Genomic DNA, 288,358 nt, shown 5'->3' on the forward strand with positions numbered 1-288,358 from the left:
CAGAAAGCTAGCCCTTAAATGTTTATTTAATGACAGTGAAGATGTAGGTACATCCTTTAACACCAGGGTATTAAAAAGAAGGAGTACTTTTGTACCTCATATTTCTGGTAACATTGATTGTTTCCAGAAAGCTTGTGAGCATGATTTATATCTGTTTTACAAAGGTGGGGCACGTAAGAGATTATTTGTAAATTTAAACATGGATGAAAAAAGGGCGTTAGATAATCTGGTTAATAATACTAACTTGGTTTTTAGACCGGCCGACAAGGGGGGAGGGATAGTCGCTATGGACACAGCATTTTATACTGATTTGATGAATAATATGCTAAAAGATGATGTAGCTTACTCTGAGCTAAATAAGACAGATGTGAGCTCTATAGTGAGAAGTGTGCATGATACTATCTACGATCTCCTGATGACAAGATGTATTGACAAAGATCTATATGATTATTTAGTGATTGAATCTCCTTTAATTCCTCTCATAAAAGGGCTTCCCAAGATGCACAAAGGTCTGACTCCTCCACCTTTACGACCTATTGTATCTGGGAGATTATGGGTCACAGAGAATGCCTCGCATTATGTTCAGTTGAAGCTAGGTCCTTTGATAGGCCTCATTCCGACTATTTTGAAAAATTCCTTTGAGTTATTAAATGACTTGGATAATGTTATTCTACTTGATAAATTAAGACCTGATACTCTGATGGTCACCCTAGACATTAAGAACCTTTTTTACCAGCATTCCCAATGATTTTGGAATAAATGCTGTTAGGGATTGTTTGACTGAGTTAAGTGACCTAGACCATACGGATCAGTTAACTGTATGCTCTCTCTTAGACTTGATCTTGACTAATAATGTCTTCCTATTTCACAATAGGATATATAGGCAAACATGGGGGGTGGCCATGGGCACCCCCTGTGCCAATGCCTATGCCAATCTTGCTGTCTATGTATGGGAGAAGACCTATGTCTTTAATGATTATAATTTTACATCTAATGTCATCTTTTATAGACGTTATGTCGATGACATACTTCTTTTCTGAAATGGGGGGGTTGAATCCCTGGATCAGTTTGTTGATCATCTGAACTCGACTACAACTTTTTTGGAATTTACCCATGAATACTCCTTTACTCAGGCTAACTACCTGGATGTCACCATTTATAAGAATTTCCTTAATGAGATTACTACGTCTTTGTACAGGAAACCATGCTGGAGGAACAGCATACTCCATTTTGGGAGTATGCACCCCAGATATGTTTTTCCTAATGTAGTTTATAATCAAATGTCAAGAATTAGGAAACTGTGTAATATCGATGACAAGCAAGAGGAGTTATTGGACTTTCAGGCTGAATGTTTTTCAGACAGGGGTTATCCCTCCCAATTGATATCAGGATATAAATATGACCTCTCCCAGCAGGATAGCGGGCCATCACATAATAGCAGAATAAAGAGGCATGTAACCCATGTGAATAGGCCTAGGATTGATAATAGAGTATATTTTGACATCAAATACACAAATGACGTTCAGTATATCAGGGACATTATTCAAGGGAACTGGAAACTACTTACCATGGACAATGACTTGTTGAAAATAGTTGGTAATAAACCTAGCTTCAGATATAATAATTGCTATAACCTAAAAAGGTTATTGTGTAAGGACAACATCCAGATAAACACACTGGATATTAGAACTAATATTAAACAAGGAACCTACCCATGTAGGAAGTGTTGTATCTGCAAATTTATTGTTACTGATCAAAAGTTTGAACGTATGGACTTGGGTTTGGTTTTCCAGCCCAGCTTTTACGCTACATGTGAGACTACAAATGTAATCTATTTGGCTAGTTGTGACAGCTGTGAGGCTTACTATGTGGGTATGACCACACGCAGACTTAAAGATAGAGTATACAATCATGTCTACGACATTAGGAAGGCCAATGTTAGTAATCCTTTAGCCAAACACTGCCAGACTCATCAGAAACATATCTTTAAGTTTAGAGTTTTACAGATACAACACCCAAATAGAAGAGAAGGTGATTCTATAGGATCCCTTGAGCTCAATGAGCTAAAATGGATTTTGTCTCTTAGAGCCCATATAGAACCAGGACTCAACACAGCAGTTAGTATTAGACCAGCACTTCTGTAACAGATGGGCACCATTTGTTAACCCATTTGATTCAGGATTTTTATTCTTATTGTTGTTGTTACTGTTTCCTTTTCTGTTTTCCCTCCCTTCCTCTTTCCATCCTTATTTCATCACTTCGTTCCTTTTCCTCCTCACACTCCCCCCCCCTCCCCTTCCCTTTCCTCCGTCTTTTTCCTTTCCCTTCCCCCCCCCTTTTTTCTTCCTTTTCATCTTTTTTCATCTTCTTTTCCTTACATTTCCATTCTTTCTCCCTTCTTTTTGCTTTTCAGCCTCTTTAGGATGTTACATATACACATATACATCCTATTATGTGATCATTGTACAATATGTACTACAGTCACATTGCTTTTCCTGATGATTCAACATGGTGACAGAATGACTGATTATATTTAAACTTTTAATTTTTGTCAGCATGAACAGGATACATCTTTTTATACTATGAGATGGAGACATGATAGCACACCCTCACTAAGCCCTTAAGTCTTGGAGATTTGTACCTAGCATATTGTATTGTGGTGTTTTATAGTAACTGACACCTAGATGTCAGTGTTTTAACATTTCCCAATTTGGTCATGACTTCCTATTTAGCTAATATAATATGCTAATGGCCGATTGTATTGACTAATTGTTTTATTATTATGTGATTTATAGAGTATATAAGGATGGAGAGAAGTTGTATTGTTTGTAACCTGATGAAGCGCACGTTTGATGTGCGTGAAAGCGCTCGTTTCTTTTACTAATTAAATCAGTTGCTGTTTTATTTCGTGGTGGTTCCAGTGTTTCTTTTATTCAAACGTTAAGTTACTATGCTATAGTTCCAAAATCCCAAACAACTCTTAGAGGTATATTGTCAATGTGGTATTTTCCTGGGGTAGATGACTTCCCAAAGGATACAATAGTGCATTTTTTGGCATTTAGTTTCAGACCATGATTTTGACACCAGTTATTTATTTCAGACAAACCTTTCTGCAGGATGGCTAAGCCATTTGGGGATTTAATGACTGCTCCTAGTTTGCAGTCATTTGCAAACATAGTCAGCCAGAGCCCCATGTTATTGGCTTTTAGGAGAAGTCCCAGCACAGAACCCTGGGGGACTCCACTGGTGACTGGTCTCTCTGTGGAGGTAACTTCCCTAATTTTGATAATCTGCATCCTATCTGTCAGCCATTTGGCAATCCAGTAAGTGACATGGTATTTATTTCCAGTTTATTTATCTTTTACTATGCTTGAGTGGGGAATTGTGTCAAAAGCTCTGGTCAGGTAAAGGTATGCCATGTGTACCATTTTACCTTCATCCATTGCTTTGGTGACCTTTTCAAAAAAATCCTCCAGGTTGAGTAAGCATGACCATCCCTTGATGAATCCAAACTGTGACAAGTCTAGTGTTTGGAGGTTCCCTATGTCCTGAATGATTAATTCCATGATAAGTCTTTCCATGGCTTTGTATATGAGCCTGGTCAGACTTATGGGTATGAAATTACCTGGGTTTGTGGAAGGTCCTCCCTTATGCAATGGAGCGACTGCAGCTGTTTTCCATTCATTTGCTACATTGTACTTTTGAGATAACGAACATAACTAAAAAATGCCTTGTGATTGTGATACAGAATGTTGGGGCTTATTTGTGACTATTGTATGTTCTTCAATCATACCGCCCAACTGTCCTGAATTACTTGGTTTTTACCTACTTTTGTGGTCCAAATAATGGGGTGCCACGATTCTCGAGTGGCGCCCCTTAATTTCCTAATTTCCCGGCATTTTATTTTAAATTTTTTGTTTCGGCTTTTTTGAGATGACGTCATCATGTGCGCGATGATGTCAGCTCCATGAAATGGCCTGCCAGCCTGTTGGAATTGAAGTAGCTGCCTAGTTCATGCGTACATTACTTTCAGCCGCAAGGGAAGGTTGGTTTAGGAATGGAACGTTATGCTGCGTTGCAATGGAATGATGGTTCAGGAATGGTTATGCTGCGTTGCCTGCAAGAGGTATTTGCTAGCCTGGATGACACATTATGCAACAGATGAGGTACGTTATGCAGCCACTGAAGTTTATGGTTAATATGCACATTCTGCAACAGCCGAGGTACGTTATGCTGCCACTGAAGTTTTTGGTTATGCTGCCGCTGAAATGTTCTTGTGTGTAAGTTTATGGTTATGCTGCCGCTGAAGTTTTACTGTGTGTGTGTGTGTGTGTGTGTGTGTGTGTGTGTGTGTGTGTGTGTGTGTGTGTGTGTGTGTGTGTATGTATGTGTGGAAGTAGACTTTTATGATGGAAATATTCTGAATTGGGCAGTTTTGTCATTATTGGTTCATGCATTTTGTTTCATTGCCTACTAGAAAAATGTTCAAACAAATTTAAAATGCGCTTTAAGTCTAACAAGTGTGCTGTATTATACAAGGAATATAATTTAATAAAGTCAAGAAGGTGTATCAAATAACACATTCTTGTTTTGTGTGCAAGGGGCCTATGATATGAAAACAGCCCAAAGGTAATCTTTATCCACCACTGGCCAGATGCATTTTCTTTGGATGTGGTGTGGGTTTCAATGCTGTTTCAATGAATGTGAGTTTCAAGGACAGAGAAGTTTTAATAAGTCTATTTTCATTGTGAGACCATATTGCTTTGTTTAGCAGATGTCTATTAGTGCTTGTGCATTGTGCTATGTAAAAATAAAGTCCAAATAATCATTGTAGAAGTAAAGCAGTATGCACATTAGTGTTTATGGTAAATGGGGCAAAACTAGCCAGGTAATGGGACATTAGAATTGCTGCAGGGTGCTCTGGTGCCATATTTTGGTTGTCTCTTCTTCAGTTTGCGTTTGAAAGTTGGTATCCCACAATTCCACTGGAGTGGGTGGGGTTGCATAATTATGTATACAACTTTAATGTTAATCAGCGTACAGATATGTACCTATTTTTCATGGGCCTTGTCCAGATTTCTGATATTTCCAGGTTGAGAGGTATGCCTTCAATAGCCCTCACAGTGGAGAAAGCTCCTGTGAAGTTTCAATGATTTCTTGAGGCAGACAGAAAATGTAATAAAGTAAAATGGATCCTGTGTTCTAAAATACTTTAGTCTCCCAGTTTTTACTAAAGACTTCATCCTATCTACTGATGCTTCAAAGGAAGATTTAGAAAGAGTGCAATCCCAAGACATATGAGATGAGGAGCACCCCATGTGCTGTAACAGCAGGAAATTGAACAATGCAAAAAGGCAATATTCAGCCACAGAAAAAAAGTGTCTAGCAATAAAGAGGGCCTTCTGTGGCTTGAAGTACTATATTTTGGTAGGTATTTCACCATAACAAAATGACAATGCCTTTTTTTTTTACATTGGCTAAGTAAGGATATGGTTAGCACTGCTAAGCCATGCCAATTGACACAGTCCCTACAACCCATCCAGTTTACATTGGCTTACATGTGTGGACTAGCCAATCAGAGTACCAGTAGGTAGCTCAGCTCCAAATTCAAAACATGGTTTTGTTCTTGGGGGGTGACACCCCTGCACTGGTGCAGTAATCAAGGAGCCTCAATCCTCACCACTGGCAACAGTAGGGGACATGCACACTGGGAGGGTGACAAGTACACACACAGTAAAGTACAATTTCCCTTAGGAGCACACAGACATCACAGTCAGTCTGGGGCTGGTTTCTCTGTCTTTCTCCAGATCCCCAATAAGACTCTCCACTGGTACAGCTATAGGTTTGATATCTCAGCTGAGTAGACAAACTAGGATCTCCTGCACCCTCTCTGTCTAACCAGTGCTTCATGTCCCTGCCCAAATCTCTTTGAGATTTGATTTACACACACACACACACACACACACACACACACACACACACACACACACACACACACACACTCCTGGGAAAGGCTGGCACTGGTTTACTAGCTATGCCCCCCTCTGCCCAGACTATAAGGTAGTTTCCACTGCCACCAGCCACTACTTATCAACTACTTTAAGGACCTTAACAAAGGGTGGGTCCAATGCTACTATGTAATGTTACTATTAATCCAAATGATAGTCTGACCAAGAGCAAGGCTGTTTAGAAGTAGTTTGTACAGTGTCACCAAACAGATATGCAAGTACTCTAAAAGCTTAAATATGTCTAAACAGACCAGCCATAATTAAAAGGTATAAATATATTTAATAATAAATAATAAAAGAACAAGACAATACTAAATAAGTAATCAGTTACATCCGAGTTCAAAATCACAGGAAATATTTAAAACAGCATTGCAGGTCAGTCTCAAATAAATAAAGAAAACATCTAAGCTATACTTTACTATATTTCTATTTGAATCTAAAAGAGTTACTATGCCCTAAAATCTTACTTACAGCAAGACAAGTGCAGATGTGATGATGAGTGGATGTTCTTGTTAGGTCAAAGACAAAATACAAATTCCCCAGTCTCTCTCTGAGAGAGTTCTTAAATTAATATCAAATATTACTGCTGGGCTAACTTGGATGACATCACTTTTTGTCACCCAACTTCAGTTCCCAAGCTAAACCCCTCAGAAGCTAACAGAATTTTAGCATTTCTCTGTGAAAAATACATCTCTCTTAGATGTTTGCAGATCCTGGAAGTCATAAAACAATTAAACATTTCTACATCTTAAACCTAGTAATTACTTCTCTTTCAAGACACTACAAAAAACTTCTAGCTCTAGATATTGTGTCTGCTACTGCACTGAAACTGAGATATAAAATCTCTTTTATTATGTGGTTATGAAACAATTTAATTTCAACTATTTTCTCTTTTTCTTTTCAAGTTAACCTCCTGTTTCCCAGTTTCCATTAAACACATATATCTAAACAGTCACAATAGTGCAGGTGCATTCCTGCTCCATTCCAATGGGGCATGCTGTGGTTACATTTTAGCTCAGTACTTTACAAACACTTCTATATAAATCATATCAATATTCATAAATGATATAGAATTATTTACAACATTCCAGGTAGCTGGGCTGACAGTATTTCCCTGTGTCACAGGGGGTTAGTTACAAAATGTTGAATTTAAGAAAAGGATAGGGTGACTTTAAGTAATTGGTGGGTAAAAATATTCTCACAAAAATAGTCTGAAACTTCCATGTAATAATCAGCATTGAGGTATTATTGCCAGTAACTGGTGTATAAACAAAATGTCCCTGTTAAAAGGCTGTCAGGAAAATAGATCTTTATTTGGAGTCACACAAAGAGGTAGGCAGTGGCTTTCTTAAAAGCCTTGGAGTATAAGTATGACAGTCCAGTTGAAGGCTACATGGAGGTGTAGCTTGTGGAGTTACCAACAACTGAGAACAGAAATCTGGGCCTTGGAAAGGGCTACATCTTTAGACTTCATTTTTTCTATAAAGTATAGCCCATTGCTGGAAGGGTTATGCAGACTGCATTGCTATACTAAAAAAAATAGAAGACAATGTTTTTATTTGTTTTAACAGCCAGGTGAGGTGATGTTTTTCTTTCTGTTATGCTGTACAGAATGAAACACATATTTTATAACTACTGCTTTTGGCGCCTGAAATGTACACTCATATAGGCATACACACACACATGTGTGTGTGTGTGTGTGGGGGGGGGTGTATATGTGTATATGAGTGGGATTCATGAATACCTACACTAACTGTACACAGTCTGCATTCAAGAACATCCCTACCACATTTTTTGTTCTGTCTATTCAGTCAGAAAGACTACACTAAATACAGACATACTTCTCACATTGTCGTAACCTTTATGAATCCCCACAGATATTTAAGATAGCAAGAAAAATCAGTAAGGAAACTAAAACAAGGAAGAGGAAGAAAGGAAGAAGGTGATGTTATGCTGGTGTTGTCTATTCACTCAGAATGTTGTACACTTAGTTGAGGTATTAATGAATCCAAGATAATTTCTTTCTTCTCTCTCTCTCTCTCTCTCTAGATATATATGGGTCTATTTCTCTATCCCGAAAAGCCACAATACCGAAGACCTGAAGATTGAGATGAGAAGGACGAAACTCACAATCATGAATCTCATAAGTATTCCCAGGGCAAGTAAAGACTTGTCCAATGGGGGGAATTATGCCCTTTTTCCACTGTAGTGCAGTCCCAAAGTGATAAAATTATAAGATTGATTAGGGGATGTACAAGGGATCAGAGGTGAAAATTAAAGTGGGTGGGGTCCTCTCTGATAATTTCTATGTGAGCAGAGGAAATAGGCAGTGGTGTCCTCTGTCTCCTTTTTTTATTTGCATTATATTTAGAACCATTGGCAAAGGAAACAAGGGACTCAGAAATTCAAGGATACAATTGGTATGGTAGTCAAGAGAAGCTGGCTTTATTTGCAGATGATATTATTTTATAGATGACAGAACCAGAAAAGGACATTTCAGAGTTGTGCGACATTTTCATAGTTTCATAGTTTAGTACTAGGCTATCTGCCCTGGGGCATTTGTAAGCCTAGCCATAGTGATGTGGCTTTTGCCACCCCATAAAATGGTACAAAATGCACAGAATAGATTTAGAATACTGTGCCTCTGTCTAGTAGTGACATAGTGAAGGTCCCCTTATATAATAGAATTAGTTTACTGTGCCCCTGTCTAGTAGTGACACAGATGTGACCCCTGGGGTAAACTTATGATCTCCCATCCACTCATCAAGATTTCTCTTGAAGAGAGTCAGTGAGGGGCTCTGCCTAACATGAACTGGGATCTTGTTCCAGAGCATGGGAAGCCTCTGGGTTATGAATCTATCCCTCCAGCATGTCCTATTCATACTTGTGCCGAGGTTTAAGTCTTTAGCTCTTGTGGTTCTGATGGATTTGGATTTTTTGAGGTGGAGCATGTCCATCAGTTCCTGATTGGACATGGCCTTGTACGTCAGGCAGAGATCACCTCTGAGCAGGCGGTATGCTACTGAATAGAGCTGGAGTTTCTTTAGTCTGGCAGAATAAGACATATGTTGGAGACCCTTGATCCTCTTGGTGAGGTACTTTTGTGGTCTCTCCAGCTGCTGCAAATGCCGGGTGAGGTACATACCAAATGGGGCATTGTACTCAATCATGGGTCTGATGAGGGAGGAGTATAGGGGTACAATGACATCCTTGGATCTGGATGTGAATCCCTTCATGATAAGGTGTGCAAGGTAGAATGTTTTTCTAACCACTTTGGCAACGTGGGTGTCAAATGAGTGGTCGCTGTCGACTTTGGTCCCTAGGTCTCTGATTACTTTTTCTGTACTCAGTGGGTTGCTGTCTATGTGATAATTTGTGGGTACTTTGTTTTTCCCAAAGGGGATGACTATACATTTTTTGGCATTTAGTTTAAGGCCATGACTCCGGCACCAGTTGTCCGTTTCTGTGAGGCCTTTTTATAGGATGTATGTGTCCACTGGTGTATCGACTATGGCGCCTAGTTTGCAGTCATCTGTGAACTTTGTCAGCCACAACCCTCCCATGTTTGCTTTAACATCTGAGAAATAAATGCCGACCAAGAGGGGTCCCAGGACAGATCCCTGTGGGACACCACTTGTGACTGGCTTTGAGTCTGACATTGCTCCAGCGATTTTAACTTTATGGGTTCTGTCCTTTAGCCAGTTTGCAACCCATCTAGTGACATAAGGGTTTACATTTAAGCTGTTGAGCTTATCCATGATGCCTGAGTGGGGTATTGTGTCGAAGGCCTTAGCCAAGTCCAGGTAGGCTGTATGGACTGCTTTGCCCTCATCAATGGCTCTAGTGACCGTTTCAAAAAAGTCAACCAGGTTCAAAAGGCAGGATCTGCCCTTTACAAAGCCGAACTGGGTGGGGTCAAGTGTCTGTAGGTCCCCAATGTCTCTGTTTATGAGTTCCATAATGATTCTTTCCATAGCTTTGCAGACCAGGCTGGTTAAGCTTATGGGGCGGTAGCTCCCAGGGTCTATAGAGGTACCCCCTTTGTGGAGTGGGACCACTGTTGCTGTACGCCAGTGTTCAGGTACATATCCTGCAGTAAGGCTAAGGTTAAATAGCATTTTATGTGCGGGTTTAGCTCCTCTTGGAGTTCACGTAGCACACAACCCGGGATACCGTCAGGTCCCATTGATGCTGTGTTTTTAGCTTTGCTGAGGGCGGCTCTCACCTGGACATCTGAGATGACAGGGAGATTACATTCAGCTGGGATAAGTATTTCTTCTTTTGGGGGTGAGGGAGGGGAGAAATTTGCACTGAACCTGTCAGCCAGATTGTTGGCAATATCTGTGGGTTCAGTGTATTTTTTGTTGTTGTGAACTAACTCTGAGCATATCTGAGGGTTTCCGCCCAGGTTTCTAACATAGCTGAAGAAGACGTTGTGGTTATCTTTAGTGTCCTTAGTGATTTTTCTCTCAAAGTTGGCCTTGGATGTTTTTATGAGAGAACGTAGTTTTCTGCTAGTGTTGATCAGAGATGTCTTCCCTTTATGGGATTTTGCTCTGTCGTGCAGTAGCTTCCTTCTTTTGTTATACAATTTGTTAATGGCTGAGGTCCATCAGACAGGACGCTTGCCTTTGGTGGAGAGGGACTTGGATTTATTTGGGATTGCATGATCCATACATTCTTGGAGATGTCCATAGAAAGCATTTGTGAAGGATTCAGCATTGTGGGATGTGGTATCCACTGGCCCAGTGGGCTTAAAGGATACCATCTCAGTCTTAAGAAGAGTGAAGTCTGCTTTTGAGAAGTTTTTCACTGTGGTCTTTTGTGCTGGGGGTGGAGGTGGGATATGTATATCCAGGGTGATTAGTTTGTGGTCAGATCTCACTAGTGAGGGGTATACTTCCGGTGTGGAGCATTTTGTCCCCATGTTTGTGATGATCAGGTCTAGTATATTATCTCCCCTAGTGGGAGAGGTGACTAGTTGTTCCAGTACATTTGAATTTATGAATTCCAGGAACCTTTGGGCTAGGGTGTTAGGGCTAGAATAATGTACCCAGTCTACGTTAGGGTAGTTGAAGTCTCCCAGTATGATGGTATTTTGTGATACATTCATATCCTCCAATGTCTTCAGGAAGGCTGAGTGGGTTTCCTGAGATTGGGAGGGTGGTCTGTAACATGCAACCAGTTGTATAGCAGTTTTGCCTATGGTTAGTTGCACCTGTATGGTCTCCGATGCTTCATGTGTTGCTACTAACCTGGAGGTGTGGGTGTCCTTGATGAATATGGACACTCCCCTCCTTTGTGGTTCGCCCGGGTTTTGGGGCCGAAAAGCATGATACGAGGTATAGCCTGGTAGTGCTGGGGTGCTCTCAGGAGCCTTGAACCAGGTTTCAGTTACTGCACAGACGTCAATGTTCTCCATGCTGAGGAGTGCATCGAGTGCCTGCATCTTGAGATTTAGACTTCTGGCATTGAGCAGCATTACCCTTAGTTTTTTTCCATTTTTGTTATCTAAGGAGGTGGGTTTGTATTTTGAGCCTTGCCTAAAAAAGGCACTATGGGGGTGGCAAGAGCCTTAGCCAATATCCAGAAGCCCAGTGGTGACAGGTGCAAGCCGTCCCTTGTGAAGCAGCATGGCTTGTCCAACATGTCATCCCAGGCAGACAGACATTGGATCCCCTTAGAATGACACCAGTACTTGAGCCAATTATTAAAGCTGATAATCTTGTCTTTGTATTGTGGCATCATTCTTGGTGAGGGCAAGATGCTGCTCAAGGTCAGGGTCATACCAGCCTGGGCTACATAATCAGAGAGCTCCTCTATGTCTCTTTTCATGTAGTCCAGGGAGGTACGTCTCAGGTCATTCACGCCAGCATGGACAATGATGGAGTCATATTTGTACTTGCTTTGGAGTGACCTGAGTGCGTGTGTTATGTGGCGGATCCTAGCTCCTGATAGGCAGCTCACAGTCACCCTCTCCTTGTTCAGCCTGGTAAGCGGGACATCAGTGTGTCTGACTATAGAGTCACCTATTACTAGTGTATCAGGCATGGTGTTTGGCCTTAAGGGCTGTGATTGATTGACACACTGATTTATTGAAGTATGTGTTGCATGTGTTTTGTTTTGAGGTGGTGGATTATTGGATGTCTGCTTTGGGAGCCTCTGTTGTTTTGGTAAGTTTTTTATTAGAGCCTCCGAGTATGTCTTTGTGTTTTTATGTGTTTGGCTTGCAGTTGTGGTAGGTCTATGTGGGACTGGGTTTGCTGTGTGTGTGGTTACCATCTCCTCCTCTCTGGTCATGCCAGCCCTGAGTTGAGAGAGTTCAGCCTCCAGTTTGGCTATATAGTTGCATCTCTCACATGTATTTGTGTTTGTTGGGAGGAGGAGAGGGTTGTCTGTGTACATGAGACAATTGTAGTATTGTCTCAAGATACCCAGATTAACCAGCTGAACTGAAGAGGATGCCAGTACTCTACCACTCGACATGCTAGAACAGTATAAAGGAGTGCTGTGCCTTTAAGGGAAGTGGATATTCACAGGGGTGGTAGGTGGATGTAGTGCTTACTTAGTATGAGAGTGCTTACTTAGTAGAGAAGTTTTAAGAACAAGTGCTAGGCTTATAATATAGCGAGTAGTCTGATTATACTAAGAGTAGAGCTTCCTCAAGGGAAAATTTGAAGAGCAGACTTGGCGGAGCCAGAAGAAGTTTAACCTTGTTTAACCGGCGCTGCACTATGCGCACAACCGCGCAAAGCCGTGCAAACGCAGATTTTAAACAAGGAACTTCAAAAGAGCTAGAAATGGTCCAAAACAACCAATTACTACAGCTCTTGTGCTGAGGTCACTTCCTACAGGGACAGGTAGGCTGCTCAAGGCTCCCCACTCCCACTGGTGAGCAAAGAAACTTCCTTCTATCCAAGTAAGGTAATGAACAACACAGGAACTACACCACAGCCCAGAATACAGCAAAGCCTGTAAACGGGTCTAAACTAGTCGAGGAGAGGTGGGAAAACAAGGATTATTTTTTTTTTGTTTGTTTTTAGATAGAAACACAGAGAAAATATAGAAACAGTAATAAATTAGTTACATAGGCTAGTACACTTTAGTGGGCAGCTTCAACAGTTAAATTAAACAAACAAACAACAACCTTTCGATCAAATTCGACTAAAATGTAACTTTTAAGTGCAGATATTACGTAATGCAGCAAATAGCTAAAAAAACAGTTTAAGCTTGTTTAGGGTAAGCTAGAGAATGTATTTCAATTAAACAAAACAGCAAATATACTTAAATCCAGAAAGTAGTCACTTTTCTGAGTTCTCTGTAGCTAGGACCACTCCGCAGGACCACGAGGAGCTTGTCTGAGTAGTATAGTCAGAAAAAAACACCTAGAGGCGCATTTTAAACAGGGAACTTCAAAAGAGCTAGAAATGGTCCAAAACAACCAATTACTACAGCTCTTGTGCTGAGGTCACTTCCTACAGGGACAGGTAGGCTGCTCAAGGCTCCCCGCTCCCACTGGTGAGCAAAGACACTTCCTTCTATCCAAGTAAGGTAATGGACAACACAGGAAATACACCACAGCCCAGAATACAGCAAAGCCTGTAAACTGGTCTAAACAAGTCGAGGAGAAGCGGGAAAACAAGGATTATGTTTTTGTTTTTTTTTTGTTTTAGATAGAAACACACAGAAAATGCAGAAACAGTAATACATCAGTTACACAGGCTAGCACACTTTAGTGGGCAGCCTCAACAGTTAAATTAAACAAACAAACAACAAACTTTCGATCAAATTCGACTAAAATGTAACTTTTAAGTGCAGATATTAAATAATGCAGCAAACAGCTAAAAAAACAGTTTAAGCTTGTTTAGGGTAAGCTAGAGAAGGTATTTCAAGTAACAAAACAGCAAAGATACTTAAATCCAGAAAGTAGTCGCTTTTCTGAGTTCTCTGTAGCTAGGACCACTCTGCAGGACCACGAGGAGCTTGTCTGAGTAGTATAGTATTTGAGACAATTTCAAGTCTTTATGGGATACAAAATTAATTAAGATAAAGCAAAGGCAATACCTGTAGACTATGTGTATATATGTATATATATATATATATATATATATATATATATATATATATATATATATATATGGGTCTACTTTAAAAGACCGAACTATCCATTCCCTGACACAAAAATCACCAACGCCAGATAACCGACAACACACAAAACCGACAACGTAAAACACCGAACACCATAACACCGACACACCGAACATAAACAACACACCACACTACATAACATACCCACTAGCCCTAACCCAAACCCTAACCCTAAGGTCCGACACTATCGCACACTTCACCTACCTGCACCCTAACCCTAACTCACTTAACCCACCCCTAACCCCAAGGTCCGACACTATCGCACACTTCACCTACCTGCACCCTAACCCTAACTCACTTAACCCACCCCTAACCCCAAGGTCCGACACTATCGCACACTTCACCTACCTGCACCCTAACCCTAACTCACTTAACCCACCCCTAACCCCAAGGTCCGACACTATCGCACACTTCACCTACCTGCACCCTAACCCTAACTCACTTAACCCGTCCCTGAACTACAGTCCCTCACTATCACACACTTACCTTACACGAACCCTAACTCCGACACTAACACACACTCACCTTTCCCACAGCCTAACCCGAAATCCCACAATATCGCACACTTACCTCACCGCCCCTAACGCCACTGTCGACACTTACCGAGTCGCGATCGCACATTACCCTTGTCGGTCTTCCCACTGTCGGCAAATCACCCTGTCGGTAAACTTACCTGTCGGTCATTTCATCTTCGTTTTCCACGTGTCGGGGAATCAACAGTTCGGTCATTTAAAGTAGACCCATATATATATATATATATATATATATATATATATATATATATATATATATATATATATATATATATATATATATATATATAGGTTCATAGGTTCATAGGTTGGTACTGGGCTATCTGCCCAAAGGCATATATTAGCCCAGCCATGTTGTGTGGTATTCACCGCCCCTTTAGTAGTTCCCTAGACCTTTGTACTAGTAGCTAGTACCCTTGGCCCCTATATAGTAATGCTGTTGGTGTGATCCCCGGTGTGAACTTTCTGTTACCCATCCACTCATCAAGGTTCCTCTTGAAGATTGATAGTGAGGGGCTCTGTCTTATGTAGATCGGGACCCTGTTCCATAGTAAGAGAAGTCTCTGCGAAGGGAATCTATCCCTCCAGCATGTTCTATTCATTGTGGTGTTGAGGTTTGTATCCCTAGAGCGCGTAGTTCGAGTAGATTTGGTTTTGCTAAGATGGAGCATGTTCAACAGTTCTGGGTTGGACATGGCTCTGTACGTTAGACAGAGATCGCCTCTGAGAAAGTGGTATGCAACAGAGAACAGTCTTAGCTTTTTCAATCGTGCTGCATAGGGCAACTGTTTGAGGCCAGTAATCCTCTTGGTTAGGTACCTTTGTGGTCTTTCCAGCTGCTGGAGATGTCTAGCCAGGTACATTCCAATTGGTGCATTGTACTCAATAATGAGTCTGATGAGGGAAGAGTAGAGGGGCTCCATTACATCCTTATATCTTGATGCGAACCCTTTCGTGATCAGATGGGTCACAGAGAAGGATTTTCTAACCACTTTGGCAACATGGTTATCAAAGGAAAGCTGACTATCTACTTGGGTCCCTAGATCCCTTATTTCTTCTTCAGATTTCAGGGGATTACCTCCTATGTTGTAGTTTGCGGGTACTCTGTTTTTTCCAAAGGGGATTACTACGCATTTTTTTGCATTTAGCTTGAGACCATGGCTTTGACACCATGCATCAGTCTCATTTAGGCCCTTCTGGAGGATCTCCATGTCAGCCGGAGACTCTATTATAGCACCTGGTTTGCAGTCATCCGCAAACTTAGTCAGCCACAGCCCTTCCGTGTTTGCCTGTACTTCTGAGAAGTATATGTCAAACAGGAGGGGCCCCAGGACAGAGCCCTGAGGCACACCACTCGTTACTGGTCTGGATTTGGACATAGATCCCACTACTCTTACTTTATGGGATCTGTCTGAGAGCCAGTTTGTACATATATATAGTGGGGGGCATGGCCCCCCACATTGTGGTGTTTGGGGGGCATGGCCCCCCCATCTAGGTGGATTTTAGCTGGTGCACTGTGATTAACTGTTTTGGGCAAGTATTCACTTGCCATGGGAATACTTACATGATTTGTGATTTTGAGCTTCGTCCTTCTCTTCTCGATCTTCTGGTCTTCAGTCTTGTGGCTTTTTCGGATATAGAAGTAGACCTATATATATATATATATATATATATATATATATATATATATATATATATACATATATATATATATATATACACACACACAGTATATACCATCCTAGCATGTTGATCTAACAGACCTAATTCCCTGAAGAATGCATGGGAGCACTTGTTCCTATGCCCACTCTGAGAAGGGATTAATGTTCAATGTAGTTCACTATTCTTGGGTGCTGTACATCCATATCCATTTCTAGTGTACTCCAGAATATGAAGGTAAAGGAGATAGATAGATAGATAGATAGATAGATAGATAGATAGATAGATAGATAGATAGATAGATAGATAGATAGATAGATAGATATTTAGATAGACAGACAGACAGAATTGTCAAATGATTCTTTGTAAGCAAAGATGGTGGAGAAATGGGGCACAGTTAGGGTTAGCATGCATCAGTAAGGTGGTGCAGACTTGAAACACACCTGCCACTAACCCTGCACCTTACCTTATAAAAAACATTTGCATAACCCTACCAGTATTCAGACGAACAACGACCTATGGTATTGCTATGGCTTTCAGTTTTTTGTATGCTTTCTTTTGGCTTAGTTTAATTTATTTTTGCACTGTATTTACTGTAGGTCTGGAGTGTTTTTTTTTAGTATTGTGAGTTCCTTATTTTGATGTTGCAATATTATGAGCTATTGGTATTTGGTATAAATTCACACAGCACACACACACACACACACACACACACACACACACACACACACACACACACACACACACACACACACACACACACACACTCACACACACACAAACACCAATGTCTATAACTGTATATGTATGTATATATATATATATATATATATATATATATATATATATATATATATATATATATATATATATATATATATATACACACACACACACACACACACACACACACACACGTCTATCTATCTAGCTAGCTAGCTAAACATAGAAAGAGAGAGGGACTGAGTAAGATGAATGTTCTTCACTCGGTTGAATGAATAGCTCATCATACACTTCAAGGCTTTTTCACAACTGATCAAAGGAACAAGTTATTGAGATGTGGGCACACACAATTAAAAGGTGAGGTAGTCTGTTGTGTGAGATTGCTGTACAGCAAGAAATGAAAATATGCCCTTTCCACATCTTTGTGTAATCTCAGAGTTGGTATATGCAAAGTTTTTGTTTTATTTTTTTTTTTTTTTGTGGGGGTGGCTTCGGAACTCTAAGAAGCAACCAGAGGAGGCAAACTAAAAATCCCAGAAAAATTAAAGGACCCAATATGTATTGATAAAGAAAATATAAACTGACAGGTATAAAATGGAAGCACAGATGCAAAACTAATAAGTTCTAGTATAAACCTGATCAACAAAGGTTAAATAAATAAATATACCCAGTAATTATGAGTAGTGTGTGTGCAGTTCTAGAGGACTTGTAGTGAAAGGGATGCCATGATGTTAGAGTGGATACAAGGCAGATGAACAGGATGACACAGGAACAGAGGTATATTGCATATATGAATGGAGAGGTTATGCTGAGTTCTCAAACTCAAGTCACACAAGGGCCAAATACAACCTTTACTCTCTGACATGAAAACACCATTACCATACACAGTGAGATGAAGCATAAATTCAGACACTTGGGGGTGGGGGTTATCCATAAAGTCATAGTCTCAGTGCTTACATATTATAAATGTTGCTATTATAGGATCATAGGAGATTACTAGGCTATTGGCCCTGTGGCCCTTATAAGCCTACTCAAGAGTTTAGCCCATGTTTAGACAAGTCAGCACCCAAAGCCCCTGTCCAGCAAGGACACAGGTGGAATCCCAGGGGTGTATTTTCTGTTTCCCATCCAGTTATCCAGGTTGTGCTTAAAAAGGGATAATGAGGTACTCTGCTTGACATGGGGAGGGAGTCTCTTCCACAGATGGGGGAGTCTCTGGGGCACAAATCTGTCCCTCCAACAAGTCCTATTGATATCACATACCAGGTTGAGGTCACGTGTACGGTTTGCTTGAGTGGAGCTTGACTTGCAGATATGCAGCAGTCCCATCAAGGCAGGGTCTGAGATTGCTTTATATGCCATACAGAGGTCACCCCTGAGGAGTCTGTATGAAACTGAGTAGAAGGATAGGGCTTTTAGTCTATCTGCGTAGGGTAGGTGTTTGAGGCCTTGGATTCTCCTGGTGAGGAACCTCTGTGGTCTTTCCAGCTGCTGCATGTGCTTTGCGAGCTACATGCCGAAGGGGGCATTGTACTCAATAATTGGCCTCATAAGGGAAGAATACAAGGATGTTATGACCTCTTTGTCCCTGGATGAGATACCCTTACTTATGAGATGGGCCATGTAAAAAGCTTTCCATAGAATGGAAGCAAGATGGTGGTCAAAAGTCAGGTTGCTATCAACCTGGGTGCCCAAATCCCTTGCTACTGATTGTGTACTTAGGACATTGTTATTAATGTGATAATATGTGGGAATGTCATTCTCCCCAAAGGGGATGATGTTGCATTTTTTGGCATTCAGCTTGAGGCCATGTTTCTGGAACCAGTCATTTGTTTGGGTGAGACCCTCTTGAAGGACATCCACATCACTTGGGGAATTGATGACTGTGCCCAGCTTTCAGTCATCTGCAAACTTGGTCAGCCATAGTCCACTGGTTTTAGCCTGTACCTCAGAGAAGTATATCCCAAATAACATAGTCCCCAAGTCCGATCCCTGGGGCATACTGCTCATTACGGGTCGACTGCTTGAGGTGGCTTCCCCTATTCTGATTAGGTAGGTTCTATCAGTGAGCCAGTTTGCTACCCATCTGGTAACATATGGATTGATGCCTAGATGAGAGAGTGTATCTACTATGCCCGAGTGGGGAATAGTGTCGAAGGCTTTGGCCAGGTCAAGGTAGGTGGTGTGCACCATCTTCCCCTTGTCCATGGCTTTGGTGACTGTCTCAAAGAAGTAAAAAGTCATCACTGCCAAGTCTTGAATCCCTTTGCACTAGAGTCAGAGCAACACACCACTACACCAAATCTCCTGTATCCTTCTGTTGTCATTGGGCATGCTTTGTATATGGACATTTTGCTTGCATTTATCAAGCTGAGCACCAAATCACTGTTAATGCATTTGCTATTCTTCATTTATACTAATGTCATAAACTTTATTTCTTTCAGTCTGTGTACTGCACTGCTGTACCTGATTTTGTGCTTTGTTCATATATTATTAATGATAAACCAAAGATCACAATGTTGTTGTCACTCTGCAAATGTGAGTTCATGTGTTAATTATTTCCTGCTAAGACATATACTTCTTTACCTCATTTTCATAGTATCTCCTAGTTACTCAACAACCAGCTTTCTTTCACATAAATTTAAAATTCTTCAGTGTTAAACTTATGTAGCTGCAGTCACAGAATGACTTATTTGCAGAATAGATCTCTTCTAATTTCAGTTCTTCTTCCTGGATGTAGAAGGTGAGTGTCACCAGTGTCTGGACCTTTCCATTGATGAAGTACTCCAGGAAGCTACTATCTCATTGCTTCAATCCAGTAATGCCACACTGAACCAATGAAAAAGGGGAAATCAGGGCATTCATCAACAGTCGAAGCACAACACCTGCTGCAAGTGAGGAATTTACTTTGAATAAATTGTCCACTGCTGTATCAAGAGCACCTTTTGAAGGCTATATATTACACTCTGAAGGGCTGCATCTGATCCCGGAGACAGTGGTTTGACACCACTAAGACATCTCCCAATTTTCCCTGATGAAAATAGGGGTGACAGTGGGAGAATGGGTGAATATATAAGGTATGAAGAGGAGACATTTGATGGAATAGTACTAGAAAGGAATGGTCAGACACAAAGGGGAAGGCATAACTAACAGATTAAGGGCGTACATGTTAATATTGAGATGATAAAAGTACTTTTTACACAGATAATGTTGTTGGCATGTAAAATCAAGTACCAGAATGCATGTCAGAAGCTGAGGCAATTGTGGCTTTTAAATCATCTTGGGATTCCTAGATAAATGAAATATTAAGCTGGGGATTGCCTTAGTCAAGATGCAAGGCAGGCTAGATAAACTCATTGTCTTCTGCCAGCTAATTATGTTATGTTATGTTTTGTCTACTGTTGGCTGTAAATGGCAATGTCAGGCAGGTAAATAATGACATGATCTCTCACTCCTTTTAGGATGCAGTGTACTGGCTCTGGAAAGTTGTAGGGCATTCTTCATTTCAAAGGAAAAATTTTAAAACTAATATAACCCAAATGGGATCAGAAGCATTGACACCTACCTGACTGCAGGTGCCAATGGTACCTGTAAGTAACCATTTGTCAAGTCAATACTAGTTAGATGCTTAGCTCCACTCTGCTGCTCCACAGCTTTATCAGATCTGGGAATATGTGGTAAGCATCTGTCTATATATGACTGTTCAGTTTTCTGTCGTCCACACAGAATCTGATGCTGCCATCTCTCTTTTGCATTAGCATCACTGAATAGACCCAAAGACTGTTAGACTCCTGGATTACTCTCAGATGTTCATCGTGCATACAGCTGCAGTAATCACAGATGGGTTTTCTGCCGTCAGGCGGGTCCTCTGTCGGCCGAATTCCAAAGTCTAGGTCCGGCGTCGGTTGTTGTCGCTTTCTTTCCTGATGTCAGTGCGACAGGGGTATATAAGACACAGCCGACGCCATTTTCTTCAGTCTTTTTTGCCGCGCGGTGCCCGAAGCAGAAGCAGTTCACAAGTGCCGGTCGGCCAGCTCCTGAAATTACGAAAATTTGGAAACCGAAGTCTTCTTTAAAGCTAAGTACCCAGTTGGCGAAACTTTTCTTGCCTCAGACCGATGTCAGACAAAGTTAACAATTGTATTTCTTGTGGGAAGCAAATACCGCATAAGGATTTCCATTCCCTCTGCATACCTTGTTTAGGCCCAGACCACGGCGTCTCGGCTGTCGCTGCGCTACTTTCAATAAACGCACTATTAAGCGTCGGGCGGAGTTCGCCCAGCACTTTTTTGGTAAAGCTTTTGATTATAAAATGTCGTCGGAGACTCCGACTACCGTTTTGTCCAAAAAACGCAAGGACAAAGACCGACACGCGAGGTCCGCGGTCTCCACCGACACCATGCCAAAACCGGCTACACGTGGTCCGGTTCTCAGCGAGGCGCCTACACAGCCCCTGACTACCGATGATACTTCTTTGGCAGTGTCTTCTGTAACCGAGACCGCAGGTGCCTCGGCCCATACCCAGACTACAACCACCGAAGCCACTGTGAGTGTTGAGCCTCCTAATGTGGACAGATCCACTTCCACACATGGTGTCTTTAGACCCTCATCTTCCTTTTCCATAAAGGCCTTTACTAAGTCCAAATCAGCCATGCATCCCAAGAGGCCTGGTGCTCAGGGCCCATCTCCAGGCCCCATGCCTAAAAAGCAGATGCTAAAAATGGCTGAGGATTTAATTACTCTTATCAGGGGTTCCCAACCCCCTCCAGACAAGAGACCCAGAGTGGAGGAAGATTCTCCCTCTTCTGACCAGGGCTCCATTATTTCAGAACATTCTGATGAAGAGGAACACTCGTACTCCCCTTTTGAAAATTCTGATGCAGAGCAGTCCATTCCTTCTGTATCTCCCCCAGAGGATTTTTCTTTTGGGGAAACCTTGCATACCTTGAGGGAACACTTCCATTGGGAAGGCCAAGATTTTTCTGATTCCAAGAAAAGACTTAGGGAATTTCTTTTGCTACCTCAGCACAGACCTCTGGTGATACCTCCTGTCTTGGACATACTTGATGATGTTTACTCAGAGGCTTGCCTTAATCCGGATTCCCTGCCTCCTGCCCCAGTCAAGCCTGATAGGTACTACAGAGTTCCTAACTCTCACCAATTTCTTTACAAAAGCCATAATGCTGACCCTGAAACCATTTCTCAAGGCCCCAAGGGAATGAAGGCCTCTACTGCTAAGAATCCAATACCTTCCGAAAGAGTCCAGATCCTTAGAAAGGTGGGGAAAAAAGGTATATACCTCGGCCACCCTAGCCATGAGGGCCTTAAATTGTCAGTTCCATATGCTTAAATATCAGCAGTTTCTGTTATCACAATTAAGAAATAAAATGTCACAACCTGAACAACCAGATTTGAAGGAGTTGCAGGATATGATGCATAGTGCAGAACAAGTGGGTAAACACACCTTACAATGTGGCTACGATGCCCTAGAGGCCTCAAGTAGAGCTGCTGTTACAGGATCAGTCATTTGTAGACACACCTGGCTTAGGGAACAAACCTTGCCGGATCATGTTAAAGCTAAACTACTAGATGCTCCTTTACAAAAGGATGTTCTATTTGGTACTAATGCTGAGGAGATACTACGGAAAATGGAAGAAAAAGCAAAATCTATGCAAACTGTCAAAGCTTTTCTACAGGTTCAACCACCATGTTTTAGCAGAAATTGGCTTTCAAAAAACTGGTCCTTTCCAGCCACGGACAAGTCCCAAAGAGGCAGATACAGGCGCACAAGGGGCAGAGGACAATCTCAAGGATCATATAGAGGCAGACAATGGCAAACTCCTGCACCAAGAGGTGGCGAAGACAGTGCACAACAATACAGGAAACAAACCCAATGACTTCCCCCTTTTCATGCCAAGCAAGTCTCAGCTGGCAGCACCCTTGGGAGGAAAGCTGGCATTATTTACAAGAAATTGGCATATTATCACAACAGACAAATGGATCCTGGACATTATAAACAGAGGCTACAGATTTCATTTTCACACTCTTCCAAAAATGAGAGGCATGCCGAACCTGCCACACAATCAAAGGGCAGAGGCTCAAATACAAATTTCAAAGCTCATGGACATGAAAGCTATTCAAGAGGTACCTACTCATGAACAAGGTCAAGGTTTTTATTCCAGACTATTTCTGGTACCAAGGAAAGGAACCGACTGGAGACCCATTTTGGACTTATCCATCCTAAACACATTTCTACTCGTGCCAAAATTCAAGATGCTCACATTACAGCAGCTTCTTCCCATGCTGGGCAAGGAGTTTTGGCTGGTAACACTGGACCTCAAGGAGGCATACCTGCATGTCCCAATCAGACAAAGCTGCAGAAGATACCTCAGATTTCTTGCAGGTTCAATCCACTATCAATTCTCTGCATTGCCCTTTGGCTTATCTACTGCGCCCAGAGTATTCACAAAATGCCTGGCATCAGTAATTGCCTACTGCAGACTTCAAGGGATACAAATTTACCCTTATTTGGATGACTGCCTGATCCAAGCGGACAGCAAACACATACTTCTGGAACATCTGGCTTATGTAACACGGTTATTGAATTCTCTGGGATACACAGTCAACAAAGAGAAATCCAGGCTAACACCATCTCAGAAAATAACTTTCCTGGGTGCTAACTTGGACACAAACACCCAGATGGCCTATCTTATGCCAGAAAAACAGGGGCAACTAACTCAGTACTTCAAAATACTAGCAAATTGTACCAGGCTCACTGCAAGGAAAATCCTGCAGGCTCTGGGCTTCATGGCATCTTGCATTCTTTTAATCCCATGTGCAAAGTTGCATATGAGGAAACTCCAATGGTACCTAAAAAACCTATGGTCTCAACACAGCCACAGTTTGGAAACAATAATACCAATAATCCCATGTTTGCAAAAGGAATTTCTATGGTGGGCCCAAGCATGCCAAACAAACACAGGTCTACCATTCTGCAAGCCTCAAGCAAATCAAGTCACCACAACAGACGCCTCAGACTACGCCTGGGGGGTGCACATGACAGACAGGTGCATTCAGGGCAAATGGTCCCAAAAGGAAAAGCACCTTCACATCAATCAAAAAGAAATGCTAGCAGTGATAAATGCAATTACAGCTTTCAAGGACCTCCTGCATCCAGGGCAATTATTGATAAGAACAGACAACACCACAGTAATGTGGTACATAAACAAACAAGGAGGAACACATTCATACCCCCCTGTGCAGGCTAGCCATGTCACTTTGGAACTTGGCTCTGGAATGGCAAATCGAACTTCAAGCACAGTACCTGCCAGGATTGGAAAACACGCTGGCAGACAATCTAAGCAGAAATATGACAGACCCACACGAATGGAAGTTGCATCCTCAAGTGTTTACAAAGATAATCCAAGCGTGGGGAAGGCCAGACATAGATCTCTTCGCCTCCCACAGGAATCATCAATTGACAAAGTTCTGCTCAAGGACCTTCCATCCAAAGGCCTGGAGAGTGGACGCTTTCAGTTGGGCAGCATGGACAGTTTACGCTTTCCCACCTTTGCCTCTTCTGCGCAAGCTGCTCTTGAAAGCAAGAGCAGACAGACCGAAGATGATACTGATTGCTCCAGACTGGCCAAGACAACACTGGTACCCACTCCTGAGGAGCCTAACACATACTCCTCCCTGGACCCTACCTCTAATGCCTCTTCTACTGACTCAGCACAGCTACAAAACTCTTCACAGTCAGCTGAAAACACTCAATCTGGCTGCATGGAAAATTCCTTAACACCACAACAGACCCTACTCTCCAAAGAGGTGCAGGATGTCATTTTGGAGGCCAGAAGGCCATCTACAAGAAAGGCTTACTCCAAAATGGAAACGGTTTTGCACTTGGAATGAGAAAAAGGCCAGGATCCTAGAAAACTGAATTTGCCTCAGATATTACAGTATCTAGCTGAGCTGTTGAACAGTGGACTTTCATTTTCCTCCATCAAAATTCATGCCTCAGCCATTTCTGCAGAATACAACACTGATCCACCCTTATTCTCTCACCCACTCTTAAGACAGTTCCTCAGAGGGGCTAAGAATATAAGACCTCCAAGGAAACAACCAATACCAGCCTGGGATCTTAATTACATTCTAGAAAAATCAACATTGCCTCCCTTTGAACCAGCTGCCTCAACAGATTTGCAATATTTGTCCTGGAAAACAGCTTTCCTTCTGGCCATTACCTCAGCTCGTAGGGTTTCGGAACTGCAAGCCCTCATGGCTGTGCAGCCCTTTCTCATCTTCCATCAGGACAGGGTTTCCCTACGAACCAACCCGTCATTTATGCCTAAGGTAGTATCCAGGGTAGCTTTAAATCAGGCCATACACTTACCTACCTTTTACCCCAATCCTCAAAACAAAGGGGAAAGGCTGCTACATTCCTTAGACATCCATAGACAGCTACGTTACTATTTGGACAGAACAAAGCCTTTCAGGAAATCAGAACAACTTTTTGTGTCCTATGCTGTAGGAGCTCAAGACAAGCCAATTTCCAAACAGACAATTTCAAAATGGATAGGCCACTGCATACGGTTTTGCTACTCCTTTCATGGCAAATCTGTTCCTACAGGCATCAGATCCCACTCCACCAGGACCACAGCTACCTCTATAGCCTTCCTCAGAGGAGTCCCTACCAAAGATATTTTGGAGGCAGCCACTTGGAGTTCTGTGCATACCTTCACAAAACATTACCACCTGCCTTTATACTCCAAAACTAGAGCAGGCTTTGCCACTGCTGTGTTGCAGGGCATTCTGGCTCCTCCCAGTTCCACCTAGTGCCTACCACCCTGTGCGTAGCTTTGGGATTCTACCCATCTGTGATTACTGCAGCTGTATGCACGATGAACATAGTACAGTTTTGTACCTACCATAAATGTAGATGTTCGAGTGCTAATACAGCTGCAGTACAGGTTTCCCTCCCTCCTTCCCCTCTTGGTAAAGGCCTAGTGGCTAACACCTCCTCATACAACCTGATTGGGTTATCCTTCTATGGTGTATTTGCTTGCAACTACTGATTTTTGATTATATTGCATTGCATGCTTATATATATAATTTATGTATTGCCTTCCTTCTGGGGGCACCTGGCATCTGGGGCAAGAAAGACTGAAGAAAATGGCGTCGGCTGTGTCTTATATACCCCTGTCACACTGACATCAGGAAAGAAAGCGACAACAACCGACGCCGGACCTAGACTTTGGAATTCGTCCGACCGAGGACCCGCCTGACGGCAGAAAACCCATCTGTGATTACTGCAGCTGTATTAGCACTCGAACATCTACATTTATGGTAGGTACAAAACTGTACTTTCCAACATGTCCTGTATTCCTTCTATCTGGAATTTTCTAACTCTTTCAGATACCCTGTAAAGGGCTTGTTTGATGAGACACTGGGGCCCTGTGTCCACATTATGTACTACCAGTAGGTACACCCTAGATTTCCAGTAAACATATCCCAAGTTCCTGTAGTACTACTGTTCATATTTTCTGAACATCATTAGGAGATAACTGCCTAGAAGGGGCTAACTTGACCATTAAAGTCTCATAATGAGCCTCATAGAGAAGATCTACCACCAATTTTCCCTGCTACCCACTACAGATGCAAAGTGCTATGGCCGATCTGTCATGATAGGGTCTTATCATGTTAACAAGGTAGAAATTGTTGTTCTGCTTCCTGCCTGGCAACTCTATCATGTAAGTAACATCAGTCACCCTTTTTGTAGTCTGGGCTGCCTGCGCCTTGTTGTGTCTAATAGAAATAAGCACTGTTACATGCTGCCCAACAGAACACACTCTGGCTTTGACTGTCTTGTCATACCAGACTTTTGGAGGTGGATTTCAGAGTCTGCCAACCTAGAGTACTCTCTTCTCTGATGATAATTAACAATGCATAAATAAATACACATCAACAAGTTCTTAAAGTCAATAAATAAAAAACAGTTAAAGTGTTGGTACAGATTATATATGCAGAGTTCAAGACAATGCACAAAGACTATAAAAATAACAAATGTACACAACAGAATATTTAGGGTGTCATAATGGTGAAGTAGCTAACATTGTCTCCTCACAACCTGAGGTTCTTGGATTCAGTTCTTGGCTTGGATGCCTTCTGCATGGTGTCTGTATATCTTCCCTGTGTTCAGTTGGGTTTTCTCCTGGTGCTCCATTTCCTCCTACATTCCAAAGACATGCAGTAGATGGATTAGGTGTGTGTGCATGGGGGAGAGGTACAGAAGAATGACAGTGACAGGTATAGCCACCCGACGATGTGAACACTAGGTGATGGTTACTGTTTTTTTACTGAATACATTTTATTGATTTTTCAGAAACATAAACATAGATACAATATGTCTATCAAAGAAATATTTACATAGTCAAAACTTAAAGTGGAGAAACAATTCCAAAAACAAACATTACAAAACCAACTATTTACATAGGATATCTATACTTGAAAAAGCTTTGCTTTCTTGAATGTATCTTTAAATAAGATTATAATTTATTACAGTCTTTTGTTACCAGCACTTGATTTACTTTCTGCCAGGCAATGCTTAAGGAAGTAGGTTGTTCTGTTCTTTCCTTGATTGTTTTCAATTCCAACTGTTAGACTGATAAAATCATCTTCTAGAAATGTTTAAAATTGGGAGGAGTTACAGCTTTGCAGTTCTGTGTAATATTTTTCCTTGCAATAGCAAGGAGAGTCCACAAAATTACATATTTTTGCCTTGGAACACAAGACGGCACAGGTGTATTCAACAAAACTAGAGATTTTTTGATAGTTATCAGTAAACAGTGCCTGTAACAAATAGTTAATCTTCTTCTGATCACCTTGTCCGCACACATTGATTGGCAGTGTTTTTACAGTGTCGAGTTGTTGCCAGCACGGCCAACCCCACAGAGAGCACACACACAGCACACACCTCCCCACTGCCAATTTAGAGATCCAAAGCACCTGCAGCATGTCTTTTGGGATGTGGGGAGAAGAGAGGAGAAACCAGAGCACCACAGGGAGGACATGCAGACTCCACACAGAAGGCACCCCAGCCGGGGATCGAACCGGAGAACCTCTTGCTGTGAGGCGGCAATGCTAACCACTGCACCACCATGGCCGCCCTGTAACAAATAGTTAATACTTTCCCAATATTGTTTAAGTAAATAGCATTCAGAGAACATGTGTTGGCTATTGATTGTGATTTACACCTCCAACATTTATTTTCTTTATTATATATTATTTCTAATTTGTGTGGTGTTAAGTATGTTCTATGTATACATTGCCATGTGAAAAGTTGCCAATATAGTGATAACGATGTTAGTTTTGGAGATGTAAGAATTAGTTTTTTATCTTTATCATCTGGCATTTTACCATTAACTGTTTCATAGTATTTCCATATATTTTGTTTGTTATGAACTCTTGTTTCTTTAATTTGTACAATACTGATAAAATTATTTTCCCATTTGTGGGAAATTCCATCAGCATTATTAACTGCTCTATGAACTTAGGAACCTTTTCCCTAAGAGACTTCTGCATTATTGCCTGTTGGTTTAAAACTGTTTGTCTTAATCCCTGCTGTGTTAACCACGTTATTTTCAAGGTTGAACTCACTAACAATTTGCTCTGTCATTAGTACTTTATTAGTGTTTATCAACTGATGCCAGTAAATTAGACCATTCTTACTGCGTATTTTAACTGCTACTGAGTCCTGAGTTATATTATTATTTTGTGTATATGCTACTGGGAATATGAAAAAAGACCATGCTTTTATATCCGGATTTTTGTTTACAAAATGCATAAAAGACTTTAGGGTATTGATAATGTATTTAGAATTTATATTTTTGTGTTCCCCTGTTGCCATATATTCCTTCAATAATCAAAGTAAGCTATTCAGTACTATTTCCATATGTTTATTTATTGCATCATGAGTGGTTTTTAACCAGATGTTTTTCATGTGCTAGTTTCTATTTGGAAGTATATTCTTTGTTTAACCATAGAGAAACTGTTTTTTAAAAACTGATGATTGTATATATCCTTGTAAATCTGGAAAGCCTATTCCACCTTCTTCCCATTTGTCAATATGATGTCTTAGGGCAACTCTAGGTTTTTTAGGGTACCATAAGTATTTTGTTATTAACCCTTCAAATTGTTTAAATATGATTTAGGTAGAGGTAGCAAGCAGGCTTGTATAAAATCACATCAGTTAATGGAATAAGCTATTTTTTACCAAGGTGATGGTTACTGTTGATGTGACATCCCACCCCGATGTACAAAATGGGAAAAAGGAGGTTGATGCCATTGCTGTTATATGTAATGTTACTTTACATTTGCATTATGCTACACAGCATTATGCTACTGTTACATTAAATGTAATATATATGTTACATTATGTAATGTTGCATTTCTTTGTATTGTGTTATGCTTGTGTTAACATATTCAACAAGCAGAAGCATGAAATACATAAAAAGGCAAGAATGATGCTAGATGCTGTGGTCCAGGAACAGCAGAGATAGTAAGTAGATGTTCAGCATTAGATCGCTGTTGCAGTAACCTTAGCAGTATGGATTATGCCTTGCTTAGAATATGACCACTGGTTGGCTTTCAAAGCTTCAGGGCACCTTTCACATGCTTTATCAGCTGAGCAGCTCAAAAGAAGCACTTAAAAGCAGCAGTTATGGTGCCAAAAGCATCTGAGCTTTTTTGCTGCACCCTCTGCAGGCTTTGTGAAACTGATGATTAGCTAGTGAGTCTTCAAGACTAGGTAAACAAGTACCCTTCTAGGGAAAACCTTCCACTTTTCAATTTTATGAAGAAAACGTACTTTTTACTTAATAAAATTGTAGCAGACAAGCTGAGCTGGACCAGGACAGACCATCACAGATGGAAACTACATTCAGGGGGCTTCTGGGAATTTGTCTCCTTTCAAAACAGACAGAAATTCTGCTCCATAATTCCTTGCAAGCATGCCTGGAAGACAGAAGCCTCATCATTTCCATAGATGGAATGGTCCTTTATGCTTTTTTAGCCTTTCCACTGATATACAAAGTTCTTCTAAAATCTAGAAGTACTCCCCAGACATGGTGGTGGTGACTCCCTTTTAACCCAGGCAGCAGTGGTTCTCCCTTCTTTTGAAATCGGCCAAGGGAAATTATTCCAGGCCTCCCACAGACTGGATTTATTCACACAAGACAGGGTTTGTTTGATATACCCCAACCTGAAAATACTTCACTTGACTGTTTGGATAATAGAGTTTTGATACCCTTCAGGCACCTTTTTGCTGAGTATGTACAGCAGGTAGTAGAAAATCATGTATTTGTAAAATGGAAGAGATTTTCTAGTTGGTGCCATGCTAAGAACTAGGACCCAGCCACCCAGAAGTGTAAACCTTGGCTCTAGGTGATTGTCATTGTTGAAGTGACACCCCAATCCCATGTGCAAAAATTGGAAAAAGAGGTTGTGATGAATGGATGGATGGATGCCCCTGGCTCTAGAATATCTGTGTGAGTTGTTATCCTATGGCCTTTCTTACTCATCTATAAAGATTCATCTTTCAGCTATCCCTGTTTACCCATCCTTAAATTAACCCATTTCTATTTATCCTCAAGTCAAGCAATTTCTCAAAGGGGTTTTATTTATTTATTAATACAATTTGCTAACTGGGGTAAATCACTAATCCCATTGGACCAATTTTAGTTTCAGCCCAGAATGGGAACACACATCAAGTGGAAAAAATAAAAATATTTTTTTACAATAAAAGTGCATGCTAAAAACAAAGAAACTGGGAAAAAACATGTTTTAGGAAGGTAGTCAACAGAAACCACTGTGTAAAATATTTACATCTTTTACATATATGTCTGCCTAAAAATCAGATGACTCATTCATGGTATCTTAACTTTGTGCTTGAAAAGCTTAGACTTCTTCCATTACAATCCTGCTAATTGGAAAACCGCATTACTCATTGTTCTGCAAGAAGAATATCTGAATTTCAAGTTCTTATGGTGAGTCAACCCTACCTCATTTTCCACAAGAACAGGGTTACTATGAGCAGTAATAAAGCTAGGGTGGGGTGAAGGGAACAGCCATACTAGGCACAAAGTGTTAGGGGGTGCAATCAGCCAATTCTGATAACTGCTAGTATTGTATTTGTGATCAAAATTGAGTCCTGTAGACAGGGCTGGCCTTCGGTCAAGTGGTGCCTTAGATAAAAGGGGTCCACAGCCCCCACACCACCTGGTGCCCCCATCCTGGCCTACCTATACCATTCAGATTACTTTTTTCTTCCTTTTTCTCACTGTTTTACTCTTCAGTTTTTCCTGTATCCGTTCAACAGATTTTAAAGAAACCATTTCTTTACTAGCAAACAATAAACAAATAAATGCTCCCCTGCTACAGCAGTGCCCTAGGCAATCATCTAGTAGGCCTATGCCTAAGGCCAGCTATAGCTGCAGAGCTCTGTGTGTGTGTTATAAACTGTAGTAACTGATTGCTACAAATGTAGCAAGTAGTTTTCTATAGTTCAAAAAAAAAAAAAAGATTTGCAACAAACCTAAGCACAGTAGTAGTGCTCTGTGTGTGACATAACCTATAGCAACAGCTACTGCAACAATGATCTAGTAAAAAGTCTACTGTTATGGTACAATTGTTACAGTTTAAAAGAAACAATTTTTTGTTTGTTTGTTTTGTTTGTTTGCAATAAACTTGAGCAGTGTATAAACTGTGGCAGGGTTGCCCAATTGCATAATCTATATTGTTTTATAAATCTAGCAAGTGTTTTGCAACAGTTTAAAGAAAATAGCTTTTTTTTTTCTCATCAAGTTTGGAGAATACTTTTCTTTGGGAAGGAGGCAACATCAGAGGATGGCACTGGGCACAAAAATAGCCAGCTACACCACTGAGTTTTAAAACAAATCATTCTTTTATGCCTAAAGTGGTTTCAGAGTTTATCTCGAGTCAATTTATTAACCTTCCTGTGTTCTCTCCAGATCCTAAAAATAAGGAAAAAGAATTGTGCATACTTTGAATATCCACAGGCTACTCAGATAATTCTTGGCCAGAACTAAATTGTTTAGGAAAGCCAATAAGCTCATTTGTTTCCTATAAATGCAAGAAAAAAATGCAACCAGTGTCAATGCAGACAAGTTCTAGATGGTTGTCTCATGTTATTCCTTTGTGATATATCCATGACAGGTCACTTCCAGGCAAGGTCAAAGCTCATAGTAGAGCTTTGACTTTTTCTGTGGAGTTTTTTGGAAAGGGGTGGACACTACAAGTATTCTAGAGACAGAAACCTAGTCCCCTGTACATATATTCACAAAGCTTTATAAAATCACTATGTACTGGATTGCTATTCCAGAACCAGAGCAAGCTTTGCCAAGATCATTTTCCAAAGGCTCCTGGATTCTTAATTCTTCCCTCTGCCATTTATAATTCTAAGCTTTAGTAATGTAGCCATACAGCGTATGCTACTGCAACAGTGATCTAATGTTGAACCATAGTATAGTTGTGTGGGTAAACTTACCATAACAGTAGATGTTCTAATAAAGCACTGTTGTAATGCTGTCATTCCCTTCACCTTCTATTTTTATCTTTTAGCTTATTGCCAGTGTGCATGTGAGTGTGTGCGCGTGAGAGTGCACGTGAGAGTGCGTGTGAGAGTGCATGTGAGAGTGCATGTGAGAGTGTGCGTGAGAGTGCAGGAGTGCGAGGGAGTGCGAGAGAGTGTGAGTATTACTTGGGTTATTGCATTATTTTCTTTCCTAGCATGTTCCTTTCAGGGCTCTAGACTCACTTTCTGAGACAAGGAAGTTGTGAATTTTTGGTACCCTATCTGCTGCTTTTAATTGCCTCTTCTAATGCCACTCAGCAGTTAGGCTGCATGGAAGGTATCCTAAAGCTTTTAGAGTTGGCCAGCAGTCATATCCTAGGCCAGATATAACCCATACAGCTTAGGCTACTGCAACAGGGATCTATTACAACATCTACTCTTATCATAAGTTTATTTTAACAACTGTACTTTCTATGAAGCAAAAGTGTATTTTTGTGAGATAGTCTAAGGCATAGCTGGCCTTAGGCATAGGCCAGCTAGGCAGCCACCTAGGGTGCCGCTCTAGCAAGGGTGCTTTTCCATTAAACTGGATGGTGTAAATAGACCAGGAAGTGAGCATCAGGTGGTGTGGGGGGTGTTGTGGAGCCCTTTTGCTTAGGGCATCACTTGACCTAAGGCCGACCCTGGTAAGGCAAAGTGACTGCCCTGTTATGACCAGAATAGGATGAAGTACAGAACAGTAGCAATGCTAGAACAAGAAAAGATGCACAATAGGTTGTCCCTAGATGTTTCAATGTTAGGCACTTTGGCTTGGGCCACAGAGCTCAATACTTAAGAACAGAAAATGTCAGTGGGAATGGACAGTGGTATTATACAAGTAGTGAAAGGACACCATGAGGGAAAAAGAGTGAGGGAGACAAAGAAAATTGCTTTGTATTAGAAATAAATAACTTAAGATGGCTCACTACAGAATGAAATGATACACCCAAACTAGTTCTAGGAATAAAGGAATAACAGACCTAGAGACAGCAAATGCAGCAGATTCATATAGTGTTACAGGTTTATAGGTGTGTACTAGGCTAATGGCCCTGGAGCCTTTACAAGCCTAGCCCATAGGATTACCCTGCCATCGTGCCACCCGACATTAGTTCCCAGTGCCTCTGTTGAGTAGAGCCACTGGAGTGATCCCCGGGGTGAATGTTCTATTTCTCATCCACTCATCAAGATTTCTCTTGAAGAGGGCTAGTGAGGTGCTCTGCTTGACATGTATGGGAAGTCTATTCCAGAGCATGGGCAGTCTCTGGGTTATGAACCTGTCCCTCCAGCATGTTCTGTTGATTGTGGTAATGAGGTTGAGGTCTCTGGAGTGTGTGGTGCAGAGGGATTTGGATTTCTTTAGTTGTAGCATTTCTAACAGAGCTGGGTCAGATATGGCTTTGTAAGTCGAGCAGAGATTGCCTCTAAGTAGGCGATATGAGACAGAATAGTTGGAGTTTTTTTAGTCTGTCCATATAGGACAGGTGTTTAAGGCCTAGGATCCTCTTTGTGAGGTACTTTTTTGGCCTCTCCAGTTGTTGTAGGTGTCTAGTGAGGTACATGCCAAATGGGGCATTGTACTCGATGATTGGCCTAATGAGGGAAGCGTAGAGGGAGACAATGACCTCTTTCTTCCTGGATGCAAAACCCTTAGTAATGAGATGTGCCACATAAAAGGACTTTATAAACACTTCATTGTTATAGATTTGTACTGATATTCTTACATACAACAGATAATAGCTATAAGAAGCACATTCAACTCTTAAATCCCACCATGCATGTAACATCTTTTAAAATAAACAGGTCAGTGGACTATCCATAAAACCCAGACAGAAAGTTAATGCATTTGAAATATATTTTCTGTGTAGATTCACCCTTTGATTAGCCATCTCATAAGTATTGGGATACAATGTCTGTGCAGTTGCAAAATGCAATACTAAGTTTTCAGTTATGCTTAATAAAGGTGTACTTTTTTCCAGGACTGTCTTTCTGCTTTCTACAGGTGAACATATCTTTTCCAAGATGGTCCCTACTACTTAGAATGGTCACCCTGAGAAACAGACAATCTCCTGCTATTCTGCAAAACAACTGGCAACAGTTGTCCAAAAATAAAGTGAATATAGCTGTTTTCACTGATAACATTTAAGCATAATAACATTGATAAGGATTGATAATTACTAACAGGTAGCCTGGCTCTTTGTTGCACCTCGCTAAACATTGACTGCTACTACCAAGTTTAAGCAAATACAATTATGTTACGAGTGTACTTTATTTCTACCCATATACCATTGCTAATTAACAGGTTCTTTTTCAAGAATACTCTTCTAGTCTGCAGTGCTTAATGTCACCCACCTTTATTTTGTCCTCAACAGCAGCTATAATGTTTATATGTTTATGATGTGTTTGTTATTACATGAAACATTGCATATTATATGGATTTGTTATATATTTCCACTTCTCTTCATATTTTTAGCCTGGGATAAGACTGAAAAGCGTCTTTGACCAGCTCACTTATTTGGTCCACAACCCGCGGTGGTGGTGCTGCGGTAGCGTTGTCGCCTCACAGTAAGACGCTGTCCGATTCGATTCTCAGAGCGTCTTCTGTGTGGAGACATTCATGAATGGGTGTACCTTCATTGAAGGGCTGGTAACTCCGCACGTAAAAATCAACTACCAATCATTAGCGGACCGGAGTTCCGCAGTGGCGACCCCTAACCAGGAAAAGCCGAAAGACACAACAACTTATTTGGTCCACAAACTTAAAGTAAATAAAACAATACACGTGAATGAACAGGACGAGGGAAAATGATAAAAAAATAAAAGATTCCACTATCATTACTAGGTTTTGACTGTGGGCAAGGTACAGTACAGATGGATACAGGAAACAGGGCACTCTGAGAAACCCTTTACATCAACATTCACTTGATGGTTTCGAATACCAGAAAAATATTCAAACCAGAGAAAATGCTGAAGTATTTTAATGTCTGCAGTATTTGAATATGTTAAATTCCTGAAGGTGATAAACTATAGCTGGACTAACAATGAGCTGTGAAAGAACTGTCTGTAACTTGCCTTTGTTCTTGGAAATAGATGGTGAATGAAGCTATAACTCAAGCAGTCAGTGTGAAACAGGCCAGACAAAAATGTGGAGTCAGTGATGGGCCCAGCCCCCAACTGGTCTGTATTAGTTGCTGATGCTCTGTACCTTACCTTCCCCACCCTCTCTACCCCAACTGCTCCCTGGGATTTTCCTTATTTCTTGATGTGTGTGTGTGTGTGTGTGTGTGTGTGTGTGTGTGTGTGTGTGTGTGTGTGTGTGTGTGTGTGTGTGCATGCATAATAGTGTGGGGAAATTAAAACTGATAAGCAGTGTGAGACATAAAGACATTAGTGATATTGTTTCTCATTCTTTAAAAAGTATACTAAATGTAATCCTTACTCTGTAATTTCCTGCATGAACAGTGTTGACATTCTTGAAGCTTTGCAAGTTTTAGATTTTGCTCACCAATTATTTAAGTTGTATGCATGATTTGTAAGACAAAAAGATAAGGATTTACTGCATTGACACTGAACATAACACAACCCAAAACGTAAGCAAAATGTGGTATTTAAACCCATGCTATACTCTGAATCTGAAAATATTTGTTTTTCTTTTTTCACCTCCATCCTCCTACCACATAGCATTAGGCACACTCTACAGTGCCATTCATTCCTCCCAATATCTGCCATACTAGAACAATGGGAGAGAGATCTGAGAACCAGAGATAGTGGCTGTCATTCATCAGAACTAAGAATTTTCTTTAAATCCTAATAACCCTCCCACTTGGCCAGAAAGCATGGTACAAATAATGCAGGACTTGGTGAAATCTCTCACTTTTGTACACCTGTTATTGCCAGTTCAAGGAATTCTGCATTTCTTCATTGGCTCACAGTCACTCTGTCCAATATAAGAAAAGCAGTAGTATTGTGCCTTCCTCCATTTGGATCTCTTGCAGTGGGATTCCACTAACACTTTCTCCCAGGGATTGGATGAAAGCATCAGAAACTCCCTCCTTCATATATAGGACAGAAATGGACTTCTGCAAGAAAAAATAATATACCTTACTTTCACTCTAACAGTCCATTTAAATATGTTTATTATCTAATGTTTCTTAATTCATACTGGAATACCGGGGCGTTTTCTATTCAGTTTGCAAAATTCATATCATGTAATGCATACCCCCTTAGTATTTTCTTCATTTTAAACTGGAATGAAGCAAAAAATTAAGAATATACGCACACACGCACGCACACACACACACACACACACACACACACACACACACACACACACACACACACACACACACACATATATGTGTGTGTGTGTGTGTGTGTGTGTAGGACGGCGCAGTAGTGCAGCTGTAGCATTGTCACCTCACAGCAAGAGGTTCTCCGGTTTGATTCTCTGCTGAAAATGGGCTTCGTTCCAAGTCGGACTTTCCCAGTTAACAAATGTTAAATAAAAAAATAAATAAAAATATATGTGTGGAGAGACCCTGCATGCCCTCCTTGTGTTTGTGTTTGTTTCCTCCCACAATCTAAAGACATGCAGTAGGTGTACTGAACACTCTAAATTGGCCATGTGTGTACAAGCATGTGCAAGTGTGCAAGCATGTGCATGTGTGCAAGTGTGTGCAAGTGTGTGGTATGGAAGAACACCCACAGCAGAGCTAGCCACCCAGTGGTGTGATCCTTGGGTCTAGAAGATTGTCACTGTTAAAGTGACACTCTGACTCTGTGTGTAAAAATGGGGAAAAGGGTTTTTGTGTGTGTGTGTGTGTGTGTGTGTGTGTGTGTGTGTGTGTGTGTGTGTGTGTGTCTATATATATTATAAAAAAATATACTTAGTATATGCAATAAATGTTAACGGTTATGGCTATGCCCTACAACAAAATTTACCGTAGTTCTTTTGCTGATGGTAGGTCTTGCTTCAAGTGACTGCTCTTATTTATTTATTTGTTTATTTATTGACATTTGTTAACCGGGTTTGTCCAACTGGGCTTGTGGCCCATTTTCAGTGGAGACCTGAGGAGAAAAGCTCCAGTAATACATTTTAAAACAAGTACAATTTTAAACAATATTGATATAATAGCAGTTATAGCAAAACGATTCACAAATGTTGGGATACATGCATAAAGTTAAAATTGCATTAAAAAGAAGCTAAGTAACAATTTTACATTGATATAGTTCAATAGGTCAACAATGAACATTTTTTGTTTGTATAAAATTGTGCAAATGCATAGTAGACACATTGGAGAGAGAGGTGTAATGAGGTACTAAGTATGGTCTTTTTGAGGGTACATAAAGGGAAGGAAGACTATGTAGGGTCATGGCAAGGGCAGGTTCTGGAATTGAGAAAATAAGCTTTTAGTTCATTTTTAAAGTGTGAGGTGTGAGAGATTGAACGTATGTCAAGGGGAAGTTTGTTCCAAGCATGGGCAAGGGAGTGTTTGTAGAGTAGTTTGCCTACTGACTTTTTTGGGTGGTAGATATCAAGTAATTGTCGGTTAGAAGTACAGAGGGTCCGGGATGGGAAGTAGATGGAAACTAAGGAAGATAGAGATGGACAGAAGGAGGGTTTATAAAGAATAGAGTGTAGCATATGAAACTGATAAGATAGCAGAAACTGGGGAAGTTCAAGCCATTGAAGAGAGTTTAAAGAATTGCAGTGGTGTGAGTTGTATGGGGAGTTAGTAATGAATCTGGCTATTTTATGGTAAGTCTGTTGCAGTTTGTTTAGAATGGAGGCCTGGATATTGGTAAGAACTGGGGCGGCATATAAGAGGGAGGGGAGGAGGAGTGCCTGTCCCAGGGTAAGTCTAGATTCAGGGGTTAGGAATTTTTTTGTTCCGATATAGCAGACCTAGTTTCTGGTTTGTTTTTTTTTATACATTGGAGTATGTGTAGGCTGAACTTGAGTTCATCATCAATAATGACCCCTAGAGGTTTTGTGTGGGTGTCAGGTTGGATATTTGTATTGTTAGAAGATGTAATAAAAAAGGAGGTTTTGTGATGAGAAAGAGAACGGGGAAGGAAAAGTAGGAGTTTGGTTTTTTGGGGGATTTAGGATCAATAGGTTGTGAGAGAGCCATTGTTCAGTGGATAGTAGGGCCTGTTGGGTCAGGGAGTGTAGTTCAGGAATGTTATTTGAGATGGATACAAGTATGGAGTCATCGGCATACTAAATAAGGGAGGATTCTTTGCATGAGGTTTAAAGATCATTGGTGAAGATGTTAAACAAAAGGGGTCCCAAGATGGAGCCTTGGGGAACACCAGTGGAGATGGGAAGGAAAGGTGAGGAGGATGAGAGCCATTTGACAGATTGTTCCCTGTCAGATAGGTAACTATTAAACCAGGCAAGTGTGGAGGGGGATAGGTGGAGATTTGCGAGTTTGGATAGTAGTAGTAGAGAGAGACAGTATTGAAGGCTTTGGAGAGATCTAGGAAGAGACAGGAAATTAGTTTATTGTTGTCTAGGGCCTCTGCAATGATATGAGTGAAGGAGAGGAGGGCAGTGGTGGTGCTGTGGTGAGGACAAAATCCATGTTGGGTAGGGGTAAGTAAGTGGTGTGTGAGGAGGTGATTGAGAAGCTATGAGTGAATACATTTTTCTAATATCTTGGAGAGGGGGGACAGAATGGCAATGGGTCGGTAGTTTGAGGGGTCGGTGGAGTTTCCACCTTTATGAAGGATAGTGAAGAAAGATTTCCAAAGGGTGGGGGCAGTTGATTCCAGAATAGATCGATTAACTAGTATAGATACAAGATAGGCAATCGAGTCAGCAGCAAGTTTGAAGAATGTAGGAGATAGATTGTCAGTGGAAGGAGAGCAAGGTTTTAGCTTGAGTAGTAGAGATTTGATTGGATCAGGAATGCTCACTTTATCTTTAGCACATGCCTGGTGCCAGCACATTTTTTTTTAATATTCAGTAACAACATAGGAACATTATGTTATCACCTGTGCAACATAGGTAGTACATTACATTACATTTTGACTACAAAATTAAAGTGAGTACTTTAGGAGGGTAAGCTAATTTTCTCATATATTATATCAGTTTAACTCTTGTTTCCTCATCACACCATGCATGCAACAGCCCATTTCCATTTTGTGACCATAAATAACTACAATTATATTGTCTGAAATGTTAAGCAGCATTCAAACTTTAATATGTATGACAAGAAACTCTATGGTTTGCCATTAGATTTAACTCTTTATTTCCTATTTATAGCACAAACACATTAGTCAGTATTTGCCTTATATCATGCTACTATAAATATATAGCCTGTAATAAGTATAATTAGAGTAGTGCTAGCACCACTTTACAAAGTTGCTACCCATAAGGCTAACTTACATGCTGGATGTCAAATGGTCCTTCCATCTTCATCAGTGACCTTTCATGATTATAAATAGCATAGACACATCCAGATGACTTGTGTAGGTGTTTGATGCTACACCTGTTAATAGCTGTCTAGGCAGTACTGGAAGAATCCGCAATATATGACTGAGTAGCCTTAATGGTTCAGCTTGTTCTGGTCAGCATAAGATGGATGTACAAGTACAAATACTGAAATAATCTGTTGAAAATGGAATTAAAACCAACAATAGAACAGAAAACTGCACTAAAAATACAAAATGAGCAGAAAACCAAAAGAACAAGAAACAAAATCTATTTAAAACGAAAAAACATGTCAACAAAAGAAACATTTTTATCAGATGATTCTTTTGACTATAACAGTATTTACTTGACTTCTCAACAAACCAAGCTTCAGCCACTATTATCCTTCCAACTGCAGCAGTATTTTTGTTTTCATTATGGCATCCATGCTGCTACTTACTCCATTAATGGCCTTGCCTCTTCAGGGCAATTTAGCAGAAAACTGGAAAGAATGGTTGCAAAAATGTTATCTCTTCTGTGTTACATGTAGCATAACTGAAGAAAAGTAAAGAGGTGAAAATATCCACATTTTGTCATTTTGCTGGATATGATGCCCTGAAGGTATTTAATAAATTTAATCCCAATAAAGAACAGCAGTCTGAGCAATCTGTTTTAAAAGATGGATTTAAGTAACATTGTAACCATAAGAGAAATCTGCACTATTTAGAGCATCTATTTTTCACCAGAAACCAGGGGCCATACAAGCCTACTGATGTATATGTAAATGAGGTGAGAGACACAGACCTGGGAATTGTAAATCCCATGATTCACTTCTCAGAGATTGAACTGTGTGTGAAATAAAAGATTTTAAATTGAGGCACAAACTTCTTAATGTGTCTGATTTAATATATTATAAAGTTGTAATTGTGTGTAGAACATCATGATTAAAAAAAAAACTTTAACTTGAGTAGGCTAGGAATATATGTGTGAACTTAAAAGGAAACAATATTTATTTATTTATTTGTCTTTTGTTAACCAGGTTAGTCCAACTGAGCTGGTGGCCCATTTTCAGTGGAGACCTGAGGAGAAAAGCTCCACACACAAAAAAATAACAATAACAAAGTTACATACAAGTAATATGCATATGAATACATAACTGCATACATTCAAGCCATAATGGAAACAAAACGATAAAATTCAGCAAGAAAAAAAACAGTTGAAAAATATGGATTTGCAAATAGGGCATCAGAAAATTAACAGGAAAATAAGCCCCAAATTGTTTTAATGACTAAACCAAGTTGGTAGAGAGGATGAAAAGGTAATAAGTAGAAGGGCGGGGAGGAATGTCTAGGAGAGTCAGAAGAGTGAAAGAGAAAAGTTATAAGAAGAGAGAGAGGAGGGGCAGGAAGTATAGTAGCTAAGTAAGAGAAGAAGATGAGATTTAAGTATAGTGTTACTCAGTGGCATCACTAAAGTACTACAGTACAAGTTGTTATAAAGTTATATAATAGAAAAGAGAGGAGAAATTGATTATAGTCTGGTGAGTGGGGGAGTATGTGTTAGGAAGGGTGATGACAGGTGCAGGAGGGAGAATTAGCGAGGAAGTTTTTCAATTTTCTTTTAAAATGGATTGCAGATTGGATAGAACAAAGATTAGTTGGGAGTTTGTTCCAAGTTTGAGATAAAGAGCATTTATAAAGTAATCTACCTATTGTTGTGTTAGGCCTGTAGGTGTCAAGTAGCATTTGGTCAGAACTACAGAGAGATCAAGAAGGTTTGTATAGGGATAGGAGGGTGGACAGAGAGGGACAGTCTTCATGTTTGTAAAGAAGAGTGTGCGTCATCTGTAGCTGAGAGAGTTGGAGTAGTTGAGGGAATTCAAGCTGCTGTAATTGTTTAAAGGCAAGGCAGTGATGGGACTTGTACAGGGAGTTGTAGGCAAACATAGCTATCTGGTTATAAGTCTTTTCAAGTTTGGTTAAAAGGCTTACTTGTAGGTGGGTAAATATAGGGGAAGTGTAGAGTAGGCCGGGGAGGAGGTAGGCTTGAGCAAGTGAAGTCCTAGAGGTGATGGATAAAACATTTTTGTTACTATACAGTAAATAAATAGATGCTAAAATGATTATTGTTGCCCAGCTTGGGTTACTTGGGAGACTGGACATAAAAAAATCAATCTGTCAAACATGAACTAAGAATTGTTACACTCAATGTAGATTCACTGACAGAATGGAGCTTTGGAAGTTGATGACAAGATGATATGGAGGAGTCTGGACATCCTCTGTATCCAACGGACAAGATGGAAGGGCAATGCAGCAAAGTTACTTGGCTTGGGATCCAGAGTCTACTACTCAGGAGGAGGACAGGCTAGAAAAGCCCACTGAGGGTTGTGATAGTGAGAAAAAGAGTGCATTCAGACATCAGTTGAGTACTTAATAGATAAAGCAGGACAACATGACCTGTTGTTTATAATGGGTGACTTGAATGCACATAATAGAACAGATGGAGCAGGATATACAACAGAAGGAAGAAACTGTTGCAAAAGAGAGTAACATCCCATGAGTGGAGGACCTCCCTGGTTCAGTAAGAAGCTGAGATCCCTTATAAGATCTTCCAAAGCTATCAATGAAAACAAAATCACCACTAATTCTAAGGACAACCACAAAGCATTCTATAGCTATGTCAAGAATCTTGATGGCAACACCCAGATCTGCTCTGAGTTACAGCACAACGGCACGTAAATTACTGAACCAACTGATATTGCCAACATCCTGGCAGGTTCAGTGCTAACTTTACCCCCCACCCCCTAAAGGGCCCATATCTATACATGAAGAATGCAGAGTCCCTGTAATCACAACTACGCAGGTAAAAGCTGCACTCTCTAAAGCCAAAAACACAGCATCCATGGGACCGGACAACATCCCAGGCTGCGTTTTACATGAACTTCAGAATGAACTGGCTCCCCACCTAAGCACCATGTTCAGTAACCTTGCATCAGGCTTTGTGTCCACTGAATGGCTCACAGCAACAGTTATCCCACTCCACAAAAGGGGAGCCACCACTGATCCCCGAAACTATCGCCCTATTAGCCTGACAAGCCTGGTCTGCAAGGCCATGGAATGTATCATCATGGAATTCATAAACAAAGACACTGGTAACCTCCAAACTCTGGATACCATCTAGTTCGGGTTTCTGAAAGGCAGATCATGCCTCCTGAACCTGATCGACTTCTTTGAGGCAGTCACCAAAGCCGTATATGAGGGAAAGGTGGTTCACACAGCCTATCTTGACCTCACCAAAGCTTTTGACATCATCCCCCATTCTGGAATTATAGCTAAACTCACTAAACTAGGTATAAATCCCTACATCACAAGATGGGTTGCCAACTGGCTCACTGACAGAACCCACACTGTAAAAGTTGCAGACTCCAAATCTGACCTCAAACCAGTGACAAGTGGAGTACCACAGGGTTCAGTCCTGGGACCTCCCCTGTTTGGTATCTACTTCCCTAAAGTACAGGCTAACACAGGAGGCCTCTGGCTAATGAAGTTCACAGATGACTGCAAACTAGGAGCCATAGTCAAGTCCCCAAATGATGTGGACATCCTACAGAAGGGCCTCCCTGAGACAGATGCCTGGTGTCAGAGCAATGGCCTCAAGCTTAATGCCAAAAAGTGCAGTGTCACCCCCTTTGGTAAAAACTCTGTACCCATGAACTACCACATAGGCAGCAATCTACTTAACACCGAATGTGTGATAAGAGACCTTGGGACCCAGGTGGACAGTAGTCTCCCCTTTCATAGTCACATCACCACAGTAGTCAGGAAGTCCTTCTACGTGGCACACCATCATAAAAGGGTTCTCATCCAGGGAAAAAGAAGCTATTGTTCCCCTCTAGTCAACACTCTAGAGACCCGTTATAGAGTACAATACCCCTTTTGGAATGTACCTCACAAGACATCTGCAGCAGCTGGAAAGGCCACAGAAGTACCTCACAAGGAGGATTACTGGCCTCAAACAAATGCCCTACACTGACTGTCTCAAAAAACTCCAGCTTTACTCCGTTGCACCTACTCCGAGGTGATCTCTGCCTACCATATAAAGCTATGTGCAACCCAGATGTGTTGGACATGCTACACCTAAAGAAATCTCAATCCATCCAAGGTATACACTCTAGGACCTAAATCTTGTCACCACAATAAACAGGACATGCTGGAGGGATTGATTCCTGTCCCAGAGACTTCCCATACTCTGGAAAAGGCTACCTATCTATGTCAAGCAAAGTTCTTCTTTAGCACTCTTCAAGAAAAATCTTGATGAGTGGATGGGAAATAGGAAATACACCCCGGGGATCACTTCTGTGTCTCTGCTCAACAATGGCACAGGAAAATAACTTTTTTGGGTGGCGTAAGCCAGGGAACCTTGTTGCTTAGGCTTACGTAGGCCCTTGGGCCAATAACCTAGTACCTACCTATGAACCTATGAATCTATGTGGACTGCTTGTGTCCACATGAGTGGGGCATCAAGAATAAAGAAGGAGAGGCCATTCTAGAGTTCTGTCTGGCAAATGGGGTGATAGTAGCCAACACATGGTTCAGAAAGAGAGACAGCCATAAGATCACATAAAACAGTGGCCAACATACAACTTAGGTATACTTCCTTATACTATGGAAAGGGTGCTGGTGTAGTATCAGTGATTGCAAAGTCATTCCCAGTGAAATAGTCATTCCACAGCATAAACCACTGATTGCCACAATAAGCTGCAAGCAGTGGTCAGAGAAGGCTCTAAGGTCAACAGTAACCAGGCTGAAGACTTGGAAGTTGACTGGAGAGAAAACACAACAGTTCAAGGAATTACTCAAGGCTCTAGCACCCCAAGAAGAAGAGGAAATAGGTGGAGTTGAACAAGAATGGCAGTGTCTCAAAACTGTGTGAGGATTACAGAACAGATATGTGGCCGAGACAGGTATGGAAATAAGGTACATGAGGAAAGCTGATAGTGGAATGGAGAAGTCCAGGAAGTCATGAAAATAAAGAAGGATTGCAGGAAAAAGTGGGAGATAGAAAAGCTGGACCATGTTAGGAAGGAATACTGATTAGCTAACAAAGAAGCTAATAAATGAGTTGCAATAACAAAGAATAGGGCATCGGAGGCACTCTACCAGCTTCTGGAAACTCAGTATTTAGCACAAAGAAACTATATTAGGTTGCAAGGCAAAGGCAGAAAGATAAAGAAGATGGTTAGACACCTTTCATGAGGGATGCCAGTAACATCCTGCTCACCAGTCCACACAACAACAAAGGCAGATTGAATGAGTACTTCCAGCAGCTTCTAAAGGAAGAAAACCCCACAGAAGCTGTACTTTCCCATACACAGCCTATGTGGACAGAAGAAGAGGAGCCAACCCTAGAAAAAGTAAGAATACCACTAAGGAAAATGAAATCAGGGAAAACAGCAAGCTCAGATAAGGTCACAGTAGAGCTGATAAAGATGCTAAGTGAGATAAGCGAGAAATGGCTCCTGAGGGTACTCATAGCAGTGTGGAGAAAAAGGAGTATCCCAGGTGACTGGAGAATAAGCATACTCATGCCAGTGTACAAGAACAAAGGGGACATCCACAACTGTGGGAAATACAGAGGTATCAAACTCCTGTCACATTACATGAAAGCTCTCGAGAGGGTGATAAACGGTTACGCAGAGTAGTAGAAAGTAAGATAGGACATGAGCAGTTTAAATTCAGATCAAGATGCAGCACAACTGACCAAATGATTGCGGTGAAATAGATAGTTGAGAAGAAGCTAGAAATTAAACAAAAGTCCAACTGGGCATTCCTAGACTTAGAGAAAGCATATGATCATGTCGCAAGAAAGCAGATTTGGGTAATACTGTGGTGGTTCAAAGTTCCAGAAACATTGGTAGAATTAGTGCAGGCTATGTACAAGGACGCAATGACCCAAGTATGAGCAGTGTTCATTCTCACAGAGGGGTTCCTAGTGGGAGTGGGTGCATATCAGGATTCAGGTCTGAGCACACTGCTGTTCATACTGGTGATTGACTACATTAGCAAACAGGATGGAGGAGACAGATCAACAAAGTTGCTGTATGCAGATGATGTGGCATTACAGGCAGATTCTAAACAAGAACTTCAATGAAGGATAGGGGAATGGAATGCAATACTGAAGACAGTGGTAATGGCAACAAATTGGGAAAATCAGAAGAAACTGAGAATTGAGATAGAAGAGAAGATAGTAGAACCGATTAAGAGCTTCAAGTATCTGGGAGGGGTGGTTGAGGAAAAGGGAAGTCTGAATGAAGTGGTCAAAGCTAGAATCAGTGGGGCTGCAGCCAACTGGCATAGAGTGTCAGGTGTACTATATGACAGAAGAATGCCAAAGAAACTGAAAAGTAAGGCGTACAAAACAGTGGTGAGACCAGTATTACTGTATGGCACAGAAACCTGGGTAGTAAAGGCAAAGCAGATGAGGAAGCTAGAGGTGATGGAAATGAAGTGCCTGAGATGGGTAGTAGGATGCACACTATGGGACAGACAAAGAAATAAGGACATAAGTGCAGAAGCCAAAGTAGCTCCAATTGCAGAAAAGATCAAAGAGAATAGATTATGGTGGTTCAGGCACATGTGCAGAAAAGCAGAAGAAGATTGGAAAAGACAGGAAGAATGTAAGAGGAAATGAGGACATCCAGAAAAGAGGTGGATGGATTGTGTGAGGGAAGACCTGCAACAGTCAGGCATGAGTGTAGAAGAAGGCAGGAGTGTAGCTTTAAATTGAGAGAAATGGTGACAGTTAACATAACACTCTGACCCCCATGTAGAAAATGGAAAAAGGATGTTGATGATGATGATGATGATGATGAATCAAAAAAGAGATTCTCAGTGCACACAATAATTATAAACAAAGTAGAAACCTAGCAGACTGTGACAGTCTGTAATTAAAATAAATAATGTATAATAAATAATGCAAACATTGACAGCAATTTAAATATAGATGACTAGAGGTTTTATTACCATTTGATCTGATGTTGTCAATTTTCAATCTATCCTCAACTGTTGGGTTCAGATCAAATCCTTAAATCTGACTCGGCCATTACTTTAGCTCATGGCCACCAAAAAGCTCTTGAGCTCCTCCTTACCCATAACTTGAGCTCCTCCCTTACCCATAATGCACCAACCCCTAACATACTCCAGATCTCATTTACTTCTTTCACAATTAGATGTGTTCACCTTCAGCTCTCGGGCAAAGGAGAAAATTATACGTTTCTTCAATTTTTACATTTATTTATAATAGTTTATTCTTTTCCTTTCTATAAATCCTCCGTTTTCTTGCCCTCAGTGTAGTCCTTTTTTACCATTGTTGGTAGTTGTTCCTTTTTTCCTGCCTTTACACTAGTTTAGTGTAATTTTTCATATCATCATTGGTATTTTCTTCTTTCTTCTCTTTTCCTATTTAAAAAAGAAAAACATCCTCTTATCTGTTTTGTATTTTGTAGTTTAAGATGTCAGAAAATGGCTCTTCTGGTTTTAAGAAGTGCCAAAAGTGTGGGCACAAGTTGCCCTTGTCCAATGGGCATTCTTTATGTGTTTATTGTTTAGGCTTGGAGCACCTGCAAGTAGACTATCAAATATGTAAAAACTTCAATCTGCGTGCCATTGCATACCAGAAAAATAACCTTATTTTAAAAGGGTTACTCCTACATCTTTCTCTAAGGCTATTGCTAGAGCTCAACAATTCAAGTCAAAATCTAAGGAGCCTTCCACTTAGTTTCCTAGACCTTCACAGTCCTCAATTCCTTCATCCAAGGAGCCGCCAAAGAAAAAACATAAATTTAATCCAAAGGCTACATCTATGATATCAGTGTTGGATCTGACAATGGCTTCCTTGGAGCAATGTTTTTCATATGTGAGGCCCTTACCAAGAAGTAGATACTCACCCAGTATTGATCTGGTACCTTCCAGAGTACCTTCTCCTTTTATGGAATGGCAGCACTCTAAGTCCCCATCCTTAGCTTCCTCTCATTCTTTCACAAGCCTGACCAAAGCTAATGTAGACAGAATGATGAGATTTCTCTTGGTGCAGATACAGATGGGAGTTTTCCTGGCTCCTACACCTTCGAATCAGGAAGCCCTAGTTTACACTGCTCCACCTCTCTTAGCTCCTACTCTGATCCACCATCCATTTCAGAGCACCTGTATATGAGTATGCAAAGACCATCTAGTTCAGATCCAATAATATTTGTATCTTTGTCTCTGACAAAGTCTCTGAGTGCTTTGACTCCAAAGGTTTCAGAGCCATAGTGTCCCTGTCAGATCTGAGGTGTTAGAGTCGACTCCAAGGTTGCCTGAGCCACATCTGCCCCTTGGAGCCTCAGCATTGGACAGCTCTGCTCTGACCTCCTCCTCGGGTGGATTGTCCTTGGGACAGAGAGAGGCAACAGACCGGGAGCATGGCTTCTTGGCTCCATCAGCTGCTTTCATTCCCAGAGTGTTCTCCCTTTGAGGTGGTGGAGAGAGTTTTCTGCTTCGGCAGAATGGATTGTCTCTCTCCCCCCTCAGATCCTCCCTCTGGATACCGGATGTCTCTGTACCTTGAGCCATATCATTCTATGCCACAGTGACAGCCAGCTCTAAGTCTACAGGCTACCCAGCAGGGTATTACAATCTCTTCCGACACTTCACCAGAGCATCCCACTGAGGAAGTCCCTAGGAAGAGGAAGTGCAAGAGGAGGCACTTGGACTCTCCTCAGGAGTCCATCACTGAAGATATTGACTTCAATGAAGGCTCCCAAGATCACTACCCAAAGACATACAATTCAGAGACATCCTTGAAATCCTTAAGGAGAGGGGTGGTTGGTCCTCTGATGATCCTTCTCCAGAGGATTTGGTATTCCTGTAGGCCTTTGGAGCTGGTTCATCTACCTTCTGGGTTACTCAACCCGCTGATATGCTCATTGACGTGATCTCTAGGTGGGCATGGAAAGAGCCTTACTCAGTTGAGCCAATCCCCAAAAGACCAGATCAGATTCTGGCTCCAGGTGTTGGTAGGGAATTCTGGAGCAAAGGAGTGCCCATATATGCTATGGTCGTGGTGGCAGCTACTAAGAAGGAACTTGCTGGCATTGGACAGATTTGGAAAGTATATGTATGCTTTAGCAACCTTTACCTTCAGGTCGCTGAACTATTTGGCACACTTTACAAGATTACAAAGGGAATTTGATAAAAGAACTATCAAATTCCCTTTCTGGGATCACTACTGCTGAGACCTAATAAAGGAACTATCAGATTCCCTTTCTGGGATCACTACTGCTGAGACCCAGACTTCTGTGGGTCACGGTTCGCTACCCTACAATCTAATTCTTATTTGTCGATGAGGCTTACCTCTCATGTAGCTGAAGGTACCTCAAAGGCAGGGGATTCAGATATTTCCATCAGTAGGCATGACTGGATGTGTTTGTGTAATTTTGTGGTGCCTTTCAAGTCCTTGCTCATCAGTACATCCTTTGACAATAGTTTGTTGTTTGGCCATAAAGTTAAAGACACACTCTCCAGGTGTGAGAAAGATGGAAGGAGCCTCACCGCAGTGGGCATACAGTTTTTTGACTCCTCAAAGTTCCTTTTCTAGGACTCAACAAGGTGGTTGAAAATGTGGTTCAAAATGTCCCAGGGTCTTTTACAAGAGAAATCCCCCAGGGGGAGAAGGGGGGAACTCTAATGAATGACACCCACATTGTATAGGAGGCCCACAAAACCAGGGAGGCCAAAGATTCCTTCTCCAATAGACCCTACCAGCATTCCTGAAAGGAGGTCTGATTGTCCCCCTGTGGAGGCAATTGGGGTTGATTATCCCTGCACCAGAGAACCTGTCTAGACATTACAAAAGATATGTGGATGCAGAGGATTATTTCCAGAGTTTATAAATTTTTCGGCTTTTCCCGGTTAGGGGGTCACCACAGCGGAACTCCGGTCCACTCATGATTGGCAGTGGGTTTTTACGGTGCCGAGTTGCCAGCCCAATGCCCAACCTTCAAAGAAGGCACACCCATTCATGCTCGCACCTACTTGCATGTCTTTAGCGTCACTCGACACGGAGAGGACATGCAGACTCCACACAGAAGGCGCTCCATCTGAGAAGGAAACGGGAAAACCTCTTGCTGTGAAGCAACAACACTAACCTCTGCACCACCACACAATTCCCTTTTTTTTTCCACCTCCATCCATCTGTATACAAATTTCCCAATGTTCCACCCAGTCAGAGGAAAACAGCAACACTAGAAATACAAAAGCTGCTAGAAAAAGAGAGTCATCTAAGAGGTCCCAACAGACCAGATAGAATCCCGAACTTCCTCAAGATTCTTTTTAGTGCTAAAGAAAACAGAGGACTGGAGATCAGTTTTGGATCTCACTGACTTGAACAAATCAGTTTAACATACAAAGTTTTGGATGTTCGTGGTTTAGTTCATTCTGCCCTTTTTGGGCAAGGATGACTGGATGTGCTTGATATACCTTCAGGATGCATACTACCACATAAAATGAACAGACAGTCCAGAAGGTAGTTAAGTTCTGCCTGGAAGCCAGTCACTACCAGTTCAGAGCACTGCTTTTTGGCCTCACCATATCCCCCAGGGTGTTCAACAAATGCATGGCAGTGGTAGCAGCTCACTTGAGACTGCAGGGATTCTGAGTGTTTTCATATATAGATGACTAACTCGTTACCACCCTGATCAAGCTTCTACTAATAAGTGCAAGAGATCAGGTACTCCAGACTTGCTTCCATATGGGGATAACCATAAATTAAAACAAGTCTCATTTACAACTATCTCAAACATTAGAATTCGTAGGAGCAGTTTTTAACACTATATCAGTGACAGCTTCTGTTCCTCTCTCAGGAGTGCAGGTTATCCAATTCCAGGTCAGAAAAATATTCCACAGTACCAAATTTTCAGCCCATTTTGATTCTTCAAGATTTGGGGTCAGTGTCAGCAACTATAATTTTAGTTCCTCTAGCAAGATTTCAAATGAGAATTCTTCAATGGATGCTAGCAACACAATGGTCAATTCTTTATCCATGCATATCAGCCCAAATACAAATCACTCAGGCATGCAAGACATACCTTTGGTGGTGGATTAGATCAGATCAGATTCTATAAGACTGTCCTTTCATTCTCCCTCAGCCCAAGGCTATAGTGACCATGGACACTTCTCAGATTGGGTGGGTGGGGGACTTCCTGGGAAAAACAGTCCAAGGCACTTGGTCCCCCGAAGAGGCCAATATGTATATCAGTGTCCTGGAAATGAGAGCAGGCCTTCCAAGACTCTCTCCCTTTCAGGACAATTAGAATGATAACATGCCAGTAGTTTGGTACATCAACAAATAAGGAGGAACCAGATCTTACCCCTTGTGTCAAGAATCCCTGAGAGTGTGGCAATAGGTGATTTCTTCCAGCTGCTTTCTGATGGCAATGCCCATTTTGGGGAAGTCCAAGGTTCATTCTACTACCTCATGAGTGGTCTCTCAATATGAAAATGGCAGAAATGTTTTTTAATCAACGAGGCCAGGCTTGCTGTGATCTTTTTGCATCTCCCCTAAACAACAACTGCAGCAGCTTCTTTGCCCTGATCCCCTCCCCAGGGGAATCAGTGAGTGGATGCTCTATCCATGAGTGGCCACCCAGTCTCCTCTATGCCTATCTCCCAACTCCCCTAATTCCTAAATTTCTGAACAAAGCTGCCCAGTTGAAGAGCAAAGTCATCCTCATTGCACCTTACTGGCCTTGGCAGATTTGGTTCCCCTTCCTTTGGCCTCATCTACTTTGCCCACCTTGGATTCTGGATCTGATTCCATACCACCTGTCCCACCAGACAAGCATGACTCATCCAGATATCTCAGCCCTGAAGCTAACAGCATGGTTCTTCCAATTCCTTTAATAGCCAGACAACCAATGCTCTCTTTTCCTGTCTGTCATATACTTTTATCTTCCCGTAAGCCTTCCACAAGAAAACTTTACAGAAGTAAATAGAAAAGGTCTGTTATTTGGTCACATCAGAAACACATTAACCCCTTCTCAGTTCCTGTACAAAGTGTTCTTTAATTTTTGGCTATGGTTTTTAATGTGGGAGCTAGCTCCTCAACAATTAGAGTTCAGTTAGCAGCAATCTCTAACTTTCATATTGGATTTAAAAATTCTTCCTTGGCTTCATCTAAGCTTTGTAAAGCTTTTTTGAGAGGCACTCTCCTGATTTGACCTCCTATAAAGATTCTACTGCACCATGGGATTTAAATTTACTACTGCAGACCTTAATTCATCCACCCTTTGAACCAGCAGCAAAATGTGATCTTAAATTCCTAACCTAGAAAACTATATTTCTAGTGGCCATTACCTCTGTTAGAAGGATTTCAGAACTTCAAGCATTGTCCTTTAAACATAACTACTTGATGTTTCATAGGGGTAGAGTAGCATTTTGTACCAACTCTTCTTTCCTTCCTAAGGTGGTGTCACAATCCAGTATTAACCAGCCATTAATCTGCCAGTCTTCTTTCCTAAATTTGTAAACAAAGGTGACTATATTGCATGTTGAATTTATTGGATGTTCACAAAAAATCATATTTTTACTTGCACAGAACAAGAGAAATTAGGAAGACAGATCAATTATTTGCAGATTCTAAATTGGGCAAATCAGTTGCAAAGGTAACTTTAGCCAGATGGCTGATGGATTGCATATTATTTATCTACAACAAATTGGGTTTATCTTCACCAAAACCTCTAACATCTCATTCAACTAGGTCCATGGCAACATCTTCAGTGTTCCTCTCTAGGGCTTCCATAGATGACATTTGTGCAGCTGCAACTTGGGCCAATCCTCATACCTTTATTACTCATTACAAATGGGATCTGGTCTCAAGGGGAAGACCAGCCTTTGGCTCAACTGTACCCAGGAATATCCTTCCTTAGAGTCCACCTGAGATTGTAGGTAGCTGGAATCTCTGTCCCAACAGTTGAGGCTAGAATGAAAATTGACAACATCAGACAAAACAGTTCTGTGCTTACCATAACATTCCATCTGTGTTATCCATTTTCATTCTTCCTCAACTTCCAACCTACCAACCCCCAACCTTTTTTCAAAGTAGATTTCTGAAAGAACGAAAGCTGAAAAGGACACCACTGTCCTTCATGTTGAGCTCCAGGTATGGTTTCTTCTGTCAGGAATATGATATTAGTACTTCCTACTTTATGTAAATCAGCAAACAAGATCTGAGGTATGTTAGGGTTTGGTGCATTATGGGTAAGGGAGAGGGTCAAGAGTTTTTGGGGGGCCACAAAATAAAGAAAGAAATGAGCTGGTTCCAAGGATTGGATCCAAACCAAACAGTTAAGGAAGAATGAAAATGGACAGCACAGATGTAACATTATGGTAAGTACATAACTTTGTTCTCTAACTCTCTGTTTTTCTTTTTTTTTTGTAATCAAATTAGTAAAATCTTTACATATGACATAATTAATTATTAAAATGCTTACTCTTTTAATTAAAATTAACAGTGAAGAATGAGCTAGCATAAATGGGCAACATTTCATTTGTTTCATCTGTGAAAACAAGGTAGCAGTTACACAACTGTATAATCTGCCCTGGAAAAATGTTTATGGCCACTTTGCAAATGCTTAGCATTTATTTGTATTTGGCTTTAGTGTTCAATCTTCTTGTAAATGAAAATGAGAAAAAAATGAAGTAATGAGAAGTTTCTTCTTGACGATATCAAGAGGATGCTTGATGATCATTAAATTCGCTAGTAAAAGTAATGTTAGGGGAGTTTAGACGATTAAGCTCTTCTTGCAAGTTTTTTTTTTTTTAGAAATACTTCACAGCTGCTAGCTTCATTGACTCTTATGACCCAGGCAACCCAAATTCAGTTAGCAACCTGGGAACATGCAGAAACTGATAAATCCAAAAGGTGCCAGGAGCAAGAGGTTCACACCACAAAATTCAGTTTATTGCACAAACCCACAAATATAATGTACAGATAAGTGCTTTTGTCACAAAAACTTAGAGACTTCATCAGATAACTACAGAAAATGAGGCTACTATTTAAAAACTTTCAAAAAATCATTACCATTTTAGACAAAATTACTTAAAACACAATATTCAAACCTTAAAAACATCACCTTATAAACATTAAATAAATACACACATTTAAAATCATCTAAAACATGCTTTAAGTCAACAAACAGAAGATGGAAATTGTACCATTAATGCCTGGTGTATACCCTGCATTTAATCTTACTTGCCAGGCAAGCTCTTTTTTCTCAAATAATATATGCCAGAGACCACCCCTGCCACTTTCAATATGCTCTTCAACTATGATAAATTTAAAGAGCATTTTTTTCATTATAGTTTTTTATATCATTCCATGTTCATAAACTCTGTCTTTTAAAAAACTTTCTGTTTTTTCCTACATAAAAGGACAGACAGCTCTGGCAGAATGCAATATAAACTACCCCTTTTGTTAGGCAGTTGAATTTACCTGGAATGTATACCCTTCTCCCATTAATAATAAGGCTTTCACCAACATTGATATGTTTGCAGGTTTTACAATTATGACATGTAAACATGCCCTTTGTTTGAATAAATTAAATTTATAGTTAAATTTGATGAGACAGCTGTTTTTGTGACTATAGATGTCAAAGCTCTGTATACAAGCTTTCCCCACAGCATTAGTCTTGAATGCTTTGCTGAGGTCTTACACACTGAAACAGATGTGCCCCAGGATACGGTAAATCTCTATGTTGAGCTTTTATCAACTGTTCTGCATAATAATTTTTATTTTTTTCAATCAGCAATATTTTTTGCAGAAAAAAGGCATAGCCATGGGTTTGGCCTGTGGTTCATTATATGCAAATGTAATTATATTAAATTGGGAAAAACACTTTGTACTTAATAGTAAATATAAGGATTACTCACATTTATATACAAGGTATCTTGATGATTTGTGTTTAGTCTGTAAGAAAAACCAGGCTGTGATAGCAGAATTTATTCAGTATTTGAATAACACAACAGATTTTTTTGCAATTTACATATGAAATAGGGCCAGACTGTATTCATTATCTTGACATTTTTTTAGTTAAAGACTATGAAAAATATATTTATACCTCTGGCATTTATAGAAAGGTTACATATTCAAACAGTTTTCTTCACTACTCCAGCGCACATCATCTTAGGTTCATAGGTGTGTACTAAGCTAATGGCCCTGAAGCCTTTACAAGTCTAGCCCATAGAAGTGTCCCGGCATTGTGCTGCATGATGTTAGTTCCCAGTGTCTCTATCAAGTAGAGGTACTGGAGTGACCCCGGGGTGAACTTTCTATTTCTCATCCACTTATTAAGATTTCCCTTGAAGCGGGCCAGTGAGGTGCTCTGCTTGACATGTATGGTAAGTCTATTCCAGAGCATGGGCAGTTTCTTGGTTATGAACCTGTCCCTCCAGCATGTTCTGTTGATTGCGGTAATGAGGTTGAGGTCTCTGGAGCATGTGGTACAGAGAGTTTGGGATTTCTTTAGATGTTGCAGACATGGCTTTGTAAGTCAAGCAAAGATTGCCTCTTAGTAGACAATATGAGACAGACAATAGCTGGAGTTTTTTTGAGTCTGTCCATGTAGGACATGTGTTTAAGGCCTAGGATCCTCTTTGTGAGGTACTTTTGTGGCCTCTACAACTATTGCAGATGTCTAGTGAGGTAAATGTTAAATGGGGCATTATACTCTATGATTGGTCTAATGAGGGAAGAGTAGAGATAAATGATGACCTTTTTCTTCCTGGATGCAAAACCCTTGGTAATGAGATGTGCCACATAGAAGAACTTTGACCACAGTGGCAATGTGGTGGTTGAAGGAGAGGTTGCTGTCAACCTGTGTCACCAGATCTCTTATAACACCTTCAATGTTCAGTGGACTCCCATCAATGTGGTAATTAGTGGGAACTGAGTTTTTTCCAAAGGGGATGACGATGCATTTTTTGGAATTAAGCTTAAGGGCATGGTTTCAACACCAGCCATTGGTCTCAGTGAGGCCTTTCTGTAGGATGTCTGCATCACTTGGGGAGTTAATAATGGCTCCCAGCTTGCAGTCATCTGTGAACTTGGTCAGCCAGAGTCCCTCCATGTTGGCCTGGACTTCTGAGAAGTAGATGCTAAACAGGAGAGGACCCAGGACCAATCCCTGTGGGACTCCACTCATGACTGATCAGCAGTCTGACTTGGAGTCCACTACATTCACACTGTGGGTTCTATCTGTGAGTCACTTTGCAATCTACTTAATGATATATGGGTTGATGCCTAGTTTGGTGAGTTTATCAATAATTCCTGAGTGAGGAATGGTATCAAAGGCCTTGGCCAGATCAAGGTAGGCTGTATGAACTGCCTTACCTTCATCCACAGCTCTGGTGACTGACTCAAAGAAGTCAACCAGGTTGAGCAGCCATGATCTACCTTTCACAAAACCAAATTGCGTGGGATCTAGAGTTTGGAGATTCCCTATATCCTTGTTAATTAGGTCTATGATGATGCACTGTACAGCCTTACATATCAGAAACATCAGGCTAACGGGGTGATAATTTCCATGGTCTGTAGCTGCTCCTCCTTTATGGAGAGGGATGACTGTAGCAGTGTGCCATTTGTTAGGGACAAAGCCTGAGGTGAGGCTGTGAGTGAACAGGGCACACAGATGTGATGCCAGTTCACTTTGTAATTCATGTAGAACACAACCAGGGATATTCTCAGGTTCCATGGAAGCTGTATTCTTGGCCTTGGACAATGCAGGTTTAACCTGTGCTGCAGTAATGCTGGGTGCCTGACATTCTTCCAGTATTGAGATTGGTCCTTTATGGGGGGGAGATCAGGGTAAAGTTGGCACTGAATCTGTCTGCCAGTATGTTGACAATATCTGTTTGCTCAGTATAGGAGGTACCATTGTGCAGTAATTCAGAGCAAATCTGGGTATTGACGTGGAGATTCTTGATATAACTATAGAAGGCTTTGTGGTTATTTTAGTGCCTGTCACAATTCTGCCTTCATAGCTGGCTTTGGAGGTTTTGATGAGGGATCTCAACTTTTTTGAGGCTAATAAGTGAATTTTTCCAGTCTTGAAACGTCACCTTTTTCTGCAACAGTTTCTTTCTTCTGTTGTAGAGTTTATTAATGGCAGGGGACTACCAGATTGGCTTCCTTTTTTTTGGAGGAGAGCATCTTGGTTCTGTTGGGTATGGCTAGTTCCATGCATTTATGTACATGTATGTGCAGTGCATTGGTGTATGATTCGGCAGTCATGCATCTATCTTCCATTGGCATGGGTGCTGCGAAGTTGGCCACCTCTGTTTTTAGGAGTCCAAAGTCAGCTTTGGAGATGTTTTTCATGGTGGATACCTTTGCAGGGGGTGAGATGTGGATTTCCATGGTGATTAGTTTGTGTTGGATCTAACCAGGGAGGAATTGACTATTGGTGTAGAGCAACAGTTGTCCATGTTACCAGGTCAAGGATGTTGCTTTCTCTAGTGGGGGTAAGAATGAGTTGGTCCAGGGTATTGGAACTGATGAATTCCAGCAAGCGTTTCGCCAGTGCATTAGTGCATGAGTAGTTTTCCCAGTTGATGGAGGGGTAGTTGAAGTCACCTAGTATGAGAGTGTTGGGTTGGATCTTAATAGTTTCCAGGGTGCTTAGGAATGTGGAGTGAGAGTCTTGGGACATGGCTGGGGACCTATAGCAGGCTACAACCTGAATCAATGTCTTACCCACTGTTGGCTGTACCAGTATCTCAGATGCGTTTTGCTGGGCTACTAGTCTGGAGGTGTGTATATCATTTATGAATATGGAGACACCACCGCCTTTGGAGCTTCGGTCCATGTTCTGGGGCCAAAAGGTGTGGAAAGAGTTATAGCCTAGTATTGCAGGGGTGCTTTCTGCTGCTTTAAACCAGGCCTCCATTACAGCACAAATGTTAGTGTTCTCCATTTTGAGGAGTGCTTCGAGCAAGTGCATCTTGAGATTTAGACTTCTAGCACTGAGCAGCATGACCCTCAGAATGCATTTATTTATAGCTGTTATGGTGGTAATTTGGTCTTTGGAACACCACCTAAAAAAGGCACTATAGGGGTGGCAAGAGTCTTAACCAGTACCCAGAAACCCAGGGGTGACAGATGCAAGCCATCTCTGGCAAAGCATCAAGATCTGTCAGTTATGTCATCCCAAGCAGACAGATACTGGATCTTCTTAGAATGACACCAGAAACTTAGCTAATTGTTGATGTCAATGTTGTGGTGGTTGAGTGCATTTCTGCCTTGGAGATCTCTGCTGTTTGGGTAGATTTCTATTGAGAACCTCCGCAAAGGTGGGTGTGTGGTTTGTGTTTTTATGTGAGAGCTGTGATGGTGGGTGTTCTGGAGGGCTATGTGTTCAATGTGATGTGGTACAGGTGTTGACCTTCTCCTCTTGACCAGCTATTCCAGTCTTGGCTGGAGAGTGCATGGCTGCCAATTTGGACATATAAGTGCATCTCTCACAGGTTTGAATGTTGGGAGATAGGAGGAAAGGGTTGTCTGTGTACATGAGGCAGTTGCTACACTGCCTCAGAATGCCCAAGGTCACCGGGTTAATAGGAGAAAGCATGTGAAACTAACCTTTAGACATGCCTGGAGGGATGGTCATCATTAGCAAGTACTGGAGCTGTTTCCTTATAGGACGTCTAGTGTTGATAGCACTTATGTGTGCTGCAGTAATGCTACAAAACACCTGATGAAGTGCTAGGCAAATAAGCTAATTAAAGTGCAAGAGAGAAGAGATCTAGCAAGATATAAGGGAAAAATTGAAGAGCAGACTTTCTGGCACCGATAATATACTTTAAATGCAATGCAAGCTAACACACTTGAGTGTGTAGCAATATTAAAGCAAATACAGTTGAAATAAATGCAGTTAAATGAAAAAAAATGACATATCAAGTGCAGAAAGCAATATAATCAGAAAAAATCAAAATGGAGGCACTTAAAATCTCTCTTTCTCCTTTCTGTTGCTCTTGTAGTCTGCAGGATGCCAAAACAGGATCCACTGAGCTTAAACGCAAACATGGGCTTTTAAACCAGAAAGTTGAAAGGGATAGAAAAACTGCCCAAATGGCCAATAAACTACAATTTCAGAGCCAGAAACCACTCATCTTGTGGTAGATAGGCTACCTAGTTCTTACCACTCCCACTGATAAACTGGAAGGCTTCTTCTAACACAGAAAAGTCTGGGGAACTCAAAAACTTACAAAACAGTCCTGGATACAGCAAATCTGTATCTGTACTACTCTAGTAACAGGAAAGGTGGAAAACAAGCTTAGAACTTTTTTTTTTTCAGAAAAACAGTTAACTTGTAGCTCGAATACCTCAAAAAGGGTTTAAAAACCATGCAGCTGAAGCTCTGGATGCTGCAGACCTGTATTAGACTACGCTACTCAATTTTAAGGTTAAGAACTCAGTAAGAAAAGACTCACAATGACGCACAGATTAATCACTTACAGTAAAAGAATAGCACTTGCAGTCTGATACAATACAGTTAAACAGCAACAAAATGTAGTAAAATGCAGTTAAACAGTAATGAACTGCAGCAAATAGCAATGAAATATAGTTAATCAGTAGATTGCTTTGAAACAATAGCTCACAAATCACAACAGTAACAGACAGCATAAATAAAGCCATGATTCAGTAGAATACTGTCATCAATTTAGTGAGGCTAACAACAAGCAATAATAAATATGGCAAACAGCAAAATGAAGTAGAAAGAGGTACATTTTTTTAAGTAGGAAGTGAAGAGACAGCAGATAATGAGATAATTCAAGGTTCAGAGGCGAAAGGGATGGGCCTTTACTAAGTTCTCATTGTATGCAGTAGAATGAGCTGATCTAATGTGAGTGGGGGGAGTGTCCAGTATCAACTTTATACCAGAGGCGGGCAACTCAAAGCCACCAAGAGTTAAGACCACTACAACAACTGGGCAGGTGGGTGGGGAAGAAGTTGCACAGATTACAGAGATATGTAGTAAAACAGAAGTGCAGAAGACAATTGAAAATAAACACTTATCTTTTTCCAATATTACAGCAGGGCAAAAGGCAGAAGGCTAGTCTCAATGCAGCTTTGAACAGCTTGAGTAAACAAGTATTTCTGGTTTAAAACACTGGCTATTAAAGGCAGAGAAACAGAAACCAGCCAAATTATCCAATCAAAAATAACACTTTTGCAGGAATGCTTTTAGCTAGATTAAACCAGACTGATTTACTTCCTGCCACAAAGAAAACAGCCAGGCCTCTCAGAAAACAGCTAGGCCTCTCTTCACCAAAAGAAAGCAGTGGTGAAGGGGCAGATGTTAAGTTGTCAATCTCGCCTTCATTCTTGCTGGATGGGTTCGGAGCCGATCCTCGGCTCCGACTTGGCACTTGCTAAGCTCGAGATCTAATTTTACCAGCTCGAGGCAACCCTATATCCCATGATGCAAGGCCGAGATTACTCAGAGCTCGTTTGCCGCTTTGCTAACGAGGTGCCTTCTTTTACCAGCTCTAGGTAAGTGAACATTTTAGAGACTTTTCGTCTACCCCCCTTTAAATTGATATATATATATATTGTAATTTGTTAATTATCGACTTACTTTAGCCCTATTCCCGTCAGTGTTCCCTTCTTTTTGAGTAAATATTCCCTTGTCCCTAGTTAGGCCTTAGGCCTTCCCCTCCCTAAATTTTTTCCTATCAGGGATTGTTTGTGTGTGACTGTGTGTTATCCCTGTTTAATTTAATTTAATATGTTGGACTGAGTGTTTTTGTGTGTGAGTGTGTTACTGGTGTTTCATCGACACAGTTATGTCGAAGGACACTAAGGTCTCAGGCTTCAAGAAGTGTGACTTGTGCTGTCAGAAGATGTCTCTGACAGACGGTCACACTTCTTGTGTTTATTGCCTGGGACCTTTGCACCTGCAGGACTCTTATGCTATCTGTCATGCTTTCAGCCCAAGAGTCCTGCAGGAACAAAAAAATAAGCTCATATTAAGGGGCTTATTAAAGCCCAAGAGCTCCCCGACTAAGTCGGCGCCGGGAAAGCCCTCAAAACCTGTTAAGCCTTCGACTCAGGCTTCCAAGCCGTCGGCTTCAGGTTCTTCCTCACCAGGCTCGAGATCGGCTCCGGCTGGAGCCGATCTTTCCGTACCAGTCTCAGTATCGGCTCCATCCGGCGCCGATACTGTTAAATCCAGCCACTCAGTGTCGGCTCCGGCTGGAGCCGACGTATCTTCGGCTCCGATGGCTTCATTGATCTCAAAAAAGGGATCTCGATCCCCTTCAGTGGAGTCTATTCATTCGGCTCCGAGATCACCCTTGCTCTCGGAGCGGAGCCATCGGAGCCGATCTTCTCGGTCATCCAGGCTATCTGATCACGACCTTGAGAGAGTGGTGAGTAGACTATTAAAGTCTCAGGCATTGGCCCAAATTCTCCATAGCCCATCTCAACAGACGGTAGCTATCTCACATCCACCGAACATTCCTCCTTCGACTCTCTTACAGAGCTCAGAGCCGGAGCTCCTCGGAACCGGTACCATTGTGACTTTGGAGCCGATACCACCCCTTTCAGCTCCATCGTCCTCAGCTCCGATTTCCTCCTTGAGACCTTCATTGGAGGGATCCGGGCGTCTAGTCTCTCTCGTCGGCTCTGAGGGGGCGAGTGGCATCGGACCCTTGTCCGACCCCGTTCTCCCTCTCGGAGCTTCGGCATTGGTGAGCTCGGCCCCGACATCTGCCTCGGAGCCTTCCCTCTCGGTGAGGCCTGGGGTTCCTATCTCTTTGGAGCGGGAACTTTCTGGTCTCTCTGACGGGGGAGCCTTCGAGGTGATGAGGAGTGTACTAGCCCCTGGGCTTAGTCAACGAACAGTTCCATCAGCTCCTCCCACTACAGTGCCTGCTGACGTCTCTTCCCACTCTCTTGCTCCCAGACCCAGAGATCCAACGCCTCAGGTTTCCCCATTGGGAATATCTTCCTCTTCAGAGGCTTCTCCTGATCCGTCAGGGGAACCCCCACGTAAGAGGACATGTAAGAGGAAACATTTAGACTCCCCTGAGTCTACTACATCAGATACTGTCTTGGATGAGTCGGAGGGATCCCCAAGGTCCTCCTCTGAGGATGTCTCATTTTCAGACATCCTTGAAATCCTTAAGCAGAGGGGGAACTGGCCCTCCCTTAATCCCTCCGAGGACGAGTCAGTATACCTGGAGGCGTTCGGATCTCGACCCTCCACCTCCTGGGTGTCTCCGCCTTTCGACCCTCTCATGGAGGTAGTGGCTCGGAAGGCGTGGATGGCTCCAGATTCAGTGGAACCTATCCCTAGGAGACCTTCAAAATTTATTACTGCCCCACAAGATAGACAATATTTAACAAAGGGTGTCCCAGTTGATGCCATGGTGGTGGCTGCTGCCACCAAGAAGGAATTAGCTGATCCTTCAGTACCTGTCCATCCTCCTAATAAGGATTCTAGGACTATGGACAGGTACGGTAAGCAGATTTTTTCTTCAGCGACTTTTGCCATGAGATCGCTGAACTACTTATGCCACTTCACCCGCCTTCAAAGAGATGTTCTTAAAGAGTTGGGAGAAGTTTTACAGGGTCCGTCAGCTGCTGGGTCTCAGGATAAGATTAGCTCACAGCTAGGAATCCTTAACTCCATTGCTAACTCCTCCATGCGGCTCATTTCTTATGCAGCCGATGGAGTGAAATGGGGAACCAGGCACAGGAGTGGCCTTAAGGCGTCAGTCCTGGATGCGGCTTTGTAATTTTGCAGACCCCTTCAAGGCGTCTTTCACAAACTCCCCCTTTGATGGCTCGACCTTGTTCGGTCCTCAAGTGAAAGACACTTTGACTAGATGCGAACAAGATGGCAAGACTCTTTCTGTCGTAGGAGTCCGTTTCTCCACCCCTTCTAGACCTTACCCCAAAGGACAGAAGGGAGGAAAAATGTGGTTCTGCAAATCTCAAGGAGTCACGCCTGACGCACGAAGTCAGTTTACCCCCAGAGGCAGAGGGGGTAACAATAATAGACGCCGCCCTAGGGGCAGAGGTGGTCCACAGAATCAGGGTAGCAGAGAGCCTCTTTCTGACAAACCCTTCCAGCATCCCTGAGATGTTGCCCGATTGTCCGCCTTCGGAGGCAGTCGGGGGAAAATTATCACTGTACCCAATAGCCTGGCTTTCCCTTTCTCAAGACAAATGGGTACAGTCAATTATATCCGAGGGTTACAAAATTCCCTTTATTCAAACCCCAATTCAACAAAAGGGAACCCTTCCAGATGTTCCACCTGGTCTAAGGGAACTAGCAGTACTAGAAATATCAAAACTGCTAGTAAAAAGAGCCATCCAGCCAGTCCCAGCGGACCAAATAGGATCCGGAATCTACTCAAGGTTCTTTTTAGTTCCAAAAAGACAGGGACTGGAGACCAATATTAGATCTGAGCAAACTCAACAAGTTTGTAAAGAAATCAAGATTCCGGATGGTCACACTTCAGTCCATTCTGCCCTTTCTGGGCAAGGACGATTGGATGTGCTCGATAGATCTTCAGGATGTGTACTATCACATAAAAATTCACAAACGCTCCAGAAGATTTCTCCGCTTTCGGCTGGGGACCAGTCACTTCCAATTCAGAGCCCTGCCATTTGGACTCACTACAGCCCCCAGAGTGTTCACCAAATGCATGGCAGTGGTTACGGCTCACCTGAGACGTCAAGGATTCCAGGTGTTTCCATATCTAGACAACTGGCTCCTCACTGCCACCACCAGGCATCAGCTTCTCCAAGCCAGAAATTACACCATTCACACTTGCAGAGGGCTAGGAATTTCTATAAATTTCGAAAAATCTGCCTTGTCGCCTTGTCAATATATTACTTTTATAGGCGCAAGATTGGACACTGTACAACTTTCAGCAAGGTTGACAGACCAAAGGATCTTGGACATTCAAAGACACGTCCAAGTGATTCTATTCAGCAACAAAATTCAGGCCAGATTTGCTCTGAAAGTACTGGGTCTTATGGCGGCCGCCATAACACTTCTTCCCCTCACCCGCTTTTACATGCGGCTTCTACAATGGATGCTATTCACCCAATGGTCTTTTCAACAACTTCCCATGCATCACGAGATCATAGTAACTCCAACTTGCAAAAGACATCTGACTTGGTGGATATCGTCCCCTCAAATCCATCAAGGCAGACCATTTGTTCCTCTTGCCCTGGTTGCCACAGTTACATCAGACGCCTCCCTGATCGGGTGGGGGGGCATTATCAGGGCAGAATGGTCCATGGCACTTGGCAACCTTTCGAGTACCATCTGCATATAAATGTTCTGGAGATGAGAGCAGTGCTTTTAATGTTGCAAGCCCTCAATGACTCTCTTCCCCTGGGAACTATTGCAGTCCAAACGGACAATATGTCCGTAGTGTGGTATATAAACAAACAGGGCGGAACCAAGTCCTATCCACTGTGTCGAGAGGCTCTCAGACTTTGGCAATGGGCAATCTCCTCTCACCGGTTTCTGATAGTAATGCACATTCCCGGGAAATCCAACATCATAGCGGACAGATTGAGCAGAGCTATTCTCATGCCTCATGAGTGGTCTCTCAAACAGTCAGTGATGGAAGAGATTTTTCAGAAGTGGGGCCTTCCTTGCTGCGACCTTTTCGCTACACCTCAAAACAGCAAATGCCCAGACTTCTTCTCTCTCTTCCCCCTTCCAGGCCATCCCCCCAGAGACGCTCTGACCCAAGATTGGCCCCGGGGACTTCTTTATGCTTTTCCTCCTTTTCCGCTGATACCTCAGCTAATTCAGAAAGCAACCACCTTGAGAGCCAAGTTGATTCTCATTGCCCCTATTGGCCTCGACAGATATGGTTTCCATTCCTACATCATTACCTCTTGGTACAGCCATGGCATCTGGACCCGGTTCCAGATCTTCTGACCCACCAGTCGGGTCAACTGCACCAATCCATACCTTCTCTCAGCCTCACTGCTTGGTTGCTCCACTTCCATCCTTAGCCAGGCTTCCTATGATTTCTAATCCTGTATGGGATATCATAGTAGCTTCCTAAAATCTTCTACCAGAAAGATCTACACTAGTAAATGGCGGCGTTTCTCTTTCTGGGCAAAAGCTAGGAACATAGACCCCTATACTGCTCCAATTCATTCGGTATTGGACTTCCTAGCTGAGATTTTTCATTCAGGATCCTCTTCTTCCACAGTGAAAGTTCAACTGGCAGCCATTTCAAATTTTCATATAGGCTTTTGGACCACAACATTATGTCACATAAACTTTGCAAGGCATTCCTTTGAGGTATCTTTTATTGAAACCTCCAATTAGAGACCCCCACCACAGTGGGATCTAAATTTAATTTTAACATCCTTGATTCTTCCCCGTTCGAACCTGCAGCTGCCTGTTCTTTGAAATTGCTTTCTTGGAAGACACTTTTCTAGTTGCCATTACATCTGCCAGGAGGGTATCTGAGCTTCATGCTCTCTGTGTTCGCCCTCCTATCTAATATTCCACAAAGACAGGGTATCCCTAAGAACTAATCCATCTTTCTTACCAAAGGTGGCATCACAGACCAACCTAAATCAGTCCATTGATCTTCCAGTATTTTTCCCGAATTATTCTGATAGAGCTGAACAAGTTACATTATCTCGATGTTCACCGCCAGCTCAGATATTATCTGGATAAGACAAAAATTTTTAGGAAATCTGATCAACTATTTCTATCCTATGCAGAGAACAAAAAAGGCCTTCCAGTTTCTAAGGTAACTTTATCTAGGTGGCTGTCTTCTGTGATCACTTACATTTATCAGCTCAGAGGCAAAGAGTTGGTTTCTAACCCAAAAGCCCATTCTACCAGAGCTCTAGCTACATCTACAGCTTTTCAAGCTAGACTTCTAATAGACACTATTTGTGCAGCAGCCACATGGGCATCTCCTCATACCTTTGTTTCACATTACAAATTACATTTGGTCTCCAGAGACAGAGCAAATTTTGGTTCCACCGTTCTCAAGAGTCTGTTCCATTGAGCCACCCAGGATAGAGGTGCTAGGGACGCGGTCCCATCCAGCAAGAATGAAGGTGAGATTGACAACTTAACATTTAGAAGTTATGTACCTACCATAACGTTCCATGTTAGTTGTCTTCTCGCCTTCTTTCTTAAGGCCGCCCTCCATCCCCCTAGCCTGGTCAGACCGGGAAGATTATACATCTTCTATTAAGAGGTTATTACCTTTTTCTAGCTGTTCAACTCCTAGTGTCACTAGATTATGTTGATCCTTTCTAGAGGGTTATAATGTTTTTTAGTATCCTTATTTCTTCCTCCTCTTAAGTTGGAAGAAAATACTGTTATTTCTTTAGCTACCAAACGAGATCTGAGTAATCTCCGCCTTGCATCATGGGATATAGGGTTGCCTCGAGCTGGTAAAATTAGCTCTCGAGCTTAGCAAGTGCCGAGTCGGAGCCGAGGATCGGCTCCAAACCCATCCAGCAAGAAAGAAGGCGAGAGAAGACAACTAACATGGAACATTATGGTAGGTACATAACTTCTAATTTTTACACACTGCAAGAATTATTACCTTGTTTGAAGAATTTTTGGCTGTATGTAACAACATTAAGAATATGTTCTTGAGAAGAGGCTACCCAGAGGGCTTTGTTGATAATATACTACAAGAAGCAATACAAAAAAGAAGAACTTTGCATTTTGCCCCCATTCTTTCTGAAGATGAACAGGGTGAGAATGTGGTCTGTGATTCCAGTATGGACAAGGTTACACCTGTGAAGTCAGTACATGCCATGCCACCAGTTTGATTGCTTCTTTTTCTCATGACAGTAGTGCTATAAGAACTATACTTAACAAGAACTGGGCAGTATTGAATGAATATGCTGGGGGTAACAAAAAGCTGGGAGAACAACCGAGTGTAGTTTTTAGAAAAGGTACTTCATTAAAATCCTTTTTAGAACAAAGTATTAAAATGCATGCCCCTATACAAACTAAGGTCATGTTTAAATGTCATAATTGTAAAATCTGCAAATATATTGCTGTTGGTGAAAGTTTGTTATTAATGGGAGAAGGGTATACATCCCAGGTAAATTCAGCTGCCTAACAAAAGGGTTACTTTATATTACGTTATGTCAGAGCTGTCTGTGCTTTTATGTAGGAAAAACAGAAAGGTTTGTAAAAGACAGAGTTTATGAACATTGAATGATATAAAAAAAACATAATGAAAAAAATGCTCTGGCTAAACATAATATTTACCCCGATCATGTTTTTGAATTTATCATAGTTGAACAGCATATTGAAAGTGGCAGGGGGTGGTCCCTGGTATATTATTGGATAAAAAACAGCTTGCCTGACAACTAAGATTAAATGCTTGGTATGCACCAGGCATTAATGGTACAATTTCCATCTCCTGTGTGTTAAGACTTAAAGCATATTTTAGATTATGTTTTAGATGATTTTTAGATGTTTTTATTTATTTAATGTTTATAAGGTGATGTTTTTAAGGTTTGGATATTGTGCTTTTAAGTAAATTTGTATAAAATGTATTTTATTTATTTATTTATTTTACATTTGTTGACCGGCATAGTCCGACTGGATATATGTCCATTTTCAGCGGAGGCCAGGGAAGAAAAGCTCCAAACATACATACAGAAAAATAAATTAGTTCCAATATACATATAATGCACAGTTAACAATCTCAAGTTTAGACAGCAAGATTATACATTCTCTCATGAATAATATTTTGAAGTAATATACTAAGAAGTTAGAACACAACTAAGGTTGCAAGAAAGAAAAAGTTAGCACACACTAATAGAGAAGGAGTTAGTCAGGACTGGAATAAGCACATAACCAGTGTGTTGTAAGATACTGTTTTACACTCTTTTTAAATTGAGTCAGAGAGGGTTCTAGAGTAAGGTTATTAGGAAGTGAGTTCCAAATTTTACCAACAGAGTTGGCAAACAGAGAGATTCCAGCTAAGTTGTTGGTTACGGATGTTTGAATCAGTAGTTTATTTGATGAACAAAGTGGCCTAGGATTACTATAGGAGTTGATAATGTTTTTAAGTAAAGGAGTATTTTTGGGTTGGTTTAGAACTTTGTGTGCCACTATAAGTTGGTTGTACTGAAGTAGGCTATGCAGTTCAAGCCAACCAAGATGATTTAGGTTAAGGCAGTGGTGTGTCCTATAGGGTATTCCAGTGGCAAATCTAGCAATGTGGTTATAGCAGCTAGGCAGCTTATTAAGTTTAGGTTTGTTCAGGTTAATGAGTGATGAGGAGGCATAAAGAAGGGTGGAGAGTAGGTGAGAGCAGGCAATAGCAGTTCTAGCACGTGGAGTTAGGAAAGGTTTAATCTTGTATAACGAGTCAAGTTTTTTATTAATAGTTTTAATAGTTTGGTTAACATGCAAATCAAATTTAAGGTTGTCTATGATTACACCTAAAAGTTTTGTGTAGGCCTCAGGGGAAATAATGGTACCATTATTGGATTTTATGGAAAAGGATAGCGCAGTGGATTTACAAGTAGGGGAGAAGAGTAGTGGCTTTGTTGTGTTAGGGTTTAAGATAAGACGCCGGTCTGAGAGCCAATTTTCAACTGTGTTGAAAGAGTTCTAAGTTAAAGTCAGTAAATTTGTTTGGTTGGTGGCCTAGCAAATCAACGTGGAGTCATCCACATATTGAATACAGATTGCATCTGGGATGGCAGTATGGAGGTCATTAATAAAAATAGAAAAAAGGACGGGTCCTAGTATAGAGCCCTGGGGTACTCCTAGCATGTTAGGTAGAAGGCTAGATAGTTTTCCCTGCCAAAGGACAGCCTGTTTACTACCACTCAAATAAGATTGGAACCAATGGAGGGCAAGGATAGCTAAGGAAATGGTTTTCAGTGTTTGGATGAGAAGCTGGTGGTTAACCATGTCAAAGGCCTTGGAGAGATCTACAAAGAGGGCTGAGAAAAGTTTATTGCTATTTTGGTTCTGGTTTATGACATTAGAGAAAGAAAAGAGGGCTGAGGTGGTACTATGATAAGGCCTGAAGCCAAACTGAGTGTTAGCCAGCAGATTGTTCTGAATAAGATGGTGCAAAAGTTGTTTATGGATGCACTTCTCCATAATTTTAGCCAACGGTGAAAGAATAGCTATGGGTCTGAAATTGGACAGTTCGGTGGAACTGCCACCTTTGTGAAGTGGGATATTTTCCAGATGGAGGGGATGGTGGCTTATGTTATGGTTCTATTTATTAAGATGGAGTTGGGGTAAGCTATGGCATCTGCTGCTTTTTGCAGGTACTCTGCAGGGAGAAGATCAGCCGATAGAGTAGTTGGTTTTAGTTTTTTGAGTAGGGCTTGGATAAGTGAAGTGGAAACTGGTAGGAAGCTAAAGGATAGTTGGAAACTGAGCATGGCAGTACTTGAGTTAGAGCAATTAGGGGTTAGTTGGCTAGTTAGGGCCTGGATAGTTTCAGTAAAGAAACTATTAAAGGCATTTGCAATGTCCTCCGGTGGTTTATGGATTGACCTACCACAACTGCAAACCAAACACATAAAAACACAAAGACATACTCGGAGGCTCTAATAAAAAACTTACCAAAACAGCAGAGGCTCCCAAAGCAGACATCCAAAAATCCACCACCTCAAAACAAAACACATGCAACACGTACTTCAATAAATCAGTGTGTCAACCAATCACAGCCCTTAAGGCCAAACACCTTGCCTGATACACTAGTAATAGGTGACTCTATAGTCAGACACACTGATGTCCCGCTGACCAGGCTGAACAAGGAGAAGGTGACTGTGAGCTGTCTATCGGGAGCTAGGATCCGCCACATAACACACGCACTCAAGTCACTCCAAATCAAGTACAAATATGACTCCGTCATTGTCCATGCTGGTGTGAATGACCTGAGACGTACCTCCCTGGACTACATGAAAAGAGACATAGAGGAGCTCTCCGATTATGTAGCCCAGGCTGGTATGCAACTGACCCTGAGCAGCATCTTGCCCTCACCAAGAATGATACCACAATACAAAGACAAGATGATCAGCTTTAACAATTGGCTCAAGTACTGGTGTCATTCTAAGGGGATCCAATGTCTGTCTGCCTGGGATGACATGTTGGACAAGCCACGCTGCTTTGCAAGGGATGGCTTACACCTGTCACCACTGGGCTTCCGGATATTGGCTAAGGCTCTTGCCACCCCCATAGTGCCTTTTTTAGGCAAGGCTCAAAAGACAAACCCACCTCCTTAGAAAACAAAAATGGAAAAAAACTAAGGGTAATGCTGCTCAACGCCAGAAGTCTAAATCTCAAGATGCAGGCACTTGATGCACTCCTCAGCATGGAGAACATCGATGTCTGTGCAGTAACTGAAACCTGGTTCAAGGCTCCTGAGAGCACCCCAGCTACCAGGCTATACCTCGTATCATGCTTTTGGCCCCAAAACCCGGGCGAACCACAAAGGGAGGGGAGTGTCCATATTCATCAAGGACACCCACACCTCCAGGTTAGTAGCAACACATGAAGCATCAGAGACCATACAGGTGCAACTAACCATAGGCAAAACTGCTATACAACTGGTAGCATATTACAGACCACCCTCCCAATCTCAAGAACCCCACTCAGCCTTCCTGAAGACATTGGAGGATATGAATGTATCACAAAATACCATCATACTGGGAGACTTCAACTACCCAAACATAGATTGGGTACATTATTCTAGCCCTAATACCATAGCCCAAAGGTTCCTGGAATTCATAAATTCAAATGCACTGGAACAACTAGTCACCTCTCCCACTAGGGGAGATAATATACTAGACCTGATCATCACAAACATGGGGACAAAATGCTCCACACCGGAAGTATACCCCTCACTAGTGAGATCTGACCACAAACTAATCACCCTGGATATACATATCCCACCTCCACCCCCAGCACAAAAGACCACAGTGAAAAACTTCTCAAAAACAGACTTCACTCTTCTTAAGACTGAGATGGTATCCTTTAAGCCCACTGTGCCAGTGGATACCACATCCCACAATGCCGAATCCTTCACAAATGCTTTCTATGGACATCTCCAAGAATGCATGGATCATGCAATCCCAAACAAATCCAAGTCCCTCGCCACCAAAGGTAAGTGTCCTGTCTGGTGGACCTCAGCCATAAACAAATTGTATAACAAAAGAAGGAAGCTACTGCACGTCAGAGCAAAATCCCATGAAGGGAAGACATCTCTGATCAACATTAGCAGAAAACTACGTTCTCTCATAAAAACATCCAAGGCCAACTTTGAGAGAAAAATCACTAAGGACACTAAAGATAACCACAAAGCCTTCTTCAGCTATGTTAGAAACCTGGGGGAAACCCCCAGGATATGCTCAGAGTTGGTTCACAACAACAAAAATACACTGAACCCACAGATATTGCCAACATTCTGGCTGACAGGTTCAGTGCAAATTTCTCCCTCCTTCACCCCCAAAAGAAGAAATACTTATCCCAGCTGAATGTAATCTCCTGTCATCTCAGATGTCCAAGTGAGAACCGCCCTAAACAAAGCAAAAACACAGCATCAATGGGACCTGACGGTATCCCGGGTTGCGTGTTACGTGAACTCAAGAGGAGCTAAACCCACACATAAAAATGCTATTTAACCTTAGCCTTACTTGGGATATGTACCTGAACACTGGCGTGCAGCAACAGTGGTCCCACTCCACAAGGGAGTGCCTCTACAGACCCTGGAAACTACGCCCCATAAGCTTAACCAGCCTGGTCTGCAAAGCTATGGAAAGAATCATTATGGAACTCATAAACAGAGACATAGGGGACCTACAGACACTTGACCCCACTCAGTTCGGCTTTGTAAAGGGCAGATCCTGCCTTTTAAACCTGGTTGACTTTTTCAAAACAGTCACTAGAGCCATTGATGAGGGCAAAGCAGTCCATACAGCATACCTGGACTTGGCTAAGGCCTTCGACACAATACCCCACTCAGGCATCATAGATAAGCTCAACAGCTTAAAAGTAAACCCTTATGTCACTAGATGGGTTGCAAACTGGCTAAAGGACAGAACCCATAAAGTTAAAATCGCTGGAGCAATGTCAGACTCAAAGCCAGTCACAAGTGGTGTCCCACAGGGATCTGTCCTGGGACCCCTCTTGTTCGGCATTTATTTCTCAGATGTTAAAGCAAACATGGGAGGGCTGTGGCTGACAAAGTTCACAGATGACTGCAAACTAGGTGCCATAGTCAATACACCAGCAGACACACACATCCTACAAAAAGGCCTCACAGAAACAGACAACTGGTGCCGGAGTCACGGCCTTAAACTAAATGTCAAAAAATGTATAGTCATCCCCTTTGGGAAAAACAAAGTACCCACAAATTATCACATAGACAGCAACCCACTCAGTACGGAAAAAGTAATCAGAGACCTAGGGACCCAAGTCGACAGCGACCTCTCATTTGACACCCATGTTGCCAAAGTGGTTAGAAAAACATTCTACCTTGCACACCTCATCATGAAGGGATTCACATCCAGATCCAAGGATGTCATTGTACCCCTATATTCCTCCCTCATCAGACCCATGATTGAGTACAATGCCCCATTTGGTATGTACCTCACCCGGCATTTGCAACAGCTGGAGAGACCACAAAAGTACCTCAACAAGAGGATCAAGGGTCTCCAACATATGTCTTATTCTGCCAGACTAAAGAAACTTCAGCTCTATTCAGTAGCATACCGCCTGCTCAGAGGTGATCTCTGCCTGACGTACAAGGCCATGTCCAATCAGGATCTGATGGACATGCTCCACCTCAAAAATCCAAATCCATCAGGACCGAGAGCTAAAGACTTAAACCTCGGCACAAGTATGAATAGGACATGCTGGAGGGATAGATTCATAACCCAGAGGCTTCCCATGCTTTGGAACAAGATCCCAGTTCATATTAGGCAGAGCCCCTCACTGACTCTCTTCAAGAGAAATCTTGATGAGTGGATGGGAGATCGTAAGTTTACCCCAGGAGTCACATCTGTGTCACTACTAGACAGGGGCACAGTAAACTAATTCTATTATATAAGGGGACCTTCATTGTGTCACTACTAGACAGAGGCACAGTATTCTAAATTTATTCTGTACATTGTTTTGTACCAGTTCATGGGGTGGCAAAAGCCACATCACTATGGCTAGGTTTACAAATGCCCCAGGGCAGATAGCCTAGTACTATACTATGAAGCTATGAAACTATGAAACTATGAAACTATGAAGCTGAAGGGGTTGGAGTAATAGTTTAACCTGGGTGAAGACATTTGTTTATTCCTGCCCAGAACATTTGAGGGTTGTTCTGATTTTTCTGTTGAAGATGACAGCTAATCAAGAGAACAAGGTTCATAGAGCTTGTAATAATAAGGTAAGTAAAAATAGAGACTTTAATTGCTCTATTATTTTATGTATCAGTAGAAACTGTTAGCGTTTTTTAGTATGTTTCAATAAAAACTGCTAGCGTTCTTGTTTTTTGGAACTTAAAATACTCTACAATTAGCTTTAGTCAGCTAATCTAACACTAGTTATAGTCAAGTGGAGGTAAAATACTGACTTGTAGCCACAAGGAATTTCCTTAATGTTAGCTACTGGGGATAGTTAATTTTAGTGGTTTTAGCTTTTAAATGAAGCCTAATAGTGCTGTAGACCCAGTTCAGCTTAACATTTGGTGCCAACAGATAGGAGTTAGAGATAGTGCCCTTATTAAATCTTTAATTCACGAGGGACAGGCAGAATAGTTTTCAGTTAGGTTCAGCCATAGCCGGCCTTAGGCATAGGCTAACTAGGCGGCCGCCTAGGGTGCCGCTGTAGCAGGGGTGCTTTTCCAGTATTTATTTGGTGTAGGTAGACTAGGATGAGGGAACCAGGTGGTGCTGCGGGGGCACCGAGGAACCCTTTTGCCTAGGGTAACAGTTGACCTAAGGCCGCTCCTGGGTTCAGCTGGGTGGTGTCCTTCTAACGTAACAAGCCTTTCAGGATGGGAGCAGTTAGAGGGGGATAGCACCTAGTGAAGGATAAGATAAGTTAGAAAAGAACAACAATCTCTAGAATTACAATGCTTAGAAAGACATGTTTTTCATTCAACAGGGCAGCAGTTATCAGCAGTAGCATGTACTACACAGCCCTATACAGCACGATAATATAATAGATCTAATTACAGAGAAGTTAATGTAGTAAGTTCCCTATGTAGTTCTGAACTTCTGTCCTACAAATACTTGTATGTTTTAACAGCGTTTCTACTTTATACCTACCAGACCAAGTCTCTTTAACTATCTACAATAAACTGAGCTTCTGGCCAACAAATACTGATGGTATTGGTAAAAATGGTAATTTTTCTTTAAAATGTTTGTTGGACTCAGTCACATGATTTTTTGCAAGTTTTTAAATAGTAGCATCATTATCTGTAGTTATCTGATGAAGTCTCTAAGTATTTGTGATGAAAGCACTTACCTGTACATTTTATTTGTCGGTTTGTGCGATAAACTGAATTTTGTGGTGTGAACCTCTTGCTTCTGGCACCTTTTGGATTTATCACCTGCGGGAACTGGCAGGGAAAGAGGAGGATGTCATGTCAGCCACTGATCGACTCCTCTGAAATGTGGAGGATGGCAGAGTACAATAATATGGATACTGGCTTCCAATGTGGCTACTAACACATTCTGAGTAGCTGAAGTACATGCTACCTCTAGTATTGATGCACAATTCATAACTATTCCCTGACAGATGCTGGTGTACAGAAAAGCTGAATGCTTGGCTCATATGTTTTTGAATCATAGTGACATGTTTACTGATATTTGCATATGCAGTAGCTGTCATTAGCATACTGGCACATATTTCCTTGCAATTATGTGGTCATTTGCTTGTGATACATCACTATTTCCATAAAAGAATTGGCCCCTCCTTGGGCATCATCATTCATCTCACTTTTTCACTTAATACTGTTTCTCAAAACATTTATATGTGGTGTAAAATCATTTTATAATCCATACTGCACTTATATTACAACAGTGCATGCTCTGTTACCTTGCAGAAGAAAAAGCAAAGTGCTTGAAATACAATATACCACTGTACTCACAAAACAGAAACCCTGTCAAAAGTAAGTCTGTGGTTAACAATACTGAAAAAAAACCTCTACAAACATGTAAAAGTCATAATCCTGACATAAATATTTAAGAACTATAAGATACAACAGTCCATAATAGCATGTAATTACCATTCAGAAATGTAACAAAGCAGCTGTCGTCTCATGCCAGAGCACTATCATAGTAAACAGATTCAATTAGCCACTTTAGAATGCTGTGCCACATTTAGTCTAGCACATGTGAATACAATTACTTCTCTTTCTATTACATTGAACATGAAATTCTATTGCAGTAATATTGCTGGTATTAATGCTATTATTTTTACATATTGTTATGTTACTATTATTATGACAGTGAACATATTCAATAAAATAGGAAAAAGACAGTAACTCAAACATTTGAAGATCTTACAAACTCATTTTATATGACATAATTGAACTCCAGTGGCAAGTAAAATTAAATTAAATAATTAAATAATTAAAATAATTCAGAAACTGAATATCTACTCCAAATACAAATGGTAGTAGGCTAAAATGTATCTATTGTAAAAGGGTTTTATTGCTGTCTGCATAGTGTGACTTGTGTTTTATTACTTAAATTCTTTTGGTAAAATGATATGATATATAGCCTTACATGTACAAAATGTTTGCTTACACAACAAGAAGTGTTTATCCTCCTGAGCTGTTAAATGAGAAACAGTGGTTATGTTTATACAACTTGTGCATGAAAACATACAGTGATTTGTTAACAGAAATGATGGCAGTTATGTCACAGAAGGAGTAATAATTTGAATACATCCCACCACAGCTTAAGAGAATCTGTCCAAAAATATAAGGCTAAACTAGGAACATGTGTAAGAGATTGAGAAATACTAGCTAGATTTAGTTAGCCTTACCTGTATACTCAGCATTGGTTCTTGATGAGTCTTCTCTGATTTGGATGATCTTTGCTCTACACTGGAGCTGGTGTGGGGACACTCTTTATGTCCGTGGTTGTGTGCAATTCATTTTGAGTTTGTGCCAGTAAATGAGTGTTTTCTTAATGTGACTGTGAGACATGAAAGGGAAAACTCTGTTGTTGTATATGTGCACCTAACAACTATTCAGAGTATGTGGCCTTCTTAGAGAACAGGTGCATGGTGGGTTACAACTTATGCATTCTCTTGTTCTACTAAGAGACTTCACAGCTGTTCTTGGGAATGACAGAAACACCTGGAGATATGTGATTGGAAGGAAAGAGTTGCCTGATCTAAACTCAAGTTATGAATTGTTTTTTGGTTTTCTGCAACAGTTGTGGATTGCCCATATCAAACACCAGGTTCAAACACAAGGGTACTGAAAAATGTAGTTGGTATCAGAGATCCTTGGCCCAAAGGTCAATGATTGGCTTCATAACTGTGTCAGCAGACCTGAGGCCATAGATTCTAAAAATTCAGAGCAGGATTTGTTCTAAGCTATCACATTATCAGCATTTGGTGATCAGCTGGTTCAGGGTGGCAGGGTGGGTGGCTGGACAGATAAAGGAAACACAAAGAGATAGTGAGGATACCCTTTGAATACTTACCTGATGCTACCTTGTGGAATGAGTTAAACTCCCACCTCTGTAGGAACTTCTGTATTGTACATTAGGAGACTTGGGAGTTGGAGTTTGAATGGGCCTTGTTCAAGATCTCAGTAAATGAGATATTGGCAAGGAGAGGGGTTGGGGCTGGAATAATGGTTAAGGCATTTACCCCATAAAGACAAGATACAGGGTTTGAGTCTTACCCTTGGGATGGGAAATTTGGCTAGCCTTAAAATGTCCCACTAGGGCAGATAGCTTAGTACTAACCTATGAGCTGTGGCCAAAAGATGGTTGGTACTTGTTATAATAGTAATTCTAGGACTTGCTGTGAGGAGCAACTATCAAGATAAAGAAGGAGGCTTTCTGTGAAAGGCAATGTCTGGATTTGACTGATATGTACCAACAAGCCAAGAATGTAGCAACTATGATAGTCACCAAAGTAAAAACACGGGTGATGGAGTTTCATGAGACACTAGAGAATGATGATTAGATACAAACCATACATAAACTCAGAGAGAAAGGCAGAATACAGACCAAGCTGTTCTTAGTGAAGGTGAAGAAACTCTGACCTCATATGGGGACATTGTTGAAAGGTAGAAGAAATGCCTTGAGAAACTTCTAAAACCAGTGAACTTGGCCTACTTTAAAGAGGCATTGCCAGAAGCAGATGGTGAAACATGTTCTCTTTCAGTAGATGTGGCCACTGCACTGATTAAACAATTCTGCTGAGACAAAGCTGTAGGACTGGATGAAATACAACTAGTGCGACTGAAGGTTTTAGACACAGTAGGGAGTTCGTAGCTAATATAATAACTCAAGCACTAAAACAACTACTTCCCCACTACTCTACTAGTCGTCCCCTCCATTCTACTAATAAATCTCTCCTCTGTATCACTAGTGACAACAACACTGCTAGGAAAGCTCTATACTCTCATATGGGTCTATATTAGAAGACCGACTGTTTAGGTGATCGAACACCTAAACATCGATCTTCTAATATCGAACCGCACAATGTCAAACGTCCCAGGGAAACACGTCCCTCAGCCACAACACAAAAAACATTACTTTACATCTAAATTAAGTGGGAGGCTGTGCCCCCCCCACACCCCCCTAACTAAATATACCAACTCCGAGATCGCTCAACAGTAGGGAAATAGCAAACTCCGGCGAATGGCCAAGGGAAATATTTCCCTGCGTTAAATCAGCCGTTTGCTGTTTTTTGCTTTCAATATTAGAAGATCGATGCTTAGGTGTTTGATCACCTAAACATTCAGTCTTCTAATATAGACCATCATACTATACCTAAAACCTGGAATACCCCCCCCCCCCCATAACCTATGCCTCAACTATCACACAGTTCAAAAAATCACTTAAATCACATCTCAGGAAAACCTGGATCTGCCCATGTATAACATAACAATGACTTCATTTCTTAATCCACATTGCCTCCCTCCTAATCAACCTATTAATAACATAATACAAGATTATATTGTCTTAGATTTATAGACTTGTAGCCTATTAAGACAGTTAAACTCAGCATTGCTATTGTGCATGTCTCTGTTTCTAACATTGTCTGTTTTTTGTTATTATTGTGTCTAATTGTGGAGCTTTTCTCCCCGGGCCTCCACTGAAAATGGACCCAGTCCAGTTGGATTATCCCGGTTAACAAATGTAAAATAAAATAAAAATAAAAACACAAATAAATAATATGCTTATTCAATGCTGCATAGAATGTTGGGACAATATCTCTGGTGGAATATGATCTCCATTTTCTAAAAGAGGAGTAGGAGGGAATGCTCAAAGCATAGAGGGTCACATTACTCAGCCTTTTTGGAAAAGCACATAAAGTGGTATTGGTGAAGAGACTTCATCCAATAGCTTTTGAATTAGGTGAAGAAATATGGATTAATCATGGATCAACTGTATGTTCCTGCTGAAATAGTGGAGGGATCAAGTGTTTTCACAATACTGTCTACAGGTATTTTATGAAGTTGGAGAAAGGATATGACTCCAGAGTATCTTGTTGGAGGTGTACCACCATATCTATTCATACCTCTCAACTGTCCCTGATTTTGTAGAATGTTCCTGTGTTTTTCCTCATATTTTTACACTGTTCCTCATGTTTGCTTGTTTTATGCCAGACATTACAGTTTTATACTTTTTATTGTTCAGAAAATGCATATTTCTGCAAAAACATGTTGTTCTATCAACTTTTAAGTAAATTAGAGCAACATTTAACAATTGTCCCTGATTTTGGGCCTTTGTTCCACGTCCCATTATTTTTGACTTTGACCAAAATTCTTGGGTAAATAAGTTGCAAGGGAGGTGAGGTGGGTGCGCGATAGTGACAGGCTTTAGGGTTAGGGCGGGATAGGTAAGTTAGGGTTAGGGCCCGGGTCAGGTGAGTGTGCAATAGTGACGGATCTTAGGGTTAGGGTTTGGGTTAAGGTAAGTGGATAGATAGTAGTGTATGTACGGTTTAGTGTAGGGTTAGAAGTAGGGTTTTGTGAAGTGTATATGTGTGGATTATTTATTTTGGTGTGCTTGTGTTGTGTGTGTGTTTTCTTGGAACAGCGATTTTTTTTCCCCTGGGAAAAAAATTGCTGTTCTAAGTCTTCATTGGTTTTGCACTTTGAGGTTAGAAGTTCAAACATATGGTGTTTGAAGTTCTGCCGTTTCGTCGAAGTGATATAGACCCTATTACTATTGCTATTTATACAATAACACAGTATCTATACATACCAGGTTGGCATTATTAGACTTTACAATATGTTACACTGATTTTATTTTTTACAATCTAAACAAATATTTCTATTTCAATTACTTTTTTTAACCATTTTACTAATTCAAAGAGATTGGTATTCTAATATATTCTTTTGGTCATTATCCCACTGTTATTAACAATTGTAGCATTTCAAAACATTTTAATTGTAGCTTATTTTGGTTTGATTTATATTCATTAATCACCTATATGTTTTGGGATCTTTATCATCAGAATACAACTCAAAATAGGATTTCCCAGCTGATCATTCCCAGGTATAAACAGATAAAGAAAGATGCAAAGAAATTTACACCTTTGGTAGTACTTTAGGTATCTGAAAGTAGTCACTATGTACTTTTTGCAGACTAAACATAGCTAAAACTTCTTTCAGCCAACTAAACTTTTATAGTTTTCTTGGATATATAGTTTAATCCAGATATATGTGCAACCTTTGGCTATGCTGTTTAAATAAGAATGGTGCGGAGGGACAAATGTCCCACAGAGGAGAGCCAGCAGCAAAGCCACTGTTTTCAAATGATTTCTGGGCAACTCTGTTTGGTCAGCACATATTTTTTGTATATGCTTTCAGTAAACCATACCACATATCACACTCTCTGCAAATTATTTAAAATATCTTTATTTAATTAGCTAACTTTTTTTATTTTCTTTACATAACTTCTAAAAGTGATATTAGTTAGAGAATCACCATTCTCCAAACACAAATAAAAAATACATGATTCTTCTTGGACCTTGATGTTATCCAAAGGAAATGTCACAATTAATCATCTCATGCCAAATTGTTGGTATCATACATATGACTATTATCTGAAAAAAATCCCCCTCTTACCTAGAACAGAATTATCAGTAGTTATCGGAATTTGTCAGTGAATGAAAAGTCTGGGATATAAAAATAGTCTGTGCTAAGCCTTTCATGACATTTTGCAATGATATGCACTGTAACTGGCACTGTGCCAGCTTGTAAAACATAGCACTGATACTAGTTAATATGTATTTATTGCTATCCATTTGACAGAATATCATAGTACTACTGTAATGTGCTCTTGTGTGCATAGAGTTCCACACGTCATCTTCTTTATGATCAGATAAGCACTCACTGAAGACAGTGCAAGCGTTTGAAAAATGCAAACAGCATGTACCTACCACTGGATCTGCCAGTATGGATGCATGTACCATTTACTCATATCCAAGGAAGTGGCTTTTAACTGTATTGCTAATAAGCATTGTAGTTAGTTTGGAAGTCAGATGCTTCCCCAAGCATGAAATACATCAAGAATATGCCATACATTTGTTGTTTTTAAACTTCATACATAGAAGTAATATATATATATATATATATATATATATATATATATATATATATATATATATATATATATATATGCAAGCATATACATAATAATAAAACATGCATTATTTTGTAGAAATGCTCATTGATGGTATAGATCCAAAGTATGCATGATACACAGAAATTGTTTCAGTATGTCCATCAACTCTTTCGATTATTAACACAACCTCATACACAACATGCTTTGTGCAAAAATTCAAACATAATTAGGTACACACCATTTTCTGATATTTTTGTGAATGGCTAACCCAGTACCTCCTCCCCAGCAATTTATCCATTGTCTAACTAGTGTCACCACTACTCTGTTTATACAAGGGTTTTTTTTACTTTAGTTTAACAAATCAACATCACATGACAGAATGTAAGGGGCTGTCTTCTTATGGTATTGTACCATTCTGTTTGCCATAAAATTATACATAGTATCAGGCACACAAATGTATTCTAGATCGCTTACACCTTCCAGTCTTCACGGGATACATACATATATGTGTATTTCTATCTATATATACATATATATAGATAGCTTGTAAGCCTGTTTCCTACCTCTCCTGTAACTAGTGTTCCAGATACAAATTTGCTGTATCCAGCACTGTATGTAAGCTTCTGAGCCCCCAAGCCTTTCTGTGTTGGAGGGAAGCCTTCCGGGTTATCAGTGGGAGTGGTAAGCACTAGGTAACCTGTCTACCACATAAGGAGTGGTTCTGGCCCAGAAATTGTAGTTATTGGCCGTTTGGGAAATCATTTCGATCTCTCTCAACTTTCTGATTTGAAAGCCTGCATTTGCACTTGTTTCTGTCCTGTAACTCATCTAGTGTAGATACAGCTTCTTAATTTTAGCACTTAAATTTGCTTATTCGTGCTCAGCACTTGTTCAGAACTTGTAGGCACTAAATAAGCTACTAATTACTATAGCACTCAACCTTCCTCATTACCTAGAGGAAAATAGTTTTTTATTCAGGCATGTCCAAGGGTCAGCTCCCAGTGTTCTCTCCTGTCTATCTGATGAATCTGGGAATCTTGAGGCAATGTAGAAACTGCCTCATGTACACAGACAACCCTCTCCTCAGTGTGCCAATAGACCACAGCCCATAAGGCAAACCAACATACCACACCTGAAGTCAACTCCTCGTTGGTCCGATCCGACCATAAGCTAATCACCCTTGATATCCACATCCTGCCCCCACCCCCCATTAAGGAAACCATGGCAAAAAAATTCTCCAAAGCCAACTTGATGCTTCTTAAGACAGAAGTGGTGAACTTCATGACACCCATGCAGATGGACAATACAGTTACGACTGCTGAATCCTACACAAATGCACTCTATAAGCACTTACACAAGTGCATGGATCGTGCTATCTCAAACAGAACCAAGACGCTATCCTCCAAAAAAGGAAGCCAATCTGGTGGTCCCCTGCCATAAACAAACTGTACAACAGAAGGAAGAAATTGTTGCAAAAGAGAGTAAAATCCCATGAATGGAGGAGCTCCCCTGGTCAGCCTCTGTAAGAAGCTGAGATCCCTTATAAGATCCTCCAAAGCTAGCTACGAAAAGAAAATCACCACTGATTCTAAGGACACCCACAAAGCATTCTATAGCTATGTCAAGATTCTCAATGGTAACACCCAGATCTGCTCTGAGTTACAGCACAACGGCACGAAAATTACAGAACCAACTGATATTGCTAACATCCTGGCAGATAGATTCCGTGCTAACTTTACCCCCCCACCCCCTAAAGGGCCGAAGAATGCAGAGTCCCTGTAATCACAACTACACAGATAAAAGCTGCACTCTCTAAAGCCAGAAACACAGCATCCATGGGACCAGACAACATCCCAGGCTGCATTTTACATGAACTTCAGAATGAACTGGCTCTGCACCTAAGCAGCATGTTCAATCATAGCTTCACATCAGGCTTTGTGCCCACTGAATGGCAAACAGCAACAGTTATCCCACTCCACAAAGGGGGAGCCACCACTGACCCGGGAACTATCACCCTATTAACCTGACAAGCCTGGTCTGCAAGGCCATGGAACTTATCATCACGGAACGCATAAACAAAGACATCGGTAACCTCCAAACTCTGGATCCCACCCAGTTGGCATTTGTGAAAGGCAGATCATGCCTCCTGAAGCTGATCGACTTCTTTGAGGCAGTCACCAAAGCCGTAGATAAGGGTAGGGTGGTTCACACAGCCTATCATGACCTCACCATGGCTTTCGACACCATCCCCCATTCTGGAATTATAGCTAAACTCACTAAACTAGGTATAAATCCCTACGTCACAAGATGGGTTGCCAACTGGCTCACTGACAGAACCCACACTGTAAAAGTTGCACCCTCCAAATCTGACCTCAAACCAGTGATGAGTAGAGTACCACAGTGTTCAGTCCTGGGACCTCTCCTGTTTGGTATCTACTTCTCTGAAGTACAAGCTAACAGAGAAAGCCTCCGGCTAATGAAGTTCGCAGATGACTGCAAACTAGGAACCATAGTTGAGTCCCCATATGATGCAGAAATCCTACAGAAGGGCCTTGCTGAGACAGATGCCTGGTGTCAGAGCAATAGCCTCAAGCTCAATGCCAAAAAGTGCATTCTCATCCTCTTTGGTAAAAATTCTGTACTCATGAACTACTACATAGACAGCAGACTACTTAACACCGAATGTGTGATAAGAGACCTTGGGACCCAGGTGGACAGTAGTCTCCTTTGATAGTCACATCGCCACAGTAGTCAGGAAGTCCTTCTACATGGCACACCTCATCATAAAAGGGTTCTCATCCAGGAAAAAAGAGGTCATTGTTCCCCTCTACTCAACACTCATTAGACCCATTATATAGTACAATGCCACTTTTGGACTGTACCTCACAAGACATCTGCAGCAGCTGGAAAGGCCACAGAAGTACCTCACAAAGAGGATTACTGGCCTCAAACAGATGCCCTATGTCTCAAAAAACTCCAGCTTTACTCCATAGCATATCACCTACTCTGAGGTGATCTCTGCCTAACATATAAAGCTATGTCAAACCCAGAGTTGTTGGACATGCTACACCTAAAGAAATCCCAGTCCCTCCGAGCTACACAGTCTAGGGACGTAAACCTTGTCACCACAATAAACAGGACATCCTGGAAGGATTCCTGTCCCAGAGACTTCCCATACTCTGGAACAGGCTACCCATCTATGTTAAGCAAAGTTTTTCATTAGCACTCTTCAAGAAAAATCTTGATGAGTGGATGGGAAATAGGAAATACACCCTGGGGATAATTTCTGTCTCTCTGTTCGACAGTGGCACAGGAAAATAACTTTCTTGGGTGGCATAAGCCAGGGACTCTTGTTGGCTAGGCTTACGTAGGCCATTGGGCCAATAGCATGGTACCTACCTATGAACCTATGAAACTACTGGTTTAGTATATATATCATCACATTTGGTATGTGTTATTATACTGTTAAGACTGAACAGGCATTGAAACTTTCCATCCAGGAACAACTATATGACTTGAATAGAAATATGTTTATAATTTGCTATTCAGATCCAGCATCAATGCAGATCACAAAGCTGATTTTAAATTTCAAGTATGGAAGTAGTGTTCCTGTATTTATGGGGGAGAGTATACTGATAAATTGTTATATTGTGAATCCAAATAATAAATGCATTTAAATTCAAATCCAGATTTATCTTTAAATGAAATGCTTTCTTTAAAGCCCTGGCTGACAACTCACGTTCTAATATTGCATAGGAAATTATGTTAGTCTGTACATCTGGTGTTTGAAACATTGTGGTTGTATCAAATGCTATTTCAGTTACAGACTGCAAGCATCACACCTCAGATAAATAGTGTAATTGTCTAAGTTTATAACATGGATATTTGAAATTTGCCCATATTTTTGGGACTGTATTCCCCCATTATTGGCCTCGTCCAGGTATTTTGTGCTAAGGTTGAGAGCTATGGTGAGAACTGAATTCACAGCTATGGTGAGAACTGAATTCACTAAATAGTAGCCATTTAAGTTTGTCTTCCTCTGTTTCAGCTGATTTGGCATAGTGGTATGTTTCTCTGACTGTTTTGCACAGGGTCCCCTGGGTTCAAGACATGTCAGTGAAATGTATGGTGGTAACACAGCATTTTATTCTAGCAACTTTCCAGCATTATACAAGCAATGTTTAAAATGTGTCCCTGGTTTTTGGCCTTTTGTCCCCCCCCAATAAATTTTGGCTTTTTCCAGATATCTTGTGCTGCAAAGTTCAGAGATATAGCTGAGTGTCGAGTAGATTTTACAAGAAGCTGAGAGCTGTAGGGGAACAAAAGTTTAGTGCTGCTTATGCTAAGTCTGCTTGTATTGTTAATAACACAACAGGTAGTGTACTTGCTTTTGACGCAGAAGGTTGTGGGTTCTACTCCCACAGTAGGTAGATGTATTTCTGATACTGTACTGTGTTGTAAAGGGGGTGGATGCTGCAGTAATTTGGGAAAGGTACCTAGTAACTATGAACCTGTTATCAGTTTGCTATCCATTCCCTATTGCAGTATTACTAGCTTATCATTTTTTTTAATGCATGCAACATAGGCAATTTATTCTTCAAGGGCAACAGGCACTTTATTTGTAGATGAAACAATGACATATAAAGTTGTTTGCTAGCAGCAACCTCTTTATTAGTTACAGATTTCTTTAATGTGGATTTTACTACTTCAGAGATTGTGCATATTTACTGATACTGGTGGACTATAGAAGGTTGAGTAGACGTTTTATGATGGAAATGTTCTGAATTGGGCGGTTTTGTCATTGGTGTATGCCTTTTGTTTCATTGTTTACTGGAAAAATGTTCAAAACAATAAATTTAAAATGCCCTCTAACAACTGTACTGTATTGTACAAGGAATATAATGTAGTACAGTCAGGAAGGTGTATCAAAGAGCATGTGTATGTTTTATGTTCAAGGGGTCTATGATTTTGAAAACAGCCCAGAGTTAATCTTTATCTGCCACTGGCAAAATGTATTTTCTTTGAATTTGGGTTTCAATGCTGTTTCAATGCATGTGAGTTTCAAGGGCTGAGAAGTTTTAATGCTAAGTCTATTTTCATTGTGAGACTGCATTGCTTTGTTTCACAGATATCTATTAGGGTTTGTGTGTAAAATGCAAAATAAAAAGTTTTCAAATGAAATCTAAATCATCGCAGAAGTAAAGCAGTATGCACATCACAGTGATTATGGTAAATGGGGCAAAATAACCAAGGAATGGGACGTTGGAATGGCTGCAGGGGGGAGGCTCCATTCAACCATTATATTGTGAGGGGCTCCATTCGACCATGATTTTGTGGGGGGGGGGTAGCAAACTCAGACAGCCCCGGTTGAACTATACCTCTCAGTTGTCCATATTTTTGCAGAATGAATAGATATTTGCTTCTTATTTTTGGTTTGTTCCTCATAAAATTTGTGGTTTTCTAGCAAATCATTTAGGAATGAAGTCACTAAATGACAGACATTGAGTTTCAAACGTCAAAACCTTCAGAAAAATGCATGCTAATGCAAGACCTGTTATTCTATCAACTGTCTTAAGTTTATACAAGAGCAAATTTTAGTAGTGTTTGTATGTTCCCCCAATATATTTGTCCTTGTACAGATTCCCTGCATTAAGAGGTTGAGAGGTACGTGCAAATCACTTTGTAGAATTAGGAATATCCAAACCTCTCAATTGTCCCCAATTTTGGCTCAAAATGTTGCTCTCCCCTAATAATCCCTCCTCAAAATGGCAATTTTGGAAGAAAATGTGGAGGGTTTACAATTATATATAACTGTAATGACCAGAGTTATAGATTACTTTTATTTCAGAAATGCATGTAGATGCTCTTATTTTGTTAGCTGCTCAAGTTAACAGTGTTAATATTAAAAAGGTGTCCCTTTTTGACAGGTTCCCAGCTGTATTGTGTGGCAACTTTATATTTTTGCATCACATTTTTGGTCTGTTTTTCATAAAATTGTGGTTTTCTGGCAAATTAGTGGCAAGTCATTAAAGACTGAAGTTAGAAAATAATGGCAGACATTTGAGTTTCAGATTTTATACCCTTCAGAAAATTCATTCTAATGCAAGATCTACTACTGTTCTATTATCTAAGTTAATAAGAGCAATATTTAAAAATTGTCCTTATTTTTGGGCCTGTGTCCCACTTCTAGTTCTATGTATGGCTTTGTCCAGATTTCTTGCTCTGAAGTTGAGAAGTATGAGTGTCAGAGCCATCACTGTCAGCCAGAGACATTTCAAATTATGACATACTTGTTGCACCCCACTCCCCATTGTAGTGGCTCTGGCTGTGTCCAAGGAAGGCAAGGAGCAGCTATGCAGTATAAGTGTGCAGAGTATTCCCCCATCCAAGGTAGACCACAAGTATGACCATGGCTTTTCATCTGTCCTTGATTTTGCAGAATGTTCTGGTTTTCTGTCAGATTTTTATACTTTTGATTTATGCTTCTTATTATTCAGGAAATGCATGCTGTCACAGTGCCCTGTTGCTCTGTTTAAGTAGCAATGATTTAATGAGCATCAGGTAAGCTTGTCGGAGATTGTAAGATGCAAGCAAGCTTTAATAAGCATACTGTTAAAGAATTACCAGCACTGAAAGCCTTTTCGTTGTTGCCATGCAGAGAATATTTACATAACTAGATAATGTTTAAGCCTTGGGTATTGAAATGCATATGACAGTATTTGTAATAAAAGGACAGGTTTACAGTATTTTCAGAAGCTCATTACATTTATTGGAGACTTGCAGTCATCTTTTGTTGGATACTTGCAGTCATCTTTGCAGGCTTACCCGTAAAATAAACAGAATGCCAATCTATCATATGTGGTCCATAACTTGTGCAGGAATCCTTTAAGCAATTTATCTTGAGCTTGTTTCTTGTTTGTTGTTCATTTTTTACTTTGGTCATGTCTTCCCCATGAAACAAGTAGATAGTTGGGTCAGGCAGCAGGTCTTTTTTGGATAAGACACATTTTTACAAGTGGGGGTATCACAGAGATTGCTACTTTCAGCATGTTACTTGGTACTTTTATAAAGCTGAATATAAATTTATAATTAGAACCGCAGTGCAAGGAGAAGTGGTTTGAGATGAGTGCTGCTTGTTTTTTATACTTGATTTTGACTGGCATTCCAGTAATGTATTTAAAAAGTAATTTATTTTTTCATGCCTCACAACCAGTTTCCATCTGGATATTAAGTAAGTTGTCATGTAGCCAATGCATTGAAATATTTTTTTCTTCTACACTTTATTTTGTCTTGATTGGACTCTCGTAATGACTGTTTGGCACCCAGGGCAGCGTATTTAATTAAAGTTCCAGTTGTTGTGGTTTTGAGCATAGCTGCAACCATTTCTAGTTGGCCACACCCCTTCCCATTGGCCCCACCCATTCAGCTGTCTCCTGCAGCCCTCCTTTAATTTGAAGTCACCAGCCGCCACTGGTGTCATGGTATTTTAACAGTTTGCTGGACCTGCAGTGATGAAGAAGCTCCCTGCACCACCTTACTAATACATGCTAACCCTGCCTCTGCCCCTTATCCTGCATTTTACCCTGCAAGAACCCATTCCATGACACTCCCACTAAATAAGACACTTAGACACGTGCTACAAGCATTAACATACTCATAACAATAATGTGTGTCCTTACCTAGCCCTAACTCTAATGCTAACCCACAAACACTTGCTCACACACACACACACACACACACACACACACACACACACACACACACACACACACACACACACACACACACACACACACACACACACACACAGCAAACATAATCAAGCATATCCTACACAAATCTATCTCTTATCCTAGTTTTTACTCTAACCCTAGAAAGTACTCATATGCATGCAGATGCACAATAATACTGAAAGTTTCAGCAATCTACACTTTTGGCATTACAAACTCAAACAAACCACTTACCTTACCCAACAGTGCTTCCACCTTCCAACATTGCCAGGAGGCAAGGCAATGGGTAGTAGACCTCAGGACTGAAGGGTACACATGTGGGTATGTAGATGCAGTATGAACAGATACTGAGTACTTGTGTGGGGTAACATGGCAAAAGAGAGTGACAGGTTACTGTCCTGCTGTGTAGGAAGGTCGATCTGATGGGAAACAGAAGGACAGGACAGAGCACCATCCTACTGCAGAGGAGTTCAGCCTGATAGGGCACAGAGCCCCAAAAGCAAAAACATGATTACTGTCCTGTTATAGCTGGTGGGGAGTCACCCTGACTGTCACAGCAAGGTGTTGCATGCCATATCCACGGTGGTCTGGAGTCTTTAGATTTGGGGAAGTTAACAATCATGGTTCTAAGGCATACATCCATGGGAACAGCATATCCAAAACTCTATGGCTGGGAATGGCAGTACCTACCAGCTGTATGACTTGGTGGAATGTCACCCCACATGAAATTCTGGTACATGTTACATGTGCTAGATGCAGCAATCATGAGAACTGCCTGCATGGTACACAGGCATATTACATATAATACATAATTATTCGATCTTCAACTGGCTCACAATTGCTCCAACATGGCTTAGACCATGTTAACAACTGGTGCAAGGACAATGGTCTCATATTAAATGTAAAACATGTAACATTGTTCATTTTGGTAAACAATACAGTTTTACTTAGAGTGCAGGAGTTGCACCCCTCCAATCAGACACTGTTGTAAGGGATCTGGGTACTCTTGTTGATAATCCCATATCATTTGACCATCATGTCTCCACAGTAGTTTGGAAAGCCTTTTATCTGGCCCATCTAATGTCCAAAGGTATCTCCACTAGATCCAAAGAAGTCTTAATTCTACTTTAATCATACCTTATCAGATCCATTATTGAATATAATGTACCTTTTGTTATGTAATTATCTAAACATATCACACAGCTTGAGAGATATCAGAGATTCATAACTAAAAAGATCAGTGGCCTCAAAGATCTTAATTACCAGGAGAGACTGGCAGCCCTTTCTCTGTACTCAGTTTCTTACAGACTCCTCTGTTAGGATCTATGTCTAGCCTTTTATGCCATGAAAGATCCAATCCAATCTGATCGCCTATTCCTTTACAGAACTAATGGTACATCAAGTACTAAGTTAAAGGAAGTAGACCTTCATCAGCAGATAAATAAGCCACGTTGGCATGATAGATTCATATCCCAATATATCCCTCACCTCTGGAACAAACTTCCACTACATGTCAAGCAGAGTGGCACTCTTGCCACTTTCAAGGTAAACCTAGATAACTGGATGGGCAGCCTCAAATTCTCTCCAAGTCTGTCTTGTCCTCTCCTTCTTGAGACTAGAGAGAAATATGGAATAAGTTTTTTGGCTAAGAGTGAATGGTCTGCAGTGCAATTGGCTATTACTTACCTATGAAACCTCTGCACAGCACACCACCTGGTACTTGATGGAGTGTAAGGCCTTTCAGTTGATAGACTAGGTCCTACGTACAGCACAAGGGGCCATGATGGTAATGTGGGTTTATTCAGTGGCCTCCAAGAGCTCAGTGAAATGGACTGTGTTGCAGAATGCCTGCATACCAGTGGTTCTCTCCTGTGCTCTTCAAGGAAACCAAACATGTCCTTTATATGTTGCATCACATCAAGGAAATGGTGAAATGGTGTAGGATATGTGAAGCTGATGCCTATGAAACTACTAATATGTCCACTGTCGGATGCTGCAATGTTCCCATAGCAAGGAAGGTCAATGCTAGACAAACCTTCATGTCCACTGTGGCAGGCAATTGGAGCACCATTCTTGATTCCATGTATCAGTGATACAAGCCTAAAAATTCCAGTATGGTATTTCTGTCTAAATGGTAGCAGTCGACAATGTCCTGGTCCTGGTGACAATTTATTTATGCTTTCTGAACTAGGTAATGAATTGGTCCAAAAAAAACTTTCCATAATGTGGGCCACTAGGGCAAGGATAATTACAAATAAACAATATATTACATATAAAAAAATATAACATAATGTGCAGCAGAAATATATTAAGTTAGTATTACTTTGTTACAGTCAAATATATTGCATTTTATGTACACCATGGCTCTTATTAGCAGAACATTTGCATGTCATTTTGCAGTTGCATGTATACCACACCATACATACTGCACTATTTTTCTGGTAGTGCAGTCATTCTACTGGATTGTTGAATTACCCCCTTCTTGTACATCACAACTCGCAATGCTGTTTTGTGTAATGCTGTGCATTAATTGCTTCTCAATGCTCACATTACATTTCTTCTTATAAATGTTCCACGTTTAGATAAATTCCCAAACCTAGTTTCTTTCCAATAGGAGTTTGTTATTGTGTGGGCACATCATGATCTGTCTCTGGTTGTGCTAGGACTATAATATGGTACTTTTCAACAAGCCTTTTTGTTATGGCCTCAGTACAGTAATCACAGTACAGAAACATGCTGCACTGTCTTTCATCACCTTCCAATACAGTCCCAAACTAGTAGCCCTAAATTACTTACCAGATACATTTATCATACAGTTATAGCAAGTACCTTAACTGGTACAGCCATTGCTATTGATTAGTCTGTGAAACTTCAATTAATTTTCCTGGCAAAACTGCCAGACAAGAGGCAGGATATGTAACATCTGCATGCCAGTTGTGAAAAGTAGCTAAACATCTACATATCTAAAAGCCATTGGCAGAAATATGCTATTACCTAAAACTGATTATAGCTTAACCATATTATGCTTTCACTCACCTGACAGTGTCCACAAACTATGGGCTATTGAAAATAGAATTTGCAGATGTTATTTTAGTGCATGCCGGACAGCATCATTGTGATGTACTTAAGAATATAATTTATTACCCTATTACTCACAGAGCAATGTTTCCTACCAGCACTGAAATATTTAAAATACTAAACCAAGGTGTTGCTCCCCTAGTGAAGAAAATGTTAGCAATCCAAGAACAAATCTATACATTAAGAAACAACAGTTATGAAAGCATCTAGTTAGTTAGACCCCTTTTCAGGACAACCACTGGAGAAAGAGCCATCTCCAAATTATTCCTGCTATTTGGAACAAATTATCAGGTGATATAAGAAGCCAACAGACTCTATAAGCATTCAAAACCACACAAAGACACCACCTTCAGGATGAAGTCATGACACTGGGTAATAATCTAGTCTTACATTTCAACAACCTTATCTAAAATGTTTAATACCTTCTATTACTGTAGAACTTGTCAAATCATGTAAAAAATGCAATCTGTAGCAATCTTATCCACCCTCTCCAAAATACTTTAAAATGTATCCAAAAACAATTACTAAACTATCGCCTGCAGGAAGAACTCCTATCCCCCACACAACATGGCTTCCATCTCTCCCACAGTACTAACCCTGCACTTCTAACCATTACAGATACTGTCAATAAAGCTAAAGGTAACAGCAAACTAGTCTCTTCCTTATTTCTATAGCCTTCAACACAGTTAGTCATAGCAAACTTCTACTTCAACTGTCCTCATTAGGTTTCTCTCAGCCCACCCTTCTGTGGTTCAAAAGTTACCTGTCCAATAGGTATCAGTCAGTAAAATGGCACTCCAATCTTTCTGTGTACCTCTCTCTCACCACCGGTGTACCACAAGGTTCTACCCTTGGTTCCCTCCTCTTTAACATTTTTGCCAACACCCTCCAGACATCCACACAGCAGACCTCTTTAATACAGTATGCAGATGACTCCAGACTAATTTGCACATCTGACAACTTGATGCAGCTCCAAAAAAAATTATTCAAGAAGCTTTAACAGCCACTGAAACATGGCTTTATAACTCACAGATCATGCTCAACAATAAAAAAAAACAAACTACTGTTTTTTCTTCAAATACCTTTCTCATGATAGAACAAAATTTAAAGTCCTCTCTCTTGATAATACAAGTATTGAAGTTGATTCTCATAGCAAATTGTTAGGGATAACAGTGAAAAATAATCTTAAATTCAGCCTATATATACAAATTTGCATAAGAAAACCTCATCAGCCAAAAACATTTTCACCAACACAGCTTAAACTACACTTGCCATTACTTATTTCCTTTCCACACGTCTTTATGGTGCTCCCATCCTTACTAACCTTCAGGCATCAGAAAAATCAAAACATGAACGATGAATTTAACAAAGATGATAAATCTGCAGCAAATACTCCTTTCAGCGCTCACCACTGTATAGCACTAAAAAGCCTAAATTGGTTAGAACTACCCTGTCAACTAACATACACAGCTACTTACCACCTATAAAATTATTATTAAGTCCAGCTCTAAATAACATTTTACACAACTATATTCCCAGTCGGTCATTACAATCCAATGACCAAAAATTCCTTTCTGTCCACAAACCTATCAAATCTGCTGGACATTTTCTGTACTTGTACCATGTTGCTAAGGCCTGGAACTCCTTACTTGTATCTATCAGGTCAGTATACTCCCTCTCATCCTTCAAAACCATTCTGAAAGGCTTCCTTGCCAAATGCTGGCTCTGTTCTTACTCAACAACAGGATAAACTATATCTGTACATGTGGACAAATACCTATTCTTACCTTACATCTCCTTACTATCCCTTCTTCACTCACTTCCTTGACTTCTATCAATTTATCTCCCCTGGTTTTCTACCTAAATATACCATAAGCATGCTTTTCTTTCACTTCATATTACAATTCTTGTTTGTATTCTGCTAACCTACTTTAATTTCTACATAAACTGGCTAAAATGTTTCTAAATATTAAATCATTGTAATATAACTTACATACATACATACAAATATTTCAAGCACAGGCCTTAATGCCCTTCTAGACTGCCAGTATCCTTAATCAATGTTTTCATATAATATCTAATTTTGTATAATTATTTAAACTGTAGTTGTTTTTTTATTTTTTGTATTATTTTTAAAGATTGTAAAATTATTGTTCTTAAAATGGTTTGTAATACTTTGGAGCTTTTCTCCCCTGACCTCTTCTGAAAATGGGCCCCTACTTGGCAAACCAAGGTTCTTGATTTTTGATTTTAGAGATCACAGAAATATATGCTGAATAGTGCATGTCCTAGCATGAAACCCTGTGATACCCCACTGGTTACTTTCACAATTTCTGAGGCTGCACCTGCCATCGTTACTCACAGTGTGTGTTTTGTCCCTTACCCAATTAGTTATCCATTAGCTACACAGGGATTGACTTGAAGTGCATGTAGCTTTTTGATAATGTTGGCATATGGTATAGTATCAAACAATTTGTGGCAAGGTTAAGGTATGATTTGTGTACAGTGTGACCATTGTCTACAGCTTTCATCGCCCTCTTAAAAAAATTATCATATTCATTAGACAGGATCGGTTGTATATTATAAGATCGACGGTTGAAAACATTGAACACCATATGGTCAACACCATATGGTCAATGTCTTCAAACATCGAACTTATAAAAACAAAACAAAAAAAAAGTATCCTAACAGGTTTAAGCAGGGGGGTCAAGCCCCCCTGCAACCCCCACACCCCCCACTACTTAAATATATCAACTCCGAGACCGCACTACATTGCAATAAATGGAAATCTCCCCTTACAGAGATTTCCCTTTACACGTTCGATGTGCGCTTTCGCTATTCTCGTGTCGACAATATCAGCTTCAAAATTGTCAGCTTTCGAGAATATAATATAGACCCGACAGGATCTACCCTTAATAAAATCAAACTGCTGGGGGTAATTTCTTGTAAGATTTTTTATATCATAGTTTATTAGTCCTGTTATGACCTGTTCTGTGGCCTTGCAAATGAGGCTTGTCAGACTGATGGATCTGTAATTCCTGGGGTCTGTGGTGGGCCACCCGTGTGAAAAGGCATCACAACTGCATTGTGCCAAACCTCTGGGACAAAGCCAATGGATCAGATCAGGTTGAATAGGTTTAGGAGTAGGTCCACTACATGTTTAGTGCTGTTCAGTTGGCAGCCTGGTATGTTATCAGGTCCCACAGAGGATGTACTCAATAGTACACACTGAGGGTACAAAGCTACTGAAAATGTAAAAAAAATGTTATTATTCATTAAATATTCCTGTTGTCGCAGGCTCGCAGTGCTCATTCTGTGGGCTTGCTAATAAAGTATTGCATACTGTGTGTGGTGTGACCAGCCATAGCTCTCAACCTCTTATTACAAGAATCAGGAAAGAGCCAGAAATAACCAGGGGCATTTAAAAAAAATACTTGAGAAGGGGACAGAGTAAGAGAATGTGATTAACATGCATTTTTTTTGAAGTACAAGAAGTCTATAACTCTAATTATATTTATTGTGTAATCCACTGCCTTTTCTCCAAAAAAGTGCCAGTTTCAGGAGGGATTAGAACAGTCAAAGCACAATTTTGAGCCAAAATAAAGGACATCTCTGATGGGACAGTTGAGATATACGTAATCCCCCCCCCAAAAAAAAAAACTCAAAGACATGCCTGTTTCCAAATGCACTGCAAGAAGTTTAAGTTTGTTTGCCTTTGGAAACAGTTTTTCTTTTGTTTTGTTTTGTTTGTTTGTGTTTGGTTTTGTTTGTTTGTTTGTTTGTTTGTTTGTTTGTTTGTTTGTTTGTTTGTTTGTTTGTTTGTTTGTTTGTTTGTTTGTGTGTTTGTTTGTTTGTTTGTTTGTTTTGTTTGTTTGTTGTCTGGGGATGTTGGGGTTGGTACAAGAATAAAACATAAACAAAATAAAAAGATATAGCTAGAATGTGAGATGGGAAGGCATCTACCCTCAGAACCAAGTAATTACTTTAAACCCTTCACAGTTGCATAGCTAGAAGGCACAAACATCAGGCAAGATGCTGCATTTTACATTAGCCTTATTATCACAAAAAACATTATTTTATGTGAAAATAGAACCAAAAGAACCAATGCTAATATATCACATGCAGACTCAAATGTTAATTTTGGGTGCTAAATCACAGTACTTGTTCTTTTATCCCTTTCTTGCCTTTCTGAATTTAAACTAAACTGTGTTAATTGTATGGAATCCCTTGCTGGCTGTATATTTATAAAACATTACCACCATTTTGTTTCTTGAGCCCTTGACCATCTTTTTCTCTGGGTCCAAGAGGTATGCTTTTCTCCACTAAGAAAAAACAATTGGAAAACTGTTTCAGGAAACATTACCACCACAGTTTTCTCCAATAGGAAATTAGTGGGCATTGAGGAAAAACATACAGCTCTTTGAAAGTTTTATGATATGGTTGCAAACAACCTGACTGCAAATTTCACTAAAATTAAAAAAAAAAAGAATTAGAAGTGAACTTCCTGTTACCCCTGTTTTAAGTTTTAAGTGAAAAAGATCTGTGCCTCATGTAACCTTCATGTAAGATCAATGCACCTCAGGGAAATGGACCCCCCCCCCCCCATTCACAAACAATGCATTTTCACAGTTAGCAGCCATAATACTCGCTGTTTACACACATGGTGTATACAACCACTGATCACTACTTTCCCTGTATTAATACTTACATCCAGTAACTAAATTGTACTCCTTTTCAGCATATAAAGAACAGAAAAGCCACCAAGCTTCAGTTGTCTTCCATTAAGTTCACAAACAATGGCAGCTTTCCTATCAGATGCAAGCAGCATCTACTGATATGTAGCCCTTCTGATGCCTTCTTTATGAAAAAAAGCAACCCCTCTTTGACAAGAATCTCTCTTTTGTCCCCACACCCAGTCACAATGATGTTTCTCAGGTTCTAGCTAATCTGTAGCATTTCTTTTGCAGATTGTGTTGTGTGGCCCATTTTTTAAATTAAATAGCCCCATATGCAGATGATAAAAATACAGTAGAATCAGATTAAGAATAGCATCTATCCTGAAAACAGTCCACAGACCCCCAGCACTTGGACAACTTGTTGCTGTTAACTGCTTAGTAAGTAGTGCATGAAAAATCCTGCCATCTTCAGCTTCCACTGCAGGGAGAAAAATTCCAGCCTTACTTTTGGGGAATCTACAAGCCTCTGTACTCTACGGAAATCTGCTAGTGTCACTGAACCAGGTAAGTCTGCTCCATCACTGAAGCCATACACCATCTGTCTGATGTCATATTTTACATTTCTCTCACACAAAATACCACTGCCATCTTCTAAATAGAGGTCACAACTAAAATTACCTCTGTCATTTCCAGTCACAAGATGCCAGTATCCACCAAACAGCCAATAATCCAGCATCCTCAATACTTTTACCTGCTTCCCAAAACTGATAAAACAGGCAAGCCTGGAATGTCCAACTGTATCTGTATGTTCACGTCCCACATTTTAACATTTTGTGGCAATGTCACAAGATTATTAAGTGAAAACCTATGTTCTTAGGTCAAGGAGCATGCACAGTCATGTGACAGGTCCAGAGTTACTCTTCACCAGCAATATCAGATAACTACACATCGGCATCCCCATGACAATAGCCTAAGTGAACTGCAGTATATTGTACATTAAAAGGTAATCAAGACCTACCAGTTTGCACGTGGAATGGGTTAAATTTATTTTGCATTGTACAAAGATTGGCCTCCAAGAAAACTTTCCAGTCTTTCTTGGACAAGTTTAAGTAACATGGCTATGACTCATTTCAGTCTGCTAGCACTGTATCATCCTCTGTTTCATATGGTTCCTGAATAGTCAAGTGCCAGTCCATGGCTTTGGCATAAAAGCCTCTGTTTATTATAAAATCATTGATTTATACAGCTTTCGACTCCACAGTCAGTATGATTCCAAACATGTAAGAGATGGTTCACTTGCTTACAATTTGTTAAGCTTTGTATGTTATACAGTCAGTATTAAGATTTCACTGCACAGGCCCCATGTGTGAAACTTTATTTTTAATCAACAAAGAATATCCACAAAGTATGCCAGTAAGTTTGTAAAAAATGTTTCCAGACCATCTTGCCCCTGCCCAGAGTACTGACCACTGCTTCTGGTGGTGTATAACCATTGTTCTTTTTTACAATTTTAGTTGCTTGAAGATTTTGTAGCCTAGCAATCTACCAGCACACTGAGTTGAAAAACACCCACTTCTTCTGGTGAGCTACATACCAAAGCTCGGGGGCACACTAAGTTCCCGATCCCTACAGTCTCGGTCTCAGACCAACAGCGAATAAGTTATTTTGAAGCCTAGCAACCTGCCAGCACATTGAGTTGAAAAATGCGCACTTCTCCTGCTCAGCTGCATGTCAAAGCTCAGGAGCACACTAAGTTCCCGATCCCTGCGGTCTTGGTCTCAAACCAACAGTGAATAAGTTGTATGTCTGTTCATTTTTTTTTTGTCTATGATATTGCATATACTTCTATACTAGCAGCAAGCACCTCATACATCAGCAAAATGCACTCAAATTTCCCTTCCTCTCTTCTACAAACCCACTGTACTACCAAAACAATTTATTTTCTCTTAGCCTATTTCCATAACACTGTCTAAATAGCTAAACTACTCAGATCTCTGTGAGCCCCTGCTACAGAAAGAGCTGTCCTGCATCTGGACATCCTACAAAAGGGCCTCACTGAGACAGATGCCTGGTGTCAAAGCCATGGTCTCAATCTCAATGCCAAAAAGTACATTGTCATCCCCTTTGGTAAAAACTCTGTACCCATGAACTACCACATAGGCAGTAGTCTACTTAACACCGAAAGTGTGATAAGAGACCTTGGGACACAGGTGGACAGTAGTCTCTCCTTTGATAATCACATCACCACAGTGGTCAGGAAATCCTTCTACATGGCACACCTCATCACAAAAGGTTTCTCATCCAGAAAAAAAGAGGTCATTGTTCCCCTCAACTCATCACTCATTAGACCCATTATAGAGTACAATGCCCCTTTTGGTATGTACCTCACAAGACATCTACAACAACTGGAAATGCTGCAGAAATACCTCACAAAGAGGATTACTGGCCTCAAACAGATGCCCTATGCAGACCGTCTCAAAAAACTCCAGTTTTACTCTGTTGCATATCGCCTACTCAGAGGCGATCGCTGCCTAACATACAAAGCTATGTCAAACCCAGAGCTGTTGGACATGCTCCACTTAAAGAAATCCCAATCCCTCTAAGCTACACACTCTAGGGACCTAAACCTTGTCACCACAATAAACAGAACATGCTGGAGCGATAGATTCCTGTCCCAGAGACTTCCCATACTCTGGAACAGACTACCTATCTATGTCAAACAGAGCTCCTCATTAGCACTCTTCAAGAAAAATCTTGATGATTGGATGGGTAATAGGAAATTCACCCCGGTATCACTTCTGTGGCTCTGCTTGACAGGGGCACAGGAAAATAATTTTCTTGGGTGGCGAAAGCCAGGCTACCTTTTTGGCTAGGCATGTATAAGCCCTAGGGCCAATAGCCTAGTACCTACCTATGAACCTATGAACTCACTGATTGTTTTTCCTTTCAGCCCATACCTCCGACTGGGTGTCCACTTACTTACTCTGTTACATTTCAACTTTCTCTCATATCTCTAACCCTACCCTTACATCACAATCCTTTTATGAAGTAATTTTGGGCATTCCATTCTGCATCATTTACTTATTCTACTCTAACTTTTAAATTTCATCTTCTTTCTCATTTCTGTTACCATTGCTTTACAGCATGATCCTTCCTCCCATCATGCCTTGCATCATTTAAAACTTTGTGTATGGCATTTGGCACCATCTTTTTTTCCAGACCATCTTGCCCCTACCCAAAGTATTGGCCACTGCTTCTGGTGGTATATGACCGCTGTCCTTGTTTACAATTTTACTTGCTTGAAGGTACAATTTTTTTCTATTTTCCTTTTGTGCTAAGAAGTGTGTCTGAATACTCATGCAACCTCAATCCCTTGACTCATTCTATCCTAAACAAATCCACCTGCTGTCCTGGTCTCTCAACTCTCATCTCTCTCTCTCTCTCTCTCTCTCTCTGTACTCCTAATTGTACACTCATAGGTTCATAGGTGTGTACTAGGCCAATGGCCCTGGAGCCTTTACAAGCCTAGACCATAGAAGTGCCTTGGTATCATGTTGCCATTAGTTCCTGATGCCTGTATCAAGTAGAGCCACTGAAGTGATCCCCAGGGTGAACTTTCTATTTCCCATCCACTCATCAAGATTTCTCTTAAAAAGGGCCAGTGAGGTGCTCTCCTTGACATGTATGGGAAGTCTGTTCCAGAGCATGGGCAGTTTCTGGGTTATGAACTTGTCCCGCCAGCATATTCTGTTGATTGTGGTAATGAGGTTGAGCTCTCTGGAGCGTGTGGTGCAGAGGGACTGAGATTTCTTTAGGTGTAACATTTTTAACAGGGCTGGGTCAGACATGGCTTTGTAAGTCAAGCAGAGATTGCCTCTTAATAGACAATATGAGACAGAGAAAAGCTAGAGTTTTTTGAGTCTGTCCATGTAGAGCATGTGTTTAAGGCCTACGATCCTCTTTGTGAGGTACTTTTGTGGCCTTTCCAGCTGTTGCAGGTGTTTAGTGAGGTACATGCCAAATGGGGTTTATACTCGATGATTGGTCTAATGAGGGAAGAGTAGAGAGAGATGATGACCTCTTTATTCCTGGATGCAAAACCCTTGGTAATGAGATGTGCCACATAGAAGGACTTTCTGATCACAGTGGCAATGTGGTGGTCGAAGGAGAGGTTGCTGTCAACCTGTGTCTCCAGATTTCTTATAATTCTCTGACCAACATCTCCTGGAAATTTATAAACCCCCCCAAAAAAAATAGGTAAACATCTTTACAATCATTCAGTTGCCAATGCATGGAATAAACTGCCCCTGTGTTTAAGAACTAAATCTAACACTAACTGTTTCAAACAAACTTTAAAAGACCACCTACTAAATTCATGGACCTTCTCTTGCCACGACCCAAATTAAACTACCTTCCCCTCTATTACAACTGATCTCTCCTTACTCTAAGTCTTTTTTTTTCCTGTCTCTCTATTAACTTATCCATCCAAACTCATTTCCTCTCCATCTGTTACCTACCTTTATTTTAATCCTGCTCTTACTCAAAAAAAAATAGGCTATACTTCAAACTTTCTGCCCTGAAGAAATGTTAGAGATTATTCAGAACATACTTCTTGTTAAATACTTGTATATAATTGTATGTAATTACTGTTATTTTTAATGTTTTTGTTGTATTATAGCATGTATGTATCTTTTTACTTATACAACTGGAGCTGTTCTCCTTGAGATTCCACTAAATAAAGGTGTCTGCCCAGCTGGACTAACCTGGTCAGCAAATTTCAAAATAAATAAATAAAATGTTTTACAAGTTTGAACCCCATTAGTGGGACATTTCACCCAGCTGGGTCACATTCCATGTGTGCTGCCATTAAACTGAAGTATTATTTCACTGTACAGGCCCATCCCTGCTAACTTCCTTGTTTTGCAGCCAGTCCTAATATTGGTGCTTCATTTTCACTGCCCACCTCTCATGGCTGCTACCTCCAACCACCTAACCTACACTGTTTCCTGGTGAAAAGCTGTCTGCACAAGTCCAGCAGCTCTTCACAACCTGGTACAAACCCTGCAAGAAATCTTAGTAGTAGACCTCAGTCTTTGCACTAGATAGAAAGCTGGCACGTGTCTTTCATGTCACCAAGGAGTTTTCATATGCCTTGAGTAATTTGGTATACCATACTGTCTGACGGCACCCTCACAGTATTTATGTAGGCAAAACTCTGTGACATCTTACTACACGGCTAGGAATGCAGACAAAAGCAAGCCACTGTATCCCATTTCATTATGAACAAGTCACTGCCAGTAATTTGGCCGTAATTCTTGGCTGATGGCCATATGGTAAGTGCACATACCAAATTTGCCATTTGTGTTGGCTCCCAGTAACCCTATTGTCTGAAAGATAAACCCATTTTACTAACTACCCTCTGTCAGCCATTTTCTCCAAATATCAGACAGACTAATAAAGTATGTGATTTCTAATACATTTTTATGTTGCATAGGTTCATAGGTAGGTACTAGGCTATTGGCCCTGGGGTCTATACAAGCCCAGCCAAAAAGGTACCCTGGCTTTTGCCACCCAAGAAAATTATTTTCCTGTGCCACTGTCAAGCAGAGCCACAGAAGTGATCCCCGGGGTAAATTTCCTATTTCCCATCCAATCATCAAGATTTTTCTTGAAGAGTGCTAATGAGGAGCTTTGTTTGATATAGATAGGTAGTTTATTCCAGAGTATGGGAAGTCTCTGGGACAGGAATTTATCCTTCCAGCATGTTCTGTTTATTGTGGTGACAAGGTTTAGGTCCCTAGAGCGTGTAGCTCGGAGGGATTGGGATTTCTTTAGACATGTTTTTGTATATGTACATTTTGAACCAATAGTTTGATTGTAACAACCTTTCTGGGTGACAGAATAAAGATTTTTTTTTTCTTTTTTGATTTGGTGACTCAGCTCAGCTTTTTTTCTGTTTTGTTGTCGCACATGCTTTTCACTCTAACCACTTCCAGTATATGACTAGCATCTTAACAAATGTAACTAAAGTGGACTAGTTCTGAAATTCTCTTTTACTGGTAACACATCACCATATTCCAACTGGAATTCCTCAGGTCACACTGCCATTCAGTTATACAGATCCATATGGTGTGCCCTCAGTGCAGATATCAGAATGCAGAACCATTTGGCTTTTTTTGATAAGTCTGTATGGTGCTGTCTCAGACCACTGACTCCAAATTACTTATCAGATACATTTCTGTTTCAGTTATAACATAACTATCTTGTATATGATGATATATCGTGGTTATTCTCTGATGTTTTAATGTAAGTCTCTGATAACCCAAACATCATTATTTGCTGCATGTAAATGCACATCTTAGTTTTAAGTGTTAACCCTCCTCCGTCTTCTTCACTAATCTTTTTCTCACCTTTCTGCATTCTTGCCTATCTATGTTAATTAGGCCAGATTACAGTTAATTGCAGAAGTATTTCAGAATGTACTTTCCCACACATTATCACCTTTTTGTTTTTGTCAAGCTTCTCCTATCTGTCTGACTTCTTCCATTGCACCCCCATCTTTCCTGCCACATAGCCTGTTTTCTTTTTATTTTCAAAAGCTATTTATTTTTATATTGCCACTTCTCATGAAGACCACAAGCTAAAATGTAAATTATTACAATGGTGATCCAGGAAGAAAACATGCAAACATATATGATTTTTAAAATACAGATTTAACATACATCTTAAAAGAAAATATGTATAAGAACTTACAGTTAGTATATTTCATAATGCAAAGCAGTAAAAAAATGATAGGTACTGACAGTAGTAAATATTTTTTCACTTTCCTTAGCAACATGTTCTTCTTTCTAGAAAAGTAGTTCTAAAATAAAACACACAGGCTTCATCAGGAGCAACAGTTTAGTAACAAGGGCTTGAGATAAGCAATTTCAGAATAAGTCCAGTAATGTGTAGCTGGTAGGCCTATAGAAGACTGATCACCCTAGTGCCAAACTAGGGCATTGGTGTTGAGTGTTCAGGACGCACACTGCATATCTATATTTAAGGCATGAAGTGAGAAGAGAGGAGGAAAATGAGATGGAGAATTAGGGACAGGGGATACTGGAAGCAGTGATGATGAAGGGAAGTGTCGAGGGTTGGCATAATAGGTTCATAGGTGTGTACTAGGCTAATAGCTCTGGAACCTTCACAAGCCTAACCCATAAAAGTGCCCTGGCATTGTGCCGCCCGACATTAGCTTCCAGTGCATCTATCCAGTAGTGCCACTGGAGTGATCCCCGGGGTCAACTTTCTGTTACTCATCCACTAATCAAGATTCCTCTTGAAGAGGGGCAGCGAGGTGCTCTGCTTGACATATATGGGAAGCCTATTCTAGAGCATGGTCAGTCTCTGTGTGGTGAACCTGTCCCTCCAGCATGTTCTGTTGATCGAGGTAGTGAGATTAAGGTCTCTGGAGCTCACAATATACCCCTACTGAGCTCTGAGCTGAATCACCGTGACAATCACCTCTACCATTTCTAACCATGAGTTTCTAGCATCTGCTAAAAGGCTTATACTTCAGCATTCCTAACGACCAGATCAAGGTTTCATCTACTTCAAAATCCACAAAACTGGCAGCCAAGGATTTCTCATCATACCTACTTGTCCAACAAAGTATTAGTTTAAGGGTGTGCACACTTATGCAACCAGCTTATTGTACATTTTTTATTTTTTATATTTTTCCCCTAACAGATATGTTTGTTTTTCAATTGAATTGTACAGGTTATAAGTCACATTAAAGGTGGGAAAAGTTTTGAAATTATTTATTGTGGTCTCATTTTTTTATATCACAAAAACCTGGCATTTTAACAGGGGTGAGTACACTTTTTATATAAACTGTATATACCAATTCCGAGATTGCAGTGCAGTGGGGAAAGGGGAACTTTCCCAATACTCACTGTACCGCAATCTCAGTATGAATAGTTTGACAAATGTCATGTTCGATGTAAGTGCACTGAAGATGCCGTTCGCTGAAGTGATTTTTCACTGAATTGATAGGGACCCCAAGGAACCACCTACACATAAGCACGCACACATGCCTGTACACACACATACACACACACACACACACACACACACACACACACACACACACACACACACACACACACACACACACACACAACATGCATAACTACTACAAACTAGAAGTATTATTATTTCACTTATAAGTACATCTTTGGGGCATGGGAGGAAACAGAAGGCCCCATGAGAAATGTAAGCAGTCACAGAGAGGACAAGTAGTCTCTACATAGAAGGCACCCCAGCTCAGAAATGAACCAAAGAACCAAGAGCTGGAGGGTAGCAGTGCTAACCACTGCACCAGTGTGCTCCCCCATGCCTTCTTAAATAAAAAAAGTCTTTCATCAGGTTAGTATGGATTTGACATTGACAAGAAATGGGTACCAGCTCTGCCAAACTGTTTCTTCGGGGGGGGGGTGTATATATATATATATATATATATATATATATATATATATATATATATATATATATATACATATGGATATATATATATATATATATATATATATATATATATATATACACATATATATATTCTATATACTTATATATATATATATATATATATATATATATATATATATATATATATATATATATATATATATAAACTAAGAAATGAACTTTGTGGCAATAACAGCATTCAAAAAATAGTAAATCACACCAACAACTCTTGTAGTACTTTAGCGCTTTCGTCTTATTTATTATCAAGACTTCTTCAGAAAGACATGTTTCATAACTATGAGTAACCATTTTCACTTCCTTTAAATACATTAGTTCTAGCAGGCCATTTAAATTAACAACAGTTCCTTTCCAATAGTAAAGTGTGAACAGGCAGGGTGCTGTGTGCATTTTCATTAACATTAAAATCGCAGTTACATAAGGTAAATTGGTCAGACAGTAATAGCCTTGCGGTGCCGTGTGCATACTAATAGGGATCGTGTGCAATAAGGGATTGTGTGCAAAAGCAAAAAAAAAAAAATTTTTATTAAAAATATGGGCGAACAGGGAAGGATGAGACTCATGCTGCGATAATTCTAATATAAACACGTAACTTATGAGTCCCTGCCTCCAAGCCTCCAAAGGTAAGTAAAGAAGGGCACAAAGAAAGGTGGAGGAGTCAGGTAGAGAGTCCTACTATGCTTGGGTATCAGTGTGTGTGTAGAGAAATGTGTGGGTATACCACCTGATGGGGGAGTGGGAGGAATGCGGTGTGGACTTGAGGAGGGCCTCATGTCCACACCGCATTCCTCCCACTCCCCCATCAGGTGGTATACCCACACATTTCTCAACACACACACTGATACCCAAGCATAGTAGGACTCTCTACCTGACTCCTCCACCTTTCTCCATGTCCTTCTTTACTTACCTTTGGAGGCTTGGAGGCAGGGACTCATAAGTTACGTGTTTATATTAGAATTATCACAGCATGACTCTCATCCTTCCCTGTTCTCCCATATTTTTAATCAATTTTTTTTTTTTTTTTTACTTTTGCACACAATCCCTTTTTGCACACAATCCCTATTAGTATGCACACGGCAACACAAGGCTATTACTGTCTGACCAATTTACCTTATGTAACTGCGATTTTAATGTTAATGAAAATGAACACAGCACCCTGCCTGTTCACACTTTACTATTGGAAAGGAACTGTTGTTAATTTAAATGGCCTGCTAGAATTAATGTATTTAAAGGATATGAAAATAGTTGCTCATAGTTATGAAATATGTCTTTCTGAGGAAGTCTTGATAATAAATAAGATGAAAGTGCTAAAGTACTACAAGAGTTGTTGGTGTGATTTACTATTTTTTGAATGCTGTTATTGACACGAAATTCATTTCTTAGTTACAATTTCTTCTCTTCATTCAATTTTTATTGAGTGCGGTTAACTTTATATATATATATATATATATATATATATATATATATATATATATATATATATATATATATATATATATATATATATATATATATATATATATATATATATATATATATATATATATATTTATATATATATAGGGGTCTATCTTATTTTGTCGAAGTGCCATAATATCAAATACCGTTTTGTCGACACTGAAAATATCGAAGCCCATTTCATCAAACTGCCAGAGCTACAAAGATCTTCCCAGAGTACGTAACTTGTTGTGTGAGATGGTGAACTTCATCCTTTTCCCAACTGTAGTGTGATCTCGGAGTTGGTATATTTAGTTAGGGGGTGTGGGGGGTATAGCCTCCCACCTGGATGGGTTAGGGATGGCACAGACTTTTTGGGTAAGTGGTTACTTACCCTGGAAAGATGTTCGTAGTTCTGGTCCTTTGATGAAGTGGGCTTCAATATTTTCAGCATTGACAAAACAGGATTCGATATTACGGCATTTCAACAAATTAAGATAAACCCATATATATAATTTTATATATATATATATATATATATATATATATATATATATATATATATATATATATATATACGTGCACACACACACACACACACACACACACACACACACACACACACACACACACACACACACACACACACACACACACACACACGTACATTAAAAAGATGACTATCTGAAAGACATCACACTCTTCAAGAAGACCTTTCAATTGTTCTTGTTTTGGCTTAGCATAACTTGCAGTCACTCCAGAGTGCTGCCACTATATCATCCACTGTAATGTACTCTGTCCCTATGTCATCCTCCATACTGTATGCTACTGTATCAGTCTCCATAATCTATGCAGTTACTTTATCATCCTCTATACTGTAAGCTGTCACTATAGCAGCTTCTACACTGTATGATACTATATCATCCTCTATACTGTGTGCTGTCACTATATCACCATCTATACTGTATGCTCTCACTATATCATACAACATACTGTATGCTGTTGCTATATCACCTTCTATACACCATGCTACTGCTATATAATCTTCTGTACTATACTGCATGCTGTCAGTGTGACATCCTCTATACTACCCTTTCTGCACATAAACTGAGTGCATGGTATTGGCTTAAAGCTTCCACTTATTACATACCAACTGGTTTGCACAGGGGTAATACAGCAGCAGAGAAATTAGCAATACTATCTCGCAGTGTTTTGTTTTCCAGTATAGCTCCCAGCTGCTGTGAACTGTGTGTGCATTCTGCATACCCTCCTTGTGTTCATGTGGGTCTGTTTCATTTTACTCAGTTTCCCCCTCATCCCAAAGGCATGCTGTAGATGGAACAGTGATTTTTCCAATGAAGGTGTGCATGGTGTGTGTGTGTGTGTGTGTGTGTGTGTGTGTGTGTGTGTGTGTGTGTGTGTGTGTGTGTGTGTGTGTGTGTGTGTGTGTGTGTGTGTGTGTGTGTATCTGTGAGTAACCTGGTATCCTATCCCTTAGACCTATGCAGTGCCAGTATAGGCTACAAGTTGCAAGATAACCCTGCATTGGGTAAAGCAGGTATGTGGAGAATGAATGATTGATTCACATTGCTTTCATCTCTACAGGTCCTACTATCACAGCTTGTCAAAAATGGTTTGTCACTTTCAAAGTTGGTTCATCTATCAGGTTGTGAAAATGATGATTCTCAGCTTATACATACATTTTTCATATATATCCAGAAATGTTATCCCTTAAGCACAAAGACAGAGCACCCAAAGAAGTCAGGAACATGTCCTATAACCTTAGATCCTGTAGGAATGAGACCTCCACTCAGCCTAATCGCATTCCATTTGTGCTGATATTTAATTTTAGTACTGTTTCTATCTACAAGTCCACCTTCTGTATTTTATAGTCTGAACCTAAACATGGGGCTTCATTTCCATAGCCACTTATTTTCTCTTATTTCCAGCAATCCACTCTGTGGAATCTCCTGACGAAAAACAGCCTGCACACATACAGCAGTTATTGTACAAAATGATCTCACTTTTCTACTTGCACATTTATCTACAGCAGTACACTAGCCATGAGGCCAACAGGTGGCTTTCATACTGTTACAATGTGCAACTTTAGTTATACAGTCATCTTGTTCAGATTTGCAAATAATGGCACTGACATTAGCATTCAATATAAAACAGCAAGTTTAATTGCTCATAAAATAGGAACCTAGCAGAAAAGCATTTAACAGCTTTATCTGACGTCGCCTACTTGTGCCTTTCCACTCAAACATTGCTAAGAATCAACCAAAGCACTTGAGTTTACTTGCAAGGTTACATGCCTTCCAACTGTATAGACTGTCACAGAATGTCCAGATTTTTGCCTCATATCATTGGTCTGTTCTTCATAAAATTTGTGATTTTCTGTTTTTTCGTGGTGAGTCAGTGAGGAAAGAATTTTCTAAATAATGACAGTCATTTGAGTTTCAGACTTCATATCCTTCAGAAAATGCATGGTAACACAATACCTTTTATTCCAGCAACTTTCTAAGTTTATAAGGGATATATTTAAAATTTGTCCCTGTTTTTGAGGCTTTGTCCCTGCATTATTTTTGGCTTTGTCCAGATTTTTTGTTCTAGGAGATTGAGAGCTATGCAAGGCTATGTGTTTTGGTTTCTGCTTCATGCAACTATGGATGCTTCAAGATGTTTCCATAATTAGCACATAATATCACAGTAATTGGCCCTGTATCAATCTTAAAACTTACTGAGGTTCCATTAATCTGAAGTTTGACTTGCCAGTTTGGCATAGCAGTAACTGAACCCAGGAAAAATGCTTTCTTAGCTTTATTTTCATTGGCTGCTTCTAACAAATGACAGTGCCATGCCCCATCTTGTTCCATTTCTAACACCTTATGCCATGTGCAGCACCCTGCTCTGACACAGCATGTAAACTGTTACAACTTGTGCAGTTGTCAGGCTTATATTCACTCTACTTCTCATGCACATGCTTACTTTGATCACTTTTTGTGTTTTTCACTGAATTCATCACTTCACGTGTGTTTCACCTCACACATATTGCCTGCTGTATTCATATTAGCATTTTGTGTCTTTACCATTTTAGCTTCTCAAGCACTTTGCATTACCTTTTGCAAAGTCAAATTCCCTTCTTGCTGTAACTTGTGAGATATTTCAGTACCAGAGAGCCCAATCACAATTCAGTTTTTAATTTGTTCATCTTTTGTTTGGCCAAACCTACAGTTTTTAGACAAGTCATGCAAGCACCTGCCAAAAGCTTCATCAGATTTTCATTTAGATTTTATATATTTGTGAAAGTCCATCCTTTCCTGAATAATGTTTCTTTTGGACAGAAAAAAATAATTAAGCAATAACCCATGTCAGGGTGTGGGTAATGCTAGATTTACCCACGGTTGGTGTGGTTTGGTCATGATGGCGAAGCCCGAGTGGCCAAACAAAGACAACCATGGGTAAATCTAGCATTACCCACACCCAGATGTGGATTATTGCTATTATACAATGACATTATTTAAGAAAAAAAATTCTTACTTTTCTTAAATAATGCCTTTGTATAATACCTGCATGCTGCCCTTCCATGGTTTTCTGCTATCCTGGGGTTTTTTCTGATGTACTGCGCATGCGTATGCTTATGCAGTACATCAGAGCTGTGTTGAGGAAGCAAAGGAGAAAGGAAGATCTCTGTTGTTTTTTTTTAAAGCTGTCTCGCTATGTTAAATGAGTTTGGCATAGCGAGATATCTTTAAAAAAAGCAACGGAGAAAGGAAGATCTTCGTTCCCTTTTTTAACGCTATCTCACTATGTTAAACGAGTTCAACATAGCAAGATATCTTTAAAAAAAGCAATGGAGAAAGGAAGATCTCTGTTGCTTTTTTTTTTAAGATATCTCGCTATGTTAAACATATAACATAGTGAGATTACAGCAATGGAGATCTTCCATTCTCCGTTGCTACCTAACAGAAACAAAAAAAAAAATCAAGACTTATACTAATGGAAAAAGTCCGGATGACTAGACCTTTTTCCATTAGTATAAGTTGGATTTACAACAGGCATGCTGGTTGGGCTGGCCAATCAGCGTGAACGTTTTGAAATACTAATCGGCAGTCATTGTATAATTTATTTTACTCACTACTGACTCATATGTAATGCTCTGGCCCTCAAGATAAAAAAAAAAAATTAACTGTAAATGGCTTCCACTTCTTTCTCCATAGACTAAAGCATATCGTTTACCTGGGTTTCTTCATTGCCTTTATTCATGTGGCTTCAATCCAAAAACATGTGAATCTCTGCAAACATGAGAATCTATACTTTTCAAAGTAAAATTTTCTAGTAAATCCAACACTCCAACCCCAGGAACATTAAGTGATAAAAGCCCAGTAGAAGTAGCAAATACCTTTAATACTTACTTTACAGAGACTATTCAATCCTTAGCCAACCAACTATTGGCTACCAGCACCTCAATAACAGATCCCATATCTAAGTCACTCATCTCCCTTAACCTCCAACCTGTCTCCACTTCCCTCATCCGATCCTTATTGAAAAAGCTAAAGCCAACTACCCTTTCTGCAGATCTTCTCCCAGCCGAATATCTGCAAAAAGCCGCAGATGTCATAGCATATCCCGTCTCAATCCTAATTAATCGGACCATAACCGAGTCCACAATCCCCTCAATATGGAAAATATCCTATGTTATACCACTCCATAAAGTGAGCTCATCCACAGAACTTTCAAACTACAGGCCAAAAGCCATATTGTCACCACTTGCCAAAATCATGGAAAAATGTGTACAAAAACAACTTCTACACTATCTTACCCAGAATAATCTACTAGCCAACTCACAACATGGATTCAGACCCCACCATAGCACAACCACTGCCCTCCTCTCTTTTACCGACACTATTAACCATAACCGGAATAACAAAAGAATATCCTCAGCTCTCTTTTTGGACCTGTCTAAAGCCTTCGATATGGTTGATCACCAGTTACTACTCCACACTCTGAAAACCCTGAACTTAGACAACCAAGCCATAAACTGGTTTCATGCCTACCTGTCTGATAGGCAACAAGCAGTACTCTGGCAGAATAAGCTCTCGCGCCTATTACCTAATACCATAGGGGTTCCTCAAGGCTCTATATTAGGACCTCTTCTCTTTTCAGTCTTTATCAATGACCTCTATACAGTCATCCCTGAGGCCTCTTGTATTCAATATGCAGATGACTCTACACTAGTATGTTCTGATACTTCCCCAGTTAATCTACTATCTACAACCCAGCACATTTTTACTACAGTAGAAAATTGGCTATCAGGGCGTCATCTGATCTTGAACCCAAACAAAACCAAACTACTATTCTTCCATCCAACCCATAAACCCTCTCCCATATCCTTTACCATACAATCCAACAATGGGACTATCATCTCCCCAGACTCCTATACTAAACTATTAGGAGTTACCATAGACAATAAACTTAGATTCGACATACACATTAACCATACCATCAAAACAGTAAACAAGAAATTCGGGTCATTGTACAGGATTAAAACTTTCCTAACTCCAATTGCCAAAGTGGCCATTTCCCACTCACATCTTCTCTCTACCCTTCTCTACGCCTCTCCCATGCTTACTAACCTTAACAAACACGACCTAAACAAACTCACATCTTGCTATAATCATATTGCCAGATTTGCAACTGGTATGCCCTATAGAACTCATCACTGCTCTAACCTAAAAAACCTAGGCTGGATAGAACTGCCTAACCTTCTCCAGATGAGCCAACTCATAGAAGCTTTTAAAATTCTCAAACAACCTGATAACACTCCTGCACTGAAAATTTTAATTCTTCCTTATACCAATCTAAGCTGTCTTCGCTCATCAAATAGGCAACTTGTCCAGACAATCAAATCCTATAACTCAGGGGGTGACTCTCTGTTTGCCAACGCCATTGGAAAAATATGGAACTCCCTCCCCTGTACCCTCACTCTTACTACCTCCCTGGACCAATTCAAAAAGAAACTAAAACTCCATTTTAAGTTACATTGGCTTTGCCAATGCTCTAACCCAGATTAGCTCTCCTCACTTAACCTAGATCTCCTTTCTCCCCATACTTATCCTAGCTTAACAACTCAACTTTTATCTTCAAAAGACCGAACACAATATTTCCTTGTCCAATCTCTGACCATATCTGTAACCCTTAAACCTCTGTTAAAAAGACAACCTAGGGTAGGAACCTATAACCTTAAACCAGAACATTGTATAGTAATCAAGCTCAAAGGCTGCTTTTGTCCTTTAACCTAACATGCTTTATAAAATTTGTATAGGAACTGTTGTATTTTTTGTGATAGCTATTGCTAGACTGTTTTTGTTACGATATATACTGTATATCTTTCTCCTTAACTGCACTACTAAATGTAATAATATTTAATATTGTAACATGTATGTAACCTTCTGTCATTGTGGAGCTTTTCTCCCCGGGCCTCCGCTGAAAATAGACATGTATCTAGTCGGACGATCCTGGTCAACAAATGTAAAATAAATAAAATAATAAATAAATAGTTCATTAAACTTGGTAATTTTCAGTCAGTTTTTGATGCTGCAGGCTAAAACGACTGATAAATCCAAATACAAAACTGGGGACAGAATGAAGGTCTTTATAACAATATGAACTAGTAGAATAGAAAAAAGAAATACCGAACCAAACAAGGTTAAAATCAAAGTGCTTTAATATATAACTTCAAAATAAAAAGAAAGAAATGGTAAGCACTTTCACGGTAGACACACCGCTTCATCAGACAGCTTTAAATAAGGCATCCGCCATTTAAATATAAAACTTTAACCAGTAAGAAAGCACTAAAATATGATGTCATCACATTTAAATTATTCTATGAAAAATGCATATAATCCTGTTCTATATATAAATACATAATACAATATATATAAAAAATATATAAAAATTACACATTAAAATAAATAAAAAGCAACACTATTTAAAAAACCTAATTTAATTATGCATTAGTCTACGCCCTTTTAAAAATGGTGTCAGTGAAGAAACCCCATTTAAACCACGTAACTTTTTAGCATTTAGTAAAATAATCCATTTCTGTTCTATAGTTTCAGTGTAACGTTTAAGATCTCCTCCTCTCAAACTAATATCTAAGACTTGCAAAACAAAAAACTTAAAATAATGTGTAGAATCATGTTCCATGATGTGTGCTGCTAGAGCATTAGTATCTTTTTTATTCCTTATATCTCTTAAATGCTCCAAGATTCTATCCTTAAATGGTCTATTTGTCTTTCCGACATAAAAAACATGGTAAGCTTGACAAAAACTAAAGTACACAACGTTCACACTTTTGCAGTCAGCATAAACATCACTATTGATAGTAAAACCTAAAACTGGATGTGTATAAGAAAGACAAGTATAAATAGATTTACATGCAGAACAACTTCTGCATAGAAATGTACCTATTCTATTAGAACCAATGTTTCTTTTCTCATATGTAGTCATTTTATAACATAGATGTTGTTTGAGAGATTTATTATTTCTAAATGAAAAATGTGGAACATCTCCTATTTTATTTGTCAACTCTGGTATAATTTTTAATATTTTCCAGTTATTTTTTTATCACATCATAGTATTGGTTTATATACTGGAGTACCGTAAGGGCACTCTATAAATAGCATTGGTAGATTTTTGTTGTCGCTCTATATTGTCAATAGATGTTCTAAAATAAGGTTTACATCTATCATGTCTCTGCAGCCATGCCTCGAAGATGCAACTATCTATCTCCTGTTCTTGATAGCCTCTTTCCAAGAAATCTATTTTTAAAGTTTCAAGGGCCATTTTTGCAGTTAAATCATCATTATGAAGCCTGAGTATTCTATAGACTTGCCCTTTGAGCATATTTCTCATAATATGTCTAGGGTGCATGCTGCTTTAATGTAAAAGGGCATTGCATCATGTGGGTTTCCTGTATAAACTAGATGAAACAGAATCAAGACTTGATTTATCTAGTCTTACATCCAAAAATTCAAGATGGTTAGGAGAATGTATACATGTAAATTTTAAAAAAGTAGTTGTACCATGTATATATGACATACAATTATTCAGATCTTCCACAGTTCCACCCCATAACATAAAAATATAATCAACAAAACAAACATATCATATAATAAAATGTGCAAATACATTATTATTTGACAACAAAAATTCATGTTCCCAGTGCACTAATGCTAGGATGGCATAGCTATTTGCACAAGCAGTACCCATAGCTATGCCATCCTTTTGCAAATAAAATTGTTGATCAAATATAAATACATTGTTCTCTAAAACAATCTCCAACAATGAACACAAAGCTTAATTTTGTCATTAGAGAAATCATTCTTTCCATTTAGGAATTCTCTCACATTATTGATGCCCCAGTCATTAGGGATGACTGTAAATAAAGACTCAATATCTAGTGCTACAAACATATAATCTACATTTATATTCCAAACTTTAGCATATAATCTCTCAAGAAAAGATTTAGTATCTTTTAATACACCATCACAATTTTTTAACACTGGATGTAAAGTTTTTTCAATATATAAAAAAATACTAATGCTCTAGCAGCACACATTATGGAACATAATTCTACACATTATTTTAAGTTTTTTTGTTTTGCAAGTCATAGATACTAGTTTGAGAGGAGAAGATCTTAAAATTATATTGAAACTATAGAACAGAAATGGATTCTTTTACTAAATGCTGAAAAGTTACCTGGTTTAAATGGGGTTTCTTCACTAAAACCATTTTTAAAAGGGCGTAGACTAATGCATAATTGAATTAGTTTTTTTTAAATAGTATTGCTTTTTATTTATTTTAATGTGTAATTTTTATATATTTTTTTATATATATTGTATTATGTATTTATATATAGAACAGGATTATATGCATTTTTCATAGAATAATTTAAATGTGATGACATCATATTTTAGTGCTTTCTTACTGGTTAAAGTTTTATATTTAAATGGTGGATGCCTTATTTAAAGCTGTCTGATGAAGCGGTGTGTCTACCGTGAAAGTGCTTACCATTTCTTTCTTTTTATTTTGAAGTTATATATTAAAGCACTTTGATTTTAGCCTTGTTTGGTTCGGTATTTTTTTTTTCTTTTTTTAAAATGACTGATAATTGGTAAAATGACTTTATCTACAGGCAAGAGGGCTATTTGGCACCATTTTCAAGACTGAAAGGTGTTTTTCTGTCATTTTATCCAAAATAAAGATCGCAGTGTACCCCTCTGGTTACTTTATCATTTTGTGCAGAGTTGATTATAATGGCAAAAGACATCTGCATTCAAAGTAAAACAGCAATTTTAATAACTCATAAAATGCAAAACAGCAGAAAGGCAGTTAACAGCTTCATCATACATCTCCCATTATATGACAAGTACATCAGACTCAATTGTGGGATAGGCAGTAATTTAAGCCATAGTGTTATATTATCCACAATTACATATGTACATGAAAAAAGCTGGACACACCTTTTATCATCTCACATATCATTAAAGAGGTTTTGGGTTCATTTGAGTAATAAAGTATGTTACTGACTGCAGGAAATACCCTTCCACTATTTATATAGGAGAAACACAGAGATGCCTACCTAACAGATACAGGGAGCACTATGAAGTAGCCAAAACACAGACAAACCCATGAGCCTATTTTCCTATAGGTCTCTCGAATGGTTGCCCTGTGATAGGAGTTTCTTTGTATTTGAATACATCATCTTACTCTCCTGAATGTGCTGGGAATATAATGGACAGCTCTTCTGCAGGACACTGTGTTGTGGCCTCATTGTACTACTCAAAAAACAGAACCATACATGGTGCTCATCTGCAAGTTTTTATGACACAGCCTTAGACTAGCAGCCTCAAATTAATTATCATATATATTTATGTTTTAATCCTGAATTAGATAAAGTAGTTTCTGCAAACCACTGTATTCATGATTGAGTTAAAACATGACTTAAATGACACATGCATGATGATACTGCTTGTTTGTTCTCTGATGCTTTAACAGAAGCCTGCGATACACTCTTCAAACATCACTGTTTGCTGTATACAAACTAAAGATTTAGTTGTTACACTCTTCAGCTTTTTCTCTGTAATCTCTTTCTCACCTTTCTGCATTCTTGTCCACCTGTGCTAATTAACTCAGTCTACAAATCCTTACATTCTATCCTTTTACCCACGTAGTATAATCATTCTGTTGTCCTCAAGTTTTTGCTCTTTGGATTTCCCACGGCATTCCCATATTCAGCTAAGTGTGTGTGTGTGTGTGTGTGTGTGTGTGTGTGTGTGTGTGTGTGTGTGTGTGTGTGTGTGTGTGTGTGTGTGTGTGTGTGTGTGTCATTGTCTCCCTCTACTCTTCTCTCATTAGGCCAGTCATCGAGTACAATGCCCCATTTGGCATGTACCTAACTAGACATCTGCAACAACTGGAGAGGCCACAAAAGTACCTCGCAAAGAGGATCCTAGGCCTTAAACACTTGTCCTATATGGAGAGACTCAAAAAACTCCAAATATTCTCTGTCTCATATCACTTACTTAGAGGCGATCTCTGCTTGACTTACAAAGCCATATCTGAACTAGCACTGTTAGAAATGCTACATGTAAAGAAATCCCAGTCCTTCCACACCACACACTCCAGAGACCTCTACCTCATTACCACAATTGACAGAACATGCTGGAGGGACAGGTTCATAACCCAGAGACTGCCCATGCTATGATATAGACTTCCCATACATGTCAAGCAGAGCACCTCAGTGGTCCTCTTCAAGAGAAATTTTGATAAGCGGATGGGAAATAGAAAATTCACCCCAGAGTTCACTCCACTACTCAACAGAGGCACTGGGAACTAAGCTCAGGTGGCATGATGTCAGGGTAATTCTATGGGCTAGGCTTGTAAAGGCTCCAGGGCCATTAGCCTAGTACACACCTATGAACCTATGAACAAGCATAGGTTCATTCTAAGAAGGAGTCTGTTAAACAAATGTAGTTCAGTAAGATGAAGCTAGTGAGTGTGGGTCAAATGCATTTTGTATACATCCCTTAATCTGATCTGTCTTACACCTTCACCCCCCCCCCCAAAAAAAATCATTTATCAATATGTTAAGACACAAGTGCAGTATTAAAGTGATTAGTTAGGCTGAGATGTCTTTGGCTCAGAAAATACAATGACATTTGGTCATTAACTGGGGTGGGAGGTGGGGTTCCTGAAAATTATATGCTAGAATCAGAATTATTTAAACAAAAAATCAATAAAGTGCAGGTTAGAGTCAGATTTACTCCCAGCTAGCACATTTTTTGTCCTGAGGGTGAAGTCTAAGGGCCAAACTTTCTGACCAAGAAGGAATAAATTGCAGTACAACCCACAGCTGTGTTCCACAGACTGCTGCAGTTAGGCACAATCATGGGGAAAAGAATTATGAAGCAGTATCAAGTAATGGTCTGTTGTGATTGACATTCTTTTTTTTTAATATCAAGTACATGTTTTTATTGTGTTATTGCACATGTAAGTACAGAAATAGGTGTAATTTACTTATGCATACATCAGATGATATTCAGAGTTGCTGACAGAAAACCCCATTCCAAACCAAGACGTGACTTCCTTTCCATTGCACTACATTTAGCTGCTGTGCTTTGAAAGGAAAGTTACATGTAGTAGGCTTTATAAAGACAGCATCATAAGGGAAATAGTAAAATATTAAATATGGATCATGAATGGAAAGTTAAATTTTAATAAGACTTGCCATTTAGAAAGTATTAGCTCAGTCTGTACCACAATGCTGTATTGTGAGAATTATTGCATTCTTGTATTTGTTATTACAGAGTAATCACCCACTGGAATATTCTGTTAATATAGCATAAGCCATGGTTTCACTGAAATTATATGCCATTTCTCAAAGCAGTCCTGCAGCTGGACTGCTTTACTAAGTAAAGTGAGTTTTTTTAGTGGTGGCGGTAAGCTACAATCACTGTAAAACGACCTGTTTTGCCAGCCTGAATAAAACGAGTGAATATGTTGCCATTTTCTATTGCAATGATCCTTGTCAGGTTTCAGCACCCACCATGATGAGGGAGCTTTGGGCTAATCCATATTTGATAAGGAACCTATTATTTCATAACAAATTATGCAAGATACTATACTGGAACTTGCAAATTTCCAAGTAACACTCAGTAAAACTGCCTACCATATGTTTGCCAACTATAGGTCTCGTCCTATTTCCCAAACTGAGAATGCTGATTATATAAGTCAAATAAAAATCCCTCTTCATCAATCCATATACATTCGTTATGGGCAACTTTATTTACTCCAATATAAACTGACTTACCTATACAACTAGCAAAAAATACACTCAAAGATTCCACAGTTTTGTTAATACTAATTCCCTCAATCATACTGTTCTTCTCCCCACCAGGGGTGATTACTTTCTTGACCTTATCTTTGCCATCTTTTCCCCTTCCTGTACTACCCTAATGTCACTACCTCCTTAGTACAATTTGACAGCCTAACAGCAAACTTCCTCCTTAAAACATACTTTGAGCCCCCCAAAGAAAGCTCTTAGCATTTTATAATTATTCCAAAGCAAAACTCCTTCCATTTATAGACTTTCTTAACAACTATAAATTATATACTTCTCCAAATAAGCCAGTGCCTGATACTACTGCATACCCCTCTGAATTCTGTTCAGATAGCTTCATCAAGGAGTCTGTTTCCATCCACTACAATAATAATTGCAAAATCAGAAATAAGTTTGGATAATGAAATTCCCATAGAAACAAGATTTACAACAAAAAAGAGAAGACTTCAAACTATCCACAACAGACCCCACTCTACGGATATAACAAGGGATTTAAAACTAGCAAGTAAAACTCTAAAGCACACCATCAGAAGTACATCTAGGTATGAGCTCAGGATCACTAAAAATTCTTAAAGTAACCACATGGTCTCCTTCACTTATATTAGGAACCTTAGAAATCATGCCTATTACTGTATCAAACTCACTCCCAAAAGAGTCTCCAACTCTGATTCTGAAGTTATTTCTAATATTCTTGCAGACTAATTATGTGCTTATTCCATACCCCAAACCAGGCAGATTGATCCCCCAATAACAACCATCAAAGCTCTTCCACAATTAATTTAGACCAGGTTATATCTGCACTATCCAAAAAAAAAAAAGAAAAAAAAAAGAAAATACTATCTCCATGGCGTCTGATAAGATGTCTGTCTGCCTGCTTGCCAGTGTTAAACACCACTTAACCACACTCTTTCTAAAACTGTTCAATGTAAGCCTTTAGATGGGTTATGCTCCTTGAAACATGGAGAACAGCCATAATGGTACCGATACACAAAGGCAGCTCCAAAACAAACCTTAGAAACTGTAGACCAATTAGCTTCATAAGTACAGTCCGTAAAGCTATGAAGCATACAATTGCAAGGCTGATAAACAATGACATAGTTGACCTACAAATCATAGCCTCTAAGCAATTTGGATTTGTAAAAGTTAGGTTATGCCTGTTAAACCTAGTCAATTTCTTTGAAAGGATCACTGAAGTCCTGGATAAGGACTTAACAGTCCACACTGCTTACCTTGATCTTGCCAAGGCCATTGACACCATCTTGCATGGTGGTATCATAGATAAACTGTCTCAACTTAACATATATTTGTATGTTGCCCACTAAATATCCAAGGTGCTGTCCAACAGAACCCACACTATTAAAGTAGAAAGTTCCACCTCTAATTTCATGAGTATCACCAGTGGGGTTTTGAAAGATTCTGTCCTGGGTCCCCTGATCATTCTTAGGCATTCAGGTAATCTATCAGTGCTTGCATTATAGTGATGCTTGGTGTGTCAGTCACTGGCTCACCTTAAATGCTAAAAAATGCAGTGTGGATACCACTGAGAAGACATCACCCTCTCCTCTCACCATACTGCTAGTACCCATATCAAAACAGATATGATTACCTGGGACTTGGGTACCTATGTGGATAACAATTTTTCTTTGTATCATGTGTCTCAGGTTTGGTTAGAGCATCCTTCTTCCTTGTTTAATTGGTCATTAGAGTTATCTTTTCTAGGCTACATGCAGTCTTAGTCCCTCTGTATTCTTCTATTATTTGACTATAATTCCCCATTTGGACTATACCTCACAAATACGTGACCAATTAAAAAAATCCCAAAGGCTTATGATCATGTAAACATCAGGACTACTCAACCGCAGCTAACCTGAAAGACTAAAAGTCTTATCCCTCCTTTCTACCTTGCACAACCTCCTGAGGTATGATCTCTGTTTAGACTTTTCCACACTGAAAGTCCCTACCATTTTCCTCCTCCTTGACTTTCACATAACCAACAGGTTTTATAATATTTATGGTAAAGTCTCATCCTTCACCACAAAATCAAAAATACCTGTTAGCACGACAGATTCCCAACCTAGTGTATTTCCTACTTTTGGGATAAACTCCCTCTAAACATCAAACAAAGTAACACCCTACCTACTTTTAAAACTAAATTTGCCAGGTGCATGGTGGACTGTAAATTCTTACCTGGTATGTGGAAATAATCTTTTTACCATGAGTAACAATTAAACTCTCAATATCAAGGGGTATAATGGCTACATTTCTTGATGATCCTTCAGTTGTAAGCTTAGTATGAACCTATGAAGCTATTGACCAGTCGAATGATGAGTGTGAAATATAGCATTTCCTCCATTTTTGCATGAAATGTATCCAAGTTTACAGAAACACGCAGAAAGTCATTACAAGAACATGCACAATCATTAAACTCTTGACCACCACAATATTAGTGGCAGAAAACTAACTCCAAGAATGCACAGTGTGATTTAAGTATGCACAGAACATGGCAGCATCATCTGCATCTTGTCGTGTCAGTGGGAAACACCATATGCTAAAGGAAGTGTTATACGGCATATTTAAGAAAGGAACTCACTGCTGTAAATTATGTTGGTTTGTCCACATCTAGTACATTTTAACACAAAGCTGAAACCCTCATGGGTAAGCCATCCTATTCATGGGTAAGCAAGAATGCCCGATAGGCCTGGAAATGAAAACTGTTACATTTAAGTGTTTGATATCTTAATTAAGCTGCTGCCTACTCACAGGAAATAACAAATGAAGGCTGCTTACTGGCCTTTTTCCTGATGTGTTTGTTTGATTGGTAGTTGTTAAACAAGTAGGTAGGTTGCTCAAAAGACCATTCACAGGTGCAGTTCGGGTGCAAGGCAGTTGCAGAGTTTAAAAATTAATGCAGTGTGTGAGACAGACTACTAATGTATAGAAATGATAGGTGCTTGAAACAGTGAGTCACCTTACTGTGCAAGTATGGGTTTGTAGTTTTATTCTCCCAATTTAGCAAGCATTGGCTGGGATGCTTCAAGGTCTTGTGCAAGAATCACTTCTCTTTGGTTTTATGTGTTAGATGTCTTATTTCAGATGCTCAGCAGAGCTACCCTATTCACAGATGACTCCTAAGGAAGGACAAGACTGACTAAAGAGGAGAAGTGTCAATGGACATAGGCTAAGACGTCTTATTACAATGTTCTAGGTAACAGCATATGGTATACCAAAAACTAAAAAAAATGCTTGCTAAGGCTTGTGTATCTTCTGAAATACAAGCAATGGAATTTTACAAATGGACATGTAATTCAAGTAAAATGGCAAGAACACATAGGCCATATTTTTAAACATATGTTTCAAACCAGAACTAAATGGTAAAAGTAAAATGGCAGACATTTTACTGGTTGATAAATTCTAAAGGGCACTCCTAAGTAATTTATGTAAATGGGTGCTTCAGAATAATTCTATGAATATTAATAAAAAAGCTTGTTTTAAATGAAAGGTTGCTAATTAATGAAACACTAATTAAAACTGAGCAACCTAAGCCTATAACCTAGAATGTGCTGATACTGGTGAACGCAAAAACTATTAGAAACTGAAATAATATGAGGAGACACATTGCAAAACATTGTATCCAGTGTTGTCTATTTTCATCAGATTCAATGCATGGGTTGTCAGATCCAACCGGATCCAACCTTAGCACTGACTCTGAAGCTTCTTTCAGTTCCAGGGCTCTGGCTCCTCCCCATAATTCCTTCTACTCCACCCTAATACCTCAGATTTCATATGCCCCCGAAGACTTCAGACGTGTTTTCGAGGGCTCACTTTTTAGATTGTATCCTTTGCAGGTTTTTCTTCAGCTGTTTCCTCCTTCCCTACCAAGAGTTTTTATACTATTTTTTTTTACTTAGAGTGTGTTTTTCATAGTTTAATAGATAAATAGTTATAGGCAGTTTGTTAGTAGTATAGATAAGACAGTAGTACCTTTTAGATTTATATTTAGTGATTTTTGCTTAGAGTGACTGTCTTTTCTTAGTTAGCGAAAACCTTTATTGAAGTGCTTTTAGTACTTACTTACACTGTTTACTGCTTGTTGTTGTTACAGTATTTAGTGTAGCTCTGCAGTTGTCAGGAGTCAATATTCTGTGCAGAGTGTTTTATTTATGTCAGACTCTCAAGATTTCAGAAAATGTATTCAATGCTGGCACTAGCTACTCCCTCAAGACCCTCAATTACACAGTGTCTACTGTTTGGGGGCTTCTCATTTAGATTCAGATTGCCAGTCCACACTTCTTTCAGCACTAGGGCTCTTCAAACAAGAAGAGGGAAGTTAATTGTCAGAGGTCTTCTTCCTCCACAGACTGGGGCCTCAACCTCTGCAGCAGACTCTTCTACTGGCAACATTTCTGTGGCTTCCAAGTCAGACAAGACTTGGACCAAAGCCAAGGGGAAAGAAGAAGAAAATAAGACAAATTTGTTAAGAATGACAAATCTTTACCAGTAGTATCCAGGAAATGTTCTCCAGATCAAATGGTACCAGTTGGACTGGCTCCAAAAGCAGTCTGGGGGTCAGAGCAAACAGCCTCTGGGCTCCATTGCTCTTCTCCTTGGCCCTGGTTCTTGCCAGAACCGGTGAGCCTGAGACACCATTCCCCTATTCTCCAAGAAAGGAGATACTCTAGACCAACTTCAGTGGTTATCATCCTCTCAGTTGTCCCAAAGCCTCACTGAGCAGGATGTCAACAGGATGATGAGAAAGTTTCTCAATATGCAAATTCTCTCAGTACCATCCTATGGGAACGTACTAAGTACTGGTCCACATATCCATCTCTTATTTCTTCGGCACCAGTCTACCCTACCTTGGAACCAGTTTCCCAGGTTCTGTCCCAAACTGAGGCACCTTCGTCAGTGTCAATAGTCTTAGTTACTTTGACTCTGACAGCATCTGTATTTCTATGGACATTGATGCACAGGGATTGAGGAGAGACTCAGAGCTGAAGTGTCAGTGCTGGGACTTGCGGGGATGGGTTGACACTGATATTTTCAGACAAACCTCTACCTCCCAGGGCCTCAGCATTTGAAAGGTTGCATCCAAGGCTGGCTTCAGGGTTGAAGTTCATAAGCACCAAGAGATCTAAACAGAGCTAGGTCCTCAGAGCCAATTGCAGCTTTGGCTTTTGAGGCTTTTTATAGAGTCTTAGCTATGTCTAAAGGGAAGGCCCCTCCCTTTGGGTCAGTTCCTCCAAAACCCCAGCAGGAGTCTGCTTCTTCTTCTCATCTTCTTGTCAGACAGGGACAGCCAGAACCTTGAGCTTCCTATATGTCAGATCTTAGTCTGATTCTGAACCTTCTGATCTCCCAACAGAAATAGTTCACAAGAAACAGACATGCAAACAGAAGCACATAGACTCCTCTCCACAGTCCTTCATGGAAGACACTGATTTGGATGAAGGTGAAGCACCACTCCACTGCCCCTTCGAAGATATCACCTTTGGTGAAATCCTTGAGTTGTTGAAGCAGAGATGGGGATGGTCCACCCAAGATCCCTCACCCAATGAATCAGTGTTCTAGTAAGCTTTTGGTTCAGGTTCAACATTGTCCTGGGTGGTTACACACTCATTGATTTCAATAGCTCAGTGGGTGTGGAAGGACCCTTGTGTAGTGGAGACCATGCATAAGAAAGCAGACAGAATTCTGGCAGCTTTGAAAGATAGAAAACATTGGGGCAAAGATCCTCCAGTAGATGCTATGGTAGTGGCAGCAGCCACAAAAAATGAATTATCTGAACAAAGTTCCTCTGTTCATCCCCCAACAGGGAATCCTCCTAACAGGGAGTCCAGGGGGATGGACAGGTTTAGGAAATGGACTTATGCCTCAGTGACCTTTATTCTTAGATTGCTGAATTATTTGGCTCATGTCACCAGGTTCTTGAGGGATTTGACCAAGGAACTCTCCAAATCCTTTTAGGGTATCTGGCCCACAGATGTTTAGAAGACAGTGGACTCCCAGCTTTCTACCCTGAAATCAACTTCTAATGTAGTCATACATCTGCTATCTAATGCAGCTGATGGCACAGCCAGGGCAGCAGACACTGTAATTACCATGTGCCATCATGCCTGAATGCGCCTTTGTGACTTTGGCGAAAGCTTCAAAACATCCTTTATAAATGTCCCTATGCTGGATAGACACTTTTCAGACCCAAAGTAAAGACACTCTTATAAGGATCCAACAAGATGGCAAAACTCTCTCTGCAGTGGGAATCCAGTTTTCCACTCCACAAAGATCCTCTTCTAGGAATCAAAGGATGGGGAAAAAGATGTGGTTCCAAATATCACAGAGTTCTTTGCACAACTCTTCTGATGATAGACATCCTCATGGAGGAGGCAGAGGTAACTTAAACAGATGTCACTTAGAGGCAGATGCAGACTGAATAATCAGGGTTTCAGAAGGCCCTTTTCAGAGAAGTCTTATCAGCTTCCCTGTATGCTTGCCTGGCTGCTGCACTCTGGAGGCAGTCAGGGGACTCTTGTCTTTGCACCCACAAGCCTGGAAAAACATAACTTCAGATTCATGGGCGCTAAAGACAATTTCTAGAGGCTATTCTTTTCCCTTTCTATTCCACCTCAGAAAAAAAGGAAAATCCCTAATGTTTCACTCAGTCAAAACTACTAGAAAAACGAGTCATGCAGCCAGTCCTCCAAGACTAGTTAGAATCCAGAGTTTACTCAAGGTTCTTTTTATTGCCAAAGAAGATAGGGGACCTCAGACTCATTCAGGATCTCAGTCACCTAAATCAGTTTGTGAAATAGAGAAAATTCTGGATGGTCATGATTCAATCCATACTACCTCTATTGAGGAAGGATGACTGGATGTGCTCAATAGATCTTCAGAATGCTCACCGTCATGTGTAGATAAAGGAGTGCTCCAGGGGATTCCTTCATTTCTGGATGGGAGTTAATCACTTTCAGTTGAGAACCCTGCCTTTTGCTCTCACCACAGCCCCCAGGATGTTCACCAAGATAATGGCAATGGTGATAGTGCACTTGCAGCTGTTAAGGATTCAAGTTTTCCCATACCTCAACGATCAGCTCCTAACTGCTACCTCCAAATATCTGCTGCTACACCACCTGGATCTTTTGCTACAGTTGTTAAACCTAGAAATAACAGTGAATTTTCCCAAGTGCCATATGACACCTACCCAACAAATGGAGTTCAAAGGATTCCACCTCAGTAGCAGCCTACAGATCACCAACCTTCCCCAGTCCAGAGGTTTATCCCTACATCTAGCAGCCATAAGGGTGCTGCATCAGCCCTCACCTGCAGCTGAATTAATCTTATGCCTCTTAAGTCCAGTGGCATCCATGATTCTGATGATCCCATATGAGGGTACTACAATGGACCCTAGCACTGCAATGGTCTCAGAACATTCACGTGTTGCAAGCAAAAATTTGTCTCACTCAGATCTGCAGATGGCACATTGCCTGGTGGATTGCATCCTCTTCAATAACCAAAGGTTGCCTGTTCTATACGGATTCCCCAGTGATGGTAGTAACCTCAGACACCTCCCTTACAGTTGAGGGGCATTTTAAATGGAGGATGGTACAAAATGGCATCCGCACCCAGAAAGGCCAGTCTTCACATCAATATATTGGAGATGAGAGTGGTCCTCCTAGCATTGCAGGCATTCCAGGATCACATCCCTAAAGGTGTGATTTCCATACAGATGGACAATATGACAGTAGTATGATATATCAACAAAGAAGGGAGAACCCATTCTTACCTGCTGTGTTGAGAGGCCATGGGAGTTTGCTAATGGGTGATGTCTTCACACTGCTTTCTAACAACAATGCACATACCAGGGTCATCCAATATTTTAGCGGAAAGACTGAGCAGGGTTCTTTTGAGTCCTCACAAGTGGTCTCTCAATCCAGCAGTGGCAACTTTGATTTTCCATCACTGGGGCCAATCTTGCTCCAACCTCTTTGCTTCATACCTCAACTACAAATACATCAGTTACTTTGCCTTGATCACTCCACATGGTCAATTACCAAGGGACACTCTGGTCTACACTTGGACCCTGGGCCTCCCGTATTCCTTTCCTTTCTTGTCTCTAATAAACAAGTTCGTACAGAAAGCCAGACAGTGCAATGCCAGGGTTATTCTCATTGCCCACTTCTGGCCCCAACATACAGGGTTCTTCTTCCTGTGGCCTCTACTAGTACATCTGCCTTGGATGTTGAATCAATATCCAGATCTTCAAACTCACCTACCAGATTGTTTCCTGTGGATCAGAAATCCATGAACTTATCTGCATGGTTTCTCCAGCTTTGACCATAGCCAGGGACACAAGGCTCCCCACAATGGTTATCAGAATCATATCAGCTTCTCAGAAGCCAGCTACAGAAAGATATACCACAGTAAATGGAAAAGGTTCTCTAGTTGTGTAGTCTCCAAAGGATTGTATCCCTTTTCAGCACCATATATTTCCATATTAACAATTTTATATGAACTTTTTGACAATGGTTGTAGGTATTCTACTATCAAAGTTCAAATGGTAGCTATCCCAAACTTTCACATTGGCCATAAAGATTCCTCCATTGCTTCCCTAAAGATCTCTAAAGCCTTTTTGAGAGAGGCCTTTCTGTTACAACCTCCCATCAGGGACACAGTTTCTCCATAGGACATTTCCATTATACTTCAAGCTCTAACCGAACTCCCCCCACCCCTTTGAGCCTGCGGCCACAATAGATCTACAATTTTTGACCTGGAAAACAATATTTCTGGTGTCAGTTACAATATGCCAGGCGGATTTTGGAATTGCAGACTGCTCTATCTGTTTTTTTCATAAAGAAAGAGTTTCTCTGAGAACTAATGCCTCATTTCTCCTTAAAGTGGCATCTGAAGCAAACTTAAATCAGTCAATAAATTTACCAGTATTTTTTCCCAGATATTCAAACAAAGGTGAATATGTTTTGCATATGAAGGATGCTCATCTCCAGCTCACATTCTATCTTCATAGAACTAAACATTTCAGGAAATATAACCAGTTGTTTATTGCCTTTTCAAAGCCAAAATTGGGTAAAGCTGTTGCCAAAATTACCCTCTCTAGATGGTTGTCAGACTGTATTTCCTTTGTCTGTAATAAAAATAATTTGGCTTTACATCTAAACTTAAGGCTCATAATGCAATAGTTACCTCTGCAGCCTTTTCTAGAAGACTTCCCATTGATGCAATTTGTGCTGCAGTGACTTGGTCCACAGTCCATACTTTTGTGTCTCATTACAAAGTGGATTTACAATCTAAGTCAAGACCTTCTTTTGGCTGCACCATCCTTAGGAACTTCCTTCCTTGATACCACCCAGAGTGACAGCTTGGGAATCTGTCCCATGTGTTGAACTGGACAAAAATAGACAACAATGGATATGAAAGTTATGTACTTACCATAATGATAGATCCATGTTGCCTGATTTTCATTTGGTTCAACCTCCCTCCCTCCTTCCCACTTCCTAAATCGACAGCTATGACTTCAGGATAACCAGGAGGCTTTATACTCAACTCTCTGTCTGTGAAGAGTCCAGCACTGACTTTCCCACTTGATTTTTAGTTGCAATTCATTTTATGTTGGATGCGAGCAAACACAATCTGAGATATTATGGTGGAGTACAGGGAGCTATGGGTAGGAGAGGAGTCAGAGCCCTGGAACTGAAATAAGCTTCAGAGACAGTGCAGAGGTCAAATCCGATTGGATCTGACAACCCATGGTTTGATCCATATGAAAATCAGACAACATGGATCTGTCATTATGATAGGTACATCATTTTCATTTAACTAATAATAAGAATGTTATGCCTAATAAAAACGTGATTTCTACATAACATAATGATGATGAATATGTACATGCCGTACCTATCAAAAATGAAACTTGTAATCAATATGCTGATAATGAAATTGTCCTGATGGAATATGATAAAGTAACTGATAGAACAGTAAAATTAGCATATTGTTTTTGATCCAGTACTAACTTAGCCAAGTATGTGATACTGGTGGATTGGAAGAAGCTCAAGGGACTATTAGACACTGGGAACATGGTCATTCTTATTATATGTAGCCATGTGTCCATACACATAAAATAAATTACAACAGGAAGGTGGATATAATATCTGTCCACATAAATAGAAAGGAGTTTCCTATAACACATGCAGGAATTCAAACTCTTTTGAGTAAAGTACTACATCCTGTAACCTTTAGTAAGAGATGATGTCCCAACTGGCTAAGACTTTTTTTTACTTCAAGGTATTTTAGGAATTATGGGAGAGGGAGCAGAGTTAGATACTCTATGGCCTGAATAGTCCATTAGTAAAAATGGTGTGTGTGTGTGTGTGTGTGGGGGGGGGGGGGGTATGTGTGTGTGACTTACAGGGATTAAAGCACATTATTACCAGACAACTGTTAATGTGTCTTATCAGAAAATTGTTAAGTTAATGAAGGAAGTTGGTGCAGAAACAAGAACCCATAGTCCAGGATATGGGACCTTTTCATTCAATTCCAGCCATTAAAGTAGTGAAGGATGTCTGTTTGGAGACAGAGCGTGAGGAATTCATAGTAATAAACCTATTAACAGAAGAAAGGGAAACTGAACAGAGTCCAAGGTTTCCCTCTGTAATATCAAAGCAGATAGCTAGTTAGAAACAGAATGATGACACATAAAGTGGACCCAGAGAAAGTATAGCCAGAACTGAAAGAAAAAAGATTAGCAAATTGCCCCTTATGCCACACCCATACTTAGAGCTGAAGAATGACTTGCTGTACAGGATGAGCAAAGACAAAGAAGAAATACTGCACCAAATGTTAGTTACAAAACATTTTACAACACTTGTGATGAAAATGGCACATGGCCATATTCTGGGAGGACTCTTGGGGATGGATAAATCCAAAAGTCAGAATTTTAGCCAGATTTATTGACCTGGTCTAATGAAAGACAACAAAACTTCTATGCAACTTGTCCAGGATGTGAACAGAAGACATTACATCCTTATTAAAAAGTCCACCAATATCTATGCCTTTTATTGAAGTCCCATCTGATTGGATAGCTGTGAATCGTGGAGGTTCATTGATAAAATCTAGTAATGGATACCAATGCAGTCTAATGATTATTGACTATGCCACTAAGTCTCCTGTTGCAGTACCCTTGTGAAAAGCAAAGCCATTGCTATATCAATAGCTAGGGGGTTACTTTTTCCCAGGGTAGGAATATAAGAAGAAACATTTAAGGATCAGGGAACTCCATTTATGTCCATGGTAATGCATTAGCTTTGACAGTGTTTTAAGGTAAAACAGTTAACAACTTTGATGTTGCATTCTCAAACCAAGTCATTGGAGTGTTTTAATAAAACTCTTAAGTTGGTGGTAAAGACGGTCTTAGAACAACATGGAAATAAATGTGATCAGTTAGTTTCCTGCCTCCTTTCTACTTTAAGAGAAGGGGCCCAAGCTCGAATGGGATTTATCCATTTTCAGTCACTATATGCAGACATTCCCATGGTTTGCTAGACTTAGCAAAGGAGATTTGGGAGGAAGAGAAAGCCTTATGAATATGCACAACGGGTTAGAAACTGTTATAATAAGATATATTAAAATGTGTTATGCCATTTGTTAATGAGCATATGAAAAGGCTCAAGAGATGCAACACAGGGTATATCATAAAAATGCTAGAGATTACAAACTACCTGACAAAGTGTTAGTATTAATTCCCTCTCTTGAAAATAAGTTCCTAGCATGATGGCAATGATATTTTGAGATAATAAAGGAAATAAACAAATTGAACTACAAAAATAAGACAAGCCAGAAAGAGAAAACTAAATCAGATATATCACATAACTACATTAAAGCCATGGGTGGAAGTTGAAGCTTCTGTATTCAGAATAGGAGCTGACATAGACACACCAAAGGTATACTGTTAGGCAATGTTTTTCCTGCTGTTTCATACAGGGCCAAAAGCAATAAGTAAAATAGTTTTTATTGATAAATAAAGAGATATTTCTCTGAACTACCTGTCAGAACAGATTTAAAATGGCATCATATTGAACCTGTAACTGTACAGCATATTAGAGTAACAAATACATGCAATAATGAAGAAGGGAAAAAACAATTCTTAAATTCAGAGCTAGTGTGTATTACCAAAGTGAATGGAACAATCCACTCATGTTGGTCCTTAAGCTGGAAGGCTTCATAAGAATTTGTCAGCATTTCTGAAAACTGAATGACATATCCAAATTTGATACTTATCCAATGCACAAAGTGGATGAGCTCACACAGAGGCTGGACAAAGCAAGGTTGTTGACCACGACCTATTTAATCAAGGATGCCAGCAGATTCCCCTCATGTCTGAAGATAAAGAGAAACATCCCCAGTTACCTCCTGAACAGTCTAAAACACATCCTATCAGGATCCCTTAAAGCACTCTTCAAACTAAAGCCTTCAAACAGGCTATGCTCCAAGTGAGTGGACGACCGCAGCAGTCATACCCCTCCATAAGGGTGGTCCATCAACCAACCCAGGGAACTGCAGACCGATCAGTTTAACAAGTCTAATATGCAAAGCCATGGAATTAATTATCATGGATATCATAAACAAAGACATTGGCAACCTACAGACACTGGACCCATCCCAGTCTGGCTTTATTAAGGGAAGGTAATGCCTACTTAACCTGGTTAGCTTATTTAAGAGTGTCACCAAGGCATTGTATGAGGGTAAAACAGTGCATACTGATTAGCTTGACCTAGCCAATGCATTTGACACAATACCCCACTCAGGTATTGCTGACAAGCTCTCTGAGCTAGGTATTAATCCCTACATAACTCACTGGATTGCTGGTTGGCTCACAGACAGGACCTGAGAAGTCAGGATTGGTGAAACCACTTCCCCAAAGAGACTGGTCACTAGTGGAGTACCACAAAGCTCCTTGCTGGGCACACTCTTGTTTGGCTTCTATTTCTTGGAAGTCAAGGCCTCTGGTCACCAAGTTCTCAGATTACTTGGGAGGTATTATACACCCCCCCCCCCGAGACACCAGCATCCTGCAAGAGAGTTTAACACAGATAAATGACTTGTGCCAAAACTGTGGCCTAAAACTCAATGCTAAAAAATGCATTATAATGCCCTTTGGGAAACTGTATACCCAAGTAAACTACTTCATCGATAAAACATCCCTAAGAGTTGATCCAGTTGTAAGGGATCTGGGAACATGTGTAGACAGCAATCTGGCTTTTGATCAACACTAGCTAAGATAATAAGAAAATTATTCTGTGTCGCCCAACTTATAGGTAAGAGTATGACATCTAGATTCAAGGAAGTTATAGTACCACTCTACTTGGCTCTTAGTAGACCTATCATTGAATACAGTGCCTCATTTGGCATGTATCTAACCTGACACTTGCAAAAATTAGAACACCCACAAAGTTTTCTCACCAGGAGAATTCAGGCCATTAATACTCTGTCCTACACTCATTGTCGAAAGGCTCTGTCACTGTGTTCAGTCTCCTAGAAGCTGCTGAGAGGGGATCTTTGCCTGGCTTACAGGGCTTCCTCAGACCCAGCCCTGATGGATCTGTTGCACATGTGCAAAACAAACAGCAGCTGAAACACTAGATGTAGGGATCTGAACTTTTCTTATGACAAAAACAGAACTTGCTGGAGGGACAGATTTGTGTCCCAAAGGATCCCTGCACTATGGAATAGGCTCTCCATCCACGAGAAGCAGAGTTCATCCTTGACCCTATTCAAATGAAAACCTTGACAATTGGATGGGAAATAGTAAATTTATCCGCAGTCTGGCACCTATGTCCCTTAGAGACAGAGGCCACCAGTAACAAATTATCCTAACACCCCACCCCCACAATCCTTAGCTACCTCCCAACTAACACCCCCATATAGATTCCCATGATACTCCGGGACCCAAATGGCTTTGGGTGCATGGCTAGGTTTGTAAGGGCCCTAGTGGTCATTAGTCTTGTGACAATCTATGAAACTATGAACTTGTAAGATAGTATTTAACACTTCTGACTATATTTTTCATTATACTGTGTTACTTTTTCAACATCACAGAACTCCCTCACACAAGGGACTCAATAGTGTACCTTGAAAATGTAGTAATGTATCTAGAGGTCTGGTAGTCACATTTATTCAAATTACAAGCTATACTGGACTCTTTAAGAAAGGTAGAACTTACAGTTAAATTTGCTGAAAGTAAGCATTGTATGACAGAATCCAGATACTTAAGGTAAATGATTGGGAGAGTGGCAATTTGATTTCCAAACCATCAAAAAAGAAGCAGTCAAACATTGTCCTGTTAATAGTTTTGCCACCACTCCATTTTTTTCTGGACTATCCAGAAATCAAACTGATTCTCTGGTAGTCCAGAAAACACTGTACAAACTCTGGTATCCTGTTTCAAAAAGGAAACAGACTATCGGAGTTTGTAAATCGGCTGATTTACTATGCTTTTTTTTACAGAAAAGCATAGCAAATCAGCTGAAAGCACGCAGCAGGAACGGAAAAAGAGGGCATTCCCCACCGGGTGATGTCACTGTGATGTCACAAAATAGGCAGAATTCGTGGGAGAGGGGGAGGGATGGGCGAGGTTACTGGTGACGTGAGGGGTGTGGCTTTACTCCAGTTTTAGCCACGATGAAAGGTGGCAACCCTAGTCCTGTACCCAGTACCAAAAAACATTTTTTTTGTGATACTTGACTACTTTTAAAGAATTAGCATGCTACTGCAGAAAATTCCTACCCAACTTTGTTACCATAGCATGTCTTCTGACAAATCCGGCTAAAGGTAAGGCACCAATCTAGATGAGGAAAACTGTAGAAGCTGATAAGGCTTTTAACCAATTAAAAGCTATCTTATGTTAAGAATCAGTCCTGGTTTTATTGTGCACAGATGCAATCCAAAGTAGGGTTAGGAGCTGTGTGAATGAGAACCACACAGTCTGCTACCTATATAAGAAGATAAGTAAGGCTGAGGCAAGATAGAATGAAAAAGTCTGGCTAATAAGTGAGCACTAACTTCTCATGCACTAGCTTCACTTTGGCAACTGATCATGCATCCCTGCAGTGGCTGTACAAAGAAGAGGGAATACAAACACCATATTATCTAAGTGGGCCGTATCACTACAGTGTTTTAATTTTACTATTAGGCATAGACCTGGCAATAACAACAAGAATGAGGGTGAGTTAGCTTGCTCCTATAACCCATTAAGTATACAGCCAGGGTTTACATCTATCTTTTTATATGTATACGTGTATATATACACACAGACATACATACATACATGTCTATGTACTACAGACAAATATATATTTTATATATATATATATATATATATATATATATATATAAGTGCAAACTATAAATCTTGTTACCAATTGTTTATTTTCCTGTAATTTGACTGTCTGTATTTAATATATGTATAATACTATGTATATAATCCCTCTTGACATTTCATGTAAAGATGTGTATTACTTTCCATTTATTTTGTTTTTTCTTTTTTGGTAAATCTGTTAAAAGCTATATATATATATATATATATATATATATATATATATATATATATATATATATAGCCTTCTAATCAATTCATATAATGTAGTGTATTACTTCAGATTTTTCACTGTTTATTGTAGTAAAAGCCTTATTATACTTATTAATGGAGCTTTTCTTCTTGGGTCTCCTCTGAAAATGGGCCTTTCCACCCAGTCAGACTTTCCTGGTAACCAAATGTCAAATAAATAAATATATAAATATATTTGTTTGTGTGTGTGTGTGTGTGTGTGTGTGTGTGTGTGTGTGTGTGTGTGTGTGTGTGTGTGTGTGTGTGTGTGTGTGTGTGTGCGCGCGCGCATGCACACACACTCTTGTGTACATACGCCCAGAAAAATACACATATAAACATCGGAAGAACATCTAAATGCCATGCAGTGACCAAAGATTAAAACTGAATTCCATACCTTGAGCTGTGATGCAGGTACCTTAATACTGACCTACCTACTGTCACCCATGGCTAATCTGGTTAATTTATGTGCAACATTCTAGGGAAATGGCGCAGTTCTGTGTTTGCTAGTTTTTAATGAGTTTAACTATACTTGAACATTAAGAAATTATGTCAGAAATGTATTCTTGTTAATGTTCATTCAAATACAGATACATGTACTGATCAGTATGACATAACACAGAAATCACATCTGAACCCATCATACAGCCTATAGTTAAAGTCTGAGGGAAATAAAAAAAGTATTAAAATAAAACAGCAGAAATAATAGTGCATCAGAATCCTTTTTTCTGATACAGCTGAATAAATCATTCAGACTTGATGGGAGTCTGAGCGTGCTAAAATCCTGGAAGTAAAACCGGTAGATAATAGCAGGGTGGAAGAGGTACATAGTAAGGCTGATTACATTCATGAAATTACTAAGGAGCTGTTGCAAAAAGCCTTTTAAAAATTGTGATCCCTCTGATAAATTTTCAAAAGAAACTGATTCTTATCTGAATTATGCCTTTGAAAGGTCATTTTGGGCATAGAGTTTGAATATCTCACCATAAAATGTGCATGATATTGTACATTATATAGTCTAATGCTACCTAATCCACAGAAAATTTCTACAGCGTGTACCATACTGACTATGACAACTGCAGAATTCAGCATTAGATCGCCACTGTCTAGAGTTAAAACACTTGTTGGAGAGTGTCTAGATATTCTTTGCATCATACACAAGCTATCCACATATATGGCAGATCTTAACTTCTGTAATACAAGTCTTACATACTTATGTCAGTCTTTTCATCAGAATAATTTGTATGCACTCCACTTATAGCTAAGTCATAAAGAATGCACTGAAGATTGTATTTTTACATCTAGAGTTTACTTTTTATACAATAATAACATGTTAATGTTCTGCAATAGGTCATTAAAATATTAGTAAATACATGACACATCATTACAGGGTTCAGTATAATACAAAAACACATAATCTTCTTTCGGCAAAATTAAACTCTTTAGGTTTTGGTGTCAGAACAGTTGGTCCCACAAAGCACTTACCTACATTCGAAATAAAACCCACTGTGACTTTACAAAGAAAAGCACAGCTATTCCTTGCCCTGATGTAGTTTATAAGTGACTGTTCATTTTTTTGCCTATGTGAGGAAATGTCAGTGATACCATTGCATGAATGCAGGTGAATTTAGCTGCAGGATCCCCTATGCCTGATGGGTAGTTGTGAGAGTACAATCCTCAGTGGGATGAGGCTACAGAGGTTTGAGTCAGTAAGTTGTGGCAGACAGGTAAAGGTAATGATGCCGAGCTGTGCTTAATGATGTAAGCAAGAGACCTCATTATAAGATAACACAGATAAACTTCCACTAGGGGGTAAATAGGATCTGATCTTTATATGAATAGGAGAACCGTGACAATACAAGTAATATTCATATTTATGATTCTGGAAACATGGAAGAAAACTGTGGCCATCACTTCAACTAAAAATTAGAGAACTGGAAACTTTCGGCATTCAGGTATGACTCTGATACCTTTTAAATTAGAAAGCTTCTCATAGGTGTGCTAAATTTAAAGTGTTTAATGCCTGCTGTTTGTTGATAGTATGTTTGTATTTGTACATTATATTTTTCATTGTGGTTTTGAATATTTCATTCCGTCCGTTAAAGTTTTTCTTTTTAAATGTAAATGGGTCATGATGGAAAAGCAGCCCTAATGGTCCAGTTAACTTGCCTGGCAAATAAGTAAATAAAATGCCTGCATCCATACACCAAGGGGTATTAAAGCATGCATTGTACAATGAATTTGAAATTGTAGGCCTTCTTGCATATTACAAATGTATAATGGCTAATGTATTATATCATAGCAATGCAGTATTTGAATGACAGACAATGTAAAAAATAAATGACAGAAAATGCTGCAGCAGGGTCAGCTGCTTTGTGCTGGTAGCCATCTTGTGTTCCTCACAAGAGCAGCTGAGTGGCATATGACAACAAAGGTACAAGCCATATTTAGATAATGCCTGCTGCCATAATACTTTGTAATATATGTCACTCAAGAACACAAGTCCCTCAACTGTGAAGAACAAGTATCTTTGTAGCACTGTTGAATAGTTATGTATGGTAATGTAGAACTTCAGAAAGAACACAATCCCAAACAGATATAACAGAGATAACCACTGCCATCCTCCATTTGCTTGTTTTGAGATTGTAGTTAAAAAGTAACTCAAGTGGTCCCCAGTGCAGTGTTGACTATTGAATTAGTGTGTGTGTGTGTGTGTGTGTGTGTGTGTGTGTGTGTGTGTGTGTGTGTGTGTGTGTGTGTGTGTGTGTGTGTGTGTGTGTGTGTGTGTGTGTGTGTGCCTTCTGTAGAAGGTTGGGTGCCGGGCTGGCAACTCGACACCGTAAAACTCCACTGCCAATCATGAGCGGACAGGTGATCTGCTGTGGCAACCCCTAACCGGGAAAAAGCCGAAAGAAGAAGAAGATAAGATGTTGTGCAAGAGAGTAACAAAGAACAAATCAGTCATAAACTCAACTAAATAAACATAATAAAGCAACTATGGTGCAGACATCCAACCACTTTAGTACCTTAGACACATAGTACTTCATTGGAATATACAAACGAAACAGGAGTATGCCCAGCAAAAACACACAAGTAACCACACTATCTGGGCACAAGAAATGGGCACTATCACAATGGTGTAAAATCCACTCCTTTAATCGACCAAGGTTAAAATAAATTAACGGCACACAAGATTAGAAATGCATTTTTGTCCAAGTGTCACTCAGACTTCATCAGATACATCACTAATGATACAAATCCTCTTATATAGTACCATCAATCACCAAATGACCATATTTAAAACTTTAAAGGTACAAAAATACAATAATGTAACAAGAATCAAAACACCATAAAAGTAAATATTTACTTAAACAACAATAACTTTTCAATGCTATACTGTTCTAGATTAAAAATAAAACATCAATATTAAATCAATAACATAAAATATGTGTCAGGCTAGCTGAATGAAAAAAATGTGCAACAAGTAGCTGTTAAAGTTTAGCAGATCTTAATTTTAATGAAGGTGCTAGCGAAATGGTGTCATTTAATGCAGGGGACCTGTTGGCCTCCAGCAAAATATGCCAAAAGGTCTCCTTGTATTCTAATTTGGTTTCCCAGGGACCACCCCTCATGTCCTTGGGGACCATTTAAATGACAAAAAATAAAAAGCATTTGGACATTCCAAGGTGCATCTAAAGAGGGCATTTTGGTGTTTTTATTCTTAACATCATTTAGATGTTCATAAATCCTATGTTTTAATGGTCTTTCCATTTTCCCATGTAGAAAGCTTCACAGGAGACGCATGTTGCCAAATAAATTAACCCCTGTGAATTAGAATTGAAATATACCTTGCCCACCAGGTGTTTCTGCCCAGCTCTTAAAAAGATATCTTCCTTGTCAAGAATATAACCAAACTGCGGGCACAGTCCACATTTGTAAGTACTACCCTTTCTATGGGAATAGACATTTATATTTTGGGCATGTTCTAACAAATTCTTGATGTTCTGACCTTACCTAAAGACCACCTTAAGTGGTTTGTTCTTCAAATTATCCAAATCAGTAAATTCAGAAAATTTGCACCATTCTCTCTCTCTTCAAGATATTCTTGATGTGGTAAGCATCCCCACTAAAATTAGTAATAAAGGCCCTACCATATCCCTATTCTATAAGTTCCTGATCTTGTTGTTCAATGTAAAAGATCCTAGGCCTAAAATTGTAGGATATTTGTCCTTCCTCCCTTGAAGGACCTCATCTCTCACCTTTAGGATCATATCTCTGGGATAGCCTCTCTCCAAAAATATTTTCTCTAACATAATGCATTCCTTATGAAAATCCTCACCTAATGAGGTCATGCGACTTGCTCGGACAAACTGCCCCTTGATGATCCCCCTCTTCTGAAATACTGGATGTGCACTAGAGTAACATATACATGTATTGGAGAAGGTCTCCTTTCTAAAGATGGTAGATTTAAAACACTCTTGAAGCTTATGAATGGACACATCCAACTAGTTAAGTTGGTCAGATGTCACTTGGTGTGTAAATCTGAGAAAAGTCGTAGTTTGTGCCAGATATTGAAAGAAATCATCCAGTGTGTCATGATTGTCATAACACAAGAGGCAGATGTCATCTAGGTATCTAGTGTACATTTTCCAACAAGTGGAATACTGGCAAAAGTTTACAAATGTATGCTCCCATACCAATAGAATAATATTAGCATATGTGGGGGCACAACTGGCTGCCATAGCAACTCCCTGTTCCTGTCGGAAAAATTCCCCTTCAAAGAACAAGAAGTTGTTCCTAAGAATGAGTTCAGCCAGTTCTAAACAGAGAAAAATATCATTCTCTGATACCTCCACCTTCATTCCAAGTGCCTCTTCTAGCCATGCCAGACCTATGTCATGTGGGATGATTGAAAATAAGTCTACCACATGTATGGCAACAAACTTCAAATTGTTAGAAAAATATTCGGGCATGACCCTACATAGGAAGTCCTAAGAGTCCTTCAAAATATCTGTTTCCCCTTTCCACAGTATTTTTTGTTTCCAGTCAAGATATTTGGCCAAGGGTGCTATCATAGACCCTTCAGAGGCCACAACTGGTCTAAGCGGAGGGTCCGAGATGTCCTTATGGACCTTGGGTATTCCAAAGATAGAAGGAACTCTCGGTCAACTATTTTTCAAATAGGAATAGTTGTCAAAATCAAGTACTCCTTGGTCAAACAGGTCTTTCAAGGCCAAATCTATTTTTTTGTAATAGATGTTGATTTCATTGATAGATACCGTACTATACCTGTTTTCATCATGAAGAATGGCTAACATCTTGGCCTCATACAGAATTTTGTCCATTAGAACAATTCCACCACCCTTGTCGGGTTCTATTACCCTAATATGTGGGTTTGAAAACAACTCCATTAGCAACTTGTTTTCACTAGTAGTCAAGTTATACTTGATTTTGTTCTCATTGTGGAATTTTCTAATTTCTTTCTCCAACACCAACTCTAAATTCCTCAACTGAGGGTGTAGGGGGGTTAAATGTACTAGATTTTCTAGGAATGGTAGAACAAACTAAAGAAGACACTTCAAACAAGTTTTCCAAGTTAAGTTTTCTTATGAACATTTTTACATCTAATATGACCTAGTGAGGTTACTCTTCTTCATAGGACTAAACATAAAACCTTTCATAAACAAATTAAAATAATCTTGTGTAATGTCCAAACAACTATAATTGAAAGTATGAAAACCCAAACCCCGCCAGCTCACAACGTTATGTTCATGAGTAATGGGTGCACATTCAGAAGAATCAATGTCTATCATACATACCACCTGCACCCCCCACCTTTCTGCTTGTAAGTGTCCTCGTAAAAATGGTTACCATTATTTTTGTTTTTAAGTCTCTCAGACCTGTGGGGGGTGTAAAATCACTTGGGGTATTTAAATCCTTGTGTTTGGGTATATTGTGGGCCCCTTGTTCGTATGCAACTTCAACATTATTGTATACTTCTGGTTGGTGTGAAAAAATAGAGTCCTGCCCAACATTTTCACCCCCCCAGGTATATAAACGATTAAACTGTGACTTGGGAGGAGGATAATGTCTGACCTACCTATATTCCCTAATATTCCTGTCCATTTTCTTGTACTTCCTGTTTAAAATTTCAGTATATTTCTCATCAACACTACGCCTAACATTATAGTATCTTAGTTTTTCCGCTTCGATACCAAACATTAAATCACTGGTTAAATGTTGATTTAACCCATCTATATGTTCCTACATAATGGCCATTTCTCTTTCGTTGGTCTTAATAATGGCCTTTAAAATCTCCAGTCCACATTTATCAAAGACGTTAATCAAGTCTTTGTAAAAGTCTAAACCAAAACAAACATTATTTGGGTACTTGTAGACCTGTAGGCCTTTAGGCACCACACCAAGATTTATACATTCGTTTAAATACATATTATCTAAACTAAGTGTCTTGTACCTTAGTAAAGCATCTTGTAGTTTGTTCAAACTATCCCTGTAAGTGTTCATTGTTCCCCCATTAAAAGTGTTAACAGGGAGTTTTTGAAAAATAGGTTTGCTTTGAAGCCAAATATTTAAATCCACATGTTCCTGATTAGATTGACCTGCTCCACTTTCCAGTGAAGAAACAACATCTCGTGTACGTAGAACAACAGGCATTGTATTCCAAGCTTCCCCATTGGTTTGGGATGCGTTAGTATTAACGTCTGCCTCGCCAGCTGGTACGTGGCTGACTGAGGTCAAATTGCGTTGCTATAATCCCTGGTCACTCTAATTAGGAATATGTGGATTCAAATGTTTGGCTTCAAAATAAACCTATTTTTCAAAAATGTCCTATTAACACTTTTAAGTGGAGAACTATGAACACTTACAAAGATTGTTTAAACAAACTGCAAGACGCTTTACTAAGGTAAAAGACACTTAGTTTAGATAATATGTATTTATAAACTTTTGCCAGTATTTTGCTTGTTGGAAAATGTACACTAGATACCTAAACGATATCTGCCTCCTGTGGTATGATAGTCTTGATACACTGGACGATTTCATTCAATATTTGGCACAAACTATGACTTTTCTCAGATTTACACACTAAGTGACTTTTGACCAACTTAACTATTTGGATGTGTCCATTCATAAACTTCAAGGGTGTTTTAAATCTACCATCTTTAGAAAGGAGACCTTCTCCAATACATATATATGTTACTCTAGTGCACATCCAGTATTTCAGAAGAGGGGATCATCAAGGGGCAATTTGTCCTAGCAAGTCACATGACCTCATTAGATGAGGATTTTCATAAGAAATTCATTATGTTAGAGAAAATGTTTTTGGAGAGAGGCTATCCCAGAGATATGATCCTAAAGGTGAGAGATGAGGTCCTTCAAGGGAGGAAGGACAAATATCCCCCAATTTTAGACCTAGGATCTTTTATATTGAACAACAAAACAGATCAAGAACATATAGAACAGGGATACGGTAGGGTCTTTATTACTAATTTTAGTGGGGATGCTTACCACATCAAGAATATCTTGGAGAGAGAATGGGGCAAATTCTCTGAATTTACTGATTTGGATAATTTGAAGAATAAACCACTTAAGGTGGTCTTTAGGAAAGGTCAGAACATCAAGAATTTGTTAGAACATGCCCAAAATATAAATGTCTATTCCCATAGAAAGGGTGGTACTTATAAATGTGGAATGTGCCCCCAGTGTGGTTATATTATTCACAAGGAAGATGTCCTTTTAAGAGCTTGGCAGAAGCACCTGGTGGGCAAGGTATATTCCAATTGTAGTTCACAGGGATTAGTTTATTTGGCAACATGCATCTCCTGTAAAGCTTTCTACATGGGAAAATGAAAAGACCATTAAAACTTAAGATTCATGAACATCTGCATGATGTTAGGAATAAAAACACCAGAAATGCCCTCTTTAGACACACCTTGGAATTTCCAAATGCTAGCTTTTTATTTTTTGTAATTGAAATGGTCCCCAGGGACATGAGAGGTGGTCCCTGGGAAACTAAATTAGAATACAGAGAGACCTTTCGGCAGATTGTGTTGGAGGCCAACAGGTCCCCTGGATTAAATGACACCATTTCACTAGCATCCATGCAGCATTAAAATTAAGATCTGCTAAACTTTAACAGCTACTTGGTACACATTTTTTTTTTCATTTAACCAGCCTGACACATATTTTATTTTATTCATTTAATACTGATATTTTATTTTTAATCTAGAACAGTATAGTACTGAAAAGTTCTTGTTGTTTAAGTAAATATTTACTTTTATGGTGTTTTGATTCTTGTTGCATTGTTGTATTTTGTACCTTTAAATGTTTAAATATGGTTAATTGGTGATTGATGGTACTATATAAGTATATTTGTATAATTAGTGATGTATCTGATGAAGTCTGAGCGACACTTGGATGAAAACGCATTTCTAATCTTGTGTGGCGTTAATTTATTTTAACCTTGGTCGATTACTGGTGTGGATTTTACACCATTGCAATATTGCCCATTTCTTGTGCCCAGACACTGTGGTTACTTCATTGGAATATATTACAGAATTTTGATTTGGCTTAATTACATGCCTTGACTGACACGTCTCAAAAGTTAAAATTAATCTAAAGAAATATTCAAGTACATGTTAAACCTTTCATGGTACGTGAGAAATGAGGGCATTTTGGAGGCGTATTCCAAACAATAAAAAGTACTGTACTTCTCTCCTTGTCAGTTATCTACTATAAAAGTGTCCTTTTTCTTATTAATTTTTGGAAATAAATGTTAAAATGACTAGAAATTATCATTATACATATAATGCACCTCACTAAAATCCCTTTCTACACTATTTAAAGTTCTTTCATTTATGATACAAAGAGGGTGTCTTTTGTTTTCCAACCAGACAGATAATACTTAGTGTTCATCCTAGTCCTAAAGGAAGGAAACGGGACTCAAAGAATAAGTCTTGGCCTATCTTATCTGGGGGAAAAAAAAAACAAGATAATATCTCTCCAGATGGTTCTTTCCCTCCTCTTTCAGGGATTCTGGGAGGCAGCTCTGTTTTTGAAGGATGCATGCTCAGTATGAATACCTCCACAAGTCTCCCCTGAAGACAGGACACTGCTCTAATGGGACTACACATTCAACAAAATTATAAATAAATAAAACGCACACATACATACATACAAACATACATATGGGCATTTTCATATATTTTAACTTCACTGGAGACCCTCAAATTCAAGGTAGGAAAACAATATTTTAGTCTGTGGTGTTCCTCTTCAATTTCATAACTTCTTCCAGAGTGTTTGCCAAGTGTATAACCACTGTCAAAGTAGCACTTTTGTGTGTGTGTGCGTGTGTGTGCGTGTGTGCGTGTGTGTGTGTATATGTGTGTGTGTGCGTGTGTGTGTGTGTGTGTGTGTGTGTGTGTGTGTGTGTGTGTGTGTGTGTGTGTGTGTGTGTGTGTGTGTGTGTGTGTGTGTGTGTGTGTGTGTGTTTGTGTGTGTTTGTGCGCTTGTGTGTCCATCTACCATTACCTGGAGGACTTTATGATACACACAGTCCTCAACAGTTACTGGACAGTTTTATTTAGTGATTTGTTTTTGGGGCACACCGATAAACAATGAATGTCATACAGATCAGACCTGGTCCCTGCACAGAGTAAAGCATTTTCGAGAAACAGTCTTGGATTATGTTTCATACATATTCATACTCATATGTGTCTTTCTGGCCAGCAAAAAGTTAATGAAATGACCTCATTGTTTCAGTGCTCAGTGTCTCAGAACAGTCTTTCCTGAAGGGCTTTTCTTTGCATTGTCACATCCTATGTTTCCTAGCACAGTCATGTTTCCATTTAAAAAACAAAATGAAAGTTCCAGCATCACCTTTCAAACCAGTGGGATCAGAAAATAAATCCACTGGACCTAAAGCTTCCTGTAATTCTCTCCTTGGTAAAATAATTACCTAATTACTAATTTAATACTACTACTTAACCCTAGCTTGTCTCTCATCCCTCCTTTCTCTTCCACTGTCTGTCTTAATATCCATCTACCTCTCTGCCTTGTTGCTTAACCTCTACATTACCTTACTGCTCCATCTGCACCTATACTGTATGTAACCACTTAGGAATAATGAACACTGTTTTCCCTACATTGACATTGTACCTAAGTTTTTGTTGTAAAAATTCTGACATTGTACTCTACTGCTTTTCTGTATGATTTGTTGTAAATGCTTTTTGCAGTTTAATCTCTAACATTTGTACCCAACTGTTTTCTGTAAAATTTTATTGTAAAATGTTATTTCTCTAATTGTTTTAGCTGCCAATGCAATTTTCTTGCTGACTTTATGTAAAATGTTAATACTGATTGTGGAGCATTTCTCCTCGGGTCTCCACTGAAAACGAGCTAATGCTCAGCTGGACTAACCCAGTTAACAAATGTAAAATAAAATAAATTAAGGGAAAATAGTGATCCTAAAGCCTTCATTGTCTTCAAACTACCAACATCCAGATGGTGCTCAATGCATCTGACTTTTCAATCCTAGGAATTAATGAAGATACATATCAACCTAAGAGAGATGTTGTCAGTTTTCCTAGCTCTGGACATTATTCAGGAAATGCACATCACCAGGAATGCTACAAGTGAGTCTTGTCAAATCAGCACTCATAAGGTACAGAAACAGGGTGGCACATGATGTCATCAACTTGCAGGCTAGTCATAGGAATGAGTGCTGTCTATGACCCTGCATCTACAGGCTACCATCTCACAGATATGGATGCTTTCAGTCCAGAGAACTGCCTTTAACATGTGTGGCATTTACATACTTAAGGGTCTCAGGGTTTGTGCTGTGCTTGAGAATCCCCACAAAGAATTATCTGCATCTCCAGTGATTTCCAGATCCTAATGCCAGACAGATAGAGTGTAATGTCTTGATAATTTTATATTTTGTATCTTGATCTATACTTTTTGTTGGAATTCGGTCAACCTGGATATAATAATGCAGTCTGGCATCTCCCTCCACAACAATATGGTGCTTCTGTACAAATGTCTCTGTACTGAACTCTAGCTAAAGAAATTGTATGGACTGACCTAGCCTAACTTCTAATGCTGGTGAGTTGGCAGAAGCATCTTTCAGGGTTCTTATAATATTTTTATCTTTTTTTTTTTTTTTTTTGAGAGGCTGGGGAACATACATTTTTTACTCTGTGTTCCATTGTTGGCACTCCAAGCTCATAGGGTGTGAGCTAGATTTGTCCATATACAGTCTACAACCAATGGCAGAGCTTGGGTTGTACTTTATTACTGCTCACGAAAAAGAAAGCTAAACAGCAGACTGCCCATAGGGTTGCTATATTACCCTACATACGCTATAAAGAGATATGTATTGTATCCAAGAATCACTTTTCAGCAAAACACAGACTAGCAAATCTCTTCAGTTACACAAGTGACCACCAACACTTATTTTTTTTTCTATGTGGTACAAACCCACTCATACATTTTGCAAATGGTGCTGTCTCCTGTTCTAATATAATAATATTGGAGATCACTAAAATAACAAGGAAACACTGTAAACATATGTGACTAATGTGTAAACCAAAATAAAATCTGTCAAAAGCACACACTAGACAACCAAGCTACATACGTAGCATTAAAGATTTGTAAGAAACTCCTCAGAAAGTTAAAAGTGCCTACCTGTGTGATGGGGCAACCTTTGCAGGCTTATGTGTATCTCATTTTTTAATCTTACCAACACGCAGATAATTTTGGTGTTAATGACTGGTTTAGCTGTAACTCCAGAGGCGCTGTTTATTTATCAAGATGCAACAATTGTGACATTTTTTACACTGGCAAGGCCAACAGAAGGCTGGCACAATGCATATACAAATATTTGTATGGCATATTCACTGGTCATCAAGATCACTCTTTTCACAGGCACTGCTAGTTATGCAATGGATATAGAAATCTATAGCATTGCCAGGTCTATATTAGTGTATGGAATGGACTAAATAGCGAAAGCTATTTAGTCGATCTGATACTGTCGAAATGGCAAAATAGGGAAAACACAGAACATCAAATTTTTTCCCAGGGAAAAAATTTGGTGGGCCGTCTTCAGGACATTGCCATTTCCTCCACTATGGTGCAATCTCGGAGTTGGTATATTTAAGTAGGGGGTGTGCAGGGCACAGCCCCCCACATCGGGGGTGGGGGGGTGAAGCCCCCCACTTATCTTTGTGTTTAAGTGTTTTTTTGTTTTTTTTTTTTGCAGAGCAGTGAATTTTTTCCCTGGGAAAAAATTTGCTATTCCGTGTGTTGGATATTTTGTGGTTTAGACATTATCGTATGATGAAATAGCGTTCTCTATTTTAATCGTATGATAATGTTATATAGATGTACATTGCCAGCTAGTTTTGAATGCATACATCCCACCAGGTTTGAATAACTGGGCATTATGTAAAAGCTTTTGTGATTCATTTATGCAAACACTTGTTTTTAGGTTTATTTCAAAATGGAACTGCAAGTGAGATTGAATTGGGTGCTGTAAGTCTCATGTTTTATAAACATATACTTAATAGATTTTTTAGCTCAAACACATCGTTCTAATGAAGTCTCAGTAAAGGAGGAAATTAAAATGCTCAAAAATGAAAAGTTCTATATCGTTTGGTTACTCGAGGTGTGATTTTGATGGATCATTTCTGAAACAACAGAACCTCAGACCAAGCTGTTGTAAACAGTAATGGTTGCCTCTTCTGCTGGAATGGTGAATGGTTTTTAGTCTGTGCTTTGCTGAAATGTACATCTTACACATAAATGAAAACATTTCAAAAGACATTAGATATTCAGTCATCTTTTGTAATATTGAGAAGCTCACTGGTAAATTTCTGGAAATATTTTCTGCTCACTGTCTTAAACTGGACAAGCAACTCTTCAGCATAAGGTGATATTGGGGTATTTTGTTGATAGGCCTGGCTCACACCATGCGAGTGCAAGGTTTGACAGGGCTGGCGTATACCTCATAAGTTCAAGATTAGAAAATTAAAGTTTCATAATTATGACTTCAGACACTGATGCATTTTCCAGGACTGATATGTTTTGTTAATTATCCTGTTATTTATTAAATAGATGAGGGGAATGAGTAATTGTTTCAGTTTTGTCATTCAGAAGTACAGATGCACAAATGTTGTTTTTTTTGGGGGGGACATAAAATATAATACAAGCATCTCCTTATAGTATATAAGGATATAGAAAATCATAAATCTTTATCACTACAGATATCATACGAGTCTGGTATGAAATATTTCTTCTTTGGGTTTGTCTGCAGGAGAATCTAACTATGCTCTGAAAACATCCTTATTTGATACTGTCTCCTCTAAGGGTTTCAAAACATGCCTAGACTATCCATTTATGCTAGAATGACTAACTCAAGCAAGGGCAAAACCTGTCTACTGGTAGTGGGGTGTGTCATACTGCCCTAAGTGTATTATTAAAAACCTTCGTGTCATTATGCATTCAAGAGCCAGAATACTTGAACACTTTTATTTTTTCAGGGGGAAACGTATACATCAGAAAGTGAAGGCTATGAGCTGCTAATAAACTTCATTCTGTAATCCTGGGTTTTATTTCTTAGTCTCTATTGACCTGTATGACTCTGAGCAAGTCATGCAAATAGACACTGCCCCTGAACAAAGGAAGTTATGTCTAATAAGCTTCTTTAAGAAGTACATTAAAAAAAAAATTTGCCAGAAAGGGTGCGAGTGCGGATTACTTTGTAAGGATGATTCAGGTAACTGTGGATTCTCTCTGATAATGAATGGACAAAAAACATGCATGATGGGGACTGGGTGTGTGTGTATATATATATATATATATATATATATATATATATATATATATATATATATATATATCTATATATACATACATACATAAAGCTTGTGGCAACCAAAAACTCTCGAGCTGCTCCCTTACCCACAATACACCTACCCCAGTTACCTCAGATCTAGTTTACCGCTTCCAGCAAAAGATGTGATCGACCAACTCAACCAAGCTTCTTTTAAGATAAGTGCTATAACCTTATAATTTCTCTCTTATTTCTTACTAATTTCCCTTTTCAATATATCCCTTACCTGTCACCTTACTACACACACACACACACACACACACACACACACACACACACATATATATATATATTTTTTTTTTTTTCCTTGAATTTCTGCTTTCTTATTTCTTGTACATCTGTATACTTTAGATACTATCGTTTGTATTTCTTCTTTCCTGTACAATAGAAGTTCTTAATACCATTGTTGGTAGCCTTTTTTCCTTTATTATTTTATACTGTTTCTGTTTAAAAAAAACAGCTGGCTTTAAAATGTGTGTAAAGTGTGGGCATAAAATGCCTGTTTCTGATGCCCATCGTCTGTACGTTTATTATTTGAGTCCTGTCCACCTACAAGAGACCTGCTTCATGTGCCATGGATTCAATCCCATGCTTTAGTGGAGCATAAAAATAAACTCATTCTAAAAGGTCTTCTCCCTTCCTCCCATGGAGCAGCTATCTTGTAGGGTTCTTCTACCAAGGCTAGACAAAAGAAATCCTCTTCCTCAAAGATTCTTCATCTCCTTCAGCTTCAGATTCTTCTAGGAAGAGGTCTTCAAATGATCCAGTCTCAACCCCAGATCCAAAAAAGTCCAAGTTGCAAGATCCGACTGGGCCTTTGGATCCGGCAACATCTAAATATCTTGATCCAACCATTTTGAATCTGGTAACTTGTAAGTCGGATCTCAGGAAGGCAAAGTCCTCAGACCTGATTTCACTGGATCTAACTCTAACAAAATTGGATAGTCAACCTTTAACCAGAACAAGGTACTCCCCTACTTTGGATCCTGTCCCAGACAGAGTACCTTCACCCTTTTTGGAGCATTCAAAATAATTTTTATTTATTTATTTATTTATTTATTTATCTATTTATTTTACATTTGTTAACTGGGAGAGTCCAACTGGATACATGTCCATTTTCAGTGGAGGCCCGGGGAGAAAAGCTCCAGGTTAGTAAACAAACAGATTAAGCACATTCTAAGAAAGTTATATAGTTACAATACAACGTTCAGTATAAAAAATAGTTATGTTACTGTGCAATAAATATACATTTAAACATTTAAACAGTGAAGCAAAAGTAAGAGGGCAGAAATAAGTCTGTTTCAATTACATAATGCATAGATAAGGTGCACAGTAGCTAAGCATATCCAGAGAATGTAGGAAGGGCTAACCTGGTTTGGAACAGGAACATTGCCAGTGCGATTTGAGATATAGTTTAAGATTTTTTTTGAATTGTGAGAAAGATGGTTCTAAAGTGAGAACAGAAGGCATTGAGTTCCAGATTTTTCCTACATAGTTAGAGTATAGTGATTCACCAGCAGCATTATTGGATTTAGATGTTTGGACTAATAGTTTATTGGAGGATCGAAGTGATAGCAAGTTATTATAGGGGTTAATGATACATTTAAGAGCAGGAGTTTTTTCAGGGTGGTGAAGAATTTGATGGGCTATTTTGAACTGGCTATAGTGAAGTAGGCTAGTGCATTCTAGCCACCCCAGGTGCTTCAGGTTAAGGCAGTGGTGGGTCCTATAGGCCATACCTGTTGCAAATCTAGCGATGTGATTATAGCTGATGGCTAGTTTGCTAAGTGTTGATTGGTTTGGGTTAGTAAGAAGGGGAGAGGCATAGAGAAGGGTTGACAGCAGGTGTGTGCAAGCAATAGTAGATCTGGCGTGTGGGGTAAGGAAACATCTGACCTTATAGAGGGACCCAAGTTTTTTGTTGACAGTTTTGATGGTTTGATTAATGTGGGTGTCAAATTTAAGGGAGTTGTCGATAGTGACACCTAAAAGCTTAGTATGGGCATCTGGTGATATAATTGTGCTGTTGGAGGATTTAATGGAGGACAGTGGGGAGGGGGGTCTTACAGGTGGGTGAAAATGTGAGCAATTTGGTTTTGTTAGGATTTAAAATGAGTTGACGGCTTGCGAACCATTTTTCAACTAGGTTAAATGTGTTTTGGGTGATTGCCTTGAGATCTGTCAGGGAGGTGGCTGAACAAATTAAGGTAGCGTCGTCTGCATATTGTATGCATGTGGCCTGGGGAGTGGCGGTGGACAGGTTGTTTATAAAGATAGAGAAGAGAAGGGGACCAAGGATAGAGCCCTGGGGAATGCCTATTGTGACAGGTAAATGTGATTAAAGTTTATCCCGCCATAGTACAGCTTGCTGTCTGCTGCCCAGATATGATTGAAACCATTTTAGCGTGTGGTCATTAAGTGATAATGTTTTTAAAGTGTCTATGAGAAGATTGTGGTTCACCATATCGAAGGCCTTAGAGAAGTCTAAGAAGAGGGCTGATGTAAGTTTGTTATTGTTTCGGTTTTGATTAATGGTATTAGAAAAGGATAGTAAGGCTGAGGTGGTACTATGATTTGGCCTGAAGCCATGCTGTGAATAGGCTAGAATTTTGTTTTGAGTGAGATGGGACATCAGTTGTCTAGGAACACATTTTCCATGATTTTGGCTAGAGGTGAAAGTATTGCTGTAGGTCTAAAGTTAGATAGCTCTAGTGAGCTGCCTCCTTTGTGGAGAGGAAAAATATGGGATATTTTCCAAATGGTGGGGATGGTGTCTTCAGACAAGGTACGGTTAATGATAATGGAGATGGGGTAAGCAATGGCATCTGCTACTTTTTGCAGATACTCTGCAGGAAGAAAATCAGCTGCTAAGGTGGTGGGTTTTAGCTTATTAAGTAGAGATCTAATTGTAGATGTGGACACAGGATGGAAGGTAAAGGAGGCCGAGGTAGCTGTAGCATTATTTTGGCTTGGGATAGGGGAGGTGGTTGTCAGTTGGTTAGGTTGGTTAGCCAGGGATTGAATGGTTTCTGTGAAGAAACTATTAAATATATTTGCAATGTCCTCAGGGCTTTGTTGGTTGCAAGTTGTTGGGGTGGGAGTAGTTGACTGTCCTGGACGCAGGAGCTTTTTGATTCCAACCCAGAACTTTTGGGGTTTGTTTTGTTGTTTTTGTTGGAGATGGAGGAAAAAGTTCTTTTTATCTGCTAGGATGGAATTTTTTGTTTCTTTTCTTAGTTGCCTGAATCTCTGGTGGGTTTGTCCATCTAGTCCACTTGATCTTCTAGCAGCCTGACAGAAGATGTGTAGAGAGTGTTGAGGAATATTATTTTGTCACAGGGTCAGATTGGTATCCCTTTGGCTCCTAACCCACTGGGTCTGGACATCTGAACATCTGCAACCCCCCTTTACAGGTTTCTCTCTGGCTCCTTTGGTTGTTTTAGATCTTTCAGATTTGAGCTGTCCAGTTCAATCTGACTCAGATCCAAGGATAACTCCATCCTTATATCCGAAGGTTTCTCTGAGAGCTCTGGTCCAATCAGATCTGGGGAGCTTTTGTAGCCGAAGTCTGCCTCTCGGATCCAAGGTGCTACATTTGATTCTGAGGCTTTCCTAGCCATTTTCTACACCTCAGAGCCTCAGCATTGGACAACCCGGCTCTGTCTTCTACTTCAGAGGGTTTGCTCTTGGGGCATGGGGGGGACTATGGTTCAGAAGCTTGTCTTCTCAGATCTGATGTCCTTCCTTCCTCCAAGCCAGTCTGCCTTCAAAGCTGCGAAGGCGGTGTTTTCTACTCTGACAGATCAAATGGAGCCATCCCCCTCAGATCCTAAATATTCTACTATCATGTCTCAGTTGGCACTCAGAACCTCACCATGTCCTTCCACAGAGACATCCAGTACCAATAGCCCAGGTTCCCTCCCAGGGAATTGTAATTTCCTGATCTGATACCTCCCCAGAGCATCCCACTAAGAAGGTCCCTAGGAAGATAACATGCAAGAGGAAGCACACTCATTCCCCAGAGGAGTCTATCACCAAAGACACAGATTTTGATGAGGGCAAGGGGTCCTCATGGTCACCTCCTGAAGATGCCTTCTTTAGAGACATCCTGGAAATCCTTAAACAGAGAAGTGGCTGGACCCCCAGTAACCCGAAGTCTGAGGAATCTGTTCTCCTGGAGGCTTTTGCTACTGGACCCTCTACCTTCTGGGTGACTCCACCCACCAAAGAGCTCATTGACATGATCTCACAGTGGGCGTGGAAGGATCCAGGTACCATAGAACCCATTCCTTGGAGACTGATTAGGAAAATGGCACCATCCATTGACAGGCAGTTCAGGAGTAAGGGAGTTCCTGCAGATGCCATGGTCATTGCAGCAGCCACCGAGAAGGAACTAGCCGAAGAAAGTTCCACTGTCCATCTTCCTAACAGGGAGTCATTGGCAATGGACAAATTTGGGAAGTGTGCATATGCCTCATCCACTTTGCACTGAGGTCTCTCAACTACTTGGCACATTTTACAAGATTACAGAGGGATTTGAATAAGGAGTAATCAAAATACCCTCTTGGGTGCTGTTTCTGAGCAAGTTCAGGCCTCTATAACTTCTCAGCTGACTACCCTTCAGTCCATATCCAGTTCATCTATGAGGTTGATCTCAAACATAGCAGAAGAAACTTCAAGGGCAGTGGGTTTGGTCATTTCCAGAAGGAGACATGCCTGGATGCACCTTTATGAGTTTGCAGAGCCCTTCAAGTCCTCTTTTGTCAATACCCACTTTGACAGAACATCCTTATTTGGCCTCAAGGTAAAGGACACTCTATCCAGGTGTGAGAAGGCTGGAAAGACCCTGTCTGCTGTGGGCGTGTGTTTTTAGACCCCTCAATGAACCTTTTCCAGGGTTCAGCAAGGTGGTCAGAAAATGTGGTTCAAAAAGTCTCAGGGTACTTTCCAGGACACGTGGAGGAGGTTCCCCCAGAGGCAGAGGAGGGAACTCTAATGGACGTCACCACCCATGTGGCAGAGGTGATCCATAGATTTGGGGTTCCAGAGTATCGTTCTTTGACAAACCCTACCAGCACTCCTGAAAGAAGGCCCCATTGCCCACCTCTGGAGGCAGTCAGGATATGATTATCCCTGCACCAGACAGCCTGACTAAATAAACAAAAGACACTTGGGTACAGAGGATTATTTCCAGAGGATGTATAATACCCTTTTCCCTTCCACCTCCAATCTCAAGAAAAATCCCCAATGTTCCTCCCAGTGAGAGAGAACTAGTAACAATTCAAATATAAAAGCTGCTAGAAAAAAGAGTCAGGCAAGTGGTCCCAGCAGACCAGATAGAATCTGGAACTTACTCAAAGTTCTTTTTAGTGCTGAAGAAGACAGGAGACTGGCAGCCAATTCTGGATCTCACCAAACTAAACAACACTGTTCAAAGAACCAGGTTTTGGATGGTCACAGTTCAGTCCATTCTCCCTTTTTTGGGCAAAGATGACTGATGTGCTCAATAGCCCTTCAGGACAAATACTATCATATAAAGATGAACAGGTGATCCAGAAGGTATCTATGCTTCTGGCTGGGAACCAGTCATTACCAATTCAGAGTACTGCCCTTTGGACTCACCACAGCCCCATGGTGTTTATCAAATGCATGCCAGTAGTAGCATCTCATCTCAAACTGCAGGAATTCTGAGTGTTTCCATAATTAGACAACTGGCTCATTTCCGCTTTGACCAGGCATTAACTCATACTGGCAAAGTACCAGGTTGTCCAGACTTGCTCGCTTCTGGAGATAACCATAAACTATGAGTACTCTCATCTACAGCCTACCCAGAGCCTAGAGATTACAGGAGCAATTCTCAGTATGAAAACTACCATTGCATCCCTGCCACTATTAAGAGTTCAAACAATAAAGTCACAAGTCAAAAAGATAATCTGTAATGCCACAGTTTCGGCCCGTCTGGTCCTTCAAGCCCTGGGATCAATGGCGGCAGCAATAACATTAGTACTGCTAGCCAGATTTTACATGAGAATTCTTCAATGGATGCTAGCCACACAATGGTCAATTCTATATCAGTCTATGTCTTACCAGATAAGAATCACTGAGACGTGCAAGAGACACCTGCAATGGTGAATTCATTCAGATCAAGCTCTTCTAGGCCATCCATTCATTTCCCCCACCCCAAGGCCATAGTGACCATGGACACTTCTCAGTTTGGGGGTCATTATCTGGGGAAGGCAGTCCAGGGCACCTGGTCCCCCAAGGAGACCAAATTACATATAAATGTGCTAGATATGAGAACAGTGCTGCTAGCATTGCAGGCATTCCAAAATGCTTTCCCCTTGGAGAGCATTGCAATACAAATGGACAACATGTCAGTGGTCTAGTACAGCAAAAAACAAGGAGGAACCAAGTCCTACCCATTGTATCAAGAAGCTCTCAAGGTATGGCAGCAGGTGTTCTCTTCCAACCACTTTCTCTTAGCAATGCACATTCTGGGGAAATCCAAAGTGATAGCAGACAAATTGAGCAGGTGCATTCTTTTACCCCACGAATGATCCCTCAACTAGAAAATTACGGTCAAGTTATTCCATCAATGGGGCCAGCCTTGCTACAATCTATTTGCTTCCCCCTGAAAAACAAGTAATCCTCCCAGAGCGGGAATCTCCAAGGGATGCTCCACTTCACGATTGGCCCCCGGTATCCTGTACGCATATCCGCCCATTCCTTTAATTCCCAAATTCCTTCAGAAAGCTTCTAGGTTGAAGAGCAAAGTCATGCTCATTACTCAATACTGGCCTTGATAGATTTGTTTTCCCTTTCTTTGGCCTCACCTGATTCAACCACCTTGGTTTGTGGATCCAACTCCTGACCTTCTGTCTCACTCAACAGACATGATATACCCAGATTTGGCAAACCTCAGCCAGACAACCAATGCTGTCTTCTCCTGTCTGTCATATTTTGATGTCTTCCCATAAACCTTCTGTGACAAACGGAGGTACTGCCAGCACAGCTAGATGGAATTTTGTAAATAATTATATGTCATCTGTGAATATTAAACTAATTTATGTAAGATGCTTGTGTTACAAATGTATTAGAACTAAATGTCATGTGTATATAAAACTGCTCTGTACAGATTTTTTTGTTGAAAAGGTATTTGTAAAGTGCTTGTGTTAAAATGTATCTACATTGTGCCCTGCTGGAAGAGAAAAGAAATGTACATGCACTATTGTAACTGTTTAAATGTATATGTTTTAACAGTGGAAACTGGAATACAGGAGGTTAACCTCAGTCCAGCAAACTTTAGAAAAATATCTGAAATTAAATAACTTTATAGACTAGGCCATAAAGATGCATTCTCGCAACCAGAGACACAAAGGTTGTACTAGAAATCTTTCTGTATTGTCTTTGGGGTGAACTAATTAGTACTTGTGAGTGTGGATATATGCAATTCTTTTATGACTTTCAGCACCTGCCAAAGATTTGAGCAAAAGCCTTTGTATGTGTATATTTACATGTAGGTGCTAAGTCCTGCCAGCTGCCTACAATGGGGGTTGCATGAGAACTAGAAGTCAGATTTATTTATTTATTTGACATTTGTTGACTGAGTATGTCTGACTAGGTAAGAGCCCCTTTTCAGTGGAGCCCTAGGAGAAAATTTCCAGAGTTAACATGAAACAGCAATTTAAACTATAAGTAATACAATGGGTAGGTATCTGAGTAATAAAAACGCAAGTTTAACATTAGCAAAACCAATGACAACTAATGGTCCAGTTGGCAAATAATAAATCATGAAACAAAAGGGGCTTACTAGTACTGATAGAAAGGGAAGATATTCAAAATACAGATGAATAAGTTAATACTTAGTATCAGAGATGTAGAAATTATTTCAGAGGAAGTATGAAAGACAATTATGGACAGAGAAGAACTATTAGTAAGGAAGAGAGTTAAATAAAATAAAGGAATAAGCAGAATTGGGTTAGAGCAAGGGAACAAACAGGAAAGTTAAGGATTAGTTAATAGAGATTATGACTTGGGATAGAGAGATGGATAGGTAAAGGAAGAAATGGAAGAATAAGAAAAAGATGAGTGGGGAAGAGTAGGAGGGGAAAGACAGAGAGTAGTAGAACATTTTTATAATACACAGAAAGCTAGAAGGAGGCTGGATGTTAGTAGGGAAGGAAGGAAGTGAAAAGAAAAGTGAGGGAGGGGAGGAAAAATAGGTGGAAAAAGAGGGAAAGGTGAGAATGAGGAAGAAGGGAATGCTTAGGTGGGGTGGTTACACTGACATTTTCTAGAGCTAAGTATGTATTGTCGGAGAGCTGGTTTAAAGGCTTAGCCATGAGTGATATTTCTAAGAGCCAAAGGACATTTATTCCATAAAAGAGCTGGAAGGTAGCAGTAAAGGTTTTGTCCATATGAGTTTTTTTGGCTTGTAAATCTGTAAAAGACATTGATCAGCACTTCTAAGGGGGCAAGGTGGATTATAAAGAGAGACAAGAGAAGATAGACTGGAACAAGAAGAGGGCTTATTAATGATGGCATGGATTATAAGAAGTTGAGAGTAGCTAAGTTGATTAGGAAATTCTAACCAGTTGAGACTGTGAAGAGCAAGACAGTGATGAGAGATGAGTGGTGGCATGTTAGCAGTAAATCTGGCAACTTTGTTATATGTAGTTTCTAACTTAGTTAGAAGAGAGGACTTTAAGTTAGGATGTGGGAGCAATATAGGAGGTCCAGAAGCAAAAAGGCCTGGCAAGAGAGAGTGTAGAGTTAGGGGTAAGGAACTTCTTATTTCTATGACCAGAAATGATGTAATTCTTCAAGCTATCCCAGCAGTAATATTTTAGATATTATTTTGAGAAGCCTCTTAGATTGCACATTCTGTATTCTGTCTTGGCCCAGACAACAAGAACCACTGACCACATCATCTGCCTTGCTCTAGTAAATAAGTCACTATAGAATAGTATAATTCTCTTAGATTCAGTCAGGAATATAGTGAAGCTTGGTTTAGATATTATTTTTCTTTATTTGTTTGAGACTGTTCTTCAATGTTGTTTTAAATATTTCCTGTGATTTTGAACTCTGATGTCACTGTAAATATACATTTAGTATTGTCTTGTTATTTTATTATGTATTATTAATATATTTAAACCTTTCATTGTGGCCGATCTTTGTAGAGATATTTAACTTTTGAGAGTACATGTATATTTATTTGGTGTCATTGTGTGGGCCACTCCTAATAGCCTTGCTCTTGCTCAACCAACCATTTGTATTAATATTCATTTCACTCAGTATGTTGGGTACCCTTGGAAGAGCTGGCAGAAGGGTTCTGTTGGCAGTGAAAACTACCTTATAGTCTGGGCAAGAGTGGGCACAGCTAGTAAACCTGTTCCAGCCTCTCCCAGGTGCATGTCTGTGTGTGTGTGTGTGTGTGTGTGTGTGTGTGTGTGTGTGTGTGTGTGTGTGTGTGTGTGTGTGTGTGTGTGTGTGTGTGTGTGTGTGTGTGAAATCTCAAAGATTGTGTGTGTCAGATACTTGGGCAGGGACACAAAGCACTAGTTGGACAGAGACAGTATTAGAGGACTTGGCTTGGAACCCTGACTAAGGACTCAATTCTATAGCTGTGCCAGTGGGGTGCCTTATTAGGGATCTGAAGAAAGGTAGAGGAACCACCCCTGGACTGGCTGTAGTCTCAGTGTGCTCCTAAGGGAAATTGCACTTGATGCAGAGAGCTGCATCTGGAAAAACTTTGTGTGTACTTGTTATCCTCCCAGTGAACGTCCCCCCACAGGTGCCAGTGGTGAGGACTGAGGCTCCTTGATTACTGTCCCAGAGGTGGGATATCCACATCTCATATTGGTTGACAGCGGTGGGTCAACACACCTTCCACCAGGAAACTATACTCCTGTAAATGGAAAATATGTTTTTTGTGCTCAAAACCATGACATTGAACCTTTTATAGCTCCCATATATAATATATTGGATTTTTTATCACATCTCTTTGATGAAGGAGCTAATTATTCTACAGTTAGAGTCCAGTTAGCAGCAATATCAAATTTCCATGTTGGGATAAATGGCTCGTCAGTAGCATCTCATAAGTTAAGCAAAGCATTCTTAAGAGGCATACTACTCTTAAGGCCTCCCTCTAAAGATCCTATTCCTCATTGGGACCTAAATTTAGTCCTGCAATACCTTACTCAAACCCCATTAGAGCCCACAGCTACCTGTGACCTTAAATTTCTTTCATGGAAGACAATTTTTTAGTAGTCACTACTTCAGCCAGGAGAATTTCTGAAATCTAAGCATTATACTCAAAACCCCCATACTTGTTTTTTCATAGGGTTAGGGTGACATACCAATGCATCATTCCTTCCAAAGGTGATGTTGGAATCTAATATTAATCACCCTATTAATTTGTCTGTATTCTTCCCCAAATTTTATAACAAAGGTGAATATGTGCTACACTTACTGGATGTTCTCGGGCAGATGCATGTTTACTTACAAAGGACTAAGAACATCAGAAAATCAGATCAACTGTTTGTTTCATTTACAAAACCTACTTTGGGTAAACCAGTTAGTAAAGTTACACAATCTAAATGGGTAACAAATTTCATTTCCTTTGTGTATAACAAATTAGGAATCACTCTGACAAAAACAATTTGTACTCATTGTACTAAATCCATGGCAACTTCCTCAATATTTCAATCCAGAAAGTCCATGGATGATATTTATGCAGCAGCTACTTGGGCTACTCCCCATAGCTTTATTACTCATTACAAATTATATCTGGTCTCCTGAGGAAGGACATTTTTTGGTTCTATGGTGCTCAGGAATATCCTTCCTTGACTCCACCCTGGAAATTAGGTTGCTGAGGACTCTGTCCCATCAGTTGAGGACAGAATGAAAGTTGACAACATCAGATAAAGAAGACAGGGGCACAGGAAATTAACTTTCCTGGGTTGGCGTAAGCCAGGGAACTTTGTTGGCTAGGCTTACTTAGGCCCTTGGGCCGATAGACTAGTACCTATCTATGAACCTATGAGCCTATGTACTCACCATAATGTTCCATTTGTGTTGTCCATTTTCATTCTTCCTCAACTCCCCTCCCACTAACCCCAATCCTAAAGGCTTCTGGAAGATCGAGTGTGTATGGATGTATCTGTCCTTATTATATGCGTAACTCCAGATATAGCTTCTCCATAGTAATCTTCATCTTTACTTTCTATTATAGCAGCACACAAGATTTGAGGTAACTAGAATTGGTGCATTGTCGGTAATGGAGAAGCTTGAGACCTTTTGGTTGCCATGAGATTTAGCAATGTCCAAGTCAGATTTGAGGGATCAGATCCAAACCCATCAGTTGAAGAAGAATGAAAATGGACAACACAGATGGAATGTTATGCTAAGTACATAACTTCTTTTTATTTTCTCATATACAAATGAACATACTTAAGATAACAGAATGGAGCCCTGTAGCACATCAAGATAATAAGCTACAAAGGTGGGATGTTTTTAGCTGGAATATATTATCTTACTCAAGAATAATATGATACTTCTTATTAGCCAGTAAGGCTGAAACACCTGCATTTGCTTTAAGCAACTAGGTGGGACTTGAGCATTCAGAAGATTTAGCAGATAAAAACTTGTTGAATCTTGTAAGGAATGTTGTTCCAGAATGCTGGGGTGATTTTTGCACATGCTCTTCCTGTTAAAGAGACTCTAAATGGAGACTGTCCTTGATGAAGGGTTGCAGTGTTTCACAGGGTATGTGATAGTCCCCTGGTATATAGCAAGCTCTTTAACAGTGGGTGGTACCAATTATTCAAAAGCTTAAAAGTGGGAGTATTTAGTAAAAGAATGGCAGTTGCTGGTACAGACAGCTATTTGCTATCTTTGGAATAATGACAAAATGCTTTGATGAGTCTCTAATTTTTCTAGATAAGATGGTGTTAGATAATGCGAGGCAGTTGAGTCTGAAGAGAAGTTTGTGAATAAAGCAAAGCTAGTTAGCAGTGAGGTGATGTATAAACTCAAGCCAACCAATATTGTGTAAAGAGCAGCAAGGACATGTTCTACTCTTGAGTCCAGCATCAAATCTAGTGTAGCCATATATCTGCTATACCACATCCTTTGCCTATCTTCCATTCTCCCCTCTGATCTAGAACTTGACCAGCCTTTTTGTCTGCATTCTCCTATCTGTTGAAATGCAAGCTGCATATCTTCCTTATTCCTTTTCCACCATGTGTCTTGCCACCTCATTTTCTTCATAAGCCAATGTGTTCCTCTTTTATTTATTATATTCCAACCTGCCTATGCTTCACAGGATTAGTAGTAACCCTAAAATCTCCCCCTGCCTCCCATTTCATTTTTTCCTCCACGTCTTCCAAAACTTTGAGTAATTGCTTATATAAACAAACTATTCATAGTCTGCCCTGCTTTGCAGAATTTCCCCTCAGCCCATATCAGTTAAATATTTCATGTCTTGCCCTTTCAATAATGTCCCCTGTACCTGCCCAGAAAAGTTTAAAATCCTTCTTAATAACATTACCGCTTTCTCTTTCCTCTTCCTTTCCCTCTGTTCTTACCTATCACCCAGATATACCTTCCCCCAGTTTTATCATTTCTTTTTGCTTCCTTTCTTCTTGCAGAAAAAAAAATATACATGTCTCTTCTTTCCTTAATGTTGCTTAAAAGGCCCTTCATTTGATGGGGTTAGAAATCCTTCTATATTCTAACCTCCCTTTGGAACTCTGCACCTCTCACAGTTGTCTTATCCTATTCCTAAGTTGGACAAAAAATAACCTCTATCCTTGGGCAGCACTATGCCTATATTTTGTTTATTCAATGACTTGAGTTCATTGGCATGCTTCAGTGTCTTTCTGACCTGAGCTTTTGCTTCCAGCTTCCCCTGGACAGTTCCCTTCTTTATTTATTTATTTATTTATTTATTTATTTATTTATGCATTTATTTATTAATTTATTTGCCTTTGTTTACCAGGAACATTTGACTGAGTAATATTCATTTTCAGTGGGGGCCCAGAGAGCTAAGCTCCATTTGTTTATATTGCATTATACACATTAAACTCCTTCAGGATAGGGCTGAGTAATGAACATTCAACAACAAAATAAGGCAAAAACCAGATATCAGACTCCAAAGTAGTAGATTTCTGTCTGTTTTAATACAAAGCAATCAAAGCTTGCAGGACACTTCCCTTTTTCAATGCATAATAAAAAAAATGCATCCAGTTCATCCTTTTATATACATCACATGACTTTAGAAACCAACAAAATGCATTCACCTCCAAAATTGAGTTTGTTCACTTCCAAACAAAGTGATAACAGCAATAGACTTATTAATATATATACATACATGCATACATATAAAAATAATAAAAATACTACAGCCAGATATATCAAAATTTTGAGGAGCTCTATTTCATTTAAAGCTTATATGCCTGCACTTTAATATATAAGTTTCAGGATGACAGAAGCATTCAAACCAGGTTCTTTATCAGACCGAAGTCTTAAAATCCACTCATATTCTGTAACCTCTGGCTCATTAAGAATATCCCCCCTTTTAAGTTTGGTAAAATCTTCTGTATTACTCTAAACCTAAATGTATGTTGCACATCATTATTTTTAACATGTTTAGCAAGGGAATTAGTAATAACTCCCCGCCTTATCTCTGATAAATGTTCTGAAATTCTTTCCTTCAGACTACATTTGTTTATATTGCATTATGCTCAGTTCCAATTAAACACAGAGTAGCTACATTTCTATTTACATTTACATTTATACAAATACAGTAGTTACATTTATACATTCTAATATTTTACAGAGGTAGACATTACTAAACAGAAAGCCACTTGCAACTTAGTGGACTGCACAGGCAGCAGTAATGTATAAAAATTGTTTTGTCATTTCAGTGGGAGGTTGAGAGTATTCCATTTAAGGAGAGTATTTGTAGAGTATCATATAGTGACCACAAAGTCTTAACCTGGTGATGAGCATGTGCAGGACCAGGACTGGTTAAGATGTTGTTTAAGCAGTGGTTTAAAACTATTGAATTGTCTGAGAGTTTTATTTGTGTGGAGATACTATTCCAGAATTTAGCAATGTACTGGGAGTAGAACGAATCTCCTGCAACATTATTTGACTCATTTGTGAGCAGTAGGAATTTGTTACTAAAATGGAGGTCCCTTGCAGGCTAGTAATAAGTTTTGTAGTGCAGAGCATTTTTATGGATGATGAATGAATTTGTGTGTAATAAGTTAGTTGTCAATATGCTAGGTAGTTCTGCAGTTCAAGCCAGTTTAATTGCTTTAAGTTATGTCAATGTTGGGTCCTATGAGGGAGATTGGTGGAAAATGTAGTTATTTTATTGTAGCAGGAGGCAAGTTTCTTTCTTTGAGTAGTATTTAAGTTTGTTAGGATAGGAGCGGCATATAAGAGAGTTGACAGTAAGAAGGTGGTGGCTAGAGTTTGTCTTGCAGTATTTGTAAGGAACATATTGATCCTATAAAGGGAGCCTAGTTTCTCGTGTGTAGATTTAATAGTGTGCAGTATATGGTGGTCATATTTGAGATTTCCATCTGTTATAACACCTAGAAGTTTACAGTGAGTTAAAGTTTCAATGATAGTATTATTTGCTGACTTTAGGGTAAAAGATTGCTTTTGATTTTAGCAACCTTTTGAGGTAAAAAGCATTAACTTAGTTTTCTTGGGGTTGAGTATGTGATTTGATTCTTTGAGCCAGGTTTCTACAGAGGAGAAAGATTTTTGGATAATGTCTTGGAGCTTATTTATTGTTTGGCCCACCCATATTAATGTTGAGTTACCTGCATACTGAACTAAACTAGCATGGTGAATGGAGGTGTGGAGACCAAAGAGAAATAAATAGGGAGGTCCTAAATAAAAGGCCAACACTGGTAGTGTTTTTAGTAGAATTTAGAAGAGAAGCTGCTGTTAAAAAAGGAATAATTAGTAGAGCATATAAAATATGGCATGATAACTATAAAATCAATCAAAGGAGGTTAGAAAAGATTTGGAAAGAGAGATTGGATAAGAAATTCACAAATAAACCATGGAGGATATATGTTTGTCTCCAAATTTGCAACAAAATCTAGAAGATTTAGGATTTTTAGCTTGGAAATGTTTACATAGATATTTTTATACCCGAAGTAGACTCTAGAGTCTAAGATTTTTCGTCAGGTATATAGCAAATGTTGGAGGTGTGATGGAGAAGAAAGAGGTAATTGGGAACATATTTTCTGGGAATGTAATGAGTTGGTAGACTTTAAAGATTCCCTGCAGACAACTCTATCAGAAATACTGGGTGAGCAAATTGGTGTAACTAGGTAAATGATTTTTCTGAGCTATGATACAGAATCAGAAATGCCTAGACATAGAAAGGCCTTGCCGAGTCTAATTATGGTGGCTGCCAAAAAAGCAATTGCTAGAAAATGGAAATCAAAGTCTAAACCAACTGTACTAGAAGTAGCGAATATAGTAACAGATATAAAACATCTTGAATTGGGATATTTAGAAAAGGGTAAGAATAAATTACATAGGAAAAATGTAAACTGTGGGAACAATACATACAGGGGAGGAATGAGGTTTAGAAGAAGGCAGGATTTGAATGAACTATGTCATATCTGACTTACAATGATTGGGTAGATTATGAGTGATGTATAGTTGTTGCAACTAAAATTATGTCAACATGGCTTGTGATGTAAAATGCTTGCAACTAAGATTATTCATTAATGGTGCTAATAAATGTTACTTTTTGTCTCAACTGACATCTCTGAGTGGTTCTGGATTCCTCTGCAGTGCCTGTTGGGTTTATTTATGTAGCTACAAGCTTCACTCTGCAGGGGTTTTGGCACTGTACCTTTTTCCTCATTCATTTTGGTAACTCAGTAACCATGACATGGAGTTTTGTGAAAGTCCTGTTGAGGAGAGTTGAATGAACAGTTGCTGGTGCAAGACAGTATCAAATGCCTTTGACAAGTCTAAGATCATAGTGGACACATGCAGACCATTGTTTCTATGTTGGTTTATTATATGGGTAAATGTAGTAGAGCAGTAGTGGTGCTGTGCTGGGGCCCTAAAACAATGCTGTGTTTCTGAGACCAGGTTATTTGAGGATAAGTATTGCATCAGCTGCATATGGATGCATTTCTCTAATATTCTGGAGATGTGGGAAAGAATCACAGTCTGTAGTTATTAAACTCTGTAGATGTGCCACCTTTGTGCAGTAGTGTGATGTAGGATTATTTTCCACAGTGATGTGATATATCTTTCTGCTGTGTGAACCTTTTTAATTAGTATGGACACAGGGAAGGCTATAACTTCTGCAGACAGTTTTAGGTAGTCTGATGGTAGATGGTCTATAGCTATGGAGGTAGTTTTTAGTTTAAGGAGCAATTTCATTATGTGTGAGGTGGGTTCTGGACTAAAACTGAAGTGCTGTGAGTGGTTTTAGGTGGACAGGGGTAAAGAGAGGGGGCAGATATATTAGTGTCTAGGTGAGATAATACTGATTGTATAAAGTAGGAATTAAACTGTGTGGAGATAGTCAGTTGTATTGTCTGTTATTGGAGAGGGAGTGGTGGTCTTGCTAGGGTGGGGTAGTTCATTTAGTGATGACCAAAAAAGTTTTGGGTTGTTTTAATGTTTGTCTTATAGGTTGGCATAGTATGTTTCCTTGTCCTGTTTGACAAGGAGTTTTGCAAGGTTTCTAAGATATCTAAATTGCTGGAAGCCATTTTGAATTCTATTTTTATACCAATTTTTCCAGGCTTAATCCCTTTTATTATGATTTTTTTATTTATTTTGTTAGCCATGATGCGGGGTTGGACTTTATTATTTTATTATGTACTGGTGCTAGAATATTTAAGGTCTGTAATATGATGTTATTAAAGTGTTCTACAGCAGTATTTAGTGGCATTGTTCTAAGTATATTCCAGTTATATTGTTTTAGTGTTTCATTGAAAATATCTTTGCTGATATTGTTTGTATTTCATATTTGATTATAGCAAATATGTGTGTCTAGGTTATGGTAAGTTCTAATGGCATATGTTGGAATGTAGTCACTTATGCTCTCTGAGAGGCAGCCTACTTTTGCAGTTTGTCTGGATTGTTTGTAAGGATCCAGTTTAATGTTGAGTGTCTCCCTGAAGATTTACTGATTCTAGTGGGTATGGTTATTAATTGTTTGAAATTGTACAAGTTTATGGATTCAGTGGGGGTAGTGACATTTTTGAGTTGCAGTCTATATTTAAGTCTCCAAGTATTATAGTTTCATGGTTAATTCATTAGGATATCTAATACATGATGTTTTCAGCAGTATCAATGTTATTCCCTGGTGGTATATAAATTGCTGTTAAACGTATATTTTTCTTGTTGATTTTTATGAGTTTTATTAGAAGTTCAGCATTGTTAAATTTGGCTACTTCTTGTGGGAGTAAAGTGATGGTTAGACAATTTTATAGATGATTACTACACCATCTGCACTCTTGTTTTGTCTGTCATGCCTGAGTATGTTGTATCTTGGAGGGGTGATCTCATTATCTTTTATTTCTTTTTTTAACCAGGTTTCAGCAGCCATGACTACACCAGGAGTGTATGTGGCAAGATAAGCATGTTTGTCATGGATTTTATTGCACATACTTCTTAGGTTCATATTTAGCAAGGTGAGTTTGTGTTCTGTTTTTTTTTTTTTTGTTCAGGGGTATTAGGTGACTGGTTTATTGGGAGTTTTAAGTGATGGTTTTATGAAAGTGGGACCTGGGTTGAAGTGAATATCCTCTCTATTTTTTTATTTATAATAAATAAATACATAGGTTCAGAGGTGTGTACCTGGCTAATGGCCCTGGAGCCTTTGCAAGCCTAGCCCATAGGATTACCCTGGCATTGTGCCACCCGACCTTAGTTCCCAGTGCCTCTGTCGAACAGAGCCACTTGAGTGATCCCTGGGGTGAATTTTCTATTTCCCATCCACTCATCAAGATTTCTCTTGAAGAGGGCCAGTGAGGCGCTCCACTTGACATGTACGGGAAGTCTATTCCATAGCATGGGCAGTCTCTGGGTTATGAACCTGTCCCTCCAGGTTGTTCTGTTGATTGTGGTAATGAGGTTGAGGTCTCTGGAGTGTGTAGTGCAGAGGGATTGGGATTTCTTTAGATGTAGCATTTCTAACAGTGCTGGGTCAGACATGGCTTTGTAAGTCAAGCAGAGATCGCCTCTAACTAGGCGATATGAGACAGAGAATAGCTGGAGTTGTTTGAGTCTGTCCATATAGGACAAGTGTTTAAGGCCCAGGATCCTCTTTGTAAGGTACTTTTGCGGTCTCTCCAGTTGTTGCAGGTGTCTAGTGAGGTACATGCCAAATGGGGCATTGTACTCAATGAATGGCCTAATGAGGGAAGAGTAGAGAGAGACAATGACCTCTTTCTTCCTGGATGAAAAGCCCTTAGTAATGAGATGTGCCACATAGAAGGACTTTCTGACCACAGTGGCAATGTGGTGGTTAAAAGAGAGGTTGCTGTCAACCTGTGTTACCAGATCTCTTATGACACCTTCTGTGTTCAATGGATGACCACTGATGTGGTAGTTCATGGGAATTGTGTTTTTCCCAAAGGGGATGATGACACATTTTTTGGCATTGAGCTTAAGGCCATGGTTCTGACACCAGTCGTTGGTCCCAGTGAGGCCTTTATGTAGGATGTCAACATCACTTGGGGAGTTAATTATAGCTCCCAACTTGCAATCGTCTGTGAACTTTGTCAGCCAGAGTCCATTCGTGTTGGCCTGGACTTCAGAAAAGTAGATACCAAACAGGTGAGCACAAGGACCGAACCCTGTGGGACTCCACTCGTGACTGCTCGGCAGTCTGACTTTGCGTCAGCTACTTTCACACTGTGGGTTCTATCTGTAAGCCAGTTTGCAACCCACCTAGTGATATACAGGTTGATGCCTAGCTTAGTGAGTTTTTCTGTGATTCCTGAGTGGGTAATGGTATCAAAGGCCTTGGCCTGATCAAGGTAGGCTGTATGAACCAACTTGCCTTCATCCACAGCTCTGGTGACTGACACAAAGAGGTCGACCAGGTTGAGCAAGCGTGATCTACCCTTCACAAAACTAAACTGTGTGGGATCCAGTGTTTGGAGATTCCCTATATCTTTGTTTATTAGGTCCATAATGATGCTTTCCATAGCTTTGCATATCAGACTTGTTAGGCTAATGGGGGGAATAGTTCCCAGGGTCTGTAGTCATTCCTCCTTTGTGGAGAGGGATGACTGTAGCAGTTCACCATTTGGTAGGGACAAAGCCTGAGGTGAGGCTGTGATTGAACAGGGCACACAGGTGAGGTGCCAGTTCACTCTGCAGTTCATGTAGAGCACAGCCAGGGATATTGTTGGGTCCCATAGAAGCTGTATTCCTGGCCTTGGACAGTGCTGTTTTAACCTGTGCATCAGTAATACTGGGTGCCTGGCAATCTACTGGTATTGTGATTGGTCCTTTGGGGGGAAGAGAGGGGTAAAGTTGGCACTGAATCTATCTGCCAGTATATTGGCAGTATCTGTTGGCTTGGTATAGGAGGTGCCATTCTGCAACAGCTCCCAGCAAATCTGGGTATTGCCGTGAAGATTCTTTACATAACTATAGAAGGCCTTGTGGTTGTCTTTACTATCTTCTGCAATTCTGTTTTCATAGCTAGCTTTAGAGGATTTGATGAGCGATCTCAACTTTTTGTTGAGGCTGATAAGGGAGTTTTTCCAGTCTTGCGACATCACCTTATTTTGCACCAGTTTCCTCCTTCTAATGTAGAGTTTGTTTATGGAAGGGGACCACCAGATTGGCTTTAATTTTTTGGAGGAGAGTGCCTTGGTTCTATTGGGTATGGCAAGATCCATGCTTTTGTGTACGTGTTCGTACAGTGCATCAGTGTATGATTCAGTGGTCATGCAACTAGTCTCCATTTGCACGGGTGCCGTGAAGTTAGCTACCTCTGTTTTTAGGAGCCTAAAGTTAGCTTTGGAGAAGTTTTTCATGGTGGTTACCTTTGCGGAGGGTGGGAGGGATGTGGATTTACAAGGTGATTAGTTTGTGGTCGGATCTAACCAGGGAGGAGTTGACTATTGGTATAGAGCAACATAAATAAATAAATACAGCCCACAGACTGATGTTCAGTCTCCAGACTTCACTGTTGCATACATATATATTTCTTTGCAGGAACACTTCTATAAAAAATAAAAACACACTAAAGAGACAGTAGAGTGCACTGAGTCAATGGTGACTTTGCACAAATACTAGCTCAAAGATGAAAGTGGTTTAATAACTGTGTCGGGCAAGGAGAAATAAGAAAGGAAGAGAGACCAAGGGTGACTTCCTTGAAGGCATGCAGTTCCACTAAAGAAAGACAGGAGTATATAAATAATGGGAGTAACATGTTTAGAAGAAGTGAAGAAAATATAAGAGAAAGAAATAGTTTGAGAAGGAGGAGTAAATGTCAGTGTCCATTAGGAAGTAGAGAGTCAAAGCTGACTAGCAGGATGTCAGTGGAGGAGGGTTTACAGACTATAAAGCTATCACTTACAAACTAGGACACTGAAGCACTTGTCTTCAGGCTAGCCACTGTACAGGCTAAAATACACACAGAAAAGCTTGTATGTCCCTAACACTTACTTAAAGCACAAGGGCAGAGGTGGTACAAAGTTTATCCACAATAAATGGTTGGATTGAGTGGACTCAGACTGCCTTTTGGATGAGCCTGCTATGTGTATGCTTTAAGGATATTTTCAGTACAGCTCTCAATTTTCCATCTCCAAAATGAGGAACACTAACCCTCATAATGTGGAACAAATGGGCAAAATGTGGAACAAATACTAACAGCTTACTAACAACTTCAACCAGGAAGGTCACAGTTTGGTTAAAATATGCTGCTTTTACTTATAAAAAGATATTTTAATGAATTAATATGATTTACATCTATTTACCTTGACTATCAGTTAAAAACTTCCTAACACTGAATGTGTGACAGACCCTTTCAATGTGGTACTTCGAGGAGCATGAACTTTTTACGACCCCAAATGAGGTACATTCCTCGTAATGAGGTACATTTGAGAGGTATGATTTTCAGTGAACGCATTGAAAAAAAAATAAGAGATGCATTGAAGGTTCAGTAGATAAATTAAATTACTATGGGATGAACTATATGCAACAGAACATTGCCACCAGTAAATGGACCAAAATGTTAAGTGGTTTCTTAATAAATATAGAAATTAATTTCTGAAATGCAGTTGTTGTGATGGGGACACTTGGCTTGCCACCTTAAACAAAACATCCTCAGAAGGCAGCAAACAGTACTATTTTGTTAATACCCTTACAACTTAAGGACATTAATCTTTCAAAAAGCAACTTTTAGCATCAGAACAACAAAGGAACACTGAAAAGTTAAGGATAAGGCAGTGTGAAAAATAGCTCTAAACCTCACAAGCATGTTAAATTAAACAAAAGTTTTAACAAGCATTTACTTTAAACCTAATTCAAGTATTCTAACTTAAATTTCAACAAGTGCTTTTTGGCAATGAAAGGACTTGATAGTGCTATGAGATGTCCATACTTTAGATTGTATTTCTAGCTTATGTAATAGCAGTTGTAAAGAGTTATATTAACATAATGAGCATTTAGTCCTTATGAAACACAGTGGAATTCTGATGACAAATATTGGGCACCATTACAAATATTGTTGACACAAATAGCTAAAGTACAAACAATGGTTCAAGTCATACTTAGTAGAAGTTATATTTACATATAGAAATTAGGTTCAGCAACAATGCCTGGCAAAGCATACACTCTCTATAATCTTAAATTCCAATTCATAAACATCATTTCAGCACATACCTCAAACTATTAGAGGAAAAAAATCTGGACAAAGCCACAAATAATGGGGGGGGGACTTTTTTGCTCTTACAAACTTAGAAAGTTGATAGAATAACAGGTTTTGCATTAGCATGAACTTTCTGAAGGATATGAAGTCTGAAACATAAATCTCTCCCATTACTTTCTGACTTCAGTCTTCAATGATTTGCCAATGATTTGCTTGAAAACCACAATTTTATGGAAAACAGGTCAAAAATATCAGGCAAAAATCTGGACAGTTGAGTGGTATGTTTCAGCACATGGCATCCTTTTCCTGGCTTTACTTACTCCTCAGATTATTTCTTTCTTTTTTTAACATTCATTTCTTTTGAGATTTGTCAGCCCATCCTTTAATGCCCAACTATCAACTGCCTGATCTTGGAACCCTTCCTTTTAATCATTCCCATGTGCTCATGCTGTTCCACTTACTAATCCTTGAAGCAAAAGCACTATTGTAATGATGGCTCACAAGGCAACTGTCTGCATACACACACACACACACACACACACACACACACATATATATATATATATATATATAGAGAGAGAGAGAGAGAGAGAGAGAGATACAGTGGATATAAAAGTTTACACATACCTGTTAAAATGCCATCTTTTGTGATATAAAAAAATGAGACCATAATAAATTATTTCAAAAATTTTCCCTACCTTTATTGTGACCTATAACCTGTACAACTCAATTGAAAAACAAACAAATCTGTTAGGGGAAAAAATATAAAAAATAAAAAACGTACACTAAGCCAGTTGCATGTGTGCATACCTTTAAACTAATATTTTGTTAAAGCACCTTTTGATTTAATTACAGCATTCAGTCTTCTTGGGTAGGAGTCTATCAGCATGGCACATCTTGACTTGGCAATATTTGCCCACTCTTCCTTGCAAAAGCATTCCAAATCTGTCAGACTGTGAGGGCATCTCTTGTACACAGCCCTCTTCAGGTCACCCACAGATTTTCTATTGGATTTAGGTCTGGGCTTTGGCTGGGCCATTCTAAAACTTTAATTTTCTTCTGGTAAAGTCATTCTTTTGTTGAATTGGATGTATGCTTGGGGTCATTGTCATGCTGAAAGGTGAAATTCCTCTTCATCTTCATCTTTCTAGCAGATGCCTAAAGGTTTTGGGCCATAAATTACTGGTATTTGGAACTGTTCATAATTCTCTCCACCTTGCTAAAGCCCCAGGTCCAGCTGAAGAAAAGCAACCCCAAAGCATGATACTGCCGCCACCACCATACTTCACCATGGGGATGGTGTTCTTTTGGTGATGACAAGTGTTGTTTTTGTGTCAAACATACCTTTTGGAACTGTGGCCAAAAAGTTCAACCTTGGCCTCATCAGACCATAACACATTTTCCCACATGCTTTTGGGAGACTTGATTTATTGTTTTGCAAATTTTAGCTGGGCCTGGATGTTTTTCTGTGTAAGAAAAATCTTTCATCTTGCAACCCTACCCCATAGTCCAGGCATATGGAGAATATGGGAGATTGTCATCCCATGTAGTAAACAACCAGTACTTGCCAGAAATTCATACAGCTCTTTCAGTGTTGCTGTATGTCTCTTGGCAGCATCCCTGGCCAGTTTTCATCTTGTGTTTTCATCAATTTTGGAGGGATATCCAGTTCTTTGCAATGTCAGTGTTGTCCCACATACCTCCCAACTGCACTGAATTACTCAGTTTTTACTGAACTTTGGGGTCCAAAACATGGAGTGCCATGATTGCCGAGTGGCACCCCTTCATTTCCGATTTTCTGGATGTTATTTTGAAATCCCCCCCGGTATTTTGAGCAGACGTCATCACTTGCACAATGACGTCAGCACTGTAAAACGGCCTACCAGCCAGTCGGAATTGAGCTCAGCTAGCTCAAACAATAACAATGCGTGCATTTTGGGCGCCAGCCACAAGGAGGGAATGGAATGGAACTTAGCTGCCATGAGCAAGGGAGAATGAAATAATTAAGCTTCAGAGAGAGAGAGAGACGAGCTGGGGAATACTGCTGCAAGAGACAAGCACAGGAATAGAGCTGGGTAAGCCAGAGACAAGCTGGAGAATGCTACAAGCTGCTGAGATGAGCGGAAATGGAGCTGGGGAATGCTGCAAGCTGCTGAGATGAGCGGGAATGGAGCCGGGCCCGGGGAATGCTGCAAGCTGCTGAAAAGTGTGGGAATGGAGCCGGGTAAGCTAATGTGTGTGTGTGTGTCTGTGTGTGTGTGTCTGTGTGTGTATGTGTGTGTGTGTGTGTGTGTGTGTGTGTGTGTGTGTGTGTGTGTGTGTGTGTGTGTGTGTGTGTGTGTGTGTGTGTGTGTGTGCGTGTGTGTACTTTTTTTTTGTGCTACATGGTTGAGAGCTATGACAGCACTGCATAAGCCATGTGCTTCCCATGCTCAGCAGTTGGCCTTCCATAATTTAACGTTTAGGAAGTTACTGCTACAGATGATAGGTGCTCTCTTGCAGGATGCAAATTCAAAATAGAATGAGCAGTTGCACTAAAAAATAATAAGAATGCTGTGTGCAGGTTACAGATATGTTAGTATTGTTGCATCATATCTTTGAGATAATACTGCAGTTTGGGAATATGCTACAGACAAGTTAGTGTTGTTTTCATGTATTTGTGGTCTCTGGTTTGATTCTTTGCCCATTTGCTGTGTTTGAAGACTGCATGTTTAAATGTTTCCATGTTCCCATGGGTGCTCTTTTCCTCAAAGGCATGGTGCTTAGATTAATAGCTTATTGTAAATGGTTTCTAAGTCTTTATGAGTGCTGAATTGACATTCCAGTGTGTACCTTGCTTAGTGTCTGTTGAGTAGATTCCAGCTTGCATGAATATTCCATTTGTGTAAGTGTTCACCGATGGTAGATGAATAGATTTTAGAGTATTATTCACTGGAGACTATAATGCATTGTATTAAGCGAATGACTATTGTTTTACAGTATGCATGGACTCTGAAGGCTTTGTTTTAGCACAGCATCACTCTTGCTCTGAACAGCAGTGGCAGCATATCCTGTAATACATGATATTCAGTAAGGAGGTGATGAGAACAAAATAAAAAAAAAATAGTGAAGATGACAGTGGAAAAAAGTCAAAATACATTGTGTTTGAATTTGTGTAGATGGGTTTAAAGCTTTGTTGCCCTTGTCTTAGGATGGAATACAAACTGACAGCATTTCCATTTGTATACAGGTTGCTCAGTAGTTCCTTTTTACTACATTGTTCCTGGAATGGATAAAAGAACTACTGGTCTGTAGTTACTGAGTTTAGTTTTGGCGCTCACTGCTTGCAACTGCACTACTGTAACCTGAACAACTTCATTCCTATGTAGATAATACATCAGTTCTCAATAGCCCTCATACCCTTCCTCTCTCTATTGCAACCACTCAGTCATCCTCAGTTCACTGCTGCAGTCTCTAAAGTCTGTCTTACCTTGTAATAAAACATTTGTTTTATGTACAGTCCCCCTGATTTTCTTACTGGTTTCTTATATGTTTTTCATTAATAATTTCTATATTACAACAGTATTAATATTGCATCATGCCTTTAACATCTCGTGTGCCGTGAGAAATCAGTATTAAATGTGACCTCATCTATATAAGATATAGTAATTTTACAAGTAAATGGGTGGTGAGGGGCTAAGGACAAAATGGATTATAAACAGCAGTTACATGCTAGAAGTGAGCATCTGTGTGCATCCCACAATGGACTGTCATTTCATCCACATTTCTTCTCTGCCTTATTCATTTACTTGCTGGGATAAGTTCTGGCTCCATCACAACTTAGAATAAGACAGCAGATATTGAAGAATGAATGAATATATAATATGTGTTGTTCAGTAAACAAAATTGTGTGTTGCTGAGATAATCAATCCAGACTTGATAGTGCTTCAGATTGCAAAGTTGCAATGTTGTCACAGAACTCTGGACAGTTTTTAGTACTGGACATCTGCTTTCTCAAAGTCTTTGAAGATGCCAATCAATGCTGGGTGATTTTTTGCACTGATAATGTCATTTTGACAGATTCTTTTTTTTTTTTTTTGGGGGGGGTGAATTTTGTCTAAAGAAGTAACATCCCCAAATATTGCAGTCATGTTTTTTCCTTTGCTTGTTGCAGGCTGCCCCCAACATAGAGCACTCTGCATTTGTTAAATGCTACCTATGAAGTTCGAGCCCCATTACATCACTGACACTGCACTGGATGCTTGGGGAATATGGTACCTCTTCTCAGCCTTACAGGTACTTTCTTTCTTTCTTTCTTTCTTTCTTTCTTTCTTTCTTTCTTTCTTTCTTTCTTTCTTTCTTTCTTTCTTTCTTTCTTTCTTTCTTTCTTTCTTTCTTTCTTTCTTTCTCTTTCTTCCTTCCCCATCTTTCTGGTTATTTATGAAAACCATGCAACTATACACACTGCCCATGATGCACTGATCATACAATAGAGAAGACTCTACATTGGGTGAGGATTTTTTTCTGCACATACATTGTAGATGTACAGTATTTAATGTAGTATAATATAAAGCTATGAAAAGCCAGAGATTCTTAAGCATTTTGGGTCACTTTGTTTTTTCTTTTCTTTTCTGTCTTTGACTTGTGTTTGTCTTAGTTCCCTAACTAGGCATGAAAACTGCATGAGTCACGGTCACAGTATTTGAAGAAAACCCTGACTTCCCTCGATCTTTCTCTACATGGAATTTTTAACTTGGCATTTTTTGTAAGATGGTGTACTTTTTTCACAAAGCTCTTAGAAGTGAGAACTGAATTCTGTATTCCCTCATTATTGGCTTTGTGTGTGTAAGTAGACTTTCATGATGGAAATATTCTGAATTGGGCAGTTTTGGCATTATTGGTTCATGCATTTTGTTTCATTACCTACTGGAAAAATGTTCAAACAATAAATTTAAAATGTGCTCTAAGTCTGACCAGTGAGCTGTATTACACAAGGAATATAATTTAGATAAAGTCAGGAAGGTGTATCAAAGAACATATGTATGTTTCTTGTTTTCTGTGCATGGGGCCTATGGTAATATTTATGCACCACTGGCCAGATGCATTTTTTTGGATGTGGTCTGGGTTTCAAAGCTGTTTCAATGAATGTGAGTTTCAAGAACAGAGATGTTTTAATGTTAAGTCTATTTTCATTGTGAGACAGGATTGCTTTGTTTAGCAGATGTCTATTAGTGTTTGTGCATTGTGCAATTTGTGGTATAAAATGTAAATATAAAATCCAAATAATTATTGTAGAAGTAAAGCAGTATGCTCATTAGTGCTTTTGGTAAATGGGGTGAAATAGCCAGGTACTGGGACAGTGGAATGGCTGCAGGTGGACTCTGGTGCCATATTTTGGTTATCTGTTCTTCAGTTTGCATTTGAAAACTGGTATCCCACAATTCCATCAGTGGGTGGAGTTACATAATTATGTATGTACATTTTATGCTAATCAGTGTACAGATTTGTACCTATTTTTCATGGGCCTTGTCCAGATTTTTGATGTTTCCAGGTTGAGAGGTATGTTGCCCCATATTTTCTCCACTTTTTGATGACTGTCTTCACTGTGTTCCATGGTATATCCAATGCTGTGGAAATTATTTGTACCCTTCTCCTGACTGATACCTGTCAACAATGAGATCCCTTTGATGCTTTGTAAGCTCTCTGTGAACCATGGCTTTTACTGTAGCAGGCAACTGAGTAAATGTCAGGAAAATCCTACTAGGACAGCTGAACTCTATTTGGGGTTAATCAGGGTCTCTTTAGTTGATGGTGGGTGTGTACCCAAGAAGACTGAATGTTGTAATTAAATCAAAAGGTGCTTCAACAAAGTATTAGTTTAAGGGTGTGCACACTTATGCAACCAGCTTATTGTACATTTTTTATTTTTTATATATTTTCTCCTAACATATTTGTTTGTTTTTCAATTGAATTGTACAGGTTATAGGTCACATTATAGGTGGGAAAAGTTTTGAAATGATTTATTGTGGTCTCATTTTTTTTATATCACGAAAACCTGGCATTTTAACAGGGGTGTGTACACTTTTTATATCCACTGTGTGTGTGTGTGTGTGTGTGTGTGTGTGTGTGTGTGTGTGTGTGTGTGTGTGTGTGTGTGTATATATATATATATATATATATATATATATATATATATGTACATATGGGTCTACTTTACATGGTCGACTGTTCAGAACATCAACTTTTATATGGCCGAGACCATATGATTGACTTTCGAAAAGCCGACAATGTAAAATAAACAAAACAACACACAACAAACACTTACCTTTCAACTGTTAGCAGGGGGGCAAGTCCCCCTGCACCCCCACACCTCCAGTAACTTAAATATACCAACTCCGAGATCGCACTACAGTGTTGAAGAAGGAAATTTTCCCAGAGATAGCAGTTCCCCATGGTCAGCTTTTTGGAAGGCGATCATATGGTCACGGCCATATGTAAGTCAACTTTCTGAAAAGTCGACCATGTGAAGGGGACCCATATATATATATATATATATATATATATATATATATATATATATATATATGTGTGTGTGTGTGTATTTGTCTCTGTCTCTCCCTTAATCAAAATTCTGGAGGAACATCTACATGTGTATCTCTTTAGCAACTGTCAGGCTTTAATCTTCTTGCATCTATCCAATATGAATTTTATCCTACTGAGCTCTGTGGTATAGAGAACTGAAACTATAGCTATGACCATGATGAATAAGGCTTTGTTAGTTGCCTGGGAGTCAAAGGATCCAAATGGGAATGGAGATAATGAAGGGCAAATACCAACTCACCCATCCTTTGGGAAGAGAAGTGGTCAATAAAGTGCACAGCATACTGGCTGGAGATAGGTCCTTAGCTCTGCCAAGCTATGATATACAATAGCCATGAAGAGGGGTGTATATGTAGGAAAATGCAGGGCAGCATAAATGAGAAGGTATAGCAAATTTTTCATTCAAGCAAGCACACATCAGCAGCCAGGTGATGGAGACTTTAGTCATTACCCAGAAGATCCTGATAGCTACCTGGATGACTATCTCTTGTGATTAGTGGCTCTGGATCCACTATGAATAATCATATCTCATTTAACTGACATGAAGTTATTCAAACCAAAATGTCTAAAATCTTGGGTGGCCATTAGTCAAATAGTGATTCTTCCAAGATTCCATAACATATGTACATAATATACATACTTTTTTGCAGCTGGGGAAACCTTTCCTGCCCCTTTTGATGTGGGGACAAGCCCCAGCTACTCTAAAACTGTATACTTAATTTCTTTCTCATCCTTCTAAGAGTCTAGTCACTATGAAATGATGCTAGAATATTTTCATGTACAACGTTCTGAGCATCAATCAAATATTAAGCAACAAACAGAATGGCTCCCAGCTCTCACCCCAAGGAGAATGACCAGGTAGATCAATCAGGGGAGAACTGTTTACTGGCAGGCATTGGGGTTTAAAACCATAAAGAACTGGACTCAACATTAGAGACAAACTCAGACAAGGCAAATTCATTGATACTTTCCTTCTTAATGTGTTAAAAGCATCTGATGACATAAATCAGTCTTCCTTTGCAGTGACTAGTTAAAATGTGGACTCTGAAGTGACTCTGTTTCCTGGTTTTCAGCTGTCTTACCAGTAGAAACCAAGCAATAAGATGGTCTGACTTCATCTCAAAACTTTTACTTGTTATTACAGGTGCACATCAGGGATCTCTGCTGCAGTCTTAACTTTTAGCCTATCAATCAGTTATTCTGACTGTGACCAATATTTTGAAATATGGTCCATGCATCAAAGCCATGGTGACAAAGACTAATCAGAAGTTCAGTCTTCTACACTGAATAAAACATTTCCTGACTGTCCATGCAAGGCTTACTATCACAAGAGGAAATCTCCTGCCTAGCCATCTGTATGTGTTTATTCTTTTTATGAATCCCTACTCAAAAATGACTGCTAAACTAAGAAGGGATTGTGAGGTTGGTATAATGGTTAAGGCCTTTCCCTCACAGACTCATAATACATTGTTAGATTCTCACCATTGAGGTAAATTGGCTAGGCTTAAAATGACCCAGAAAGACAGCTAGCCTAGTACAAACCTATGAAGAAAGTCTTTTAATAGTATTCCAGAATTGTCCAGAGCACTCCTCAAGAACACATCAATGTATTTCTCTCTTAATGTACTAAGGTTGTGTAAAACCAGATCTATATATAAAGATTACACATCTCAGAAGAGCTCATGCTATATTATACCCCCCAAAAAATCACTATTAAAATGGTATATTCAATCTTTTAATATCAAGTTAGTCAATGCTCATCTAACTGTCACCTGACCTTCTAACAATTACCATGATTATTCTACATTTCTGTTTGTGTTTTCTTTTTCTTTAATTTTATTTTGATTTTTCAAAACAGTAATCATTTAAGCATTTAATAATAGCACAAGCACACAAAACTATATGCAGACTATTTATAGAGTCCATAAAAATTGTACATATATAAAACCATTAATATTTTTCTAGTAAATTATGTAATTTCTGCCACTCAATTAATTGATGGGTTACATTCTTTGTTCTTGTTTTTATTATAAGCATTTCATTGTTACAAACTAAATTAGCTAAGCAAATAAATTCATTGTTTAAAGAGAGAGTAGTCTTTGTTTTCCAGTTTTTAGTAATGACTTTCCTTGCTATGGCTAAAATACTCCAAAGAAGAGGTATTTGTGATATTGGGGTAACTTCTGGTATACGTGCATTAAATAATATGAGGGAATCTGTGATGGCACAATTATCTTACCACAATACTTTGCAGAAAATTCTGAAATCTGCCAGAAGGAGAAAACTATATTACATTCAGTAATCATATGTTGTAAATCAGCATTAAGAACTCCCTCACAACTCCAGCATTTTGTGTTTTCGGTTTTATATATGACTGCCATCTTAAGAGGTGTAAGAAAAACTCTGTCTAGAAATTTCCACTTGAATATTTTCAGTATGGAAAATATGTTGATTTTGCTGCTGATTTCAGAACTTGTTTCTTATTATTATCCACTAGCTTTCCTTTATTGATTTTTGTTGAATATAACCAAAAAGACCTATCATAGGAAATAAGATCGCTTCTAATAATTTTATAAATTATTGATAATGAAAAAGTATTTTTAGTTGAATTACTTTTAATGTTAGAGAGGAGGTCTAGGACTTTAGGGATGTTACTGTTTTGTGTGTCAGATGTTACTTTGAGTTTATCTTGAAAAAATTCTTTACACGTTTGTAAATCAAGCCAGCTATTGTTTTCTATGCTGTATTTGGTAATCAGATAATCTGCAGAATGTATTTTATTTCCTGTCAAAAATGGGTGCCAGTAAATGAAACCTTTATCTTTTAATTCAATCATTCTTCTTGTGTTAAATGTTATTAAACATCCACTCATGTAGGCTATCAGGAATAATAATATTAGTAGATCTTTATTTATATAATTAGAGTAAATGTTGTATCTTTTGGCTTTTCCCGGTTAGGGGTTGCCACAGCGGAACTCCGGTCCGCTAATGATTGGCAGTAGATTTTCACGTGCCGAGTTGCTGGCCCTGACACACGTCTCTACACAGAAGATGCTCTAGCTGAGAATCAAACAGGACAACGTCTTACTGGGAAGCGACAACGCTACCGCAGCACTACCACCGCAGTATTATATAATTAGAGTAAATAAATCTTTTAAATAGTAAAATAATTTGGTTTATAAATAGAAAGAATGTATACTTGTGTTTGTAATTCGCTATATAGTTTTTTTATGACCCATATGAATGCATTTCTACAATTTTTTGTGAATGACTCAATTATAGATTTATTATTTTGTATTAACAAGATTTCATGAATTGATTTCCAACAGGAAGTGTAAGAAGAGTCTAACCACATGTAAACTATTTTAATAATCACATATTAGGAAAAGCCATACCTCCCTTTTCCCAACTTAAAGTATGCCAGTCTAGGGAGATTCTAGCTTTTTTGGATACCACAAGAACTTTAATAAGATGGAGTTTAACTTTTTATGACTGCTTTAGATGGCGGAAGTATTAGTGATTGGCTAAAAAATAAGATTTTTGGTAATATTACCATTTTAATTAGGGTTAGTCTATCGTCAAATGTAAAAAATAATTTATTCCAAGATTCTGTTAAATTTTGCTATTGTGCTAATTAAGTGTTGGTAATTAATTAATATAGATTGTTTATAGGTGGATTCCATGATAATTCCTAGATATTTTATCTGAGAGTGTCCCCAGTTAAAGTTTTTAAATGAAAGTAACCTATCAGTTATCTGTTTGTTTATTAGCAGAGTTTTAGTTTTATTATGGTTAAATTTCAACCCTAAAAGTTTTTCAAAAAATCCATAGAGTTAACTAAATGTTCTAGTGATGTTTCAGCCTTTCCACAAGTAATTATAATATCATTAGTAAAAGCTGAATTTTAGGGGAGAAATTTTCATTTAATTTATATCTTTAATATTTACATTATATCTTATGAAGTTAGTGAATGGTTCTATAGCAAGTGCAAATAATAGAGGGGATAATGGACATCCCTGTTTTGTTCCCTTTAAAATATTAAATGGACTAGAAATGAAAGAGCCTATCTTTACATATAAAATTGAGTTGATATAAAGCTTTTTGATTAATTCTATGAATTCAGTGGAAAAGTTGTATTACTTTAGTATTCTAAACAAACACGACCAGTTTATAGAGTCAAAATCTTTGTCCATATCTAAACATATTATGGCTAATTTATTTTTGTTTTTATTTGCAATATCAATCAAAGAAAAAAAGCCTTAATATATTGTCATGAAATTTCCTATTAATTATAAAACCCATTTTGTCTTCATTTATTAAGCAAGTAAGTATTAAATTTAGTCTTTTTGCTAAAATGGACATAAAAATCTTGTAATCTACATTTAGGAGAGATATAGGACGATACGATAAGCATGAGGTAGGATCATTGTTTGGTTTTAATATAGGGGTGGTGAGTGAATATTTCCAAGAAGAGGGTAAGTCAGAAGTATTCTTGACTTCTTCAAAAGTGTTTAATAAGATTTTTAGAATCGACAAACATCCATCAAGGTGACAGAGAACCGATCTAAGAACAAAAGGAGATGCATCTCAGGAAGCAAACATCCAAACATTGAAAAAGATGTGGAAGCAAATCAAGTGAATCTTGTTTGGAATATTTCATCCAGGAATTTAACCGAAACTGAAATTAGCATATTAAATAGGGGGCTCTCATTTATTCCCACTCAACCTGCAGATTTACCAGATACACTGGTGGATTTAAGATTATTCATCAGAAATGTAACACTGAAGATGATGTTTGGTAATGTAAACTCTGTTCATGATGTTCCTATTTTTTTTAAAAAGCTACTGTATATGTACCACAGTATCATCCAGTGCTAGATATATTCATTAAGTTATGTGAAGAAGACATTTACTCTTTTTTGAGTAACAATTGTAGAAGGAAGGGTTTTGTTAACCTCAGTAGCAGAGACATGAACACTTACATTTTTACAGCAAGACAATAGCATTGTCATTCAACCCGCAGACAAGGGTGGCTTGATAATTGTAATGGACAGGATATTTTATTTTGATAGTATTAAACAAATGTTATGAGATCCTTCAACGTACAAGTTAATGAATATAAATGAAATACAAAGGATTGAAAATTAGTTAGTAAGATCGATGACTGAGTGTTTATGAAATTATCTGATGCCTAAGTATCTTTTTATATATTTTATAGTGGAGAATCTTCAAGTTCCAGTGTTTAATGGTCTCCCAAAGGTCCACAAGGATTCATTTTGTCCTCCTTTTAGACCGATAGTTGCAGGGAGTGGGTGGCTCACTCAGCAGATATCTATATACTTAGAGAAGCAATTGAGACCTATTTTAACAGGTTGTAGTTCTGTTTTAAGGGACAGTAAACAGTTCCTACAGGATCTCTATGAATGTGTGGATTGAAATCCCTTATTAGCTAGATGTTATCTAGTAACTTGATGTAGCATCCTTATATACTTCTATTCCAAACTTTGAAGGAATACAAATGGTGAAACAAGTATTGACATGCAAAAGTAAATATGTTAGACATAGAGAGTTCCTCTGTCTCCTTCTGGAAATGGTTCTTGGGTACAATGCCTTTACCTTTGATAGTGGCTATTATATACAGACCTCTAGCATAGATATGGACACTTCCTGTGCCAATAGCTATGCCAATTTGGTCATGATTGCATGGGAAGAAGAGTTCATATATGGTTCTAATAGGTATAATATATTTATAGGTTTTTATTGTCATCTTGTAGATGATTTATTTTATTATGGACAGGAAGTGAGGAGCAACTTCTGATATTTGTGAGTGAATTAAATGACTGACTAAATTCTTGAGATTCAGTTATATGTATTCCACCAAGACGACTGATTTTCTGGATGTAACAGTTATAAAGGGAGATGATGATATTTATAATACTAAGCTACATAGAAAGGAGTGCTCTTGTCCTACATATTTGCATCATACAAGCATGCACCCTCACAAGCAAGGAGAGTGTGTTGAGCAGATGGAAAGAGTACTTTGAGGGGGTGATGAATGAAGAGAATGAGAGGGAGAGAAGGCTGGATGATGTGCAGATAGTGAATCATGAAGTGCAGTGGATTAGCAAGGAGGAAGTAAGGATAGCTATGAAGAGGATGAAGAACGGAAAGGCTGTTGGTCCCGATGACATTCCTGTAGAAGCATGGAGGTGTTTAGGTGAAATGGCAGTGGAGTTTTTAACTAGATTGTTTAATGAAATCTTGGAAAGTGAGAGGATGCCTGAGGAATGGAGAAAAAGTGTTTTGGTACTAATTTTTAAGAATAAGGGTGATGTGCAGAGCTGCAGTAGCTACAGAGGGATTAAACTGATCAGTCACAGCATGAAGTTATGGGAAAGAGTAGTGGAAGCTAGGTTAAGAAGGGAGGTGATGATTAGTGATCAGCAGTATGGTTTCATGCCAGGAAATAGCACTACAGATGTGATGTTTTCTCTGAGAGTGTTGATGGAGAAGTACAGAGAAGGTCAGAAGAAGTTGCATTGTGTCTTTGTGGATTTAGAGAAAGCATATGACAGGGTGCCTAGAGAGGAGTTGTGGTACTGTATGAGGAAGTCAGGAGTGTCAGAGAAATATGTAAGAGTGGTACATGATGTGTACGAGGGTAGTGTGACAGCGGTGAGGTCTGCGGTGGGAGTGACAGATGTGTTTAAGGTGGAGGTGGATTACATCAAGGATCAGCTCTGAGCCCTTTCTTATTTGCAATGGTGATGGACAGGTTGACAGACGAGATCCAACAGGAGTCCCCGTGGACTATGATGTTTGCAGATGACATTGTGATCTGTAGTGAGAGTAAGGAAGAGGTGGAGGAGACCCTGGAGAGGTGGAGATATGCTCTAGAGAGAAGAGGAATGAAGGTCAGCAGGACTAAGACAGAATATATGTGTGTGAATGAGAGGGAGGATAGAGGAATGGTGAGGATGCAGGGAGTAGAGGTGGCAAATGTGAATGAGTTTAAGTACTTGGGATCAACAGTTCAGAGTAATGGTGAGTGTGGAAGAGAGGTGAAGAAGAGAGTACAGGCAGGATGGAGTGGGCAGAGAAGAGTGTCAGGAGTGATTTTTGACAGATGAGTACCAGTAAGAGTGAAAGGGAAGGTCTACAAGAGGGTAGTGAGACCAGCTATGTTATATGGGTTGGAGACAGTGGCATTGACAAAAAGGCAGGAGTCAGAGCTTGACGTGGCAGAGCTGAAGATGTTAAGATTTGCACTGGGTGTGACGAGGATGGACAGGATTAGGAATAAGTATATTAGAGGGTCAGCCCAGGTTGGAAGGTTTGGAGACAAAGCCAGAGAGGCAAGATTACATTGGTTTGGACATGTGCTGAGGAGGGATGCAGAGTATATTGGGAAAAAGATGATAAGGATGAAGCTGCCAGGTAACAGGAAAAGAGGAAGGCCTAAGATAAGGTTTATGGATGTGGTGAGAGAGGACAGGCAGGTGGTTGGTGTGACAGAGCAAGATGCAGAGGACAGGAAGAAATGGAAACAATTGATCTGCTGTGGTGACCCCTAACGGGAGCAACCAAAAGAAGAAGAAGAAGCATGCACCCTCAACATGTATTTGGTAATGTACTTAGAGGTCAAACTTTGAGAACTAGCTGGCTTCATAATAAGACAGAAGATTTTAATGCGGGACTTAACCAAGTTAGAACAGAATTTCTGTCCAGAGTTTACTGTGAATATGAGGTAGATGAAGCATAGGATTTAGTAAGAAAGGTTAGAAACACTACTGGGTGATCTTATACATAAACGTAGTGATAATTCGGAACGGAATTTATTTTTTGGTTTGACCTATTCTAGTGATGTCCATGGGATAAGAAGTATTATAAATAAACACTGGCATGTGCTACATACAGATCAAGATATAACTAGGTTGGTGGGAACTAAACACATATTTAGATTTAGGAATAAAAAGTCTTTACATCATAAACTTTGTCACCCAAGAAATACATATGATATAAACAATCAGGAGGTAATGAGAGGTACACACAAATGTAATGCATGTTTTTTTTTTACATGCATGTTGATGAATCCTCTGCTTTTAAACATCCTCAAGGCAACCAAGAGTTCACTTTGTTACCATCAGCTGACTGTAACACTAGAAACTTAGTCTAGTTGGCTCGATGCATACTTTGCCATTCATTTTGTGTAGGCAAAACTAATAGGTGCCTATGAGAGAGGATACGTGATCATTTATGCTGTGCACATAAAGAGATGATTTATAGTGCAATAGCGAAACACATGAATGAGCAGGGGGAAGGACATGTGTTTACATTTTTAGTGCTAGATGTTATACATGAAGATATTAGGAGGGGTGACATTGTTAATGTTACGCAACAAGCGGAATTAAGATGGAGTTTTAGGTTAAGAGCACACCGGGGCTTGGGTCTAAATGATTGTGTTTCTGTGCAACCTGCTTTGAAAGCACGGTCACTTAAGAAATGAGTTTTTGTGTATATGCATCAATGTACATGTCTTTAGCTTTTTTATTAGCATTATTAATGTTTTTTCAATGCATATGCATTTATATATACATTTTGATGTGTGTATTACTGCAGTTAGTTAAAATGTTATTATTTGATCAGTCAGAATGTTTTTATTTTATGTTGCCATTTAAACTAGAGTGCTTTTCCTTAAAATTGTGGTCTGAAGAAGCAAATAGATTTTGTGAATGCGCTTGAAGGAATTCGTATTTTTAACTATGGAGTTATAAGTACATGTTTATCATTTTTAAGAAGAATTGTCATGATCTGCTCAGTACATTTCTTCTTTTAAGATTTTTAGAATGTCATCAGGCATTAATTTATATAGTTCTGGAATTATTCCATCTAGACTTGGTGCTTTATTTGGTTTCATATATTTGATCTGTTCTTTTAGTTCTGTAAAAGAAAAGGGCTTATCTATTTTATGTTTGTGTTCTTTTGATAATTTTTGTTGTATATTTTCTTTTAAGAATCTATCTAAGATGTTACCACTACTTAAGTCTGGTTTTGTTTTATTAATTTCATCATAGTACTTATTAAAGCATTTTAATATATCATTGAGATCTGTAACTTTCACTACTTTATCCCTTTTTTTATATATAATTTCCTTAATGTGATTAATTTTATTCATATTTTTTCAATCTAAATGCTATTTTACGTAAGCTTTTGGGATTGATTGAGTATGATTGTAGTTTGCCTTTTTCTACATTAATAGAAATCTTATATTGAAGGATATCTATATATTTCTTATTTAGATTTTTGTGCTGGGTGTTTGCATTTTTATCATTAGATTTAAGTCTTAGTTTTAATATATCAATTTCCACTTGAAGAGCCATTAATTCTTTGTCTCATTCTTTCATTTTTGCAATATACCAGTTTTTAATTTTACCATATAAAAAACTTGGAATGTGCCCCATAGTGTGAATTAATTATTTTTTTTAAGAACAAGTCTTGAAATCCTTTTAACTTAGTTATTGTATGCTGGGGTTCTTTAACAGTAAATAGGTTGTTTGGGCTTAATGTTAATTTAAAAGTAATAGCATTGTAATCAGAGAAAAGGCATGAGTCAATCAACACCTCATCTATCTTGGAATATAATGAATAAGAGTAATGTGTAAATTTCAAGGAAGTTGGTAATTTTAGGTCTGACAGATCTTTCAAATTCATACTATTAATGTAATTATTTAAATATTTTGCTAATGAAGAATTTTTTTATTCATAGGTTCATAGGTAGGTACTAGGCTATCGGCCCTAGGGCCCATACAAGCCTAGCCAAAAAATGTACCCTGGCTTTTGCCACCCAAGAAAATTATTTTCCTGTGCCCCTGTCGAGCAGAGCCACAGAAGTGATCCCTGGGGTGAATTTCCCATTTCCCATCCAATCATCAAGATTTTTCTTGAAGAGTGCTAATGTGGAGCTCTGTTTGAAATAGATAGGTAGTCTGTTCCAGAGTATGGGAAGTCTCTGGGACAGGAATCTATTCCTCCAGCATGTTCTGTTTATTGTGGTGACAAGGTTTAGGTCCCTAGAGCGTGTAGCTCAGAGGGATTGGGATTTCTTTAAGTGGAGCATGTCCAACAGCTCTGGGTTTGACATAGCTTTGTATGTTAGACAGAGATCGCCCCTGAGTAGGCGATATGCGATGGAATAAACTGTAGTTTTTTGAGACGGTCTGCATAGGGCATCTGTTTGAGGCCAGTAATCCTCTTTGTGAGGTATTTCTGTGGTCTTTCCAGTTGTTGTAGATGTCTTGTGAGGTACATACCAAAAGGGGCATTGTACTCTATAATGGGTCTAATGAGTGATGAGTAGAGGGGAACAATGACCTCTTTTTTTCTGGATGAGAATCCTTTTATGATGAGATGAGCCACGTAGAAGGATTTCCTGACCACTGTGGCAATGTGACTATCAAAGGAGAGACTACTGTCCACCTGTGTCCCAAGGTCTCTTATCACATTTTTGGCATTAAGTAGACTACCAGCTACGTGGTAGTTCATGGGTACAGAGTTTTTACCAAAGTGGATGACAATACACTTTTTGGCATTGAGCTTCAGGCCATGGCTTTGACACCAGGTATCTGTCTCAGTGAGGCCCTTTTGTAGTTTGTCCACATCGTTAGGAGTTTTGATTATGGCTCCTAGTTTGCAGTCATCTGCAAACTTTGTTAGCCAAAGACCTTCTGTGTTGGCCTGCACTTCAGAGAAGTAGATACCAAACAGGAGAGGACCCAGGACTGAACCCTGTGGTACTCCACTTGTCACTGGTCTGATGCCGGATTTGGAATCCGCTACTTTCACAGTGTGGGTTCTGTCCATGAGCCAGTTGCCAACCCATCTTGTGACATAGGGATTTATACCTAGTTTAGTGAGCTTATCTATAATTCCAGAGTGGGCGATAGTGATGAAAGCCTTGGCGAGATCTAGATAAGCTGTGTAAACCATTTTACCCTCATCTATGGCTTTGGTGACTGCTTCAAAGAAGTCAATCAGGTTTAGGAGACATGATCTGCCTTTTACAAATCCAAACTGGGTAGGGTCCAGAGTTTAGAGATTACCAATGTCTTTGTTTATGAGTTCCACGATGATACGTTCCATGGCCTTGCAGACCAGGCTCGTCAGGCTAATGGGGCGGTAGTTCCCAGGGTCTGTAGTGGCTCCCCCTTTGTGGAGTGGGATAACCATCATGATGTGCCATTCAGTGGGTACAAAGCCTGAGAGGAGGCTATGATTGAACATGGTACTTAGGTAGGGTGCCAGTTCATTCTGTAGTTCATGTAGAACGCAGCCTGGGATATTGTCAGGTCCCATGGATGCTGTGTTCTTGGCTTTGGGGAGTGTGTTTTTTACCTGTGCAGCCATGATTTGCATTCTTCCGGTATAGAGATGGGCCCTCTAGGGGGTGAGAGGGGGGTAAAGTTAGCACTGAACCTATCTGCTAGGATGTTGGCAATATCATTTGGTTCTGTATAGTTAGTGCCATTGTGCTGTAACTCAGAGCAGATCTGAGTGTTCCCATTTAGATTCTTGACATAGCTATAGAATGCTTTGTCGTTGTCTTTAGAGTCAGTGGCAATTTTCTTTTTGTAACTAGCTTTGGAGGATTTTATGAGGGATCTCAGCTTCTTACTGAGGTTGACCAGGGAGTTCCTCCAGTCATGGGATTTTACTCTTTTTTGCAACAGTTTCTTTCTTCTGTTGTAGAGTTTGTTTATGGCAGAAGACCACCAGATTGGCTTCCTTTTTTGGGGGGATAACATCTTGGTTCTGTTAGGGATAGTATGATCCATGCACTCGTGTAAGTGCTTATAAAGTGCATTTGTGTAGGATTCGGCAGTCATACCTCTATTGTCCATCTGCATGGGTGTCATGAAGTTTGCCACTTCTGTCTTAAGAAGTGTGAAGTTGAAAATTCAACACAGCTAGGTGAACGAAGGATACAATAGAGGCTGGTGTAGCTTTCTTTCACTTTAATTAAGCGTGAACTTCTTCAGAAACAAAAACATGTGCCCTCCCCAACACATGTCTTATAAACCCTTAAACAGGATATGATGTCATGAAGTTTCTCCATAATTATTTCATGTATACATATATACAAAAATGTATAAAAAAATGTATATAAAAAAATATATATTACAATATACTATCTGAAAGTTTACAAAATAACTTCTTAACATTAAAAGTATTGTTATGTAGTGTGTTCTTATTGTTCACAGCATATTAACTGATTTTATATTGTGTAAACAGAAAATTCAAACTGTTGTTAGCCTCCTAATAAATTTCCTATTAACATATTTCCTATTAAATGTTGTACATTGATCAGATATAGTTTATGTTAATAGGAAATTTATTAGGAGGCTAACAACAGTTTGAATTTTCTGTTTACACAATATAAAATCAGTTAATATGCTGTGAACAATAAGAACACACTACATAACAATACTTTTAATGTTAAGAAGTTATTTTGTAAACTTTCAGATAGTATATTGTAATATATATTTTTTTATATACTTTTTTTATACATTTTTGTATATATGTATACATGAAATAATTATGGAGAAACTTCATGACATCATATCCTGTTTAAGGGTTTATAAGACATGTGTTGGGGAGGGCACATGTTTTTGTTTCTGAAGAAGTTCACGTTTTTAATTAAAGTGAAAGAAAGCGCTAAAGCTACACCAGCCTCTATTGTATCCTTCGTTCACCTAGCTGTGTTGAATTTTCATTTCCAGTTTGCGGCTTGTCCGTTCAGTTTGTTCGTTTTAAGAAGTGTGAAGTTGGCTTTGGAGAAGTTTTTTACGATGGTTTGCCTAATTGGGGCTGGGGGTGGGATGTGGATGTCTAGGCTGATTAGCTTGTGGTCAGATCTGACCAACAAGGAATTGACCTCTGGTGTGGAACACTGGTTTCCCATGTTGGTAATGACCAGGTCTAGGATATTGCTGCCCCTGGTGGGGGTGTGAATAAGTTGATCCAAGGCATTGGAATTTATGAATTCTAGAAAACGTTGAGCAAAAGAGTTGTTACATGAGTAGTTTTCCCAGTTAATGGTGGGGTAGTTGAAATCGACCATTATTAGGGTGTTGGGTTGTACCCTAATACTTTCCAGTGTATCAGGAAATGAGGAGTGTAAATCCTGGGGCATGGTGGGGGGTCTGTAGCAAGCTACAATTTGGATTGCGGTCTTGCCCAGAGTTACTTGCACTTGGATAATCTCGGATGCATTATGCTGTGCAACTAGCCTGGAGGTGTGGATGTCCTTAATGAATATGGACATGCCTCCGCCTTTAGTGCTTCTTTCTGGGTTAGGTGGCCGAAAGGTGTGGTATGAATTGAAGCCTGGTAATGCAGGGGTGCTCTCTGGAGCTTTGAACCAGGTCTCTGTCACTGCACAGATGTCAATGTTCTCCATTTTAAGGAGTGCCTCGAGTGAGTGCATTTTGAGGTTTAGACTTCAAGCATTGAGTAGCATTACCCTCAGATTTTGCTTGCTTGTACCTGTTATGGTGGTGAATTTGTCATTTGAACCTTGCCTAAAAAAGGCACTATATGGGTGGCAAGAGCCTTAGCCAGTATCCGGAATCCTAAGGGCGACAGGTGCAGGCCATCTCTGGCAAAGCATCGTGGACTGTTGATCATGTTGTCCCAGGCAGACAAATACTGGATCCCCTTAGAATGACACCAGAAGCTTAGCCAATTGTTGAAGTCAATCATTTTGTCCTTGTACTGTGGTATCATTCTGGGTGATGGCAGGATGCTACTCAGGGTTAGGGTCATACCTGCCTAGGATACAAGATCGGAGAGCTCCTCCATGTCTCTTTTCATGTAGTCCAGGGAGGTATGTCTCAGTTCATTCACACCAACATGGACAATGACAGTGTCATATTTGTACTTATTGTGGAGTGACCTGAGTGCATGCATTATGTGGCGGATCCTGGCACCTGACAGGCAGCTGACAGTAACTTTCTCCTTGTTTAGTCTAGTGAGTGGAACATCAGTGTGCCTAACTATAGAGTCACTTATGACTAGAGTGTTGGGTACGTTGTTATGCCTTATGGGCTGTGGTTGAGTGGCACACTGAGTTTGTGGGCTATGTGTCATTTGGGTTGTGTTGGGGGTGGAGTTTGCTTGCTTATGCTTTGGATGTCCCTGATGCTTGGGCAGGTTTTTATTGAGAGCCTCCACGAATGTAGGTGTGTGTTTTGTGTTTCTATGTGTGTGTTTTGGTGGTGTAGGTTTTGAGGGACTATGTGATGAGTGTGGTGTGGTGCAAGTGTTTACCTTCTCCTCTTGACTGTCTAGTCCAGTCTTGGGTGAAGAGAGCTTTGCTTCCACTTTGGCTATATAAGTGCATCTCTCACAGGTTGTAGTGTTGGGTGGTAGGAGGAGAGCATTGTCTGTGTACATGAGGCAATTTCTGCATTGACCCAAGATGCCCAGATTCATCAGGTAGACAAGAGAAATCAATGGGAGCTGACCCTTAGACATGTCTGGATAAGTGCTTATTTATTAAGTACTAAAAACTGCTTTCCACTAGACAAATGAGTGCTGTAGTAATTTGCAGCTTATGTAGTGCTTACAATGAGTTCTGAACAAGTGCTGATTTCATAGAAACAGATTTGAGTGCTGAAACTAGAAAACTGGCTAGTTACAAGAAACAAAACTAAGCTAGAAGGCTTCCCTCCAACACAGAAGGGCTTGGGGGCTCAGAAGCCTACAACCAGTCTAGACCACTTAACAGGAAAGGCAGGAAACAAGCTTAAAACACTTTTTTTGTTCTCTTTCCCAGATGCTCTCTTTGTACACAGTAGGAGTGCCTGAAATCAGAATATGATCTCACTGCACTCAGTTGAGTGAACAAATGAGATGGGCCCAGAAGGAGTATCCAAACACAAATTTACAAGAGGGGCGGGCAGTTTCAAAGCCACTAAGATTAACACCAAAACAGAAACAGGGAGGATGGGTGGGAAAACTAACTGAAGAAAAGAGTCAAAACTTCCAGTTCAGTTAATAATCATGCAACACAGTTGACTCAATTTAAATACTGTATTATTTGAAAAAAGTGCAGATAAAGGTACTTAAATTCTCGTATACGTCCAATTGAATACAGCTAGATCTTAGCCGGCCAAAGCTGAGGTTTTTAAGCAGAAAATATTTCAAACTGTACCACTTAAATAGGCAAGGACAGGAAATGAAAGAATGTGGCTACCCCCACACCTGCAATTACTAACAAATAATAAAATTCAAGCAAGCACTGACTGAAGAACAGAGTCAAAACTTCCAGTTCAGTTAATAATCATGCAACACAGTTAACTCAATTTAAATACTATATTATTTGAAAAAAGTGCAGATAAAGGTATTTAAATTATCTTATACGTCCAGTTGAATACAGCTAGATCTTAGCAGGCCAAAGCTGAGGTTTTTAAGCAGAAAATATTTCAAACTGTACCGCTTAAATAGGCAAGGACAGGAAATGAAAGGATGTGGCTACCCCCACACCTGCAATTACTAACAAATAATAAAATTCAAGCAAGCACTAACTTAAGAACAGAGTCAAAACTTCCAATTCAGTTAATAATCATGCAACACAGTAAACTCAATTTAAATACTGTATTATTTGAAGAAAAGTGCAGATAAAGGTACTTAAATTCTCTTATACGTCCAGTTGAATACAGCTTGATCTTAGCCGGCCAAAGCTGAGGTTTTTAAGCAGAAAATATTTCAAACTGTAAACGTATAGAGGCCAGGACAAGAAATGAAAGAATGTGGCTACCCCCACACCTGCAGTTACTAACAAATAATAAAATTCAAGCAAGCACTGACTGAAGAACAGAGTCAAAACTTCCAGTTCAGTTAATAATCATGCAACACAATTAACTCAATTTAAATACTGTATTATTTGAAAAAAAGTGCAGATAAAGGTACTTAAATTCTCTTATACGTCCAGTTGAATACAGTTAGATCTTAGCTGGCCAAAGCTGAGGTTTTTAAGCAGAAAATATTTCAAACTGTACCACTTAAATAGGCAAGGATAGGAAATGAAAGAATGTGGCTACCCCCACACCTGCAATTACTAACAAATAATAAAATTCAAGCAAGCACTGACTGAAGAGCAGAGTCAAACTTCCAGTTCAGTTAATAATCATGCAACACAGTTAACTCAATTTAAAAACTGTATTATTTGAAAAAAATGCAGATAAAGGTACTTAAATTCTCTAATACTTCCAGTTGAATACAACTAGATCTTAGCTGGCCAAAGCTGAGGTTTTTAAGCAGAAAATATTTCAGACTGTACCGCTTAAATAGGCAAGGTCAGGAAATGAAAGAATGCGGCTACCCCCACACCTGCAATTACTAACAAATAATAACATTCAAGCAGCACTAACTGAAGAACAGAGTCAAAACTTCCAGTTCAGTTAATAATCATACAACACAGTTAAATCAATTTAAATACTGTATTATTTGAAAAAAAATGCAGATAAAGGTACTTAAAATCTATTATACGTCCAGTTGAATACAGCGAGATCTTAGCCGGGTAAAGCTGAGGTTTTTAAGCAGAAAATATTTCAAACTGTACCACTTAAATAGGCAAGGTCAGGAAATGAAAGAATGTGGCTACCCCCACACCTGCAATTACTAACAAATAATAAAATTCAAGCAAGCACTAACTGAAGAACAGAGTCAAAACTTCCAGTTCAGTTAATAATTATGCAACACAGTTAACTCAATTTAAATACTGTATTATTTGAAAAAAGTGCAGATAAAGGTACTTAAATTCTCTTATACGCCCAGTTGAATACAGCTAGATCTTAGCTGGCCAAAACTGAGGTTTTTAAGCAGAAAATATTTTTAACTGTACCACTTAAATAGGCAAGGACAGGAAATAAAAGAATGTGGCTACCCCCACACCTGCAATTACTAACAAATAATAAAATTCAAGCAAGCACTGACTGAAGAACAGAGTCAAAATGTCCAGTTCAGTTAATAATCATGCAACACAGTTAACTCAATTTAAATACTGTATTATTTGAAAAAAGTGCAGATAAAGGTACTTAAATTCTCTTATACGTCCAGTTGAATACAGCTAGATCTTAGCCGACCAAAGCTAAGGTTTTTAAGCAGAAAATATTTCAAACTGTACCACTTAAATAGGCAAGGACAGGAAATGAAAGAATGTGGCTACCCCCACACCTGCAATTACTAACAAATAATAAAATTCAAGCAAGCACTGACTGAAAAACAGAGTCAAAATTTCCAGTTCAGTTAATAATCATGCAACACAGTTAACTCAATTTAAATACTGTATTATTTAAAAAAAGTGCAGATAAAGGTACTTAAATTCTCTTATACGTCCAGTTGAATACAGCTAGATCTTAGCCGACCAAAGCTAAGGTTTTTAAGCAGAAAATATTTCAAACTGTACCACTTAAATAGGCAAGGACTATTTTGTATTCATTGTTTTTTAAGAGATAAAATGCAAATTCACCAGCAAATAACATTTTACCTTTAGAGTGTAATATAATAATGTCTAGGTACTTTTTGACCATATTGACACCTATACCTGGTATCCAGTATGTATTTGTAAGAGTGTAATATTTGTTTCCCAATTTCTAGTACTACTAGTCCTAACATACCATTTTTATCTGAATAAAATCTATAATTTTGGGTATACCTAATTTTTACCATAAAGTTAGAATACTTCTTTTGGATTCAAACTGTGAGGCAACTAAAACAGAATAGTCTTTCAGTAATAACCTATTTACATTAGACATTAAATGGGTTTCTTATAAAAAGATCATGTCAGATTTATGCAATGTTAAACATTTATTAAGACTACTTCTCTTTATTGGGTTATCTAATCCATTAACATTCAATGAGAGACACTTGAATAAATGCATTATTCAGTATGCTGTCTTCAAAATCTGTATTATATTGATTTAGCTTATAGCTAGCTATAGGCCTCCAACTATGACTCAAGATGCCCACTCCACCTATCTGGACCTATTTGAACCTATCAAGATTCAGCCCTTTACCCTGATCCTGGCTGACTTTAACTATCCAACCATAGACTTGAAGAAATACTCATGCCAAAACACAAATGCCCAGAGATTCCTTGATTTTGTCGATGCAAATGCCTTGGACCAGTTAGTTGACACCCCCACAAGAGGTGAAAATATCTTAGACTTGGTATTAACTGACATGAGTAACCACTACAGCATCCCTGCAGTATCATCCTCCCTGGTAAGATCCGACCACAAAGCAGTCACTTTCAAAATCACCATCTCCCCTGACCCACCCCTAGCTAGGGTCAAACAAAAAACTTCTCCAAAGCTGATTACAACCTCCTGAGAAAAGGTATAAACAGCTTCACAGCCCCCTCCCCCTCCATAGGAACTGGCATATATGTCCAAACCTATACCAGAGTACTATATGAACATTTATACAGCTGCATGGAATCAAGAATACTAGACCGGACAAAATCCTCCTCCTCAAGGAAGAGCAAACCTGTCTGGTGGACATCTACAATAAATACACTTTATAATAAAAGGAAAAAATGCTGTCTAGGATCAAGAAGGACCAGGTGCTTAATTGGAAGCAATCTCTCCTTAGTCTGAACAAGCAAATAAGAGCACTAGTGAAATCCTCCAAAGCAAACTTTGAGTCCAAATTGGCCACATCTACTAAACACAATCATAAGGCCTTCTTCACATATGTCCGCAATCTCAAGGGTAGCACCACAATCTGCTCAGAACTGGTGCTCAAGGACACCACATACACAAATGCTGTAGACATAGCCAACCTGCTGGCAGACAGGTTCAGTGAAAACTTCACTCCTCTGTCCCCCCATCATTAAAACAGAATATCCTCAGTACCTCCCCCATCCCCTTATCTCTAGGGAGCAAGTCATCACTGCCCTCTCAAACACAAAAAATACAGCCTCCATGGGACCTGATAACATCCCAGGCTGCATCCAACATGAATTCAGGCAGGAACCTGCAGCACCATTAGGCACCCTATTCATCCAAAACCTTTGTACCAGCTTTGTCCCAGCTGAGTGGTGGATAGCTACTGTCATCCCTTTGCACAAATGTGGAGCTCCACTGATACAGGAAATTATACACCTATTAGCCTAACTAGCCTGATCTGCAAGGCCATAGAGAGGATTATCATGGACCTCATTAACAAGGACACTGGCAATCTCCAGACAATTGATCTCACGCAGTTTGGATTTGTCAAGGGGAGGTCATGCCTGTTAAATTTGGTCAGATTCTTTGAGACAGTCACCAAGGCCATAGACGAGGGGAAGATCTGGCCAAAGCCATCAATACTATTATTATTATTACTATTCCTCACTCAGGTATAATAGATAAACTCTTTCAACTAAGTATCAATCCATGTTACCAGATGGGTAGCAAATTGGCTCCCTGATAGAACCTACCTAGTCAAAATAGGGGAAGACACCTCAAGTAGTAGACCCGTAACAAGCGGTGTACTCCAGAAAATGGTCTTGGGGCCTCTGCAGTTTGGGATATACATCTCTGAGATGCAGACCAAATCTAGTGGGCTATGGCTGATTAAGTTTGCAGATGACTGCAAGCTGGGTGCTGTCATCAATTCCCCTAGTGATGTAGACATCCTGCAAGAGGGTCTTGCCCAAACAAATGACTGGTGCCAGAAACATGGCCTCAAACTCAATGCCAAAAAATGCATCATCATCCCTTTTGGGGAGAGTGACATCCCCACAAATTATCACATTGATAATAAGGTACTAAGCACACAATCAGTCGTGAGGGACTTGGGCACCCAGGTTGATAGCAAAGTGACGTTTGACCACCATATTGCCTCCGTTGTACGGAAAGCTTTCTACATGGCCCACCTCATTAGTAAGGGTATCTCATCTAGGGACAAGGTGGTCATAACATCCCTGTATTCCTTCCTTATAAGACCCATTATTGAGTACAATGCCCCTTTCACCATGTACCTCACAAAGCACATGCAGCAGCTGGAGAGACCACAGAGGTTCCTCACCCAGAGAATCCAGGGGCTCAAACATCTACCCTACACAGATAGGCTAAAAGTTCTACAAACTTCTCAGAGGTGACTTCTGTCTGGCATACAAAGCAATCTCAGACCCCGCCCTGATGGGACTGCTGCATATCCGCAAGTCAAGCTCCACTCGAGTAACCTGCATATGCGACCTCAACCTGGTCTGTGACATCAGGTCTATATTAGATCACCAAGCACTTAAAAAAGTGAATGGTGATTAATCGACCCTATGTAAGTGAAAACTTACAATTTCGAACTGTCAGAACAGCGATTTTTTTTCCTAGGGAAAAAATCGCTGTTCCAACAACAAAAAAACAAAAAAACATACTTTAAACATTACATTAAGTGGGGGACTTCACCCCCCCTCCCCCCAATGTGGGGGGCTGTGCCCCTCCACCCCCCTACTTAAATATACCAACTCTGTGACCACACTACAGTGCTGAAAACAGCAAAGTAATGAAGCGGCCAAGCAAATTCTTTCCCAGGGAAAGAATTCGCTTAAAAGCCACTTCGATATTTTGCCGTTTCAGGCTTTTGCGTTCGACCAAGATGCATTTGAAAGAATGCTTCTTCTGTCTTCTAATAGGGAACCAACCCATCAACAGGACTTGTTGGCAGGGCAGATTTGTGTCCCAGAGACTCCCCCTTTTGTGGAATAGACTCTCTCTCCACGTAAAGCAAAGTGTCTCATTAAACCTTTTTAAGCGCAACCTGGATAACTGGATGAGGAACAGAAAATACACCCCTGGGATTCCACCTCTGTTTCTACTGGACAGTGGCATTGGATGCTGACTTGTTGGAACACGGGCTAAATTCTTGGCTAGGCTTGTAAGGGCCTCAGGGCCAATAGCCTAGTAATTTCCTATGATCCTATGATCCTAGGATCCTATGATTTTGTATGATGTTCCTTAATATAAAATTAAAAGTACTTGTTATGGACAGAGATAAAGAAGGTAAAGTGATAACCATGAGCTATAAATCATTTATAACCTTTCACATGGAATACATTATTCCAGGCTTGATGCATTTTCCATTTAAGCCTCTTACTAACCAAACCTTATCACCTTCAGACATTATATTGCTACTACTTCTAACATATTAACTAATAATTACTATATAAATATTGCACACAGTTAAAGAAAATATTATTTCCTTATAAAGAAATAAATATTAAACAACAAGCTTTTTGTACAAAAGAGTTTTCAGCATGGAGAAGTATCATTTTCACTTCATTTATAATAACTAACAACTAGGTATATCCGGTGTGTTTTGTTTAAAATATTTAGTTCTAAATCTAATGATAAGATCTTTGAAATGTTTATTATTTTGTTGTAAAATGAAGTTAATGCTCTCCTTCTGATAATCTGCCATCAGTGTCTGCAACAGAGTCTTCCAGAGCTGCAATTTATGTTTTTTGTTGTCGTTGTTGCTGGGCGGCCACAGTGGTGCAGCGGTTAGCATTGCCACCTCACAGCAAGAGGTTCTTCAGTTCGATTCTTGGCTGGGGTGCCTTCTGTGCCGAGTCTGCATGTCATCCTTGTGGTTGCATGGGTTTTCTCCGGGTGCTCCGGTTTCCTCCCAAAGACATGCAGTAGGTGGATTGGACACTCTAAATTGGCCCTAGGTGTGTGTGTGCATGTGTGTGCCTGCTGTGGAAGGTTGGCAACTCGACACTGTAAAACTCCACTGCCAATCATGAGCGGACAGATGATCCGCTGTGGCGACCCCTAACCGGGAAAAGCCAAAAGAAGAAGAAAACGTTGTTGTTGCTGCTGTTTAATAGCATCATCAAGTAATTCCATTTGTTTAGTGCAGTCTTCTTTTATTCGATTTTAGAATCTAATTTGTCAATTTTCAAGGATAAGTCCTGGATATTTGAAACAAAAATTGACTGCAGCTTCTTCTTCATTGAGTTTTCTTGTAAGGCAACCTTGGAGTGATTTATCTTCCTTCTTTGAAATTTTTCTCTTGATATTTTGACAGGAAAATATATGAAATATTTGTAGTTTGTTTTCTTCAAAATAATCCACCAATCTTCCAGTTCAGTAATTTATTAAAAAAACTTTTGATGAAAACAGCAAAAATATTCCTGTCAGAAAAGAATGAATGAAGCAGAGCAAACAGAGCAAGGAATCTGTACTGCTGTCAGATTGCCATCTTGGACACCCCTCCCTTTTGTGTTTTCTAATACCTAGAACAATGTTCTTCTCCCTTTTGTCAAACGTATAATGGGTCACTATTCAAAAGGGCACTCATCATACCTCTCAAATGTCCAGATTTTTCCTTATATTTTTGGTATGTTCCTCATAAAATACGTAGTTTTCTGGCAAATCACTGATGACTGAAGTCACTTAAAAATGACATGTATTTGAGTTTCAGACTTCATATTAGAAAATGGAGGCCAACACAAATCATTTTATTCTAAGTTCAAAAGAACAGTTTTTAAAATCTGCCCCTATTTTGGTCCTTTGTCCCTACCATTACTTTAGGCTATGTCCAGATTTCTTGACCAAAGAAGTTGGGAGGTATGACTCTCACTGGTTATCTTCATACCACTTGGAATTGTAACTACCTTATAGATGTGATTTGGATTTCTTTAGACTTAGACATACCAAATTTATGACCAGAAGTATTTATTTATTTATTTGTTTGGTTTGTTTACATTTATTTACCAGGGTAGTCCATCTGAGCTATCAGCCCCATTTCAGTGGAGTCAAGTGAAGTTGATGTTCGAGCTGTTATGTCTAATCACTTTTAGTTTGATTTAGTGAATGTATGACTGTCTATCATACACTCATATATACTGGATATATTTAATTTTATCAGATGCTCATTTAATTGAATGAGAAATCAGTGAACACAAATGAGAAATCAGTGAAAATGATTGAAAGTACTTTTGACTGAAAATTAATTTGTCTGAATCACAAGTGATAGAAAAAATTCTACAAAACAAACATATCATAATTTTTTTTTTTGTATATGACTATACCACCCTGCAACTTCCAAGTGGGGGGGGGGGTGTTTGGTCCCTCACACCCCATTCTTTATAAATACAAGGTCCATGGTCTCACAACCATGGAGAAAAGAAAAAAATGTCACATACAGATCTAGGGGCATGACATATGACAAGAGGATGGCCACTGCCAATACACACGCATACTTTCCAGACTCATTGCCCTTATAACCCCTATGATCACAAAGAAACACCATAACATACTGTCTATACATATTTACAGGTTTCTGTAAACTGAGATTCGGTCAAATGAGCTATCAGTCAATTCTGTTTGGTCATTTGTGATTTAGTCAAATAAGCAATCAATCAAATGATATAGAACTATTTACATACACATAAACATATACACATACATATTTTACACGAACAAATAATATACAGCACATTCCCAATTTCTTTAGATTTAGAAATGAAGTAAGAAAGCTTTTGATTAGATAAGATTTAGAGATAAAGAGGTGCATGAGTGCTGCAAAAATCAAGAGTAACTATCTAACAGCATAGCTCTCAACCAGTCAGGGACAAATGTCAACAGAATCAGGGACAGTTTTAAAATATTACTACTATTAACTCGAGACATTGACAGAATAAGAAAATGTGAATTAATATACATTTGCTGAAGTAAAAGAAGCCTATAACTTTAATTATTGGCATTATTTATTATGTGTAATTCACCACTTTTCTCCAAAAGTCACCAGATTTAGGAGAGATTAAGAAGGACAAAGCTATGATTTGAGTCAAAAGCAGAGACAGTTGAGAGGTATGTCTGCCAGGTTTGACAAGAGCATAACCATGTGGAAAATATGTAGTCCTTTAGTCTGTGCTGAATTATTTTTTCACTTGTGTTATCTTTTTGGTCAGAAAACATAGAACATGGAGCAGTTTGATTATGCACTGAAACTAGGAAAAGGTAAACATGTTAAAGCACATCCCTGTCATGAGTTCCAATCTTAGCAGTACTTGGGGGGGGTCCTTAACAAAAGCTTGTTAAGCACACCTAAATGCTGTTAAGATCAGGTATTCTGCTAGGGACTAGCAGCAAACAGTGCAGATTGGCAGAAGGTAAAATAGCTTTTAAAACATGTAAGAACTTCACTATGCCACACTTACAAACAGAAAATATGGCAGGATGAAGTGTCTAATGTTTTTCAAAGCTTTTTGTTCTACAGAGGGGTACTTTATTTTGCCTGCTATCTGTTTTACAGCAGTAACTGTTTTACTACCTTAGACCCACCTACTAAAACTGTAATAAAAGTCCTGATTAAACCAGTTGTACTCAGTCTTCTAAGCAGCACACTCATCTGCTAATAAAGGAACTTACACTTTGAACGGAACTGAGTACTTGTCTTTATTACTTTTCCATAATGAAGGACTACTGAATTATTTTTCCATAAAGAAGGACTACTGAACTACCTCCCACGCAGTGGCGGCTGGTGACTTCAAATCATAGGGGGGAGCTGCAGGAGGCAGCTGAATGGGTGGGGTCAATGGGAAGGGGTGTGGCCAACTAGAAAGGGGAGGAGCTATGCTCAAAACCACAACAACTGTAACTTTAATTAAATACCCTGCCCTGGGTGCCAAACCGTCATTATGAGAGTCCAATCAAGACAAAATGAAGTGTAGAAGAAAAAAATATTTCAGTGCATTGGCCGCATGACAGCTTACTTAATCTCTAGATGGAAACAAAAAGGTTGTGAGGCATGAAAAAATAAATTACTTTTTAAATACATTACTGGAATGCCAGTCAAAATCAAGTATAAGAAAAACAAGCAGCACTCAACTCAAACCACTTCTCCTTGCACTGCAGTTCTAATTATAATTTATATTCAGCTTATTAAAGTATCAAGTAACATGCTGAAAGTGACAATCTCTGTGATACCCCCACTTGTAAAAATGTTTCTTATCCAAAAAAGACCTGCTACCTGACAACAACTTTCTACTTGTTTCATGGGGAAAACATGATCAAAGTAAAAAATGAAAAGCAAACAAGAAACAAGCTCAAGATACATTGCTTAAAGGATTGCTGCACAGATTATGGACCACACATGATAGATTGGCATTCTGTTTAGTTTACAGGTAAAGTCTACAAAGATGACTGCAAGTCTCCAACAAATGCAATGAGCTTCTTAAAATAATGTAATCCTGTCCTTTATTACAAATACTGTCATATGCATTTCAATACCCAAGGCTTATATGTTATCTAGTTATGTCAGTATTCTCTGCATGGCAACAACAGAAAGGCTTTCAATGTTGGCAATTCTTTAACAATATGCTTATTAAAGCTTACTTGCGTCTTCCAATCTCATACAAGCTTACCTAATGGTCATTAAATCATTGTTACTTAAACACAGAGCAACAGGCACTTTCTGAATAATAATAATAAGCATAAATCAACAGTGTAAAAATTTGACAGAAACCAGAACATTCTGCAAAATCAAGGACAGATGAAAAGCCACTGTAGTACTTGTGTCTACCTTGGATGGGGGATACTGTGCACACTTACACTGCATAACTACTCATTGCCTTGCTTGGACACATACAGTGTCACTACATGGGGGAGTGGGGTGCAACAAGTATGCCACAATTTGAAATGTCTCTGGCTGACTGTGATGGCCTTGACATATTTGTCATACTTCTCAACCTCAGAGCAAGAAAACTGGACAAAACCTTACATAGAAGTGGGACAAAGGCCAAAAAATAAGGACAATTTTTAAATATTGCTCTTATACACTTAGAAAGATAATAAATAAGTAGGTCTTGCATTAGTATGAATTTTCTGAAGGGTATGGAATTTGAAACTCAAATGTCTGTCATTATTTCTTAACTTCAGTCTTTAATGATTTGCCATTAATTTGCCAAAAACACAATTTTATGAAAAATGGACCAAAAATGTGATGCAAAAATATAAAATAGCCACACACTACAGCTGGGAACCTGTCAAAGAAGGGACACTTTCTTAATATTAGTACTGTTAAGTTGAGCAGCTGACAAAATAAGAGAATATTCATGCATTTCTGAAATAAAAGTAATCGATAACTCTGAACATTCAATTATTTATTAATTGTAAACCCTCCACGCTTTTTCCAAAATTGCCATTTTGCAGAGGGATTATTAGGGGAGAGCAACATTTTGAGCCAAAACCAGGGACAGTTGAGAGGTTTGGATATACCTAATTCTATCTGAATTTTTGAGCCTGGTGGTCCTGCCTTCTGTTTTTAACTTTAATTCTATAAAGTGATTTATTTGCACGTACATCTCAACCTCTTAATGCAGGAAATCTGGACAAGGGCAAATATATTGGGGGATCAAACAATCAGTACTAAAATTGCTCTTGTATAAGCTTAGTTGAAAGAATAACATGCCATGCTTTAGCATGCATTTTTCTGAAGGGTATGAAGTCTGAAACTCAATGTCTGTCATTATTTAGTGACTTCATTCCTAAATGATTTGCCAGAAAGCCACATATTTTATGAGGAACAAACCAAAAATAAGAAGCAAAAATCTATTCATTCTGTGAAAATCTGGACAGTTGAGAGGTATAGTTCAGCTGGGAAAATTGTGCGGCAGAAATCCTACACGACGAACTTAGCTCCCTAGGTGTGGACAATAAGTCCCCCCCCCCAAAAAAAAAAATGAAGATCTAAGAGAAGTGATTGCTTCAGTCTGGCTTCATCACTTTCAGTAGCATTCAGACTCAATCAGTGAAAATATTCTGTAGCAAAATAAGTTTGTGCTTGTAGACTGTTGATTTAACTGGTTCCTAATCAAATACATCCAACCAGGAACTGGGAGGGGGCATATCTGCAATGATCAGATAATCAATAAACACCTTCCTGACTGTATTCAATTATATTCTTTATATAACACAGTACAATTGTTAGACGGTATTTTAAATTGATTGTTTTGAACATTATTCCAGTAAACAATGAAACAAAATGCATGCACCAATGACAAAACTGCCCAATTCAGAATATTTCCATCATAAAAGTCTACTCAACCTTCTGCAATCCACCAGTATCAGTAAATATACACAATCTCTGCAGAAGTAAAATTCATATAAATAAATCCACATTAAAGGAGATCTGTAGCTAATGAAGAGGTTGCTGCTAGCAAACAACTTTATATTTCATTCTTTCATCTACAAATAAAGTGCTTGTTGCCCTTGAGGAATAAATTGCCTATCTTACATTAAAAAAATGATAAGCTAGTAATATTCAATAGGGAATGGATGGCAAATTGGTTCATAGTTATTAGGTATCTGCACCAAAGAGGACATTCTCAGGACTGCAGCATCTACCACTTTAAAAGTACTACACAGTACAGTATCAGCAATGCATCTACATACTGTGGGAGTAGAACCCACACCCTTATGCATCAAAAGCAAGTATTCAACCTGTTATGCTATTAACAATGCAAGCAGACTCTGCATAAGCAGCACTAAACTTCTTTTCCCCTGAAGCTCTCAGCTCCTTGTAAAATCCGCTCAACACTCAGCTGTCTCTCTCAACTCTGCAGCACAAGAACTCTGGAAAAAGCCAGAATTTATTGGGGGGGGGGGTGACAAAAGGCCAAAAAACAGGGACACATTTTAAACATTGCTTGTATAATCTTGGAAAGTTGCTAGAATAAAATGTGTTACCACCATGCATTTTACTGCCAAGTCTTAAACCCAGGACCTGATGCACTACAGTCAAAGGAATATACCACTATGCCAAATCAGCTGTTTCTTGAAAGAGAGGAAGACTGAAACTTAAATGGCTATCATTTAGTGAATTCAGTTCTCACCATAGTTCTCAATCTCTTAACACAAAACACTTGGACAAAGCCAATAATGGGGGGGATTACAGCCCCCAAAAATAGGGACAAATTTCAAATTACAAATTCAAGTCCAAAACTTGCCCTTGTCGAGACCCAACCAAAGCTTCACAAATACACCTTCAGTCTATCCCTCCTTCCCCTTTCGACTATTACCCTACTCTGTGTATACTTACTATACTTTATCTAATATTCTGTTGGTTAGATCTCTATGTAAATACGTATATATATATATATATATATATATATATATATATATATATTCATTACTCTGTATAAATTTTATGTAGTTCTTCCTTGAGCATGCATGCTTTTTTTATTGTGCTTTTAACCTCCTGAAAAACAAGTTCATTGTAGTAATCTGATTTAGATATGTTAAATATGTTTATTACTGTAAATTGCTGTCATGTTTGGAGCTTTTCTCCTCATGTCTCCACTGAAAATAGCCCCTAAACCCAGTTGGACCAACCCGGTTAACAAATGTCAAATAAATAAATAAATAAATAAATAAATAAATATCGATCTTATAAACTTAGAACATTGCTAGAATAAAAGGTTTTGTGTTACCATATATTTTCTGAAGAATATGAAGTCTGAAATTCAAATGCCTGCCATTATTTAGTGAATTCAGTCCTTCACTGATTACAAAAATCCAGAAAACCACAGATTTTTATGAGGAACAGAACAAAACAAAAATATGAGGCAAAAATCTGGACATTTTTCACAAGTGGTGGTGGGTAGGGAATTCAGGCTCTTGCTACCTGTACCCAAGGAACAGGGCTTGAGCCTGAGTAACTCTAGCCACCAGGTATATTTGACTGGGGCATTTCACACACACACATGCACACACACACCCCTTCCATTGCAGTGAGAGCCAGTAGCTATCCACATACATGACTGCAGACATTGCAGTCCGATCCTTTTCAAGTCTATGTGGTTACAAACCGCATAGACCTCTGGGCATTTTTGCATTGATGCCTTCTCTTCATAATCCGGACTGGTTAAACAGCAGTCTGGAACTCGCTGAGCATGCATGTGCAGTTCAAGTTCCGGGACTTGCAGCTAAGTATTTTATTTTTTTAATTCTTTTCTCAATTTTACAGGTTGGGGAGCTGCAGTCCGATAGCATGAGCTGCCCCTGATCTGCACAACAAAAAAACTTGCTAAGCTCCAACTTAAACTCAAGAATCTCTCACTTTTAAATCATGACTAGATAAATCAAAACTCTTCCTGACCCCCCCCCCCCAAGAAAAATAAATAATGCTCTTCACTTCTAGATCACTCTCTGGCCAAAAAATCTCTTTATCTAACCTTAACCAAGAATGCCAATATCAAACTGGTGTCAAATACTAAGCTCTTAGGACTCATACTAGACGAAAGCCTAAATTTCATCCTCTTTGTAAGAGAAACAGTAAAGCAAACCTATCAAAATCTAGGCTGCCTTTGTAGAATTGCTCCATACTTACACAGGTCATCATGAACATACACTACTTCAACCTACCTGCGATTCCCAGAATCCTTTATGCTGCTCCTGTAAGCTCAACCTGCAAGCCTCTGGCACAAAGCTATAATAGAACTGCATCATTTATTTCTAATTTGCATTACAAAGCCCATCACTATCATGCCCTAAAATAAATCTCTTGGCTAGAACTTACACATGACCTCACCTCCTCTCAACTGGTAATAATACAAAAATCTCATCTGTAAACCCAAACTATGCTCGGCACTAATATAGTACAACTATACTCCACTAACAGATCTCTCTGCTCCACAAATAAACTGCTTCTTCTTGCAACCCCCTCAAACAACCTTGCTTGTGACTCTTTGTACTCCTCATATGCTGCTAGTTTATGGAACAGCCTACCCATACTCCTTATAATGAACAACATGAACATGGAGTTTAAATTCCACCTTAAGCAGTACCTTTTGGCTTCCTGGTTCTGTCCTTGTTCCACCCCTGACTAATTTTTCTCATGCTCCATGTCCATCCTTCTCCATGAATGTTCGATAGCCGCATGCTTTCCTACTTAAACCTAGCACTTCTCATCTATACTTCCTAACATAGGCTACTATATTTTCTCTTACTACTAAATTTTTTTCACACTTTTTAATCCTTACTCTCTTTTATTCTTCCTAAGAGACCTCACTACACACCCTCCCTACCCCCCATAACCCACTACTCCCTGTCTTCTTCTGTGCATCTCAATACCACCTCTCTAGTCAGACTCTTTTGCTCTCTCATCTTTCTTTAATCTCCAGTACTCACTTACAAACATTTCTCTTTTCCAGCACGCATCTACATCTGATCTGTTATTATAATCACCTCCTAAAACTGATGGAAAAGTAGGTAATTTGAAATATAGACCAAAAGAGGAAGAATAAATGCAAAATGAAAGAAGGGGTGTCCCAGGAGTAACAAAAATATGTAGTATAGCAATGGCAGATATTTCCAAACTGAGATTTTGTTCTGAGGTTCAACTTTATTGTGTGTAAATATTCATTTTTTTCCCTGAACTATATGGCTTTAACTTGTTTGCATTTGACTCATGAAACACACAAGCATTTAAATCGAGTAGCTACTGTATTAGAGGTAGAGGGAAGTGTAACACAATAAACAAGATGGGGAATAGTCAATTCCATTGCCACATACTACTTAGAATTATGTGTTCATAATGGCATGATTAATACCATGTCAACATTAGGTTAAGGAGTTCTTCAAGTCAGCAGTGAAGCAATGTGTAAAAAATTATAGGATGACTGTGGTCAAGCAGTTAAATAATTATCTACATGAAAAGACATTCGGAATTCCAAACAATGAATCTTTTAAGATAATCCATTTGTGAACTTCATTACTAAGGTCTCTCCTGCATTTATCAGAATAACATAGTTTTATTTATTTTTTATCCCTGTGGAAATTAAACAAAAGAAAAAATGAAGAATACTTTAACAGTAGGATGTGAATTTTAAGGCTAAGACTGAGACTCTGTAGGACGATTTGGTATTGATTCATTGCTTGGGCATGTTCATTTATTTTTTGGTCATAGGGCACAGAATTTGTGTATTCACTGAAATGCACTTGCAAGAAAATACCAGCAATGCATCAGACGACATTCAGTGCATATAATCTGGGCACAGATTATCATTACAGATACCACCAAGAAAAAAATGTACTGTAGTGTAGTCACAGTTGAACGTCTTCAATATTTCAGCTATGTTAGTCAATCACGTCCGGCAAACGAAGTTAGGAAGTCTTCAAGTAATAAAATCCAACTGCAAATGAGTTAAACTCGCTTAACTGGCTGCAACTGTTTGCTTCTCACTCTTTTCCCAGCACATAAAACCCGGGAAGAGAGCGAGAACCAATCAGCAGCCATTCAGCCTATCCACGTCACATATGTGCCTGAGGACGTGGCAGTCCAAGCCCCTTCCATTTCTATGCGGTTAGAAACTGCATAGACTTCTGGGCATCACGCTGATGCATTTGCTCGTGAATCCAGACTGATTTTACAGCAGTCTGGAGTGGATTTATTATTTTATTTAGAGAAACAAAACTTTTTTTTAAAACCCGGAACTCAAACTACGGAAAGTGCGCATGCTCGCAGATGAGTCAGTTGGAGTACAGCAGCCGGCTGAGGATAAGAAAGACAAAGTAAATAAATTAATTAATTATTTATAGTAAACAGTTCTTTTTTCTTGCTGGGGAGGCTGCAGTCCTGCAGTCCGATGGGACGAGCTGCCCCTGCTCCCACAGGCACCTGGACCCAACCAAACAAGAAGCATCCCAGGACCATTTGAAAGAATCATCTATCACCACAGGAGAATCTTCCCCCAGAACCTTCTCCTCATACACAGGCAAGTGGATAATACTTTTTAAGTCATTGAAAGCTGCTAAAATACTTTGCACTGCTATACTTTTTTTGCAGCTGGTAGTACATGTAGCAGTTAAAGCTCCATCCACTGCAAAGAATTATGATTGGGTCACTGATCATATGTCTTTATTATGTGGTCTCAGCATGCATGCCAAGATTCACCTCTTGAGCTTCACCCTTGAGGCGAATTTCTTAGCAAACATGTCTCAAATGCATAATATGTTGGTTGTCTGATCATAAGCCATTATACTGTGTGCTGTTTCTAACTGATATATGCAGTTAAGTTATGCTGAACAGAGTGCATTGTAGCGATGGGTTTTAGTACATAAGTTTGTGATAAATTTGGCTATTTGTTAAAGCATTTGTCAAAGTTACTAAGAAGAGTTTTATAGTTTTATGAATGTTTGTGAGAATGGGGAATACATAAAGGAGAGCAGAAAGTGGTAATGTTTGTGCTATTTGTAACTGAGTAGTTGAGGTGAGGTATGGTTTGACTTTATAAAGTGCTTCAAGTCTTCTGCTGTAAAGAGGCTACCCCAGCCCAGGTGGACTACAATGGTCAACAAAAGCAATAAATAAATATAGGTCTTTGATTAGATTTTTATTCTACAGAATTAACATGCTGGCCAAATTTTAGTTTGTTGTCAATAATAACATTTAGAAATTGTATTTATTGTACTTATTCTATGATACTTTTATTATTAAAGGAATGCAAATGGTTAGTATAGTTTTTGTATTAGTGTTAGGAGAAAAAATATAATCTTTGCTTTTTGGGGGGATGAGCACTAGTTAGGGTTTCATAAGCCATTTTTCTGTCTTACTGAAAGATAACTGAATTTGGACTTTTAAATTTGTGAGCTGTATTAGCTGAAAACATGAGTGAAGCCATCTGCATAATGAATAGTGCTTCCATTATCAAGTGTTTCATGTATGCTGTTAATGAAGATATTGAACAGTAAGGGTCCAAGAATGGATGCTTGGGGCATCCTTACTACATTTTGAGAGACCGATGAGGATGTTCCTTTCTATTTAATTGTCGGTGTCCTCTTAAATAAATAATTTGTGAACCATTTTCATGTCAAGCTGCTAATGTATAAGGTAACACCCCTCTTAAATAAGATTTCATAAGCTACAGTATTGAAGGCTTTAGAAAGAGATCTAGGAAATTTGCACCTGTAAGAAGATTGCGATTGAGTTTTGTATACATATATTTAGGAAAGATAAAAGGGCAGATTCAGTAAAGTATCCCAGGTAGAATCAAGGCTGAATCTGAAAGAGAGTGCCAGGTTTACCACCTGTCCCTGTTTATGCAGGACAGTCACTACTTGGGCAGTTCTGTTCTCTTAAAAAAAAGTGAAAACAAAGGCAATTGACCTTTGAGTTGAAGTTGAAAACCGAAAATATATTATATGTTTCCTATACTACAATGTCCTACTTTGGACATTCGAAAAGGTAGCAACCCTAGAGTAAGTAGATTATTTTTGTGCCTAGATACCTGAAAGTAGTGGTTGTTTCAACAGGTGGCTGTTTTGTTCCATTATGTTAAGTGTTTTAGGGCCTTTTAGTAGCATTTGGTGGGTACCAAAGATCATGGGTTTTGTTTCCTTTGTATTAAAGAGTATTTTCTTTGTGACCACATCATCAGTTTATCATAATATGGGGAGAATATGCAGATCATAGGGAACTTTGTTTATGAAATAGAAAAAAAAATAGTGGTGCTAGACTGGAGTCTTCTGGGACCTATACTTGGACAGGAACATCTGAAGAAGTGACTGAACCAATTTTAAATTTAAAAGGTTTCATGAAGCTGCTTACATGCTGATGCCTATTTCTGTCAAATGATAAATGAACAAGGAGTGGTCTACAAGATCAAAGAACCATGTAAGATTAATAAATATGGCATTAGTGAGGTTTCCTTTGAACAGGTGCTTTTCCCAGTCCAAAGTCCATGTTGATTCTGTTGGAGGCGGTATTGTTTTCCATAGGCTGCTAGCTGATTTTTTTTTAGGATTTTACTTGGTTTTCAGTAGAATTATGATTTTGTGGAATTCAGGGGTTTTAGTGGGCTTTTGTTGTTTGGGTACTAGTCGGACCAGTGCTAATTTCCATATGTTGGGAATTTATTTGACGAAAAGATTGTAAATATGATGTAGGGGCAAGATTATAAATTCTCTGCAGTGAAATATGAACCATGGGGATAGATTGTCTAATCCAAGTGAGGCCATCTATAAGAATATTTTCAAGGAGGATAACAATTTCTTTTGCTGTCGTTCATGCTAGCCACCTGGCAGGGTAAACCTTGGCTCTAGATGATTGTTACTGTTGAAGTGATACCAAACCTCATGTACAAAAAAAAATTGGAAAAGGTGTTGTGGATGGATGGAAGGTTTTGAAGTTGAAAGGACGGAGACAGAGGGGAGGGGAGGGAAGTAAAAGAGGGGCATCTGAGGGTGGGGATGAAGGGGAGGGATGGGAAGTTGCTGAATTCTTGCAGGTAGTCAGGTGGAGAGAGGTGTCCTTTAGTGCAAGGGACATAATCCAAAGCTAGGTGTTTAGCAGGAGATTTATGGCCAGTCAAAAGGTTAACTTCTTGCCTGAAACATTTTGGTAAGTTGTGTAATGAGAGCTGCATGGATGTAAGAGGTTTAGATTTTTGCCTTTGAATGGCTTGCTCAGCAAGGTTCCAAAAAGTGATGAAGTGCATGCAAATGGATATGAACGGGGTCAGCTCCCCTATTATATTATACTTTGTTACAAAATGTTAAGAGCTACTTAAATTCTTTTGAAATCCAGTCCATTGACTGAAAGTCTGGACACTCCTAAAAATAATTTGTTTTGAAAAGTTTGCAAGACGATAGTCAGGTTTTCAGCAGTTGTGCTTGGGTCCTGACAGGAGACATGCAAACCAGTCTATGAGTATGTATGTACAGATGTATGTATCAATGTGGGTCCCATGAACTTTGTTGGACAGTACTTTGGCCAACGTGTTTAATTGACCCAATCTGGTTGACTAAACAAATGGTCAACATGCATGTGAGATTGACAATCCCTTGGTAGGAGAATATACCCTTTCCTCAGGGATTGTGCAATCTCAAAATTAGAATATATAATCAGCAGAGAGTGTAGGGGGCACAACTCCCCCAAATGGGGGGTGCAGGGGGGCTTTCCCTCCCTTTAAAAACTATGCTTTCTTTTTTTTTCAGGTTTTTCATTTTCAGAGAATTAACGAGTAGTAGCATGTCGACATGCATAATGTCGATCAATTTGGGTCAACATTATGCATGTTGACAAAAGTAGTATTCAATGGATTTAAATAGATCCATCTATGTATCTATGTCTATAGCTATTTATCTATATCTAGACTCTTTCTCTCTCTCTCTCCATAAATATATATATATATATATATATATATATATATATATATATATATATATATATATACATTATCTAGTGCTACCTTGACTGCCATCATATTTTTGGTTTGGATTTGTGTTAGTTTACTATTTAGGAGATGTAATCTTTTCTTTATTAAATTATTGGATGTTTGTGGATGTATTATTAAAACTGCAGATTCAGTACAACTTCTGTTTCAGTAGTAGTAGAGATGGTGAATAGGCAAAATTAACCTTTAATGAAGTCCACATCTTCTCCATGGTGCTGCAACCATGGAATTTGTGCGGACGTAGGGTACAGGTGGATTGTCTCAGTTTGAAAACACTTTTTTTTTTAATTTAAGTTTAGGGGACATGCTATGTGTGGTTTTGGTGTTATAACATAAACTATGTGCACACACACACACACACACACACACACACACACACACACACACACACACACACACACACACACATATACACACACACACACACACACACACACACACACACACACACACACACACACACACATGAACACACGCACACACACACACACACACACACACACACACACACACACACACACACACACACACACACACACACACACAAACTCACACTTGTACTTCACAATGGTGCAATGTTTTCCTCTGTAATAGCTTTGTCATAATTCACTAACATTACTAGTGTGTAAGCTATACTCCATCAAATAAAGGGCTTAATAACATGTTTCACAAATTAAAATGAATATGAAACTCTATCTCATTGCTTTTCACAGGAAAACACATCCACAATGAATCAGTTACTCCTGGATCTGTTTAGCCTTCACAAATTTTGAAGACTACATCAGAAATATTGAACAATCTCTATTAAATTCCCATTTTTTATGTTGAATATTTATGTAGTATTTGTACTTAGACTATTTCTGTATACTTGCAGGCATTTTCTGTGTATTCCAGTAGTTACTCCTTAATGAAAAAGATGGTGAGAGCAAAGGAGCAAATAGCTCCAAATGGTGTAGGCTCTTGCAGTGAAAATTTATTTCCCGTGTAAATATTACGAATTTTCAAAAAATTTCATCTGAATGAGAGTTTATAATTTTAAATCCTCAGAAAATTTTGCAGATTTTTGCATGTAGACATTTCTAGCACATCAGAGGATGATATTTCTGAAGGTCTTTTACTGTGGATATGGCAGATTTCCTGAATGTTATAAATGCAAAATCAAAATGCTCAGTAACTTATACAATAATTATTTTCTTTTTACCCACAATACACTACAGCATCCACTGGACATCCTGCCAAGGATCAGACCAGCCAGCCAACTGCCAAAGCTTTAGAGGACCTTTAATGCACCCTCACTACTGTACAGCTTGGAGAAAATGATTTAAAATCAGAGGCTATGGTGTCAAAACTTCAGAACTTTCTTGCTGTCAAAGGAAAGGCTGACCAGATAAGTACTCTGTTGGGAAATACCTTCCACTTATTATTTTTTCTAAAGAAAAGTTGTTCTTTTCAGTCAGAAATATTTGCTAAAGACATTTTTTGGTCATTTTTCCCTGCTGGAAATGTTTTTCAAATGGGTCTATATTATATATTCAAAGCTTCAAAATTTCAAACCTCATATGTTTGACAACATATGACGAAACTTGAATCTTTGAATATATAATAAAAACCTAAAAAAAAAAAACACTTACCTTAATGCTTTGAGCAGGGAGGCTGTGTCCCTCACACCACCCTACTTAAATATACCAACTGCGAGATTGCACTTCAGTGCAGAAAAGGGAAATTTTCCCATTCTGTGCGTACAGAGTCGTTGCCTTTCACCTTCGAACTTTTCAAAGTTCAATCATATGGTGTCGACCATATGACATTCAAACTTTGAAACATTCGATAATTTAATAGGGACCCTTTCATACAATTCCTTTTTTGTGACAAAATGTTTTACTTTTCAGTCACAACTTGTAGTTAGGGGTTAGGAGTTCTCTGATACTCTTTTATCAGACACCTTTTCGGTAGACAGATGGTCCTGAGTCCCTGTGGAGACTCCATTACTATTTGGCATATTTTGTGAGGAAAAATATTACTTTTCTATCAAAAAATGTTGTTGGGACTAAGGCCTATGTGTTTGATGACTGTCACAAAAAAAAAAAATACCACAGAACTTATTTTTTCTGTCAGGAAGTAAGATTGATTCTTCAAGGATCTACTAGATGCTTGTCAAACACTTTCTTCAGTAGACACATGGTCCTGAGTCCCAGTGGAGGTTCCCTTTTATTTTAACATTTTTGTGAGGAAAAGTGTTCCTTTTCTGCCAAAATGTGTTATTAGGGACTACAGCTAGTGTGTTTGGTGGCTGTCAATTAAAATATTTTACCACAGAACTTAACTTTTTTGTCAGGAAGTAAGACTAACTCTTCAAAGCTCCTCTACTGCTCGAGAGAAACCTTTTGTGGCAAGGACATGGACCTGAGTCTGGTTAACTCAATTGTTCTGTCGCCAAGCCATAAGAAAAGAAAAATTATTTGGCAGTTTTATTTTGTCTCCAGCTTCTCCCTTGCTCAGCTGCTGATGGATGACTCTCTGATGGCCATCAGTTGTTCTGCAAACCACTTATCACTTTCCCTTGGTCCCCCTGGTGCTACACCTCAGGATACTACAAAGGACTAAGAGGCAGGCATGTCCTCTGCAGATGTTCAGCTGTCCTCATTGAGTAAGGGAGAACAACTCTTGCTGGCAGTGGGGAAGGGACTGAGAGATGCTCCTTCCCTAAGCTGCTCTGTGGAGTTTCATTCTTGAGAAAAGGAGCAAACTAATCATTTTCTGGTGCAGTCTCCAGGAAAAACAAAACATAAGGTTAGATACTTGTCTTCTCCTAAAGCAGATAAGGAAGAGTCTCTTGGCTTTTTTAAACACTTATTTAAATTCTTTCAGTCCTTGCATCTTGCGTCTTCTCCTCATTTAAAAAGGAAAAGATTTTCTCCCTGATTCTGATTCCCAGTCTGAGGAATGAGATTTAGAATTAGACTGTGTTTCTCAACATCCCAGTCCACAAAATGGAGAGTCTGACTCAGAGGAAAGTTATTCTTCAGATTCATCTCCTGAAGAGTTGTCTTTTTCTGATACTATTGCTAAATGAAGGACTTTTTCAGTGAAACAAAAAGAAACAGCAGAATCTCAACAAATATATTTTTATAATTTGTTACAGGTGCTTTTTCCTCAGCCTGCAGCTATTTCTCCTGTATTGCCATCCATGAAGGGCACTTTCCTTGTAGGCAGCAACTTGCCCTATCAGTCTCCCAAATGCTCTCTGAAAGTCTGCTAAATTATATATGGTGCTCCAGTCCAACAGTTTCTTTTTTTTTTCAGCTCTGTCAAAATAAGCTTCTACGAAATTCCTTTTGGCAACTAGCCCTTTTCTTTCTGACAAACTAGCTAACGCCTTTGATAGGTTTGGGAAGAAAGGTTATACTTCCAACTTAGCTTTCAGAATAGTGAGTTGACAAGCTCACATGTCTAAGTGTTTGCTGTCTTCCTTTGACAATATGACAGCATTAACTGCTAACCTGCTATCTGTAGAGACTAAGGCATCTCTTTATTGACTAATATCTTCTGTGCCTCAGGTAATCAAATATTTTTTTTTTAAAATGTGCTTATGACACAGCTAATACTGTTTCTAGAACAGTTGCCACTAGGTCAGTGATGAGAATATTGGCCTGGCCACAGAATTAGAATTTACCAGAGGATATCCCTCTTGGATAAAGAGGTATTATTTGGTCCTTTCTCTCCTGATGTCCTTAAAGGACCAATGAAAGGGAAAGTTATTTCAGGGGGTTATCCATATTTTTATCTCTCCTTGCTAAAATATAATAGAAACTTTTCTTCCAATTCTGGTTCCATTTTCTCAGGAAACAGAATAAGCATTCCCAGCAAAGCACAAGCAAACAAAATTTCAAAACACAATGACAGGGATAGAGAAAGAAGAAAGCAGGGTCCTCCCAAAACAAAGAAAAATCTGAGAAAACAGACATACTACATGTCACTCAGTATGTTCTCCCCTACCCACCTGGCAATCCTGTAAAGCTTTTCCAAAGTCTAGGACTTTACTTTCCTCTGTGAGACCAGATAATCTCAGACACTTAGGTTCTGAGAATCATTCAAAAAGACTACAACTAACAGTAAGAGTCTATTTCACCTTTTCAAGGGATTCCTCCATTCAATCAAGGCTCCCTGTTCCCTCCTATACTAGATCAGATGCATTCTCAGAGAGTTATAGAACCTTCTCCCTCTAATCTAATAGGGAACTGATTCCATTCAATACATTTTCTAGGGCTAAAGACAGGAGGAACCTAGAGATATGTTTCTAGACCTTTCTTTTCTAATTGTTTACATTAACATCCCAGTGTTCAAAATGCTCTGTCTACTGTCTCTATTACCTCTGATTCTAATTCTACCTCTCAGCTTCCTAGTAACTATGGATTTAAAAAGTGATTATCATAACATTTCAGTTCTCAAAGATATCAGATGTCTTTTCTTACATTTTTCTGTGTCTGTAATGGACTTATTCACACACACACACACACACACACACACACACACACACACACACACAAAACACAAAATCACACATATATAGGTAGATAGATAGATAGATACATAGATAGATAGATAGATAGATAGATAGATAGATAGATAGATAGATAGATAGAGAGAGAGACAGACACTTGCAAGCTTTTCTAAACCAAACTTTCTTGGCCAGTCGGAATAACCTTTCAGTGACTAATATAAACTTTCAGTTGGCACTGGACATGATTTATAGCAAACTGGAAGTATATGAAAACTGTAAAATATGAAAATGCTTAGAAAAACTAGAGGTGCCATTAAGCAGTTGTGATTATGCAAATCAGCAACACAAAGCCCCTAAATAAATTACAGTACACTATATTTCTATTTAATTCAGATAAAAGTAAGAAAAATGACAGTCTGAGTATTTTTGAAGCTTGCAACCTAAAATGTATAGTGCAGAGCATAATAAACAGATGTTATCAATAAAATAACTTCTGAATAAGATCTAATATTAATCATTCCAAATCTTTCTTTTAACTTAGTGACATCTAAAACTGATTGTGAAAAGTATTACAAATTCATTGAGCATCTGAAAAAACATCAAGAGACAAAATTAAGGTATTTTATTACAATTATATAAATCAGTAGTGAGAGTTCTCACTTGATTAGCATGTCATTTGGCAAACTGCAAGTTCTAATTATCAAAAAGAGATGGCAGTGCGTTTGAAGCTATTTTACTAAAACTGAGTACAGAATAACTTTGGTAGTCTGAAAAGTTAAAGGACTTAAGTTTGTGCTGCCAATTAATGCCAGCATTGTATAGACTTTTGTTAAGCGTTTAGGATGTTTTGTAACCTTTATTTACTTACAAAAAATGCATGGCTGAGTTACACTCTCATCAATCAATCAAGCTCTCATAAAAGTAAAGTTTATCTAAATGAATTACCTAAAGAAGAATGTGCTTTGTTTCTTGGAAGTTTTATTAATTATATTCACTATATTACTAGAAGGTTTATGGAATACTTTATAATTGTATGGTAATTATATAACATATATAACTGAATGAAAAACAAGAAATTAGCTTAAGGTAATTAAGTCGTTATTGAAGATGAGTAAAATCTTCATTGCTACCAGTAGGAGATAATTTTATTTCGAGCATCTGCCGGGGAACTCACGTGTTATTTCAGTTATCTGTCTTTTATGTATGTGCTTATATGAGGGTCAGATGCATCCTATTCTGTTTTACTTAGCCAAGAATGTTGACTGTTGTACAAGTTATGGGAAGTAGCTCTTGCAAAAGCAGGCATTCACTGACTTCACTTAGGGGCATTTCTCGTGTGACTTTACATCCTAAATTCCATTCTAAATACTACTTATTTTTCCTACAAGCATTTTTGTCATGCTGCTAGACCAATGATTAACAGAACATCATCTCAACATTTATTTTATTGTTAGTGTTTGTTATAAGCTTGTCTTTATACTCATGTCTGGTATCGTCTGACCGAAAGAAAGTGCATGGGTTCACTCATTTAGGAAAGGAAGTACAGCCACTGAAAGTTTTTTAAACACCTTCTCACTTTTGCCAGTTGATTGTTTATCACACAATGAATACTGCAGATCATGCTATCAGACGAAAAAAAAAAATGGAGCAGATCTCTTCAGGCTATTATTCATCGCAGATGGTGTGTGGCAGGGTCTTTGTTAATACTTAGCGCTGTTATGATTCTCATCAGTAATAAGTTAATCATCAGCAGCTGCATATTGACTAAGCATTCTGAAGGGGTTTGCATGTTTTGTTCCCACTCAAAATCTTTAATTTATTCATGACTTTCCAGCTTAGTGTGCAGCTAATATTTTTTTAAATCTAAACGTGACACACTCCCCCAGAACAATATCCCTGGCAGCCCACGCAGGTATTAGACAAGTTGGTCAACATTACTTACCTTTCTTATCATTAATCCAAGCATTGGATTTTATTTTGTGTACATCTGGACTCAAATATTATTTTCTTACAAGCTTTGCACAATGATTTCATCTTATAATGCAGATTGTAGCTGTTAGCTTTTCTATTGCTGTCACTGCTATAAATCCATTTTCCTCTTGTCTGGAGAAACCAAACGTGTTTTGAATGATATGCTAAATTAGAATGCAAACAGCATGCTAAACTTCTTTTTAACTTTATTTATTTATGGCATTTTTGTATATGAATCCATAGATAACACATTATTACTATTATACAGAAAGTACTGACTGTATTATATTTAACTGCTTCAATTACTTCACTGTGCTTATTATATACACTACTTGTATATAGATCTGTAAATGATACACTATGATTAGTTTTTGGAAAATTCTGATTGTATTTGGTTACTTCTATGCACTTATTATACATACCGCTTCTACACTTTTCTGCAGACAATGCATTGCAAATAGCTTACAGTTCTACTGACTGTTTTATAAAGATTGACTTCCATGAACATGTCATGGACATCATCTGTCTATTTATTATGCAAATGCCTGTACTCTATATTTTTCCTGTGAACTCCACTGAAAAGGGCTTTGTCTATCTTAATCAATGACCAGATAAAGTAAATATGTGTGTGTGTGTGTGTGTGTGTGTGTGTGTGTGTGTGTGTGTGTGTGTGTGTGTGTGTGTGTGTGTGTGTGTGTGTGTGTGTGGAGATAATATGTATATAGGCGTAGTGTATACTGTATATGTATGCATACATATATACACATATGTGTATATATGTATGCATATATATTTATTAAATTCTGACAAACTGTTAAGCACCCTTGAGCCCATGATCTATTTTTATCAATGAGCTCAGGAGTACGACACCAATATACATGAATTCAATAATTACCCGTTATTACGCAGTGAGTATCAATCAACATGAGATCTAGAGAAGTGTACTGAGGAATTATTCAGGTTTGCATCTTCATATATGAAAATTATGGAGTGGCAGAACTCTGCATTCAAAGCAAAGAGGTAGTCTGCTATAACAGAAGAAGAGGTCTATCAAACTATAATAAACATGAAAGATAGTAAGGCCTCTGGGTCAAATGGCATTCCTGAAGAAATGCTTAAGGAATTCAATATAGACTTGTTTGAATGACTAGTTAACAATTTCAGTATGTCAGTTATCAAATTATCTTACCATAGAATCCAGAAAGTAGGGGTGAGGCTTGATAGTGTCCATTTTATAAAAAAGGTATAATCCAGACAGCTGTCGTCTATAATAATCTCGAATAACTTATTGATTTTAACTACATTCTTAGGATAACTTTGCTGCAGGAAACTGAGAAGCTGGATTTGTATAATAACTGCAAGTTTCACTGCCAGGAAGATGATGCAACACGCATTTTTCTTTTTTGTGTGTCATCCATAGGCGGCCTTAGGCATAGGCCAACTAGGCGGCCGCCTAGGGCACTGCTCTAGCAGGGGTGGTTTTGCAGTATTTATTTGGTGTAGGTAGACCAGGCTAGGGGCACCAGGTAGTGTGGTGGCGCTGTGCAGACCTTTTTCCTAGGGCACCAGTTGACCTAAGGCCACTCCTGGTGTCATCTTAAAGAAAAGAGTTTTAAATTAAAGAAAGACAAAACTTCTATAATTCTGAAAGATTTTACTTCACCTTTTTAAACACCTTTATTGAAATATCACTTAAAATATAGGAAAACATACATTTATATAAAAGAAAACAACCATGTTCACATTTACAAAACATGTTCATGTTTACAAATATTATACATCACATACATGCTCAATTCCTGGTTCTCCTTAAACCTCACCCCTCCTCCAAACACTATTCTGCATGTATTGTTCTCAGTTTCCATCTTTTTTCTATGTAGTTTGCTCCTACCATTTTTAAGGATCCCACTCCTATCTCTTTTTTCTCTGTTACAATATTAATTATTTCAAATACAGTTAGTTTAGGCTTTGATTTCCATTTTCTAGTAATGGCTCTATTTGGCAACCACATATCCCTTCAAATTAGTTCATTCTAAACCATCTTGTTCTGTTTGAAGGATAATCCTATTCCAATTGACCATTGTCTCTTCCCCTCCCAGATAAAATCCTTCAACTCTTTTTAATTACTGTCCACAATTCAGGTTGATAAAATATGCCTGACTTGTATATGAAACTAAAGAGATGAAAAACATTTTCACTGCTTTTATCTCACCATCCATATCCATAAACAAGAGCTTCTAGTTTCTCAGTTTTTTGTATTATCATATTTAGTCTCTTCCAACATATCCTAAGCTACCATAACAGAATCCTTTTTATTCCATCTTCCTAAATCTTTAATTTTATCGTGTACTCATAAATATGAGTATTGCTGAATCAATTCATGTATGGATACATAGTTTACAGCTATAGCCCTTGTTTTGTCTGCATTAATTTTATATCACAAAAAAAAAACTTGAAACTGTCTCAGAATGTTCCACAACACTGAGATGTCCTTTTCTGGTTTTATCAGGTACAAAATAATTTCATCTGCAAATAAAGCAAACTTTTCTTGATTACCATACCAATTATATCCTTGAATTTCTCAATCTCTTATTTTCTATCCCAATGGCTCTAGATGTAAAGCAAATAACAAAGGGAAATATGACTCCTCTGCCTGGTTCCTCTTTACAGACACAACTTATCAGAGAGGAACCCTCCCCACTTTAATGTTTTCCACCGTTCCCTCATATATCCTCCTAATTAACCCTATTATTTAATTATAGTATGCAAATACTTCCACTGCCATGCTCATACAATAGCAGGTTACTCTGTCAAGTGTTTTCATAGGTTTAGGTTCATAGGTTTATACTAGGCTATCTGCCCTAAGGCATTTATAAGCCTAGCCCAAATTATTGTGGCTTACGCCACCCCTTATATGAAAAAATACTGTGCCCATTAGTTTGTTGTGCCTCTGTCCAGCAGTGACCCAGAGATGATTCCCGGGGTAAACCTACGATCTCCCATCCACAGGTCTAGATTTCTCTTGAACAGAGTCAGCGAGGTGCTCTGCCTCACATGGACCGGGATTTTATTCCACAGCATAGGGAGTCTCTGAGTGATAAATCTATCCCTCCAGCATGTCCTATTTATATCCGTGCTAAGGTTTAAGTCGCTTGCTCTAGTGGTTTTGGTGGATTTGGATTTTTGAGGTGGAGCATGTCCATTAATTCCGGGTTGGACATGGCCTTGTATGTCAGGCACATGTCACCTCTGAGCAGACGGTATGCGACTGAATAGAGCTGGAGTTTCTTCAATCTGGCAGCATATGACAGATTTTGGAGTCCCTTTATCCTTTTGGTGAGGAACTTTTGGGGTCTCTCCAATTGCTGCAGATGTCGGGTGAGATACATCCCGAATGGGGCATTGTACTCGATCATTGGTCTGATAAGTGAAGAGTACAGGGGAACAATGACCTCACTAGATCTGGATGTGAATCCCTTCATGATCAGGTGGGCAATGTAGAAGGTCTTTCTAACCACTTTAGCAATGTGAGTGTCAAAAGAAAGGCCACTGTCAACCTGGGTCCCCAGGTCCCTGATAACCTCTTCTGTGCTTAGTGGATTGCCACCTATATGGTAGCTTGGGGTTACCTTGTTTTTCCCGAAGGGTATGACTATACATTTTTGGCGTTTAACTTCAGGCCATGGCTCTGGCACCAGCTATCTGTTTCCGTGAGTCCCTTCTGAAGGATATCCGTGTCCGATGCACTTTCCACTATGGCCCAGTTTGCAGTCATCTGCAAACTTTGTCAGCCAAAGTCCTCCCATGTTGGCCTGTACTTCTGAGAAGTAGATGCCAAACAATAGGGGCCAAGGACCGAGCCCTGTGGGACACCACTTGTGACCGGCTTGGAGTCTGACACAGCGCCAGCAACTCTAACCCTGTGGGTTCTGTCCTTAAGCCAGTTTGCAACCCATCTTGTGACATATGGGTTTACATTTAAGCTGGTAAGTTTTTCTACAATACCCGAGTGGGGTATTGTGTCGAAAGCCTTTGCAAGGTCAAGGTAGGCTGTATGGACTGCCTTTCCCTCATCAATGGCCTTGGTGACTATTTCAAGAAGTCGACCAAGTTCAAAAGGCATGATCTTCCCTTGACAAAGCCAAACTGGGTCGGGTCCAATGTCTGCAAGTCCCCTATATCTTTGTTTATGAGCTCCATTATGATCCTCTCCATAGCTTTGCAGACTAGACTTGTTAAGCTTATGGGGCGGTAATTACCAGGGTCCGTAGAGGCCACCTTTGTGGAGTGGGACCACAGTTGCCGTCACGCCACTCCTTGGGCACGTATCCTGTGGTAAGGCTGAGATTAAACAGCTGCCTTATGTGCGGGTTTAATTCCTCATTTAGCTCGTGTAGCACACAGCCGGGGACACCATCCGGTCCCATTGATGCTGTGTTTTTAGCTTTAGAGAGAGCAGCTTTCACCTGCGCATTTGAGATGTCCGGGAGGCTACACTCGGCTGGGATAGTTATCTCTCCTTTAGGGGAGAGGGGTGAAGTTTGCACTGAACCTGTCTGCCAGTATGTTGGCAATGTCTGTGGGTTCAGTGATTTTTGTATCATTTTGGACTAATTCTGAGCATATCTGTGAGTTTCCACCCAGGTTCCTAACATAGCTGAAAAAGGCCTTATGATTGTCCTTTGAATCCATGGCAATTTTTCTCTCAAAATTGGCCTTAGTTGCTTTTATGAGTGCTCGTATTTTTTACTAATAATGATCAGGGTGACTTCCCTTTTATGGATTTTGTTCTATCATGTAATAGCTTTCTCCTCTTATTGTAAAGTTTGTTAATGGCTGGGGTCCACCAGACTGGACGTTTGCCCTTTGTGGAAAGAGTCTTGGTTTTATTTGGGATTGCCTGATCCATGCAGTCCTGGAGGTGTTCATAGAAGGCGTTTGTAGGGACTTAAGCAGCTTGGGTTGTGGTTTCCTCTGACTCAGGGGCCTTGAAGGATACCACACCAGTCTTGAGTAGTGTGAAGTTTGCTTTAGAGAAGTTCTTCACTATGGTCTTTTTGTTTGGGGTGGGGCGGGATGTGGATTTCCAGTGAGATTAGTTTATGATCAGATCTCACCAATGAGGGATATACTTCTGGTGTGGAGCATTTTGTCCCCATGTTTGTGACAATGAGATCTAGTATATTTTCTCCTCTCGTGGGAACAGTAACTAGCTGTTCCATGGCATTTGAATTTATGAACTCCAGGAACCGTTGGGCTAGAAAGTTAGGGCTTGAGTAATGTTCCCAGTCTATATTCGGGTAGTTGAAGTCTCCCAATATGATGGTGTTTGGAGATACATTTATACCCTCCAGTGTCTTCAGGAAGGCTGTGTGGGGTTCCTGAGTTTGAGAGGGTGGCCTGTAGCATGCTACAATTTGTAGAGCAGTTTTGCCTATGGTTAGTTGCACCTGGATGGTTTCCGAAGCTTCATGCGTTGCCACCAACCTGGAGGTGTGAGTATCCTTTATGAATATGGATACACCCCCTCCTTTTGTGGAGTGGTCCGGGTTTTGGGGCCGGAACGCATGATATGAGGTAAAACCTAATAGTGCCGGGTGCTCTCAGGAGCCTTGAACCAGGTTTCAGTTACAGCACAGACATCGATGTTCTCCATACTGAGAAGGGCCTCGAGTGCGTGCATTTTGAGATTTAGACTTCTGGCATTGAGCAGCATTACCCTCAATTTCTTCCCATTTTTGTTTTCTAGGGTGGTAGGTTTAGAATTTGAGCCTTGCCTAAAAAGGCACTATGGGGTGGCAAGAGCCTTAGCCAATATCCGAATCCCAGGGTGACAGGTGCAAGCCGTCCCTTGAAGCAGCGTGGCTTGTCAAGCATGTCATCCCAGGCAGACAGACACTGGATCCCCTTTGAATGACACCAGACATTAAGCCAATTGTTAAAGCTGATCATCTTGTCTCTATATTGTGGCATCATTCTTGGTGAAGGAAGGATACTGCTCAGGGTTAGGGTCATACCTGCCTGGGCTACATAATCAGAGAGCTCCTCTATGTCTCTTTTCATGTAGTCCAGGGAGGTACGTCTCAGGTCGTTCACACCAGCATGGACAATGACTGTGTCATATTTGTACTTGCCGTGGAGTGACCCGAGTGCTTGTGTTATGTGGCGGATTCTAGCGCCCGATAGGCAGCTTACTGTGACCCTCTCCTTGTTCAGCCTGGTGAGTGGGACGCCAGTGTGTCTGACTATGGAGTCACCTATGACAAGTATGTTTGGTGTTGTATTTGGCCTTAAGGGCTGTGACTGCTTTGCACACTGCTTTTGTGGTTTATGTGTTGCTTGTGGGGTGTCTTGAGGTAGCAGTTGTTTGGGTGTCTGCTTTGGAGGCCTCTGCTGTTTAGGTAAATTTTACTCAGAGCCTCCGAGTATGTCTTTGTGTGTTTATGTGTTTGATTCAGTGGAGTGGTAGCATTATGTGAGGCTGGTTTTGTGGTGTGTGTAGTTGCCTTCTCCTCCTGTCTGGTCTTGCCAGTCCTGAGTTGAGAGAGCTCAGCCTCCAGTTTGGCTAAATAGCTGCATCTCTCGCAAGTATTTGTGTTATGTGGGAGGAGGAGAGGGTTGTCTGTGTACATGAGGCAGTTATAACATTGCCTCAAGATTCCCAGATTCACCAGCTGGACCGGAGAGGAGATTGACAACTGACCTTTGGACATGCTAGAATAATATTGGGAAATCCTTAATTGAAAACAAGGGCCAGTGGGGAGTGAGGGTGTAGTGCTTTTAATTTTTAGTGCTGACTTATATAATTGCTTTAGTGAGCAAGTGCCAGGTAGCTTGAGTGCAATGTGTTACAAGTAACTAAATGCAAAAATGACAAACAGTAACTTTCAAGACCCACCAACAACAGTATTTTCTTACAATCTGCTTCCCTCTGGATCATCTTTGTTCTTTTAATTCTGTCAAATGTTTGCATCCCCTCCATAAAAATCACATTAATCTATACCTATCAATTTTGGCCATTTTACTTCACCTTTTGATAAAGCATATAGGACTGTCCTACATGATGTAAAAAGCATTAAGGAGAAAGAGAAAAGAAGATCCATTGCTGAGCAAAGCAAGAAAATTATGTTAATTCTAAAAGGTTAAATTCTCAGGAACAACAAGGGTTTATTGCTGTACAAGGCAAGAAAGAGGTGCTGATAAACCTCAAAAAGTGAAACTCAGGTTCAGTGCTGTATAGCTGTATAACACAAGAAAGAATATTATGCACAAGCCTGGTAAACTCATTGTCAGTTGCCTGTACTGAAAATGGGAGGCAAAAGAAGTAATAATCCAAATAATATATATACTATCATGGAAGTAAAGCAAAACTCTGTTAAGGTACTGAAAGATGACTTAACTAGAGAATGAAGTTTTGACCAGCTAAGTTTGGTTCAGCTAAATAGGAGTGCTACAACAATGATGTATCCCAGTCTGTACAATAAAATAAAAGCAGAAATGAAAGTCAACAATTAACGCTAATCAATGGGGAGGTCAAAGAAACTATGTGCAAGGAAATACAGACAAATAATACCAGTAACTTAAGTGTACTTAACCAGCACATGCCACAACTGAAACAAAAAAAAAATGCAAAAAGATTAAAACCCTTGTAAATGTGCTGCCAGAAGAAGAGAGAAAGTTAAGTGCCAAAATGGGTGAACAGTATGTTGTTAAGCTGGCACAAGGAAAGGCAAGCTCTCCTGTAGATTAAAGCTCAGTAGCTGAACCAACAACTGAGAAACAGCTCATGGAACAAAGAAAGAGTTTCAAGAGGCTTGAGGTCATGGAGGATATGACCAAACATATAGCCATTAATGGGAGAATCTAGAAAAATAGATTGATAGTGCTTAAGCCCAGTGTAGCAGAATAAACCACCCTAAATAAAAATATGTATGATTAACTATGTTTCTCTAATCAAGTGTAATGAAGTCAAAGCTACCTTGAGTAAGGTTCTGCTTACATCCTATAAGGAGTTAACAGAGCAGCAGAACCTGTATAGTGAAACACATGAAAAAAATAATACAAGCTGTATTGAACAGAGTGAATCAGCTTGAACTGACAATGCTGGCACTCAACCAAAACATGAGAAAGCATGAGGGGAATCTGTAAATCACCACTGAGAAACTGAAGCTAAAAAAATTAATTCCAGTAGGAAAGAAAGGTCCTAACGGCTTCTAGGAAAACTACTGAGCCTTAAAGGAAAGTTCATGCCAAGGAGAACTGTAAATAGCATTAGATGATTGTGATAATATACCAGCTCACAAGTTAGTCATACTGCCAGAAAGTGCCCAGTCTGGAATGATGCAAACCATGCATCACAGGATTTGTGGGCCAGCCAAGATAGATGATATTCAACTCCACAGGTCTGAGCTGAAGGGTGTCATTTGGTACTGTGCACCCTAGTGACTTCTGTGAGGTGTATGAAGCTGTAGTTTTGGAGCAGCACTGGTAGGGGTCCACAGCTGCATTGACTAATGTAGGCCACACACACCTTCTAATAAAGGTGAAAGTGAGACAGTAAGAGAGAGTGAGAGAGAGGGTATGATGTGGGCATCTCTAGCAGAGAAAGTAAATACTGGAGACAGGTACCAGGCAGGTGCCTTTACAGCATAAGGCTGAATTTAGGAGAGACTGTACTCTCTAGTAGAGAGAGGAAGTATTTGAGAGGTACATAGGTTAAGTCTATAAGGAGTAAAAACAAGCAAAACAGACTTTTCAGTTGACATGGTTTAACATAAATTATTCTTGCTTTTCATTTTCAAATGGGTAATTAACTGAAAATAAAATGCACTTGATATGCAAATCAAATCTCCATTGGTAAAGCACTTGAGTTTCTTGTTTCAATATTCCTTTGTCAGTTTTTTTTCTTTACTAGACTTTCTGACTGATTTATTATATGCAGTGAATATAGGTATTTTAATGATACTTTTCAGCTATAAATGCCTTTTTCTTGATTTTAATGACTATTCTTTCTTTATATTTCCCTTTCTAAAGTTGTCCATAATATGGGTTTTCTTATATTAAGTACGTTTTTTCTTGAAATTCCCTATGTAATATTCACATTCTCATTCCTATAAAATAAAATAAAAACAAAAAATAAATAACACTTGTATTCTTTCACACCCACAAGATTTGATGATCTGACTTATAGCTTCTTGAAGATCTTGAACTAGAATGGCCCATTTTTGCTAGAGTACTGATCATAATCATAAATAAAAGCCTTGCATAGTTAGCAACTATAATAATCTTCAAATAATTCAGGATATACTTTCTAGCCATTCTCTGACAGATGTATCTATTAGTCTAACAAGTGGCACATCAGTATCAAATAAGGATGCCATTATATTTGATGTTTTATGCAGAGATGCTTTGGCTTTTATTGCAGGACATGAGTCATGGAGAATTTTAGTTCTCATCTATGTTTTGCTATTTCACCTGGGGTTATTCAGTGTCCTACAGTGACTAATTTTGGCAGTGTTGTTATTGTTGGGTTTAAAATCTAATCTTCTAATGTTTAAGCTTTCTAGCATACCCACTTACATCTTGAATTTGTGAAGGGACCTGGAAATATATTTTTTCTTATTTATTTCTCTACTGTCCTTTTTGGTAATATCAAGGCTTTTCTGAAAATATGTGTGGATTTTCTCATCAACCTTGTACCTAAATTCAATAATTGGTTGATTCTGAGAGACTTCAGTATCTTGATTCATGATGTTATATCTTACATTATCTATGATTTTTATACTTGAAAGATAGTCTAGATTTTACAAATTATTTCCTCTGTAGCTCATCACTGAATTATTATTTGAATCCGATGCTTAAAACTTGGTTTATCTACTTTGTACTTAGTCAAACCTGATGTTTAGTAAAATTACTATTCATTTCTCTTTCAGGTGATTTAGCACTTAGAATTTCACCTGATATTGGACAGTGTTCAGAAATGTAAAGCATTTACCTGTAGTTTTAATATGAAGAATCATACTGACTTTGACACTGATTTGTTAATTAAACCATATAATTATATCATCTTAATTTGGACATCAGTAACCTTTACAGTTTTGCTCTTTGTATCCGGCTGCTCAGCTGCTTTGATTTTGAATGTCATAAATTATGTTGTCTGTCAGTGATGTATAGAACACATATTGAGGGCATCTTATTTGTTGGGATAAATGTAAGTTAGATGAACCTTCTGCTCTGAAAGCTCACATTACAATGTACAGTATTTATCAGATCAGATTTATTTGGTGTTTAATTACCCTGGCATGACTTTTCAAAAAATCATTTCTGTCAATGACTGTGAATAGTCAGTTTCTTTGAAAATAAAACTGACCATGTTAAATAAAGTTTAACTAGTGATTACCTAAATGTTTGTAAATATTTCTGCTAGCACCAGTTTTATTTCCCCTTGTTCAGATAGATGCCAATAAACTAAATAAAAAATATTTCCTTTGTTTGAGGAAATATTCTGCCCTGCAGCTTGGTATTTTAACTTTTTTTTGTTAACTTTGATACCTATATGATCTGTCTCCTACAAAATATTTGGCTTCCAGTCCTGAATCATTGTATAACTTATCATCGTTTAGTCGTTTCTTGTGTCACGTTTTTTTCTTCTCCTCTCTCACTCTTTCTCTTACTTTCTGTCCCTTAAGAGAAGCCATAGTTAAAACAATTCTCAAAAATTATCTTTAAGTCCTCTTAGTCTTTAAAATTGCATACCTATTTATATACTTTAATTTATTGGCTTGATTATTTTCAGTCAGGATGTAGAGCAAAGCACACTAATGAAAGAGAATGAATTTGCTTAATAAACAGTCCTTTATTGACTAGAGACAAAGACTTTAGTTTATCTTCATTCTCCTTAATCCATATATGTTAAGTTGTCAATCTCGCCTTCATTCTTGCTTGATGGGTTCGGAGCCGATCCTCGGCTCCGACTCGGCACTTGCTAAGCTCGAGAGTCACTTTTACCAGCTCGAGGCAGCCCCATATCCCATGATGCAAGGCGGTAAGTACCCAGATCTCGTTTGCCGCTTCGCTTATGAGGTCCTCCTTTTACCAGCTCCTGGTAAGTGATTTGCTACTTCGCTATTTTAGCCCCTTTTAACTAAAAAACCCTTTATTGTTAGTTTTATTTTAGTTTTAAACATTTTCTGACAGAAAATTATCTGTCTCTTCTTATTTTTTTAGTCAGACTTTCTCCCATCCCATTCCCCCCCCTGTTAGGGTGTGTGTGTGTGTTTTTAGTTATACCTTTTGGTATATTTAATTTAATTTCTTTGACTGGTGTGTGTGTCTGTGTTTGCACCATGTCTAAAGAAAGGGTCTCAGGCTTTAAGAAGTGTGACTCATGCTGTCAGAAAATGTCTCTGACAGACGGTCACACTTCTTGCCTGTACTGCCTGGGGCCTCTTCACCTGCAGGACTCCTGTGCTATTTGTCATTCTTTCAGCCAGAGAGTCCTGCAGGAAAGAAGAAATAAGTTGATTTTGAGGGGCCTTCTTAAGCCGGAGGGCTCTCCGGCTAAGTCGGCTCCATCCAAGACTGCTAAGCCTTCCAAGGCCCAGGCTTCTGTGTCCAAGCCTGCGGCCTCGGCTCCGACTCGTTCTGAGTCGAGATCTGCTCCGGCTGGAGCCGATTCTGGCTTAACTAAGCCTTCGGCACCGATGGCTATCGGTGCCGATTCTGCATCGACCACTTCGGTGTCGGCTCCGATCGGTTCCGACCACCATGTGGCTCAGGCATCGGTGTCGGCTCCGATCGGCTCCGACACCGTTACTTTGTGGCTGTATCGGCTCCGCTGGAGCCGATGCATCGAGGCTACCTGTCGGCTCCGATAAGTTGTCGGCCCGACAGGTTCAATAGTTTCATCGGTTCCGATGGCTCCTTCGAGGAAGAGGTCTAGGTCTCCTTCCTTGGAGCCGATACTTCGGCTCGGCTTCACCTCTCCTCTCGGAACGGAGCCATCGGAGCCGATCTTCAAGGTCATCCAGACTTTCTGACCATGATTTAGAGAGAGTGGTCAGTAGATTACTTAAGTCACAGGCACTGGCCCAAATGTTACATAGTCCGTCTCAACAGACGGCTATTGGTCCACACCCCGTTGCAGTTCCTCCTTCAACTCTACCCCAGAGCTTGGAGTTGGAGTCTTCGAATGGTTACTGCTACGGCTGAGGGACAGATACCCCTTCTGTTCCTTCAGCCTCTACTCTTATCTCCTCTTCGAGACCTTCCTTAGAGGGATTCGTGGCCGGGCTTCCATGGTCTCCTCCGAGGGGTGAGTGGCATCGGACCCTTGTCCAACCCACTCTTCCCCTTGGATCCACGGCCTTGGTGAGCTCGGCTCCTACATCTGCCTCGGAGACTTCCCTTCGGTGGGCCCTGGAGTTCCTAGCTCTCCGGAACGGGTTCTCTCGGACCTTCCTGGGAGGGGAGCATTCGAGGTGATGAAGAGTGTGCTGGCCACTGGTATCAGCCAGCAGTCTGTTCCCTTAGCTCCTCCCTCTGTAGTGCCTGTTGACATCTCTGCCACTTCTCTTGCTACAGGACCCAGAGATCCTCCGCCTCAGGTTTCCCCATTGGAAATATCCCCTCTTCCGAGGATTCTCCTGATGTTTCGGGAGATCCTCCTAGAAAGAGGACTTGTAAGAGGAAACATATAGACTCCCCCGAGTCTATCACTTCAGATACTGACTTAGATGAGTCAGAGGGATCCCCAAGATCCCCCTCTGAGGATGTCTCCTTCTCAGACATCCTAGAACTCCTTAAACAGAGGGGAAACTGGCCCACCAATAATCCCTCTGAGGATGAGTCAGTATACCTAGAGGCGTTTGGATCTCGGCCCTCCACCTCCTGGGTGTCTCCGCCTTTCGACCCCCTTATGCAAGTGGGCTGCTCCTGACTCTGTAGAGCCAGTCCCTAGGAGGCCTTCAAAATTTATTACTGCCCCGTGTGATAAGCAATTCCTCACTAAGGGTGTCCCCGCTGATGCCATGGTGGTGGCTGCTGCCACCAAGAAGGAACTTGCAGATCCTTCCGTACCCGTCCATCCTCCTAATAAGGACTCTAGGACCATGGATAGGTACGGTAAGCGGATGTTTTCCTCAGCGACCTTTGCTATGCGTTCGCTGAATTACCTATGTCACTTCACCAGACTCCAAAGGGATATCCTTAAGGAGCTAGGTGTTGTGGTACAGGATCCTACAGCTGCAGGAGCTCAGGAAAAAATTGCTTCACAGCTAGGAACCCTTAATTCCATTGCAAACTCCTCCATGCGGTTAATATCATATGCTGCTGATGGAGCGAGTAGGGCCGCAGGTACAGGTGTGGCCCTTAGACGCCAAGCCTGGATGCGGCTATGTGACTTTGCAGATCCCTTTAAGGCGTCCTTCACAAATTCTCCCTTTGATGGGTCAGCTTTGTTTGGCCCTCAAGTGAAGGAAACTTTGACCAGGTGTGAGCAGGACGGCAAGACTCTTTCTGCCGTAGGAGTCCGTTTTTCCACCCCTTCTAGACCTTACCCCAAAGGACAGAAAGGTGGCAAAATGTGGTTCCGCAAATCCCAAGGAGTCACGCCGGATTCACGTGGTCAGTTTACCCCTAGAGGCAGAGGGGGTAACAACAACAGACGCCGCTCTAGAGGCAGAGGGGGTCCAAAAAACCAGGGAAACAGAGAGCCTCTTTGACAAGCCCTTTCAGCATCCCTGAGATGTTGCCCGGCTGTCCATCCTTGGAGGCAGTCGGGGGAAGACTATCACTGTACCCAGAAGCCTGGCGTTCCCTCACTCAAGACAGATGGGTACATCGATCATATCCGAGGGTTACAAAATTCCTTTCGAGGAAAGTCCTTTCTATCACTCAAATTCCCTTCCAGATGTACCACCCGGTCTAAGGGAAATTGCAGAGTTAGAAGTCTTAAAACTTCTGCAAAAAAGAGCCATTCAGCCAGTTACGACAGATCATTCAGAGCCCGGAATCTACTCAAGGTTCTTTTTGGTCCCCAAAAAGACGGGAGACTGGAGACCAATATTGGATCTCAGCAGACTCAACAAGTCTGTGAGGAAGACAAGATTCGAATGGTCACTCTTCAGTCAATTCTGCCCTTCTTACAGAAGGACAACTGGATGTGCTCAATAGATCTTCAGGATGCGTACTATCACATCAAAATCCACAGACGCTCCAGGAGATTTCTCCGCTTTCGGCTGGGGTCCAGTCATTTCCAGTTCAGAGCCCTGCCCTTTGGTCTCACTACAGCCCCCAGAGTGTTCACCAAATGCATGGCAGTGGTCACGGCTCACCTGAGACGTCAAGGATTCCAGGTGTTTCCGTATCTCGACGACTGGCTCCTTTCAGCCACCACCAGGCATCAGCTTATTCAAGCCAGGGATTACACAATAAAGCTTTGTACTCTTTTGGGCATCTCAATAAACTTCGAAAAGTCATCCTTATCGCCCTGCCAGTCTATTACTTTCATAGGCGCAAACTTAAACACTGTTCGGATGTCAGCTACCCTTACAGATCAAAGAGTTTCAGACATTCAAAGTCATGTCAGGATCATTCTAGCCAACAAGAAAGTACAGGCCAGAATGGTTCTAAAGGTATTAGGCCTCATGGCTGCGGCCATTACTCTTCTTCCCCTGGCTCGCTTCTACATGCACCTTCTTCAATGGATGCTGTTCACACAGTGGTCGTACCAACAACTTCCAATGTGTCACCAGATTCTGGTGACACAGACTTGCAAAGATCATCTTGCTTGGTGGATCACATCTCCCCAGGTTCACCAAGGCAGACACTTTGTACCCCCATCCCCGGTAGCCACTGTCACCACGGATGCCTCCCTGATCGGGTGGGGGGGGTCATTATCAGGGCAGGATGGTTCATGGGACGTGGCAGCCGTTCGAATACCACCTGCACATAAATGTCCTGGAGATGAGAGCAGTGTTTTTAACGTTGCAAGCCTTCAACGACTTTCTTCCCGTAGGGACAATTGCAGTCCACACAGACAACATGTCTGTAGTTTGGTATATCAACAAACAGGGCGGAACCAAGTCCTACCCCTTGTGTCGAGAAGCGCTCAGACTATGGCAATGGGCAATCTCCTCTCATTGGTTTCTGGTAGCAACGCATATCCCTGGGAAAACCAACATTGTAGCGGACAGATTGAGCAGAGCTATTCTCATGCCTCACGAGTGGTCTCTCAAGCAATCTATAGCGGAAGAGATTTTTCTGGAATGGGGTCGCCCATGTTGCGATCTTTTTGCTACTCCCCAAAACAGCAAATGCCCAGACTTCTTCTCTCTCTTCCCTCTTCCAGGCCATCCCCCCAGAGACGCTCTGACCCAGGATTGGCCCCAGGGACTTCTTTATGCCTTCCCTCCATTTCCTCTGATCCCTCAAGTTATCCAGAAGGCAACCGTTTTGAGAGCCAAATTGATTCTCATTGCCCCTTATTGGCCTCGACAAGTTTGGTTCCCGTTCCTCCATCGTCACCTTTTGGTGCAGCCGTGGCATCTGGACCCAGTGCCAGATCTTCTGATTCACCAATCCGGTCAGCTGCACCGGTCTATCCCTTCTCTCAACCTCACAGCATGGTTGCTCCACTTCCTTCCTTAGCCAGGCTTCCTTTGATCTCTAACCCAGTTAGAGACATCATAGTAGCTTCTTTAAAATCCTCTACTAGGAGGATTTATGCAAGCAAATGGAAACGTTTCTCTTATTGGGCTAAGGCCAAGAGTATTGGTCCTTTCACTGCCCCTGTTCAGGCAGTCCTGGACTTCTTAGTAGAGATTTTTCATGCAGGTTCCTCTTCTTCCACAGTCAGAGTTCAATTGGCTGCTATCTCGAACTTTCATGTCGGGATCGCAGATCACAATATTATGTCCCATAGGCTCTGCAGGGCCTTCTTGAAAGGAATTTTCCTGCTAAAGCCTCCAATCAGGAATCCTCCTCCTCAGTGGGATCTAAATTTAGTGCTGACATCCTTGATTCTTCCCCCCTTCGAGCCAGCTGTTTCTTGTTCCCTGAAATTTCTTTCTTGGAAAATTTTATTCCTAGTGGCTATTACATCGGCCAGGAGGGTGTCTGAACTTCATGCTCTATTGGTTCGACCCCCCATTTGGTTTTTCACAAAGACAGAGTATCATTGAGAACTAATCCGACCTTTTTGCCTAAGGTCGCCTCAAAGACCAATTTGAATCAATCCATTGATCTCCCTGTATTTTTCCCAAACTATTCAGACAGAGCCGAACAAAAACTACATTATCTTGACGTCCACCGTCAACTCAGATATTATTTGGATAGAACAAAAAAATTTAGGAAATCTGATCAACTTTTTGTTTCCTATGCGGATAATAAGAAAGGCCTTCCTGTTTCTAAAGTGACCTTGTCTAGATGGCTTTCTTCGGTCATCTCTGAAATTTATCTGCTCAGGGGAAAACAGCTGTGCTCAAAACCTAAAGCACATTCAACTAGGAGCTTAGCTACTTCTACAGCCTTTCAAGCTAGACTTCCTTTAGACACTATTTGTGCAGCGGCCACTTGGGCCACTCCTCATACTTTTGTTTCCCACTACAAATTGGACTTGGCCTCCAGGGACAGAGCCAGTTTTGGCTCTACAGTCCTCAAGAGTCTGTTCCATTGAGCCACCCAGGATAGAGGTGCTAGGACGGTCCCATCAAGCAAGAATGAAGGCGAGATTGACAACTTAACATTAAGAAGTTATGTACCTACCATAACGCTCCATGTTAGTTGTCTTCTCGCCTTCTTTCTTGACCCTCCCTCCTTCCCCAGGCCTGGACAGACCTTTCTATAAGAAATTATTATGCTGAAGACCATTCAGACCTGGTCCTTCTTCCATCCTGTAAGTTTTCTTTCTTCCTTTTGGAAGTGTTTTTATGCTTGGTGCTATTGCCCTTTGTCATCAAACGAGATCTGGGTACTTACCGCCTTGCATCATGGGATATGGGGCTGCCTCGAGCTGGTAAAAGTGACTCTCGAGCTTAGCAAGTGCCGAGTCGGAGCCGAGGATCGGCTCCGAACCCATCAAGCAAGAAAGAAGGCGAGAGAAGACAACTAACATGGAACGTTATGGTAGGTACATAACTTCTTATTTAATTTGGTTGATTACAATATTTTGAAAGAAAGCCTTGATTATTACCATGTTTTTACTTCCACTGTTCTTAATTGTTTTATCTGTCTAATCTTAGTTAGGAAATTGCTAGAAGTCAAAATACATCTCACAGTTACTCTTTTTCATGAGGTGCATCACAAGGTCCCACTTTACTTTCGTTACTCTTGTTACCTACTTCTTACCTCTGAAGATTACTATTCAGAATGATGGTCTCCCTCTTATACTGATAACATTTAGCTATGACTTTCTTTTTCACAAGATCGACAGAACAGTACAGCTGTTCTTGAGAACTGTCTAAATAACATTAATGGCTGGAGTGTGAAAAGTCAGCTAATAATCAATTCTGATAAATATGAAGCCATGCTAGTTCATGTTATTATCTGGACTTTTAATGTTCCCATTTTGTCCCTTGTTATTTTAAGTGATAGAAATAAACTAAATCCCATTTTTCAAGTTAAATGTTTACATTTGTATATGTACTATATACTAGCTCTTCTAAAACAACAAACTACAATTATAAAATAATTTTATTTTCACTTTAAACTATGTCTGCGATTATATATTTTCTTCCATATGAGGATTATAGGTTCATAGGTTGGTACTAGGCTATCGGCCCTAGGGCCTATACAAGCCTAGCCATAACAATTCCCTGGCTATTTCTTCCCACACTATTTACTTCCCTGGACCCCTGTCTAGCAGGGTGACTGACGTGATCCCTGGGGTGAATTTCCTTTCTCCCATCCAGTCATCAAGGTTCCTTTTGAAGAGGGCCAAAGAGGTGCTCTGCTTGACATGTATGGGCAGTCTATTCCAGAGTCTTGGGAGTCTCTGGGTCAGGAACCTATCCCTCCAGCATGTTTTGTTTATTGTGATGACAAGGTTTTGATCCCTGGAGCATGTGGCTCTGAGGGATTGGGATTTCTTTAAGTGTAGCATGTCCAACAGCTCTGGGTTTGACGTGGCCTTGAATGTTAAGCAGAGATCACCTCGGAGTAGACGATATGTGACAGAGTATAGCTGATGTTTTTTAAGGAGGTCAGCATAGGGCATTTGCTTTAGGCCTGTGATTCTTTTAGTGAGGTATTTCTGCGTCCTTTCCAATTGTTGCAGATGTCTTGAGAGGTACATACCAAATGAGGCGTTGTATTCTATAATGAGTCTAATGAGGGATGAGTACAGTGGGACAATGACCTCCTTTTTTCTGGATGAAAAGCCCTTAGTGATGAGGTGTGCCACATAGAAGAATTTCCTGACTGTTGTGGCGATGTGGTTATTGAAGGTGAGACCACTGTCTACCTGCGTCCCTAAGTCTCTTATCATACTTTCGGTGTTTAGTGTACTGCCACCTATGTGGTAATTCACAGGTACATGTTTTTTCCCAAAGAGGATAACTATACATTTCTTGGCACTGATCTTGAGTCCATGACTCTGGCACCAAGCATCTGTTTCTGTAAGGCCCTTTTGTACAGTATCAACATAATTTGGGGATTCAATAATGGCTCCCAGTTTGCAGTCATCTGTGAACTTTGTTAGCCAGAGTCCCTTAGTGTTAGCCTGTACTTCAGAGAAGTAGATGCCAAACAAGAGAGGTCCCAGGACTGAACCCTGAGGTACTCCACTTGTCACATGTCTGGAGCTGGATTTGGAGTCAACTACTTTCACAGTGTGGGTTCTGTCAATAAGCCAGTTGGCAACCCATCGAGTGATGTAGGGATTAATGCCCAGCTTAGTAAGTTTATCTATGATTCCAGAGTGGGGGATGGTGTCAAAGTCCTTGGCTAGGTCCAGATAGGCTGTGTGGACTGCCTTACCCTTCTCCACAGCTTCGGAGACTGATTTGAAGAAGTCATTCAGGTTCAGGAGACAAAATCAGCCCTTCACAAACCCAAACTGGGTGGGGTCCAGTGTTTTAAGGTCGCCAGTGTCTTTGTTTATAAGTTCCATGATAATACATTTCATGGCCTTGCAGATCAGGCTCGTCAGACTGATGGGGCGGTAGTTCCCGGGATCCAAGGTGGATCCTCCCTTGTGGAGTGGGATAACTGTAGCTGTGCGCTACTCAGTGGGTATGAAGCCTGAGGTGAGGGTATGATTAAACATGACACTTAGGTGAGGTGCCAGTTCATTTTGTAATTCATGTAGTACACAGCTCGAGATGTCATCTGAAGAAGTCATTCAGGTTCAGGAGACAAAATCAGCCCTTCACAAACCCAAACTGGGTGGGGTCCAGTGTTTTAAGGTCGCCAATGTCTTTGTTTATAAGTTCCATGATAATACATTTCATGGCCTTGCAGATCAGGCTCGTCAGACTGATGGGGCGGTAGTTCCCGGGATCCAAGGTGGATCCCCCCTTGTGGAGTGGGATAACTGTAGCTGTGCGCTACTCAGTGGGTATGAAGCCTGAGGTGAGGGTATGATTAAACATGACACTTAGGTGAGGTGCCAGTTCATTTTGTAATTCATGTAGTACACAGCTCGAGATGTCATCTGGTCCCATGGATGCTGTATTCTTAGCTTTGGAGAGTGCATTTTTTACCTGTGTGACCATTATTACCGGAATTTGGTAATCTTCCGGTATTGAGATGGGCCATATAGGGAATGAGAGGGGGGTGAAGTTGGCACTGAATCGATCTGCCAGGATATTGGCAATATCCTTGGGATCAGTATATTTAATACCATTCTGTTGTAGCTCAGAGCAGATCTGAGCATTGCCATTTAGATTATTGACATAGTTATAGAGTGCCTTGTGGTTGTCTTTGGAATCTTTGGCAATTTTATTTTCGTAACTAGCTTTGGAGGATTTTATGAGGGATCTCAGCTTTTTACTGAGGCTGGTAAGGGAGTTTTTTGCATCCTGGGATTTTCCTCTTTTATGCAACAGTTTCATATTTTTGTTATAAAGTTTGTTTATGGCAGGGGACCACCAGATTGGCTTCCTTTTCTTGGAGGAGAGCATCTTGGTTCTATTTGGGATGGCATGATTCATGCATGAATGGATGTGCTCATACAGTGCCTTAGTGTAGGACTCAGCAGTCGAACTTTCAGTTCCCGTCTGCATGGGTGTCATGAAGTTTATAACTTCTGACTTGAGTAGCATGAAGTTGGCTTTGGAGAAGTTTTTTATGGAGGATTCCTTACTGGGGGGTGGGGGTGGGATGTGGATGTTAAGGGTGATTAGCTTATGGTCTGACCTGGCCAATGAGAGGGTGACCATAGGTGTGGAGCATCGATTTCCCATGTTGGTAATGACCAGGCCTAGGATATTGGAGCCCCTGGTGGGACTATGGATTAGTTGATCCAGGGCATTGGAATTTATGAATTCCAAGAACCGTTGGGCAAAGGTGTTGGTACAGGAGTAGTTTAACCAGTTAATGGCAGGGTAGTTGAAATCATCCAGTATTAGGATGTTTGGTTGTATATTAATATTTTCCATTATGTTTAGAAAGGTGTAGTGAGAATCTTGGGGCATGGTGGGGGATCTGTATCAAGCTACAATTTGGATTGCAGTCTTACCTAGTGTTAGTTGCACCTGGAGAATTTCAGATGCATTCTGTTGGGCAACTAATCTGGTGGTGTGAATATCCTTGTTGAATATGGACACTCCTCCACCTTTAATGTTTCGATCCTGGTTTGGTGGCCGAAATGTGTGGTAAGAGTTGTAGCCTGGTATTGCAGGGGTGCTCTCTGGAGCCTTGAACCTGGTCTCAGTTACTGCACAGATATCGATGTTCTCCATTTTTAGGAGTGCCTCAAGAGAGTGCATTTTGAGGTTTAGACTTCTAGCATTGAGTAGCATTACCTACAGATTTTGCATGCTTGTACCTGTTACGGTGGTGGTTTTGTCCTTTGAACTTTGCCTAAAAAAGACACTATAGGGGTGGCAAGAGCCTTTGCCAGTAACCTGAATCCCAGGGGCGACAGGTGCAGACCATCTCTGGCAAAGCATCGTGGTCTGTCGAACATGTCATCCTAGGCAGACAGATACTGGATCCCCTTTGAATGACACCAGAAGCTTAGCCAATTGTTGAAGTCAATCATTTTGTCCTTATACTGTTGTATCATTCTGGGCGAAGGCAGGATGCTACTCTGGGCTAGTGTCATACTTTTCCTGGGCCACATGATCTGAGAGCTCTTCCATGTCTCTTTTCATGTTGTCCAGGGATGTATGTCTCAAGTCATTCACTCCAACATGGACAATGACAGAGTCATATTTGTACTCGTTGTGGAGTGACTTGAGTGCATGAGTTATGTGGCGGATCCTGGCACCCGACAGGCAGCTCACTGTAATTTTCTCCTTGTTTAGCCTGGTGAGTGGGACATCAGTGTGCCTGACTGTAGAGTCAACTATGACTAAAGTGTTAGGTAAGTTGTCTTGCCTTAGGGGCTGTTGCTGGGTGGCACACTGGTGTTGTGAGCTATGTGACACTTTGGTTGTGATTGGTGTTTGTTTCAGTTTCAGCTTCGGAGGTCCTTGTTGCTTGGGCAGGTTACAGTTAAGGGTCTCCGCATATGTGGATTTAGTGTTGCTATGTGTGGGTGTTGGTGGTGTGAGTTTAGAAGGGCTATGTGTTGCTTGAGGTGTAGTGTGGGTGTTAAACTTCTCCTCTTAACCGTCTAGCACAATCTTGATTGGAGAGAGCTTTGCTTCCAGTTTGGCTATGTAAGTACATCTCTCACATGTTGTAGTGTTGGGTGGTAGGAGGAGAGGGTTGTTTGTGTACATGAGGCAATTGCTGCCTTGCCCCAGTATGCCCAGATTCACCAGGTGGACGGGAGAAATCAACGGAATTACAGAGCAAATTAAGTTTAACTGAACTGTATTAAAAAATCAACAGATAACCAAATATAGAACTATTGTTCATGTTTTAATTTCTCCTAGATTAGTATTATGCCATTTATTTTGTCCCAGGTTATATGAATCTAACATTGATTGCTTACAAGAAGTCCAAACCTCTGCTGCTTGGAATTCTTCTGACATGCCTACATTATGACAAACTGCACCTGTTCTTGGGATTTACATTAGCCAACAATTTCTAAAAGATATGAATTTAAGATTCTGATGCTGATTTGTCATGCACTACATAACCAAAGCCCTGACTACAGGCTTATTATCCCTTACCATCAATGACATAATCTCTGTTTAAAAGATGCATGATCACTATAAGCTACTTAAGTCAAGTTTAAATCATCTGGATAGTACGTTTTTGCTTACCCAGCCTCCACCTCATGGAATCCCTGACCATACCTCTCAACTGTCCAGAATTTCACAGTATGACAAGATTATTGTCTGATATTTTTGCTCTGTTCCTCATAAAATGTGTGATTCTCTGGCAAATCGTTGAGTATTGAAATCACAAAATAATGACAGATATTTGAGTTTTAGACTCCGTATCCTTCAGAAAATACATGTTAACACAAAGTCTGTAATTCTATCAATTTTCTCTGTTTGTAAGATCAATATTTAAAAATTGTTCCTGATATTGGGCATTTGCCCCCCCCCCCCCATTATTTTTGGCTTTGTCCAAAATTCTTTTGTAAAGAGGATGAGAGGTATCTGCCTGACCCTTTATTTTATGATTACTGACACTGAAACTTCCTTTATAAAATTATTGAAAATGGAAGTTTAACTGAACTGTATTAAAAAATCAACAGATAACCAAATATAGATCCCCCATATAAATGAAAATGCACATAAATGAAAATGTACATAAATATAAACCACAATAGCAAATGTTCTAATAATAACTAAGAATGCATTCATATTGGTTAAATGGAACCCTTCAACTGTAAGACCTACAAAAACAGAATATCATTTCAGTGAGGGCTTCCCCCTGTACTACCAGTATGTGGTTGCATCCATTCCCCACAACTCCCTATGAATATATACCTACTGAAGATCACAAAAGCAACTATCAAAGAAAGACCCTCATAACAAATATAAACTCCCCAGATAGAGTATTTCTAATCATAATCTGAAACTGTATGCAAAGTGCTACACTATCAGCTGCAAAGGTATTGATTGTGCTAATTTTTCCATGGGTTTGACTAAAATACCAGACATACATGACCTGAGTTCAATATATTTTGTGTTCCTATTGCAATTATTAGTAATCTAGCTGAAATTTGATTTGGTTAACTCTAGCTAATGAAAGAACCTAGTAATTTCTATCCTTCTGATTGCTGTAGAATCTTGAAGAGTGTCATTTTGCTATTGGCCACTGCACTCATTTGAATATTTTAAGCTTTTCTGTGTTGCTGTAAAGTGCTCATCACACAGCCATGTTTAACAATTTACTGTACAGATACAGACACTTAGAATCCTTAACTTTCTCTACATAACATTCTTCACATGTTCCTAGTGTACTTAATAGTCAGTAGTTGCATGAAGAGCCCCTGGTTTATGCAAAGATGTGCACTGTTCTTTGTGTGTAGATTTAGATCATTGTTTTATACAGATAGCAGTTAAACAAATCCTAACCTCATAGTCCTACTCCTCCCCCCCTTTAGCCTACATTAACTACCACACAGGCAGCAATCTACTTAACACCAAATGCATGATAAGAGACCTTGGGACCCAGGTGGACAGTAGTCTCTCCTTTGATAGTCACATCGCCACAGTACTCAGGAAGTCCTTCTACATGGCACACCTCATCATAAAAGGGTTCTCTTCCAGGAAAAAAGAGGTCATCGTTCCCCTCTACTCGTCATTCATTAGACCCATTATAGAGTACAACGCCCCTTTTGGAATGTACCTCACAAAACATCTGCAGCAGCTGGAAAGGCCACAGAAGTACCTCACAAAGAGGATTACTGGCCTCAAACAAATGCCCTACACTGACCGCCTCAAAAAACTCCATAGCATATCGCCTACTCCGAGGTGATCTCTGCCTAACATATAAAGCTATGTCAAACTCAGAGCTGTTGGACATGCTACACCTAAAGAAATCCCAATCCCTCCAAGCTACATGCTCTAGGGACCTAAACCTTGTCACCACAATAAACAGGACATGCTGGAGGGATAGATTCATGTCCCAGAGACTTCCTATACTCTGGAACAAGCTACCCATCTATGTCAAGCAAAGTTCTTCATTAGCACTCTTCAAGAAAAATCTTGATGAGTGGATGGGAAATAGGAAATACACCCCAGGGATCACTTCTGTGTCTCTGCTGGACAGTGGCACAGGAAAATAACTTTATTGGGTGGCGTAAGCTATGGTACCTTGTTGGCTAGGCTTATGTAGGCCCTTGGGCCGATAGCCTAGTACCTACCTATGAACCTATTAGTAACCAACTGGAACCATGGATTTGTGTTTCCAGATATCTCTGTGACCAGCGTAGTTGAAATGGGCACCCTCAGACAATTATATAACGTTTATTGATAATAAACTATTACCTAAAACAAAGTGACAGTGTGCATGAAATCCAGTTATAAAATGTTAATGGAGGTGAAGCTCCCACATGAAGCCACTACAAATAACAAGAAGGCTGTCAGTACCACACATCACCATGCTAAATAACTCACACACAACTTAGACCAGACACATATACTTATATAAGCTGAAGCTCTTAAAAGTAACCTACCTAAACCACAGAGGCCTCCTAAATGTAACTCAGGAAGCAAGTACCTACACAAACTTCAGAAACACACATCACAGGCAGTACCCACCATGAAAAATACTGACTCAGTTGAAAAAGCCTATAACGCAGACCTTGACACAACACAATATTCTTGTTGTAGGTGACTCCATAGTGAAAGACTCCAATGGACTACTCACCAGGCTGTAAAAAGAGAGGTCCACAATCAGTTAACTATCTGGTACCAGGTTTCACCACATCATGCAAACATTCAGGTTTTTTCACCATAAATACACATATGATGCAGTCATTCAGTATGTGGGTATAAATTACTTGAAACATACCTCTCTAGACTATATGAAGAGAGATATGATGTCTCTTGTAATACGTGTCTGAGGCAGGTGCAAACCTAGCCTTCAGCAGTATTCTACAATCACCAAGAGTTATGCCATAATATGAATAAAAGATAATTCACTTCAACAACTGGCTTAATTTCTGGTATTGCTCAAAGGGGATGCAATATATATCAGCCTGGAAATAAATATTTGGAAGTCCTAAATGCTTTACCAGGAATGGCCTGCACCTCACCCCCCCCAAGGCTTATGTATAATAGCCCAAACTGTACCCACCCCATACTGCCTTTTTTTAGGCAATGTTAGTCTTCTAAAGCTTCCAGTATAACCAAACTGGATCACAACAGCATTGAGGTATTCCTGCTCAGTCCTAGGAGCCTTAACAAAAAAAAAAAACCCTCCAAACCCTACTAGCACTAATTAACCTGAAAAACATCAGTATATGCATTGTCACAGAGGTCTGGTTCAAGATCAGCGAAGATGCTCTATTGGTGCAGGGTTTCAATGCCTATCACTCATACAGGCCAACTGCATTAGACAAATGCACTAAAGGCAGCAGTTTCTCTAAATTATTAAAAAAAAAACAGCTCATCTTCAGAATTAGTAGATGAGATCATAACCTGGAAATCCTCTACATCGAACTTACTATAAACAAAACCCCAATTTACTGTAAAACAAAACCTCACAGTAAACTAAAGGACCCCCTCAGCCCATACCTCCTACATAACTAGATATTAAGCCAAACACCATTCTCTAGTAGAATTCAACCATTCCTCCATACATTGGGAGACATACATTCTCAAGCACGTATATTCAAGGATTTCTGGATTTCATCAGTATAAACTCTGTGGACCAGTTAGTCTGCAAATAAAATCATAGACGTGGTACTTAATAATAGGAGGCAGCTTTGCTGTACATCAAATGTAATATCCTCCCTGGTTAGGTTGGAACACAGGTCATTCACATTCACTGTAAGACTGAAACCTGAGGTATCCTCCAATACCTCTGTAATCAGAGACTATGTAAAGGACAGAATCCTTTACTGCCAAATTCTATACACATTTAAATAGATGCATCAGCCCCCTCAGAAATAAATGCAACCCGGGAGCATGGCCAAGATGAGACTAGGATAGCAGCAATTTCTTCTCCTCTGCTACTACATATATTTCTGACAGGAAATTTTATTTCTAAATAATCCTAAAAAAATAAATTAAGTAAAGTATGATAAACGTTGGTGTGCTAAAGGATTATATCAAACAATTTTCATAAAGTTCAACTATTTTCTTGTCAAAATCTACAAGAGAAAATTTCTTCACTGTATCCTGCAAGCACCATGAGGTATACAAAGGCAGCTTCTCAAGACTCTGTGTTCAAAAAAGAGCTTCAGTCATTACCGACTAATACTCAAGAATTGTCTTTGAACATAGATAAATTGGACATCAAAATAGATGACTTTAAGAAAAAATGTTCCAAACAAATGGAACAAATTAATGAAGCTCTGCAATTATGGAGAAACCAGATTTCTGGCATTGAAGACTTCTAAAATGATAGGGAAGGAAGCCTAAGTGAAGGGGAGAACAGTATTGAATTCCTGTTAAAACAGAACAACTCTTTACTAGCCAAAATAGATGACCTTGAGAACAGGTCCCATAGGAACAACATTCATATTTTTGGTCTGTCAGCAGGAACAGAAGGTAACGATATGGTTAATTTCTTGTCTATCTGTCTCCCTAAAGCTTTAGATTTTCCTGAAGTTCTCTCTTTTGGTATAGAGAGAGCATGCAGCTCTCTGGTTAATCCTGTATCAAAGTCCAGCACTTCCCAGAGGTCCATTGTGGTTAAATTTCATCTCAGGATAAAGAACTGGTACTCAAAACTGCCTGGGCTAAGTCACCACTTAAAGCAGAAGGAAATATTATTCATTTTGATAATGACTATTCAGCAACAGTATGTATAAAAGCAAACAATTATTTCACCTTATAAGAGAACTTAAGAAAAAGCAGATAAAAGTACATATACGGTTCCTGGCCAGTCTGAAGATTTTTCTTTCTAATGGGGTTAAATTCTTTGAAGATCTTGACCTCGCATTGTCATATCTATAAACTAACAAAATTAAAAAAAAAAAAAAAAAAAAAAAAAAAAAAGAACAGATGGTATGGACTGGTCAATTATATCCTTAAAAAGACAAATTGAAATAAGATAAATGAAAAAAAACAAGAAATTAAGGGAAAAATAAAGATATTTCCTTTTCCATTTTCTTTATTTACAAAGGAAATAACAAGATGTCAATGTTTTTTTTTCTTTTTATGTAAACAAGCTTAGTTTTGCTTCTTTACATGTCTTTACCAGCAAAACATGAAATGACAACATGCTCAACTATAACATAAATAGGAAGCAGTCTACCAATGTAAGGTAATTGAATTCCTTTTTTCTCTGTCTTATGCTTGTCTAATTTACAGATAATTAAGAATAATTTGTAATAAGTCATGACAAAATATTATTAGTTTCCCTTAAATGGAATACAGCATTTATACTAATATATGATCTGAAGGGTTGCATACTGAATTGCTTACTCAGGAACTAATGCAGACTTTATATTTGAAGTAGAAAGTGGCTGCAGTATGACACATAGCTGAATTTAAAGTTGTTTAATTCATAGAAACTGCAGTTACCTACTAAAGGGAAACACAAACTATGAGTGACATCTCATACATTCTTGTTATAAAAAGAAAAGGACATCAACAGTGTTAAATTAAAACTGCTACTTAAATATTATACTAAAAGAAATAGATAAAAATCTTCATCTAAGTATGGAAGCAACTCAATGTAATCAACTACAGTAACATTAGAAAACCTGTTTCAGTAAAATTAGTAGTAAAACCTAAAAGCTGCCTGTCTTCTTAGTGCATGGATTTAGATAATATGTTACTGTTCTATGTAATAGAATGATTTATAATGTGCTGGTCTGTGGGAGTGGGGTGACTGTAGTTGTTATGGATGTGTGTTTTGATGTTTAACAGTGGAGATATTGTAAAGTTTTAAATGGCTTTGAAATAGTCTATAGTTATAGATGAAATGTTCAGGTTGTATAAGAAAGATATGGAAGTTGTTGTAACTGATGGGTTGTCCATATGTGAGGTGCTTCTATAGTAGTTAGATATGAAGCCCCTCTCTCCATAGCTTGAACTTTTTTACTTAATTTTAGATCACATGACCCTTTCTCTGGTAAACAGCTTGAGTTCAGTTGGAATTCCCACCTAAACAAGAGAAAAGAGCTGTTCATGTTCAAAGAGTCTGACTGATAGGCAGCTTTAGAAGGTTAATTCGAAAAAATGTGGAATCTTTTAAATATGCATTAGTTCAAATTTCACATTAACTACATTTAAACATACGAACTGGCATTGAAGAAGGGAACCAATTATAATGTAACACATAATGTGAAATACCTTTGAATGCATTTATAAGTAACCATATTTGAAAGCGAGCATTTGATGTTTGATAGTAGTTGTTAATGAATGGTAAAACACACACGTATATATATATATATATATATATATATATATATATATATATATATATATATATATATATAAAATGTTTAGAGCTTCATTATTACAGGCTTGACATACATTATATGAATATGTTGTCAATATACTCAAAAGTCTCATACGTAAAGCAAAAAGAAGTAATAAACTGTATACTTTACAGAAATAACATAGTAGGCTTTAATTTACAGTAATAAACCATTGAATATGAAGAAATAATGAAATATTGTTTAAACATTGTAGAACAACTAATCATTTACTTTAATACAATCTTACAAAGAGGGCATAGAAAGGTCTGAAAGTACATCTGTCTTATGGTGGGACACACCACAAAACATTTTGAATTGCTGTGCAGCAGTCTTTCATATTTTATACTAACTGCGGTGGTGGTGCTTCGGTAGCGTTGTCGCCTCACAGTAAGACATTGTCCTGTTCGATTCTCAGCTAGAGCGTCTTCTGTGTGGAGACATGCGTGAATGGGCGTACCTTCGTTGAAGGTTGTGTGTCAGGGCCGCAACTCTGTACGTAAAAATCTACTGCCAATCATTAGCGGACTGGAGTTTTGCTGTGGCAACCCATAACCAGGAAAAGCCGAAAGACACAACAACAAGTAGATGAATTTCAAAACTATGCATAGATAAGGATCAATAATAAGAGATGTAAGCATATCTTTAACACCTTAATGAGCACATAAAGCTGGAGAATGTATATGTTAAACAACAAGTTAAGATGTGAAATCATTGTTCTGCTATTATATAGTAACAATGCTTTAAAGGATACAAGTTAATCTTTATTTTACTGTTAATGGCATATTTAATTGCAGTAGAGTAGACTTTTTTTTTGTTTTTTGTCAGAGTATTGGATGGATGTGTTTGCTTGGATGATTAAACTATTGAAGCATGGAGTGTTAGACAACATGGAGGATAAAAGGGATTTTAAAAACAATTGTTTAATGATAATTATATATTTTTAGCTTTTTTCAAGTGTCTACAATAGTAATTATTTTGTTTCAAATGTTAATGTTCACATGATAACTACTAAGCAGTTCTTTACTAATAGAATGTCATTATATATGAGAAGTATATGTATACTTTTGATCAGTAGAACAAATGGCATTTATTAACTGCATTTCCATAAATGTCAATGAATTAAATAACAGATGCAAGAGGTGTAGTTTAAACAGATATTTGAAGTTGTTTAATTCTCAAGTTATTTATTTTTACAAGAAATACACTTATTAACAGAAGACATAGGCTAAATACTAAAAACTACATTATATTATCCAGTTCACAATATAATAAAAAAATGGTGGAGCTGCTATATTATGTAGAAATTCATTGCTTATGCCTACATTATAGAATCATATCAACATGATAAAGATATGCTTTGTACTGAAACTATAAAGTACAATAAGAGGATATTAACTCTTATTAACTTGTATTGGATTCCTGGAATAGGAATTAAAACAGTGGACCAACACCTAGAACAAGTAATTCAAAACTCAAAAGGCAATATCATTCTAGCAAGAGACTTTAATTGTATATTGTCACCAAGTAATACTAAGGCAATAGGTAAAATGAGAATACAGGCATCAGCAAAAGCATTCTTAAAATTTACTGAATTGTTTCATTTTAGAGACATAAATGAATTTTCAGAACAAATTCATTATTTTTTATGTACTGTTCCCATAGGGTCTGTATTACAATGTCTTACTGACAGGAGTCCGAATGTTGTAATATCGAACCCAAATGTTCGAAATACGAAAATAGCCAAGCCATGGCACACCGATTTTTTTTCCCTGGGAAAAAAATAGCTGGGCTGTTTTCGGGGCTTTGCTATTTCCTCCACTGTGGTGCGATCTCAGAGTTGGTATATTTAATTAGGGGGGTGTGGGGGCGAAGCCCCCACATTAGTTTAAGTTTAAAGTGTAAGTGGGGGGTTTTTGTACCGGAACAGCAATTTTTTCCTGGGAAAAAAAATCACTGTTCTGTGTTTTTGTACTTCTTGGGTTTCAAACTTCATGGTTTGATATTACATCATTCAAACTCCTAATAAAACGACTGAAATAGAAGCCACCACGACAATGGATATAGTAAAACTGTATTTATTATCGAAACAAGTGCTTTCACGTACTCCCAAGGTCTGCTTCTTCAGGTTTGTAAATCAGTTCATTCTGGCAGATATTTATATGCAAGACAATTTATCTAATAAATCAATTAATCAATTAATTAGTTAAAATAACACATCAATTATTCCACTATTTCATTTTAAAGCAATATAATTCATAAAGACCTATAAAATATATGGAATAAAATAAAATAATGCATGTAATTATTTGAGAACACATATTCATAACTTGTTCACAACTAAACATGCAGAATGTATAATGTATATATAATATATTATATAATATATAAAAAATATATATAAATATACTCAAACCATTCAATTCATATATCACTAAAAATTTTCATATTAACGTATGTAAATAGCATTGCAGAAAGGGCATATATACAGGACTATTACTTTAAAACTAAAAATATAAATTTTTAAAAAATTCTAAACATAAAACATAAAAAGTTGAAAGATATATATCCACGTTAAATATCCAACACATCAATAAAACACTCATAAAAACTGACTACATACGTTACGAAATATCTCAAGTATTTTAAATGAAATATAAATAATGACCAATGCCCATAATTTATCTACATCTGGCCAATATTGGTTTTATGCTTACTGCCTGATTGAGCCCTGGTTCAATATGTGCTCTCAGTCTTAGAATCCAATTTAGTTCAACCAATTCTAAATAACCCATGTTATCGCCTTCCCGTTTATTTTTATTTACTATCTGTAGTGCCCTAAATTTAAAATCATGGTCGTGAAATGCATATTTATGTTTAGCCAAGGCATTTGTTAAGTTCATTTTCCTCATATCATAACTATGGTTATAAATACGATCTTTTAATCTTCTAGATGTTAGCCCCACATAATACGCCTCACATGCAACGCAGGTAGCCAGATATACTAAATTCTTAGAGTTACATGTGGCATAAAAATTAGGTGTAAATGTATACTCTAAGTATGGTACAGTAAATTGTTGGTCTTTAGAGATAAAGTTGCATATATTACAACTGTTGCATGGATATGTTCCTTGTCTCAAAGACTGTCTAAGATCAAAGACAGGTCTATTTAATTTTTCAGTGCATAATAATCTCTTTAGACTTTTGCTATTCCTGTATCTAAAAGTAGGTCTTTTGCCAACAACCTCTGCTACTTGTGTATCTAGCAACAATACATTCCAATTTCTCCTAATGATATTATTAATATGTTTAATATCATTAGTATATCTGGTTGTAAAGGCTACCTTGGTGTCATGCCAGTTAGTTTTACACAAGGTTTTTGATCTCTGACGTTCAATTGTCTGAGATTTGGAACAAAAGATTGAATTTTTCACATCTTTAACCAGAGAGCTAGAATAACCCCTATCAACAAATAACCCATCTATTATACTTAGTTGTGCATTTCTATCTTTGTCATTGCTACATAGACGGGAGATTCTCAAGAACTGACTCTTAACAATGTTCGGAAATATATGGCGTGGATGCATGCTATTATAATGTAATATTGCATTTATCCAACAAGGTTTCCTATATAGAGTAATGGAGATTACACCATCTAGTTTTTTAAATATGGTAACTTCTAGAAAATCTATCTTATTAACAGATTTCTCCATAGTAAATCTCAAGAAATCAGTTGTAGAGTCTAGATAGGGGACCAAATATCCCAATAAATCATCATCTCCTTTCCAGAATATTAGTACATCATCTACAAAACATCTGTATAGTAAAATATGCTTGAAAAATGCACTATCAAACAAAAACCTACATTCCCATTGATACATTACTAGATTTGCATAAGAATTCGCACAGGGGGTGCCAATGGCCACCACCCATGTCTGTGCATATAAATTGTCTTGAAATAAAAAGATGTTGTTATTCAAAACCATATCTAGTAGTGTACAAATCAACATTTGAGAGTCATTATCGAGTGTTCCATCTACATGTATGAATTCCCTGATGGCCTCAATCCCATATTCATTAGGGATAGTTGTAAAAAGATTTTTGACATCAAGTGATACCAAAATGATAGAAGAAGGCAAAATATTGTCTTCAGTTAAAGTTTGTAAATCATTCAATAGTTCATGGGTATCTTTTAAAATGGTAGGTATTTTTCTGGCTAAAGGTCCCAATTTAGATTCTATGTAACGAGAAATATTCTCAGTTACCCGTTTTTCACCAGATACTATTGGTCGTAAGGGAGGTGGAAAACCCCCCTTATGCACTTTTGGAAGGCCTTTAATCACGGGAATAAAAGGGGAATCTAGAAAAAATATTCATATAGTTCCTTGGAAATTTGTCTGCACATGAGAAGGTCATATAAAGTGTCATGGACCTGTTTCACAATACATATTAATTGCTTATGGTCTATACATTTATAGACTACATCATCATTCAGCATATTTAACATTAGCTTAGTGTAAAGGGTGGAATCCATTACCACTATACCTCCTCCCTTGTCAGCTGGTTTAAACACTAAGCTCAAATCCTGTTGTAAGCTCTTAAGTGAAAGTTTCTCATTTGCATTCAAATTATGAAACACGTGTTTAGATTTACCTTTAAAAAAAATAATCATATAAATCTTGTTCACATAACTGTGCAAAACATTCAACATTGAAGGAAGGAGTAGGTATAAACATACTTTTACATTTAAATTGTTCACCAACATTGAAATTAGATGTATTAGCGTCTTTAAACAATAATTTTAATATTAAAGTTCTCACAAAAAGGCGTAAGTCAATAAGGACCTCTGAAAGATTACTACTCTGGGATGGAATGAAGGAAAGTCCTTTGTTCAAAAGATTTGCTTCACACGTAGTCAGTTCACGACTCAAAAAATTGAATACAAGTTGCTTCAGTTCCTGTTCCTTCTCATTACCTCGGTTATCTCTCCTGAATACTTCCTCTTTCTTCTTCCTCAACTGTTGGACCGCATCGATATTTGGGCTCTGTATTGTACTGGTAATGGCAAAAAAGCATTTTGGGTTAGTCCTGTAGCAAGTTTTGGTCTCGCTCCAAGGGAATTTGGTTCCTTTAGAGCTTGTTGATTAGGTGGTGGCGTCTCGCCCACTGGCAACTCATCTTGCTTCCTGGTACTTATTGATGACATAATTTCCGTATTAATCGGACTCAAGGACTCAGTGAAATCTGCTGCATTAATAATACTGTTATCAGCATAAGGCAGATGATTCTGTCAGATATTAGATCAATCACCAGTCTTAGGCCAAACAAAAATTTGTCCTGATAAAAAATCATGGTAGTCTCTCTGTAGTTTTTTATATTTCAGTTGCTGCAGTCTATCACTATAGGCGATAACTTGTACAAACATTGCATCAAGTTTTTTCTCATAAACTTCTCCTTTATATTGATTCAGTAGATCTTTGTGCAAGATGAGTTGCCAGTGGGCAAGACGCCACCACCTAATCAAGAAGCTCTAAAGGAACCAAATTCCCTTGGAGCGAGACCAAAACTTGCTACAGGACTAACCCAAAATGCTTTTTTGCCATTGCCAGTACAATACAGAGCCCAAATATCGATGCGGTCCAACAGTCGAGGAAGAAGAAAGAGGAAGTATTCGGGAGAGATAACCGAGGTAAGGAGAAGGAACAGGAACTGAAGCAACTTGTGTTCAATTTTTCGAGTCGTGAACTGACTACGTGTGAAGCAAATCTTTTGAACAAAGGACTTTCCTTCATTCCATCCCAGAGTAGTAATCTTTCAGAGGTCCTTATTGACTTACGCCTTTTTGTGAGAACTTTAACATTAAAATTATTGTTTAAAGACGCTAATACGTCTAATTTCAATGTTGGTGAACAATTTAAATGTAAAAGTATGTTTATACCTACTCCTTCCTTCAATGTTGAATGTTTTGCACAGTTATGTGAACAAGATTTATATGATTATTTTTCTAAAGGTAAATCTAAACATGTGTTTCATAATTTGAATGCAAATGAGAAACTTTCACTTAAGAGCTTACAACAGGATTTGAGCTTAGTGTTTAAACCAGCTGACAAGGGAGGAGGTATAGTGGTAATGGACTCCACCCTATACACTAAGCTAATGTTAAATATGCTGAATGATGATGTAGTCTATAAATGTATAGACCATAAGCAATTAATATGTATTTGTGAAACAGGTCCATGACACTTTATATGACCTTCTCATGTGCAGACAAATTTCCAAGGAACTATATGAATATTTTTTGCTAGATTCCCCTTTTATTCCCGTGATTAAAGGCCTTCCAAAAGTGCATAAGGGTTTTTTTCCACCTCCCTTATGACCAATAGTATCTGGTGAAAAATGGGTAACTGAGAATATTTCTCGTTGCATTGAATCTAAATTGGGACCTTTAGCCAGAAAAATACCTACCATTTTAAAAGATACCCATGAACTATTAAATGATTTACAGACTTTAACTGAAGACAATATTTTGCCTTCTTCTATCATTTTGGTATCACTTGATGTCAAAAATCTTTTTACAACTATCCCTAATGAATATGGGATTGAGGCCATCAGGGAATTCGTACATGTAGATGGAACACTCAATAATGACTCTCAAATGTTGATTTGTACACTACTAGATATGGTTTTGAATAACAACATCTTTTTATTTTAAGACAATTTATATGCACAGACATGGGGAGGGGGTGGCCATGGGCACCCCCTGTGTGAATTCTTATGCAAATCTAGTAATGTATCAATGGGAATGTAGGTTTTTGTTTGATAGTGCATTTTTCAAGCATATTTTACTATATAGACGTTTTGTAGACGATATACTAATATTCTGGAAAGGAGATTATGATTTATTGGGACATTTGGTCCCCTATCTAGAATCTACAACTGATTTCTTGAGATTTACTATGGAGAAATCTGTTAATAAGATAGATTTTCTAGATGTTACCATATTTAAAAAACTAGATGGTGTAATCTCCACTACTCTATATAGGAAACCCTGTTGGAGAAATGCAATATTAAATTATAATAGCATGCATCCACGCCATATATTTCCGAACATTGTTAAGAGTCAGTTCTTGAGAATCTCCCGTCTATGTAGCAATGACAAAGATAGAAATACACAACTAAATATAATAGATGGGTTATTTGTTGATAGGGGTTATTCTAGCTCTCTGGTTAAAGATGTGAAAAATTCAATCTTTTGTTCCAAATCTCAGACAATTGAATGTCAGAGATCAAAAACCTTGTGTAAAACCAACTGGCATGACACCAAGGTAGCCTTTACAACCAGATATACTAATGATATTAAACATATTAATAATACCATTAGGAGAAATTGGAATGTATTGTTGCTAGATACACAAGTAGCAGAAGTTGTCGGCAAAAGACCTACTGTTAGATACAGGAATAGCAAAAGTCTAAAGAGACTATTATGCACTGAAAAATTAAATAGACCTGTCTTTGATCTTAGACAGTCTTTGAGACAAGGAACATATCCATGCAACAGTTGTAATATGTGCAACTTTATCTCTAAAGACCAACAATTTACTGTACCATACTTAGAGTATACATTTACACCTAATTTATATGCCACATGTAACTCTAAGAATTTAGTATATCTGGCTACCTGCGTCGCATGTGAGGCGTATTATGTGGGGCTAACATCTAGAAGATTAAAAGATCGTATTTATAACCATAGTTATGATATGAGGAAAATGAACTTAACAAATGCCTTGGCTAAACATAAATATGCATTTCACGGCCATGATTTTAAATTTAGGGCACTACAGATAGTAAATAAAAATAAACGGGAAGGCGATAACATGGGTTATTTAGAATTGGTTGAACTAAATTGGATTCTAAGACTGAGAGCACATATTGAACCAGGGCCCAATCAGGCAGTAAGCATAAAACCAATATTGGCCAGACGTAGATAAATTATGGGCATTGGTCATTATTTATATTTCATTTAAAATACTTGAGATATTTCGTAACGTATGTAGTCAGTTTTTATGAGTGTTTTACTGATGTGTTGGATATTTAGCCTGGATATATATCTTTCAACTTTTTATGTTTTATGTTTAGAATTTTTTTAAAAATTATATTTTTAGTTTTAAAGTAATAGTCCTGTATATATGCCCTTTCTGCAATGCTATTTACATACGTTAATATGAAAATTTTTAGTGATATATGAATTGAATGGTTTGAATATATTTATATATATTTTTTATATATTATATAATATATTATATATACATTATACATTCTGCATTTTTAGTTGTGAACAAGTTATGAATATGTGTTATCAAATAATTACATGCATTATTTTATTTTATTCCATATATTTTATAGGTCTTTATGAATTATATTGCTTTAAAATGAAATAGTGGAATAATTGATGTGTTATTTTAACTAATTAATTGATTCATTGATTTATTAGATAAATTGTCTTGCATATAAATATCTGCCAGAATGAACTGATTTACAAACCTGAAGAAGTGTACCTTGGGAGTACGTGAAAGCGCTTGTTTCGATAATAAATACAGTTTTACTATAGCCATTGTCTTGGTGGCTTCTATTTCAGTCATTTTATTTGCTGTTACATGGATTCTCCTTGTTCTGGTAGAAGCCTTTGGTTGGTAGTATCCTGTTTGTATCTATCATTCAAACTCCTGTGAATTTGACAATGTAATGTAGACCCGTTCCCATAGACATGGAAGACCATCCAGAATTGACACAGTTTATATCTCTAATGACCTGACTGATACAACAGGCAAAGTCAAAACAGTAACATGTCCTCTTTCAGATCACAGTGCAATTACATTTGAGCTATTTTTGAAATCTAATAATAATGTTAAAATCAGAAGATTATCAGTATATATAACTTGTCTAAAAGAATTTAAGGACCTTTTTTATTAAAGAAATACTTTCCTTTATAGAAATAATATAGAAAATTCTTCAGAAATTTATTTATGGGATGCACTAAAAGCATATCTTTTTGTTAGAGTCACTAATTGGTTGTCAAATAAAAACATGGGACAAAGAATTTCATGAAATACAAAAAAAACATGATAAGTTAAAATTAGAAAATCAAACAAAAATAATAATATAGAAGACATTAATAAACTAAACAAAAAATACTTGGAAATCTTAAACCATAAAACTAAAATCAACCTTGAGAAGTTTAAGATGATTAACTTCTCTATTAATCCAAAATCTTGCACAATTTAGCCACAAAAACAAAATTACTCAGTAAGTCCAATCACATAAAAGAAGTCTGCTCACATAGTAAGAAAAGAAAAGTAAAAGAAATAGAAGATATTCTAAAGGAATTCGGAGATTATTATAATAAAAAACAATCAAAATAATATATTAATAAATCCAGAAGACATAATTAATATATTTATTAAAAAAGTAAAAATTAAACTATCTGATGACCAAATGAAATTAATTGACAAACCAATCTCTATGTCTGAACTTCAAAATCAAATTTCTAAACTGAAACCCTATAAAGCACCAGGTAATGATGGGATTATATCTTAATGTTATAAACTGTTACCCAAAGAAGCCCTAGACATACTACACAAGTTATTTCAATAGTCAAGGACCTAGCCAAAGTTCCTCCTTCTTGGAAATATACCCTTATCTCTCCAATTTTAAAAACTGACAAAGATCCTACTGAATGCACTTCATACAGGCTGATTTCACTTTTAAATGTAGATTATAAATTGTTCATGAAAATTCAAGCTAATAGATTACAATATATTCTAGCCTCCATGATTGACAAAGATCAAACTGGCTTTATCTTAAACAGAAATATGTATTATAGTATTAAAAGAATAATCACAATAACTGACTATGCAAATAAAACAAAAGAGAACTTAAAATTAACAAGTCTTAATATTAACAGTGCTTTTGACTCAGTAAACTGGAAATATCTCTGCTGGTTTTAGAAAAATATAATTTCTCAAGTAACTTCTTATTAATCTTATTTATAATGATTGTTTTGCATATGTTAAAATAGGTACTTTTACTTCTGATACTATACAAATTTTGAAAGGAACCAAACAAGGATGTCCTCTTTCACCTCTGCTTTTTACCCTAATTATGGAATAATTTGCTAATTTTTCAGATCAAATATAGACATAAAAAGTATTACTATAAATGAGAATTTAAACTCTAAAATTCAAATGTTTGCTGATAACATCCTACTAACATTAAATGACAATGATAATTCTTTATCTGCAGTTTTCTTAGGAATGGATGTATTTCAAAGAAAATCTGGTTTAACATTTAATGATGACAAAACAAAAATCGTACCCATAAATGCAAATAAGAATAGAATAAAAAAATAAGTTCATTAAATATGTTGTCAAAGAGAAGAAACTGAATTATTTAGGAATAATTATAACACATAACAGTAAAGATATAATAAATTATACTAACAGTATAAACAATATAAAGAATCTAATAGACAAATGGAATAAAATTTTCTTCACAATCGAAGAGAGGTTATCTATAATCAAAATGATTATCTTACCAAAAATCTTATATGTTATACAATCACTAACACTACCCCCCACAAAAAGCTGTATTAAATAATTTAATACTTTAATTTTGAGATTTCTCTTGTATCCCAATAAAGAAAGAATTGCTTGAAACCGCCATATGAGAGACTGGGCAGCAGGAGGGGTAGGGCTACCAGATGTAGAATTATATTCATTAACATCAATTATAAAAACAATATATCTTTGGATTAATAACATTTACACAGCTAGATGGAAAGAGTTTTTAGGAAATCATTTTATAAACTCTAAACATAATAGATATTCTAATAATCATCTCATAGTAAATAGTCTACATTGATTATTCACAGGATCATAGGATCATAGGTTACTAGGCTAATGGCCCTGGGGCAATTACAAGCCTAGCCAAGAGTTTACCCCCAAAAAGAAACCTCAGTCAGCACCTGTCATTCATGTCAATGAGGAACACAGGTGGAATCCCTGGGATAAATTTGTGGCTTCCCATCCACTCATCAAGGTTGCGCTTGAAGAGGGTCAACAAGGTGCTCTGTTTGATGTGTATGGGAAGTCTATTCCAGAGACAGAGCAGCCTTTGGGAGACAAACCCATCTCTCCAGCAGGTTTTGTTGATGTAGCATATTATATTCAGGCCTTTTGAGTGGGTAGTGTGTGAGGAGTTAGACTTATGGATATGGAGCATCTCTAGTAGGGCAGGGTCTGAGATTGCCTTGTAGGCAAGACACAGATCACCCCTGAGCAATTTGTATGATACTGGATAAAATGATAGTGATTTGAGCCTGTCTGCATAGGACAGGTGTTGGAGGCCATGGATTCTCTTTGTGAGGTTTTTCAGTGGCCTTTCCAGTTGATGCAGATGTTTGGAGAGGTACATCCCAAATGGGGCATTATACTCAATTATTGGTCTAATGAAGGATGAGTATAGAGAGGTAATAACCTCCTTTTTTCTGGATGCAATCAATTTACTTATGAGATGAACCAAGTACAGGGATTTTCTGACCAGTGCTGCATGATGATCAAATGTCAGGTTGTTATCAACCTGAGTGCCCATGTCTCTCACCACAGGTTGTGTGCTTAGGTGGTTGCTGTTGATGTGGTAATTGGTAGGGGTTGTATTTTTGCGGAATGGTATGATGATACATTTTTTTGCATTTAGCTTCAGGCCATAACTTTGGAACCAGTCATTAGTTGCTGTAAGACCCTCTTACAGGATGTTAACATCATCTGGGGAGTCAATGACAGCATACAACTTACAGTCGTCTGCAAATGTAGTCAGCCACCAGCCTTTTGTCTTTGCCTGGACCTCTGAAAAATAGATGCTAAACAGTAAGGGTCCAAGGACAGATCCCTGGGGAACTCCACTAATGACAGGTCTGTTATCAGAGGTGGAGGTGCCTATTTTGACTTTGAGGGTCCTGACACTGAGCAAGTTGGCCACCCACCTGATGATATAGGGATTTACACCAAGTTGTGTTAGCTTTTCGAAGATGCCCAAGTGGGGGATTGTGTCAAAGGCCTTAGCCAAATCAAGGTAAGCTGTATGCACTGACTTTCCCTCTTCCAGGGCCTTAATGACAGTCTCAAAGAAGTCAACCAGGTTCAACAGGCAAGATCTGTCTGTGACAAATCCAAACTGGGTAGGATCAAGTGCTTGGAGATTGGCTATGTCCTTGTTTATGAGATCCATAATAACATGCTCCATGGCTTTACAGATCAGACTTGTCAATCTAATGGGGTGATAGTTTCCCGGGTCAGTAGTGGCACCACCTTTGTGCAAGGGGCTGACAATGGCAGTTCTCCACTCTGCTGAAATGAAGCCTGTACTTAGGCTGTGGCTCAATAGGGTGCTCAATGGTGAAGTCAGTCCTTGCTGGAGATGGTGTAGAATACATCCTGGGATACAATCAGGTCCCATGGAAGCTATGTTCTTTGCCTTGGATAGGGCCTGTGCAACACTTGATCTATGGAGATGTGAGGTACGGGACAAGTATCAGAGATGCTGAAAGGGCCTTTGGGAGGGATGGGGGGGGTGAAGTTTGTACTGAACCTATTTGCTAGCAGGTTGGCTAAGTCAACAGGGTCATTGTAAGTGATACTGTTAAGTACTAATTCAGAACAAACCTGGGCTTTGCCACGGAGGTTCCTGACATAACTGAAGAAGACTTTATGGTTTTGCTTTGTTTTGGAGGCTTGTTTTGATTCATAAATGGCCTTGGAGGTTTTCACTGGTTATCTAATTTGCTTATTGAGGCCAAGGAAGGAATTTTTCCAATTTGGAATTTGTTCCTTTTTATCCTTGGGCAACAGTTTCTTCCTTTTGTTTTAAATCCTGTTGATAGAGGATGTCCAACAAACAGGTTTGTGTTTCCTTGAAGAGCAGGTTTTAGTTCTGTTGGGTATGGCTGAGTCCATGCTGTTGTACAGGTGCTTGTATACTGCACTGGCATACTGTTCTGCATAGTTGTGTGCATCCTCTGGGGAGGGCAGTTGTGTAAAACTAGAGATACCCTCCCTTAGGAAGTTGTAGTCAGCTTTTGAGAAGTTTTTTTAGCTTGATTATGGCTGAAGAGGGTTGGGTGGGATAGAAACTTTTAATGAGGCAGTCCCATGATCTGATCTCACCAGGGAAGAACATACTGTGACAGTGGTGCAGCGGCCACCCATGTTGGTGAGATCCAAGTCCAGAATGTTATCTCCCCTCGTGGGGGATGAGACAAGCTGGTCTAGTACTTTAGAACTGATGACGTCAAGGAACCATTGAGAGAGTGCATTAGTGCAAGAATAGTTCACCCAGTCTATGGTGGGATAGTTGAAGTTACCAAGGATCAGGGTGTTAGGGAGTACCTTGATGGAGTCAAGTAGATCCAGGTAAGAGGAGTGGGTGTCCAGAGTCATGGAAAGGGGTCTATAGCTAACTATAACTTGGATGGGTATCTTGCCAACTGTCGTAGTTCCAGTGCATCATGCTGGCAAACCAGTCGGAATATATATATATAATTTAGATAAAGATATGTGGCTAGATGTACAATCCTGCAGACAACATGTAGAAGGGGAAATTAAGTTAATGCAACCAAAGATAAGAGATAATATCCAAAAATTAATGAATATCTAATATTCTTAATGCAACAAAACACATTGCGACATGGTCTCTTATCTAAATTATATAGAGTTCTGAGGAGAGAAACAAAAAGTTGCAATAACAATTATTGGAACTATTTTGCCAAAATTAATAATAGAACTCCAAGTGAAGAAGATAAAAAAATAATTCTAACATGTTCTAAACATACAACTTCATCTCTCAGATGGAATATCTTTACTTGGAAATTTTTGCATAGATCTTTCTTCACACCACATAACATTGAATTAATGTTCAAGCAGAGACAAGTTTGTTGGAGTTATAAGCAAGAACTTAAAATGGATTGGCAACACCTGTTTTTTGACTGTACAGCGGTAGCATTGTTGCCACACAGCAAGAGGTCCTCCTATTCAATTCTCGGCTGGAGTGCCTTCTGTGTGGAGTCTGCATGTCCTCCCCGCGGTTGAGTGGCCTCCGAAAGACATGTGTGAATAGGCGTGCCTTCACTGAAGGTTGGGCATCGGGCTGGCAACTTGGCACCATAAAAATCTACTGCCAATCATTAGCGGACTGGTGTTCCACTGTGGCGACCCCTAACCGGGAAAAGCCGAAAAGTCAAACAACAAACAAACTGTCTTAAAACTTTATTGGAATAACATTAATCTATTTTTACAGGCTTTTTTTCAGAGATAAGTTTATTTTATCTAAATCACTAATCTTTTTAACACTCCTATTCCTATATGTGTTAAAATGAAATATTGCATTTTGCGGTCTCTACTATCTATGGCAAGAAAGGTTATAACTCAGAATTGGAAGAATGAAGCTGCACTCTCCTTTAAAAAAATTATAAATATTGCATCTGAAGTCTGTCACCTGGAAATAATTATAATTAAGTCAAGAACAACCAGGATTACCTTTTGCTACAATGCATGGACAAAACTTAGAGATCTGCTTGACAAGCAAAAAAACTTAATTTTAGATTTAATGTAATGTATAATAACTTGAATGACTTGATTGTTAATGGACACTCTTGTAAATAGTTGTTTTTTCTTTTGTGTGTGAGGCCTAGTTGAAATTTTTCATTTATTACGTTCACAAATCTCTGACTGTAAATATTTTTGTGATTATTTTACAAATTGAAAGTCCAATAAAAAAGAAAGAAATGCAACCCAAAATTCCAAAATAACCCCATGTGATGAATAAATAATCCAACTCTCAAGAAGCCAGAAATACTCTTGTAAAACTAAACAACAGATCTTGATCAACTCAATGTATGAGGTAGAAAATAGCACCCAAATGAAAGATGACAACAAAGCCTTCATTAACTATGTTAGAAATCTCAGAAACAATACCCAGCACTCTGCAGAGCTAATAGTAAATGGCATCATCCTTACTAACTTCCAGGCATCAACAACATCAAAACTTGAACAATGGTATAATAACATGGTGACATTTCAGAAAATACCACTTTCTAAACCCACCCCTATATAGCACTAAAAAGGTGAAATTAGTTAGATCTACCCCATCAAATAACAAATACATTGCTTCACACCACCTATAAAATGATCCAACATCCATCTGCTTGTCCAGCATTAAATACCATTTTACATTACTATGTTCACAGATGGTCATTATGATCCAATGACAAAAACTCCTCAGTGTCCAAAAACTATCAAATTTGCTGGTAATGGTCTGTACTCATACCATGTTGCTAAGGCCTGGACCTCCTTACCTGAATCCATCATGCCAGTTCACTCCATCCAATCCTTTAAAACTATTCTGAAAAAAAATCCTAGCCATAATCTATCTCCTCTGTATTCTTCCATCTTCACTCACGTCCTTACTTCAATCAGTTTCTCTCTCTTGACTCTTTTTCTAAATATGCCATACACCTCTTTTTCTCTCACTTCATATTGCAGTTCATGTTTGCATTTATACCTTCAATTTCTCTATAAACTGATTAAAATGTCGCTAAATCTTAAGTTGTCATCATATAAATTGTATATATATTATTAACCAATGTTTTCACATTAAATAATTATACCAAATTAGGTATAAACTATAGATCTTTTTGTATTATTTTTGAAGCTTGTAAAGTTATTATTCTTAAAATGTTTTTATAATACTTTAGAACATTTCTTCCTGGGCCTCAACTGAAAATGGGCACCTACCCAATCAAACTTTCACAGTAATCAAATGTCAATAAATAAATAAATAAAAAGATAGATAGATAGATAGATAGATAGATAGATAGATAGATAGATAGATAAAATAAATAAATATCACATACTCAGACCTAGAGGACACAACCTATCTACTGGCTGACAAATTCAGCTCTAACCTCATCCCCTCTCTTCTCCAGTATTCTAAGATCAAATACCTTCATTTATACCCCCTCAAATCTCCCAACATCAAGTTCTCAAGACGCTATCTAAGGTCATGAACACTATGTCTATGGGCCTAGATAACATACCAGACTGCCTACAGGTTAGTCTGAAATATGACATATAAGTCCCCCTATAGAGGTAATTCAGTATTTGCCTCACAACACTCTTTGTGCTGGATAAATGGAGTACAGCAACAGTCCATGGAGTTTTGACACATTTTTGTTTTCTTATAATACTTATATGGACTGTTCACTTAGATATGTGTTTCACCGCTGTTGCCATTGTTATGTGGCATTCATTGTTGCTGGGCTTTTCAAAATCATTCAGGCATATTGAAGGTCAGACTGTGGTAGAGTTTATTTGTTGTTCTTGATGCTGCTGGGGAAAGTTTTGTTTTGCAGCTATTTTTGGAGGAAGAGGAGGAGTTGTTGTGGAAACAATTTGGCCAATGTCTCAGCAGAATTTAGATCTATGATGGTGAGAATATTTTTTGCAACAAGTAACTTCATTTTAAAAATCTTTGGGTAGCATTGGTGACCTAGTTTGCCAGTTTTCAGTGTTCTTGTGTTATATGCATGCTGCCTCAGTTTGAATATATTTTATGGGTGACTTCATAGAATATTAGAATTTTGCTTTAAGCGTTTAGAACTGGCTTGCCATCATAATGTTTAAAGAACTTGCTCACCATTGCAATGGTTAAATGCTTAAATAAAAATCAAAAGGATCATAACATGTTTTATAATAAACAAATTAAACAGTCATGCAATAAGTGATTTTGTCCTATACAAAGACTTCATCAGAGTGAAAGAACTTCACACTCAAACTTCATTAAATAACTTAGAGTCACTTAACCAAAACACTTTGCATAATAAATTAATGTAAAAACATTTTTTTTCTTTTTAAAAAAAATTTAAATTTTCTATGTCATTTAACCCTGGAGGGTTGCAAGCATCTAACCTCAACCTCCAATGATACCCTCTCCAGTTTAACTAATCATCAGCATCAAACTTTACACAAACGTCTTTCATTTCATCAATAACAAAAACCTAAACAAAGATTTACATCCATCCATTAAATAAGCTTACAAAGAGCATTCTTAACATCACCTACTTCTATAGCATACAAATGTTCATAAATTCTGTGATGTAACTCCCTCACAGTTCTACCTACATAATATGCTGGGCATGATATGCAAATCAGTAAATAAACAACAAATCTTGATTTGCAAGTAATATATGCAGGCATTTTGATAATTATATTTTTAATAATATTAGATTTATCTGTCTTTAAATACTGACAATAATTGTAGTCTAAACATTTAAACATCCTGCCTCATTTGTTCGCCTTTTAGTTTTTGTTTTTATCTAAACTATTTAATTTCTGTTTAAATATATCTTAAAATTTCTTCCCCTTTTTGCTAACAAAGACTGGCTCCTTCCCAACTCTCTTTCTAATCTCCAGAAAGCTGTTCAATATTTTCTAATTATCTCTAATAACATTTTTATATATTTCTCATCTAGAGAGCGTTACACTAACATTCCAGTCATAAAATCACATCTATTTTTCTTTTCCTCCTCACTCAATTCAAAATCAACTGCCCTCTTGATCTTCATTTTATTAAATTCTTGTGTCCCTATCTTCTCAGGATGCCCTTTTTGTATTTTTTTTTTACTTAACGTCTTTCCCTCTCTAATGAATTCACTGTCCTCATCTGTTAGTCTGCTAGCTCTTGTCACTTGAACTTTGACAATCTTAATTTTAATTTCCTTAAATTGCATGCCATCATAACATATGTAAGCATTGTTTAGCACTTCTTCTTTGTAAATTTTACTCTGCAACTTGTCGTTAAATCTAGAAACTTCCACATCTAAAAAATAAATCAAATTAAAATCATAACTTGTTGTGAACTTCAAGTAATGACTAACGCTGTTTATATATTTGGTAAACATTTCCAGTTTCAACAGATTACTTCTCCAAAAAAAAAAATCATCTATAAAGCATTTGTAAAAAATAATATAACTGAAGAATTCACTTTTAATCACATTTTCTTTTTCTCATCCCAACATAAAAACATTAGTATAACTCAAGGTGATGGGTGCTTCCATGACCACACCATTCACCTGTTGAAAAAAAGACAAATTAAATTGAAAAAAGTTATAACTAAGGATATCATCTAATATTTCCATCAACAAAACAGTCAAATTAACTCAAAAAAAGCTTTGAACTAATTAACTCATTCCTTACAAAGTCCAAACCCATTTCATTCGGTATAACAGTATACAACGACTGAATGTCCATAGTCACCAGATAGTCAGATTCAGTCAAAACTATCACATCTAATACCTGGACAAAATCAGAAGTATCCCTAAAATACAACAGACTTCATTCCACTATTTTTTGTAGATGCCTATCAACAAAAATAGTCATAGACTCTGTCTTGCTGCCACTGCTTGCTATATGTCTCAGCGGGGGTATATCCAAGTTCTTAGGAATGGTAGGTAGATCAAAAATGCAACTTATTTTCAGGTTTTTTTATCATTTAAAAACTTGCAATGTCACTCTTTATTAAACCATCTCATAACTGACCTCCCACAAAATAATCTGTATGTCTATAAACTTTGCTTATATCAATAAGATGGACTTTCTTATAAAATTCTTCTTCTAATAACATAGCCTTCATTTGCTTTACATACAATTCACTATCCAGAACAACCAAACCATTTCCTATGCTTCCTTTCACAATTAAAATATTAGGTTTATTAGAAAGTTTTTCAATGTTTCTCTCTCCATCTTAGATAAATTATAAAATCTGAACTTAGGTTTAGCATTCAGCAAATTCCTAATTTCTGTTTCAGTTTTCCATAAAAATTCTTCTAGTTCTGCTCTTAATTGTGGATCAAGGATACTAGGTTTAACACAACCTGCTCTGGTATAAGCATCTGTATCAAATAGGCACTTTAAATTCAACTTTTATACATAATCTCTAAGACTGTTAATAACATCACATAAGTCAACCCTTGTTGCTGGAACAAAGGTACAGCCTCTTCTCCAATCTTGAATGTCATTAAAATCGGGAGCATTTTTAGACAACTTCACTATTTTAAAACAACATTCAGGAGACATTCCTTTTAAATCTTTATACTTTTCTTTCTCCTGTTCCACCTTTTGTTCTTGTCTGGTTGGTTGTTCACCTCTTTTTCAGACACTGAAATTGCCACTACCTGGGCCCACATCCTGCTTCCAGTATTATCTCTCTTTGTTGTGATCATAAGAACTCTCTTGATCCTTACATCTGCCTCCTTTCCCCTTATGGGCTAAACTCTCAGACCTTTTTTAATCTACCATACTCTCATACTGCACTAAACTCAAAACATTATCAACAGCACCTTCTTCATCCTCATTCTTATCAACCTTAGCTGTAATGTCAAGTCTGCTAATAAAATAGGCTGTACCTCTTTCATATTCCGCTCAATCTTTCTCAAACTGTTTCAGTTTTCTCTTTTTAAAAAATACATTCTCTTTGATCAATTTATCTTATATGAGGTACAACCTCATATCAAAAATTTTGAAGGTGGTACTATCTTTTAATTTGAAATACCTTAGTTTTATACTTTGATTCAGCTCCTGAATTCTCACCTGTTATAGACAAAGAGAATTTCAAGATACTGCATGCCTGTTTTCTGACTGAGCTCAATCCATCTATCAAACAAGTCTTTTGGCAAATAATTTTCCATGGGTATCTTAGTGAAAACCTTTGGGAATTCTTTTGTAATACAATTCTCAAAATGAAGAGTGTCCCATTGCAGGTTAAAGGCTTATGTCAACTCTACACTTGCTTAAGTTCATTTATATGTCACGGATAGCTGCTTATGGTGTCTTAAATTTTGATTTAAAAAACCTGCCTGCTATTACAATGTTTAAAGACTTTTGTTACAGCCACAATCCTTTTTTTGGACAGTTTTTATCAGATGACCTGTCATTGTATTTTGAAGGACCATTCAACTGAATACAGACTGAAGATGGGCATGTAAAGAGTATTTCTGTGCCATGTTTTATCATATGTTGTTGACTGTTTATTGTTGCTTGTTTCTCAAAGTGAACTCTCCTTTGCAAATGTACTTCATCATTAAGTAAACTTTTTTTGAATTATTACTTTGAGTTATTATAATATGTCATCATTGTTTGAGTTTCTTTCTGTGAACTTGAAAGGTGATGCGTCAATGGACCCAGGTAATTATAGACTCATAAGCCTAACCAGTCTCATCTGTATGGCTATGGAAAGGATCATTATGGAGCTAATAAATAAGGATATAGTCAAACTACAGACTCTCATCCCAACCCAATTCAAGTTCATCAAGGGCAGGTCCTGCCTTCTTAACCTTGTCAATTTCTTCAAAAATGTCACTGAGGCAATGGATGAGGGCAAATTGGTGCACACTGCATATTTGGATCACACAAAGGTGCTCAACACCATCCTACACTCAGGCAGCAATGATAAATTCTCCCAGTTAAATGTTAATCCTTATGTAACTCACTGGATAGAGAGCTAGCTCATAAATAGAACATAAGAAATAAGGGTGGGAAGCTCTACCTCCTTCAAAAGACCTGTCAGTACAAGAGTGTCCCAGATTTCAGTCCTTGGCATTTACTTCTTGGAGGTCAAGGAAAATGTAAATGGTTTGTTACTGAGCATATCTGCAGATGGCTATAAACCTGGGGCCATTATAAGGTACCCAGACGACACCAGGATCCTACAATAAGGCCTGTTCCAAAAAAATAGTTGGAGTCAAAACCATAGACTAAAACTTAATGTCAAGAAATGTATAATCACATTTGAAGCATGACTCCCCTTGCAAATATCATATTGACAATACCCCTCTGAAAATTGATCCCATAGTTAGAAATGTGAGAACCTATATTAACAATGAACTGTCCTTTGATCTCCATATATCCACTATTGTAAGAAAATCCTTTTTTTATGGCACAGCTTGCGCCTAAAAGAATGCCATCCAGATCTATAATTGTTCCACTGTACTTAGCACTCATTAAACAGATCATTGAATATATCCCCTTTTGGTATGTACCTATCCAAACACTTGGCACAACTGGAATGAACACAATGCTTTCTCAATAAAACAATCAAGGGCCTAAATTATAAAAACAGTGTAGCCATCTCAATGCCTTCTCTCTCTTTTTGGAATGATACAGGCTATTGAGAGGTGGCCTCTGCCTCATGTATAGAGACTCAACATTTTCTATTCTGTCAAACATATTATATACATTCACAAGTTCAATGGTGTCATAAATACCCACTTAAGAGACCTAAATCTTTTTTTGCAAAATTAATAGAACCTGCTTGGAGGGACAGGGCTGTGTCACATATAATATCACTCCTATAGAAATGTCTTCCACCCCACATAAAGCTGAGTACCTCTCTTACACTATTGAAATGTAATTTGGGCAAATGGATGGGTAAGCACAAATTCACCTCTGGTTTAGCACCACAGGCCTTTATGGATAGAGGAAAAGTAAGTGCCCCAACATGTTGTTTGCCCCATCTTTGGATATTAGTATTATAAAATATAAGGGCTGATAATTACCATGATAATGTAAGGCCAGGAGTCTATAAAGCTTCACAGATCAATAGACTAGTAAGCACCATAAACCTATTAACCTACCTATGCTGTCAAAATAATGGACCAAATCCTAAAGCTGTTATTTTAATTTCTGTACTATCTATGTTTAAACCTTTATAATTCTATATCTCTACTTAATATTGATCTTTTTCATGAACCTTAATGCTTGTATTATGAAATGCTTATTAAATTGACACTAAAATGAGCTTGAATGTAGGGTGACAAAATTTTCAGTGCATTATGCATGGGTGTGCGCCTCAGGCATGTTGCTGCTATTGTTCTTCTGTTAGGAATCCTGACTGACCATTATAGAATGATGGTTCTAGAACTAGGCCATCATTTCCCATGTCAATCCTCACTTCCCAACCACAAATGCCTGTCCTCTGAGAATTCAGGAAACCTACCCAGTGAAAGAGAACATCCAGAATCACATAGAAAGGGGCTCTGACGATACTCAGGGAGAAAGCAAGAAGCTAGCAGTGATCAAATGAGAAACAAGAGTAACATAACAAATAACTGTAGTGTGTCATTTAGTAGTATGTAGCAATAACTGTGGTGTCAAGGAAATGGGTACTATATAGCAACAACAATATTTGTAACATGGCAAATTGCAGTATACGGCAGCAATAACCATAGCATAACAGCTGATATCATGTAGCAACGATTGCTAAAACAATAATAGCTGTCACTTCATAATTGGTACTGTGTGGTAACAACTTAGCAGTTGGCAGTGTCTAACCACAATAACTGTCACATGGTCTGTAATACTGTGCAGCAACAGTACTCGTAAAGTGGCATCTGATGCTGTCACACAGCTAGAATCTGCCATATCTTTAGTACTAAGGTTCACAGAGTTGTCCAAGGTCATATTCTAAATGCTTTATGTGGAGTGGAAGAAAGTAATTGCCCCCTTGAGGTACTACGAATGTAATAGGATGTGTTATGAATGTTTACAATATATCCCTAAAAGAACCTTCAACACTATGTGACAGCCAGACAAGCATCCCCCAAAAAACATAAAGAATTGGCTATGCAGGACAAATACAGAGTAGTTGTCTTTGTCTAGTCGCCTTATAAGCACTAGTTTCTAATCAGTTACTATATTATCTCTGACTCAGTTTTATGACTGGCCTAGTGTTCATTTGTCTATCTATCTAATGACTTTAATAATTGGCTTAGTTTCTGTTCTCATTCTAAGGGGGTGCAATATTTGTCAGCATGGAAGGAGATGGTCAACAGACCATGCTGTTTTGCCAGGGATGGTCTGTACCTCTTCCCTCTAGGCTTTCAAGCATTAGATAAAACACTGTGTCCCACCATGGCAATGCCAAACTGAAAGTACTTCCAACATAGGAAATCAAAACCAAGAAAATCTAAAGGTATTACTGCTCACTGCTAGGAATCTAAACTAAAAAACTCCACTTCCTAGAAGCTCTCTTCACCCTAGAGAATGCTGACATCTGTGCGGTCACTGATACATGGTTTAAAGCCATAGAGAGCACACCAACACTGCAAGGTTATAATGCCTTCCACTAATTTAGACCAGCTACTACACAGACAGGGACTAAAGGTGGAGGGTCTCAATTTACATAAAATATAACTATACCTCAAGACTGGTCAAACGGGACAATGCACTTGAGCTTCTCCATGTTCAAATTACCATAGGCAAAATCCAATACCACTTCCTTGCAAGCTATAGATCCCCTCTACAACCCAGGAAACCAATACTATGTATTTAAACTTATTGAAAACACTCATCAGTCAACCCAATACCATAGTCATGGGCGACTTTAATTACCCCACTATTAAGTGGAATTCTATATGACACCAAATACACAAGCACAGAGATTCCTGGATTTTGTAAACACAAACTCCCTGGACCAGATTGTCAGTACACCAACCAGGGGTGCAACCATACTGAATCTAGTCCTCACTAATATGGAAGAGTGCTGCACACCTCCTAGTGTAATGTCTTCTCTGGTAAGGTCAGAGCACAAAATGGCCTGCTTTGAAGTAAAAATAAAACTCAGACCCCCAGCTAAACCTGGAATATTCAGGAACTACTCTAAGGCTAATGTCCTGCTATAAAGTGGCAAAATTTGAAGCCCCATAAACCCTAAGAACACTGCTGCCTATGTAGAACCTTTCACAGAAACACTATACAAGCATGTTAATAGCTGCATAGAGGCAGATGTACCCACCAGGAAGAAGTACAAACCAAACTCAAAAAACAAGCCACTGTGGTGGAATCACCTAATAAATAGACTTTTTAACAAAGGAAGAAAATTGTGGCAAAAATTAGGAGGTGCAGCACCCAGCAGGATAAAATCACTCTCATCAAACTAAACAAGCAATCAGAGGACAAATAAAGTCTACCAAACAAAAATTTGAGGTAAATTAGGTCTCCCAGGCAAAGGACAACCACAAGGCATTCTTTAGCTATGTCCACAACCTCAAAGGCAATACATAATTGTGTGCAGAGCTCATTGCAAATGGAGCCACCTATACTGAGCCAGAAGATATAGCAAACCTACTGGCCAACAAATTCAGTTTCAACTTTATCACTCTCTCCCCCTCAACCTTCCTTCAAGAAATACCATAAAATATAACTCTCCATGCTATCACTAGGGAACAGATCCTTAATGCTTTCTCTAAAGACAAGAATACTGCATCAATGGGCCCTGACAATATCCCTGGTTGCCTTCTAAATAGCATGAAACATGACCATTTTCAGCAGAGGCCCAGGGAGAAAAGCTCCAAAACAGTTACAAAAAATATAACCGTTACAAACACATTATAATCATTCATAATAAAATTTATAGAACAGTTATCATATACATGCAGTTACATATGAAGAATACTGCAGCAGAAAGAAATGAGACAGTGTTAGGTAAAAAATTATGAAGTAGACTAGTTTAAGTTGTAAACATTTTGGTATAGAGGAGAAGAAATGATGGTAAGACAGAAGAAGTTAGGTTTGTTATTTAGTGAAGGTATATTCAAGGAGGCTGAGAAAAGGAACAAATCCAGTGACTTTTTAAGTACTCTTTAGTGGCTATTTTGAATACTTTAGGATATGAAAGTGATCTAACTTCTTGTGGGAGTTTGTTCCAAGTAATAGAGGGATGGTAGGTGTATGTAATGGCTCCTATTTTGGACTTGGGCTTGTAGATTTGTAAAAGGTGAAACACTGTAAGGCTGCACCAAACTTGTAACAAGAAACAAATGTTGACACCAAAAAACTCGAGGATAAAGTCCAAAGTGTATGATCCACTCGTTTTTATTAACAGTTCGAATCTCCACAATAAAGCATAAACTGATAAAATTGTCCGCACTCTGCTGTTAGCAATACGGCTCTCCGAAATAAGACACAAACTAGCAAGAGCTAAAACAAGTGCAGTTCAGGTCTCCGAACCAAACACTAGTTGAAAAACTGTCCACTCACTGTAGTTAACAGTTCAGGTCTCCAAACCAAAAAACTAGCTCGCAAAAGCTAGTAGAAATTAGACGCTGCACACTGTTGTTAACAGTTCAGCTCACCAAATTGAAGCGCAGCCTGGCAGGAGCTCGGGCAAGTACAGTTCAGGTCTCCGATCCACACATAAGTTGAAAAAATATATATCCACATGCTGTAGTTAACCATTCAGGTCTCCAAGTCAGAAACCAGACTGCCAAAAAGTCAATAAAAGTCCATTTGGGTCTCCAAATCAGAAAACAGACTGCCAAAAGTTAATAAAAGTAAAACGCTACCAAGCGTTTTTCATTCAGATGAATATCCAAACTTCATCAGACAAAATGCTAGTATTGAGATCAGTTAGAATTTAAATACTTGCAATACTTTCATTAGTTCAACGTTAATTACGCAAGCTTCCAATTAAACTAGTTTAAAGGCGACGAGGTCTAAGAAACTAATATATACTGCAGTATAATTAATAGCTAACAGTTATAAATAGTTGTAAAAACAGTATTATGTTCTCCTGCCCTGTGTGTTAATATACCTAAAATATACGTGTTTAATACACCAAAATTAATTCATTAAATCACATTAGATATTAATAAATTAAAATTTATGTTGCAACCCTATACCTACAATTGTTAGAATCCTGCTTATAAATCTATCATCCGTATTTAAAGTACAATAATCACTAACTAACCTAAAAATTTGATACATGTTATTATTCATAATAAATACTTATAATCATATAACAGGTTACTTACTCCTTCAAAATTATAAAGCTATAACCGACAATGTGAACTCTCAAAAAAGCAGACATATAATACAAGCTAATTATTAGTTATTAAAATATTCTCTCAATAAAAACAATAAATAATGTTGATCATAATAAATAATAAATAAGTTAGTTACTGTATATATTTTACTTAAATTTTATTATGACATTTAAATAATTGCTTCAATTAATAAATATCAAATATATGAATAATTGATAATAAAATATCAAAATAAAGTAAATTTTATCAATTTAACATACGCTTGAATATGTATGTAGATAACTAATGTAAAATGTGTAATATATAGTGTTACAAATGTCACCAGTAAAATTAAATTTCACAATTTATCTTAATAGGCTTTTCATTTTTAATACACATGCAAGTGAACAAAATTCATTAAGCCCTGGTTCTCTGCATGCTGCCAAGCGGAGTTGCCAGGATAGTTCGTTTCTTTCTAATTGCAATTTCAGGTAATTATCATTCAAAAAATCAAGTTTATGTAAATTATTTTTAATTTGGTTAATTACCATAAATTTGAAACTGTGACCTACATTTTGTGTACAATGCCTAGCTAAGGCGTTTTCATTTTTATTCTTTTCAATTGCATATATATGTTCATAAATCCTATCACGTAAACGCCTATATGTTTTTCCTACATAAAATGATGTACAATGTGTACACTGAGCTAAATGCACTATTGCCTTTGAATTACAGTTATAAAGATCCCTGACAAAGAACTTTTCTTTCCTAATAATAAACATTTCAGATGTTTCAATGTAAGCACAATACCTACATGCCCCACATTTGTGTGTACCTCTGTGATATTTCTTCACATTAGGTTTTAATTCCAACAATTTTTTCATATTTGTTCCTCGTCTGTAAGTCACAATAGGGCCAAAGTTTAAAATTTTATCAATATCTTTGTCAAGTGATAAACAATACCAGTATTTTCTCACAGTTCTACGTATATCCAAGGCCTCTGGGCAATAGGTAAAAGTATATGCAATAGTAAAAATCTTTTTAATATTTTCACTATTATTTACACTCTGCTCTGTATTAACCACATATTGTGAAGATGACTCAGTGTCATAGCTTGTTACATCATTTACTATAAGTATTAGGGTACCTTGTCCATTGTTCAAAATAGCACTATATATACCTTTTCTTCTTTTACTAATAACTTCTTGGAAAATTTCATCCAAGAATGAAGGAGGGTAGCCTCTACTGTGAAACATTTGATACAAGAGTACACATTCTTTATCAAATTCCTCTTCAAGTGTAATCATCCTCGCCGCTCGAACCAGTTGGCCTTTGACCACTGATTTCTTCTGGTGGCGAGGGTGTGCACTTGTATAATGAAGAAAGGTGTTCGAATAATTGCTTTTTCTATATATTTTTGCTACATAACCTGTTACATTCTTGCTTAATTCAATATCCAAGTAGTTAATGGTGGTTTCTTGATAATTTTTCATAAATTTTAAAAATGAAGTTGTTGTATTAAAATAATCAACAAGCTGGTCTGCTTGTTCTTTCTGACCTCTTAATATAATGAATATGTCATCCAGGAATCTCTTGTATGTAAACATTATGTTATTCCATTGACTACAAAAAATATGGTGAGTTTCCCAGTAGGCCATTACTAGATTTGCAAAACTTGAGCCTACTGGTGACCCCATTGCTACTCCTATTTTTTGTATATACAACTTGTTTTCAAAAGAAACAAAGTTGTATTTCAAAATAATATCTAGGAGTTGTTCAACTAGGTTACACACGTTAATGGTTGCCCCTTTTGACCTAATAAAGTCTGCTACCCACTCTGTGCCTAAATCATGTGGGATGCAGGAATAAAGATCAGTAACATCAACGGTTAAAAAATTTAACGAGTCATCAAATGTCATAGATTGCATCTCTTCCAAAAAGGACCATGAGTCTTTAAGAATTTGTTTTACCTTATTTACATATTTTTTTAGCATTGAGTCCACTAGTTTGGCACATGCGTAAGTCATCGACTGTCTTGCATCCACTAGTGCCCTAAAGGGTGGATTAGATAATTTTTTATGAAGTTTGGGGATCCCAAAAATCTTTGGGATTCTTGGTGCCAGTATTGTTAAGTAATGATTTTGACTAATATCTATTAATCCATCTGTATATAAATCACTAATGAACATCTTAATATTGTTAAAAGCTTTATTTTAAGTTGATTCTTGTTTGATAATTCATAAGTGTTTGTTTCTAAAAGTGTTAGCATGATGTTAGAATAATCTCCATTATACATCACTACAAGGCCCCCGCCTTTATCTGACTTCATAAATCTCAATGGGAGGCTCCTAAGATGTGTTAAAAGTTCTGTTTCATCTTCTGAAATGTTGTATTTGTATTTCCCTCTCATGCTATTTATTATATATCTGAATTCATTTTCACACAATTGCTCATATATATTTAAAATAGCATTTTGAGGAGGGTTAAATGTACTTGCCACTCTTAGTTCACTTTCATTAACAGTAATGTTACCAAACAAGATACTTAAATTAAGCTTGCGAATAAACAATTTAAAAACAATCAGTAATTCCGCTATGTCACATTTCCTAGATGGTACAAAAGTGAGTCCTTTTGCAAACAGTTCCACAAGGGTCATATCAATACAGCACTCAGTGTAATCATAAATCTTAAAATCACCTTCCCTGTTGGTAATAATTTCATACAATTTCAACCCTGGAATTTGTTGTTGCTGCGAGTGTTGTATTTTTTCTTCATCCCTCGATATCGGTTCGTTTTCCAGTTCTCCCCCTCCCCCCTCTGTAGTTTTTTTGATACTGTTGTTGTTGATCTTGACCTTGCCACTGGTTATTATTCGCAGGGTCAGGTTGAATTGATCCTTGTGCGCTTTCTTCTAATTCAAAAATGTCACCTTCAAAACTATCATTAATTGCACCGGTGTTAGGATGACTCGTAGTATGCCCATCATTGGTGTTTTTGTTCCATACTATTCTTTCCTGATTCCTTGTTGTGGTTTGGTCTGTGTAACCCTTAGGGTTACGAGGGTTGGTCTGAGAACTGGGGGGTTTTGGAAATGCTGACCCATCCTGATATACTTTTAGGTCTCTATTAAGTTTCTTCAGTTTGTTTGTTTTTAATTTACTCATTTGTTGGGCAATACTCGTTAATGTCCGATTATATTCAAACTCATATCTGTTGTAGTCAAGGTCATCCTTTATTTCTTTTTCCAATGTGGTGGTTTCACTCAACAAATTATTCAGTGTAATTTGATAATGTTTAACCATACACCGTAGTATTTCCAGTCCATGATTATTATAAATAGTAATTAGTTCATTATAGAAGTCTGACCCGTACTCTAAGCCAGTAGGGTATGAGTAATGTCTTAAGCCCTTAGGCACTATTTTTTCTTTTAAGCATCTGTTAAAATAATTTAACTCAAGTTGAAGTTTTTTAATTTTAAAAAGTTTATTGTCAAATAATTTTAATTTGTCCACTATGGTGCAGTTAGAGTCATTGTCGGTTACTAAATCAGTCCCTTCATTTGAAGAATCCATGTTCAATTCATTATTTAACCAAGTATTAGGATCAAAATTATTAACAAAAGCAGTTTCAGTTACCTCATGAACTTCCCTTGTACGCCTCCGCTGTGGTAAACCATTAGTTTCATTATGTGTCACCTGAACACCAGATGCCTCCAAAGTAGTGCTGTTTCTTTGGCTGGATCCGTTGCCGCCAGAACTGGTAGCAAGGTCCACCTTTTCCGATAAGCGGTCAAGTGGTGCATTTATTAGCTCCAAAAGTTGTGTCAGGTTACCTTGTAATAGTGGTTCCCCTTCATTCAAGGTCTCCATCCTCTGTAATTGGCGTCAACAACTAAGAAACAAACTGAAACACTGTAAGACTGCACCAAACTTGTAACAAGAAACAAATGTTGACACCAAAAAACGCGAGGATAAAGTCCAAAGTGTATGATCCACTCGTTTTTATTAACAGTTCGAATCTCCACAATAAAGCATAAACTGATAAAATTGTCCGCACTCTGCTGTTAGCAATATGGCTCTCCGAAATAAGACACAAACTAGCAAGAGCTAAAACAAGTGCAGTTCAGGTCTCCGAACCAAACACTAGTTGAAAAAATGTCCACTCACTGTAGTTAACAGTTCAGGTTTCCAAACCAAAAAACTAGCTCGCAAAAGCTAGTAGAAATTAGACGCTGCACACTGTTGTTAACAGTTCAGCTCACCAAATTGAAGCGCAGCCTGGCAGGAGCTCGGACAAGTACTGTTCAGGTCTCCGATCCACACATACGTTGAAAAAATATATATCCACACGCTGTAGTTAACCATTCAGGTCTCCAAGTCGGAAACCAGACTGCCAAAAAGTCAATAAAAGTCCATTCAGGTCTCCAAATCGGAAAACAGACTGCTAAAAGTTAATAAAAGTAAAACGCTACCAAGCGTTTTTTGTTCAGATGAATATCCAAACTTCATCAGACAAAAAGCTAGTATTGAGATCAGTTAGAATTTAAATACTTGCAATAGTTTCATTAGTTCAACGTTAATTACGCAAGCTTCCAATTAAACTAGTTTAAAGGCAAAATCATTACTTAACAATATTGGCACCAAGAATCCCAAAGATTTTTGGGATCCCCAAACTTCATAAAAATTTATCTAATCCACCCTTTAGGGCACTAGTGGATGCAAGACAGTTGATGACTTACGCATGTGCCAAACTAGTGGACTCAATGCTAAAAAATTATGTAAATAAGGATAAACAAATTCTTAAAGACTCATGGTCCTTTTTGGAAGAGATGCAATCTATAACATTTGATGACTCGTTAAATTTTTTAACCATTGATGTTACTGATCTTTATTCCTGCATCCCACATGATTTAGGCACAGAGTGGGTAGTAGACTTTATTAGGTCAAAAGGGGCAACTATTAACGAGTGTAACCTAGTTGAACAACTCCTAGATATTATTTTGAAATACAACTTTGTTTCTTTTGAAAACAAGTTGTATATACAAAAAATAGGAGTAGCAATGGGGTCACCAGTAGGCTCAAGTTTTGCAAATCTAGTAATGGCCTACTGGGAAACTCACCATATTTTTTGTAGTCAATGGAATAACATAATGTTTACATACAAGAGATTCCTGGATGACATATTCATTATATTAAGAGGTCAGAAAGAACAAGCAGACCAGCTTGTTGATTATATTAATACAACAACTTCATTTTTAAAATTTACGAAAAATTATCAAGAAACCACCATTAACTTCTTGGATATTGAATTAAGCAAGAATGTAGCAGATTATGTAGCAAAAATATATAGAAAAAGCACTTATTCGAACACCTTTCTTCATTATACAAGTGCACACCCTCGCCACCAGAAGAAATCAGTGGTCAAAGGCCAACTGGTTCGAGCGGCGAGGATGATTACACTTGAAGAGGAATTTGATAAAGAATGTGAACTCTTGTATCAAATGTTTCACAGTAGAGGCTACCCTCCTTCATTCTTGGATGAAATTTTCCAAGAAGTTATTAGTAAAAGAAGAAAAGGTATATATAGTGCTATTTTGAACAATGGACAAGGTACCCTAATACTTACAGTAAATGATGTAACAAGCTATGACACTGAGTCATCTTCACAATATGTGGTTAATACAGAGCAGAGTGTAAATAATAGTGAAAATATTAAAAAGATTTTTACTATTGCATTTACTTTTACCTATTGCCCAGAGGCCTTGGATATACGTAGAATTGTGAGAAAATACTGGTATTGTTTATCACTTGACAAAGATCTTGATACATTTTTAAACTTTGGCCCTATTGTGACTTACAGATGAGGAACAAATATGAAAAAATTGTTGGAATTAAAACCTAATGTGAAGAAATATCACAGAGGTACACACAAATGTGGGGCATGTAGGTATTGTGCTTACATTGAAACATCTGAAATGTTTATTATTAGGAAAGAAAAGTTCTTTGTCAGGGATCTTTATAACTGTAATTCAAAGGCAATAGTATATTTAGCTCAGTGTACACATTGTATATCATTTTATGTAGGAAAAACAGATAGGCATTTACGTGATAGGATTTATGAACATATATATGCAATTGAAAAGAATAAAAATGAAAATACCTTAGCTAGGCATTGTACACAAAATGTAGGTCACAGTTTCAAATTTATGGTAATTAACCAAATTAAAAATAATTTACATAAACTTGATTTTTTGAATGATAATTACCTGAAATTGCAATTAGAAAGAAATGAACTATCCTGGCAACTCCGCTTGGCAGCATGCAGAAAACCAGGGCTTAATGAATTTTGTTCACTTGCATGTGTATTAAAAATGAAAAGCCTATTAAGATAAATTGTGAAATTTAATTTTACTGGTGACATTTGTAACACTATATATTACACATTTTACATTAGTTATCTACATACATATTCAAGCGTATGTTAAATTGATAAAATTTACTTTATTTTGATATTTTATTATCAATTATTCATATATTTGATATTTATTAATTGAAGCAATTATTTAAATGGCATAATAAAATTTAAGTAAAATATATACAGTAACTAATTTATTATTTATTATGATCAACATTATTTATTGTTTTTATTGAGAGAATATTTTAATAACTAATAATTAGCTTGTATTATATGTCCGCTTTTTTGAGAGTTCACATTGTCGGTTATAGCTTTATAATTTTGAAGGAGTAAGTAACCTGTTATATGATTATAAGTATTTATTATGAATAATAACATGTATTAAATTTTTAGGTTAGTTAGTGATTATTGTACTTTAAATATGGATGATAGATTTATAAGCAGGATTCTAACAATTGTAGGTATAGGGTTGCAACATAAATTTTAATTTATTAATATCTAATGTGATTTAATGAATTAATTTTGGTGTATTAAACACGTATATTTTAGGTATATTAACACACAGGGCAGGAGAACATAATACTGTTTTTACAACTATTTATAACTGTTAGCTATTAATTATACTGCAGTATATATTAGTTTCTTAGACCTTGTCGCCTTTAAACTAGTTTAATTGGAAGCTTGCGTAATTAACGTTGAACTAATGAAACTATTGCAAGTATTTAAATTCTAACTGATCTCAATACTAGCGTTTTGTCTGATGAAGTTTGGATATTCATCTGAACGAAAAACGCTTGGTAGCGTTTTACTTTTATTAACTTTTGGCAGTCTGTTTTCCGATTTGGAGACCCGAATGGACTTTTATTGACTTTTTGGCAGTCTGGTTTCCAACTTGGAGACCTGAATGGTTAACTATAGCGTGTGGATATATATTTTTTCAACTTATGTGTGGATCAGAGACCTGAACTGTACTTGTCCAAGCTCCTGCCAGGCTGCGCTTCAATTTGGTGAGCTGAACTGTTAACAACAGTGTGCAGCGTCTAATTTCTACTAGCTTTTGCGAGCTAGTTATTTGGTTTGGAGACCTGAACTGTTAACTACAGTGAGTGGACATTTTTTCAACTAGTGTTTGGTTCGGAGACCTGAACTGCACTTGTTTTAGCTCTTGCTAGTTTGTGTCTTATTTTGGAGAGCCGTATTGCTAACAGCAGAGTGCGGACAATTTTATCAGTTTATGCTTTATTGTGGAGATTCGAACTGTTAATAAAAACGAGTGGATCATACACTTTGGACTTTATCCTCGAGTTTTTTGGTGTCAACATTTGTTTCTTGTTACAGATTTGTAAAAGGTCCTGGGTGGAGCTCTTGAGTAGTCTGGATAGGACATAGTGGGAGATTATGGTGCCTAATGCTGGACAGTAGGATGGTGAATAAATAATGGAGTGTATAATTTGGAGCTGAGAGAGGAGTAGGTGGTGTATTAGTTCGAGTCAGTTTAGATGTTTGAGGGAATAGGAAATTGCTATTTAATTTTAGTCTCCAAACAGGCTTTGTGCCTCATAAATGGAGAACAGCAACAGCCATCCCTCTGCACAAAGGTGGGCCATCTACAGACCCAGGAAACTACAGACCCATACGTCTCACTAGTCTTATATACAAAGCCATGGAAAGAATTATCACGGAAATTATCAATAATGATATAGTAAACCTCCAGACACTGGACCCACCCCAGTGTGGTTTCATCAAGGGCAGGTCATGCCTCTCAACCTGGTGGACTTCTTTGAGAAGGTCACCAAAGCAATGGATGAGGGCAAAATGGTTCACATTACCTACCTTAACCTGCACAGGCATTTGACACAATACCCACTCAGGCACTGCTGACAAACTCAGGAGGTTAAGTACAAACCCATATGCCTCCCAGTGGATAGCCATCTGGCTCACAGACAGGACCCAGAGAATTAAAACTGAGGAGTCCACCTCTACAAAGAAGCCAGTCACAAGTGAAGTCTCTCAGGGATCAGTCCTTGGACCACTCCTTTTTGGCATTTACTTCTCTGACATCAAGACCAATGTCAGTGGTCTCTGGCTGACTAAATTTGCAGATGATTGAAAATTAGGACTTGTCATTGAATCCCACACCAACAGAAATGTTCTCTAGGAAGGGCTGACACAAACAACTAGTGTTAGAGCCATGAACTAAAACTAAATGCCAAGAAATACATAATAGTATCCTTTGGGAAGTCATCCACCCCTGGTTACTATCATATTGACAACACACCCCTTAGAGTCGACCCAGTAGTCAGGGACCTGGGAACACACATAGACAACAACCTAGCCTTTGACCATCACGTGTCTACAGTAGTGAGGAAATCATTCTGTCTTGCACAACTTATAAATAAAGGTATGGCATCTAGGTCCAAGGAAGTCATTGTTCCACTGTATTCGACATTCATCAGACCTATCATTGAGTACAATGTCCCCTTTAGTATGTACCTAACCACTGTATTCGACATTCATCAGACCTATCATTGAGTACAATGTCCCCTTTAGTATGTACCTAACCAGGCATTTCCAACAAATGGAACGCCCACAGAGGTTCCTCACTAAAAGAATACAGGGCATAAGTAAAATGTCCTATACAGACCACCTCAAGGCCCTATACCAGTATTCTGTCTTCTACAGACTGTTGAGGGTATATCTACGCCTGGCAAACAGGCTATCGTTAGACCCCATTCTAATGAACCTCATGCATATCAGCAAAACAAAGAGCATCAGAATTATTCATTCTAAAGACTTAAGCCTTGCCTGTGATATAAACAGGATGTGCTGTAGATACAGGTATGTATCCCAGAAACTACCCCGTCTCTGGAACAGGCTCTCCATCCATGTGAAGCAGAGTTTCTCCCTTACCCAATTCAAGTGTAACTTAAACAACTGGATGGGGAACAGGAAATTCATCCCTAGTTTGGCACCTGTGTCTCTAATAAATGCAGGCAGCCTGTAAATGGTTCATCTCCTAAGCCTCTGCTTGTAAATGTTTCATCTCCCAAGCCCCTGCTTGCATTTATGAAGGGTACCAGAATTTGACAGAGATTTGGGATGAATGGCTAGGATTAAAAAGGCTATTATGGTCATTAGCCTATTAAACACCTATGAATCTATGAACGTAGGAACTTATATGGGTCTGTTTCAGAAGACAGATTGTCTACAATATCAAACTGCAAAAGTTCAAACTCAAAACATCAGACCACGAAATAACTAACAAAAAAAACACGCACACACACAAATACAAAAAAGTTGTTTTTTTGCCCTGCACCCGTCACACCCCCTGCATATTATATATGCCAACTCTGAGATCGCACCACACTAGGGAAAGGACAGACTCATATGTAGAGATATTTTATATATATATATATATATATATATATATATATATATATATATATATATATTCACATATATATATTCACACACACACACACACACACACATGCATATATACGTATATATATGCGTGCGTGTGTGTGTGTGTGTGTGTGTGTGTGTGTGTGTGTGTGTGTGTGTGTGTGTGTGTGTGTGTGTGTGTGTGTGTATGTATACACATCACATATTTAGTGGTTTAGTGAGCTACTCCAGTTCTGATCCAGATACGTGAAGACCTTTTGATGGTTTAAGAAATGCCCTGCTCTTTATTACTTCCTACCCTCCCATACAGTAAGCCAATCAGCAACACTATCCACTTGCAGTCATAGCCAAGTCTGATTAAGTTCTGAGTCTGTATGTTCTATAACTAGCAATTTGTGAATCACAGCTGCAGCTAATCATTAAGCAAACTTTACATACAGTATGAGCTCAGACTTTAGGGTTTAAGGAGTGATGGACTAAGGTAGTTGCTGACATGGTTATGGAATGGGGAGGGAGGTGAAAGATTACTGCATGGTGAGAAGTCTGTTAGGCTATCAAGACTATAAGGATAGAAATGAATAGGGAATTGGGATTGCCTCAGTCCACTAGCCCCCATGAGGTACTACAAATGTAATTGAACAGAGGATAATGTCAGTTACAATCCACTAAACCAGCAAAATTATTATAACCAATGGTTAGAAGAAACAGTACTGCTTCAAAATTTGCAACATGTTTTTAGGACATGGTATCCATTTGTCAAATATACAAACTTGCTACAAGTCATAAAATTTAGCCAGAGAAACATTAAGCATTTCTAAATTAATGTCAGGGGCTGTAACACCCAATTGGTAAAGTACTGTCTAAGCTATAGCATAGGCTGCACGTGTTGGACTTTCTAACCTGCACTTTACATTCTTTATAGTTGTAGAATAACTAATATATTAGATGTCCTGCTTGTCTTCGTCAAACTAATATTTAAATGCATTGTGTAAGTATTACTCGGTGCATCTATACAAATGCAAATGTTCCCCTTGATTGATTAGATTTTCTAAATGTAGTTATTTGTATTACATGTTTTTTTTTTGGGGGGGGGACATAGAAATACAATGAATTTAACTGAAATGCTTAAAGTCACATTTCACACAGTAAAGAGCTGATGTGGTTCAAACTTGCATATCCAGTCAAACAACTTATTACATTAACCACTGTGCTACACTGATTCTTTAAAACAATATTAATATTAGTAGATGTGAACTAGAAAACAGTAATGTGCTTTATAACTGATAGATTTATATTTATTTCTTCCTACAAAACCATCAGCTGTATGACACATAATGCCAGTGGCTAATATCACATCTACTTTTTCATCTTCTGGAGCATAATTTCAACATATGGTTTAGAACTATCATGCAGACAGTGTCTTAATGAGTAAACCATTATCCCATAAATAAAAACTTCTTAATTTACTGTCTCATGTTTTTTTTTTTATCAGGTAGCAACCTGGAGTATGCATTTTACTTGATCAGTAGGCAATAAAATACGTTGTATGAAATACTTTCTGGATTCTTATTTTTCAGTGCACATGTGGACAACTGATTTTTGTCCAGTTTTACTTCTGCTTCATTGCACTAAATAAATTGCTGCAAATTTAGAATCGAGACATGAGAGCATGAACAGATGATATTTTGGAGAACTGACTGGTTACTGACAGTGGGGAATTAAAAATGACTACAGCTGTGTATGTCAGTCACAGCATGCTTCCGATATACCATCTGTAAAGGAAACCATTTATGCCACATTGTGGTACAATGGGTGTGATACAAGTCAATGCCTTCATGCCAGTAAAATGCTGCGTCTCTGATCTGCCCATAAACATATGATTTAAGTTATTTCATCTTATGTTAATCATTTTCCTCTGCTGTTTATCCTAATCTTTTTGATATATTATACCCATTAAACATAATGTCTCTTGCTATGTGTATGTCCTAACACACTTAATCAGCATGACTTACCAAATAGCTAAACCCTGCAAATATTCAAAAACAGCCAAAACTGCACTACTGACTAGAGATATTAGTATGTCAGACTTGTTTTATTAAAAAAGAGCAATACTGCTGTCCCACATACCTGCTATTGTTTTTTTTTTTGTTTTTTTTTTTTGATGAGTTAAGATAAGATTGTGAGGTGTCTTGCATTTTTCTGCTATTTTGCATGCAAAGATAAATGCTAGCTTCTCATCAGTCAGTTTCACTCTGGTTTTATTTTAGTGTCTTACCTTTTGCAATGGGTTTGCCTAAACAGATGAGCCATATGCCATCACAATGTCTGATGTCTGGCAGTGTGAAAGATGTAAGTAATCCCTGCTACAGAAATGCCTCAGGAGATTAAAAGGAAAAAAAGGAAATAGACAGTGCATAGTGGTTAAAGGCATAGAAGGCAAAGTGTGATTTTGCATGGCAGATTTTATTTATTTATTTTTAAATTTCTCATCAGTCTGGGTCACTGATAGACCCTGATCACTGGATGGAAGAAAGATGTGAATCCTATTTTTCTTTACTTTTTTTTTTTTTTTTACGGTTACTTACAGTGGTCAAAGTCTTCCACATCGGGGGGGGGGGGGGCAAAGCCCCCATATAAAAGCAATGCTTTTGGTTTTGTAAAGTGATTGCAAATGTAAACTATTGATTTACATTTGTGATCACTTTAGTTTGGTGTTTTCTGTTAGCTGTTTATGATCGCCATTTAACGTTTTAGACATATATTATGGTGCTGAAAGTTCATCGGCTATTTAAAGAAATACAATTTATATATATATATATATATATATATATATATATATATATATATATATGTGTGTGTGTGTGTGTGTGTGTGTGTGTGTGTGTCTGTGTATGTATGTGTGAGCATGTGCATTAGTACATGAATGCATGATCTGGGCTCAAATGCCATTCTGTGGTCCCCACTTCATGAAGCATCACTTGGCTTTGTAATGGGCTGTAAGAGACAAGCCAGGCTCTTGTCTCAGTTCTAGACTGTTTTTTTTTTCCAAAAATCCAAGGCTTGCCCTCCCCTGTGCACAACAGATTGGCTGATGCTAGTGGCAAAATCCACTTATTCCAACAAGTTCATGCCAGGGATTCACCTTCCACAGTGGGTCATCATGAGAGCCCAAATAACTCTTCCTAAAGTTCTTGTGCAGGAAGGACAATATAATCTTGCTCTCCCTGGCACACCATACTGGAGCGCTGCATTTCCTAGTGACTGAAGTAACAATGGCCACTCACTTACTTAGGTCCACTCAAGGAGCAAAACAGTAGGTCCATGCACACAGATTAACTTTTGGGATTCGTATGTCATGCAATGTAATGCTGCACGATGGTGCTAAGATATGGCCATAGTGCTGTGCCATGATGCTATGGGTGTTCACATGCTATGTGTATAAGCTTACTGATCACATGCTTTATAGTCACTGTGATGTGCGCTGCTAGCACCAGCATGTCTGAGCTGCACACTGTGCAATAATAGCAATTCACAGACAGCGATCTTATTTAGCTTCTTTAGCAAACCCTATGATGGATATCAGCAGCAGTGAGATAGATGTCATGACCTATGTGTAACTAGGAGTCCATGATACTGGCCTGGCACTGTATCGCATGCCTGTGGTTATGGGGGAAACATGTACAATGGAAACCTTGGAAAAGATGTGCCACAGAGGGTATGTTTTTCCAGGGTTATATGTTGAGGCATGCATGCAGCTTGTAAATGAGGAAGGCTGGACACAGCGCTAACTGCATGGGGGGAACTGTGACCATGGTTACAGTACATAAATGTGAAGACATTGTGTATAAAACTGACTGGAGTAGATAACAAAGACAATAAAGGGAGATGGTTATGACCATAAGAATGTGCATCTAACAGCATTCCATCCGCTCTACCAGACTGACAAGATTTATAAACAGGAATACATGTGCTGGCATGACCACCTGAGGGAGGCAAAACTTAGAAAAGTTCACTTCCCAAGAGAATGAAGTTCCACATGGCATGCACCTCCTGAGCAAAGGTGGCACAGACAAGCATTTTTGCACCACGCACTACACGGTATCATCTTGGGAGTTGGCACAAGAGCTAAACTTTGAACAGGCTGTCACTCAAGAAGTAATAGAGATGCTTCTCCTCTAGAACTAGGTGTAACTTGCATAGCTGATGTACTGTCCAACAGCAACAAATAAGAGATCACAAAACCAGCTATTGGTACATATGTGATTTCCACTAAGGCTCACACAGAAACATCATAAACATTTCTTGATGGCCCAAGAATGTGGCATGACTCAGTGCATCTTTTGGTGTAATCTTCCTTGCCTCCACCACAGTGGTGGGGCCAGCAGCCTCCCTGCACCAGGATAGGAAAGTTGACACTGGTCATTTATACCTACCCTCCATGGATGGAGCTTCCAGTTCTTGGAACTGCTAATCATTCCAGGCCAGGTCATCTGGTTCTCATAAAGAAACTTATCCCTGTGCACCAGAAAGCAATCAGTCTACTTATGTATGTAACTACACTCACTGAGTAGATGTTCCCTTTGCTATATGTTCTTGCCAGCCACAGATTATGCTAATCCTGTTGTGTGATTTAAAAATGATTTTACTGAGTGAACAAGCAAGTGCATTTCTCCTAAAGCATATTTGCATGATTAATAGACTGTAAAGGACAAATCACAGATATATGTAATACATTATTAAGATATGAGTATAGACTCCTCCAGTTTTCTCCAACATGCTGTACACACTATCTGCATTCCTCATGCCAGCCAGATAACCACTGAAACGTCACTTAATAGGTTCCTGGAAACACAAAATGATGATTGCAGTTGCTAGAAGACAGGTGGTCTGATGAGACAGGTCTACTGAATATTAATATATATATATATATATATATATATATATATATATATATATATATATAAAATATCTCTCAACTGTACAGATTTTCACAGAATGTCCAGATTTTTGGCTCATATTTTTGGCCTGTTCCTCTATTTTCCTGGCAAACACTGGAATGATCTCAGGATTGAAGTCACTAAATAATGACATACATTTGAGATTCAGACTTCATATACTTCAGAAAATGTATATTAAAACAAATCCTGTTACTTTAGCAACTTTTTAAGTTTATAAGAGCAATATTTAAAATGTGTCCCTATTTGTACCCACATTTTGTCAAGCTTTGTCCAGATGTTTTGCATTAACAGGTTGAGAGAGCTACTTGAGATTACTGAAATCTCAGTAGACCGGCTTTTAAAACATCAAGCCAACCACACCGAAATTACACAAAACTGACACCTCACATACCTGACACACAATCCCGACACTACAAAACCCCGACAAACCTCCCTAAAACATACAGACAACAACACACACAAACAACATACAGAAGAAAAAACACAACATTCCATATAAAA

Source organism: Protopterus annectens, chromosome 5.part0 (genome assembly GCF_019279795.1).
Source record: "Protopterus annectens isolate FY-2018-M chromosome 5.part0, PAN1.0, whole genome shotgun sequence".
Classification (NCBI taxonomy): Eukaryota; Metazoa; Chordata; order Ceratodontiformes; family Protopteridae; genus Protopterus; species Protopterus annectens.